The 288,358-nt window shown below is 42.2% G+C and overlaps 1 protein-coding gene across 1 annotated transcript; it reads left to right on the forward strand.

Annotated features, from left to right (window-relative positions):
* Positions 1-10,520: 10,520 nt before the first annotated feature.
* On the forward strand, positions 10,521-185,965 carry IGSF11 (immunoglobulin superfamily member 11). The gene is made up of 7 exons (XM_081860526.1): positions 10,521-10,712; positions 171,266-171,429; positions 174,599-174,806; positions 177,205-177,360; positions 179,687-179,809; positions 181,867-182,017; positions 183,122-185,965. Exons 1-7 carry the CDS (start codon positions 10,643-10,645, stop codon positions 183,561-183,563), a joined length of 1,314 nt encoding a protein of 437 aa, XP_081716652.1. The 5' UTR covers positions 10,521-10,642; the 3' UTR covers positions 183,564-185,965.
* Positions 185,966-288,358: the final 102,393 nt, after the last annotated feature.

Consider the following 288,358-nt stretch of genomic DNA (forward strand, 5'->3'; position numbering starts at 1 on the left):
CAGTGATTTGGCTGAGCTGCCCTACTGCCACAGTGGAGGCAGAGCAAGGAGACAGGCCTCTAGATGGCAGCCAGATCCTGTGAAGGTGCAGGACTAGCAGAGGGCCTCAGGGATGATGGAGATAAAATACAAATGCATAAAGGGAGGATGGAAAGTCTTGAGAAAATTGTGAGGCATGGGAAACAGAGGTAACCAAGAAGTGGGAGGTTGGAAGTAGCACAAACAGAGGCAAATAGCAGCGTGAATTGTAAGGACCACAACACGGCTGGCCCAACCATTAGGCAGTGAGGCAGCTGCCTCAGGTAGCAGCAGGTGATGAGGTGTTGGAGAACAGAGCCCCCAAAGTTAGGCTGCTGCCCTCAGGGGCACGGGAAGCTGCTGTTTTGTCACCAGAATTAATTAAGAATTAACTTCCAGCCCAACAGGTAGCTCAGGTGGTAGAGCATGAGACTCTCAGTGTGAGGGCTGTGAGCTTGAGTCCCACGTTGGGCAAAAGGATTTCTGCATTGCAGGGGCTTGGAGTAAATGACCCTCGTGGTCACTTCCAACTCTATAAGTCTCTGATTCTATGGTTCAGTCCTTGGCAGAGACGTAGCTGGTGCGTGTGTGCACTGCACTGTGTGGGTGGCACTTACCATGGGACCTGCTGTGCGCCTGAGTCTTTCCTGGGAGTGACGCGGTGGCTTGGGTGGTTGCAAACTCCTTGCTGCCTGGAACGGACTTCCTGCAGGCTCTGTGCTGCTTGGAAAAGCAACACAGGCCTGCAGGGCACTGGAGTGGAATGTGGCTTAGGCACTGGGATTCTGCCACACCCTGTCCCATCCCACAGCACCTTGCCCCCCAGGCATGGGCTCAGGGTACATGCACCACCGCAGGTTCCCAAGCGGCTAACTATGCTGCTGGTTCTTGGCAACTGCAGATAGGACAGGGGGAGAACCTTGTCTGAAAGCTTGGAGAGCCACAGCCAGTTAGTGTAGACCACTGGTGGCCACACTTTGCCCTCCAGATGTTTTGAGAACAGTGGTCAGGGATGATAGGAACTGTAGTCCCAGAACAGCTGGAGGGCCAAGTTTGGCCACCACTGGTGTAAACAATACTGAGATGGACCAAAGCCCTCGCTCAGTACAATGTACGATGTCCTGAGGCTGATCAGGCTTCCCTATGGCTGGTCTTTACATAACAATGAGCATGCACCTCAACTGTATTCACACAGTAAACATCACTGTAAATATTCAGCCTTTAGAGGAAAAGAGAAGTCTGAAAGCATGAAAATGGCCAATAACAGAAGGGGCAAAGATGGCTGAAACTCACATAGCGATTTGAAATAATCAGCCACATCTTTGGCTGCAGACCTCTCCTTTTCAGTAAATTATGGCAAGATAAACATGATATAAAGTGCCTGGGATGATAATTGATGGGACTTCCACAGTTTACTGGACAAGCACATCTCTGCATACAGCAGACTCAGCTAAGCACAGTGAAGTCTTCTAAAGATTTTGTTCTGGGGGGAAAATGCAGAGGTAATTAAATGGATGTATTTCTGATGTTCTGCCATAATGCTCCCTAAATAGAATTAAAGCAAAGCAGGCTGCCAACTTCATTTCTTCAATAGCACTGTGAGATAACTTGGTTTCAGCAGACTGAGGTTATTAATGATCAGTTCAGTAAATTTTATCATTTACTTTATACCTCAGGAGGACACTAGGATGAAACTGATTTTGATCAAACCACAAATACTGTCACCTTTAATAAATTGTGATCTGACAGTGGGTAACCCAATATTGGTTTAGGAGATAGAAAAAAAGGCAATTCTGGGCTTGGCACCTGATAAAGTAAAAGTTCCTGGAACAGATGGATCTCTAGCTTGTTTTTATACAACATTTCAGAAAAAGGTGGCACTAATCCTGGAAAGGGTCTTCCTTCAACCAATACAGCAAACAAACAAACCTCAAAAACAAGAAAGAACAAAAAAATCCCTCAGGCATTAAAACACTCTTACTTACCAAGATACTTAGAAAGGCTAATGCAAGTGATAATTATGGAATCTTTCACCTTGTGTGTTTGCTAAATATAGAATGGATGCACAATCTCACCAGCACGATTAGTCACTAGGCTTCATTATCTCACACCCGTTCTCATTAAAAACATGAAAGAGAGATTTACAGCTGCCAAGTCTCTGCTTTGGGTTTTATCACCTATCTCCTTTTCTTTATATACAAGGATTTACACCCTCCATTTCAGTAAGAAGCTATCACCATCAGGCATTGTAGGGAAACTGGGCCCACAGAAAGAAGACTATGCCAGAGTTACTCACCATCATTTCTCTTGGGTTTAGGGCTTCGCTAGAGGATCTGTTATACTGAGCACTCATCCTGATTTCCCTCCACAAACCCAATGCAGAGGTTAGACCAGGGGCTGCCAGCCTTTTGGGGCCACTGGGCACATTTGGAATTTTGATAAAGGGCTATAGGTGACGGTCACAAAATGGCTCCAATGGGGGTACAGCATTACACAAAATGGCCACCACATCCAAAGGAGCAGAAAAAGAGACAGGGCTACAAAATGATGAAGGTGGGCTTTTCAAATCCAGTGACTCTGTTAACAAAAAGGAGCCATAAAAGACACCCACAATGCTAAGCTTCCTTGGTCAACGTTTGGTATTCATTCTAAACTATGAATATCACTCTGTTCCAGTTGGTCATTGCAACTAAGATTGTAAACCTAAGCTCAGGGACTGCCTTATTAATGATATTTGTGACACAGTCTCAGAGCCTTTAAATGGATGCAGAGTGGGATGAAAAATGATAATAAAAAAGGGGGATGAACCCCGTCAGATATGGTGAAATGATCTTGCTGCTGATTTTTGTTTTCTTTTGTTATTTTTGTGTTTTTCTGGGTGGAGTTTTTCAAATGGTTTTACTGAAAAGGGTTTTACTGAAATGTTTGCCCTTTGGGTTGTAGCCTTTTTGTAAGTCGCTTGGAGACTTTTATGGCAGGCATCTAGTAAGTCAAATAAAAGTATTTGACTTACTAGATGCCTATAGGAACAATAGTAACAACCAATAGTAACAACTAAGAATCCAGTCTTTGCCTGCTATGCAAGAAATTTGATTTTACAGTAACTAGCACAAATGCTTCACTCACTTTGTTATAATAATACATAGAGCATAGTTAAGTCATTCACAATAATTTACTGAAGGTGGGCAAGAGAGAAGAAAATTCATTTTACTTTTGTGGCCTGCAGATAAATACAACATGCAATCTTTTCTCTATGCAAAGCTACAGCCCTTTCCTCTTATCCTGAAATGTTTACTTAAAGCTACACCAATCCCTTTGTTTATTTATATTTTAAAGAATGTGTGTATGTTGAAAACTCATAGAAAATAACAATGTGTCCAACAATATATACAATGGTACATAAAAACACAATAAAAAGAAGAAATATGAGCGACATTCAATTAAGTGTGCATAAAGTTTGTGCCTTAACCAACAGAGAGAGATGTGTATTTTAAACCTTGTTTTAAATAATCTGCTCATTACCCAGAGAACTGTGTTGGGAGAGAGGAATTAATACACCTTCTACTTACTTATTTCTTTATTATATTTATTTAATTTTACATTTTATTATATTATTTTTGATTTTTTTAAAAATTGGAATACTGAACAATAATGGGAAGCCATTTTGATCAGAATTGTTCAACTAGATATTGTGCAAGTAGAAAGATGTGACTTTAACAGCAGCATAATGGAAATACTAAATAACAATAATTTATTATTTATATGACTGGGTTCCCCCAGCCACTCTCGGTGGCTTCCAACAAATTAAAGCACAATATGACATCGAACATAAAAAACTTTCCTGAACAACAAATTCAAAAAGTGAAGCTTTTTCCTACATAAAAATGCACATGTGCAGACTTTGTATTACATGGCTGCTATTCAGCTGCTAAAAGTGTAGGACTCTGGGCAGAGAAGAAGAAACAAAACTGGCAGAGAGACACCAAGTTGAAACAGAGGTGGAGGGAACTAGCTCAGAAAAAATCAAATAAAAAATAAGATGGCTTAAGATAGTGATCCAGTCAACATACATCCACCTCTTAGAAAACTCTTGGAATATATTCAGTTCAGAAAGAGATAAATATGCAGTTCTGAGATTAAGAGGTAGAGTGGAAAGACCCACCAATATGCAAGATGAATCAGATCCCCAGTTGCCTCAGACCTTCTGAGTTGAAAGCTTAGAGAACTATGACTAGAGAGTAAGGGGCTGCAGAAGACCACAATCCGGAAGGGAGGAGGCAAGTAGGGCAGTAAACTGAAATAAGAGGAGGAAAGCTTAAACTGCAATTACAAGTACAGATAGGTAGCCGTGTTGGTCTGCCATAGTCAAAACAAAAAATTCCTTCCAGTAGCACCTTAAAGACCAACTAAGTCAGTTCTAGGTATGAGCTTTCGTGTGCATGCACACTTCTTCAGATACACTTCTTCAGACCTATTGCAGTCGTTAAGAGTCGTCAACAGGCTCATCACAGCTATCTGCCAATCACCCATTCCCACCACCCTTCTGAGTAATACCCCTCCCCACCTTCTCACTATATAGAAGGGTAAAAACAAAAAATTCCTTCCAGTAGCACCTTAAAGACCAACTAAGTTAGTTCTAGGTATGAGCTTTCATGTGCATGCACACTTCTTCAGATACACGCATCTGAAGAAGTGTGCATGCACACGAAAGCTCATACCTAGAACTAACTTAGTTGGTCTTTAAGGTGCTACTGGAAGGAATTTTTTGTTTTGCAATTACAAGGAAAGCCTCCAAGCATTAAGCGTGGTTATAAAAAACACAGATTGCACAGAAATGGTAAGAAATCGTAATATTCAAGGTACATGGAAATTAACAGATTGGCACAGAAATAAATTTGGAAGTGGACTGGGGACTAGTTATGTTCGATCACCCCCTATGTTTTCTACATACACACAGTCCTCAAGAGCATGGTTTTCCCTTTTGAGGTTGCAGTATCATGCACACTTGTAATAAGCTCCAAATCAAAATGCATAGGATTTACCTGTAAGGCAGAATCCCACCATGAAATTACCTGGCTAGCAAAATGGAAGAAGTCCTCATAGCTTATTTTTCATCCAAACTGACCTTATATACCGGAAAGTTGATAAAATAAATTCTGGCAGTGTGCATCCAGTACCCAACTATTTGAGCGCAAGAGCTTTATCCTGCAGACCAAGAGCATAGAGACAAAGTGGTATTTGAATGATGAAGCTGCATGCATTCTGCTGAAATGTATGGTGCTCTTATCTACACAGACCCAGAAGCTATCTTGTCCTTCTGGAGAAATGAAACGTTTGATGCATAACGTTTCCTGGGCACTTAATTCATGTTGCCTGAACTTGCTATGCATTGTAATATCTACCTGCAGACTGCTAAAATAAAAGCAATCAATTGGCAATTCCGCCCCCACAACCAATTTGTCCATGTTCTATGTATTATGATATTTACATATAATGATCACTAAATTGGGAGAAAGTATGGGGGAAGCATTTGTGCTAGGTAGTCTTAATACACTGCTCTTTTTAGTTGAGAACTCTGCTACCATTTTGGTATAACAACAACAACAACAACAACAACTTATTTATAACCCACCCATCTGGCTGGGTTTCCCCAGCCACTCTGGGTGGCTTCCAACAAAATATTAAAATACAGTACTGTAGTCTGTCAAACATTAAAAGCTTCCCTAAACAGGGTTGCCTTCAGATGTCTTCTAAAAGTCTGGTAGTTGTTGTTCTCTTTGATATCTGGTGGGAGGGCGTTCCACAGTGCTGAGAAGGCCCTCTGCCTGGTTCCCTGTAACTTGGTTTCTCACAGTGAGGGAACCACTAGAAGGCCCTCGGTGCTGGACCTCAGTGTCCAGGCAGAACGATGAGGGGTGGAGACGCTCCTTCAGGTGTACTGGACCGAGGACGTTTAGGGCTTTAAAGGTCAGCACAAACACTCTGAATTGTGCCCAGAAACATACTGGGAGCCAATGTAGTAGGTCTTTCAAGATGGGTGTTATGTGGTCTCGGAGGCCGCTCCCAGTCACAAGTCTAGCTGCCACGTTCTGGATTAGTTGTAGTTTCTGGGTCACCTTCAAAGGTAGCCCCATGTAGAGCACATTGTAGTAGTCTAAGCGGGAGACAACTAGAGCATGCACTACTCTGGCGAGACAGTCCGCGAGCAGGTAGGGTCTCAGTCTGCATACCAGATGGAGCTGGTAGACAGCTGCCGTGGACACAAAATTGACCTGTGCCTCCATGGACAGCTGTGAGTCCAAAATGACTCCGAGGCTGTGCACTTGCTCCTTCAGGGGCACAGTTACCCCATTCAGGACCAGGGAGTCCTTCACACCTGCCTGCCTCCTGTCCCCCCAAAACAGTACTTCTGTCTTGTCAGGATTCAACCTCAATCTGTTAGCTGCCATCCATCCTCCAACCGCCTCCAGACAGGACCTTCACGCCCTTCACTGGTTCTGATTTGAAAGAGAGGTAGAGCTGGGTATCAGCTGCATATTGATGGACACCCAGCCCAAACCCCCTGATGATCTCTCCCAGCGGTTGGTTAGCTTAAGAGATTTGGAAGAGGAAGTCCAAATAGTGCATAGGAGAAGGAAAGCTGGCAAGCAAAAAAGATTTTAGACCAATTCAATAGGGCAGAAAGCTAGAAGCCAGGATGTGGAGAGTTGCAGAGGAATCAGACTCTGAGGCAGAGTTGTCGTCAGGTTTGAGGAGGCCCTGGACCAGGTGAATTCATCCCCCCCCAGCCTGGTGTCCCCCCTTTTCTGTTTTGCCTTCCCTCCATTTTTATCTTAAATACAAGTGAGGGTTGCTTCACTGTCACCAACACCTCTGACCCCTGCCTACTCTTCCCCTCGCTTACTTTTTTTCCTGTGAGGATAAATCACTGAATCCAGATCGCATCTACCTGAGAGTTCTCAAAGAACTCAAATGTGAAACTGCTGATTTGAATCGATGGACACTTATCCAGATGGACTGCATTGCATGACATGTGGTTGAATTAGATGACTTTTCAGGTCCCTTCCAACTTTACAATTCTATCATTCTATGAATGTTCAAAGTCGAGTCCCTCGGGGACCTGCACTTTTTAACTTGTTCATAAGCAATTTTAGAGTTAAGGGAGGTGAGGTGGCCAAGTTTGCTGATGACACTAAACTGTTTGGGGTTGGTAAAGCTAAGAGAGATTGTGAAGAGCTGCAAAAGGACCTATCCAAACGTGAGTGAACGGGCGGTAAAATGACAAATGCGATTCAGTTTAGACAAGTGTAAAGTGACGCAAACTGGGGCAAAAAAATTAATCATCTTCATTTCACATATATGCTCACGAGCAGTGAACTGGTGGTGAACAATCCCATGGGGTGGTAGTAGATAGCTCCATGAAAATGTCGACTCGGTGTACTGCAGCTGTGAAGAAGGCAAATGCCATGCTAGGGATCATTAGGAAACTGAAATGGAAATGGCCGATATCATAATGCTCCCATACAAAACTATGGGAAAACCACGTCTGGAATACTACGTCTGGTTGCCTCACCTCAAAAAGGATATTGTAGAGTTGGAAAAGGTTCAGAAAAGGGTAACCAGAATGATCGAGGGAATGGAGAAACTCACATTTGAGGAAAAGTGGCCACAGCATTGTGGAAAGGCTTTTCAGTTTAGGGAAAAGATGAATAAGAGGCAACATTTAAAAGGGTATAAAATTATACATGGTTTGGAGAAAGTAGGTAAAGTTTTTCTCCCTTGTGGATATCCAGTGAAGCAGAATGTTGGAAGGTTCAGGACAGGCAAAAGAAAATACTTATTCATGAAGCGCCTAGTTAAACTTGGAATTTGCTCCCACAAAAGGCATTGATGCCCACCAACCTAGATGGCCTTCAAAGAGGATTAGGCAACATTCATCCTGCATTTATTCTGATTTGCTTGTGGGGTGTTTACACATCTTCCCTTTAACCATTTGTTCATTCCACACTTTTCAATACATTTCCTAACCACAAAAAGTCAATTTCCTTTTAAAAGTGGAATTGTTGCACTAGGTAACAGAGCACTTAAATTGTGCAAACTTAACTTTTCTGGTAGGCATTTGAATCCCTCAAGCACAAAAAAACCTGACAATCCTGGAGGTGCCCCCAAGTCATGAAGAAAGCCAGCTATCGATAGCAATCAACACATCTTTGTGAAGATACACAACAACAAAGGCCTACTAAAGCAGTTTCCAGCTCCACTGATTTTCTCCTGCACAACTTTCCTTCAGCGATAGTATCAGTGCTTCTGTTTTATTCTGGTGGATTTTTGACGTCACCATTAGCCCAGAGGCATTAGGATTTGTGATGTATAAGATGGACTACTGCTTCTCAAGGATGCACCAACACTTATGCATTCCTAAGATTATGGTGTAGCCACCTAGAAAGAGCACATGTCTTCATTCCATTGCTGCCTGCACCCAATGCATTGGAGGTTGTCAACTGAGGACACCCTGGATTCATCTTCAGGGCTGAGAAAGAACATGGGAGATGAGTCAAGATATATTGTGCCTCAGCCACAAAAAAGCTTTATAAATCTAAATCTGCACTTTGAATTGTGCTCAAAGTGTATACAGGAAGCCAATGCAGATGCTGGAGCAATGATGTAATACGATCCAAGCTGAAGCTTCCAAGGGCCTTCGAGAGCAGCCTGATAGTGGCCTCCAGGCCACTATCATGTGGAGGACATCACCACAAGGTGTCCCATGTGGGACAAATAAAACAACAAACATGCATTTTTTCACCTTTCTCATGGAAGAAAAGTGCTCCTGCCCTGTGCTGGAACCTGGAATTCCAGGGGAAGAGCTACAGCTCAGTAAAGGGAAAGGTCTTAGGTTTAATCCCTGGCATTTCCAGGTTGTGCTGGGACAAACTCCCTGTCTGAAACCCTAGTCAGATGCTGCCAGTCAGTGTTGTCAGTACTGAGCTATATGGACAGTTTCCTATGCTTAGGAGTGCTCTGCTATGAGGTTGAGTGGCAGGGAGAAACTTTCCTCCTTCAAAATCACATGTCCAAACTGTCACCAGCACCACCTTTCCTTACTTCTGTCTTGCTTGCACTCAGCTCCAGAGTACCTAGAACCATAGAATTGTAGAGTTTGAAGGAACCCTCAGTGACTCTAGTCCAACCCCCCTGCAATGCAGAAATATGCAGCTGTCCCATACGGGAATCAGACTTGTAACCTTGCAATCTCCATTCTGAGGCTTTGGCTACTACCCAGAGCTGTGAGTAGTGGAAGCACGAGTGACTCCAAGCCCTTCTGCAAGAATGTCTCTGAAGTGAGAATGAATGCATTTCTTCTGCCCGGGTTCCGTGCAGCTCAGGCAACGCTCTGCAGAGATGCGAATGGCCGATCTGGGTGATTTTTTAAAAAGTTATTATTATTTTTAAATGCATACTTTGATCTCTCTCGGAACTGCGCGCCCCCCTCCTTCCCCACACATCTAAAACTGCTTTCGGTAAGTCCAAAGCTCCCTCAAGAGGAGCTCCGCACACAACCCCCCCCCCCGCCGTAGCAATGCCCCGGCGTGCTCTTTTTTTTGCAATGTCACCGGGAGGAGAATGCAGGTGCAACTCCGGGCAAGCGCTGCACGTGATCCCCGAGCGGCGCTCCGCCGTCGCCGAGGGTCCCGTGTGTGTGTGTGGGGGGGCGCAGTTCCGACCACCTTTCCTTTCCCCCAAAACACCCCGTCGGTCGAAGCAGCCTCGTTCCCCAACTTCAGCAGTTTTCCCTCGCACGTGCGAGGCCGTTCCCCGGAGAGGGAGGCGAGTCAAAAGAAAAAGAAAAAACCGCCCTCTTCCATTTTAGGTGGCGCCGCCCCCCCCCCGCATCCGCCAACCCACCTCAGCCCGTTTCCTGAGCCGCTGGTAAGTCTCCCCAGGAACGTTGAGGGACCCAAACTTTCCGGCCCGCGCGCGGCTCCAGAAGCCCGCCTTTTTTTTTTTGGCGCGCGCGAAAACGAGCGTCGCTCGCCGTTTCCCCCTCAGGCGCCTGAGGCCGAGCGGGCCGGGCGCTTCCCCTCCTCCTCCTCCTCCTCCTCCCCACCTTCCCGCCGCCCCACCCGGGGCAGCCCGAGCCAGGCTGGCGGGGGCGGCGGCGGCGAGTGCGTGTGGCGCGGCCAAAGGCAAGCTGCCGCCGCCGCCGTTTCTCCTCCTCCTCCACCACCACCGTCGCCTCCTCCTCGTCGTCGTCCTCCTCCGGCGCCGCAGGAGCTCGGCGGGGCCGCCAGGCTGCGCTCTCGGGCCGGCTGCGAGCCTGGCTGCGTCCCCGGGCTGCCGGGGCTCCGGAGCGCCAGAGCCTCCCGGGGAGCAGGCGGTGGTGCGAGAGCGGGCGGGCGGTCCCGGGACAGCGGCGGCGGCGGCTGCTGCAGCGGGAGGAGCCGGAGCGGCTCGCTGCTGCAGCGGGAGCCGCCCCGGCTGGGAGCTCCGCTTGGGCGGGCTGCGGAGCGGCGAGGCACCTGGAGCCCCTCGGGGGGCGCCCGCTAGGCGAGCTGCCTGCCAGCCGAGGAAGCGCCGTCGGCCGCTGACCGAGGTGCCCTCGCCCGCTGCTCTCCCCGCGCCCGGCATGACTTGCAAGGGCTCGTCGGGCTGGGGGCTTTGGGTGGCCCCTTTGGCGGCGCTGCTGTCTCTGAGAGGTAAGCGGGGGTGCCTGGACGGGGCGGGCAAGCGTGCAGCCTCCTTCCTTCCTTCCTCCCTTCCCTGCGCCAGATTCGAACTCGCAACTTGGGTGCTGCGGGGGTCGGGCGGAGCGGCGGCGTCAGGAGCCCCAGCCCAGGAGCCGGGCGCTTCTCGGGGAAGGCGGCTTTCTTATTTTGCTGAACCAAGCAAGTTGCTGTAAAGTCCCGGAGAGTGAGGAGTAAGTGTGCGAGGAAGGTTTCGTCCTCCTTACCAGTGCCGCCTTAAGCGCCTCGATGCTTTTGCAGAATAATCAGAACCGCTCCCCTTGCCTTGCCTGTTTCTCCTCTGCAGCGCGTTGAAAGGGAGAATAATGTATACGGATTTTAAAAGGGTTTTTGTGTGTGTGTGTGTGTGTGTGAGAGAGAGAGAGAGAGAGAGCGAGAGAGAGAGAGAGAAAGTCCGCTCTGATCCAGCGACCTTTCAAGGGACTGTAGCTGTCGAAGTGGTTTTATTATAAGGAGCTGGGAAAGCCGTTACTTTCTCCTGTAATGTTTCTCTTCTTCTCTTTTTGTGATGCAGAGGTATAAAGGTTGGCTGAGAGCTTATTTCCACCCGGCGTGGATAGGGTGTGTTTTCTGTTTCGTTTTAAGAAGCGTGTTGGGCTGGTTGTTTATGTACAAAATAGTGTTCTTTGTGAAACACACACAGTCAAAATAACAGTATTTAATATTAAAGCGTAGTTTTACTGTGTCTCTTTTTTAAAAAGGGGGGTTATGATCCAGAGGTCCACTTTCCCAGTTGTATAGAACATGCAGTAATCTTTAAAAACCAAGCAATGCTCCCCACAGCCTTAGTCACTTCATTATTCTACAGTACAGATACTTCATTTTTAGTGCTACCTTCTAAATGCTGGACTTCACTGTGGTGAAGTTCCTTTAATTTTCAAGGTATTGACTTGAACACTGGTTCTTCTGAAAGCATGCAGGGAAGTTAGTTTTAGGAGAACTTTCCTGTTCAGAAGGACAGGAGCACTGAAAAGTGTATAAAGCCCTCTCAGGCAGCCCAAACCAACATGCTATAGAATTTAAGTTCACTTGGGGTTATTCTCAAATAAGACTGCAGCCCAGGATACCTGCATTTGATCTGATTTGATAGTTTATCCAGATTATTTACTGCTTTTATGCTAATTGTTTCTGTTTTAATACAACAAAATAGTCTTTGAAACACACATTCAAAAACAGTTTTATACGATAGTAGAGTAACTATTTCTGTGTAATCTGTTTCAACTGTAAGTACTTGGATATTCTAATCCTAGTGTCTTAAAACTTAAAAAAATAAGTTTTGGTCTGTTAATTATGGGTAGCAATTCTTGTACTCTGATGAGATAGAAAAGATTAAGTGTCTCTGACCATTTGTTCTATTTTTTTTAACACAGTTGAAGTCATTGGGGTCAGAAATGTGAATCATGAATACCTCACTAAGATGTGCTAACAGATTTGTTTTAGCAATATTAACATTTGTGTGTGACAAAACGATGCGTTTCACTTTGGATAGGAAGTATCATTTCCATAGAGTTGAACTGTGCATGGATTAAACTCTAAACATACTTGGAAGCAACTAAATGATTCGAATGGGAGTTTCTTGCAGGTGACACTATCTCATGCCAACTGTTTACTGATGGGAGTTAAGAATTGTTTGTTTTTCTTTTTAGAACTTTACAGGAATGCAGGGATCAATTTTGCTATTGTGCTGGTTTGACTACATGCAACTATTAAGTAAGAGTCCCGTGCTCATTGTTATGTGTGAAGTGCTGAACTTTTACCACTCCTTGATACTTTTAGTGATTTAAAAGGAAGAGACGCATCTTACTGTGGTGTAGTTTTTCAAATCACATTGTGGGTATTTTAGTAAGCAAGGTATTTGTGACTCTAGTTTCTCCTCTTCTTCTTGGATTATGTGATTTGGTTACCATAGCATGTGGTGCGTTGGCAGGGGACTGTTGTGCTGCTGAAGCTTGAGAGTGAAGGACTGAGACCCCTGCTGCTATGATCCAGGTGCAGAACTCCACCAGCTGCACTGCAATTGGTTTTGTGCCTTTGCCAATGCTCCCTTAATTCGGGTCTGCAGCACTCCCTTGTGCTTGTTATCAGTTTTGGGATTTCCTTAAACAGTTGTGCTTGGTTTTACAGCCTTGGAAAAAGTGTGTCTAATGTTGAACCTCTGCTGAGCTTTCCTGGCTGTACACGCACTATACATTTAAAACATATTCTAAACACATTATTTCCCTCAAATAATTCTGGGCACTGTAGTTGGTTAAGCATTACCGGGATTGTAATCCTGCTTGCAGTAAACTACATTGTCCAGAATTATTTGTGGGAATGAATGTGTTTTAAATGTGCTTTAAATGTATATAGTGTGTACACAGCCCCTAGTCTTGGCATGCAGTGTGTATAATGCTTCATTGCCACCCATTTCACCCCATTTTGTCCCCCTTGCTATTTGAGCACCCTTAGCTGTTCAGTCCTTGCAAGTGCTGCATGTATTTGTCAGCCCAAGGCTTGTTCTGAAATTGGACAGAATGATAAGTGAGTTGATCCACAACAGCCTTGTATTTAAGCACTTGCCTGGGAGCCATAGGTGATGAGACATGAAAGGCCACTGTCAGAACTGGATTGGCTGCTTCACTCCCATTATTTCACTTCCTTCCTGGTGCCCAACTATGTTTGTGATGTGGCTGGCAGTGTTAGGGTTGGTAGTGCCCCTCCTCATTCCACAGATTAGCCCTAGTGAATAAAGTGAGATTTCAATTTTCAATTATGTTCAGTCTGTAAGGAGGCTAGTAACTTTCATAGACTTATTTATTTGGCTGGTTGGCCTATGACTCTTCAGCATCCGTTGAGTCCATTGAAAAATGGTTTTAGAAGAGCCAAGGGTAGCTCCAGAGACACCCTTCATTTGTTGGACTGCCACTGTCTTTCAACTTCAGTTAGCATAGCCAAGTGGTCATTTATGATTAGAGTTGTAGTCCCAACACCAGTTGAAGTGCACTGTGTTGGCTACCCCTGACTCTTAGGAAATGTGTGGGTGGTTGTCTGCAGTACTGCATGCTCTTTCCTAATTTTCCAAGCATTAGAAACTACTCTTCTGTCGCCACAGGATTTATCCCTCTGTAGACCAGTGAAAGGTAGGCCTTTCTGTAGAAACAGAAGAATTGTGCTCAAACTACCATGCATGATTAGTGTGACGTCCTCATAAGCCCCAATTTAGGACCTGAAATTTTTTATCCAGTTCCCACATAATGGGTGGTGGTGTGAAGGGGATGGCCATTCTCTTGTTTTCACTTTTTTTGGTAAATGGGCTAGGGAGCACTCTAATTTGGCTTTGTACTGTAGAAGGACACTTTCCCATAATGGCATAAAAAATAATAATCCTGAAATGATGGAGCAGTGAGGCCAGTGGAAAGGACGTGTAAGGTTATGTGTGCTTTAGACTTTTTAAATATCAGCACTGAAAGTGGAGTTTTAACACTGGGGTTGCACAGAATATGCACAGCTACCTTCAGCACACATTGTTCTTCAAAGCCAAGAATTACTTGTAAGGAAGGAAAGATGTGTCACTCATCCCAGACCCTGTGGGATAAGTCCAGCTTAAGATCCAGTCCAGCATCCTCTTCTCACAACCAAGTAGGGGTTTCCATAGGCATGAAAGCAATACTCATCTCCCATTCATGATCCCCAGCAGCTTGTATTCAGAGGCATACTGCCTCTGATACATGAGCTGATAAATATAATTATAATTATTTATGAATTTATGAATCACCTTTTGCATGTGTCTCAAGGTGCTTTATCGATAGAACATAAAAACAACTGATCATAGTTTTAAAACAGTACCCCAAACAACAAAAAATAGGTGTTCGTTTTATATTTTTTTTAAACCCAAGGCAAATAAATCTTTTCATCCCGCTAGAAGAGCTTGTTGAAACAGCAAAATTCTTCTGTATTCTCCAGAAAAGAACAGACAGTGGACATGTGTTGTATCTAAACAGGACTGCTGTTCCAACAAGGGGGCAGCCACCCTGAAAGCCCTGCTCCAAGTTACTGTGGAACAGGCTTCTGATATTTTTGGAAGTTGGAGGCAAAACTCTGGTTCAGAATGCAGTTAACTACTGGATATATAAGGGATAAGGTGGTATTTCAAGTAACCTAGCCCTGAACTTTATATGTAAGTACCAAAACCTTAAACTTAGCCCAGTGATGGATTGGTAGTCAGTGCAAATCGTGAAAACAAGGTGCTATATAGTGAAGGTAGTTTGCTGCCAGCAGCAGCCTAGCCACCACATTCTGCACTAGTTGCAGCCTCTTGACCAACCTCAAGGGTAATCATCATGACTGGTAGCCATTTCCTTATGAATTTGTCTAAAATTCATAATTTAAGGCCATCCAAGTTTGGTGACCATCAGTAATAACTTGTTTGAAGGCATTACACAAGGCAACTACAGTACCAGTGACTTAGCTATTTGAGCAGCGGAACATGCAACAGTTTCCCTAGGTACGAAGCACAGTTCATTCGCTGGTGGGAAATTCAGTGTGCCCAGAAGGGCATCCTTTAAAGAAGACTGCTGGACACAGGGCAGTAAATGGACAACAGCTGTGTACTAAACTGTTGTACTAAAAGTATATTGTACAGAAGGAGCAACAGCAGGGAGGGAAGTACTGTACCGCTCCCAGTACACCATGGAACAGAATTTTCTTGTTTCTTGTAGGAAGGGAAGTTACCCAAAGCTTCCTGACAAGAGCTGTAGACTGTCATGGATCTATTTCTGAACTAGAGAACAGCAAAGGCTGAATGACAGAAGGGAAGCACTGTTAAATATGGTGAGAATCAGAACAGTTTTCATCTTGACATTGGAAGGCTTACATGGTGTACCAGAGCCTCGAAGTGCTGCAGGTCTTACTCAAATAGATGGGACTTGGCATTGATTTCAGGATTGCATTGTCCATTGGTTGGTATTTGTACCATCTATTTTAAAAGGAAGCAGCATTTCCCTCTTCACTTGTATCAAAGCCTTTTCAACAGTTATTCATCACAGTGCAGCAAAACAGATTTATACTTCCTTTTGTCTGTGTAAGCCACTCTCTCAATGCCTATATCAGTAGCAAAAATAATTACATGTTCTCAGTTTTTTTTGTCCAAGATTTTCTAATTATAAACCAATGCATTCAGAATGACGGCAGAATCAGCATGCCAGATCTAGGCTTCTGATGCATCTGTAGAGACTATCTAGATCTGTTCTCTGTTAAGCAATGATAGTTTGGACAAATGGACACAATTGCTTGGAGAGTATGACACTATCTAGCTTTTAACAAATGTATGTACTGAGTAGTTAATGTATGGACTTTAAAAAAAAATCTCCTTTGCCTCTTCCAGAGGGGTGGATGTGGGAAGCAGACATAAAAAAACAAACCTCCATTCAAATACCATATCAGCTTTTTTTGTAATAAACTTATTTTTGAAACAAACTTTATTTATTTACTCATAGTATATGCTTGATATACATAGCAGTGACATATGCTTTCAAAAGATATACAGTACAGTCCACGTGAAATGTTTCTGAGCAGGCCTCCCAGTGATCTTTATTTTCTCTGTTCACCTGTGGTTCTTTCTGCTGTGAATATCCCACCAAGGTTGTTCCCAGCCCTTACACCATCTCCCATTCTACAAAAAAAGTATGAAACTTGTTAGTTGTGGTTTGCGCGCTATGGCTTATTGAACCTACTGGGAATATAATGACAAAAATTGACTTTGAATGGTCAATGACCCTTTTTTGTGGCACTTAATACCATTTTTATACCTTATTTTGAAAGGGACCACAATTAGCTTTGTTTTGATACCAAAACAAACCCATTTGGTTGAAAAATAAGCGAAACAGGAGGTTTTTTCAAAACTGACGCAGAAATTGCATTAGCCTAAATTGCATAAAAATCAAAATTTTAAAAAAATTCTCCTGAGCCAAATTTTGGACCAAAAAAATCTTTAAAAAATAATTTGAGGTTATCTCATAACATAAACTTTTTTTTGAAGAAAATCTGAGTCGTGAGAGCATATGACACCAGGAGATTTGATGTGGAATGATCCATATGTGAGAACTTGTTCAACATTGTGACTTTAATCTGGGATAGTGTTGAGTTGCAATTGACTAGACTTGTTGGGTGATCAGCTATGTCTACACTGAAAGCCGCAATGTAGGAATGACAGCCTTTAATTTACTTTATGTATTGGCTGATACATGAGGCCAGCCAAAACGTACTATGCATGATTACATTGTGCCCCAGTCTCTTTAGTGATATAGAGTACAAATGTTCAAATCTTTGTAACACAGGGTACTGTTTGCAAGGTCTCTTGGAGGAGAGGTAAAATAGCTTGCATCCATATTATGCAACAGAAGTAGGGGTACTCAGCAGTTCGGGCTTGTAGTAGAATGAGTAGATGGCATATTCTTGGCTCCATGGTCCAAGTCTTAACCACTAGAGAACATTTTACATCTTATGGCAAATAAGCAATATTCCCCCTGGTACCCCTTAGGGGATATTTAGCGACTTTTTCTGGTGACTCATCTATTTGTCAGGATGCTACTATTATACTTTTTAAAATACAGTATTCAAGAGTGCTTGTAAACAGTTTCTTTCAAGGAGAATTGCACACACAACATATTTGGAGTTCATCGGAGTGATAAGCTAGCTTTCTTTGCTTTTAAATGCCTGCTCATGTCTTTGAAGAGCAATAAAGTTGTTGCGTTTGACATTTCTGTTGGCATTGTTGCTCCAAAGTATTTATGTACAGTGGAAGCTACTTACAACCATAATCTGTTCCAGAGGTCCGGTCATTACTAGAAATGTCCATAAGTAGAGGTACACTTTTCCATAGAAAGTAATGGAAAAGTGAATTGATCCGTTCTAGACAATGAAAAACACCCCCTAAAAAAGCAATTTAACACAGATTTTACTGTCTAACGAGACCATAGATCCATAAAACAAAGGCAATAATCAATGTACTGTACTATAAAATAAATAAGACAGAATTGTAGATGAAAAAAAATAACATTTTTTTTTCTTACGTGCACTGAGGGTGGGTGGGCTTACCTGGCTACAAGCTGGGGGTGGGGCAAGGGTCAGTAAAGAGCTGATTCAGTTTGGCCAGGGTCACTTTTTTTCCTTGCCAGGCCAGGTTCTTCTCTGGACTTTCTTGGGTTAGTTCCTTGGCGGGGTTTGGGGCTGCAGTGCGCCCTGCTGTGCCTCTTGCAGGCGGCACCTCTTCCACAGCTTTGAAGGTGGGATGGGGGCCCTCTCCCTGGCAGCAGAGGCCTCAGCGCTGCTCTGCAGACGGCCGGGTGAGCTCCCGGCTACTGGCAAGGCCTCTGTTCGTATCTAGCGAAAAGTTCATAAGTCAAAGCATCTACTGAAGGTCGTAACTGGAATCGTACGTAAGTAGAGCCGTACATAAGTCGAGGTTCCACTGTAGTAATTTGCTTTTGTAAATTGGAAAGTGGTAAATGTTTTCTTGAGAGCTCGTTTATAGGTAAGAACTATATATGAGTGAATGAACATAGCTGGTGTGGTTCAGTGTGGGCATCACCACTGGTGCTCATCATTGTGGCAATCTGAAAATGGGAACATCATGTTCTTCCTTTCTGAGAAATACAGTTTCTTAGTTCTGTGCCAAAGACTATTGTTTTCTCATTATATGTTTTACTTTCAGTCAGCAGAGAAGAGTTGCCTACTGTGCTATTAAACACAATTTATGTTAAATACCTCAGAGCTGCTGGTGATCTCTCATATCTACTTTAGCTTTATATATTCCCCCCATGAAAATGTGATAGTACAAGCAAGCTGACCATTCTGTGATGACCAGTGTAACATTTATAAGCTTCTTTACATAATATTTTGTGTTTCAGCTAATAGTATTGAGCATCAATTACCATTAAACAGTTGGTTAGCTGCCTTGAACTTTCCTACAAAAATTATCAAGTAGTAGTTTAAATACTTCCTTTTTATTGTGTATTGAAATATGTAACTAATGTAACATTCTTGCAACCTCAATAACTTTTCTTGGATTTTGTTGAGCGGGGAAAGGCATGTGCTTTTGTAACAAATGTAACACACTCAAGCAGCATAGGTTTTACTGTCTGAATCTAATTTTGCTCCTAACACCATCCATTACTTCAGTTGGTTATAAAGTGTAGTGGGTTTGATCCCCATACAGGCCACCTGCATATTCCTGCATTGCAAGGGAATGGACTAGATGACCCTTGTGGTTCCTTCCAACTCCACAATTCTATGATTCTATAAAATTTATTGTCAGCAAAACTATAAGTACATTAAAGGCTCATTAGCTTGTTCTCTGTTTTCTTGGAGAGGTCTTTAACTGCACTTTAGGGGAAAAATCAGAGAAATTCTGGGTCATCTTGTATGTGACACTTCTTGCATGTGGTTGTTTTATTCACTTGTAAAATGCCATTTTGAAAAACAGTTGCCAATTAATGAAACGTGGGAAAATTATCTTTGAAATTACACTGGTGCCTCGCAAGACGAAAATAATCCGTTCCACGATTCTCTTTGTCTAGCGGTTTTTTCGTCTTGCGAAGCAAGCCCATTGACGGCTTAGTGGATTAGCGCTATTAGCGGCTTAGCGGCTTTTAGCGGCTTAGCGGCTTAGCGGATCAGCTGATAAGCGGCTTAGCGGCTTAGAAAAAGGGGGGGGGGAGGAAAAAAACCCTGCAGGAACTCGCAAGACATTTTCATCTTGCGAAGCAAGCCCATAGGGAAATTCGTTTTGCGAAGCGCCTCCAAAACGGAAAACCCTTTCGTCTAGCGCGTTTTCCGTCTTGCGAGGCGTTCGTCTTGCGGGGCACCACTGTATATAGAACATGTTAACTACATATGAAAATGAAAATTGAGTCTATAGGTTGACATTTCTATGGAACTACCCAATACGACTTGATTAAAAAGGCTCCCCAAGCAGTGTTCAAATAAAATTATAGATAAAACACAACTAATACCTATAAATCAACTAAAAAGAATATACATAAAACTGTAATTAAAAACAAAGATAAAATATAGGCATTAAAGTGTGTGTGTGTGTGTGTGTATGTATGTGTGTGTACATGTTGAAAGGAATTTTGGGCTAGAATTGAAGACATGGGTGCTTTGAAGACATGGATGCGTGTGCTATGTGTTTGTTTTGGGAACTCTTGAACACTGCTATTTCTTTAATATATTTTATTATTTATACCCCACCCATTCTGGGTGGCTTACAGCATATAGAAAAAATGGTAAAACATCAGACATTAACTATTTCTCGATATAGAGCTGCCTTCAGGTGTCTTCTAAAAGTCAGAAAGTTGTTTATTTCCTTGATATCTGATGGGAGGGCAATAGTTGTTTATTTCCTAGACATCCGATGGGAGGGTGTTCGACAGGGCAGGTGATACTACCGAGAAGGCACTCTGTTTGGTTCCCTGTAACCTCATTTCTTCAGTGAGGGAACCACCAGAAGGCCATCGGAGCTGGATCTCAGTGTCTGGATTGAAAATGGGGATGGAGACGCTCCTTCATGTATACCGGGCCGAGGTTGTTTAGGACTTTAAAGGTCAGCACCAATGCCTTGAGTTGTGCTCGGAAACGTACTGAGAGCCAATGTAGGTCTCTTATGACCAGTGTTATATGGTCTTGGTGGCCATTGCCAGTCACCAATCTAGCTGCCGCATTCTGGATTAGTTGTAGTTTCTGAGTTACCACATAGAGTGCATTGCAGTAGACTAAGCGGGAGATAGCAGGAGCTTGCACCACTGGTGAGACAGTCCGTGGGCAGGTAGGGTCTCAGCCTGCATACCAGATGGAGCTGGTAGACAGCTGCCCTGGACACAGAATAGTGTAATATGTATCCTAAAAATAAATAAATACTTAGGTTCTTGCTTTAAGCATTCATTTTCATTGGTCATTGACTTTTCAATGCTGAGAGGAATTTAAATCCTTTTAAAATAATGGACAAAATGAAGAGATATTCTGAGCCCATCTAAATATGAAGCAGTGCAATACTGGACATACATACACAGAAGCAAGCCACATTGAATTCGGTGGTGCTTACTCCTAGGTAGGATTGCATCCTATATCGGGAGAAAACGTCTCTGCCCCACCCCCATTACTTCTGATTTTTTCCCTGTTGCTTTTCCTTTTATGTTCATATTTCTGACAATATATTATTTTTTCTACTCTTGCTGCTATGGCACTGCACAAATTTGGTAGTAAATAGTCCATGATAAGGTAAAGACTTGCCTTGAGTGGCTCAAAAGCAGTGAAGTTTGTATCTTTCAGTTCTAACTTCTGCATACTTTTGACTTTGACTTTCTTCCTGTAATATTTCAGTGAGATTGCATAGGAGCGGAAAGATAAACATGTGCCAAAATCTTTGCAACATCAGATCCTTTGTGTGTGTTAAACTTCTTCAAATTGTCATTACCATACACATTTGATTTAATCTGCCTTCGTGTTGCCTGGATCCCTTGCTTTGTTAAATCAACATTTCCATAAAGGGAGACGTTGTGGGATTACTGTGTTTATAGGAATTGACGTTTTAGTCCTTTGACCTTCTATGCTCTGGAATAATCTGTATTTTCCTACTGCAACAGCTTTGACGTGTTGGATAAGAAGAGGCGCTGCAGGATCCCTTGTACCTCATGAAGCACAAATTGAGTTGTGGAGTCCAAAGTGGGGGCTATAAATACAACATTCTGGTTGTGCACTTGGTCAGTAGTGCTATCTGGATCCCCTGCTGCAGTTTAAAGTTGTTATTTAGTGTAGATCTTAGAGGTACTTGAACTGGTGACACCCAAGTGGTTCAGGCAGATGTGGAGAAATACTCCATGTCAGTGTTTTCAACCTGGGAACATCCCTTTAAGGAAAACATGTAGAATTATTCTAGATATAATTATTGGCATTTTATTTTATGACTCTATTGCTTCCTGCCTCTTCAGATCAATAAAATAAAATTAGCTTACTCCAAATCCTAATGCAGAAAACATTTGTATATACCCCTGTGCTCATTAATTTTTTATTGTGTGCTGAATATGTAATATTTAACCATACACTTTTGTTTTGGCACATCACTGGTAGAACTCTTTATTTTTGCACTGGTATGAGTGCAGCCTCCTTGCTATTTTTATCCAAGAGTCTTTGGCTGCAATCCTAAATGTACTTATTTCAAAGTAAATTTCAGAGAAATCAATGGGATTCGCTTGCAAGTAAATGTGTTGTAGAACCAAGGTGCCAGCCTCGTCTATCCATAACTTGTTTTATAACTTTGCAGACTAGAGCTGTTGCAGCTCTAAACAGACTTACAAGGAGTAAGTCCCTTGGAACTAAGAGGGGTTTACTTTTGAGCAAAGATGCTTAGGAACATGCTATAGGGCAGTAGTTTTGCACCCTTTCTAAGATGCAGCTTCTTTCTACTCTTACACTTTAATGATGGGTTCATGATATGCCTAAACTGTTACCTTATAAGAACACAAGAATAGCCTGCTGGATCACGCCAGTGGCCCATCTAGTCCAGCTTCCTGTTCTCACAGTGGCCACCCAGATGCCTGTGGGAAACCAGCGAGTGAAACATTAACACATGAGTACTCTCCCCTCCCATGTCGTCCAGCAACTGGTTTTTGGAAGCATTGCTGCCTCCAACTGTGGAGGTAGAGCATAGCCATCATGGCCAGAAGCCATTGATAGCCCCCTTCTTCGTCCAGTACAGTGGTATCTCGGGTTACAGACACTTCAGGTTACAGACGTTTCAGGTTACAGACTCAGCTAACCCAGAAATAGTACCTCGGGTTAAGAACTTTGCTTCAGGATGAGAACAGAAAGTGTGCTCTGGCGGCGCAGTGGCAGCGGGAGGCCCTATTAGCTAAAGTGTTACCTCAGGTTAAGAACAGTTTCAGGTTAAGAACGGACCTCCAGAACGAATTATGTTCTTAACCCGAGGTTCCACTGTACCTCCAATCCAAATTGGTGGCCATCTCTTTAGGCTGCTGTTGTTATATTGCACGGCAAGGGTGAAATCAGTAGCTGAGAGCTGGTGGGACCAAGAACCTTGGGACTACCAACTTCCACTCAAATACCTAAAAATCCTTTATTTGGCAAAATCTGATAATATTCTTGGTTATTCCCTGTCTTTAGATAACAAAGAGTTGTCACATTTTTGGATTCACCCCATTCCCCCACATCCACAAGATCTAGAAACTCCTTTCAATCAGAGCTTGAAAAGATGTAAAACCAAGAGGCCAAGCTGCATTCCTGTGCAATGCGTTATGAGCGTCCACGTTTTAATGCTGGTTTGTCCAATTAATTTATTTTTGAGTACATCTAAAACTATAGCTTAGATTACCATTTCAAGCACTTTACGTTTTAACCAAATAGGGCTTAATGAACTGTAAGTTCCAGCAACCTTTTGAAATATCTGCTAACATTTAGTACTCTGATTTAGTATCTGCTATAAGTGAGAGAGTGGTTTTGTTGTTGTTAACACTGTGTTTGTAGTTGTTCACATTCCCACAAGCAGCAGCATCCTGCTCTGGTGCCTGTGTGGTCAAACATTTATTAAGCCTACAAAAAATACGTTGGAACTTAATTTTATTTTGTACACCGAGAGCAATTTTCACAGCAGTCTTATGGAGCAGTGGTGCATTACAGTGCACATTTGAGTAAATCTTTGCAAGTTGTAGTCTCAGATCATAAGTTTGCATCATCCCTTCTTCCCGTGACACCTTAATCCTCTGGTACTGTTTTATTAACTGAAAGAAGTAATAGATCTGGAGTGTAACACTTTCCCAGAATGCTCGGTGTACAGACAAATGTGGGAAGATCATTTTGCTTTCCTGCACTGTCCCGGTTCATAATTGCATCTTTTATTTCTCTAACTTCCAGGGAGTATTGATGATCACATCATTAATTATTCTCTTTCTGTTTTTTTAAAAAATAAATGTAATGTGTACGGTAGTTGATTTCATGATCTTCAAACCATTTATATTAGAGTATACCCACTGAAAGAAAAGGAATTACATCAGGCTATATTAACTCAGGACTTTTGTTCTTTTTGGACTAATAAGAATTTTGGGAAAACCAAATTCATAGATGCTGCCAAATACTATTTATGGAAGACACCCCACCCCCCACAAGATTCATAGTGCTCTCACATTCCCTTGAAGTTCACTTATTTTGGATTTAGGCTGTGTTTCTTGAAAAGAGCACCCAAAACCTTTCAGCTGCATTTCAACCTGGTACAATTTTTTTGGTCTACAGCTCCCATCACTCGCAACCAGCATAGCAAATGGGAATTATAGCATTTGGATGGCACCAGGCTGGCAAAGGCTACTCTTGCTTGTTTCATTGGTACTCTATTGTGCTTAAGATCTTGGTTAGGACTTCTGGCATGCCTAGCTCACTCAAAGTTGATTTAAACGTAGTGTTAAGTTGCACATAGTTTGACCCACATAGTTAGAAAGTGCAGCTGGAGATTGTTGTCTGCTGTAGAAGATGTGGCTTTTGGGGGATGAGTTAATGTTTTCTGCTCCAGCAGGGCCAGCCAGAGACATTTTAGTGCTGTGCGCAAAAGGCCCTGACCATCCACACCACAGATCCAGGTCCCCACCACTCGTTGCCCCCATTGTTGTCCCCCCGCTACTGCCAGCCCTGTCATTGCAACTATACTCTCATCTGCAGCTACTCCCGTGCTGCTGCAATAATGCAACAGCAGCAGAAAGGGTGCAACATTGAGGGTGCAGTGGTGAGGGCAATGAGGCTGTTTTGGTGTCAGGGCGGGGTGAGATCTGCTGCCTGAAGCAAATGGCTTCACCTCACCTCACCTAATTCTGCTGAAAATTGCTTCCTCAGCTGCTTTTTCACCTGTGGTTTCAAATACTGGGTGTGTCTGTCTTTTTCTTCACTGGAAGAGGAAAACGCTTATGGATAATATTAGTGGGAAAACCAACAGGAGTAAAAGATAGAGAAGGTCCCCTCAGCCCCACTAGTCTCCCTTTACTGCATTTCAGGAGTAGCTTTGAATCCATTATACGTTTTAACAGAAGTCGAGAAAAAAAGCTATGTGCAACCAAGAAATGTGCATGGTGTGGTTCTTTATAATCTTGAGGGGTTTTTTTCCTTGGTTATCTGGAAAATGGAATATAATCAGTAATGACTATAAAACACTTTGTGGCATAAGCCCCATTGATTTTTATTGGCAAGTTCAGCACGTGAAAAAAAGAACTTGAATTCTATTCATTAAGGCTGGATCCTGATTCTTATATACAGAATTGTTTAATACAGAGTTATGTGCCAGGTTCTGTAAAACAAAGCTGCATTTTTGGATATGGTTTACCAGGCATTTAGGGATCCTTTAGGATGAAAAAAAAAACCCTCTGTAGGGATGTAAATGTTTGTGTGAGGGTTTTTTATGGCTTTGGTAAAGCTTACAGTGTAAATGTTGAAACTGCTTGTTAGGGAAAGGGAATCTATCAAGTGTATTCAGTAAAGAACTGCAGTTGGTGAGTTTACACACTGCTTGTTGCAGAGGAGGTGGTGTTTATCTTAGCTACTTTATGTGTTTACTGCAATATTCCTGCGTCTTGTTCAGTGTAATGTTTATAGTTGTTCATAACAGTTCCTGTAACTGGAAACAATTAACTTCGCTGATGTGGAAATAAAGCTTGTGTTCGAAACTCCCATTGTTCTAGGCGCATTTCGAGACAGGGAATTTCATTAGCGCAAGCAGTTTCTGAGCTCTGGGTGCAGTACTGTGCCTAAGATTTCAGATTAAAACTACAGAGTGGAAGGAACGGAGGAATTTTTTCTGCCTCCCCACTTACAGCCACTCTCTGAAGACTGGAGAAGAGATCCTCTTAAGAATATTAGGGGGGTGGGTGGAAAGGGGAATGAGTAGACCATGTGAAAAATGAACATAATATTTTAGCTGCAGTACATTCATTTTCAGCTTTGTATTCTTGTTATAAAAAAGCATACCTAGACATTCTGTTGTTGCGCCCATAATCCTAGGTTTAAAGTGCCATGTAGCTCCTAGCTTTCATATCTCAGTTTCTAACACTGTTTTGTGGTTATTATGGCCTGTGACAAGGCAGAGGAAGGGGAACAGCTGAAAAGTATTGTGGCCTTAATGAATCAGATTCTTGAGCTTGGTCTTGGAATCTGTCTTTGAGTAAAGCTTTGGACAGGCCCCACACTTACCACCCAGGAGCTTGGAATATTAATGCGAGCCTCTCAGAGGAAGAATTAATTAGGCTATAAACCTAACCCTGCTTACCTGGGAGTAAGATCCATTGCATTCAGTAGGATGTATTTCTGAGTAGACAGGGTTAGGTTTAGGGATGGGGGAATCTGTCAGTTTTGCTTTTTCTTGATTCATCATTTTGCCAATCTTATGTTAAGTTCTCCATATTTCCATATCAATTTGTGAATGCTTTTTAAAAAACGCCTCACGGAAGTTTCGTCAACATTTTTGTGTGAATTTATCTGAATATATACATTCTTGGAAGCAATTGTCCCTCATTAATATATGCACTTTCATGTATACTTTACCCTATAGTACCACATTACTTAGCTGGAGAATTGCATTGAAAAATTTGGAGAAGCATGACATTTTGAAGTATATCTGTGTTTTGGTTTGTGTATTGTTTCAGAAAATGTAAATTGGATAGGCTTACCTTTAAATGTGGACTAAACCAAATTTTGCCCCCATCTCTAGGATTGTGCTGTAAGATATTTATAGAAATGACTTTAATATACTAAATGTAACTAGAAAATTATATCTTTCAAAATGCTGGCATGTGTTGAGCTTGGAATCCCCCTCCCCATTTCTTCAGAGTTAAGGTTTTCTTCCATCTTATTTTCATTTTCCTCTTGCACTTGGAATGCTCATCCAAAAGTGCCATGAAATATGGTGCTTCTTGCCCCACCTCTGCCCACTTCTTCAGATGTATTGGTTCCCTTGGCACCCAAACCATTACCGATCAGTGAAATGGGATGTTCTGCAGTGTGAACAATCACTTTTATTAGCTCTTTGGATGATACTTTAGTCATCTTCTGCCTTGTTAACATGAGGGTTAAATTTCTGCTGGTTCTGGATTAGAGGGAGGATGTATCAGAAGTGTACAGATGATTTGTGGGGCTGCTGTCAGAATCTCATGACCAGAATAGACCAAGGAGACCTTGGCTCACTGTCAAGAGGAACAAAATAGCCCAAGTCTTTGTCTGTTGGTTCGTCAAGGGCAGTCCCTTGCTCTGCCCTTGAAACAGCTGGTATGCCTCTGGCCTTTCTTACAGGACTCATCCATAATCAGGATCTCCTATCACCATGCTGTTTGCCCATGATGCAAATGATTTTCCTCTTGTTTAGTTGGATGATGCTAACTTACATGCCATATTAGCAGCAATATTGCTTGTGTGCTTTTTGGATACATGGTGCACCTATTTTCTTGTGAATTCTGTTGTTCACTTAATATTCTACTCTCTGTGTAATCATATTTAAACAACAACAACAACAAAAACTACCTTGGTATTTATAGTACCTGATTTTCACCAATCAGTCTGAAGTTTTGTCTTTTATATTTAAATGCAAATATATTTCATGCAACCTTTGATAGATGCAAACAGCTCCTGCAGTGTGCAAGAAACCTGATTTGGAATGCTGACCTCTCTGGGCAAGAGTGGGGGGTTCAGGCTCCCTGTATCCATGTTCCCTTGCTGCATCTTAGTTGAAACAGCCCTTATAGCATCAGCAGTATCTTGATGTAATTGACAAGAGGTGCTGGATGCTTGCTGAGTCAGTGAGGTGTGTGCTTGCCAAGTGACTGCAGCAGAATGGAGGCTTTTGCTTGCCTCCGATGGAGCAAAGTTGTCTAGTTTTTTATATGCCATCTTAACTTTGGTCTCTCCTTTCTACCATGATATAAGGATTGGCAATATTAACATTTGAGTGTGGAGCATGAGAGAGAGAGATGGTGGAAGGACAATAAATAATGAGGCCTTGGTTCTTGGTTTTGCTATCGTGGTAAACTAAATCATTCTCTGTCCTGCTACCTGAACTTGGGCTGAATTCTGTGGCATGAGGAATGATGATGTACTTACAACCAAACCAATTCATAAAAGCAATGACTCTTCTAACAACAACACACTCAGTTGGTGTGCCAAACTTGAATTCAGGTTTTGGGGTGTAAAATGTGCATCTTTTTCCTTGTACATTTTGTAGCATGGTTATCAAATGCCTTGTTTTAGCTACAGCTCTCCTCTTTTGCATATTATGTAGCTCAAGGTAGCATATGTCTTGATGTGAGATTTCTCTTTATAATGCAAGTTGTCCTTCTGGGAGCAAACAATAAATTCCATGCTATTATGAACCTCATTCACTTAGATTAATTCCGGACAGATCTGTGCTGACTTTTTTTGTCTGTGAAAATTTTCAGGGTAAACAGGGGGAGTGGGTCCAGGGACTTCATTATTTCCTGAAACTCCTTTACTGTACATCTTTACATGTTGGCTGTTTTGTACCAGCTCCTATCCCTCCCTGCTTCTGTGGTTGGTTTGGCAAATTATTTTCTCTTTTGACTTTTTGTGGGGTGGAGATGTGTTTGCAAACAGGGCAGAAAATTCACAGCATTGCTTCCTTCCCCTTGTCTATTCCGAGTGAGGATGAGAATCACAGCCTTTGCTCTGAAATGGGTGATGTAGAGTGAACTGAGCTGGAGACATTTTCAGTGAAGTAGGCAGGACAAAATATACCTTCCTGTTACAACTTGGTCCAGATTTTGATTCACTCCTTGTAAGATGGAGTGGACTCCCATAGCAGGTACCAAATTAGCATTGTTGGGTATACAGATGGTTCTCTGTTAACTAATGATTGTAATTAGTTTTTCATGTCACTGAAAAAACTTGACCTGTGGTTTTCAACAGAAATTAAGTCACTTAAACTAGGCTTGTTTGATTTCAGCTTTAATTTGTCCCTCTAGTCATGTCTCCTCCCGCCTCTAATGTAGGTTCAAGAGCGAGGTGTTTTCAAAATATAATGTGTGATGTTCCAGGACTAAATGCATGTATATTTAAAAAATTCTGTTTGTCTAGTATTCAGGCCATGCCCACCCTGTGAGTTGTCTTCTTTTTGCTGCACTCTTTGGTTTATGTTGTTAATAGCATATCTTGCATTTTGTTGCCTGCACCTCCCTGCACTCTATGTATGAGAAGCTGGACAGTTGGCTCCTCCAACCGGTTATGTGAGTTATCTGAATTCTGTCTCCCCCTCCCTCTGGTGCACTCCTCCTTTTTCTTAAGAAAAACAACAACCTTCTGTTGGTAAGAATTGGACATCTGCAGCTAAGCATTATTTATGAATTAGTCTGCTTTTTTTGTATTTTCTAGTAAATTAGCCTCGGTGCCAGATTTTGGGGGCACTGTTAATAGGCAGTAAATTGTCAGTCATGTTTTATTTTGCCCCTCAAAGGAACACAATTTGTATTGTCTGCCTCAGGCTCAAAAATGTCTTGTTCCACCTCTGGTGAAATTTTGTCCATCTTCAAACTGGGTCAGTTTTCAGCATGATAACACTACATTACACATGCTTACACACATCCCCAGGTGTTCTCATTACAGACAAAGCAGCATTCACAAACAAATAGCGAAGCTGAGCTTCGCATAGTCTTTTACATATTACTTCTGATAACTAATTGTGTATCTGGCTGATAAAAGATGAGTAAGATGGATGAAAACACTGTGGTTGTTTCTTAAAACAGTGGTATCTTATCTCTGCCCTACACTTAACTGTCTTTTAAAAGCTATACATTAAATGGGGCCTGCATTTTCTACCTACTGTGCTAGGCACCACTTCCTAGCTGAGTAATTTCTGTAAATACAGGGCAATTGTTGCAGTGCTAATGGCTCTCTAAGCATGCAGACTGGTGCTCCCAGGCATTTCACACTTCGTGGGGAAGTTGGTATCCTCCTGGCTTGAAAGTGGATGGTACTGTAACAGCCGGTTCTGTCCATTTGGTCCCAGCAGGCTCTGATATACTCAGACATAGGTGTTAACTTTTAAGAAGCCAAAACTAGATGTGTTAATTATAAGTGTTGCTATTAGGGACAACCATACTTAAGATATTTATTTCAAAGCAGTGATCAGCCTCAATTCCCATCTGCAAAATGGGAATAGCCTTAGGGACTGCCTTCTTATATGAATTTATCTGAATACTTAGATCAACATTAGAGGAAGGAACTCTGACCACCTGCTCTCTGAGGTTGACACATAAGGTAGAGGCTTTACCTAGCATAGTGCCTGGATGCTATGTAGTGCTATGGCCCTACTGTGTCTGAATTAAAGCCCCTGGTGTATAATGGATGCCCAAGAAAGCAGGTAGGATGTAGCATCGGGAATTGCAGGACCTTGGATAGCTCCAAGAACCTTGCAGAATCTGGAACGCGAGCATCTGGTAAAATCTGAAGGCCCCCTCCCAACTGTGTGTGTGTGGTGTAGCCTGCAACACCCCACTGATGCAACAGTAGTGCATTAGCAAAAATAGTGCATTAGCATACAATCCGAAAGCACGCCTCTAGTTAAGAACAGTTTCAGGTTAAGAATGGACCTCCGGAATGAATTAAGTTTGTAACTAGAGGTACCACTGTATAGCGCAACAGAAGCAGGACAAAAAACTAAAGCAGAATATTTTAGTTAAACTATTTCAGCATGAAGTTGTGGGATATGCACTGGCAGTACACCCACCCCTAATTTTTTTGAAGACGCAAACGGTGTTTTTTCACAATTAGTTTTTATTGTTTTAAATATGACAAATACAAAATTACAGAATAGAGTAAAACCAAGAAACATACAAGCTGTTGTAGACTACATTCTTTGATGTAAAGTAGGAATAATGACATGAGAGAAGTCAAAGCATGCCATCCAATTAACACTCTGTGATGTTGCTTCCCTCTCCATAGTGAAAATTAGAGACTAGGGGCTGACATGCAAGTTTTTGTTAACATAACCTGAAATGGGAAACCACACTTTTTCATAATCCTCCTCCTTTGAAGTGCCCCTGACTTCTCTTGCATTTTAAAAGCACAACAGACTATACCCAGTCCATCCATCTTTTTGTGAGTTGCTCTCCCTACTCTTTCCAGTGAAGCATGACCTCCATATCCTCACTGCTAGTATCAGTGTCATTACCTCTCTAAAACACACTGAGGGATTTAAATTACTTTCAGGTAACAGGAGGGTGTCTCCCAGGTCTGGAATGAGAAGCTGTCCTGTGATGTTAGAGCCCATGGAGAAGATTTGATCTGAATATCTCTTTATATCGGTACATTCCCTCCACAAATGCAAAAGGGATCCATTCTCCCCACATCCCCTCGAACACAGCAGTGAAATGACTGCATTGAAAAAGAGAAGTTTTACTGGGGTCCAATGCCAGTTTCTGGGCTAAATGCAGGGTTTTCATCTTGATGCTTAAAGTCATATGTAGTTTAGGTCTTTTTCTGAAATAATGTGTCCCCACTTTGTTCCCCCTCTGTACCTTGAGATAATTCAAAGAAGTTCATCTACAACTGCTTAAGTACAGTGGGTGGTTCTCAGACTTGGGTAGCCACTGTGGTGCCTGCCAGATGATGTTGGACTACAAGTCCCAGCTGGCATGACCAATGGTCAGGGATGATGGGAGTTGTAGTCCCAACAAATCTAGAAGGCAGCACATTTGCTAATCCTGCTATAAAGACCTGTAACTTTTTTGTCATGGCACAGCAGTTATGGAAAACACTGCCCAAAGATCCAGTTACAGGTAGGTAGCCGTGTTGGTCTGCCATAGTCAAAACAAAACAAATTCCTTCCAGTAGCACCTTAAAGACCAACTAAGTCAGAACTGACTTAGTTGGTCTTTAAGGTGCTACTGGAAGGAATTTGTTTTGTTTTGACTGCCCAAAGATGCTCTCAGGGCATCCCCTCTTCTGGCCTTTGAAAAGCAGGTTGAAAAATAGGCCTTATTTCAAGAAGATTTTAACTGAGTTGGCTTTAAACTGAAGAACTGCTGTTTTAAATCCTTGTCATATTTATTTTTGGTTTTTACTATTGATTTTTATTGTTTATTGTTTTTATTGACTTGTTCCTAAAAAAATTTCCTGCAAACTTAAGAGAACTGTGGCTTTGGAGTGCAAGTTTAATAAATTAATAGTAAATGAATGCTAAATCATTCCTCTTCTGATTGTAAAGGTAGTATTTACTGGATTATTATTGATTTTCCCCTCCCAAATGCATATTTTTTAGAAGAGTTGCTAAATGATGCAATGTAGTTCTTACAAATACTGTTATATGGAAAGCATTCGAAAGAAAAGTGGATGACTTGCACCCTGGGACTCCCTGCAGATGGGTGTCTGAAAGCGCTGGTTTTGTGGTCTGTACAGTGGTACCTCAGGTTACAAACGCTTCGGGTTACAAACGCTTCAGGTTACAAACACTTTGGATTATAAACTCTGCTAACTTGGAAGTAGTATCTCGGGTTGAGAACTTTGCCCCAGGATGAGAATGAAAATTGCGCAGCGGTGGCATGGCGGCAGCAGGAGGCCCCATTAGCGAAAGCGCGCCTCAGGTTAAGAACGGTTTCGGGTTAAGAACGGACCTCCGGAACGAATTAACCCAAGGTACCACTGTACTGCTTGTGCTAGCCTTGCAGTTGCTTCTTTTACTGTTCATGGAAAGGCGGGAGACAAGCATTTGCTGTGGATCCTGGCCCAGGTCTAGCTAAATTTTTAGTTGTCACCAAGGGATCATGGGAGTTGGAGTCCAATAATATTAGGAGGACCTAGCTGTCTAACCCATTTTGATAATTTAAGTCTGTGGTACAGGGATCTGGGACCAAAGAGGAAACTCTGAAACTGAGCCAACGGCATAAATTGGCTACATGAAGTACATAGTTTCTCTTACTCTCCCCTTCCTCTTCACCACCATGCCTTGAGTTTTAACATAATTCCTTGCTGTATTAAATCTAATTTAGACTGGCAGTGCAGGATATATATGTAAAACAACCAACAAGTGTGTACTATTACAATGCCAAGTCACTCTTAACAGAAGTGCCAGGACTTGCTAATTTAGCTGATACCTACTAGCCTTAGGATAGACCTGCCAGCCTTTGTGATAGACACTTATTACACGTTATTAATTACACTTAATTTAGAGAAATAAAACAGTAGTGCTTTGTTTGGGTTGGGCTTAATTTATAGAGTACTGCTCGACTTTCGTTCATATGTAAAATACTTTTTCTTGACCGCAACAGTGAATGTGTGTCTTTTGTAGGTGATGTACAAGTTCTTGGAAATAGCAATGAACTTTCATATTTTATTTTAAGAAGAGCAGAGTTGGACCAATATTAGAATAGTTCTGCAAAATTATCCAGTGAATAAATAGATGTTTGTTTCATCTATTTTTCTTTAGGCACAAGACTCCAGATGTTAATATGCTTCCTATTTGCTGTTTAAAATATCTTTCAAGGGAAGAACTTATTAATCAAAGCTTATTTAGAAATAGGAGAGGTATTTTGTCATATTCATAATTCTTGAGAGCTGCTTTTGGCATTTCCCAAAGGCACTATATGCTCACTGGGTTTTTTAACTTGGAACAGCAGACCCTCGGCCTTATCACAAGTTGCTTTTGTAAATCTCTTATATGTGGCAGAGGGGCAGCTGCTTGGACACATCCAAATGCTCACCATTGCAGGGATGGCTAAGTCCTATGGGTCTCTTGATAGTGGGCTAGGTGTGCATTCTGGTATGGCTTATGGGTTGTATCAAATGCTTGTGGCAAGTGGAAGTCAGCTTGTGCAACCAATTTTCCTGTTCCCTTCTTTCTTCTCAAAGGTCTCTTCAGAAGGTTGGAGATATCCTGAAATATATGGGCAGTGTTGTATGGAGTTGCCTGAAACTAAGTGTAGAAACCTGTATAAGGCAACAGGTTCCTCCATTCTTGCCATTAAGCTTCTTGATGAACATACTACCAGGTAGAAGTGTAGATTCCTATGGAAGTTTTTTGTTGTCTTGGGGAATACATTGGGATTAGATGTGCTTCAGGATGTTAAGTGGTTGACACTTTTCCAGTGGTCTGATGAAAGGTACATAATACATACTCACCCTCCTTGAACGTGCCAAAGCCACTTGTATCTTGGCTTTACCTCCCAGGTTTGAAGCTCTAGGGGTTGCAGATTTGGCCCCATAGGCCTTTCCATTTGGCCATCAAGCCTGTTTTCCCAAAATCATGCCCACTTGTCCCACACCTGCTGTTATATGTCATGTCAAGTGGGGCCTAGTAGAGACACAGCTGAATCCTGTGGCTAGAAATGAAGGTTAAGCTTCCTGTGCATCAGCTGATGGGCAGGGTGTTCAGTCCAGCTCAGTTTGTGTTCCAAGTGAGTTAACCACAGGGAACTCAACTGGCACAACCAAACACTGCAGAACACAGGATTGAACTCCCTGCTCATCAGCTTGATCACTACCTTGCTCCACTCTGGTTGGCCAACTTTGGGTATCCATCTCTGAGTAGACTGTTCATAAGTAGGTTTCACTGTAAGACTGTCAAATTACTCCATGGCTAAGGTGAAAGTCTGAACCCAAATCATGCACGCCCAGAACTAGTTTCTAGTCCAAACTGCTAGGAAAACCCATTGATTACAAATATACGTATCAAGCAAATTAATGTTTAGTTGATTCTATGTTACCTTTATACATATTTAAAGAAATAGAACTTTATAACAGGGCAAAGGATAAATATTACTAACTGGGAGGTAACACTGCAATGGTAATTTTGAGCTGGATTGTTTTGGGATTGGTGGGACAGGCCAACTACTGTTGCACGGCTCCTAAGGTAGCAAATTTCCATCTCTCATTGCCTTTCAATTTATGTTCTGTTTTTATGGGTCACTTTAATACAGTTTAGTCATTGGTGCAGTCTTCTACTGAGTGGATTAATTTGCTAGCGTTAGTTTGGGTGTGCTAAATCTGCCAAGGATTAGATTAGATTATTTTAGTGCCTCTTCCAGCCCCATAATTCTGTGTAATTAAAGATATGTACATTTTATAGATGTGCAGGACAGGTTTAAGCATAGCGTGAAGCCCCATCAATACTATAATTTTCTGAGAGTGCCTCTGAATTAAATTGCAAACCTTTTCTGCTTCCTGTGAAAGGGACCTTTTCTGCTTCCTGTGAATGCTTCCTTCATAAAACCATAAAAGGACTGTGCAGTTACTGAAAGTTTGTTTTATTAACAAAATGGGGATGGGCTAGATTTCTTTACAGAAAGTGGCTTTGTGGTTGTGGACAGCTTTAATCCTTTGTAGCCCAATAGATCCCAGTCCAAATGCAGCCCTGGCTTGCACTTCTAGTATTAAGTTGGATGTGTTGTTACTCAGATTGGCCATACTAGGCAAATATATCTTGCATCATAGATGCACAGGTATGGAGGGATACTCCATCTGCCTTACATTTTCATGGTTAGTGATAGATAATGCTGGAAGTATGGACTGTTGTGTTTTCTCTAGTTTCTTCTAATGTTCTGTGTTGTAGCCTAGAGAACTTCAATACTTTCTGTTAATTTTTTGTTTGTTAAAAGTTTGCCCTGCTTTTTTTATGCAAATATGATTTAGCAGTCTGGAAAAGCAATGCAAGGAATTGCATGGACTGTTCTTTTGGATTTTCCCGTGTTCTGGTTCCATGAATCTAGTGAGGTTGTTCTCTGCTATTTTGAAGGTGTTGGCCTGTTTTTGATTTATCATTTGTTTGTGCATTCTGGTTGTTGCAGGGAATCCTCTGCTCAAAATTGTTCCAATGAAGGTGAGAGCACCATCTCCTGAGACAGTAGATTCCATTGTTGAACAGCTTGTATTATCCTGGATTTCTTCTTAATGTTTAGTCAGAATCCTCTTTCTTGCTGTATATGTCAATATGCATCTGTCACAACTGTAATGCTGGTTGTGAATAACATTTATAGAAAAAATGCATTGTATGTTCCTCAACGTTTCTGATCCCAACCAATTGCATGAGTTGTGTCTTTAAGCACCTTGCCTATTCCTTCCTTTGGCTGCCTTGATGTGAATGTGTTACTGGTGTTTGTTTGTTTTTTAATGTACTGCTTGTGGTATCTTGCAAGCAATGTTACTGCTAGAGCGAATAGTAGATCAATCAAGTTTACTGATATTCCAGAATAGATACTACACATTAGGTGGCTGGCCATTTCATAACAATTTTTTTTTTAAAAAAAAACAACCCCTGCAGATTTAATAATAGCTTATTGGTGGCTGCAGACAGCAGGCATCTGAAAAGCAATTGCTGATGCTTGCTGTAAGCGTGTGGGAGCCTCAGCAAGTTTAATGGTGTGTCCTAAAGTGTCATTTACTGTATTGCTGCTATACACTGAATTACGTTTCTGTGCATTCCCATTCTTTTTCTCTGTGCCTTGATATTGAACAAAAAAAGAACAGGACAAATTCAACTCTTAAAACAGTTTGAAACAATTCTGATCTATTGTTGGAAGTTTTTCTATTATATAGGTGTGCAGTAACTTGCAGATTTCCAGAATTCGTCTTGCAAGAACTTAAAAATAAAAATATGTATTCAAGTTTGTTAGAACTGTACTTCTTCATTGCTCTTTAGTTACAGATACCCCCTTTAATTTATTGAGATTTGATGTACCGTATATAAAATTGGAGGTTTGTAATCCTGTTGATGAAGGCATGCTTCCCCCAGCTCTGAACCTTGGGGTCAACATGTTTTGGGCAAGGGGCATGTTTTTCTCCCTTCAACTAACTGACTTTTATTGAAAGATTCAAAGTTTCCAGTACACCAGGAGTAGTCAGTGTGGTGCCCTTCAGATATTGCTGGATTTCAGCTCCCATCAGCTCCTGTGAGTATAGCTCACTGGTCAGGGATTTGGAAAGTTAAAATCTTTTTCCTGTTCCTGTTGATTGTGTTTTTGAAGTGAAGGGAATTTAAAGAGAAATGTTGCAGTGAATGATAAATTAAGATCAGTTGGAACTGCCTTTATCCATTCAACATCTGTCTGTCTGTCTGTCTGTCTCTCACGGGCTTGTTTGCATTATGGTAGGTGTACTCTAACAACTTTTGAAGGTTGCCATGTTGGCTGCACCTAAAATATACTGTGCTCACACACCTATGCTCCAATCCCCTTTGTCCCCAAGGGCTAGAATGGTGGGGCAGCGTGTTGCACCATCATTGGTGCAATTGTTCTTTCTTGCTCTTCTGTTGCTTCTGTTTAGTCACATCACCTTCCACTGCTTTGCTCTTCCTTGTTTCTTTTCATTGCGGCAATAAAGCTAGCACTTGTTTGGATCAGATAAAGGCTCATTTTAAAATCACAGTGAGAACATTGGATGTTGAAAGCACTTCCTAGATGGACGTGTGTGTTTAACATTCTGAAAATATATTTGTGTATTATTAACTTCGATGTTTAGTGTATCCCTGGATATTTCCCCATAAGGCCTTTAAAAACACTTTTACATTACCAAACTAGTTGTATTTTGCTGTCTTTTTTATATTGGATTGTTGGTTTTAATAATATGGGCTTGTTGTATTGAGAAGTTTTAAATGGTAATATTGTATTTTATTGTACTTTATGTGAACTGCATTGGGAAGAATTTTATTCTTGAAAGATGGTATAGAAATGCATTAAATACATTAAAAATTAAAAAAGCATTTCCATTCTCTTTGTTTTTATGCCTTACTTTGGTTTTTTAGCTATAGTACAACTGATCAAGATAGCTTGCCTGGATGGTTCTAAGTTGTCTTTTATACTTGTTTTTAAAAAATAAAAATTTTTTATTTTTTTATTTTTTTATTTTTTTATTTATTTATTTATTAAATTTGTATACTGCCCTTCATCCATATATCCCAGGGCAGTTCACAATGCAAAAATACAATATAAAAACACAAAATGCATGATATAAACAAGAAAGATAAAACACAAACCAGTAACCCCCTCCCACAAACATATTTAAAAGGGGTATAAGATGTTAATTATCCAAAGGCCTGTTGAACAGAAACGTTTCTGCATCGCGTCAAAAGGTGTATAATGAAGGCGCCTGCTGAACCTCCCTTGGGAGAGCATTCCACAAATGCGGAACTAGTCCAGAAAAGACCTGTTCTCATGTTGCCATCCTCTGGACCTCTCATGGAGGAAGCACACAAAGAAGACCGCCAGATTATTATTTCAGGGTTCCGGGTAGGTTTATGGCTCCCTCTTCCTCTCAAAGGAGCCCAGGATATCAAACACATCATTGATACAGTGATACAATTAAAAATGAAAATGAAAAGCTGTATAAAATATTTAAAAACAAACACATTCATGCATTTAGCAAATTTCAAAACAGATTTTATAGCAAATGTAACCAAAACATGTGTCTGCTTATGTTTATAAGTGTATAATGAAGTATAATGAAGGCGCCTGCCTAATGTCAATAGTCAGGCAGTTCCAGAGTGCTGGTGCTGCCTGGTTACAAGCTTGACTATGGATTAATAAAGGAGTGGTGTGAGAGCAGTTGCAGAAGGCTCAAAATTATGTGGCCACAAAAGTACTCTAAGTGCAAAACTTCTGGTTTTGAATACCTCCCTCGATGTTAAGAATAAGTAGACTACCCTCGGATTAAAGACTGTTTGAGATTCCACTTCCTTTGGATCTGTAACCAAAGTTTAAATGTCAGTTGACTCAATTTCTGAGCATTACTTGGAGAGAAGAGAGTTGATGCAATTCTAACTCTACTTACCTGGGAGCATGTACCTTTGAATTCTGTTGGACCTCTGAGCAGACATGGCCAGTATTGTGTTGTAACTTATTAGGCTAGTGCTGGTACCATGAACATTATTTGTTCCCATATCAGCTTCCGAGTTCTGGTGGGTGCATCATGGGAGCCCTAATGGCTGTGTGTAGCTGAATTTGAGAAAATGTACTGGAGCATTTCTCTGCGGAGGAGAAAGTTCTGGATTGTGAGCTCTTCTGTCGAGAGCTCTTTTCTATCAGGGGAGCTGGTACTGATGGTGGGTGGCAGTGGAGTCAGAAGTGGTGAGACTGAAATCCAAAAGTAGGTGGAGTGTTGCAGCATCTCCACATAGTGTGACTGGCACAGATAGAATGCTATAGATAGAATCCATATATGCCCAACCAATAAAGACCTGGATAAAACCCTTGTTGCTGTGAATTTTGAATGTGCAAGAATGAAAATAGGGGAGGGGTTATATCAACACTGAACAGAACCGACAAGTTATCTTCAATGAGGCAAAACACATTGCCCCAATAGAAGCCTTGCTTGATTCTCAACAGTAGCTGGATTGTGGAACGAGAAAAATAGAGTTGCTGAGGAAGGGAATCAGAGGGGAGGTTTGCACAACTGCTGTAACTCCTTGGCAGAGTGCTGGAACTGCAGTGGGACCAGAGTTGATAGAGGTGAGGCCACAGTCAGATTGAAAAATATGGAGGTCAGCAGTTCCCCATCCTTGCTTTAATGTGGGGTGTGTGGCAGAATAACCTATTAGCTGAAACTGATAAGGTGTTGAGCTTCATTTGTGGACACCTCAGTGCCTTATTGCCATAATGTTTAACTTTATTAGGTTTTGCTTCAAGCACTGGCACAAGAAGGTGCTATGCCGAACTGCTAGTTTATTGTTAATAGAGCGATGGCGTGATTTTCCACTGATGATTCTGACAGCAATTTGACCATTAACTTCATTGTATGCTGCATTGGCATTATTTAATTGGGTAATAAATGCATTCCGTAATCAGATTAATAGGCTCCTGTTGCAATGCATACTGTGCATGAACGTCCTGCCTGCGCAATCATTCCCCAGCAGATGGCTTAATTTTGCAGGTCTGATTATAAGATAAATATGAGCACTCTAGTGTTTTTGGTGCATCAGGTAGGTTGTGTGTCCCTGTTCATTTAACTGCCTGTATTGCAGTTTTGCAGACCTCATAACCCTAGAGATACACAGCTCTTTTTGTAAGGTATCACAGTTTCTGTTATTGGCAAGAATGTATGGTAGCTTGGAGAGGCAGATTGATGTACTAAAAAAAACCTAGATTGGTTTGGTTGCAGAAATGGGGAACTTCGGTCCCATTTGGGAACTCACTGCAGTAAGAAGGAACTTATCAGAACAGTGTCAGCCCCAGAGGTCACGTAGTGACACTAGAAATGTACCTAGTTAGGGAATTAAAGGTAAGGGTAAAGGGATCCCTGACCATTAGGTCCAGTCGTGACCGACTCTGAGGTTGCGGTGCTCATCTCGCTTTATTGGCCGAGAGAGCCGGCTTACAGCTTTCGGGTCATGTGGCCAGCATGACTAAGCCACTTCTGGCGAACCAGAGCAGCGCACGGAAATGCCGTTTACCTTCTCGCCGGAGCGGTACCTATTTATCTACTTGCACTTTGATGTGCTTTCGAACTGCTAGGTGGGGAGGAGCTGGGGCCGAGCAACGGGAGCTCACCACGTCATGGGGATTCAAACTGCCGACCTTTTGATCGATCGGCAAGCCCTAGGCTCTGTGGTTTAATCAACAGCGCCACCCGCGTCCCAGTTAGGGAATTACTAGGGTAATATAAAGTAAGGATCTATCAGAATAGGCTTTAGCAGCTGATTGTAAATAGTTCTGCTTTTCAGTTTTTAATTGTGTTTCTCAGAATTTTGGTCGTGCCCCCTCCCTTTACTCCCAACCCTTAGCTTATGAGCCACCTAACATATTGGCTCACAACCTGAATGTTGGATTTTGGGAGATGCCTGGTTTTCCTTAGTACAAAACAGAATGCTGGACTAGAAAGGCAGGGATATGCTTAAATTGTCAGCCAGCTGGATTACACTGGTAATTTTGAAGTGGCATTATAGTTTAAGAATATGGTGTACAATACTAGGCTGAAGAACTTCATTTCCAAATATTGAGAAATCTGAATTTAAAGTAAAACTTATGGGAGATACTGAATTAGAACACAACAATTCTCTTAAGTTGAAGGCAATTGTAAAAATGGGTGCTTCTGAGGCTATCTTGAATGCCAGAACTGAAGGGGCCAATGTTAACTGGGTGAGAGTTCTGCAATTCAGGGGCCACCACTGATAAGGGCTTGTGTGCTTGCTGACCTAACCAATTTCAGCAGCAGGCACACAAGGCTAATATCAGATGAAGATAATAGATTATGAGCAGTGTGCAGATGGTCCTTAAGGTAACCTGGTCCTAAATCATTCAGGACCTTAAATGCTGAAAACAGTACTTTCAGTTGGGCTCAGAAGTGCAACTGGCACAAAAGTGATGAAACATGTTACACTGGTTGATGTTTCCAAGCCATCTTCAGTGGCAGCTCTATGCAAAGGGTATTGTAGTTGGCCAGTATAGAACTAACTAAAGGTTAAGGACAAGGTGACTGTATGCTAGCTCTGAGGATGGACAATGGGAATGGTCTGCATGAGAAGAGAGGTGACATTTTAAATCTCATATTTTTTTAAAAAAGAATAGTTTTGGGTGTCCTCTGAGGAAACAAGCAAGGAGAGCAATACCTTTAACACTGGTCGGTCCCCTGCTAAAGAGGAGTCATTCCTAAAAAGAGGCATGGGTGTCTGTTGTCTTTCTGTTAGCATCAGAATATGGCACTGTGGAGCAGGTTAATGATATTGGCCTGCTTCCTCAGTTGCCTCCAGCAGCCCAGGACTGTAAGCACAGCTGTCTTTGTATGGTATTGTGTTTTTAAAATCCCATTCGTGACCTGAGCAAATGAGTTCGGCCAGAAGTCCTGTGGGAACCTGGGCTCTTTCAAAACCTGCTTCTTATGTATTGGTTTTGCTGTAGGTTGAGCTTGCCTTGCTTCTGCCACAGTCAAACAGGACAAGACAAAACAAGCAAGGGGAAGAAATAATACACAAATTTCCGCATCCACAGCAGCTGGAGCGAACGTCAAACAGATGGGCTCTTCCACCCCGATTATCCTAACCTCCTAAATATAGAAATACGTGCCTTTTTAAAATAAATTTAAATTACCCGAGGGGGTGGTGTTAGCGCATGCTAGGACAGTGCTAACGAGAGCAAATAGAAGTCGGCTGCTGACAAGCATCTAATCTGTAGCTCAGACTGATGTCTGTCTGTCCATCTCTTGCATGCTCCCTCTCCCCTCAGTCTTGTGCTCTCTCTTCATTATAAAGCTTATGTCAAGCAGAGGATAAAGGCTGCTTCTCTCCAGATGGGGCTTTTCTTGACTGTGTGTGTCTGCGTGTGTGCAAAACAGAAAGAAAGAAAAAGCTATCATTTTAAATCATGATAACCATTTCACATACATACTCATGCATACACGGCACAGTAAATAAGCAGTAAAGGTAATAACAGTCAAAACAGTATCTTCTACTTTTTAGAGTAGAGTCTCCCAGGAAGAAGGGAACACAGAATGGATGGGAAAACCCTCTTTCATACCTTTTCCAGTCATAGTACTGCCCAGGAAGAGGCTAATTTTAATCAATGCTTTTTCCTCATTCATTGCATCATTTGTATTATCCTTTATTGTTAGGTACCCTGGGATTCCTTTGGGAGGGTGAGATACGAAATTAACACACACACACTATATATATGTTCCATGAAATTAAAAATTAATGGATTGGTGGTGTGTATGAAAAAGAATGAATGGAAGGTGGATGAATGGTGTGTGTGTATATCTATGAAAGAGAATGGGTGTGTGATGGGTGATGAATGGAAAGAGGAAATTAATGGATTCATGGGGTGCATGCTTGTGTGAATGGATGGCGGCATGAGGGTTTGAGTGTGTGAGGCAGTAAAACGGATGATGAAGGGGAGGCAGAGAAAAGCGGGTGGTATAAAAAAGGGGTGTCCTGCTGCTTTGGCCCTGCCCACTGCTAGCTCTGAACCCACCAGCTGTTAGCATTTGGGCCTGCCCAATTTCCCTCCTCTCTCAATTTTATGTGTATTGCAGATAATATACTGCTTCAAAGCAGTTTATTGTTTATTTTTTAGGTACTACTGGTGGGTGGATGACTGCTGTAGAGCTGTTCGCATTAACTTTTGTCTCTTCATCCTTCCTTCAGTGTGTCGCAACTTGGGATGGGGGAGGAATTTGATTCTGTTTGCATCAAAAGGCAAACTTACCATACTTAAAACAAAACAAATTCCTTCCAGTAGCACCTTAAAAACCAACTAAGTCAGTTCTTGGTATGAGCTTTCGTGTGCATGCACACTTCTTCAGATACACACCATACTTAAATCACCTTATCTGAAACAACACACAAAATGAAACACAGCCAACCTATGAAATTTTGCAGTGCAGCCAAGCAATGTGTTCAAAAATGTGTATACAGTAACATCAAAAATATATCAGTGAAAATGACTTTCCAAAAATGTGTATATTAGGAAAAATTCACACTAAAATGCTGATGACCTCCCTTAGGACTTCTCCCCCCCCCCCCCCGATGTGGAATGCGGAGAACTGAATTTAAGATTGGGTAAAGGAGAAATCAAAAGAAACTGAAATTGACAGATTTGCCCATCCCTAGTTGCAAGGCAGCGAAATAAGTTGTACAGTATGCGAGCTTGGGTAAATTTTGGATCTCCCCCCTTTTTCCTTTTGCCAGAGGGGTGCATGACATTGAATGGGGATATAGAATCCTCTCAGTTGGAGGATGTGTTGGTTTATTTGCAGTCTATTTTGCTGTGGATTTCTCAAAGCTTACTTGCTTTGAGACTGGCCTTAATAAATATTTCCAGGTGTATGTTCGTTCATGCACAAAACTAAGAGGGTAGAAAAAAAGATGAGCTGGGTGTCAATGGAAGAGTAAGAGAGGCGCAGCCTAGTATATGGAGCCATGTCTGAGGAGCGTAAGTTATTATCCTCCCTCTACTACTTAATTTTTTCCTCAGTGACATGCTATTCAGCCCCCTGCTTTAGTTTTCTCATCTGTAAAATGGAGATAATTAGTTACTTGCCTTCCAAAGGGATTGGAAGGATTAATTTTTGGGGCCGAAGTTGTTCTGCGGCTGCATTGTTGATGCCTATTTATCTTTTGATAGCTCCCAGTTTAGCTCCCAGATACACATTTTGTGGCAAAGCCTTTTTACAGAAAAGGGATCTAGAGTTTATTTCACCAGCAGCACACATAAGATACTTCTTCATTCTCTTTGGGTTTCTAGCTGGTGCATGTACTTACAAGTAATAAGAGTGTTGTTTCTGCATTGTGTAGTTCACTGTTACTGTTCATTGCCTCTAAAGCAGTGTTTTTCCTTCCCTGCCTTGTCCATCCTGTTTTGCCTCAACCACAAAAGCCTCCACCACACAGTTAAGTCTAAGATGCCTTACTGAGAGATTGTTGCACCTTTTCTTTATATGACACCTAGTTGGTGGTTCCCTGCTAGTTACTGACCTAGTCTGTTAACAGGATAGTTACACATGAGGAGAACAGCACCAAAAGGGCCTAGCTTTTTTTTTAAGTATTGTAAAACATTGCAAAATACATCTAACAAATTTCTAAGTAACAGTATGCAGGTTATAATGGATCACACAATAGTTTAAAACTATTTCATGCCAACCTCTGCATGAAAACCTCCAAGAAAGCAGAGTCCACCACCTCTTGTGGGAGTCCGTTCCACTATTGAACAGCTCCTACTGTCTGAAAGTTATTCCTGTTGTTCAGTTGGAATCTCCTTTATTTTAACTTAAAACCATTGCTTCAGAACAGAATGTTTTGTAGATATTGAGTCCCACATTTCTGGTGGAATTGGGATACCCCAGCTGTTCTAACACATTTTAAAAATTCAGTCTTCCTCTTTGTCACCTGATAGAAGCAAAATCCCTTTGTTGTTTCTTATTATATCCTAACTTGTCAAAGTGTGAGATTTCCAGTGATGTAACTCCTCCTTTTATATTCTGACTAATAAGCTGGAAAAATAAACGAAAGCTGAGATCCACTTACCAGTGGCTGGGTAACGTCTATGAAAAGTAAGCAACTCATTGCTCTTATTAATCCTTAAGTAAAATTATATTATAGCTTATCCATTTCTTACAATGACAGTCACCCTTTAAGAGTAAAACAGCAGCATTATACACAAAAGAAGTAAAAAAAGATATACCCGAGTACAGTTGCGTAGCTGGGGGAGGAGGGAGGGCGGGTTGCACTGGGTGGCACTTACCTTGGGGGTGGCATGCCGGAGCCCAAAGTGATGCCTAAGTCCAGGCGCCCCAGAGCATGGTGTGTCACTCCCCAAAGCAGAGCAGCCCAGGGCTGTGCTTGCAGGGCGCCAAGCTGCTGTGTGTCCGCCAGCCACCAGAGGGCGGCTTAGAAGAAAGCAATTGGCATGTGCTGGGGCCATGAGCAGTGCTGGGTCAACAGTATGGATGAGGTCACAGTGTCTCTCTGCACTCCAGCTAAGGAAGAGGCAGCAGGCAAACTCCCTGCAGGCTCCGCACTGCTCAAAAAAGCAATGTTGGCCTTCAGGTTACCCGAGCGGAATGTGGTGGCTCAGGCACTGGGATTCCGGCAGCACACCCTGCTCTGCCCCGCGGGTGGGCGGTTCACTGCCCCAGGAACCCAAGCAGCTAACTACGCTATTGCCGGAGTACAGTGATTCTCTTCCCCTGTCTCACGTTGGCAATACAGCCTTGAGACGTGGCTTAAGTTTTTAATAGATTATTTTATGTATTTCTTATTGGACCTAAATTTTGTGGGGTTTTTGAATCCTAACAAAACAAGGCATCTAAGGCAGTAGTAGGAAGGGAGCTTTCTTTCTTTTTTGGGGAGGTTTCTGTAATTACTATTCTCCTCACCTCTGCCTGTAATAGTTTATGGGGTTTTTTTAGGTAAGCTAGGAAATAGATAGTATGGGACCTCTTGAGAGTTCAGAAATGAGTGGATATGTCTGTGGAATCCTTCAAGTAAAGGTTGGTTGAATTGGGTTTTAATTTAACTAGATCGAGTAATCAATGTGATGCCCTCCGGATGTTGTTGGTCCACAACCTCTGCCATAACTGGCCAGCATAGCCAATTATCAGGAATGATGGAAGATGTACGCAAACAACATCTGGAGGCTATTACATTGTCTGTGCTAGATAATCTAAGAAACTAGGTAACATTTGCCAAAGTTTTCCTTTCCAGACAAGTTATTTAATAGTAATTTTAGCACATGATTTTATTTATATTCTGATAAATTGTATGTTGACTTGTTTCTAACATTTGATTTTAAAATATTTTCTGTAAACTCTTAACAGGTTTTTGTATATAAATTTTGTTATATAAATAGAAACAAATACAATTAAGTAGGAAATAGATTGATTTACTTCCTTGGTCTTCTTTTATTTAGTTATTTTTTTAAGCCTCAAAATTTAAAAGCTCTTAGAATGTTGAAAGACCTCTACTAGGAGATGATCGCTCAATTTTCTGAAGTTAAGATGGGAAAAATTGCTAATTTACGGGAGCATGAAAACAGACAAAGGTCTTTTTACTGGGGATTTCAGCGCAGTGCAGTTTAACCCACTGTCAGTTCTTTCTGGATGAGTAAGCAATCATAAGATGCAATGAACAGAGGCCCACTGTTGTTCCTTCCTTGAAAATAATTTTACATTTAGAGTCCCCCCCCCCCGTCGCCCCTTTGTAGAACTGTGTAATACTATGGAAGTTATCTAATGTAACAGAGACATCATTTAAAACAGCCACCATCACTAAAGGATTACCCTGTACATGGTGGGAGCTGAACTCAGCCTGGGTGTGCCTGAGTGGTGTTTGTCTTAATCCAGGTCTTGAATGAAAATGGAAAACAATTTAAGAGAGCTGTTGAAAGCAAAAAATGAAAATGTGTTTCTCTAGGAGAAACCAAATATAAATAGACCAATTGGAGTCCATGACAGCTTTTGCCATGGTGTTCTCTTGACATTAATAGAACCAAAAGAACCTTAATTCTAACCCGCATGCAACAGCAATCAATACACCTATCCAATGACTGATTTCTAGTTCTATTAGAAAAACCGCTCACCTTTTGTGATGGCCAGCATTGTGGCCAGGCATCTGGGCCCTTGTGGTGATGTGGCTCGGGGGTGGGGGTTTGATGGCCCCCCTGTGCCAACTCCCAGCCGTGGCATATCTGGCCAATCAATGCCAGCGGGGGGCATGGTCGTGGGCGGGAGCCAAGATATAGCCTGGCTTCACTCAATGCCTAAGCTAAACCGCTCACATCTGTTCACCAATAAAGTTGTGGCCTGTTTTAGCCCATAAACCTGAATACTTGTGTCTGTGTGTTTATTAATCAATAGGGAACTGTGGGGCATGGGGCTTTGGCATGCAACTAGTATTTGCCTTGTGCACATGCAGTTCAGCTTATTCCAGCTGTATTCTAAAATTTGAGATTTAATATTGGATAATTATAGGATATGAATTGAAACAAGTAAATAATTTGCTAACAAAATTTGTGAGTTTAGAATGCAGGAACAAGAGATGTGAGGAAGTCCAAAGAGGAGAATGAAATGTGGAAATTTGAAAAGACTATGTTATTATGTATGTTTTTTGTTTATTGTTTAAAAAACTTTAATAAATATTATAAAAAAAAGCTTATTCCAGCTGTAAAAATAATAAGAAAAGTCTAAATTCTCTGGAAATAAAATGGTTGCAACTAAGAACTCTGCCGTGTTCTCTATGATTAGCGGTTTTCAGATTGTGTTCAGGTAGCTTTGAGGTCCATCAGAAGCTTAACAGCAGTTCCTGAATGCAAAAATCGCTATGCTATGTATATTCTTCCCTGGAAGACAGCTTGCCCACCAATACCCATCCCTGCATTTTGGGAGTGTAGCTGTTAAAGAAATTTGGGGGTGTTCTAGATCATACTCTGAATTAATACAGAGCATTGGTGAGACTTAATAGATTCTGCTTTATCCCTGACTACATGAGGAGATCACATATATGACCTTAGAGAGGAAGCCAGTGGAAATCAGTACTCAAATCAGGCTTGAAATCCAGGAGGTTTCTGTTTTGGTCAGACTACACCTGGAATCCTTTATACAGTTCTGGGCACCACAGTATAAGAAGGTGGAATGTGTGCAGAAGAGGGTGAGCAGGATGATCAAGGGTCTGGAAACCAAGGTTGAGAGAGTTGGGTATGTTTAACCTGGGAAAGAAGAGACTGAGAGGTTATATGATAGCCATCTTCAAATATCTAAGGGGCTGTTACATGGAAGCCGGCACAAGCTTGTTTTCTCCTTCACCAGAGGGTAGGACCTGAACCAGTGACTTCAAATTACAAGAAAGGAAAGTCCGACTAAATAGCAGAAATAACTTTCTGACACTAAGAACTGTTGGACAGTGGAATGGACTCCCATGAGAGGTGGTGGACTTTCCTTCCTTGGAGGTTTTTTGGAAGGCCATCTGTCATTGATACTTTAGTTGAGATTCCTGCATTGCAGGGGGTTGGACTAGATGACCCTCAGAATCTCTTCCATCTCTGCAATTCTATGATCCTCAGTGCCCCAGAGCCCATCTGCCATGTGAGAATTAAAAAATTGGTCTACATTTCTGAGATCTTTAGTTAAGGATTTATTGCCAAGGAGTGAGTTTGGGGGAATGTGTGCTTTGAGCAAGTGTTACTTGAGCAACTTGTTGCTACTTCCTGTACAAAATAGCTTCATTTGCACCATCAGACTAGATTGCATATTCAAACTTAGTTATGTTCACCAGATTTTTGCCCTTTTTGAATATCATGGCACATTTCTCGGCAATAAATGTATCAGAATACACATGTGAACATTTGTTTTGAGAGGCAACACACATTTTAAATATGTACTTTGAGCAGAATTTAAAATAAATAAATAAATAAATTTGCAAAATAATGGAATGGAACCTTAGGTTAAATAAATTTGCCTAATCCTACTTTGAATATTTTGTGTAATATAAAACTAGCTTGTGGTCTTGAGTACAGCTGAAATGGGTTTGCATTTCTTTCTAGGTCTGAACATGTAACTTGGAAACTTTCTTCTAGGAACAAACATACTTGATGCCTCTAGTTCTCCTAACCTTGGAAAATATTTGACATCTGGCTGTTTCCCTTTATCACAAGGACTCAAAGATACTTTGTCACCTAGAACAGGGAGCTGAATGAGCAGCTGCCAGATTCCTAGCCCAGAAGGCTCTTCTCTCTCTCTCTCTCTCTCTCTCTCTCTCTGCTTGCCATTGTCTTCTGTTCAGCCTATTAGTACAGGCATGTGAGAGAGCCAAATATAAATGTCAGGGAGATCCTTTTTTCAGTAATGAAGATCAAAGTGAGGTAACGAGGAAGTTTTCATTCTGCCAAGAGAACTTTGTTGTTTGTTGCAATGCAAAGCAATATGGCAACGGGAAATTCTACTTGAAGGAGCAATGTTTGTTGTATTGTATTTTGTTCCTCAAGACCTTTATGGCTTGTGTCTGTCTGCCATGACAACAAGAGGAAGTAAAATCCCAGATTATTCTCAGAAAGCTACTCCCATTTAACTGTCCTCTTTTAACCCAAGTCTGAGAATGTCATCTGAACTCCAATATGATTTTCAGGCTTGGTTTATTCATTGTGCTAAATAAAAGGAAGCTCTACAGTAAGCTTATGTCATGGGTATGTTCTTTTCTCTTATCCCTGCTTCATTTGAACAGGGGAACCCACTGTTTCCCTTCATCAGGGATGAGGAACCTTTGTCCCTCTGTAGCCTCCACAGGTTGGAGCTCAACACCATCTGGAGGGTTGAACCTTCCACACTCCTGCTCTACATTATGCTCAGGTAGCATATGAGCTTCAGTCTTATACTCTGTTATGGAGATTTCTGTTCCACTGATAATTCCATTTCCTAGCAGTTCCTAAAGGTTTTGAAAACAGAAAATTTTAAGGATTTATCATTCAGCCAGTTCATTTACCTAGAGTCAGTAAGTGTCTCAGTTTAGTTCTTTCTGTTGTTTCTTACAAGAGGTTGAAGAGGTGGTTGTCTAGATCTAAAATCCTGTCTTCTCAGTTGTGCTGGTAAATTTCCAAGCGGTTTTCTGCCATGGCTGAAAGTATAAATCCCTGTGGGCAGTGTGAAAAAGGCACATGTGCTTGGCAACATCAGCATGCATGCTTAACATTACAAGCCAGGACAGATTTTTTCTTAAGAAAGCTCCTGCTGTAATTAGAGACAGATCCAAATTGAGCTGAGATTAGTTTTGGTCAACACTAGAATCTTCTTCTTCAATAAAGACCACTCAAATCTCTTCCTTACCTAGTAAAATCAATACAGTTTATTTATTCCCCTTCCAAACATAGGGCACTGCCTTACATAGAGTCAGACCATTGGTTCATCTAGTATTGTCAACACTGACTAGCGGCATGTCTCCACTCCAGGGTTTTAAGCAGGTGCCTTCCTTCTCAGCCTTGGGGGTAGAACCTGGACCTTTCTGAATGCAGAGCAGATGCCCTAACATACAATGCTTTACTGTGCACAGTTTTTGAATTCTGGCCTTGTTAATGCTTCAACACATCTCCCAGTTGTGACTCAGCACATCCTGCTTTCACTCAGTCCTGAGCATTTCATTTATTTTTCAAATTTATGTCTTGCCAAATTGGCTTCAGAGCCCTCATGGTGGCTTAGGTTACTAGATTGGATTTTAGAACCATATAATAATAAAACACACATCTTATGTCTAAATCTAGCAGACGGATGCAAAAACCGTTCAACCTTGTTTAAAAAAATGTTAGCTGTGTTTTAATAGAATGGTAGCATCAGACAGGAATAACTCTGCAGTTTCTCATTTCCATTTGCCTCATAGAATTGTTCACTGTACTTGTAAAGGCACCAGTAGAATTACCTTGGTAAGCTTTTGCTGGGATAGTGTTCTGCTGAGAAGGCACCATCACAAAAACAGTCCTGCAGGATCAGGCATGGTGAACCTGTGACCCTCCAGATGTTGTTGGAAATTCCTATCATTGCCGACCACTGGCCATGCTTTCCAAGGGTAATGGGAAATGGGGTCTCACAACATTTCAAGGGCCACAAGATATGGGAAGGTACACACATGAGCAAGTGCTCCCTTGGGTGCTTTAAATCAGCATCTTGAACTTTATACAGAAATTGACAATATTTTGGCTATAGTGAGCGATTGGCTCAATTCAGGCATTGTGCCAAATAAGGGCTAAGGACCTTTACTGTGGTTAGATATGATGTGTGAATAGATTAGCCATGGTTTGTACTTGACTAGCAAATCAGAATGGGAAACAATGGTTTGCAATAGGTCTGCATAAACTTTGGTTTGGTATGTGTCTGAATTGATAGTTGTAGCTTTATCTCAACCTTTATAAATGGTTGCACTGTGGAGATGAGACAGTAAATGTATGGACATGAAGCTGAGAACACAGTGGAAATGAAAGCAGACAATTGGCTATTAAGCCTTGCTTTGCCTGTTCCTTAGATGCTTATATTATAGTTTGGGTTCTAAGGTATGTTTGGCAGAAAGCTTAGTTTTGCTTAATATGTGAATTAAGCCACTGTGTGTAAACAACTTCTGGAATGTTCATAATTAATGAATGCAGTTCAAGAAGTCAACTTGTTTGGACTCCCAGTGCATCATAAATATGCATGCAGATCGGTCCTCAGCCAAGTTATACTAAATGTGCCCACACCTTGCTGGCCTCTTAGACAAATTATGTTATTTGCATATAATCCTTATAGGTGTGCAGAGACAGCAGTATAGATACTCTTATACTATGACAGCTTACCTGAAAGCTTATGTGAACAGGGCTGGACTGCGCTGGGGGGGGGGGCACATCAGCGAGCCGATCAAGTGCTCCTGCCAGTGTGCCTTGCCAACTGAAGTACCACCCAGGTAAACTACGTACAGTACCACCAGTGCTGGGAGGGTGGCTGTATATCAGCACACAAGCCACTACTGGGCAAAGGTGCTTAGGATAGGGTTGCTAGCAATGGAATAAAAGAAACAACATGATTCTGTATCCTTAAAATGTTACACTGTGGGGTTTATTTGAAGGCAGGGCAGGGCAGAAATAATTTAAATAATGCCTTTTTCAGAAGGATTCATAGAATCATAGAATCATAGAGTTGGAAGAGACCACAAGGGCCATCGAGTCCAACCCCCTGCCAAGCAGGAAACACCATCAGAGCACTCCTGACATATGGTTGTCAAGCCTCTGCTTAAAGACCTCCAAAGAAGGAGACTCCACCACACTCCTTGGCAGCAAATTCCACTGTCAAACAGCTCTTACTGTCAGGAAGTTCTTCCTAATGTTTAGGTGGAATCTTTTTTCTTGTAGTTTGGAACCATTGCTCCGTGTCCGCTTCTCTGGAGCAGCAGAAAACAACCTTTCTCCCTCCTCTATGTGACATCCTTTTATATATTTGAACATGGCTATCATATCACCCCTTAACCTCCTCTTCTCCAGGCTAAACATGCCCAGCTCCCTTAGCCGTTCCTCATAAGGCATCGTTTCCAGGCCTTTGACCATTTTGGTTGCCCTCCTCTGGACACGTTCCAGTTTGTCAGTGTCCTTCTTGAACTGTGGTGCCCAGAACTGGACACAGTACTCCAGGTGAGGTCTGACCAGAGCAGAATACAGTGGCACTATTACTTCCCTTGATCTAGATGCTATACTCCTATTGATGCAGCCCAGAATTGCATTGGCTTTTTTAGCTGCCGCGTCACACTGTTGGCTCATGTCAAGTTTGTGGTCAACCAAGACTCCTAGATCCTTTTCACATGTACTGCTCTCAAGCCAGGTGTCACCCATCTTGTATTTGTGCCTCTCATTTTTTTTGCCCAAGTGCAATACTTTACATTTCTCCCTATTAAAATTCATCTTGTTTGTTTTGGCCCAGTTCTCTAATCTGTCAAGGTCGTTTTGAAGTGTGACCCTGTCCTCTGGGGTGTTAGCCACCCCTCCCAGTTTGGTGTCATCTGCAAATTTGATCAGGATGCCCTTGAGTCCATCATCCAAGTCGTTGATAAAGATGTTGAATAAGACCGGACCCAAGACAGAACCCTGTGGCACCCCACTAGTCACTCTTCTCCAGGATGAAGAGGAACCATTGATGAGCACCCTTTGGGTTCTGTCAGTCAGCCAGTTACAAATCCACTGAGTGGTAGCATAGTCAAGACCGCATTTTACCAGCTTCTTTACAAGAATATCATGGGGCACCTTGTCAAATGCCTTGCTGAAATCAAGGTAGGCTACATCCACTGCGTTCCCTTCATCTACCAGGCTTGTAATTCTGTCAAAAAACGAGATCAGGTTCGTCTGACATGACTTATTTTTCAGAAATCCATGCTGACTATTGGTGATCACAGCATTCCTTTCTAGGTGCTCACATGAACCAGTATTCATGAACCAGTACTGGCTAAATACATGGCGGAAAGAAATAAGCATGCCTCCATCCTCCCACTTAACTCTGCTCTGCCCATTTCAAATTTCTCTCATGCCCTCATTTAAGATTGTGCTGATCTTCTAGCAAAACATCTAAGAAAATGGTGTTTGTCCTTTTCTCTTCATAAGACTTTGATTTCCATTTCAATAGCAGACTTTTTTTTTTTTTTTGCTAACACTTCCCCTGCAGTCCAGGCCAGCGGACAAGGAGCCCACTGTTCACGGACTAAATGTTCAGCCAGCTCTGACGTAGCAGTCTTTTATCAGTGCATTTTATTCAGTACACATGGTGTGGGCAAGGGTGTGTGGTTTTCAAGGGGAGGGGAAAGTTTGCTTCTGTTAAACATACCCCATTGCACTGTTTTAGCACTCTCCTCAAAACAGTGTCAGCTTTACAGCCTTCTGGCTTGTCACAGGGCCTTTTACAGGCTTGCAGCTAGCTTTTCATGTGGTCTTTTTGGATCTTCATAGCTTTGCCCTCTGGTTTTGCCAGTGTCTTTATGTGCTGCAATGTGTGTGATACGTACTTAGGTCAGTTGGTGCTTTCTTCTCCTTTTTCATGTTGTGCTGTTTTTATGTCTCATTTCCATCATTTTGGATTTGTGCCTTTTCTGCATATCTTTTCATGTACCCATCATTATATGCACTATGCATCATTCTCTCTCTTTCTCACACACACATTCACAAACACACACGACCTACATACCGTAGAGGATTGCCCTAGCAACTTATCATCATTGAGCCAATAAAATAGGAAAGAGGGGTCATTTTGAAAAGTGCTTAAGGGGTCATTAGCTACAAGTTTGAATGAAATGTGAGCATACAGCTAAAGTGTTTAATGACTAGAGGATTTAGCACATCTAAGACTCTTCCTCCCAACCTGCAGTGAGGCCTCAGGTTGTATACAAAACTGCAGATAATTCATTATGTCCCCTCCCCGCCCCTTCTTAACAAGAGGGAGAAAAATGCATTCGTACTGCCTGTCTCCCAGCATCTGTACTGAAAGCAGCTTTTTCTATTAGCTTTTGTTGTCAGGCATACAACTGTGTCTTTCTCTGCAATTTCAGCAGCAGATTGTCCACAATGTCACCACCCTCACTGCGCTCTAAGGTATGCGTCAGTCTTTTACCACTGAGCCCATGTGAGGCAAAGGAAAGACACACACACACACACACACACACACACAGAGAGAGAGAGAGAGAGAGAGAGAGAGAGAGACTGGGAAAAGAAGACTTGGGATTTAACCCCTGACCATGTTGTAAGCTGCTAGCCATTTCTGAATGTAAGACTTGCGAGTTTCCTGACTTGGATCATAGAGAAGAAATGTCCTTACTGCAGCCAACTATGAATATAGGTTGACAGACCCTCTAGTAATTTCTAGGTATTTGCTGTTTGGAACAGGTTGTCTTGAGTGTTGTGCTGTTCATTTTCTGCGTTATAATGTCATTTTGTTGACACCAGAAAACTTGCTTACTTTCTTCACAACTGGACGTTTGAACTGAGTTTAAGGAATGTAGTTCTGGAAATAAAAATGTGAAAGAGGAAGGGAACTCACTGGAACCAGAAATTAAAACATTTTGGGTTGTGTCCACCTAAATCATTCTGATAGTGCAAGGACGTCTTCCTGTAAAATGAGATTTCTTTCCCTCTTCTCTCCCTGCACCTCCCCTTCACAAATCTGCTGTGGAGGGTTGGGGAAAACCCAGAACACATTTATGGGGTGTGCGCAGAGAGATGAGAGGGAGAGGAAGTCTTGCTGAACAAATGGAAGTTCTTGTACTAACAGAACAACTTAGCTGGATACAACCCTTATCTTGACTATGATGTGAGTTTATTAGACGTGGGGTTTTTTGAGAAACAGAACACACACACACACACACACACACAGTAATAAATGAGTGCACTTGGTATCATAAATAATAATTTTCTTATTTCTGTAAATATATGTAGATCAGTCTACCCATAGTTCTGCCTGTAGGGATGACTAGCAAGTTTTTAGGTATTGCAGAAGGTGAAAGGAGGCTTCTCAGTATGCAATCCATTTACAAATTGACCACAAACACAGCTCAAAATCTCATTAAATGAAATAAAATTCAATTGCATAAGAATGCCATTAGACATATTTGTCTTTCTGTTGGCTTAACCCTTATCCCCCACCCTTTTCGAGGCATATAGACATCACAGTGTTTTTAAAGAATTTTAAGACTTAGCCTCGTTTATACATTCTGGCATTCACATGCTGAATAATAGGTGTGACTTTCTCCTCCCACTCCAATCACAGAATGTTACCATGTTGTTGGCACTCCATGCTCATGGCAGTTTTGTAGAATCTTTGCTCAATTTTTTGAGGTATGGAGAAGAATTGCACAAATACAATGTCCAGAGTATAGTAAATCTGTGACATTATTTTCATGTAAAGGGTCAAGGACATGCCGCATATTTACCATAAAAAAGGCTTGATGAAAGGTTGAATTTTGTTGAGTTTTAGAGTGGGGAAACACTGTAACTAAGGCAGTGTACAGCTGCATTCACATGTTCAAACAGGAAGGCCACAGAGTTGGTACCATTAAGAGGGTATTTTTGGTTGATCCCAGTGATCACAATAGGGTGTATGGAAGATGTGGTCCTAATATATTATTGCATGCCACTCCAATCTCCTGGCAGTGTAAGACTCCAGCGGTTCCAGGCTTCATGTTTTCTTTTGAAATGAGGCATAGTGGAGACTGAGGTGTCTTTATGATGTATTTTGTCCTTACCCACAACAACTTCAAATTCGGTGATGACCTGTTCCTTCAGATCAGCGGCACAGCAATGGGCACCCGCATGGCCCCACAGTATGCCAACATCTTCATGGCAGATTTAGAACAACATTTCCTAAACTCCTACCCACTCAAACCTCTCTTGTACCTGCGATACATTGACGATATTTTTATCATCTGGACACATGGTCAACAGACCCTGAACACCTTCCACCAGAAATTCAATGATTTTCACCCCACAATCAACCTAACAATGAATCAATCTATGCAAGAAATACATTTTTTGGACACTACTCTAAAAATACAGGATGGGCACATAGACACCACCTTATACCGTAAACCAACTGACCGACAAACATATCTACATGCCTCTAGCTACCATCCCAAACATACCAAACAGTCCATTGTATATAGCCAGGCACTACGTTACAGCCGCATCTGTTCCAATTCTACAGACAGAGACTCTCACCTAAGAGATCTACAGCAAACCTTTTTAGAACTAAAATACCCAACAGATGAAGTTAGACAACAGATCAACAGAGCCAGACTGATACCCAGAGAGAACTTGCTACAAGACAGACCCAAAAAAGAAAATAACAGAACACCTCTAGTCATCACATACAGCTCCCAAGTTAAAACAGTACAACGCATCATCAGAGATCTACAACCTCTCCTGGACAATGACAGTTCTCTTTCTCAAGCTCTGGGAGGAAGACCTTTCATTGCCTACAGACAGCCACCCAGTCTTAAACAACTCCTAACCCACAATAATACTACAACCAGACCTAACACGGACACTGGCACCAGAGCCTGCAATAAACCCAGATGCCAACTTTGCTGCCACATACACCCGGACAACACCATTACTGGCCCCAACAACATCACACATACCATCTCGGGACTATTTAATTGCTCATCGTCTAACATTGTGTATGCCATAAAATGCCAACAGTGTCCTTCAGCTCTCTATATTGGACAAACAGGCCAGACCTTACGCCAAAGAATAAACGGACATAAATCGGACATCAGGAATCACAAGACAGAGAAACCAGTAGGAGAACACTTCAATCTCCCAGGACATTCTATACAAGATCTCAAAGTAGCTGTTTTACTACAAAGGAATTTCAGAAATAGACTGGAAAGAGAAGCTGCTGAATTACAACTTATCACCAAACTTAAAACCATGGAGAAACCTGGTCTGAACAAAGACCTTGGATTCTTATCTCATTATACATGACAAAGCCATTTTTCACCTTTCACCCCTTGCTTTTTCCTGTAAGACCTATTGCAGTCGTTAAGAGTCGTCAACAGGCTCATCACAGCTATCTGCCAATCACCCATTCCCACCACCCTTCTGAGTAATACCCCTCCCCACCTTCTCACTATATAGAAGGGTCTGGAAACTTCTGTTTCAGTGTATCTGAAGAAGTGTGCATGCACACGAAAGCTCATACCAAGAACTGACTTAGTTGGTCTTTAAGGTGCTACTGGAAGGAATTTGTTTTGTTTTTATGATGTATGTTTTATTTACACCTATATATAACTGGAACCTACAGTGGAGGGGTTCACAGCAGTAATATCCCCAAAGGGTCTTGTTTCTCTAATAGCCACATCCTTGGATTCAAATAGAAAGCAGACATTGTTCTGACACTCTCTCCAGCTTGTTGCTTCTTCCTCTAGATCACATCACTGCAACTCTCAACTCTGGCTTTGTCCTTTTAACTATTTGTGAGTTGGGGGAGGGGACCCACCCATTTGCAGTCTTACACAGAGCCCCTTTCCTTTGTTTCCCTTAATGGCCCATCACTGAGGCAATCACCTCACCAGGAAACTTGCCTGGATTATATTTTAATGCTTCCTGGATCCAGAGGTTAGAAGGGTCTCTGCACACAGCCTACTCCCCCACTCCCCAACTAGAGATGCCAAGACCTGGAAAAAAAAACTGGGAAAATTGGGGGGGCTAGTCCCCCCGCCTTTCCCTCCCAAAGCTGTTTTTTTTCTGGAAAAAAATGAAAAAAAAGTGTGTGGAATATTCAAACTATATCAACACCTCCCCCCCCCCCCGCCAAAAAATGGTTTGGGGAAAAAAACAAAAAAACCTCCCCCCCCCCAATTTTTCAGGTTTTTCCCCCAGGCCTTCCCATCTCTACCCCCAACTCATAACAGTATCTTGAGGCCTGTTTTGGTCAGGAGTAGCCAACATGAAGCTTCCAACACATATTGATAGCTTCAGCTGATCTTATCAGCCACAGCCAGCATGGTCAGGAATGAAAGGAGCTAGCCCAGCTTCATCTGGAGGACATAGTGCTGACTTTAGTCTTTTGAAGGTTAAAAATAACATCCAGGACCTTAGTGATGATGATGATGATGATGATGATGATGATGATTTTATTATTTATATGCCACCCATCAAACAGGGTTGCTCCAGCCACTTTGGATGGCTCCCAACAAAATAGCAAAAATGGTTTATGATATTGTGTTCAGAAGAAAAATGGTGGTTACTCATAGCCCTCCGTTCATCCCAATGGATACAGGGTCAGGGTACAAAATGCATAAGATTATTACATTTGTTTAAACAACAGAAAATACAAATTCATGTGTTTGTGTGCAATCTGCTTACACATAGCTGGCCTTCATCTCATAAATGATGCTTTAGAGAACCACTTTTGTAGGGCATTTGATGCCAGATCTTAGTCCAGAGGTTCAGCTGGCAGGCAAACAAAGGCAAAGATCCAATATAAAATGCAACACTTTAGAGAAGTTTGTGTTCCTGCACAGTGGTCTTTGTAACAGTTGGTGTATCGCACTAGGCTTCATAACCAACTTGGGAAAACGTCAGGCAGCTGTGTTCTTCCCCCTTAAGTGCCCCTTGGGATGATCCATCACTTCTCTGTCCCGATGTGCTTCTGCGACACATATCCGAAAGTATGTGCACACAATACTGTAGCAGAGTCCAAGCAGAAACTAGGCATAGAGGTGTGGAATCTAAGCTAATTTATTATGTACAAGCTCAAGTGTTACAGAACAAAGGAAACGTGGCTGCTCTCTCCTTCTTCTCTGAGAGAGCAGAAAAAGCAAAAGTACAACAGTAACGGAACAGTGTACCTGAACTTCCATTCTCAGGACTCCAGTAGTATGGAATGTCAACACAGACATGTCATGAAAACAATCACACATCAGCAGTGGAGAGAATGAAATCCCAACAGTAACAAAATAAGTTAGGAGCTGGGTTCCTCAGAGATTGCCTTAAAATCATATCTCAAACAACCTTTTCTGTTCCAATGCCATTGGAGATGAAATAGATGGTGGTGAAGAGAGTGAGAGAGCCTTTTCTTTAGTGGTGCTCTGGCCTTTCAAGTCCAGAAAAAAATGTACCTTCTTTTGTTTTCCTTCTTTTGGGACCCAGCTACACAGCTGCAAATAAAATGGTTTAAATGTGTTGTAAAGTGCAATATACAAATGTGACACTAGATGATGACAGTGAGCTATGCAAAATCCAATGTGTTTTTCAAAACTTTTTTTAAAAAAAATTCACAGCATTTTTTAATATGTGTCGATTCTACCTTGGTGTCAGATTAAACCCCTCTTCATTTTTCCCAGGCTGTTTTAGTGTGATGGCCTGGGATTCCGATTCAGAGGCTGAACCAGAGGAATCCCAGCCTGCACAGGAGTCCCCACCTCCAGGGCCGGCTGAATTGGGGCAGGGCCTGGATTCTGAAGCGCCTGCACCTGTGTTAGATCCTCAGGAGCAGGCACCAGGTGATCCCACTCTGGCTCCAGAGGTGGTTGAGGACTCAGTGCCTGCAAGTGAGTCTCCCCCTGGGCCCAGTAACCCTTTAGCCTCTCCTGAACTGCAGAGACTCAGGGCAGAGAGGCGAAGGGAACTGGTTGCTCCCAGGAGGAGTGCTCGCCTTAAGGCCAAGAGAGGCGGGTCTCCTGGGGGCCGGGACCGCCCCTAGCCTCAGAACAGATAAAGGCCAGTCGGCCCGGTCCCAGGTTGTGGGAGCAACGTCGTTGTTGAGTTCCTGTTCATGCCCAGACCTGACTCTTCAGTGCTCCTGTCCCCGCCCGGCTTCCTGTTTCGGACCTTGCCCCGCTCCTTGTGGACTGATTCCAGGCTAGTGACCCAGGACCGGACTTTGACTACGCCTACGGTAACCTTTCCCCCGGGATCAGCACATTTAGATTTTTTGTTCTTAATTTTGATTTTATTTGGTAATGTTGTTGTTGTTGTTATTGTTATAGTCTGTTTTTATCTAAAATTGAATCTGACTTTGAATTTATTTATTTATTGGAGAGCAGAGAATTAAATATGTGAATGACTTATCAATTTTAAACTTGAATATTCAGAAAATTATCTTTAAAACATTGCAGAGATTGGATTTATGACTGAACTGTTTGTGGCTATATGCTACAAATGTTTGCAGACATTTAGTTCAAACCAGATTTCAAGATGCTACAGAAAACTGTGTTTACACAAATTATTAATTGGATAAAATACCTGGAAAGTACTAAAACAGATCAGACTTTCTTGGGAGCAGCTCATAATAGTGGCAGAATTTGTGGCATGATAAATAGATAGCAAAATTGTGCCATTGTGTACTGTCACTCATATATTGATAGTGAGCTTGTACAGGTACTTCTGGGACCTGTAGTAAAAAGATTCTATGTAGAATATATAAAAGAATATACACCCATAGATACTCTTAAAAGGAAGGACATACAACCTCAGGGAGGAAAATGTTCAAGCTTTAATGGATTTCCAAAAAGGGAGGGGAGTTGTATGGATTGTGGAACAGCAACCAGGAATACAATTCTGTCAATATTGGACACGGATGGTAGTAAAAGGACAACTTTTTCCACCAGTTTAGGATGAGACTCCACCAGTCTCCCTAGTGTTTGGGATTTTGCAGAACTCTTCCTCAATTGGCCCCCCTAAAAATGTATCATGGAATATATAATTTTAGATCTACCTTGTCTGTCTTCAGCACAACCAAGTTGTGTACTTTGCAAACACTATTGTTGTTCAGTGCATAGAGTATTGGCCTAGAATGAGGTAGACCAGTTCCTGATGTGTGAAGATCACTGCATCGGTTTGTGTAAATTCATACCATAATCCTATGCATATCAATGAGATTCACCCGAGGTAAGTGTACAGCCTCACTCTCTTTCAGTCTAACCTATTTCACAGGATGATTGTGAATATTAAAATGGAAAATCCCAAGTATGCCACCCTAAAATACAAATACACTCTAAATACAAATGTTATAGGTAGTTTATTAGAGTTGTCTGGTTGTTAGAAGCTTTGACATATGCTAGCAATAGAGCCTTTTCATCACCTATAAGAGGTACATGTCAGAAAAGAATAAAAGATTAAATGTGACAGGCTAATTGTTGTTGAGCCTGTTAGGTGAATCTCAGTTCAAAACTGGAAGCAGAAAAAGAATTTGAAAATAACTATCATAAAAGAGAAAATCAACTACACAGTGACTGCAGGAGGGCAAATGTGCAAACTTATAATTAGGAGCATTGGATTGACTGCACATGATGCCTGTGCAAAATTCTGGCTTCCATTCTAGATGCTTCTGCACTTTAGGAAGCCTGGCAGGGTGCTCATCCTAATTTTAAAAGCCTCAGAATAGGAGATGTAAGAATTGCTTTTTTGTTTTTCTGTTTCTGAAAATGGAAACAAAAAATGCTTGCAGTAGTTAAGATTTTTTTTTAAAAAAAAGTCTATGCACTGTATTTATTTATTAAAATGTGGGGAGATTCAGAGGGACGTTGCTCATTATTTATAAGTGTTCCTGCTGTTTTGACATGAGATCTGGAGGCACTTTGATAAATGTGGTGGAAGCTTGCATAGTTTCACTGCACTTTAAAAGCACCTGCTGTATCCTCAGCTGATATGCTGGTTTGTAGCAGTCTAGTATCACTCCTGTAACTTCCAAGAGTGACCTGTTGAGCACAGTTCTGATGAAAACATAAGAAAAGAAAGAAGTTGGTAAATGTACTGCAAACTTGAAAGATTTAGGTGAAGCCAAGGGAAAGCAGCAAAGAGGAGGGAAGGAGAGAAGAATTGGTGAGTTGGCTACATCTAGGGTGGCTGGATGCAAAAGAGGACAGGACACTGTTGTGTTGGGGTACCTAGTGACTCCCTGAGGTGCCAGTAGAGATGGAAGAGAGTTTTGATGGCGTTTGTAATTAAAGGTTAACCTACCTGATTCACACTTTCCTTTTTGCATAAAGCAAAAAATTTCAAAATTTGGACTTCCCTGAATATTGAGTTGCAACCCTCCAACCAAATGTGTATAGAAATGAATATACTAGGGTAAAGGCCACATAAAAATAAGTATTTTTGTGAAAATAAAATGCACAAATGCATCATATCAGGGAAAATTGCCTTGCTAAATTGTGTGCATTGCGCAGAATTGCACGCAAATGTGTATATTAGGAAAAATTGCACTAAAATTGAGAATTTTCATGATGATTTTATGGAAATGTGGAAATGTGGAGAACTGATTTTAAGACTGGGGGAAATGAGAAACTGAGGTTTACAGATTTACCCTCCTGAAGTGCCAGGTTAAGTGGGGAGGTAAGAATTATCTGAAGGGCTCCAGGTCTGAGAGCTCTGCAGCCTTACTCAACATGTGGAAACAGCTCTGTGGGATGGGCTTGCTAAAAGCCATTTATCAGCTAAGAGGGCAATAGGACAAAACTATTTCCAGCAACATCACCCCCTCTGAGCCAATTGGATTGTGTTGTGTTGATGAATCCAATTTGGCTCAGACAGGGCCATGTAACCTAAAGTAGCTTGTGCTGCTGCTCTCCTGGCCAGCTAGTGCATATGTTTATATAGATTTAGGAGTGTCCTGAGTGTGAATGATACAAGTACTGATTGCTAGGTATGGATATGTTTTCTGCCTCTGTATAGATCATTGCAGAATTTGCTGTTTAAAATCCATTCTGTCATTGCATTGCTAGTTGTTGCATGTGAAACTATAAAAAGTTCTATTTCTGTGCATATTAGTTATCACAAGCAGCTTCAGTTATAGGTGGCAACATTGCGTTGTAGAGCTTCTAACTGAATATCCAAGTATGGTGGTTGGCAGCTACTGCATTAACTAGAGATGGAGGAAGAGCACACATGATTTCAAGAAACTGTGTTTTTGGCTCTGCCAAATGCCTTTGTATAGTTGTCCAGGTAATGTGTTCCCTGTGGGCCAAATGTGATGTGAAACTTCCAATCACATGTGTAGGTTTTATTTCTTCAACAGAGGTGTTAAACACTGGGCTGGCTTGCAAGCCTTGAAGTCAGGTGTAGATAAATGAGTCGATGCACAAACACTATACAGTGCCTTCAGCCTGTTATTCATAGCCTCTTCTCTCCCTGAAGTAATAACTTTACTGGCATCCTGTGTACTGGGTCAGTGCCTGCCTGCCTTACACAGCCTTATGTCATTAGCAAGCAAGTGTTGGTTAATCCCCCGGGGTAGTCCCTGTGGGAGACAGAGATTAGCTATTCTTTAAGAGGTAACATAAGACTCTAACTCTGGCCACAAGGAGAAAGGCTTTCTAGATACTCCTGAATACTATTGATAGCATCTTGCTGCTGCCATCTTCAATTTAGCTAGAACTTCTTTTATTTATTTATTTTTAACTTTAGCTTTGTTTGAAATAAGGAACGTTGAGTGGAATGGAGTGTCTCTGTTGATTTGAATTGTCACTTTCAGGAGTCAAGGATAATCTGCCTCTCTTAACCATCTCTAGATGTTGGGTGATGGGGTAGGCTCAGACCTGCAGCAATTGTAGGTACCCCTTGTTTGGAAAAAGAGAGATAATTCTGGACTTTTCCGGGGTTTCTTCTCATTTTCCAAGGAGAGTGCACCTGTGAGACTGAAAACAGATTTTGTTTTACTTTTTAACAAAGTTGATGCTGGTCTCGGAGCAAATGCACACAAGAGGACATTAAATGCTGATTCCGCCTGGCAGGTGCCCAAGATTACCCAAGCGGCCTGCCTGTAACATGGCAAGGGTCTCTGAGGTGACTCTATTTTCCCAAGGAAGAAGTATCTGTAAGGCAGGGGTGGGAGAACTTTTTCATACCGAGGGTTGCATTCCTAATTGGGGTCACAAGCTAGTAGTGAGCAGAGTAAGAAATGCAAATTTTACTTTTGTTCAGTAAGCTACTTTCCTCACACAGTCGCATATTCCTCACTTTCCTCTAAAGCAAGAGGCATTACTGGAGTTTAATAACACATTCCAGCCAAGCAAAAGCACTTGGTGTGCAAAGTAGGCCAGTGAGGGGTGTGGAGAGAGTTCTAAGGACCTGATAAAGAAATTTGGAGGGTTGCATTTGGTTACCACCCTCAGGGTTCCCCACCCCTGCTGTATTTCAAGCTGTGCCACATATGCTGCCATTCCAATCCCTTGCTGGATTGGCAAGGTGTGGTGTACTGGTGCTACTGGTTGCCCTGCCTGATTAAGGTTATGAGAAGAACATATTCCGGGTAAAAATGGTGCAGAACCATATGCTCCCAGTCCGACATTGGGAGAATGTGATGCTGGTGGTCAAGGAAAGTCAGGGTGGGGATTTAGTGTGCCCTTTAGGCCGCTATTTGTCAGCCCTTGGACCTTAAATCAATTTGTTGACATAGCTTATGCTGCATGTTAAAAGTAAAGGGACCCCTGACTATTAGGTCCAGTCGTGACCAACTCTGGGGTTGCAGTGCTCATCTCGCTTTATTGGTGTACAGCTTCCGGGTCATGTGGCCTGCATGACTAAGCTGCTTCTGGTGAACCAGAGCAGCGCACGGAAACGCCGTTTACCTTCCCGCCAGAGCGGTACCTATTTATCTACTTGCACTTGATGTGCTTTCAAACTGCTAGGCTGGCAGGAGCAAGGACCAAGCAATAGGAGCTCATCCTGTTGCGGGGATTCGAACCGCCGACCTTCTGATCGGCAAGACCTAGGCTCTGTGGTTTAACCCACAGCACCACCCGCGTCATGCTCCATGTTACCATATCAGCTATTCTCCCTGAACAAGCTAATTTGAAGGGTTCTAGGATCAGTGATGGATTTCAGTGTTGTAGATGCCTTTGAGAGTAGACCTACTTCTGCTGCAAAAAAATTGGCTGTAGTTGATTGAACCGAGACGGGATGAGCTCCATGTGTGAAATCCAGTTAAATGGATACTCTTATTCCAAATAATAATGTCTGTAAACATGTAAGCTAGAGGATAACAAAGATCCTGTTATGAACTATTTTGAGATAGGCTTGAGGCTTGGCGCCTAAGCAGTTAGCAGATTGGTAAAAAGCAAGTTGAAAAGCAAAGTTAAGAGGGTCAAAGCACTCCAAAATGCTTGGGAGTTGCTCGGATCCAAAATGCTTGGGAGTTGCTGGCGGGTTTGCCACATTGCATCTGGTTTGCTACTATGAGAACAGGACGCTGGACTAGATGGGCAATTGGCTTGATCCCATAGGCTCTTTTATGTTCTTACAAATTGCTAATGCAAAATACAGTTTACAATGGAAATTGAAAGTTGAAAGCCTGATAATTTAAAACTGAAGTACAGCTCAGTTAAATGTTCCTAGCGATCCCATTTCTGTTTTATTTCCCAAATCAATTTTGTAATTGGGAAAACCTATGCTTTCCTCAGTTTTGCTTGAAATTGTAGTGTGGTAGAGGGAGTTCTTGAGGAAAAGGGTGGCTCTTATTATTATTACATCCATAGTGTACATTTCTCTTATCGTTCGTAAACAATGAAAATAAAATCTATGTCCTATAAGAACAGCAAAGAGGCAAGACATTTCTGTTCCAGGGCGGGTCAGTTGGGTTATAATTGGCTCTAATTAACACTCTCAGAAGCTGCGACATTCCTTACCTGCAGCCCTGGCCTTCCAAGGTGTGAATACAATTTGCAGATTCCAAGGAAAATGCTTGCCAGTCTGAACTTTACATTTAAAAGCCAAGTGATCACTGTGACAATTTGTCACCAAAGGGGAATAACTTCAGTTTTGGATCTCCTACAACTGGGTATGCAAAGTGTTATCCTTAATGAGTGCAACCTTTGGGGCTCTGGGAGCTACCATCTAATGAAGAGCACAGAGAAGAAAATCTTGGGTGAATTAATATGGAACACTGAAATTTAAATGTGTGGGATTTTTTTTATCCTTCTTGTTGCCAGGAATAAGTCTCAAATCTAGTAGGGTTAGAGCAAATAGTCTCCTCTCAATCAGATTTAACCACAGCCCATCTGCTGTCTACATATTGCTTCACTCCTTGTCCAATTAGAGCAGCTTGCTTGGGGATACGCAGAATCCCTCCCAGCAAGGCGTTTTGCAGGGATGCCAAGTCACATGAGTGTGTCATTAATCTCAAAGTCCTTTTTAAGGCATAAAAATCTTAAACTTGTATTTTTTTTTAAAGGATGCATATGGCAGCAGTGCAATAGTGCATTTTATTGAGAAATTTTAGCTTTAGAATTTTACAAAATTTATCCTTATGCTGGATATCAAAAGGGGCAGAGAGCAGAATAGATTTTAAAAATGGCTGATAAAGGGCAAGGTGCAATATGTGTCAGACTTAAGATGGTGATTTTTTGCACACCACCAGTTAAGGTTGTAATCCTAAGGACACTTGCAAGGGAGAAAGCTCTCTTGAGCTCAGTGGGACTTATTTCTGAGTAGGCAGGTTTAGGAGTTTACCACATATTGTTTTGTGCAAATTGCAAATAATTCCAGGTTGTAACCAAAGTATTCTGTGGCAAAGAAGTGATGGTGGCCCTTCCTTTGAAAACACAAGCCAGTATGTATTCTGATCTGTCTCTGAAACTGATCAGAACACACAAGTCCTTGTAAGGTCAAGGACAGAAGTTTAAAAGAACATCAACATGGTAATCTTTGCATTACCACAGCTGGAGATTAATTTAAATGATGCAAAGTGATAATGGTCATTGCTTTTCGTCCCCTTGTGCTATGGTACAACCTTAGGGTTTTGCACTTGGCACACAGAAGCTAATTTAATTAGTCTGCAAACAGCTTTCTCAATCACCATCTTCACTCACCATCTTCAGATGGTTGCATATTGCTTACTGATTTGTGAGTTTTAATTGGTCCTAATAGAAATGGTATACAGTTCCTTCTGCTGGATTCCCCACCTCCTGTGACATGGATACATGGCTTCAGCATTTTTGGGCAGTGGAATTGTGGGGTCAATTTTTGGAGATTCTCTTTTCTTTGCATTGTGCAGAAGCTTTGAAATGCAGGCTCAAGGCTGACAAGGCTGACAAAATAACTGTGTTGTATTTGATGATGGTGAAGATGGTACCAGCAACATTGTTTATTTAGCTCTGGGTCACTGGATTTTTGACTGCTTAGGGCAGGCATCCCCTAACTCGGCCACCCAGATGTTTTGGGACTACAACTCCCATCATCCCTAGCTAACATGACCAGTGGTCCCAAAACATCTGGAGGGCTGAATTTGGGGATGCCTGGCTTAGGGTTAGCATAAGAATAAAACAATGGTCTGAAGGAAAATAATAATAATAATAATAATAATTTATTATTTATACCCCGCCCATCTGGCTGGGCCTCCCCAGCCACTCTGGGCGGCTTCCAAAAGAATATTAAAATACTATGATACATCAAACATTAAAAGCATCCCTAAACAGGGCTGCCTTCAGATGTCTTCTAAAAGTCTGGTAGTTGTTGTTCTCTTTGACATCTGGTGGGAGGGCATTCCACAGGGAGGGCGCCACTACCGAGAAGGCCCTCTGCCTGGTTCCCTGTAACTTGACTTCTCGCAGTGAGGGAACCGCCAGAAGGCCCTCGGTGCTGGACCTCAGTGTCCGGGTAGAACGATGGGGGTGGAGACGCTCCTTCAGGTATACTGGACCGAGGCCGTTTAGGGCTTTAAAGGTCAGCACCAACACTTTGAATTGTGCTCGGAAACGTACTGGGAGCCAATGTAGGTCTTTCAAGACCGGTGTTATATGGTCTCGGCGGCCGCTCCCTGTCACCAGTCTGGCTGCTGCGTTCTGGATTAGTTGTAGTTTCCGGGTCACCTTCAAAGGTAGCCCCACGTAGAGTGCATTGCAGTAGTCCAAGCGGGAGATAACCAGAGCATGCACCACACTGGCGAGGCAGTCCACAGGCAGATAGGGTCTCAGCCTGCGTACCAGATGGAGCTGGTACACAGCTGCCCTGGACACGGATTTAACCTGTGCCTCCATGGACAGCTGTGAGTCCAAAATGACTCCCAGGCTGCACACCTGGTCCTTCAGGGGCACAGGTACCCCATTCAGGACCAGGGAGTCCTCCACACCTGCCCGCCTCCTGTCCCCCAGAAACAGTACTTCTGTCTTGTCAGGATTCAATCTCAATCTGTTAGCCGCCATCCATCCTCCAACCGCTTCCAGACACTCACACAGGACCGTCACCGCATTCACTGGTTCTGATTTGAAAGAGAGGTAGAGCTGGGTATCATCCGCATACTGATGAACACCCAGCCCAAACCCCCTGATGATCTCTCCCAGCGGCTGCATGTAGATGTTGAAAAGCATGGGGGAGAGGACAGAACCCTGAGGCACCCCACAAGTGAGAGCCCAGGGGTCTGAACACTCATCCCCCACCACCACTTTCTGAACACGGCCTAGGAGGAAGGAGCGGAACCACTGTATAACAGTGCCCCCAGCTCCCAGCCCCTCTAGACGGTCCAGAAGGATGTTATGGTCGATGGTATCAAACGCCGCTGAGAGATCCAGCAGAACTAGGAAACAGCTCTCACCTTTGTCCCTAGCCCGCCGGAGATCATCAACCAGTGCGACCAAGGCAGTTTCAGTCCCATGATGAGGCCTGAATCCCGACTGGAAGGGATCCAAATGGTCCGCTTCTTCCAGGCGTGCCTGGAGTTGTTTAGCAACCACTCGCTCAATCACCTTGCCCAAGAATGGAAGATTTGAGACTGGGCGATAGTTGGCCGCATCTAAAGATAGTTTTTTAAGAAGTGGTTTGATAACCGCCTCTTTCAGCGGGTCTGGGAAGGCTCCCTCACGGAGGGAAGCATTCACCACCCCGCAGAGCCCATCGCCCAGCCCTTCCCGGCTTGCTTTTATAAGCCAGGATGGGCAAGGATCAAGGAGACAGGTGGTTGGTTTCACTCGTCCAAGCAGCCTGTCCACATCCTCGGTGGTAACAGATTGGAATTGATCCCATGCAATTTGACTAGACAGGACTCTAGCACTCTCCCGCCCCAGCCCTGCTCCCACGGTGGCGTCTACCTCTTCCCGAATCTGAGCGACTTTATCTGCAAAAAACTTTGCAAAATCATTGCAGGAGATCATGTGGCCCGTACTGGGCCCCGATGTAGCAGGTGGTTCCGCTAAATTGCGGACCACCTGAAAAAGTCTCTTGCTGCTGTTTTCTGCAGATGCAATAGAGGCGGCGAAGAAAGTCTTCTTCGCCGTCGCTACCGCCACTTGGTAGGCTCGACATTGAGCTCTAACCTGTGTCCGGTCAGCTTCAGAATGAGTTATCCGCCACCGGCGCTCTAGCCGTCTCAACGATTGTTTCATTGCCCTCAGATCCGTGGAAAACCACGGGGCTCTCCGGGCTCCATGCAATTGGAGAGGGCGCTTCGGAGCCAAACAGTCAATAGCCCTGGTTAACTCCACATTCCAGCGGGCCACCAGGGAATCAGCTGAAAGGCCATCAACATGGGATAAAGCATCCCCTACCACTCTCTGGAAACCATTTGGATCCATTAAGTGGCGGGGGCGGACCATCCGAATCGGTCCCACCTCCCTGCAGAGGGGAAGGGTCGCGGAGAAGTCCAGTTGCACCAGGAAGTGATCTACAAATTTGTCTTTAAGTGATGCATATACATACTCTGCAGCAGGCAACATCATTCCTTCCTGAGTGGGAGGGGAGAAAGCATCCCCTAAAATAGTATCTGTTATCAATAGCTTTCATTAGTACTTCTGTGAACACACACACACACACACACACACACACACACACACACACACCAAGTACCTCCACCTTTAAAGGGGTATCTTCTTACCTAATCAAAGTTTTCTAAATTATTACAATTTTGACCAAAGCTGCAATGTTAAATCCACTTACCAGGGAGCAAGCCCCATTTAACTCAGTGAGAGCCACTCCTAGTGCCCAAGATTGCACTGTAAGGCTGTAGCCTTAACAACGCTGGCCGAACCCATTTTAATTTATGGAGTAAACATGCTAAGATTGCATTGCATGTTTTGCAGCCCTGGGTAGGCTGTCTCATAGTTTTAGTTAACAAAATATTATCTGTCACAGTTGTTTCCCTCCATGAATCTCATGACATTGCACATTTTATCTTCCCAACTGCCCTGTAAGGTAAGTTAGGATGAGCCAAGGATATCCAGTATGCTTCATAGCTAAATACTGATCCTTTGCAGTCTGTAAGAGTCTAGGACTCTACTCACTACCTCAAGCATTCTATAGGGTTTCGTTTCAGGTCTTGGATTTCAGAAGGATATGAGTGCTAAAGAAATGTAACAAAATAGGACAACAAGGAGACTGATAGGTTGAAAGCCAAGCTTTTTATTTTTCTCTCAATTGAATTCACTACCAGAAACTGCTCCTTAAAGATGAACTGGCATGAGTAATGTCTTTGGCTGGTGTTCAGGTCTCAGTGGGTAATGCAGAAAGATGTTTGCTGTTCGGAAGTTGACAGGCTTGTGGATTAGCATCTATCACTGAAACTGTAATCAGTTTTTTTGCTGGTGGTTCTTATGTGAGTATGTCATAATGGTGGGCTATCATCCCCTTCCCCATCTTTTACTCCACATGAGCTGAAATTCTCTGTGGGTCAAGGAAGCTGCTTTTAAAACCATTGAAATCCTACCATCTTTTGTCTTTTTTATTTGTTTATTCCTGCCATGCCAAGGCATCAACACAACAAAAGACCCTTAGGAAACCCAAAGTTGGTATTTACTTCCAGATAGAACCGAGAATTAGACAGCATAATGCATTGTTCCCACCCACTGCCCTTGTGGATAATCAAAATAATTTTCTAATCCATGATTTATACAGAAAGAATAATGATGGCAATAATGCTGCTTTTTATAAATTGTGATTGTGGCATATTCTTAGGAAGCAAAGGGCAGATGCTTCAACCTCTGCTGCTTCAGTGACTCTTACATTCTCTTTGATAGTCAGTCTCACATGTGAATAATACTTTTTAAAGAAAGTACATATCTAAAGTTGCAGAGCATTGGGCTAAAAGAGTTGTCTCCACAATAGGTGAGACTGATGGATACAGATGACAAATCTTTGGTTACTGATGCCTGTAAACATCTTTGAGGGGATGTTTATAGTTTCTATAAGACACACAAACACACACACAAAACCTTTGAGCTGAGACACATTTAGTGACTTTTTAAAAAGTATTAGACTTGTTTTCTATTTTTAAATAGCAAATACATTCCAACAGGTATTAGTATTTTTTGTTGCTGGTGGAATTTTGATACAAATCACTATTCCTCCCCCCCCCCCTGCTTTCCCTAAAAACATTTGCAACACTTTTAAAATCTGGAAGCATTGTGTACTTCTATGGTAGAAACCCCATGGAGAGGACTTGGTAGCATTTCCCCTGCATGGAATGATCTGTCTCTGTTGTAGAGCCCATTCACATGACCCCAGGCACATGGCAACAACAGATTTTTCTAGATGAGCTTCCGATGAATGCCAGAATGGCCATCTGACCGCAAGCAATTATTGGGAGCCTGGTTGTGCACTGAAGCAGTCAGGCAACTGTTTTACTGCACACTGAGCATTTGTAATTTGCCTCAAAGTTGCCATTCACCATATGCCCGCAGGTTATGTGAACTGGCCCTTCTCTTGAATACCCTTCATTACATTCTTCCTCCCCCTCCCGACCACCCCAACCTGCCTTTTCATCTCAGATCTCTGCTGACCTGACTTTGCATCTCAGGTCATTTGGTGACTACAATTCGTTCATACTGTTCATGACGTGAGTGGAATTCCTTTACTCAGCAGTGATTACGGTACCATTTGGAAAGCTGGACACATTACAGTTCAAAAAGGCTGTTGGCAACTTGGAAGACTTCATGGGTGCCTGTATGTTTTCCACATTTCATTTTCCTCCATACCATTCTGATCCCCATGACAAAATTCCCACCTGTCAAGCTTTTTCTGCACACATTCTGTGGTCAGTACTGTTGCATGCCACCCCAAACTCTGAGTGGTGCAAGATTCCAGGGGTTCCAGTCACTTACCCAGTGGTTCTTTTTGGGAATGAGGCATAGCGAAGTTTGTGGTGTCTTTATGATATGTGGTTTATTTACACATATATACAACCTGAGCCTACAATGGAAGAGTTCTCAGCATTGACACCCCAAGAGGACCTTGTTTCTCCCAGAGCCGTAGTCTTGGATTGAAGCAGAAATCAAACATTGCTCTGACTCTCCAGTTGCTGCTTTTTCCTCTAGCTCAAATCACTGACACAACTCTCAATTCTGGCTTTATCCTTCTAACTATTTGCAAGTTGTGGGAGGGGCTGTACCCATTTGCCATCTCACACAGAGCCTCTTTCCTTTATTTCCCCTAGTGGCCCATCACCCAGGCAGTCACTTCACCAGGAAGCTAGCCGGGTTATATTGTAACACTTGCTGGATCTAGGGGTTAGAGGGGTCTCGGCCTACAGCCTACTTTCCCTTCCCCCAAACTTATAAAAGTGCTAAGCTTCCTTATCATTGAACCATAGGAATTGCTTCAGCCCCCTTCCCCATCTTTGATGAGCATGGGCTTAAAATGGAGGAGCTTTCTGAAATCCTGGTTATAACCTCAGGAAAACTAGAAAGAGCCAAGCAATAAGACACCCCTGTTTTTACAACACCATCTGTCTCCTCTAACTTCCATAATCCTTCATTTGATGGATTAGAAATTGTCACTGGAAGGGGCTGGATTGAATCCAGGTCAGGTCTGGTTTCTGTGGCTCTCTTGAATCCATCACCCCATCCCCCACTTTTCCCTTAGTACCTTAGGTTGAACTCTTGCATCACTAAACAGTGTGGACAACTGGGATTTTCCTTCCTGCAGTGACTGTGTGTGTGTGTGTGTGTGTGTGTGTGTGTGTGTGTTTTCCCTCTTCACATCATCATCTTGTGTCCTTTTTTGTTGATATAGTGAGGTGTGCATTCCTTTTGGTTGCCCCTGGAATGTGGACATCTGATGCAAGTTTTTAAACTACATTTTGTTTTCCATCTCTTTCATTTTCCTGGCTGTCAGCTCTACAGAGCTTACTTGATTGCAGATATTGAATCTGTTCCACAATTAAGTAGAATTAAGAGCCAACTGTGTTGCTAGGAAGTATCATTTTGGTCTGAATTGTAGAACTTTTAATTTTCTCCCATGGATTCTCCTTTATGGGATATTAATTTAATTTGGTCATGTGTAGCCACACTTCTGTGTGAGCACCATATGCAGTCCTGCTTGCTGCTTTATAGCTTCGATGATACAAGGAAGAAGTAGTGAAACTTTTATTTTATCCAATAAACTACTGTGGATATGCACATCTTATCTTCTGAACAGAAAGCCTTCTTACCATCCTTGGCAGTTCAATTTACTCTAGAGGGGTTGCAGCTCACAAGCACAGCTTATATTGCCAGATCGGAATAGGATGAGTTCATTTTCTTCTTGGAATCATTTAAAAACTGTTTGCACACAAAAGACTTTCCAAGTTGACCCTTAACTTGTGTCTTTATTTGAGCATTTCTCACTCATATGACATCATACACCCAAGCTTTTCTTTCAAAATCATGTTTGACATTTAAATGTGTGGTGGTGGTGTTTTAAAAAACACAACAGCAGAAAACATCAGACTCTTGTAGATCCTACAGTGTCTAGATCCAGGGCTTTAAGTGAAACTCCTTTTACCAACTGGGGAAAAAGTGAGGATGCTTCTTGCAGTTTTAGAGGCAGGTACTATGTCTCTGAACCAATGTGAGGGAGTTGTTCAGTGCTGGGCTAGGACTAAGTAGATGAGAGTTCAAATCCCAACCAGAGTAACAGCCCTAATAGTGCACACATAGTTTCCCATCCATGTGTTATTATACACACCTGTTTGTGGAAATGGTCACCCGAAGTTTTCCTGATCACTTCATTTCTAAGGTGAATTTCTGATAGCTCAAGCATGGTCAAGTCTCCAGGGAAGGGTATACTCAGAGGTGTACCTGGGCTCCCTTGTGTCCTTGGCAGGGAGCTGTATTGCCACCTCCGAAGCTGGTAGAAACCATGGACCAGAAACTCAAAAAGCTTACTTGTCATCACCTTTCACACTCCACCAATGGCTTTATCCTTGGCCATTGGGGTCAGGTCTGCTCTGCTCTGCTCCTCCTCCTCTCCTCCCCCATCAGTCCATCAGTTGGACAGATGAGCTTCTAGCCATTCCGAGCCAGAGTGGAGTGATTTTTGTGCCCCTCCAGGCCGGGTGGGGGGCCAACCTGGCAAACACCTAGGTATGCCCCTGACTAGTCTATGCCAAACTTAGCACATTTGTATCTTACCCTTTCTTCAGGAAGCTCAGGGAAGCATATACAAGGGGGTATTATCCCACCTTAGTCTCAAAACACCTTGACAAGGTAGGTTAGCTTTGGGAGAGGTGATTAGCTCAATGTCATCAAGTAAACATGGCTGAGCACAGATTCAAATCCGGTTTTCTTTCTTTCTTTCTTTCTTTCTTTCTTTCTTTCTTTCTTTCTTTCTTTCTTCTTTCTCCTTCCTTCCTTCCTTCCTTTCTATAATTCTGTAGTCTTGAGAGTTAGGAAATGACTTTGACTTTAAAATAAAAGATCTTGGAATTCTAACAAGCCACGCCTGGCTTTCCAGGCATGATTTAATAGCCAAATTGGGAATAAAATCAAGGAGTCATAACTCCTCCTCCTTATGTGCTTTTTGTGCAAGGTCATTCTGCCTGCCTGCCTCTCCCAATCCTGCCAATTACCCTGGCATCATAACCTCTCCTGCAGCTTCCTTGGAACACATTCTTGTGTGCTTGTATAAAATTTATTCTGTCTGCATATCCTCCCCTTTTAGTGAGGTAAAGGAATCTCATCTACTGTACGTGTGGTGTGCAAAATGTAATAGAGAGCCTTACTCCCTGATGTCTATTCCTTTTACGTGTTTGTATGCTTCTGTACTTTTCATCTAATGGGCAGGCCTATATGTTGCCTATGACTTCTTCCTTAATCATGTTATTCTTCCTCTGCCTTTGTATAGTTGTCATGGGATGAGGAGTAATAGGAAAAACATATGTTGGCCTGCAGCCCAACTAGTGCCTGCTTCTGCGTTCTGTGTGAATATATGTGAAAAGGGCTAGAGCTCAAGGGTAGCAGTGATGTTTCTTATGTAGATTGTTGTTGGCCATCTGGATCAACCCCCTACTCAATGCAGGATGTATAGTGCAGGATGTTACCACAACCACAACCTGGTTTCCAGACGCCACATCATCCTAGTGGCTGTACTCTTGTCTTCATATCTTCATTTATAAAAGGATCTCAGGTGGCTGACCTGGAAAAAACCTTAAACTGACACCCCAGAAAGCCATTTGCCACTCTTGAGAAGGCAGCATTGGACTAGATGGTCCCATAGACTAGCCACAAATTAAGCTGTCTTTTTTGCTTTGTTAATAAGTTTGTGCTGTTTTAATTGTGGTTGGTTTTTTTTTAATGTGTGCTGCATTTTATTCTTACTGTGTTCTATATTGTAAGTTGCCCTGGGATCATTAATTTGATGAAGGGCAAGCTAGAAAGTGAAATAATAAGCAGGCAAACATAGTTTGAGTCAGGGCAAGGCTGCTTCATATTTTTCTGTTGTAGTGACCCCTGATAAACTGTCTGCTATTCAAACCCAGAGACAACACTATTATTTATTCCCAAAAGCAGGCAGGCCAACAAAAGTTCTTATATCCCCCTCCCCCTTTTATGGACCTTGGTGAAGGCAATACCAAGGTCATTCATAATACAGGATAGTTTGAGAAAGTTGCTTGGGAAGAGATGAGGTAGTGATGGATGTTGCTACAAAGAAGGCTTATTTTGTTCAGCCATTATTCTGACATTTTTAGGTGTTCATATGCAACTAGGGATATTGAGAATTCTGACAAAAGCATGGAAAGAAGTGGAATTGCTGCAGTTCATGTATTTGTGGTCAGGACCGAAATCAGTCAAATATGACCAGTGTTCATGTTGTTACTGTTTTTAAGTCCACAAAGCATATGCACATATTGATTTTATTTACTTTGTTTTGACATTTCCTTTACATTGAAATGAAAGGAATGCAAGTTATTTAAATTATGTCCTTGCCTATTCTCTGATCTCTGGATGAAGGGTGGTATATAAATGTAATAAACAACAACAACAACAACTGGTTATGTAAGTTACGTTAAATAGTGGACAGTGAGATAATCTAGTGTTTGGTGGCAACTGAACTGTAGTGGAACAGAAACAGATGGTGATGCAAGCAGGTCAGAAATGAAATCATTCCCTTTTTACACCCTTATATATAACTAAGAGGTTCCATTAGTGTGTTTGTGTGTGTGCACATGCAAGGGAGATCAAGTGTAGTTATGACAACAAAAGTGGATTTTGGGAGCCCTTATGGTAGCTAACAGACTTATACTTTGAGCCTGGAAAAGGAAATCTCCATCATCTATTGCACAATGGTCTAAGGATCTCACTGCCCTGGCTGCATTCCAGTATATTTCTTATAGGCATCAGTTTCATGTGCATACCTATTAAGACACCTGGAGGGCTTATATTAACTCATATTTTGAAATTTAAGATTCATGTACTGACAGTTATTGCACCTACACTGTGAACTAAAGGTGGTCTATTATTATCAGATTGATATATTTCTGTTTATTGTATTATTTCTCTCTTTCTCAACTTCCCTTCTTTTTTTCTGTTCCTTGTTATATTTACAAATGAAAGAAGTTTCAAGAAGTGTGCTTGTAACCACCAACTGCCTCTCTGTTCTTTGACGTAAATTTAGTTCTGTCTGGGTATAGTAAGATCTCTCAAACCTGAAGCTTTTTTAAATGGCAGCCTTGTTTCACATTTCATTGTGTATCTTAATTATGGATATTTATACTTTGTAAATCACTTAGTAGTGTATATTAGCCTTAAACTGCATATAAATGAATAAATAATATTTATTAATTATATAATAATTCATCCCGTATATTAAAACTGCCCCACATTTATTGCATAGAAATATTTTTCAGACAAGGATCCTAACAAACTTATTTGCATAGGAGACTTAATCAGCTTCATTCCTTTATCAAAGAAAAACAAACAAACTGTCTGCTGGATGTTCGAGTGAGAGAATTGGCATTCCTGTAAAAAGAAATTTTAAAAATGGATCAGCTTAAGTTAACAAATCATGGCTTTTTGTCAAACAAATCTAATCCTGAAATTAGTGTAGTGTGGGCAATTTAGTTACATTCATATCCTGGCAGCATTTAATTCCAAATGATTGACATGTTGGAAAAGATTCAGTGAACAAAATCAATTATTAAAAGGGACAAAGGAGACTGAGTTAAGTTTTAAGACAAAAATAAATCATTGGGTTTGTATTGTTAGCTTAGTGTTGCTTAAAGAGAGAACATAAGTGTGTGCATATGATTTGAAGTGTGTAGTCAATAATGTCAGAGGATAATTGGTGAGAATAAAAACTTTTTTATGCAGTTCAGGATTAAAATAAAAGAGAACTCTTATTAGGAATTTTGCTTAATATGACCGCTTAAGGGCAAGTGATGCTGAAATTCCTGCATAAAAAGGATTTTTCTAAAAATTAGGAAGTAATATGCTACCTTTTTGTAGTTCATCATATGTAATTATCACCTCCGCAGTTAACTTTAGAACCGTAAGTGTGTGCATGAAGCAAAAATAGATGTGTTTACCATTGTAGCAAGCTATGGCTCATCTGAGGGTTGTACATTATTTCCTATATGGTGCTGCCCCTATAACAGAAAAGCCCTGATATATGCAAACATCATATACCAAGAGATCACAGAAAGCTAGCTATTGATTGGCAGTTTATTAATACATATATTTAAAATTCTTTGCTAAAGATTTGGACATGGAGGTTGTCTTATGTTTTAGACCATTTGTGGCTCTTCTGTTTTTTTCAGTGAGCTTGCCAGTTCTGCACACTGGATGATTTTTGTTGTAACTAGTTAAAAGTGCCTGTACCCTGTGAAGGAAACCCCTTTCTCCAAAAACATGTTAACCATGTTGAAAATATTGCTGACATTGTTGCAAGGTATAAAACAGCAACAACAGCAAATGCTTTTAAAACACAGTGCTTTATAGCAATAAAAATCAGAAATATTTTTTATTTATTTAAGAAAACATATATAGTACTTCATTGTAAAAGAAAGCCAAGACTTTTAGTGGTTTACAAAAATACAAAAGAAATCATTTAAATTATTGATAACAAGTAGATGTTAACAAATATTCAAAAGCTGACCAGTAGCTAAAAAGAAATAAAGCACATGTATTAAGCAGGCACTGAGAATGATACATTGCTGCATCTAAATTCCTAGTTGGGGCGTCCCTGAGGCTCCATGCCCAGTGTAACCCAGCTGGCTACGCTTCCCTAAATCCACCTCCCACACCAAAAGGTGAAAAGGCATCCATGCTGTGCAGATCTAAAGGGGATCATTGTGGGATGTGCTTTGATTCTCTGTGATTTGGATGCACTGATTCAGTTCAGCTGCATCACCCAAAATCTCTTTCTGTCCTTAGATCCTCTCTTAAGGCCAATAGAATTTACATTTTTAAAATAATAATAAAAATATATCTCTAACGTTATTTTAGCAGAGAGACAGGTTGTCTTGATCAGCAGAATGGATTGTGAAAGCAGCACATTTATGTTGGAAGAAATTTAGCGAACATTAAATAATGCTTCAGTAATGGATAACTTTCTGACCCTGGAATAGCTCTGTTAATTTAATCTGATTTTACATTATCATACTGTAGCAGTTTTATTACAGTCTGGCTGCAGATTTGCCACCTTGAGTGTTGGTTGGTAGGATCATACAAGCTCTCTGAAGTTTCATGCAGGGAGTGGATAGAAAAATCCAGGAACTGTTCCTGGTATTTTTGGAAGTCTACACTGTCGTAAATTAATCTCCTTCCAGAGCTGGTTTTGAACTGCAGCAGGTGTCCACTTCAGTGTGGGACATACACCCTTGCCACTTGTGGTCTTTAGAGACTACACATCTGGGCTCCAAAGCAATGCTTCTAACAGCTGAGAGAGATTATCCTTTTACTCAAGCAGTTAAGCTGTGTAATTTTGGAATAGATAGATAGATTCACAAATGATAATGACTTATGCAGTGGGAAACCTGAAGACAAAATACCAAAATTTAATTCAATTAGATTGATGGGACACATCTGAGATAAAAAATGCCTCACAGTTCCCTTTCTAATTTAAATTAGAGACTATGTGGCACTTAGTGAGCACCCAGGTGTTGGCAAGAATCTGAGCAGACTGTTTCAGGGGACCTTTATATAATGTGAATAAAGTTACCCCCACCTTTTGTTTTATTCTGGGTGTTTATCCGGAGACATTTTTAGGCCACTATGTGTGGTATGTTGACAACAGTGAAAGTTTAAGGTTGCTGGATGTTTGTTACAGGGTTATTGCTGCTATTGGTGTCTGCCAAGATGGCTTTTGCTGTCCTGCCAGGCCTTGAATCTTGAATGGGCAGCCTCATTTCTGTTTTAACCTTCTGCTGTCAAATGACAGTTTGTGTATCCCCTGCCAAAAACTTTCTCTTAGTTCAGTGAAACCCTGCAAGCTGAGTGTCTTGTGATGACATCCAAATTATTCACATAAACATGAGAATGACTAAGTAGGCGGGATGATTTAAATGCTGGAATATAAATAACTGTTTGAGAACTTTATAAGGAATTTGGGATAACTGATGTTTTGTAAGAGGGTTTCCTATTGTGTTTCCTATTGCCCTTTAAACCCAATGCCCTTCTCTTTCTCATTTCACTGTAGTTGGACAGCTGGCAGACTTTTCTGACTAGTAGAAAACACTGTTTGCTGCAAGAGAGTTACGGTTGTAAAATCTTTTCTCATTAATACTTGGAATTTAATGCATTTCCTATGTTGAAATAAGCCTTTGGGAGTTGGAACAGTGTGTGTAATTTATATATTTCATTGTCGCCTCTGCCCCTTCCCTCTATATATGTTTTCCTTTGATTTTGCCCACATGGGTGCTCTCTCTCACTCTCTCTGTTCTGATGGAGTGATAGATTCCACTTTTATCCTTTGGATGTCTGAAGGCCTTGGTGTAACGTGTCATAATGGTATAACTGTGACATGGTGGCTACATTTTGCACATTCTCTTACCTGGGGCAGCAATTGCTGTTTCCATTAGAGTAACATGAATTGACTCTGCTTTCATGCCCCTGCAGTAATTTTACCTTATTATAAATCGGAGGTGCTTGCAGCTAACAGATTCACATTGCCATTTTTTTTTGCCCCAAATGTCTTTATGGAGTTTATTTTTGACAGGGAATGGGATGTAAATAAACTCCAAATAAATGTTTCCCCAAAAAGACACTAAATGTTTCAAACCATATGGTGATTCTAGTGTACTAGGATATTTCTGGGCCCATTAAGACAACTTGGCCAAACTACACAAAGCTTTCTAGCCAAAATTAGCTGCTGCATCCAATATATTCAATCCATATAGGACAAATCTATTGTGGGTCTCCTAGGTCTTTTATTAGGATTCCCGTTATATTGACCTACTTCATTGCTCGAAGTCTGTTAATGTCTCAGTCCCGAAACCTGTCTATGTTACTCTATAAAGTATACAGCACATTTGGTATACTATGTAAGAAAATAACACAACACTGGTGTAGAACATTAAATAAATTAAATATAGTTAATAATAGGAATTATATTTCAGTGTGCTAGAATTGTTAATCCTAAATTGAAACCTTCCCCCCATTTTATTATTGATTTATTGGTTCCTCTTTCCCAACCTGAATTCAAGGCAGCTCACTTAAAAACAAAGTAGTAGAATAAGTAAAAATACAGCATAAAATCAAAGTCTAATAACATCAAATAAAATATCAATCATGGAGGTGAAAAACATCAATCTGTGGCCTTAAGCATGTGGTTGGCTCTTACATCTTGCTTTTTGCTTATAAAATTATCAACCCTGTGCTTAACAGTTTATCTAGTTTGACCAAAAGATTAGAATTTTTTTTGGGGGGGGGATTCTAGAGATACAATATATTTGCTGTTTTCATATAATAGAAAGTGTCTTATTTGTTGTTATTAATAGAATATGGAGATGTGTACTTAATAGTCTAGAAGTACATAAGTTATAATTATAGTGACCGATAAAATGCATTGGATTGCCTCTGAAGAATTGTGTTATGTTTGAACTTTACAGAAGACAAGTGGAAGCTGCAATAAAATGTTGCAGTGCTTATCTTTATCCTCTGTTTCCTCCATCCACCCTGCCAGTCTGAATGCTTTCCATGCTCACTGAGCTCACTGGGGGTCACCCCCTCCCTTTAGGTTTTAAAAAAATCTCTCGATGTATTTTAAACTTTCTCATGCTTGCTTGATTAGCTCCCTTTTGTGTAAATGGTACTGTTTTAACCACATAAGGGCCCACCATTCTGAAAAGAAGTTCATTATTAGTATATGCAAGTCTAGGGCAGCCTGGATTCCTGGTTGCCAGTAAAAAGCCTTTCTCCCCTAGTCTGCGGTTTCAGTCATTGTGGTGTGAGGATTAGGGTAGTGCACTTGGCAGAAATTAGGGTGACCACCTACCCTCTGTATCATTGCCTGTCTTGGGTTGTGGAATCTTGTAGGGTGGGATTGGCTGAGTGAGTCCAGGGAGCTGAGAATACCTCACTGAAAGAAGGGATCATGCAGGTAAGGTCCCCTTGTCTGAGGTTTTCTATAGCTACTGGCCAGTTATGTATATCCTTTTTCCTGGCCTAGATGGTTGAGAGGGGGTTGGCCAACCAGCTGCAGACATTCCTGGATGAAGCAAATTATGTAGACCTATTTTTGTCTTGCTTCATGCCTGGGGATGGTACTGAAACAACCTTGGCCGTCCTGATTTATGACCTTTAATGGGAGCTGTACCTTATTGATTCTCCTTGACCTCTCAGTGATGTTCAATACCATCGACTATGATATCCTCTTGGAGCAGGCCTGTGGAATGGGAGACACTGTATTGCAATGGTTCCACTACAATGTATAGGTTGTCTTCCAGGGAGTTGTAGTGAGAGACATTGGCTCAGCCCCATAGCAGCTGTGCTGTGGCGTCCTATTAGCCTCCCTCATATCTCCCACAATATTTAATATCCACATGAAACCGCTGAGTGCAGTCATCTGGGGTTTTGGACTGTGGTGTCACAATGCAGATAACTTCAAGCTATATCTTTGCATTCTGTCTTAATCAGGAGATGCCGTGCAAGTGTGGATCAGTGGATGAAGGCAGTGATAGCCTAGTTGAGGGCCAGTAAAGTGAGCTTGAATCCTGTTAAAGATGGAGACACCCTGAAAATGAATGCTACAACACTACTTTAGTATACACTACTATGTATTATAGTATACACTACTAAACCCTTTGTGTGGCTGTTTAAAGACCAATGGTTTTTCTCTTCCTTGGTGTGGCTATGAACCTTCATAGAAACTCAAGCTAAATAATCCAGGAATAGGAAAAGGGTTCACTTTGCCCTTCGTGGAGAATCATGTGTACGCATATGACATGTCATGCAATGTGTGTTATTCAGACCCTCTGAAAAGCAGTGGAAGCTGCTTGCTTGGGAATAAAGTCCTAATGGTTTCAGTGATATTTTCTTCCAAGCAAATATGCGTAAGATCAGTCTATAGTTGCAGGTAAATGGGACAAATGCTACTCAAGTTTTGCCTTTATCTGCAACTTGTATTTTTATTATATGACTTGCAATTGGTTCCCCTCCTCTTTCACTTGTGCTCCCAATTTATCCCCCTCTCCCTCCATCCTCCCCATTCCAAATACCTTTGGAATCTGTTAGGAATACGGAATGTAATTTGTAGTTATGTCTGTTGATACAGACCGGCTATAACCAAACCCACAGGAGACTGAAAGAAAGGAAAAAAAGCAACTGTTGCAAATATTGGCTTGGCTATTCCCAGCCTTTCGTCATTTTTTATTTATTTGATTGTCAGCAGTGCTACTAGTGTGCTTCAAACATGGCAAGAAGAAAGTGACAGCATTGAAACTGAAACTCTTGGAAATGTACCAGAGAGTGAAGACTCATCGCAAGATACCCTGAGGCCAGATCAGAGGCTGTGATGCAGTGATGCTTCTTTTCTTTCTTTTTCTTTTTTTTTCCTTTTTGGAAAGGAAGGAATACTGCAGAACTTGGACTATTGCTGAGCATGTAAAATAGTCTTGCATAGATGGAAAATGGTGTTGTTAGCCAAGGGAAACACCATGCTATGTGAGTTTTCACTGGGAGAAATTAGATTTTTTAATTTATTATGTCTTTTTATTGCAACTATAAGAAAAAAGAAACAATATTAACACGCATTAACATTAAGAATAATCCATCAAACCCTAATGTAAATACACACATCTCAATATAAACACTTCATATGGCCAAACAGCTGTTAATAGATGATAATAAGTGTAGATCATAGAATTGTAGAGTTGGAAGGGACCCCAAGAGTCATCTAGTTCAACCCCCTTGTAATGCAGGAATCTCAACACATGGTCCCCCATACAATTTGAAACCACACTGAACCCTGCTTAGCTTTGCAAATGTGTTAGCAGTTCTATTGCTGCACCGATAGAAGGATATAAGCTACACTGTTGAAAGGACACTTAGATCTTCATACCATTGAGTAATAGATGGTGGGTGATTATCCTTCCAACCTTGTAGCATAAGTCTCTTTGCAACCATAAGGGCATAATGAGATAATGGTTCAATCTGTGCCAGCATGCATCTGGACATGCTTTCATCTCGCTGTGTTATTTTTATGGTTTACACCTTTTACATATCCCACCTTTCCCTGTAAGTTGTATGGACTTAGCATCTTACCCTCTAATGTGTAGCAGCATACATCTGTGCTGCTTCAAACAATTCTAACAGTGGACTTAGTTGGGGTAAGCTCACATATATTTTTCACTGAGAATGTCAATCACCAAGCTCATACCTGATTCAGATGAAAATGAGAAAAATATGTGAGCTTTTAAAGAAACCATAAAGCCAAATCTTGAGTAGATTCTATCTTAGATGTTTGCTCGACTCTTGCAATTACAATTTGACCTTATCCATATTTGCTTAGAAGCAAGTTCTGCTGAAATCAATGCTTCTTGCTCCCAATTAACAACCATGGAATTTTAGCCTTCACTGCATTTCAGAGGGACAAGAAGGACAGACTTAGCAGAGAATTTGTATCAAGGTACTCTAAAGGTGTGTCACAGTGCAGCAATGTATGCCCTTAACTAACAGGGGTCCTATACTGCTTCCTAGATTAATGCTCTAGTCCAATTTTATTGGTAAATTCCTTTTTTGTTGTTCTTTAAAAGTTCAAGAATTGCACAGTGGATTTTGCTGACTTGATACTTGTATTTTTATATTGTTAGCCACCCTGAAATCAGATAAATGGCACCATACAAAATTAATTATTAATAAATAATAATCATAATACCTTAAAATTTGTCAGTTTGTTTTGCATATATAGCAATTCAGAATAATTGTTCTCTCACTTTGGTTCATGTGTCTGTCTGCAGTATTTTCTTCCATAAAAGCTATTTAAACAAACAAGTTCAGTCTTTGAAATGCTCCAATCAAATGTGTATGCATAAATATGCCACAGTAGACTTAATGACACGTGCCTATCACTGAATGTAAACAGCATCACGTTGTTTTCTACAGCACCTCATATAAATACACTGTAGCAAAGTCTTGCACCAGAAATTGGGCACCACCTAGGTTTAAATTAAGAAGAGGGGCATTCCCTGTTTTTGGTTCCATTCCTAACTGATCATAGAATCTTAGAGTTGGAAGGGACCCAATGGTTATCTAGTCCAACTCCCATGCGATGCTGGAATCTCAGCTAAAACTTCCATGACAGATGGCCATCCAACCTCTGCTTATAAACCTCCAGTTAAGAAGAGTCCACAGCCTCCCAAGGGAGACTGTTCCATTGTTGAACAGCTCTTACTATCAGAAATTTTTTCTGTATGTTTAGTCGGAATCGCCTATTTTGTAACTTGAAACCATTGGTTCAAGTCCTACCTTCTAGAGCAGGAGAAAACAAGCTTGCATCATCTTCCAAGTGACAGCCCTTTAGATATTTGAAGATGACTATCATATCTCCTCTCAGTCTCCTCTTTTCCAGGCTAAACATACCTAGCTCTATCAACCATTCCTCATAAGGCTTGGCTTATAGACCCTTGATCATCCTAGTTGCCCACCTCTGCATACATTCCAGCTTGTTAACATCCTTCTTAAATTGTGGCACTCAGAACAGTATTCCAGGTGTGGTCTGACATAGGCAGAAGAGAGTGCTACTATTACTTCCCTTGGTTGTGACACTATACTTCTGTTGATGCAACCTAGAATAGCATTCACTTTTTTTTGCTGCTGCATCACACTCCTGACTCATGTTAAGCTTGTGGTCCACCAAGACCCCTAGATCTTTTTCACATGTACTGCTAGTAAGCCAGGTATCCCCCATCCTATATTTATGCATCTGTTTCTTCTGCCTCCTCCCTTGGTGCTTGCCTTTCCAAACCCAATCCTGATAGTGCTGCTGTGCTCATGATATGTTTCTCCATGCATCTCCATAGACTGTAGGTTTAATTGTTTTACAAAGCTGTTGAGGGGGGAAACCAAGAAAAAATTAAGAAAAGCAAAGTACAGTGCTTTTAATATATTTTCCGTGCATAAAATATGTGGCTAATGCCTGGAGAGCAGAAAATATTATGCCTCAGGGTGGCACTTTAATTTAAAAAGTGTTTGCAAAGATGAGAGGATTGGTACCCAAGAGCCCTTTCTGCATTCCACATTGCCATGTGCTTGATTCACGGTGGACGATAATCCCACAGCTTCAAAAATTAAAAGCATACTTTAAGATAAGCATAAATGGAAACATTTTAAAGTCCCTTCTTGCTTGCTTGCTTTCTAGTTTATGAATAATCAGGGTAAACTTGAGTTCCATTTTCATTCCCTCTCCCACCCCCCTCAACACATGGGAGAAGTGTCATTTTTTAAATGAATGTTAGGATTCTTATGCAGTGTTTCTCAAACTTGAATTGCCAGCTGTTGTTGGACTACAACCCCCATCATCTCTGACCACTGGTTCTGCTAGCTAGGGATGATGGGAGTTGTGGTATAGCAACAACTGGAGACCCCAGTTTGAGAAACACTGTTCTTATAGTTCAGTTTTTGTCTCCAAACATTAGGTTTTGAGAGCCCTTTTTCCTCAATGGAAATAAAAATGGGGAGCCAAGTTGGAAACACTGTTAAATTTGTATTAAATATTTACAGGTGCAAGTTTTAGGGTAAATTTGAAACATTATCTGCTGTACCATTCAGCACATGTGGCCAATACAGTGGTACCTCGGGTTAGACGCTTCAGGTTACAGACACTTCAGGTTACAGACTCCACTAACCCAGAAATAGTACTTCGGGTTAAGAACTTTGCTTCAGCATAAGAACAGAAATCATGATCAAGCAGCACCTCAGGTTAAGAACAAAGTGGTACCTCAAGTTAAGAACAGTTTCAGGTTAAGAACGGACCTCCAGAACGAATTAATTTCTTAACCCGAGGTACCACTGTATGTGGCAATCCTGTGTCACAATTGGAATGGGCAGGATGAGTTTGTGGCATACCTGAATAAGACTAACAAAGAGGCTTTTAGGCCTGGCTGAGGTTTAAGGTTAGGCCTCAGTTCTTCCTTCATGTCCAGTACTGCTCTCTCCAAACTCAGGACCAAACTAGATGTGATGTGATTACATAATGTAGATGCCGTGCTCCAGTGGATGCTCTCAGGGACTAGGATTCCAGTCCAGGGAGGTATAAGCCTCGAACACAGAACAAGTCGCCCATGAGAGTTGGGATGATGGTGCATCGGTGTCCAAAACAAACCAAGGCAGAGCACTGAGGATTAGTCCAAGTCCTTAACACAATCCAGAGGTAAGTTCAGGCAAACGGCAAAAGTCAGTACCAAAGGGAATACCAGCAAAATACAGTACAGCAAGGAAGGCTCCTTGGTTTACAAGAGGCCAAACCATGGCAACCACATTGTGTGTACTGCACATGTACTGCAGCATGTGCTAGAGTGCATTGTCTCAAAGTCTGGCAGACTTAGGACACACTTGCTTCCATTGATACATAGGCTTTCCTTGTTACTTCTGGAATCAGAAAACTCTCTCTCTCTCTCTCTCTCTCTCTCTCTCTCTCTCTCTCTCTCTCAACACACTACATGGGGACATAGGAAGCTGTCTTATACTGAATCAAACCATTGTACTTCTTGCTCGGTATTGTTTATATTGACTTGCTTTGGCTTTCTAGAGTTTCTGTTCCTAGTCTTTCCCAGCCCTGCCTGGATAGTCAGCCTGGTGTCTTCATGCAAAAGAAATGCTCTGCCAGTGACCTAGGGTCGTATTCTCTAAACTGTACAAGTCACCTTTGAAAATGCTAAAGGATGCATTTCCCCCCTCCATCCCAAGTTATAACTTATTTTAATTAAGTATGAGCTGTGGTATATCCTTAAATATTCTGAATTCCACACTGAACTTTCGTGATGGGCTGTGTTAGAATCAGAAACAGTAAACAAGTTAACCAGTAACAAATAGCCTCTTGAATCCCAGAAGTGATAAATTCCTTCCCTAAATCAATGCCCATGTTTCCCAAGTGACATGCTGCAATCTTTTACTGCAATTGTGAAACTTGAATAAATTTCAAACGCTTCAAAGACAACCTGCTGAACTCTCTGGCCTAAAGTGATTATTAAAGGCGCAGATGTGCCTGGTCAGGTTTTGGCAGCTTTACACATGGTTGAGGTATCCATTCTGTAGATGGCTGGGGCAGAATCTAGGATAAAATACGGGGATGCTTATTTTCTACCACTATGTGCTTTATTTCCAATACTGCACTTTAATTTATAGGACCATCCTTTCCTCTCCAGCCTATCGTCTTGGAAGGTAATCAGAAATCAATTAACTGAACTTAAATGCGCAAGAGCTATCTGAAGCGTTCAGCTTGCATTTCAGCAAACCAGTTAATTGGCCTTTCCCTCTGTTCATTTTTCCTTGGTACTAGGCTAGCAGTCAGCAGATCCATTTTCATTCTAGTTACCGAGGCACTGTTCCTTTCCTTTGTAATTTATCATAGCTTTTATTGAAGTGCCCTGTATCCAAGATGTTCTTCCGAATCGAAATGTATTGCTTAGCAAACACTTGAGAAGGAGAACTAAAATAGACTTTGGATACCCAGACAGTGGAGGCAGGAGGAATATTGGGCCTGAGCACTGAAGTTCAAATAAATTTTAAAAGGTAAATGATATTGGCGCTCAATTTACTATTTTTGCCCCTCCAACATTGCACATGTGTCTTCTAACAGGGAAGTCACACACAGTTACAATTTGTACCTCTGAGAATTAAGCCCTCAAAAATTCGATTCTAGAGCACATCCAGGGAAGACTACAATATTAGGCTTTGCAAAATATGCCCACCTGTGGAAAGAAACTGACTACCAGAGAGAGCCATTTTCCATTCTATTACTTTTACAGTGCTGAATGGAATTTGGAATACAAGGCACCCAACTAAGACTTGCCTGCCGGTATCGGCCACTGAGACAGATGTGACTGTTGATTCCGCCTGCATGACTTCTGAGAGGATCCAGCTTTCTGTATATTGCTGCATGGACTCATTGATCACAGTGGCATGCAGAAAGCCGATCCATATAGAGCGTGCATGATCAACAGTCACACAACTGCTTCAGCAGGTGGCACTGACATATGCAGTAGTTACAGTGCTGGAGGAGGTTGTGTCATGTGTGGCTGAGCTCTTAAGCTGGTCATAGCAAGGTTATTGTGTCAAATAAATTTGATGTTGCTTACAAAGTAGTTGAGTGGGTATTTGCAAGGAGGGAAGATAAGTTGATGCCTTACAAACAAAGGCATCATGTTAGTCACGAAGAAAATGATCTGATTAAAATGTATGTCAAGGGATAAAGACAATGAGAGGGCAAACAAATTGCATAGTAGATTTGATTGCAATTAATGGGAAGTAATTGTAACACAGATGTGCCTAGCATAAAAAATGTAACTGCCACACTTTCAATATAATGCCTTTCTTTGGGCTTAATTCATATTGCAAAGAAAGAGTAAAGCAGGACTATTCATGAAGCTACAGCTGGAGAACAAGGTTATCTATTTCTTCCATCTACATTAATATTTTACTATACTACTTGGTGCTAATGGGAACTTTTATTGCGGTACGAATATAACCCCAATACATTACAGACTATTAAACAGCTCATAAGGTTATTTAATGATACCTTTTCCCATCCTTCTTTTTTTGGCAAGCCACACCTTTGGCTCATCATTATTTGCAAAGTGCACTGCAGCCTGAGCACTCATGCATATTTCTGTTCTATTATTTGAATATTTATTGAGTTAATATAGGTCTTCTTTGCATATATGAGAGTAGAGTGGTTGGCATCTGCTAAGAAATACAATATTGGACTGTTCAAAAAGTCTGGAACAGTTTGATAAGCTAGAAATATACACCATAGAAGGCAAACTTTTTTATTTTATGGAAAGATGAGAACTCAATAATGAGAACAAATGTATGTATCCAGATACCTCTATTATCCTCACAGAGCTACAATTCCCATAGTTCCCTGGGAGGAAGGCTTGCCTGTTAAACCACTTAGGGAATTGTAGCTTTGTGAGGGAAATAGGGGATCTCTTAACAACCCTCAGCAACCTTAGCAAACTACAGTTTCCAGGATTCTTTGGGGGAGCTGTGACAGTTAAAGTGGTATAAGAGTGTTTTAAGTATGAAAATGGCCCCAGACTAGTGCCACTTAGTGACTAAGTCATATACACACAGGCACTGTTTTTAAGACAAGACCATTTCTCATGCTCCTTTCAACAACCAGATGCACAATCTTGGAGGTGACACTCACATCTTCAAAATGTACAGGAACACAGTATTTAAATGTGTGCGCTCAGACATAGAAACTCGTTCACAATCTTGCCCACGTACTGCTATTTATAATTTTATAACACTGGCAGAATGCCTTCCAGTAATTATTGTACCTTCTCAGCAGTCCTTTAAATAGGGCTCATTGTCCCTCTGAACTGTGTCAGATGCTATGTGTTGCTTATTTTTTCATATTTGTGTTCTGCCTGTCTTTTGTCATGGAACCCATGTGGTTCCCAAATGGTCACTTGTCCAGAGACTGACCACCCTTAGACATGTTTGGCTTTTGCAATGTAGAGGTGTCATGTGTGTTCCAATGATGTCCATTGGAGAAATGGGGCTATATTACTTTCTATATTACTATATTACTTTCATTATTTATTTATGTTATAAAATTCATTTCATATATGAGGAGCTGGGGATCACTGACTCTAGGGAATGAGATCCTAATGGACTGCATCTCCCTAGCCCAACGTTCTCCACTCTTCACTTGATTTCTCCAACTCTTTACACAGATCTTTCACCTGACATGATTTTATCTAAAACTTTAGTGTGCATATGAACAAGCATTTGATTATACTGCTGCCACCTCTGAAGTCCTTGGAAACCTAAGCTAAGGGCTTTATCTGAACAGTTTAGCTCAGCCTACAGTTTGAGCTACAGTGGTACCTTGGTTGTCAAACTTAATCCATTCCGGGAGTCCGTTCAACTCCCAGAACCGTTCGAAAACCAAGGTGTGGCTTCCTGCACTCAATGAGAAGCCGTGGAAGCCACATTGGTTGTTCAACTTCCAAAAAAAGTTTGCAAATCAGAACACTTACTTCCGGGTTTGCGGCGTTCAGGAGCCAATTTGTTCGGAAGCCAAGTCATTTGACAACCAAGGTACCACTGTTTTTAATTGAAAATACCTGCAAACAAGTGTGCTTAAAACTGCAGCATGTGAGTGCCATGGAAGGATTTAGTATTTCAATGTTTTGAGTTATGAATGTGAGTGGAAGAGCAGTGGCATCAAGCTTCTTTGTGTGTATGTTTCTGAATTTCTAATTCAGAATGAAATCTCCTTTGGAAAGTGTTGTATCTCTCTCCCCCCACAGTGTTTGAGCAAAGATGTGATATGACAGTGTTAAAGATTAGAAGATGAGAGCAGGAAGGATTTGGGTGCAGAGAGGAAGTGAGGAGGATTAATCATCTTGATAATATTGCCTTGAATAAGAAGGAAGAGCATGGTCAGGAAAAATTAAAGCCTAGTGGTTGGATAACTTCTTGAGATACCCATTAGAAGGGATTGGATTCCTAATCTGAACTCTGTGCACTCCATTAAGCAGGATTGGAATACACAGCATGGTGCTGTCACATGCAGCTTTGGCGCCTTTGATTAAATTGATTGCTTTGCGGGATGGAAGAGGAAGTTAGTTCGGATGAACTCTTTCCCTAAACTCCTGAGTCATTTAAAGCAGCCACTGTGCTGCACTTAATGGCTGCGCTCCAAGGGACTTGCTCCTACGTCATGCATGGCTCCTCTGAGAGAGCGCCCCGTATGGGAGCAAAGCAATTTGCTTTGAGCTGCTGCATGGTGTGCTGGTGAAGCTGCTTCCCACAGAGGTCACTCTAGTAGAGCAACATGGCAGAAACGATGCTGAGTGTGCACACAGGACACAAGGCCCAGGAGGAAGATGTTAATGGTTTTTAGTCGACAAGTCTTCCTTAATGCCTAGTGCAGATCCATAGGCAGAGTTGCCTGAGGAAAGATGAAAAATTAATGGGGGAGATTTTCACCCAAGCTGCCTCGCATGCCATTTTTAATTATGTTGGTAACATGATGGCCTTTTTCTGCCTGAGAAGAGGTGCCAGAGAGAATGCAAGGTGCAGGACTGGGGCAGGGAGAGAATGAAATAGCTTAGCAATGAGGAGGCCTTTAAACTTCTGCTTCAAATGTTGTAGAAGTCTTGGTCCAAATTTAGCTTCTGTAATGGGCCAAACCAAAGCAGGCTGCAGTCTAATATTTGTTATGGAGTCGATACAACAGTATGTGAAGTCGGTTATCTGTGCTTGGGAGGAACAGTGATATGGTGGCCTCAGTCCTTCCTGGAAGATTGGTCCTAGAGAGGGGCATGGGTGGGTGTGTGATATTCTCTCCACACTATGGCCTTTAATCTTTGGTCTGCTTCAGTTCGTTTAACATGCATATGGAACCAATGGGAAGGATGGTGGTTCCATATATATGCATGTTAAATAGCATATGCATGTTAAAGTGCCAATTGTGGGCAAAGTTGGGCACTGGCTGAGGGCCGTAGGGGCTCAAAAGTTTCTTAATAGCTTGACTTAACTGGCCACCACTTGCCATCCTCTGCAGTGGACCTCTGAATTGGTGTTTTAGTGGCGACCAAGCTCCGTTTCAATCTTCTAATAATGAGCTCAACTGCTGAATGCCAACAGACCCACTGAGAAAGCAAGAGGGGAGATATCAACATGCTTGGGGAGGGGGAACCCCTGAGACTTGCAGAACTGCAACAAATTTTGGAAGAACAAAGAAACTCAGTGAGGACTGAGCATGCTCAGTAGTCACAGAACACTGATTCACTAAGATTCCATTCCAACCTATTCTTTCATGACTTGATTCTTTTTGGGAATGCAATGAATAATAACTTCATTCAGAAGTCTTATTAGAGCCATTTTGGCATTCCTCCTCATTCTTTGAAATATATGTAGTTCTTAGCTCATGTTTTTCACATGCCATGGTGCCTATTTAAATATGCCAACTTGGTTATTATTTTATGAGGGAACAATATCCCCTTTCACTTTGATTCCAGTAACTGGATGTCAGAGGCAAATGATCAAGAACATTTTGAAGGTTAGGTTCCCTCCTCCCCAAGTCTTTAGCTTAGATCTGGGATATAACCAACTCAGTGACAACAACATAACTAGGGGTTGTGGTTGTTGTTCCTGTTTTTAAAAAGCTACTGGATCAAACCATCTATATACAGTTATCTACAGAGTCTAGACAGTAATGCCACCCCCCCACCCTCTCCAGGGTGCACGATGTGCAGAATTTCCTTCCAATTAAAAATCTAATTACAATTGGACCAAATGTTTTCTCACTTGTAATACAAAAATGAATTTTCTTATATTGATCCACTGGATGGCTATTAATAAGAACATAAAATGACACACACACCTGTTAATTTGTTCAGCCCCATTTTCTCCTTCACTTCCTGATTCCAGTTGGTTATTGGTCACTTACGCAATGATGTGATGCCAATTTCATAATGTCAATTCCAGGTGAGCACAGTGCTTCCTGTGCTTACTCTGAATTGGTTTTGTGGCAATGACATTTAGTAGAGGACAAAAAATGCATATCATATTATGAATCAGGCAAGTCATTCTCACTGTTCTTCCTAGGCCATACTCTAGTTTTCTGGGGAGCCATGGGCAAGCTGCCTTGAGTGGCTTCCCTTGCTGGTGCCCTTTCTGCTGACTTCTGTGGTTTTCTAGATGGCATGCTGGCCACTTGCATCGACAGTGCTTTTGAGTGGAGCTGCAGGTCTGTAGCAGACATTGGCAGCAGCACCATCATAATTACACTAGCCTCATACCTGATGTACTTACGTGAGTGTCTGTCTGCACCAGCAGCAAGAGTTCTTGTGGTTTGCACATGCCCTAAGGTTATTCCCAGGCAATGCTAAATGTCACCTCAAGGGCTTCAAGGTACCTAGGGAAATGAGGGGGCAGTGGTGACATTCATATTAGTCTGTTTTAAGTTATATTAATATAACATATCCAATATTTGGTACTTCTTAACTTAGCATTAGAAAGGCTGATCTTTGCACTTGTTTAATAATTGGGTTAGAACTTAGAATACTGTACTGAATTATTTCTGAAACAGTACCTCTGCATTAAAGGGACTCCAACTACTGTTCATGTGGTTGGAGGTTCAGTGAATGTGTTAATAGTGAAATATAGGGGTGGGGGACCTGTATGCCTCCATTTGTTTGTTAGACTACAGCTCCCATTATCCCTGACCATTAGAAATGGTAGCTTGGGGCTAATGGTAGGTGGGGTCTGAGAACATCTGGAGAGCCAAAGGTCCCCATTCCTATATACCCCTTTATCAGAATATCACAGGACAGTTTACAGCATAAAAATACAAACTGAAAACACAAAATGCATATCATAATAACAACAAGTAAGAACCAATAGCTCCCTCCCACAAATGCTTTCAAAAGGCCATAGATTATTTAATCAACCACAGAACACTGAGAATTAGGGCAAGGGTGGGGTTTGCAATGGAGGGAAGTATCCCAGAAAGGGGTATAGCTATCTGGAAACATGAAAAGGAGCACTTCAAAGAGACTTTGTCCCGCTTGGTAAAGGGTGGAGAAAATTTGTTCTGGTTTGGGACACCAGGGGCTGGAATTTCTTGATGGTTAGCACAACAAGCAAATCAATTGAAGCTTTACCCTGGGGTATGTTATTAAACGTTATTCCATATGTCTTGTGTGTTTTGTAATGTTGACAACCGAGACAGGAAGCATTTTGCTATTTTACCTGATTATTTCCCAGTAGCAAGTACATGAGCATAAACAGTTTGCCTTTATTCAACACATGTCATTGCATTCTTATACAAAATGCCATTGGCAAGAAATCACCAGAGTAATACCCACTGGATCAACGGGATCTTTAATTTCCTCTGGCGGGGGAAGTACCTTTATCATAACACCACTGAATTATTTACCACAAATGAATGTAGTAGAAGTCATAGATGAAATGCTGCATTGTATATGTAGCCACCACTGAAAACAGTAGCAGTGTGCTTAGTACTTCCCTTCTCTGTGTGGCGGGTGTTGGATTTAAAAATGTTTTGTACTTCGGCACACCTCCATGCATGGTTATATCTTTGTCTTGTTTCGCAGTTGTCATGCTTTGGCTCCAGTTCTGTTGGCACTCAGTCATTTCAGTTTGCCATCTGACGGAATTTTTCATTATTTTCATCATCATCATCATCATCATCATCATCATCATTATTATTATTATTGCAAAATTTGCTAGGCAATGTACACATATTAGAAACAACACTGGCCGTGCCCACACAGATAAGAGGTTAACTGCTTTCAAGTTTGCATTAACTGCATCAGTGCTGAAATGAGGCATGAAACAAGGGCCAGTGTAACAACCTGTGTAAACCCTGTGATATTGTGCTTAAAATTTACTAGTTGAGACAGAGGCAAACAGCTCAATTCCTTCCGCTGCAAAAATCTGTGCATGTATCCTCCATGCCCCCAACTGTTGTTACCCATTTTTCCTGGTTGAAAAGGGTTTTGATTTTCTTATACAGACCTGCTAGATCAGTCAACCCTGATCATCTTCATACTGCGAGTTGACATAAGAGATGCCTGCATGTAAATGATTAGTCACAGGAGTTGCAGAAATTCCTCTATAGAAGGATTGTTGAAATCCAACCAAGGTTGTGTATTCCCAAGGTCCAGTGAGAGTTGCAATTAAATGAGGGAATTGGGTATGTTTAGCAGCACCAGGTTTAGGGCATTGCGGGTGTTTCCCACACACAGGGCCCTGAGTTGAGGGGGAGCACAACTGAGAAAATCCATTTTGAGGCACCAAATATTGACCTTGCACAGATTGCCTTATGAAAGATTACTGAAGTCTGCCCCTGTGTTTAGCCTGGATAAGAAGCGACTGAGAAGAGATATGATAGCCATCTTCAAATATCTAAAGGGTTGCCACATAGACGATGAAGCAAGCTAGTTTTCTCCTTGCTCTGGCGGGTAGGACCCAAACAAATGGCTTCAAGTTGCAAGAAAGGATATTCCGAATAAACCCCAGGAAGACCTTTGTGATGGTAAAATCTGTTTGACAGTCCACTCTAGTACATCAAAGCTTCTGGCCCTAGGTTAGTAGGTTAACACAGGTAGGTGAGTTTATATAATTCAGAAATACCATTGCAAAGAGACCAAACTCCTGCAGCTAATGGTATATGGTCCACAAATCCATAGAGGGAAGATGTTGACACAAACAACGTACACATCCAGAATCAGGCCTGAGGAAGAAATCCCTCCCCCTTCCTGAAAATGCAGCACTCCATCGTACCGTGAGCATAAGGAAAATCCATCCAAAGAGGAACAGTATGACATTGTGTGGGACTGCAGGTATCACATTGGCATGCCATCTGCCTCCCCCACTGTGGCACAGGCTTCATGCCACAGTGCACTCTGGCTCCCCTGAAGCAGTTGCAAAGTCAGTTCCCAAACACCCTGGGGGAACAGTGCCATATGGTAATGCCTGCAGACACCACTACTGCTCGCAAGACTTCCCACTTGCTTCACATTTCTGGCCGAGTGACTGACACTACCCTCTTTCGAGGCCACTGTTTTAACAGTAGCCTCCTTTCCACAATTTGCATGGTCTGCTCAAGCACCACTGTTCAAAGGACTCTGGATTTTCCAGGAAATGGAAGAAAAAGGAGATGTTTCCTTGCTGTGACAAGAGCCTCTCACACTTCCGACTAGAAGTGTGTTAAGGAGACTTGAGTGGAGTTGTACTGACAAAGCTGGAAACTTGAGGCAATGATTCCCCCCAGCAAAGCATTCAGCAGAAGGAAAGCACGTGAAACCAGCTTTTCTGTGTACTGTACTGACAGTTGGCCTGGCCTGCTACCTCAACAGACTGCCATTCAGGAGCCTAATACACTGAAACAGAAAGCAGAAGAATCCCGCTTCTGGCCATGCAATACCGCTGGGCTACATGTCGGAACTCATAAAGAGCTTCTGGCTTTGCAAGCATTTAGACAGCAGTGCTTGCTTGGTTTCTCTGGGGCCAGGGATTTAACGTGCTCGGGAAAAAGAGAAGGAACCAAGGTGGAGTTGAGAGTGCAAGAAAGCAAGAAGAGGTGGAATAAGCTGCAATTGGGGTTGAGGGTTCCAAAGCGAGCTCTTCAGACTTTCCCAAATTGAAGTGCCGTCAGCAAGCACTGTTCATAGAGGATGGACTACAGAACTGCCTAAGTGGCTTTCCATGCCAAATAACCTAAAAAGGAAACACGATGGGAAAGGGGCCAAATACAATAATGCACCACTGTGGAATTCACTAGACATTCAAGCAGAAAGGTTCTATCATGCCATTAGACAAGATGGAAAAATAGGATGACTGTGTTCAGATGAATACCACTTGCTGCATGGTGACTGTTAGGGTGGAGAGAAGCCTGGCTTGTGGGCTTTCCAAAAAACAATGTTGACTACTGCAGGAAATACGATGTCAAACTAAACTGATCCAAAAACCCTTGCTCCAAGGTGCCACTGTTACAGCTAGCTCTTGTCACCTGTACGTTTTATCTGGGGCATTCCTATGCAAATTTGTTCTTGCTGGTAGATAATATTGCACTTTAGTTAAAGGGAAGGGGGGGCGGAGTCAGGTAGATCATGGTCCTTTTTGGTGTAAAGATGCCCTGATTATTTCTGCTACCAGTATTTATTTCAGTACCTGGATTAAACCAGAGCATTTAAAGTGCACTGAAGTCACACCAGACCTCTGTTTGCAAGTCAGAAGGCTATCTCTATGTTATGACTTGTCTCTGGGCAAAACATAAAAAAATAAACAAACAAAACATGTCCTGCAGATTGCAGTCTCCCCACTTCCTCTTCCCACACTTACGCTTACATCACTCAGTTTACGAGATGATGACAGAAATGGTGATTGCATCTAACATCAAATCCCATTGACCTTTCCATACAGTGTTTGGGGTTTTGCTCTATCCAGCTGCGCTTGGGTGGATGGCGGTCTAAACCATCTTGCTTGCTGTTTAATTAACTTCTCTGGGAAGCGTAATTTTTTATTTAAAGGAATGTCAGCACCAGAAAGAGGGTGGGGTGGGTTGATAAATTAAATGCTTGATCTCTGTTTATTTCACGTGAAAAGGCCAAGTATAATGTAAGTAGTGTACATTCCACAGCCCTAAACTGACTGTGCCCCTCTCTCACACAGCTGTCTTTTGCAGGTTTCATGGCGTAGAATTATAGTACTCTGCAAACTGTGAAAATGCGAGGACGGCAAGGACATAAATTGGGTGCAATATAAAAAATAAATAACATGAGTGACTCTCAGGAACACATGATTCACATTCATATTTAATGCAATAAAAACCTCCCTTTTTAAAATTTATCTGGTGCTGCAGCAGAATTTTCACTGGTGCATCACAGCATCCAGGCATCTTGCCCACAGAATTAAGATCCAGCTTGCTGCATTAGGCACAGGGCTGGGCCTGTTAAAGAGCTGCAGTTTGCGGGAGGAATCTTTCAGAGGGAATGTGATGAATGTAGTGGTTCCAAAGGCACATATCCAGATCATCTTGCTTTAATATACTTTCATCACCATGCTTTACACATCCTCTGTTTTGGCTGGTGTGGGTGGGGAGGGTGAGGTACGAGGTGGAGTAAGATTAGGAATGCTGCTGTTTATTTATTTGAAGTATTAATATTCCACCTCTCATCTTTTGCTCCTGAGACGAATTGCAGCAAAATTTTAAAATCACTGTGTTTGTACATGATTGGGCAAATTATAAGTTCAGATCAATGGGGTTTGATGTATTTCAGTAGCCATGGGCAGAATTATCCTAGGGCCAAAATATATGTAACAGTGGTGGTCATGTGTGTTTCCAAGTAACTGTCCCAGTCATGTAGCAAGGGGGCGGGAGGCAACCTGAAATGCAAATTACCAGGTTATGCACTTGAATGTGAAATGCATAACCCTCCCCACACCCACAGACCACCTCTCCACAGCCTCTTTCAAAGTGTTTTCCTGTCAGGAAAGGTCAGTTGCAGCATCTATGCTCAGATGAGAAGAGATGCACTTTCAGAAAGAAACTGCTGCTAGATGCACTTCAAATGGGGAAATGTTCTGTGGTCTTCACCTGTTTAAGACCTTTATGCTGTTAAAATTAGACCCTGCTCCCTTCATTCCATGCAATTGGGGAAGTTCCAAGTCTATACACACAGAAATAGTGTATGTCTAGTTTATTCTGTTGATGACTAGTTTAGGAATATCTCAGTGATTCACTACATCATCAGACAACTACTGGGATGCCTGAACAATGTTCCTTTCCCAGAATAAAACTTTTTGAAATGGGAATAAATCCACCACGGGCTCAACATATGCAGCATTTCAGGGAGGGGGGATGTTCAGGCACTTTTAAAAGAAAATCCAGTAAAATAAATATATTGACGTCTTTAAAAGCTTCTTTCCCCATCATCACTTTACCCTTTAAGTATGCACCTTATCAGATATACTTTATGTTCCTGTAGCATCCTACTTATTTTGCTCGCAGAAATGCAGCACTTTAGTGTTTTTTTTTAAAAAATAAACCTTTTCCATAAAGCAACTGTTTTCATTGATTCATACTCTATGCACATTTCCTTTTCCTTTCCTTTTCTTTAGTACAAATAGAGCATCTTCCTGAGCCTTTAGGCACATTTTTTTAGGTTTCAAGATCTTTGCTTTATTCTTCCCTTTTTTCCATTTATTGCCACCCTACCCCCTTTTTTGTCTCTGATAAATAAAAAAAAAAACATTTTGGTCATTGTTGAGTGGAATTCCACACACCCACACCCAACCAACTATTGGTATTAATTTCTGCAAGTGAATGGCCTTTTCTTGTTCAGATTTTTTTAAAAAACCACCCTTCCTCTAAATTATTGCTTATGGTAGCAGTTAATTACTGGCCTATTTAAGGAATAAAATTTTGGCTGAAAGTTTGCTGTAAAAGGAATGCGGGCATATGCTTTACAGCAGTGGTTCACAAACCTTTTCTTTTTCATGGACCACTTGAAAATTGCTGACGGTTCTGTTAGGCCAATTAATGATTTTCTTGCCTGTTGGAGCAATATTAATGTGCTGTGCTAGAAGCTGTATGATTTTTAATTGTCTTTTTATTCCTCCCTTTTATTTGTATTGTGTTTTATTGTGCAGTATTTCACAGTTTGAATTCTGTGAAATTCGGATTGTAATACAAATATACAAGAAATAAAAGAAGCAATAAAAATGCAATTGAAAATCAATACAATGGATGCCTGTGGAACAGAAGTGGGGATTTACTTAGGGATTTGTGGGGTGTGTGATTGGCTGCACAAAGCAAGTCTTCTGTTTAAGGGGTGGGGAATGGCCAAAGCAAGTCTTCTGTTTGAGGGGTGGGGAAATGGCCTGTACTCAAAAGCTTTCCACAGATCCGATCTCAGTTATATACAAAAACTCCTAAAACCTGTCAGCGTTTCCCCTTCTCCTCCATCTTTTTCCTACCAGACATAATTACAGATTTCCTTCCCCTCCCCACAACTTGCAGCTGAGCCTGTGCAGGTTTACTCAGAAGTAATCCCCACAGTGGTAGAGGTGCAGCTTTAGAAGCTTGGTCATAGAATCATAGAATTATACAGTTGGAAGGGACCCTAAGGGTCATCTAGTCCAACCCCCTGCAATGCAGGAATCTCAGCTAAAGCATCCAGGACAGATGACCACCCAACCTTTGCTTAGAAACCTCATCACCTTTACTCAAAAGGAAGCCTATGCTCCATGATACTTACTTGCAAGTGAGCATCATGATTCACAGCCTGGAAATCTTTATTAGTTTTACCCTTCCTTACCTCAAGCATTAAATTGAGGGGAAGGGGAAACAAAACTTGGAGTATATAAGAGGGGAACGATTGCAGCTGCAGTAAAGTAGGAAATGAAAAGCACTATTTACCAAGCCCTCACCTGTTTGCAGGAAGGGCCACCACAACTGATGTCAGTTTTGAGGAGAATGCCAGGTGATTACAGAAGCAAGGACGGGGGAAGATACACTGGAAGAGAAATGAGGAATACTGATTGATTCACTAGCTGTGAAGAAGGGAGGATGGACAATGAAGTTGGTATGTGATTGGTTGGCATCTCAGGAGACAGTGAAAGAGTGCACCTCTGGGGGTGAAGTAAAACAGTTGTAGAGTTATAGCCGATAAGCTGGTATATAAAATGTTATAAATGAATAAAACAAAATGAAACTTGTGACTACTGATGCTCTGCGGTTTAGATGTTTTAAAACAACAGTTTTAAAATAAACTATAAAACCTAACAAAACAAAACCAGGAAATAGTAGATGATATAAGTGATGTATCCTCAGCAGTCTATCTAAATGTGGCACTGCCACATTTTCCCTGGCCTCTCACTATTGCTTTTATCCAGGAATTCTGCTACTACTGTTTAGGCTGATTTCAAGCCATCAGTACTGTGTGAGGAGGAGGTCATAGAGGGAGCATTCGCTCAACGATGGAAAAGTCCTGCTATAGAGAGACAGTGGGTTGTATCCAACGTTAGTTCTACTCAGAGTAGACCTATGGAAATTAGAGGAGATGGGAGCCACGGGTCCCACACTAAACTCCTTGGAAGATAAAGGGGTATAAATGAAACAAAAGCAATCAATTTTATATTATTCATTGTGATTACTGAACATTTTGGCCAGTTATTTTCCAGATAAAATATAATTACTTCAATGTCCAGCAAATGTTTATACTGACTAAAAAGAGATTTTGGGAAGGACCATAGCTTCGCTTTAAATCACAAACTTTGTATGCAGGAGATCCCAGATGCAATCCCTGGCATCTCCAGCTGAAAGAATGAGCCAGTCATATTGTAACAGCGAAAGTTGGGCTGGGTGGACAAATATTCTGGCCCTGTGTAACACAGCTTCCCACGTTCGCCAACAGGCTCTTCTCTCAGCATTAAGTAATGTTACAAAAATCTATGCAGCATTCTGCAGCTACCATAATCCTGCACATGCCCACCTCTACTCATCGTATCCATTGCTGGGAATGAGCAGGAGCAGCATGACTATGCTGTTGGCAGTTGTGGCTAATTACATCTGCAAGTGGGTCTGGGACACTTGGAAGTTTTTAGCTGTAGAAGTCCATATTGCAATGCAGCTTTTATGAATCTTTTAGATAGGTTTTTATAGATATATACAGTTTTCTTGTGTAAGTGCTTTTGTATCTTTTTATGGCTGCAGCAGTGTTGTGAGAGTAAATCATATTAAACTTGCTTTCGAGTAAACATGCATAGGGTTGCAACTGTATGTTGGTTTGGGCTACTTGCCTAAGCTCTCTAGGTAAAAACAATGGTGATTCCTGCAGCACCGTTAAAAAACTTAACACATTTATGGCACGAGCTTTTGTGGGACAAAGCACAATTTGTCAGATGCATGCTAAAATGGGATCTGACCCACAAAAGCTTATACCACCATAATTGGTTAGTCTTTGTACTTTTTTCAGTTTATCTGAAATTGGATCTCATACCAAAGTTTAGAGAGCATTCTTTAAATGTTCTTCATTGCAGTGGCTCATTCCATTCTACAACTCATCTTCTGCCCTCATTCCTCTCCGAAACAATATCTTCAGAGCCTCTGCAGGCTCCCTTGGTGTAGTGAGGCATTGCCGCCTCTTTGCTCTGTGACCCGTTCACCAAAGCATAGTAGTGCATTGTGATAGATTTATGCAAATCACCCTGTAATTTATTCTCGTGTGGTCTGAACTAGAAATGCCTTGTCTAGTAAAGTTGATTTTAAAAGTGCAGCTTTAGCCTTGCAAAGACTTAAATAACTCAGCTCAGTCACACAGAAATAGTGACGCTGAAAATCTGATGCCTTAATTAGGGGTTGCAAGGGGTCAAAGCAAGAAGGGACCATTTTATTTCTAAACGGTCAATTCTGTAGATTACAAAAATAAAGAAGAAAATGGGCAATCTCCGGTGCAGGAGTATAAATGGTTATGGCTAATTTGAAATATTTTATCATGGTCCTCTGATGTGTATCAGGGAGTTACCTCCTAGAGCTCTGATAATAAACAAGGTTGACTTACAAGTCAATATTTAGAATCTCAGAATTGTAGAGCTGGAAAGAATCCCGAGGGTCATCTAGTCATATGCCCTGCAATGCAGGAATCCTGCCCACAGCCATTTCCAGGTAGAGCTGGGAATGTCTTCTCTCATTCCCTGGCAAGTTGTTTCCAGTCAGCACAGACAATGCTGAGTTAGCACTTTCCTGACTTGCTATAAAGCAGCATCCTGTGTTCCTATGACATTTTGCTGGACAGTGAAGAGGTAAGTTACTGTCCATTTCACAGGAACAAGAAATGGGAGTGCACTTCAAACATGTCACCATATGTCTGTCTTGGGGTAAAGCTCCTGGGAAGGTTTGAGCCAACCAATACTGTACAGTATGATTGCATCTTATGAGCATTTAAGTTGTGTGGATACAACCATAAGTGGGTGAAGGCTGCTGGTTGATACCCTATCCCACAAGTTAAATGCAATCAAAGCTGCTCTGCTTTGCTTGGCAGGACAAGGCCCTCTTGGCATGCTGGCTCTGGAAGCCCTGGGATGTGCACAAAGGCGGTTCCAAGAGTTTTAGTAATAACATTTTTGTGTCTATGTGGAACCCTTGGAACCAAATAAGATGTGATCGTCCTATCCAGTCTTCTCACTGCTAAGAGGCCCAATCGTACACTTATTAGCTAACCTGCTGTGTTGCTGCCACTTCTGTAAACTGTACCATTATGTTTATTTGTATCCTTTTATTTTAAAAATTAAGAAAAAATAATTTAGAAGAAGTAATAGTGTTGTTGTTTTTCTTTCCTGTTCATTTAGTAGTCCTTAACTTCCTCCCTCGCTTCTTCACTTTCATTGCTTGTTTTCCTTTTCCTGCATTTTGGCAACATATATTTTTTTTACCAAGTGTGTTATTTCTCCACTCAGATAATCTCCACAAGCTCTTTCCCACCTGTGGTGTTTCCAAGTACGGATTTACCCTGGCACTCATGCATTAAGAACCTCCGAGAAGGAAGTGGCTTGGGGAGCAATTAGGAGAAAAGATGTAGTGGGGTGAGAAGAAGTTAATCACTCTCTCTCCAGTTTCCTTTCTCTGCGCTACACTGACCCCTTTAATTGCAAAGAGGGGCACATGTATGTTGGTGCACAGGGTCATAGCTCATGGGTAAAACATTTGTTTTGCATGCAGAAGGTCCCAGGTTCAATCCCCAGCATTTCCAGGTAAAACTTAGGAAAGACCTCAGTCTGAAACTGTCCAGAGCCGCTGCCCGTCAATGTACACAATACTAAGCTAGGTGGACCAGTGGTCTGACTTACCATAAGGCAGCAGATCTGCTAGCTCCCATCAAATCTCCAGAGACAGAGAGAGAGAGTGACTCTTAGCACTCCAATTGGCTTTAGTTCAGAATTCTCCCTCTGCTTCTGTCTCTTTGCTACAAGAAAAATTATTTTGCTGCTGCACAAAGACACATATACTCCCACCCCATTTTCAAGACACTGGTGGCTTTTCCATTCCAAACATTCCAGAGAGATCTCTGCATCAAAACAACATATTCTAACCATTAACTCCTATAAAGAGATACTAACATTCTTTTGTAAAATCCAGGATTGTAGTCAGACTTTGCTTCAGGGCATACACACCAAAGTAATCAGCCAGCCATCTCACAGCCCTATATTTGTACACACAAACACCCACCACTTTCCCCTCACTTCATTCCTTCTTCATTGGCATAGCCTTATTCTTTCAACTTGTCCTTCATGCCTCCCCTTCTGCGGTACCTGTTTTATGCAACTGTGTCTGTTCTGTGTATAAATAACCCAACAAAATGCGGCTCTCGTGTGCTACTTGCTTCCCCACCTGTTGCAGAGTTTTATGAGGTCTGTCACTGATTATTCTTGATGGGGAAAGAGTTCCTTCAGCAGTTGGTTCTCAGACAGAGTTAAGCTTCGGAGTCTTGAGATGTTCCTCTTTTAAAGATATGACAAGTTTGGTGCCTCCATCCTCAGTCTCACAGGGATACAGTTACAAAAGTGGAGGATATGTCTATTCTGAGGAGCAGTGTTGGATTACTCTCTCCTACTTAGCCCACATCTTTCGCATTTCAAAGACGCTTTGACTCTGGCAATAGTAAAGGTGGGGATCCATGTCAGACTAGCATGCATGAGCTGGCGAGTTCTCTGAGCAGTACAAATGGAAAAAAATGACCCAAGAGCATTTGATAGTCATTTGTCTTCAGTCAATGTGAAGATCATTTCAAGTAGAGAGAACAGGTGGGATAACTGGTCTCATTCCTTCAGCAAACTGCTTTTTCAGATTTTCAGGATCCCGTTATTTTAGTTTATTTGGTATGATTGATTCCTTGTTTGCAATTCCTTGTTTGCAATTCAGTGTAATTCAGTGCAACAGAGAAGGTAGGGAAAGTTAATGGAGTCCATCACTTCCCACCCTGGTTCTCATTTGCTACAGTCAGATCCTGCCTAGAGAACAAGCCTTTCTGCAACTACAGCTACTTGACCTTCTCATTCTGCTGTAGATGAAAAGCCTTGGGATCACGTCATAACTTTTTAAATGTTCCCCTCAGGGCTGTCTTAAGCTTATCTGGTGCTGTGGTGCAAAGCTCCCCCCCCCCCCCGTTTCCCAGAGGTTTTTAGGGAGGACGGTGCTGCCGGCAGGGCTGGAGGAGATGGGCAGCGGCTGAAGGGCAGCTCCTCCAGCGGGGAAGAGGCGGAGGCTGGTCGCAGCGCCTCCTGGCTCAGCTGGCTGCTTCGTGCCGCAGTGGCCACAACAGACGGAGGCTCCGGGTGCGGCACTGCTACGCATGGCAGAGGTGGGCGAGGGCAGCAAGCTGATGGCAGGAGGTATCACGTCCAGCCTCCGCCTCGTCCCTGGTGCCCTCCAGAACTTAGCACCCTGGCGCCCTGCGCCACTAGCCTCTATGGGTAAGACGCCCCTGGTTCCCCTATCACAACCTGCAAATCACCACCACCATCACCATCAAGCAAAATAAGCAAAGCTTATTACAAAAGCACATGTTATTTTCCTGCTTAAAAAGAAAGGAAATCAAGATAGTTAACAAAAGAAACATAAAACATCAATGGGTCAAAGGAGGCCCATGGTACATGTATTCTCCCTCATTTTGCTGCAGAGTGACTGGCTACTGATAGAGCCTGATGCGAGGGGAGGCAGGCTACTGGGTGGCAATTGGCTCAGATAGGCCGATGGAATGAGTCTTGAATGCCCTCTCCTTCTGTGAAGCTGCAGAGTGGCTAGATGCTGATGGAATCAAAGAAGAAAGGGAAATAGAATGAAAGTCTAAAACAGGCATACCAGGAAGAACGTTGAAAAGACAACCAGACAACACTGTTGTTAATGGATGTAGTTTTAAAATGTTGGCAGATTAAATGGTTTTTGAAACAAGCAAACAAAACACTTTTCCATAAAGCTTAGGAATGTCAAACATATGCTGGCTTTGCTAAGCAGGGAGTTCTAGAGGATGAATTATTTTTGCAAAGGTAACTCTCATCCTTGCACAGGCTGATGATATACCTGTAAGGCAAACAAATGAGGGCACAGGAAGTGGCTAGTGCAGATCAGACAGAACTGATGTTGAGCAATCTCACATTCTGTCTTGGAGCCTCTTCAAAAGCAGACCTGTGTAGATCAGCCTACAACAGTCAAGCTTGGGGGAGGGGGGTAGAAAAACATGCTGACTGTTATAGGGCTCAGTCACTGATCAACGTTGCCATCATATTCTGTCTTTCCAGGAAAAGCTACAATTACTGAATGCAAGTTGGAAAGGTGATAAAATGCAGACTTGGCTTTTGCCATATCTTATGTGTTTAGAAATAGGGTAGTGTCAAGCACAGTTACTGGGCTGCGAACTTTATTGACTGCTGCAGGGCAGACTCCATCAATAGATGTCTGCTCAACTGCAGTAACCACCAATTCTGCGTTGTGGGTTTCAGTTTCAGCCTGTTAACTCTCATCATCCATCCTCACTGTGTCTCCCAAGCACTGCTTAAGAACCAAAGCAGCTGCTCCTGGATCTGATGTTACTAGGGAGGGTGGGGGAGAGAGCTGGCTGTCATCGGAATATTTGTAACACCATACTCCTAAATTATTACACATTCAGATGATGTTCTGATCTCTTGAAAGCAGCCAGAGTGTTCCCATTTTCTTTCTTTAGGCCAGGGGTTTCACAAATTATTGACTGCTATAGCATTAAGCTTCTACTGGAATCACCATTAAAATTCCCTACAAATATAGAACAATCATGTTGTTTAGACTCCAAATGCCCAAAGCCGGCAATTTCCTCCCTTGCCTATGCGTGGGTGTTTACACATGATATGATAGGTAAAAGTTATTGTAGTCACTTAGCAACCAAAATTAGTTTCCTTTAAAGCCAAACTGTTGGGGTTTTTTTGGTTAATTGTTTTTAGTGCCTTATCTGCTCATCAGTGAATTAAGAGCATTCAGGGCTATGAGGCAAAACACTATATTAAAAAAAGAAGATGTAAAGGACCCCTGACAGTTAAGTCCAGTCATGAACGACTCTGGGGTCGCGGCACTCATCTCACTTTACTGGCCAAGGGAGCTGACGTTTTTCCGGGTCATGTGGCCAGCATGACTAAGCTGCTTCTGGTGAAACCAGAGCAGCACACGGAAATGCCGTTTACCTTTCTGCCGGAGCGGTACCTATTTATCTACTTGCACTTTGAAGTGCTTTCAAACCGCTAGGTTGGCAGGAGCTAGGACTGAGCAATGGGAGCTCACCCTGTCGCGGGGATTTGAACCGCTGACCTTCCAATCGGGAAGCTCTGGGCTCAGTGGTTTAGATCACAGCGCCACCCGCATCACATAAAACACTATATTATTATTTATTAAATAAGCATACTGCCCTTCATCCACCCTTCATCTGAAGATCACAGGGTGGTTCATAACATAGAAATACAAAATCCAGTAAATCTCCTCCCACAAACACATTTAAAAGGCCATAGAATGTTAATTCATCAAAGGCCTGGTTATAGAGAGACATTTTTGCTTGGCTCCTAAAGATATGTAATGAAGACACCAGGTGAACATCCCTGGGAATAGCATTCCACAAGCGGGGAGCCACTGCAGTAGAGGCTCATTCTTGTGTTACCATCCTCCAGACCTCTTGTGAGGAGGCACACAATGAAAAGCCTCAGATTATGGTTGCATGATCTGAGTTGCTTCATATGGGGAGAAGCAGTCCTTGAGGTATTGTGGTTCTGAGCTGTTTAAGGCTTTATAGATCAAATCCACCAATTTCAATTGGGCCCAGAAGTGAATTAGCAGCCAGTGCAGTTAGGCCAGGATCAATGTAATATGTTCAAACTGTTTTGCCCCAGTTGCTATCTGGCTGCCGACTTCTGCACCAACTGAAGTTTCCAAACCGTCTTCAGAGGCAGCCCTACATATAAGATGTTGCAGTAATCTAACCTAAAAGTTACCAGATCATAGACAACAGTAGTTAGCCTATCCCTGTCCAGATAGGGGTACAGTTGGGCCACCAGCCAAAGCTGATGGAAGGCACTCCACACCATGAATTGTACAGGCATTTTGGCTCCTTGTTCACAGCTTTTCTCAGCTAGGGACATGTTAGTAATCCTGATCGAAAATCAAAGAGTATTGTGGTACCTTGGAAATTGGTTTAATATGGCATGAACGTCTGCAAGCAGAAATCAATATTTTCAAATGCATAAGAATGGATTCAGTTGGAACTTCAGTGCTGTACCTTAACTTTATATGTGGGATGAATATATGTTGGTGCATGGAGGGTTGTGTCTCATCTCAAAGCTTGTGTCTTATCTCAAATTAACAACAACAACAACAACAACAATTTTATATGATCTTTGGGTAACTTACAACCATATGATCTTGTTGAAAAGGATTTATTTCTTAATGTTTCTGGAAGCAAAAGCAAAATTGCATATTAGTCTGCATCTCTTTTCCCAGTGTAATTAACATGTAGTCTTTTCAAAATTACAAACTCTGATTTTAAGGACTAATTTCCCTTCTGCTTTTGAACACTGGCTGGGAAACTGGGGGTAGAAGATGGGGAGATCACTACTTTTTATCGTTCTGTTCAATGAAACTGAATGAAACATCTTCTGAAGAATCTGTAATTAGTGTTTTTATGATGTTCACTTCCTGATTCTTAAACATTATTAAGTGATGTTAGGGTGCTTCTGGGACAGATTACTGTTGTGATGAGAAGTTCCAGGGGCAGGGGCCACCTGGATTTGTCATCTTTTAAAGGAAAGAACACTGAAGATTTCTGGCAGTCTTGCAGCATTTGGGTTATTTCCAAATATACAAGTAGTGGAGATAAGCAATGTGTGCATGTGCACAAACCTCTGTTAATGTGGAGATCCAGTCAACACCAGCACATATTGTGCCAAATCCTAGTCAATGCACTAACATCCATTGGATTCCAATCAAGGTTTGAGTTTGCTCAGCAGCAACCTTGTGGAACAGGGAGTAAGGCTTGCACAATAAAAACCATACAGAAAATTGTAACTGAAACAAATCACTTGGTTTACTAGTGTACAAAGCTTAATGGTATTATTAAATGTTAAGAAATGGAATTATGAAAGTCAATAGAATTTACGTAGAAAATAAAACAGATTATACTGAATTTATAGGAAATAACCCAAGATAAGGTAGAATATTTCAAAACAAAGCAACTTAAAGCAATTAGATATTATAGTATGTGCATATGTACTAATAAATAGCACTGACAAAGCAAACAGTCACAGTAAATAAAATAATCTCCTAATTCCCTCCAGCCCATCAAATTAACATATGATTCTAAGTTTTCTTGCACATCAATAAAATTCATAGTTACCAATTTAGGGCAGTAGGGTAGGCTCCGTAGTCCTCAGTTTGAGCAAAGCGTGTAAAACAATGCAGAAAGCAAGTAGCAGGAAAGAAGGGAGTGGGACTGTATAACCCTCAAGAAGAACTAACAAAAAAGAAAAGAAAAAGAATTTGCCTTTTATATTGATTAGCAACTGGATTGGGGTGGGGGGTAGCCTTTCCCATTAATTCCATTATCTGTATGGGCAGACCTTAGTAGCCATAGACTATGAATTACCATAATATTTTCTGTGAAGGGGAAAAGTGAGTAACTGGGCCCCCAAAGCAGGGCACTTTGGCACACTCCAGCATTGGTTTTTCAAAACATGTCATGCTGTCACCTTTATTCTGGATTTATTACTGTTTTTCTGTTACTCTAATCATGATGCCAAGATCTTCATTAGTCTGACATCAACCAACAGTGTACAGATGTCCAAGCAGAGACACAGACATGGCATAATGTCATCCATTTTGATCCATCATGGCTGCTGTACTGTGTGCATATACTATCATAAATGGCTGGGTATGGTGAATTTGTAGGCCTGGCCTAGTATAGCCCAACTTAACAACAACAGCCCATCGGATCTGCTTTCTTCCATCAGCTCTCTGGGGAAGGACATCTTGCCCAACAAGATGCTTTCAGGCTTTAGTTTATGTCTCTTTGTATCTGCCTGTGTCTCCAAATTGCCCCTTTAGTTCCTTCACACGTACGCAGACACCTCACATCAGCTCCCTCTCCTTAGCTAGTGTATGTTCATCTCTGTCCAAGGTCTGATAGATTCCCCCATGTGTGGCAGCAAAATCAACAGAGTCTTGTGTCAATATTGAAATGGCAATTTCAAAAACTAGCAGGGGGGCATTTCAGCCTCCCAGAACACTCTGTAAATGACCTTAAAGTTTCCATACTTATGGGGGGGGGGGAGGGGCAGAGGGAATGTAAAAGGAGACTGTAACGCGAAACTGCTGAATTACACTCCATCAAAAGGCTTGGTGCTATCAAGTTTGGATTGAATTGGGGCAAAATAATTAAAAGCAAAATAATAATAGCGCATGTGCTGATTTGGTTACCAAATCCAGGATGTCTGGGTTACCATCAACAACTGTTTTGAGGATTGTGTTCATTGGTTTGCTTTTTTGTTGTTGAAAGCTATGGGAATACGGGTGGCAGGATTCTGTTTCTGTAGTTTTCTTGCCTGTGATGACCTCGACGTGGTCCAGAGATGAGATTGGTACAGGCGGGGGAGTTGGTTCCACATAATGGAGTTCACTTTGTTCCTGACCTGAGGGCAGATGGGTAGGGAGCTGAGCTGGGAATGGCTCATCATAAGACTGTCATCAGTCTGTTAAAGTCAATACCAATTACAAGGCTATTAATTAAAAGAAGGATGTGACTGCTGCATATAATGAATATAACCCTTTATTTTCCATTTAGTCACACTGCACGTACCCGAACTTAACTGAGGTGGATCTCAAAGCATTGCCTGTTAAATACCAGCTTTGATGAATTAGTGCCAATGTTGTTATAAATTGCTACCCACATGTTATTCTCTTTAGAGCACATGTTCAGGTCCAGTTAACATAGACTAGTTATTGTCTTTTAACCATCCTGTTACTCTTATGAAAAGACGCAACCCCCCTCCCCCCGACACACAAGCTGCCACCTTTAGTTAATGCTTATGGGTAAAGTGGAAATTATGTGAGCATCAAAGCAAGGTGTTTGTGGTATTTCTGCGCCAGTCACTGTGGGAAGTTCAAGCATGTATGGTGTAGATATTCCACCTGACATTAAGTACTTTCCTTCCAGAAATTCTAAACTATATTTTTAGTGGAGATTGGTGAATGCCTGCACTATCTTCAGATTGACCTAGAAATGGGAAAGAAAGAAAAAGATCATGAAAAATGGGGAAGAGAAGGGTTCCTTTCCAAAAGTAATTTGAGGGTCTTGGAAGAAAAAGCACCCCTTTCTGCTAGGTCCTACCCTCTTATGGGCAAACAGGGACGATGTGGTGAGGAGGGAGGTTTTCTCATTTCTCAGATTCCAGATCCATGAGATGCTGGAAGCAGCAAACCAGGTTGTAAAGAACAATGGCCTTTGGGACTTGAGGGGTCTTTCTAAGGGCCTCTGCTTCCTTAATTTATGTGTGTGTAATGACCCAATTATCTTGTTTTTATGTTTTATCTTGTTAACGTTAAGTAAAAATTATCTTTGCTTATGGGTAAGTAAAGTATAGGGAGGGTGCATTTGGGGGCAAGAGAGTGAGCTGATCGGGATGGCAGGCAGGATGGGAACCAAGCTAGGGATCCTTCTCACATCAAATCCAAAGCATTCAGGATGATTGCTTCCTTTGAGGCAGGCTTGTAAGGAGCTCTGAAGCTCCTTTTCAAACCCTGCTCTGGTGAACTTTGCCGACCTCACTATTCCCCCCCCCTCCGTTGCCTTGTTGCCGATAATAGAATGCTAAACAGCCAATGAAATTTGGCTGCGTGCTAATGTCACAGATGGTAACCAGTGTCACAGAAGGCACACAGAGTTGATACGGAATGAGGACAGTGATGACGAGACTTGTAATATTGGTGATCCTAGCCCATCAAGGATCACGTAGTAAGCATAATGTTGTCACACTATTATGGGGCGGCTCAGATTTGGTTATATACTGATATCACCGGCAGCAATGAAATGAAGTTTCCTGAATAAGTGAACATTTCTGCCCACTACTGCAGCTATACCACAGTCCCACCACTACCCCAAAAAATCCCTAAAAGTCAGGTGCCTTTCAACGCTGATGAAAATGGTGATGAAATTTGACTGTCCCTTTAAACTTACCCTATGCATGACCAGTATGCTGTAATATACTATCTCTGGTACGACTGGAATATTGAGGTAAGAGTACAGCACTATACTTAAAATAGTTGTCACTGGTGTGGTTTAATTGCTTATGCCAACACCTATAATAAAAGTATCTGCAAATTCTATGCTTTGCTTTTCTGAAAGCATGCTTATGTAGCTGTAGTCAAAAGTATTTCACATGTAACATCTGGGTTATTGTGCACACTTGTGTGCTTACACTTGTATGTGGAATCATTGTGGGAAAGTTTGGGAATACTTGTGAAACCCTTAGTAAATCTTCTTGCTTTGTTTTGATTCCTGCATTGCAAGGGGTTGGGTTGGTGATCCTTGGGATCTGTTCCAACTCCAGTTCTATGATTCTATCTTGAAAGAGTTGCATGGATTTTTCTTTTTTATCTCTGGATTTCTGTACTGTTTCTAATGGAGCAAACTCTTCTCTCTTTGCCTTCCTCTCCTCCCTTTCCTGCATGGACACAGCCTCTATAGTAGGGATTCAGGTGACCTTGAACTATCACATCAATTTGGCAAAGGAAACAGTCAGTTTGCTGAGTTCTTTTTTTATTTAAAACAAGCCGCTTGGGTAGCACTAGGGGCATGAGTTCTTTTTAGAGATACATGTACACTTGGTTCCATCACTGCTGGGCAGGACAGATGTGGCTCAGTGTGCACCAGTGATGCAGGGACTCTGTATTTGGCCACATTCTGGGTCTCTGAGCACCCATTGAGAGGAATGGATTTCCCAAATTGTTCCTTATAGCGTTAAGAGAAACCATAGGTGGAGCAGAATCAAGCACAGAATAGTTCCACCCCCGGTATATTTTTGGCAGTAAGACAGGTTTTATTTTTAAATGTTAGCAACACAACATAAGCACATAGTGTAACAGCATAGGATTGATGCATTGAAGCCCTGATGAAGATGTTTGCCCTCTGCTGCATCTGCTGTTTTGTTTGTTTGTCTTTTTTCCCATCCTATTTTTTGGTTATAATCGCTTCCAAGGTTACAGTGATATCATTTGTCAGACAATCCAACATAGTTTTTTCATACTATAGTATTACATAACAGAACACTAGCTTTACTACCATTTTAGGTTGTATTATGATTGTGGCTTATTTATATAGTGCCAGTGCTAGGGAAGAAGGGACTTCCCTCTAACTCACTTCACTGTTGTCATTTTGAAAAACTGTAATCAAAAATACACAGACCTCACCTATGGCTAACGACTCATGTAATCTGTGACATGCACTGACCATGAAAGAATGGAAAATTTAAGATATACCTGGGGATCTGCTGCCCCTGTGGATCCTGCCACCTGAGACAGTCACTTCACCTTGCCTCATGGGCAGGCTGGTCTTCGGAGTGGGGATAGAGAATGGCAAATTGTGAATAACATCATGACACTGGCTAAGTGAGCCTACACTTTGTGAAAGGGATTACATTTGCAGAAAGGGATTACATTTACAGGGACAGCCCTGTGCTTCCTGTAATATGTTCACCTTAAGTGTCCTGATTTGTTCACTAGCTCCTGGCAAATAAAGAGGCCAAAAAGCAGTAGCCAGTACAATCTATACATGAATGGGGATTATTTTTTTAACTGCTAGTAGCAATTACCTATTCAAAGGGAATACCCATAGGCTAGAGAAGAGTTGTTCAGCAGGAGGCACAAGTCAATATGTAATTGAACTAAGGAGATCAATATGCATTTCAATAGCTTGTGTGGCTACTACCACCCACTCATTACAAAGTGCTGCTCATTTACCTTAGAAAGATAAAAGGCTGAGTCAACTCCATAGGGAATGTAGACAGGTTAGATCATTAAATCTATGCTTCTGGCAATAGGAACCCTTACACACTGATCTAAGAACTCTTTGTTATTAAAGCAGTTAAATGAAGTTTTGTTTTTTTTTAAAAAAAAAAACCTGTTGTTTTTTTGGTGTGATAAATTGTATATTGAAATACATGCTAGGAAATTCCTGGTTGCATTGCTCCACACTGATGCATCCTCTTTAATTTCCAAGTCGGATTTTGGCAAATTTCAAACACTCTTATCCAGAAGGGGGTGCAATTAGTGTGCTGGTCTAAACCAAGCATCATAATAATCCCACTCTGGAATCCAACAGCAAAGTTGGACCCAGGAGACTACCAAACTGCAAACTAAATATTTGAGGATATGCATGACCCTATCTAGAACAGATAATTCACCAACTTTCTGGCTTTTCTGACCATTCACTATTAGCAGCTCCATGCAATCTGGATTGCATTTCAGTTTGAATACCTTCATCAAGTCCTCTATTGACCTCTGAAAGGTTTTTAGGAATGTAACTGTTACACTGTGATATGAGAAAGACAAATCGTGAGTTCCTTCTCATCAGCATGCAGATGACATTTCATACCAAATAGCCTCTCCTAGCAGTTGGTTTAGATGTTAAATAGCATTCAGGATAAAATAGATCATTTTGGAAGATCACAAAGCAGTTACCACAGGTAAACAATATTCACTCAGCACTACCACATGACGTACATGGATCCATGTCAAAGCAATGGATCTTTTGATGGAATCAACTACTGGATAAAATCAACTGTTGTTGAGCAGATGCGGATTTAGGGGAGCACTGGGCACAGAGCCAAGGGGGTGCCACAGGGGATGCTGCAACTAAGACTAACAATGGAAGGCAAGAGGCTTGGTGTGTGTGTGTGTGTGTGTGTGTGTGTGTGTGTGTGCGTGCGCGCGCGCCATATTTTGGCATTGCACAGAATGCCACTGAAATTTTAAAGCCCCAACTCCACCACTGTTCTGAGAACTCCAGCAAAATATTTTTTTAAAAATAATATTTATTAAAGTTTTGAAAGTTACAGAAAGAAAAAAGAAAAAAAATTAAACATAACAAAACCATACAATACAATACAAAGACAAAAATATTACATATACATAACAAAAATAAAACAAAAACAATTAAAAAAAGAAAAAAGAAACACAACCAATACTTTCAATGTTATTAACTTTCTTTTACTTGTTTCAGCGACCTCCTCACACCTCCCTTTTTTTGTATTCCACTTTGATTGTTTCAGCAAATCCTTTCCATCTTCCTCAAATTTCTGTCCTATCATTTAACTTAACAAATTCTAGCATTATTTTTTTCCTTTAATCCAATTACAATCTATTATACTTAATTCTATATAACATTACTGCTAAAGCCATGTAACTTCATTCCAACATCTTTCTAACATTCCTTAAAGAACTCCAGCAAAATCAACAAGACTACACCCACCCGCCTTTCCTGATAAAGATTATCTACTAGGGTTATCAAATCAGCTTTGTTCCCAAATCCCAGATAAAAACAAAGCATAGCACACCACATTTACTTCATCACGGAGGCCATCACAGAGGAAGCAAAACCACAGTGGTACAGCATTGGGGGCTGTAAGGATTATGTTGCTGTTACACACACCTCTGCTTATAGAAAGAAGAGAAGCCAAATTTATTAGTAGACACATTTACAGAAGACATTACAGAGGCTTAGAGGGTGGGAGATAACACCCAATTGCTGGGGTGAGGGCCTCTAAATGGACATAATGAATCCTTGACTGAGGTAAATTTGAGTAGTTTTATGCAAATAGTTATTGTATGCAAGTAGTTATATTGCTTTTATCTTAGCTTTTGTTTATGGGGATTACTACTACTACTACTACTACTACTACTACTACTACTACTGGGGTACTGGCATTTGAATCCTATCGGTGACCTTGATATATTCTTTTTCAATGTATTCAACTATTGATATTTCAGTGTCCTATTGCCCTTCAAGCTCTGGATGAATATATCCCTTTACATGTAAACTGAGCACATTCAGGGGAAGAACTGCAGTGAAAGGCTAATTAATAACAGTTATGTGCAGTGCAATTGCTTCCCATCCTAGGAACTGGGAGAACTGCAGAACTGTGAATTAATTCAGTATTACATTGTCCCATGAGAGGATGCCAAATATTATTATCCACATTAATATTATTTCTGTGTGAATTTTAGTATTTGTTATGCAGCACTGGGGCTCTTTCTGAATGCTGAGTAAGAGGTCAGATGATAAGTCAAGTTCATTTATTTGTTAAAACCGTAGGTCATCACAAGATACATACCACACATGCAGATACCTTTGAATTGTATAGATTGTACAGTACATAAATCTCCACTGCAATGAGTATATGCATGCCTTATAATTCTTAGCTGAAGCTTAAACACTGGGTTATTTCATAGCTCACCCCCAATTTTATGTAAGATAATCACCTTGACAAGATTGCAGTAATTGATTGCTTTATGTTCTAGGCATATCATGCAAATAAAGCTGTCTGACAAGTGACATATTTGCTTTCCATTAGGAGATAGAGAACATTTCCACCGTCAAATGTAGCAGTAGGCCTATTATACAGTTCTAAAATACATTTCCCCCCCCCAGGGACTTCATACAATTGGCAGTACAAAACGTAATGGATAATAAATTCCTCTTCCTCTTGACCAGAGATACACAAACATAAATTTACAGATGTATTGGAATACCTTCCATCAATATAGGCCCAGGGCATTATTTGAAGGTGAAGTCCAGTGAAGGCTTTTCTCAGGAGGAACAATATGTCAATCTGAAAAATAAATTTCAAAAATCTGGTGGTATGTTAGGTATTGGTACCACTGTAAAAACTGGGTTTTGTATTTAACTTTCAAATCTACCTGGGCAGCTGTCACGTATATCCTATTTTAGATCTTTCTCTTGAGAGCATCTGTATCAGTTGCCTCTGACAGATCTTGGGGCATGTCATAATAAGCCATTAAAGCTTTACACAGTTTACACAGGCTAACAGATTAAAGCTGCTCCGTCAGGTGTTTTAGGTAGTCTGTCACCTGACATTCATTTCAGCCATTCAACCCATTACATTATCAAAGCTCTGTGCACCTAGGGTACACAAAGAAGGGAATTGCAAATTCTGCATGTAGGATAGCCTCCAGCAATGCCTACTATTTTTGAATAGTTTTGGGAGACATCATCTGCTGGAATGACATAAGCATTGTATGGTTGAGAATATATTTTGCACTGGTCAAAGATCTAGGTCTCCTGAAAGATGCCAATTTGAAACAAAAGCTGGTAACCACTGAATTCCCATGCAGAATAAAACCCTTTTCATTTGTCCTAGATAGTCAGACTATCATTTAGGTTAATAGTATGGTCTGAGGAGCATTGTAGTAAAGAATGTTTTATCCTATTATATTTCCTTAATGGTTTGTGAATATATTTTTAGGGGTAGGGATACTATTTAGCAGCACTGTACTTCTTTGGTGTCTATTACAGTGGTACCTCAGGTCACATATGCTTCAGGTTACAGACTCCGCTAACCCAGAAATAGTGCTTAAGGTTAAGAACTTTGCTTCAGGATGAGAACAGAAATTGTGCTCCAGCAGCGCGGCAGCAGCAGGAGGCCCCATTAGCTAAAGTGGTGCTTCAGGTTAAGAACAGTTTCAGGTTAAGTACAGACCTCCGGAACGAATTAAGTACTTAACCTGAGGTACCACTGTAGTAGGTTTCTATACAAATGCTTATGCTTTCCTTTTAATCGTAGTAAAAAAATCCCTGGGGATGGTGGTAAAGGCACTTTTGTAACAGGTTTTAGAAACTGGATACAAAATTATTCTCCATTGTGAAAATTGTCCTTTTACTTCCAGATGGCAGATGGCACCATGAATCCTTGAGGTTCTTGATGATGGAAGGATTTTGATATTCTTGATTCTGCCTCTGTTGAATTGCATATTTGTACAAACCACATATTTGTAATAACATCCAAGTGTATAAATTGACTGCTTTAGAATTCAGCTCCCCTTCTGTATATCTAATACAGAGATTGTGAGAAATCAAAGAGATGGCAGTAAATCTGCTTCCTTGCACTTGCTTCTGAATCTAATATCTTTTGCCTCCATTAGCATCAAATCTTTTCATCTTTTTGGCCATTTTCCTATTTCTTGTAACAGGAATCTTTTGCATTAGATCTTCTGCAGTATGCTTAAACTGCATTCTGTTTCCCTTCCAAACCCCTTCCTGGGATCTATTATTTTAAACAAAAACTTTAAACTGACTGCCTTTCTTAGTTATTGTCTCCTGCCCTCTGAGACCCTCCACTACAAGTGAGTAGAATTGTGGGGAGTTGGGTAGTGAGGGAGAGGGAGTGACCATATTGAATGTGATTACTTCTCTTCTGTTTTGGGGGGAGGGGGAGTTTATCAGTAGCAGAATGCATTTCCTAGGCACACTGCTTGGAGGAATAAATTAGATTTTTTGGATACCAACATATTGTAAAAGTGCAGAGATGTGTGGACAAATATTGCAAAGAGCAATAATGAAGCATGGTTTTACTTACCTCTGCAGTGAGTGAACACCTTTCACTAGAGAAGTGAACTTGAGATGTTTGAAATGTCTCTATAGTGAATGAAGTTCTCTGGACTCAAGCCTGTCAGTTTCATTTTTGCTATTTAGCAGCAAGTCCAGAATAACCTGCAACATTGTACCTTGGAGAATTGTGAGCAAAAGTCCAGTGATGAAATTGACAGGTTCCAGACAGAAAATTGTGAGAGGCTCCTTCACAGCAGAGGTAAAATGGAGAAGAGGATTGAAATCATTTGTCAGTATCTTGGGCAGTAGTCTACCCTAGTGCTGCTGCTTAAGATCTCTTAAAACAAAGCAAATCAGGAGAAGTTAAAAAGTGAACTTTGACCTTGTACATGCAAAGCCTATGCTGAACTACTGAGTTGTGACCTTCTTTCACTTTCCATGGGAGAAAGTGTTGTAATGAGAGATAATTCATTTGTTCCATGCTAGAAGTCTGCAGAGAGAATGTTCAAGCAGCTTTAATACAATTATACTAAACAAATTATTTTAGAATCCTAGAGTATCAAAAGGCAAAGGACACACAGGAAGCAGTAGCTGCAACCCTGATTAAGGGGTAAATGACATTGCATCATGTGCTTGGAAGTTCTTCTGCAATAATACTGACAAATGTTCATATCCTTGAGTAGGAAAGATTATACAAAGAAACAATATTTTTCTGTGGAAGGACTTTTTCCCCTTTCTAAGATCTCCGGCAAAGATATTTCTGCTTCTCTTCCTTGGGTAATTGAGCCCATAGATCCTCAGTTTTCTTCATGTGTTTTCTCCAGGAACAGTTTGGCGACTGGGACATGGTAGCATCAAGAATAAATATCATTTTGAAAGAGTGTTCATTTCCCCTGAATTAATTCAGCCTGACATGGAGTGCAGGAACATGTGCCATCTGGTCAAATCTGCCTTGATTTTTTTGAGCAAAGGGGGGAGGGTAACTGATACTTTTATGAACCAGAGAAGCTGTGGAAATGCTAATCCGTAGGTACTGAAAACCCAAGATGCTAATCGGAAATTAAAATGGGTCTGTACTCACAGTCCAGTAAGGTAGCACAGGTCATAATGTTAATCCCTGAGGAAATGAACCATTTCCTTCCTCAAGAAGCCTTGGGCACAACAATCTAGAATTTGTTGTAATCAACATTAGATTTCATTTTATGTTGATTTACTAGCTGGATTTCTTTTATTTTAGAACTAGCATATTCATAGACTTCCCCAACCTGCAGTTCTCCAGTTGTTTTGGGCTACAGTGCCCACCATCTCCAGTCTGCATAGCCAGTGATCAGGGCTGATGGGAGATGCAAGGTCACCAGATTGAAAAAGCCTGTCACAGAGCATAATATTCCAGCTCCTCATCCTTCTGTTAAAAGTCATCTGGTTGGACACTGTGAGACTTGAAGGGTTTTCCTTATGTATAAGATGATTAAAACCCAAAGAAGTCCTGTCCTCTCCCCACTCCCCAATCACACACACTGCCTGCTCACAGTATAGAAGCCTGCATTTGTTATAATTCATTCATTTTTACCCTACTTTTCTACAAAACATATCTAAGGCAGTCTGCAATAGTAAACACACAATAGTAATAAAGTCACACCACAGTTGAAATAGCAATGTAATATCCACAGATTAGAGCCAACAATGCTAAGATAGACTAGAACAGTAATTAAAACAGTAGCAGCAGTAGTCTACAATGGGCTTTCCTGCACTAGTTCAAAACCTGTAAAACCTCCAGGGCATCTCCACGTATACTTGGACAATCCACCTTCCTGGCATGCACAGTAGGCTAACAAACTGAGCTACTTTGAATGAGTTACAGCACAGTTGGATTGTTTAGGATACACTCTCATTACATTTTGCATGCAGTGCATCTCTAAATACTAAATCCTTCGCTAAGCAGGGAGTTAGGGCTGGGGTAGTTAACCTCCAAGGTCCTTTCAAAATCTATGATTCTGTGAACCATTGGGCGAATCGTATTTCATTAGCAAATACTGCAGGAAGCACAGATGTGATGCCAGCCATTGAAGGAGATTGTGAGTTCCTCCTCTTAAGCACGTTCAGCCTCCACTTTAGTTTTCTCCTTCTTTTTTGTACTCCCCACTGCTGTGCTATTTGAAGGTCCTTCTTCCACCCACAAAGCCTTTGCTTGAGTTTACTTAATGTGATTGTATGCATGACTGCACCAATATTCTTTTTGTGCAGTGTTCCTCCAGTGCGCTTGGGTTACCTGTAGAGAGTAGAAAGAGGCAGGCACCTGTGAACTGAATGAACATGGCATACATCTATCTATCACCTCACAATGGGGAGGCGAAAGTTCTCACTTCTCTTTAGGAAATGCTCAGGGAGACAGGCATGGATAACCAGCCATGATGTTCCTTTTGCACAATCCCTTCTTGTGCCCCTGGGACAGCACCCTAGTGCCAGAGCTTTGGAGCTACCATTGAACTGGACGAGCCTTCCCTTGTTGCTCAGATCAAAGAATAAGGTTGTGCGTACACCATGCATATTAAAGCACATTTCCCTTTTTAAAGAATCCTAGAAACAATTTGCTAAGGGTGCTGGGAATTGTAGTTCTTTGGGGATCAACGACAGTTCCCAAGATCATTGGGGTGGTGGAATGTGCCTTAAAAGTGTATTAAATGTATGGTGTGTACACAGCCCAACGCTTGGAATGACCTGTCATGTGAGTTGCTCTGATCTGTTCTTGTTTAACCTTCTGTACTGATCTAGGATCTGGTCCTGTTCTAGACCAAAGTCCTGGCAGTCTGCCTCCCTTTCGTATATCTTCTTTTCTAAGTCCATTCTGTCTTGTTTTTATTTGTGATTTTAAAACAACAACATGCACTTAGTATTTGCATAAAAAATACAGAATTTGGGGTCATGTGAGGGCTGCCTTTACACTTTTACGTATAACACAATAGCCACTCCAAAAGCTGGATACCATGGCTGCTAGTGTGGCTGTTGCTGCATACTTTTCAGAATGGGCCTGCAAGCACTCCCGTGAGAGATGGGACTTGATGGTGCGCCATATCTCGAAGACTTTGTATGGGTGAAAAATATTTGTCTCATTACTACTTCTGTGTCTATTTAGCATTAAATTTGATTTGGTTCATAATTATAAATAGCTTTGAATGTTACCAGACTTCCTGTATTTTGTTTTGTGCTGTTTCTCATGATGACTCCCACCCCTGCACCCCATCGGCAACTGCAAGACTTCTGACCACCAGCCTGCATTAAATATAGAAGAATACAATTGAAGAAGTTAAAGCTGAATATATAGGACACGAAAACTAATAGATGGAACAAAATGGAGTGGAGTACATGGTGTGCTTAATAATAATAATAAAACAGGCTGTATCCATGCAGTTAGTTTGCAGATGAGCTAGTCCATGGTCACACAATCTTTGAACAGCAAACTCCATAGATAACTCATTCAGATGTGCATATTTGTATATAAATGACTGGGTTAAAGATGCAATAAACTGGAGAAGATTAGAAGTTGTTATATATTGTGAAGAGCGCATGCTTTGCATGCAGAAAATACCAGGTTCATTTACTCAAAACGCATCCTGCTGTTTTATCTGGGCTGGTAAGCTGTTAGCTTCAGTTTTATGTGCTCTCAATTGATGTGTTGTTTTTACCTATATAAAGTCCTGAATGGCTTGGGATCTGGGTGCCATGTGAGTTGCTCCTCCATGTTCTCCTAAGACATGGCCTTTTATGTTGTGGCATCTGTGTTGCAGTGGTCCAGGGGTTGAAGATCCATTACCATCTCTGCAGACAGAGGGCCTGTCTCCACCTTCCACTCAGCATAAATTGGGAGCTTTTTAGCCACCGTGTGCTTCAAAGTTAAGCATTTAGGAACACTGAAAACATCAGGTGCTTCAGTTCCAAGGCAATAGTGTGCAAGTTCTGTTACAAACAATGGAACTTCCTAGAAAACACAACTAAAGTCATTCTGAAAGAAGATACTGAAGTACCCAAATTATTTCCTAAGTATATGCACCAAAAATAGTAGATCTAGCATTCCTAATTGCATAATTGTAAGTTTATTGAATAATCTTAGAAGGGGCCTGGCTGTGACTATCATGAAATGACTCTGCAATTGTGCTGTGTGGCATGTACCCTGTGGGAATGCCCTACTAATTAAGGTTTGCCTGGCCCCATCATTATATGCTTCTCAGCACCTGGTAAAAACTTGCCCTTTAGTAGTGCCTTCCTTGCTGTGGTGTTTGTGCCCCAAGTTTGTGATGGTTTCCATTTTTTTCATCCTATTTTTATTGATCCTAATTTTTGTTGGTGATTTTTTTCTGCTGTTCTTTATTGTTTTATTGGGTACATTGTTTAAGTGTGCTTCTATCGTTTACTACTTTTGTTTGCTTGAAAGAAAACCAGGGTGTGAATTATTGAAATAAAATAACCAAAATCTACATTGAATGTCTGCATAGGCCTAGTGTGGTGAACATGGACTCAGAGAGACCTGGATTCAAATAACTCCTGTTTAGCCGGGAAGCTTCCTTGGTGGTATTGGGAAAGCTGCTATCTGTCAGCCTACCAATGCATGCCATGCAGAGCACTTTGGAGCAAGGGGGAGGGGATGTAATAAATAATGAGTATTAGTTCTGTTTCTTGAGCACAGCTCAAGTGTGTGTGCTGGCACTAGACACCCCATTGTAAGGCCTACAAATTGACTCAGGATGTCTCTGCAACTTCTTAGTTGGAATATAAATGGCGGAAATTCTCCAGAAAAAAGAAGGAAAGTATTCCATATATTGAAGAAAGAGCAATTGGACATTATTTGTCTGCAAGAAACACATGTGACAAGGCTTCATCGGAAAGTGCTAATCAATAAAAGGCTAGGCCAAGAATTTATTTCTTCGGACAGAGTTAAGAAAAGAGGAGTAGTGATCTACGCAAAGGAGAGCCTGTCACCGAAATTTCTATTTAAAGATGAACAAGGCAGAATTTTGGCTATTGAAATTTACACACATGGTGAAAAATTTTTGATATTAGGAATTTATGCGCCAAATGATGGAAAATCGGAATTTTTTAAGAAGCTGCATGAGACTTTACTGGACTATCTGGATTATAACAACATTATTATGTTGGGAGATATGAATGGGGTTGTCTCTGTAAATATGGATAAGTCGCAGAGTGTAAATATAACAAAAGAAGGCAGACTACCTAAAACTTTTTTTGAAATGACAGACAATATGGATTTGATTGATATATGGAGAGTCAAGAACCCCCTAGGAAAAGAAGGAACTTTCTTTTCTGAAGCTCATTTGTCATGGACACGAATCGACCAAATATGGATAACTAAAGGACTGGCACCTAAAACTAGAAAAGTGGAAATCTGCCCAAAAACTTGCTCCGACCATAATGCTTTGAAAATGGAATTGAGACTAAACATAACCGGATCCTTCAGATGGAAAATGAATGACACTTTATTCAGAGATCAGGAGATTGTGAAGAAGGCCCAAAAAACTTTAAAAGATTACTTTGAGATAAATCTGAACACTACGGTGGAAAAAAGAACAATCTGGGACGCAAGTAAAGCGGTGATGAGAGGGTTTCTAATACAACAAAACACTGTAAAGAAAAGACTCTGGAATGAAAAGAAGCAGAAGATATTGGAGAGAATAAGTGAGGGTGAAAGGAAATTAAGATCTAGGCCCAAGTCTAAGGAAGTGCTGAGAGAAGTGAAATTTTTCCAGGCCCAATATATGAAACTGATAAACCAAGAAGTGGAGTGGAAAATTAAACAAATGAGACAAAGATCTTTCGATTCAGCAAATAAATGTGGGAAACTGCTAGCATGGCAGTTGAAAAAAAGACAAAAATTAAATACAGTTACAAATCTAGAGATTGAAGGAAGAATGGTTCAGAAGCCTGAAGAAATTAGGAAATGTTTCCAGAGATATTTCAAAGATCTCTATGCACAAGGGCCGCAGAAAGAATCTGAGATAGATCAATTTATTAAAACTAACGGATTACAAAAAATTCCTCAGGAAATGAGAACAACCCTGAATGTTAAAGTTACACAGCAGGAAATCGAGAGTGCCATACAGAACCTCCAATTAGGCAAATCTCCAGGCCCTGATGGACTTACCTCCAAATATTATAAGGTTTTGAAGGACTATTTGATACAACCCTTGATGGAGGTATGTAACCAGATTATGGAGGGTAAGAAGGCACCAGAAACGTGGAAAGAAGCTTTCATCACATTGATTCCTAAAACAGAAACTGAAAAGACTCAACTTAAGAACTACCGTCCCATCTCACTCCTAAACGTGGATTACAAAATTTTTGCAGACATTTTGGCAAATAGATTTAAAAAGGTATTGAATGAAGTGATTCACAAGGACCAAGCAGGCTTTCTCCCGGGTAGGCATTTGTTTGACAACACGAGAAACATTATTGACATCTTGGAACTCTTACAAACAAATATTAACACTAGAGCGGCGTTAATTTTTATTGATGCGGAGAAAGCCTTTGACAACATTTCTTGGATGTTCATGAAGAAAAATTTGGAAGGGATGGGAGTGGGACGGGGGTTTGAAAATGGTATAGAAGCAATATATTCAGACCAAAAAGCTAAATTGATAGTAAACAATGTGGTGACGGAGGAATTCAATATTGAAAAAGGGACACGACAAGGGTGCCCTCTATCCCCATTATTGTTTATCTCGGTCCTGGAGGTGCTTTTGAATATGATTAGAAGGGACCGGTCAGTTCGGGGCATTGAGGTCGGAGTGAAACAATATAAACTGAAAGCATTTGCAGATGATTTGGTACTAACATTACAGGAGCCAGTTTCTAGCACAAAAAGAGTTTTGGATTTAATATCTGATTATGGTCGGGTGGCGGGATTTAAGTTGAACAAGCAAAAGACTAAGGTCTTAGCTAAGAACCTAACGTCTACAGAAACAGATGAGTTTTTGAAAGAGACAGGATTAAATGTGGTTAAAAAGGTAAAATATTTAGGGGTGTTCTTGACTTCTAAAAACTTGAATTTGTTTAAGGACAACTATGAGAAATGTTGGTCAGAAATCAAAAGGGATTTGGAAACTTGGACAAGACTAAAACTTTCCTTGTTAGGCCGAATAGCAGCTATAAAGATGAATGTTTTGCCGAAAATGTTATTTTTGTTTCAGACCCTGCAGATTGTGGACAAAGTGGTATGCTTCGGAAAGTGGCAGAGGGATATTTCTAAGTTTGTTTGGCAGGGCAAAAAGCCCCGAATTAAGTTTAAAATACTAACAGATGCGAAAGAAAGGGGGGGATTTGCCCTGCCAGACTTGAGGTTATATTATGAATCTGCAGCCTTCTGCTGGTTGAAAGACTGGTTTTTGTTAGAGAACACCGATGTCCTAGATCTGGAAGGGTTTGATAACGCTTTTGGGTGGCATGCGTATTTATGGTATGACAAGGTTAAAGTTCATAAAATGTTCAAAAACCATATTGTTAGAAGAGCAATCTTTATGGTCTGGACAAAATATAAAGACTTATTGGAGAGTAAAACACCAAGGTGGCTCTCACCGGCAGAGGCCAAGGCACGCAAGAGACTTAACATGGAGGCCTACTGGCCAAAATATTGGGAATTAATAGAAAAAGATGGTGACAATTGGAAGCTGCAGAGTTTTGAAAATGTAAAAAGTAAGGTGCGAGACTGGTTGCATTATGCCCAAATTCGGGAAATTTTCAAAACAGACAAAAAGGTTGGGTTCCAGGTGGAAAAATCGAAATTAGAGACAGAATTGTTAGAACCTAAAGACAAATTACTTTCAAGAATGTATAACTTGCTGCTTAAATGGAATACACAGGATGAGACAGTCAAATCCGCCATGATAAAGTGGGCACAGGATATTGGACATAACATTATGTTTGAGGACTGGGAAAGGTTATGGACCACCGGATTGAAATTCACGGCATGTAGTGCCCTGAAAGAAAATATTATGAAAATGATATACCGGTGGTACATGACCCCAGTCAAGCTTGCTAAGATATATCACCTGTCTGATAATAAATGCTGGAAGTGTAAAGAGGCGGAAGGGACGTTCTTTCATCTCTGGTGGACATGTCCGAAAGTGAAGGCCTTTTGGGAAATGATCTATAATGAGTTAAAAAAGGTATTTAGATATACCTTGCCTAAGAAACCGGAGGCCTTCCTTCTGGGCATTGTAGACCAGAATGTGTTAAAGAAGGATAGAACTTTTTTTATGTATGCTACAACAGCAGCAAGAATTCTCATCGCAAAGTGTTGGAAGACACAAGATTTACCCACACTGGAGGAATGGCAGACGCAGTTGATGGACTATATGGAACTGGCGGAAATGACTGGCAGAATCCGAGACTTGGGAGAAGAAAAAATGGAAGAGGACTGGAAAAAATTTAAGGACTATTTACAAAAATATTATAAGCTGTATGAATGTTAAGAAAATGCACTTTTTAGGAAATATTAGCCCCAGCAATGGTAATTAGGTGAAATTAAAATTAAGGCACAAGAAAAGAGAGGTGAAATTAAGAAAAATCTTTATTGCATTACGTTTTAATCACAATATATAAGATCATGGTCACAATAACTTTGACTTTGGTAACATGAAATTGAAAGATACAATAATGAACTGAAAGATACAATAAGTAATGAAATAAGATAATAAATAGCTGAAGACTTTGTATTATGAACATTGGGTTATAAATATATTGAAATGGGTAACATGACAAAATGAAAGATACAATAAGTGATGAAATAAGATAACAAAATGCTGAAATTGGTATTATAAATAATGCAGATTCGGGAAGATGTGGGGAAGTCCAAAAGATTCTGTAAAAGAAATATGATTTATGAAACTTTTGTATTTTATTCTTTGTTCTTTTTTATTCTGTAAAATTAATAAAAATATTTAAAAAAAAAAAACAAGTGTGTGTGCTGGCTGAGATTGCTCTCTCCTGTATTTTCACCTGTGTTGGGAGCTCTTAGACAAGCTAGATGGTCCTCACACTCAGCATTCTTTAGTGGGCACTTACCTTTGTCAGATCCTGCTTTGCCCTTTGAGACAGTGTGTGCCTAACAAAACTCTTAGTGAGTGCCTGAATTCTGTTCTGTTCTGAGCACATAATAGTAGTCTTGGCCCGACTGCACTGGCCCGACTGCTACTGGTTAGTTTCTGGGTTTAGTTCAAAGTGTTGGTTTTGACTGATAAAGCTTTATGTGGCTCAGAACCCAATACCTTAAGAACCATCAGTCCCCTTATGAACCAACCAGGACCCTACAATTGTCATCGAAAACCCTTCTCCATGTGAGCTCTCTATGGGAAGCCTGGACGGTGACAACAGGAGAATAAGCCTTTTTCATGATGATTGCATGCTGGTGGTGCCCTCCTCATCTAGTTTAAGGCTCTTCCTTTCTACTTGGGTTTTGGCTCTTAATTTGAAGAGTTTTAAAGTATTTTTGGCCTCTTCTGTTGGGCAGGGTCTGCTAGACCTATCATTTGTTTGCATAGTTGTATATTATTTGTTTCTTTATAGGTTTTTATTTTAGGTGCTTACTGTAATTGCTTTTAGTTTTATTGTGTTTGTAAGTAATTTTGAATCATTGTTATTAGTAAAGTGATGAATAAATTGTTGTCGTCAACTTTGGTATGGATGAAATGTGGATGCTTACATTTCCTCTGTTTTCGTCCTCCTCAGCAGACTCAGGCAAAATTCCACAGAATAGGGTGTCACCATCAATATGCATGAGTGAGTGAGCTTGTGACAGGCAAGCTGCCCATCTAGAAGATGGAAAGTTTCTAAAACCTGGGAAAGTTTATCATACTAAATGGGCCAAAAGGAACATGCAGAATAGGAGGATTCTGTCAGGGCCATCCTGAATAAATTGAGTGAACAGGCAGCCTATGCTAAATAGATGCCCATTATTGAGATTTTATTCTGACCCTTACAATCTTGGGGATTTCTTTATAATGATATATTGACTCTCAGTTCTTACTGGATATATTGACTTTTAAAAGATGCATTCATTTGCTAATTTTCAGATAGTCACCCCATGCTAAACAAAAATGAATAACACTAAGGCTGCAATTCTAATACCTGCTTACTTGGGAGTAATTCCCAATTGACCTCAGTGACTTTTTTCTTAGCAGACTTGTATAGATACGATTGCAGTATTAAAGACGAAGCTTACGAAAACAAGCTAAAAGGTTTCCCAAGTGGCAATACTGAAGTCCCAGTTCCCTTTCCTGAATATAAACATCATTCTGAATGCAGAACTTGGGTTACTTCTAGCCTGAAATGTGCTAGTACTTGGATTTTGGTGGTTCTTTAGTTGGAGTCTACCCTTTAGAACACATCAAATACGGGCAACCTGCTGTTCATGGACCACGTGTGAACTGATGGAAAGGCTACTGTGCTGCCCAAATCACCCATCACCACCACTGAATTCCCTCAATGCTGCCACATTCTGTTGCCTTCCCACCATTTCCCCAACCCACATGCTGTCCTGCCCATGTAAATTGCTCTTCCTCCCTACAAAACAGGCCACAAAACAGTCATTGAGTGGGCTGAGAGTTCACATTTAACGAGGAGGACAGCAGTGGGGAGGGTTAACTCTGAGTGTTTGAATGGGTATGAATGCAAGGCTCTTCCCACTGCCAGCTACTCCGGTCATGTCCACTGGCTGGCAACCCCTGACAACCCACCAAAGGTTGCATGTGGCCTTTGCATGGTTCCTGTTAGGAACTGAGGTCCTAAGCACTTCCAGTGTGAGAAGGAAATGAGAATGCAGAAAGAGCCCTTGGAAGAGACCATGACTCAGTGACAGAGGACCTGATCCCGGGTGCAGTTCCTGGCATCTCCAGTTATAGCTGGGAAAGACTCACATCAGATGTCCTGGAGAGCTGCTGCCTGTTAGAGTAGATCATACCAAGCTAGTTGAACCAATGGTCTTATTCAGTATAAGACCAGCAGCTTTCTATGTTTGATGGCTATTCTAACATGGTGCCTGCCATCTGCAGCTTCCAAGAGTACTCAGGTTAAAAAATGAGTAAATTGAAAAACAATGTTTTGCCCAGTTAATCAGGGATGCTTTTTAATCAATCAAAAGGCTTTTTTTTTTACTGATTTACCTAACAGATTGTTTAATTAATTAATTTGTTTCAATTAATTTACTGAAAACGATTACTAAAATGGGGAATTCCATGTGCATTGTTCACTTTAAAAACGCAGCACACAAATTAATGCATATCTAAGGGAAGAGCAGACAGTGCATCTCAGCAGGCTGTTCTTCTGCTCCTTGGTTTCTAGACTGATAAAAATGTAAGACAGCATTATGAGCAAACAGGCTGAGTCAGGGGAAACACTCCTCTTAGTTTCAGTGGTGTTTATGCAGCACCCAGCCAATGGGGGCACTGACCCAGGAGCCTCCTAAGTGCAGCCTTAAAATTAATAATGAATAATGAGATTTAATGACCATTATAATCTTCTCTTATGGAGTGTTAATGGCCGTGAGATTATCAAGAGCAGCTGAAAAATGCAGCCTAGGCAGATGAGGGAATCCCACAGGGGTAGCCTTTTATCAAATATAAAAGAGAGGAAAATGCCAAACATCAAAAACTGCAAAACAGAGTTAAGAAATGAAGAGCATAGTGTAGTGGTTTGGATGATGAGTTGGGAAGTATTAGCCTTGAACTCATAGGAGAGCCTTATTCTCCCAGCCTCATTTGTTGAATGGGAATAATGATAGATACTTGCCTACCTTAGAGGTGTAGTGAGGATTTCCGATATTTTGTATGTGAAGCACACACTTTGAGCAATTAGAAACAGTATTAAAAACTGTCAAGGATTATTATCACTAGTTTGTGCGGTCATCATACTTCATCTCTAGTCAGTGCATGTTCCTGTTGAAATCCTATAGTTTTTCATACCAGAAATATTCTCTGTGTTGTTGTTTTTGTCCCACTTTAGTTGTGCTGCAGCCCCTCTGGTTAGCAACAATGTGTTAGCAATGGGAAAGCACTGCAGAATAATGAATAAAGCAGAGTAAATCTGCTACTGATTACTTATTATTGTGCCAGGAACAAGTTGCAGAATGTTGCCATGTTGCATCTGTCTGCCTTGAGAGATAATGGAGTGTGCCTCTGGAGGTGAAGTGCTAACAGCAGTGAAGTGACCTTCCTGGGGAGCAAGCCTGGGCAGTGTGTATTGAAGTTATGGCCAAGATGACAAAAAATAAATAAAAATCCCTCTTGGCCTTGCTGATGTGGTTCAGATGAAAGCAGAGCAATACGCTTGGCACCAGCTTGGCTGTAAGAGTTGCTGGAAGGAGGCATACAGGTCACCATCCAACCATCTTAGGGACTCCACTCCAGATTTGTATAGGGTTTACTCCTTAGCTTTTTCTTCTCCCAAAGATATCGCACAAGGCAGCGGAGATTAGGAATCAGAGTTGTCCTTCTCCTAGAGTAGCTGCCTTCCCAGGTTGACAATCCCCATTTTCCCCTTGCTTCCATCTACAGCATGTGCAGAACCCACCTTCTTGATCATTGGACCCACTATTGGTCTCATCTGCTCAATCTGCTGGAATCTGTCTTCACGTGCAGGGGAAGTCCCTAACTCACCAAAGGTTTGAGACCCATTAGCTACCCTCACTTGGTTTAGTTGGCCGGTCGAAGCTGTTCCCAGAGTGTGGTTGCACGCTGACAGGAGCCACAGGTGAGACCTGAGTGTAGGGTGGGGAACCAAAGGTGGAGAAACTATCCCAGAAGGAGCACAACGTGCCCCCATCAGAGGTACTACCCCTCCCCTAACACCCCATAGACCTGCAGTAAAACAGTCTGGAGGAGCCCTTTCACAAGGCTATTGTGTGTTGGTGGACATTCACATTGTGCTAGGGTGGCCTGTTGCAAAGGTAGACAAGACTCTTCCCCCTTTAATTAGAGCATGTTCTCCCATTTCCCTTGGTCAACCTTTTCACTGCTTTCCCGTTTAGCTTAGCCTAGATGCTTCTATTCTCAGCTGCATTTGCTGCTCTGTCCTTGCAAGGCTATTGTTTCCAGCAGAGGCAGCATACAGTGTTGAAACAGCGGTACCTTGGCCCCACACACCCAGTTTTAAATATTTAATTGTAAAAGAATGGCATTGTGGAATCACAAGAAAAACAGAAAAAAAACTGGGGTGCTCCCTGTTTCTTGCCATAATTTGAGACTAGATGTACGTAGATCCGTTCAGAAACTGGTGGAATAACTTCCTTGATTTAAAATTGCAGTGCAGGAAATAACCAGAACCTACTTTTATATTACTACCCAAATACCACCAAAATTTACTGTCTTAATTTTCAAAGAGTGTAGAGTTTATACTTTATTATTATTTATAATAAAATTTACATGTGAAAAGCTGTAAAAAATACTCTTAAGGAGTAGGATTAATTTCTTTTTGCTAGTTTTACTGTGCACAAGTTCCCTTTTCTGTTTTTAGTTTTCTTTCATGTTTGTATAGGCTCTATTATTTTACTAGCATAGAACATAGATTTATAGGATAATAATTGCCAAGAACACAGCTCATTGTTATGTTTGTTTTTCTATAATCTTATGGAGACTCTTTTGCTAACATGCAGTTTTAGAAAATTTGTTTCTATACCCCTGCCAAAGCTGAAACTTATGAACCTAGGGAGCAGCCAAAGTTGGCTTCCATAGATCATCAAGTTTCTTGCTAAAATTATGTAAATAGGCTTCTGCTTATAGTCTATATGGGACAATGCATGCATTAACAGCAGCGAGGGCCATATAAGCAACATTGACCCATTAAATCCTACTGTAAAAATAACATCAATAAGTTCAACATGCCAAGTCTTCATACTAAATAATAAGACTTTTCTTTGAGAGGGGGGAATTCCAGTTAATTCACATTTTAAGGATCCCATATATGTTTCTACTTACTTCAGGGTCGCTGAAAATGTGTTTAGAAGTTTTCTTTATTCTGAATCTGAAATGTGATACTTGCTTTATGTTTAAGTTCCGTCTTAAGAATCTTTATGAATGTGAATGTCAGGATCATCCTTTCCCCAAATTTTTAGAATGAACACATAGAGTGATATTACTACTACAGGTTTACCATACAGCTATGTATTCCCACCAAGTTTTGTCCCCTTTGTAACAGACTTTTGTACACTCAACCAACAACACTGTCTGCAGAACTGAATGAGGGCAAAATAACTCAATCAGCCAAGCAAGTTCCATTGAAATGAATTGGAAATGTGTGCAAGAGCACAGTAGTGCCTTCATGCAAATCCTATTTATTTCAGAGAAATTTGCTCGGCAGATGTTTGTGAAGGATTGTGCTTATGCTCTACAAGTTGTGAACAATGCCTTTCAGCTGAATGTGGTCATTTTATAGCTTATGGTATCCATCCCAGCTTCGCTGGTCTCCAGCACAACCACAGGACTTGCAATGGGATTCTCTAAGCAAGAAATGCATTTATCCAAGATGCTCCAAGAAAGATTCAAGCTTTGAGGTGGTGGGTAACAGAGAGCACAATTCATCTGAGATCCTCCAGGCACCAACAAAACAGCAAAGAGATAAATGCTATAGAGCGTTAGGCGGAACTGCACAGAGAAAGGCTTTGAAACCTTGCCATTCATTCATCACTGCTGGCTCTGTAACTCTTGGCAGGCCCAGAGATATTGAACCGCATACAAAATGCAAATGAGTCGAGGAGTGGACAAGCTTCAGTGACCAAACAAGCCAGCTGATTTCTCTGTGCGGGGTGTCACACTTCTGACCCCGTGGTTAGGATTAGGGGTGTAGCTGCTCATGTTTCCATCAAGGACTCATTAGAACTTGCTTACAGGAGCCTACCAGGTCTAGTACACAACACTAGGTCTGCCAACAAAGTTTATGTTTTTCTAGTAGCATAGTACAGAGCCATTTTTTAAAAAAACCAGAGGAACTACAAGCCACTTCACTGGTCCACAGGGAGACTAAAGGCGAAACCAATAGTGCTATTTACCAGGTGGCTGAATGATGTGAAACAGTCAGCACCACTGTTTGAGATTCGACACATGGCCACTATTTCTACCTTCTAGAAATAAATGAATACTTTTTTCTTTTAACAACTTTTTCCAGCTGGGAGAAAAGGACTTAGAGGTGTTTATTCTGTGTTATTTTTCAACCTATCTTGTTAGTTTTTTGTACTGCTTTAAAAACTATTTTTAGTTGCTTTTATGTACATTACCTTTAGGCTCATGTGGAAGGCACATCATAAATTAATATACAGTAAGAAATAAAAACAAACATTTTAAAAGAATATTTTAACAATCTCTTCTAATCCATCCTATGCTTCTTTGTTTTTCTTATTATACTTTTTTAAAAAAGTAGCTGCCCTATATCTTAGCCATTTTTGAATCATTAATTTCACCCACATCTTAATTTATTAATGAGCCTACCTTCTTTCTGGCATTTCTTTCCCCCAAATATATTTGCAAATCCTTTCTTATTCCCTCCAGGGCATCAGCTCATCTGCTTGCTTGCTTTTTCTTACCCTTATCTTTCCCTTGCAGCCTTAACTAACTCTGTGAAGAATTATTTAGTTTGATTCTTTCCCCGCCCCAACAACAATTTTAGTAGAGATTTTTTTAAAGTTATTGTTTAACCCAAGTCTTTGGTTGCTGTGCACCACAACAAAAAACATGTCATGATTTTATTGTCAAATGTATTGCATGGTGTTGTCTTCTCAAGGAGGATTTGTCACAGAAACAGACAGCTTGTTGTAAAGCTCGTTTTCAACCATCACCTCTGCTTCATGCTCTACTCTTGCCCTCATAATGGGAGAGAATTAGGTAACAGTGACTTTAGAATGAAGTAAGCTAAGACTCTCTTATTTAAAAGGTGACTTGTGTTTCTGTCATTCTGAATCTAGAGTAGGAGATGGCAGCCTTTGTGTTTAACAGGTAGTGGTTTCATTATATTCCTCCCAGGCAGTAGGGCTGGATGATAACTGGTTTTCAATATTGCAATGTATCACCAGCTAAACAGCACAATATATTGATATATCATGATATCTGAAATAAAGAAGGAATTACGCAGAGGCGAACAGGACAACTGCTACTACTTAAGGGCTCACAACTGATAAATGATTATATTATCAATCACCTCATGATCACTTTCAGCAAAGTCTGGTGATGATTCATACTGAATACAAATAATCTGGGACTGTCAGTCTGCCAGCAAGCCTGCTACGCAGCAGAAGCGGCAGCAGTCTGGTGGCAGCAGAATCAGTAATGGGGGGGGGGGAGGGCAGAAGAAGTGGCAGCTTGGCAGCAGTGACACAATAATCAGCCTGCAAAGCCTTGCCATGGCAGTGGGCTGCGGCGGCAGCCTACGAGGCCTTGTCATGGTGGCAGCAGTAGTGGTGGCCTGCAAGGCCTTGCGGCGGTGGCAAAATTGGCAATGGCTTGCTAGGCCCTGACATGGTGGTGGTAGTAGCAGCAGCAGCCTGTGAGTCGTTGTGGTAGCAGCAGGAGATGGTGACAAAAGCAGAGGTGGCCTGCAAGACCTTGCTGAGGCAGGCTGCTACAGCTTTGGCCACAGCCTCCCACTACCGCCAAGAGGACTTGCAGGCCGCCATTTCTTGCCAGCATGGCGAGGCCTCACAAGCCCCACTTCTTCGGTCACCACGAGGCCTCGCAGGCTGCCACTACTATTGCCACCATGTCCCATTGCTGCTACTGCTGCCATCTCCCGTCACCACCACGAGGCCTTGCAGGCAACAACCGTTTCTTCTGTCTCATTTTGTCGCTGCAGTGAGGCCCTGCAGGTCACTGCCATTACTGCCACCAACTTCTGTTGCCGCCACAAGGCCTCGAAAGCCACTGCTGCTACTGCCGCCACCTCCCATCACTGCTGTGAGTTCTCGCAGGCTGCCACCACTAATGCCGCCAGCTCCTGTCACTGCCTCACAAGTTGCCACTGCTTTTTCTGCTGCCACAAGGCCATGTAGGCTGCCGCTGCTACTGCTTCCCCCTCCTGTTGCTGCCATGAGGACTCGCAGGCCACCACTGATTGTGCCGCCACCACAAGGCCTTGCAGATATTGCCTAGCCCTTACACATGTTGTGATTCATGATATATTGCCCGTTCCAATATTATGAAACAATTATCAAGATGTGAACTTCAAACTGGTTTTGGACAACATATCTATATATTGCCCAGCCCTACCAGGCAGCATGTTTGATCAGTTCCTGTTCAGAGACAGACTTAATGAGAGGAATGTAATGGAGAATAATACTCAGAGAGGGAAAGGATTAATTTTTATAATCCAAAATGAGGCTGCATAGTAATTCTGCTGGAGTAATACTCATTTCTTCAATCTACAAGCTGAAATGTTTTGGTAGCCTTCACACAAGGACCATAAGTACTTATTGGTCCATGTAGCCATTGGTCCATCTGACTGCTGTCTATTGAGGCTGGCCATGGTTCTCCAAGATGTCAGGCACAAGTTTCCCTCTCCTATTATACTTGTCACTGTATGTGTGCACTACTATTTAGCTATGACCGCTCCACCGAAAGGGCAGCTCCAAAGTAGCTTGTGGCTCCATAGGGCAGTGCAGCAATGGGTAAATAGTTTACACTTGTATATGAACCACTATGTGGGAATCTTTGTTTTGTAGCTGTTGACCGTTGCAACCTCCATGGTGTCTGAATTGTCTCTTTGAGGTACCAATTATAATATAGACTGGGGTAGACAACATGGTGCTCTCCAGATGTTGTTGGCTTACGTCGTCATCCCTTAACATTGACCATACAGATCAATTGTGGCTGATCAATTTGCAATCCTCGGTGAGTGGTATTCCTGAAACAGATACAAATTGGAATTGAACTGCTGGACAACCATAGCTGGATCAACCCTTGTTATACAAGCAAAGTACTTGTTGTTACTAACGGAATGAAGACATTACAAGGCACCTGAGGAGGGCACTGTGTGCCTGTCTGCACACAGAAACATTGCACTTCCCCCTTTCATTGGGGACCATTTCCCCCAGCAGTGTCAGGGGTGTCAATTAGGTTTTGTTTCAAAGTGTAGCCATATAATTCTCCGCTTCTCACCCCACTAACAAGGGAAGCACAAGCATTCACTTATACGCAGTGATGGGTGGACCTTCCTTTGCTACATTTAAAAGAATGTTGATCAGATAACTAACATCCAGGGATTCACAACTTCTTTTTAACTATCACTGGGGTTGGCCAGTGGTCTCTGAAGTCATAAACATGACCTTGGAAGAGCACTTGCTTAGTTTTATGTGACCAGTAATTGCTGTCCATGACTTGGACTAAATTAAATGCAGGCCAAAATCACTCTTTGTATGTGCAGAAACTTGTTTTCTATTCCAAACTGCAGAAGAATTTCTGAGAGCTTAATGTTTATCTTGTATTTGAGGCAAGCATTAAAGGATGCTGAGATCCATACCACCAAGGCAAGAATTGTGTAATCTTGGGATGTCTCTGCTTATACATTTATAAGTAAATGTACAATCTGGAACAATAATGGGGTGGGGGCTAAAGCTTTTGTGGTAGGTTATCCCCTTCTAACCGTGTTGCTAGTTGAGCTCATTTGCTTTGCTCAGCAGAACTCAATGGGTGGCAGGACTGGAGCTAATGGGTGGACATTGCAGGGAAGCAGATTTCTTCTAAACACGAGAAGAGACTTCCTTCTGGTATGAGCTGTTCAAGAGAACAGACTGCTTAGGGAGGTTGTCTGCTCTCCTTCACTGAAGATATTTAAGCTGAGGCTTGGATGACCATCTGTTAGGGATGCTGTAATTGCATCCTGCATTGTACTTTCTCCACTGAGCAAAGGGTTGGACTAGATCACCACCCAGGTACCTTCCAGCTCTAAAATTCTGATGTCATGTCTGACAGATTACATGACTCTGTGTGTGCTTGTGTGTGTGTGTGTGTGTGTGTGTGTGTGTGTAGTGTCCCCGGATTCATTAAAAAAAATCTGGTAGCCTCACCCAAGGGCCTGATAGAGAGCGCTGGAAGGTTGCTTCTGGGCCCCAGGTCTTGGATCCCATCCCCGCTACATGCACACATATCTCAGTTCGATTTTTCTTTTCTTACTCCCACTGGGGTGTGACAAAGATAGAAAGCACAGATAATTTTATTATTAGCATTCAGACTGAATACTTCATTGAGGAGGACACAAGGCTCCGCATGTCAGTGATTCATTATTTTTTCATGGAAGCTGTTGTTTCTGTGATTCCTTAACGGGTTGTTTCTGTTGCTCTTTCCCCTCCCCTGCCACGGCATCCTAGCTGTTGCTATGGAGAGGGTTACAGATAAGTAAAGCCAAATGAGGTCACTCACTGTCATGTGCACATGGGACCTGCCTGCCCACTGCTGCTACTAGGGCCATTCTGTTCCTCTCCCTGCATTTACCTTCCATTTCTGGAGACGGACAGCTATGGACGGAGTTAGGCAAAAATCAGCAAAATGTGGGTGGGGGTGGAGCTGTTGTTCATTTTTAGTAAATCTGGAGTTTCATTTTGGTTTATATAGAATTGGGGGGGCAAGTTTTTCCTGCCACAAGTTCCTTTTTCAGGTTGATTCTTCTATAAATGTAGATAGACTATGGACATTTTTACCCTATCCCCAGTGTTGGGTTTTTGTTCAGGGTAATATATTTTGTAGGGTTTTGTTTTGTTTGTTTGTTTGTTTACATGGTGGAGCAAGAAGCTTAGGGAAGAGACCTGGCACAGAGCAGTTGGGATTCGGTTAATCTGCTTAGAAATACATTAATCGGGGGGGATCAGATGCTGTCAACAATACTCTCTGCCCTCGCCATGTTTCCCTCTCGTCCGTTCCCACCCTCTCCGTCTGTTCCTACCCTTCGCCCTTCTTGTCCTATTTCCAGGCTGTGAAAGTCAGTGGGTAATGAGGCACAAGGAGATTAAAGGCAAATTAACAAATAAAATATTAATCCGAGATCTAAATGGAAATTAAAAAATGTGCTTTAGGATATTTATTTAAAAGACAGACACACATACAAAAAAAATCATGCAATTTTAGGCAAAGTGGATGCAATCATAGTTTTCCTGGAAAGTGCTTAGGCAACAGGCAGCAGAAAACTAAATCCTCACTGTTTACCTCTACAGAAGGTTCAATGCAGGACAGAGTTTTTCTATTTAAGTCTCTTCTTTTGCCTGCATTGGTGTGTTACATTATCCAGGTTTAGCATCCAGTCAAGGCAACATCAGACCACCTTTGCTTCAGTGGATTTTTCACTTTTGAAAGGATCTGATGACAAATATGGAGGCCCTTAGAGCAGGGACGATTAAGATGTGGCCCTTCATATGTTGCTGAGCTGCAACACCCCATCAGCCCCTTGTATTCGCCTTGATGATAGGGTTAAAGTGACATTTTGAAAGCACCTTGCAGGACATTAAAGGGTATGTTTACAAGAAGCTACAGGTGCCTAGCACAGAAAGACTGCCCGTGCACAGATGTCATTCCACAAGAAGAGAAACGCTGAGTTAAGCAACTTTGCAAATTCCTGCATCTTGGCTTCATCCCAGAAAGAAGCAGCAATAAGCCAATAATAACCTTCACTTTAGCATGTGCCTTCCAATTGGCCCAGCATACTAAAGCTGCACTGCTAGTGACATCACAGGAGACTTGACATTAGACCCCCAAAACAGCAAAGCTGAACCAGTGAACTCTGCAGAGAAATGGGGGGGGGGCAGAGAACCAAAGGAAGAAGGGAAGAAGTTGGCTTTAGTACAAGATTGCTAAACCAATTTGGTTGGGAACAGGATATAGTTCACACCTTTACACAAAGGTTTTCATTATGTGTCTAAAGATTCTAGCTTTCCATGTGTGGTTGTTGTTTTTTTAAAAAATAAAAAATGCTGCTGTTATCTTTCTGGCTTTTGCACCTCCCCATTCCTGCTAAAAACAGTGACAAAAACATGGCTAGATGGAATACAGGAGGAAATAATTAAAAAGTAGGTACTAAAGTTGCAAGGTGTTTTGTTTTTTTAAATCTCCTTAAGCTGTATGTCAGTTGATTGAATGAGTGCATGGGAGATTCAAGATCAGGGCTTGTATACCTGGAAGTCATCAAGTTCCTGAGATTGGCAGAGACAAATTTCTTGATCCTCGTGCATTTATATTTGTCATCTTCTGTATATAGCACATCTGAGCTGAAAATTTTGGTTCAGCTTTTTACCTAAGAAAAATGACAGGAGGTAGCAGGGAGAAATGCTCCTTGAGGTGAGAAAAGTTTTTAAAAATTAATACCAGATTTCTGTTTCCTGTGAAACATAGCATCCTGCTTTATACCAAGTCAGAGAACACTCATCCGCCTTGTTCAGTATTGTCTACCACTGAGCCGCTTGGGCTTGCCGATCAGAAGGTTGGCGGTTTGAATCCCTGCAACAGAGTAAGCTCCCTTTGCTCTGTCCCAGCTCCTGCCAACCCAGCAGTTTGAAAGCATGCCTGTGCTAGTAGATAAATAGGTACTGCTGCGACGGGAAGGTAAACGGCGTTTCCATGCGTTCTCATTTCCGTCAAGGTGTCCCATTGCGCCAGAAGCGGTTTAGTCATGCTGGCCACATGACCCGGAAAGGTGTCTGTGGACAAACGCCGGCTCCCTTGGCCTGAAAGCAAGATGAGTGCCGCAACCCCATAGTCGCCTTTGACTGGAGTTAACCATCCAGGGGTCCTTTACTTTTACCTTTACACCAGCAGTGTTCAGCCTTTTAATACCTGGGGCCCGCCTTGAGCCCAAACACACTTTTAAATTTTTAGCCATATATTTGAATGATAGTAGTGCTGTCACCCAGTGGAACCCAGCTGTTGAAGACCAGTTTGCTAAAATGAGTGACTGTGGATATCCAAGGGTTCAGACAGTGGTTTTCTCCAGTTTTACCTGGAGATGCAAGGGATTGAATCTGTGCCACTTCTTGAATGCAAAGCTTGAGCTCTACCATTGAGCTATGCCTCTTTCCATTATGCATCAACTTTGAATGTATGAGTGACGTTGTTTATGAATTGGCTGCTCGGTTGACATGTCCAGTGTAACAAATAACCTTTTTTTTTTTTGTATGTTTATTTGGTGAAATATAAGGCTAAGCAAAAAGATGAAAAAGATGATAGGATTCCTATACTTTAAAAGTCATGCAAAAAAGAGGGTTTCAGAAGATATAACTTTCCATGCACCTGCTGGAATTGCCTTTTCTACACAGCTGTTAAAAGTGCAAGAGTCCTGCCCTTTATTTTGCATCTGGCCACCCTATCCATGCTGATGCTGCTCATGGTCTGTCATTAGTTCTCTGCTCCACAATTCCCTAAACTTTTAAAGGTGTACCTGTCTCCATGTTGTGCTGCCTTCTCTAATGTGTCTTCTAAAAAGGCCCCCCTATCGGAGCACCCATCTTTAGCCATACTGCTAGAGCAAAACAACAAATCCCTGCTCATCTTGTGACATTTTCATTTATGTTCTAGCATGATGGTGCCCAGGGCATACAGAAAAGCTCATTAATTAACCCCCACGAGCTTCTGTCCCTGCCAGGCGTATTGAATCCATCCATCTATTCCATCTGGCAAAGGGAAACACACACATAATGTGAGAGTGTACACTGTGCAACCCAACAGTGCTGTAACTCATTTAAAGTAGCCCAGTTCGTTAGCCTACTGTGCATGCCAGGGGGAAGGATATATGGAGATGCCTCTGGGGTTTTACAGGTTTTGAACTAGAGGTCACATTCTAAATGTTCACATCTGACACCAAAGCTCAGTGCACCTTTGGGAAAAGCCAGTGCAGGAAAGCCCATCATAAACTACTGCTGCTACTGTTTTAATATACTGTCCTAGTCTATCTTAGTGTTATTAGATTTAAGTTGTGGCTATTACATTGTTTATTTGGTTTTATTGATTTTACTGTTGTAAGCTGCCTTGAATATGCTTGGTAGAAAGGCAGGGAAAAATTAATGTATAATAACTAATGGAGGCGTTTATATTGTGGAGAGGTGGTGTGGTGAGGGAGGGCAGGGTCTTGGCATGTTTTTAAGCATCTTCTACATAAGAACATAAGGAGTGCCCTGGAACAGAGCAAAGGTCCAGCTAGTCCAGCATCCTGTTTTCACAGGAGCCAACTGGATGCCTATGGGAAGCCAGCAAGCAAAACATAACTGCAAAAAACACTTTGCCCCATTTGTTCTCAGGTTCCCAGCAACTGGTAATCAGAGACATTCGTCCTCTGATACTGGAGGCAGTATTCAGCCCTGATGGCTAGTAGCTATTCTTAGGGTTTCCTTCATGCATTTGTCTAATATCCTCTTAATGTCATCCAAACTGGTGGCTATGAGCAAATTCCATAGTTTACCCTGAGTACTTCCACATTGCCTATGTATTCAAGTGGAATTCAGTTGCATACTGGCAAATTCAAGTTGTGCAATTGAAGTTGACTTGATGCTCATGCAAAACAAACCTGCTTTACTCTGGAAATCACACTTTTTGTAATAATGAATAATGGGAGAATACACTGGGAAGTGGGATAGCAAGGAGGGAGGGGGAGCCACTAATGGCATCTTGCCCTCTATGGCCTCCCAAAATGTGGAGTCAATACTTCTGTGTTATCAGAGGCAGCGGGTGTGCTGTGGGTGGTGGGGGGGGGGAGGATTGCTTGGCTTTTGTGGTTATTAAAAAATGCAATGGAATGTGTGTGTGTGTTCTAAAGGCAGGATATAACTCTGGTCTGGCTTCTTTCAGCTCGTAGTTCTCCATTTTCAATTTGATATGATATTTCTTAATTTATCTCTTCCACTGCTACAGAGTTGCCACGTTCAGCCCCCGGGGAAGGCTGCATTTCAGCCTTAAAAAGCTATGATTCTGCATGCTGTAATTTTTATGCCAGGCTATGTTATCATTTTGGCATCCTACAGGATAAAAAAGAATATATATAAATATAAGGTTTCATTTTAGCATTACTAGGTCTGGTAGTTACTGTCAGTTCCCTGTGTAGCATGGACAAATTCTTGCAGCAATTTCTTGTTGACTATTTTTAATCTCCTTTTTTTTTTACTTTGGGAAGTTAACTTGTTTGTTGTGCAGCCCTTCTCTATGCTCCTCGATGCAGTAAATACTCTGAATTATACACATTGCTTGTTTCATTCCACTTTTCGAGGGGGGGGGAGTATCTTCAAACAGCTTGCATCTATCAAAAATTTTAAAAAGCTTAATATTGTGCTAGTGGCAAGCACTATGCAAAAATGGAAACAAGACAGATCCCCTGCACTTAAAAACTACAAAGACACACAAAAGGGAGTGGAAGGTAAGGGAGGAAGATCAGTTTGACAGCACCACAACAAAGAGATGACCCGAAACCAGGAATTTATATCTTGATGGGTCCAGGCTGCTCTTCCTTTTCTGGTGTTCTTGCTTGGATAGAAGTTGTGGAATTTACCAGTGGCTTTCAGTTCTCACTGTGGTCAGCAGTTGAGACCAGACTGCTCTCACCCTCGCCATGATATAAATGTGCTATGCTGGTGTGATATCATTTATATATTTGGAAAATTTGTCTGGGAGATCCACACAGAGTTCAATTAAAACCACTAAAAAATCAGGCATTCAGTTTTCTGCTTAAAAACTTGCACAAACAGTATAAACAGCATTAAAAACCCAATACAATTGCCTGTTCCAAGGGCAAAAAAACAAAATTCCTGGAGGAATAAAATGGTCTTGACTTAACTTGGTGGTGAAAGGATCTTAATGTAGCCACCAGGTGAGATTTGTTGGGGAGGGCATGCCATCATCCAGGAACCACCATTGAAAAAGCTCTCTCCTTAGTAACCACTCATGATTCTCCAAAAAAAGTCTGTTTCTGTGATTTAGCATTTCATTTATGATAGGTAGCATTTAGGATCACACTTGGCATTGTGTTAAAAGCATCTCTTGATTAAAGTGTAGGGGGCATCAGGTGGGGGATCTGATAATTATTGTGAGAGCAACAGGCATGGATAGAAAATTTAGGTCTTAAGGAAAATCCCTCCCCTGAAGATGCTATATGCATTTTGAGGCAATCTTTCATTAGTATCCAGCTCAGTGCAAGTTGTTTATATTTTTTAAAAAATGCTTCTATAATTTTGAGCCTTTAGGAATTGCTGCCTTTCCCTCCTCTTTTAAATAAGGCTCAAAGTTTTATAAAAGTGTTTCATAATTTTTAGATTAAATCACCTTAAATGAATACCTTAAAAAAGTTTTAGAAATTTTTAAAGGATTATTTTTAATCCTTTGCTTATAAGTAAGAGATTAAATGCAGGTTTTATTCTAAACTTTTGGAATATAGTATGCACTGTGGTGCATAAATCAGGGGAAGATGCCTCCCTTTTTATTTTGTTTTTATCTGTAACATGTGTTCCATTTTGTCTTAAAGAAGATACTTTGTCATTGACTGTTAGAGTTGCCAGAACAAACTTTCTCCTTCCTGCTAGATTTCCCACCTGACACCGGGATTACTTGACAGTAGAAAGCTTTAATTTAATTTCTGAATGGTCTAGAAATATATATTTAATTTATTCTTTTGCAGGTGCACTTGTTGCCCAACACACTGTTTACACTGAAATGTAGGCTTCTTGCTAACGATTGCATCAAACTCCCATTGTTTATGCTATGACTTCACAATCTCTGTAGCACAGTTTCTGCTTCTTGGTCAATTTTATGTTGTCCATCCTTTGGAACCAGGTGCCTTGCAGATGTTTTAGACTACAGTTCCCATCAGTCCAGCCCACATGAACTCCTCTCTGTCCATATATGATGAATCTACTCACTCATGAATCTCTCTGCCATTATGTGATGAATCCAATAAAACACCTATGGCAGTTGGGAGTTGTGGACCGAAGCATCTACAGGGCACCCAGCTGGTGAAGGCTGATGTACAGCATGTAACCTTTCACGGTATTGTAGGATAAGAAAAGGAAATCATCATTTTATAGAACTGAAAAATGTGTTCACAGGTCAGCCAGCAGGCCTGCTATTTTGTTTTCCAAACAAAATGGCTCAGTTGGCAGTATTAAGGGATGGAGTGAGGGGAAGAAGAGCTGTAACACATCAGGAGAGCCAAAACAAAATATGGTGCCTCAAAGAAGAAAGTATTTGGCCACAGGCAGAGCCTCACAGAATTGAGAGCAGGGGTGGGGAACCACAGACCAGGGTACAAAATACAGCCCCCTCTCTTCTGTTTTGGACTCTCCAAAGGCCATGCCTCTTTCTTAGGCCACACTCCTCACTGACTCTGCTCCATAAGTCCCCCAGCTCCCATTGCCTGGCTGGATTGTGTCCTTGAACTCTGATAATTCCTCTTGACTGCCTGGATGGAGAGAGGTACTCGGTGCTTCTGCCCTGCCTCCAGGCTACCTGGACATCCAAATGTATCTGTAATATTCAAATACAGCTTGCTTGTACTGTATATGCTGTTCTCATGGACAAAATGTAGTCATTGGCCATTCTATCAGAGCCCACACATGTTGGACACCTTAGTGTTGACACGTTAAGGCTTGGTGTAAGTATCCTTCCAGAGATATTGGTAGAGGGGCAGAAACACGAAGTGAGTGGGGGGTGTAGGCATGCTGGCCGCCCTCTCCGCCATGCAGATGGACTGGGTCAGGAAGAGGCATTGTTCAGTCACTGTTTGGTCCTGTAATACTGTCTGGTTGACAACAGTGATACATAGGTCACCAATATGGGCTGTTGCTCATTTGTGGAATTTCCTTGCTCTCTAATCTTGTCAAAGGATGAGCCAGGGCACCATTTGGAGCTCTGTACAGTTTAGAAAAGGTTTTTTTATGAGATTCTCATGTTCATGAAATAGACAATTAAAAGCACAAGTCAATGCTCTGGCCCTTGCTTCCAGTGGTAGTTCAACGTCAGTACCGCTTTTAAATATACAAATATTCCTTGTTTGCATTTGGAGGTTGGAAGAGGAGCTGATGGACTCTAAGCGAGGCTGTTTAACTGCTCTGCTATTTTTTGTTTGTTTATCCTTTATGTGCTTTTCAAGACTAGCAATCAGCCTGGGCATATAATAAACTGGCACACCACTACATGCAGCCTGGGTTCCAAAGCAAGTGCCCTTCAACACATGCTTATTATATTTATTTATAAAAATATTTGTATACCACAATTTCATTTAAAAGGAAATCAGAATGATTCACAACAATTTGTGGGGGAGCGTGTGTGGTAATTGCCTGACAGCAAAGAAGAATCTTCAGCAAACACTTGAAAGTCATAACCAGTGTTGTGATTAATGCCCCTATATTTTTTGGTGATAAGAGGGAGCAGAAAGTAACTAGACGCTGACCTGAAACAGGCCAGGGAGAAAGGAAATTCAAACCACTTTCGGTGGGTGTGGCTTAATGCATTAATGTGCTGGGTCATGGAGAAGAGATCACAGTTGCTCATTTTGCTGCTGTTGCACTGCTGCACACTAAGCTGTGGTTTGAGATAGCATATCACCTGAACCTGGGCTCTGTGTTTGTCTTGCTGCTTGGGTTTGCAGCTTGTGGTTGGTCTGGGAGAGATAAACCATGAGGCTGGTTTCAGGCAACATACTATGCCAAAACACTGCCTTAGCTTGCAGCAGGAAACTTGGGGGAGGAACACAGCAGCTGCGATCTCCTTTCGGGAAACCCTCAGCCTCACTTGTTCATTATGGTTTGGCTTAGTGTTGCGTGTGAAGCTACTCTGTGTGTAATATCTCTCTCCAATCCAGATTTCTTAGGGGTTCAGGTGCTCTGATATGTCCATGTAGCTACCCATATTGCTAGAGTTTCTCCACCCTTTTCAACAGAGCGAAATATTCCCCATATCCATTTTGTCCCCATTGCCAGTTATATGATTCTATTTAAATTAATTGGGAAACACATAGAAGGCAGGGCTTTGGCAAGAAATGACTGCGTGGCATTCTTCTGAGTTGTCGGTTTAGTTTTGTGATGCTATTTTAGAAGTAAAGGAGAAAATCCTAAGTAAGGAATGCACCTCATTCCCAGCTTTGAAATGGAAAAGGCTATGCAGACTGCATGCATGACCATCGCTGATCCCAGGGTGTGAAGTTAATATCCAGGAGGGCATAATGGACCAAAACAGTGATCATACTGGCATGTGTTCATACACAGATTTAATAGTTTCAGATCAGAACCTCCTTGTAGACATTTCATGGGAGTGGAGCATGAAGACATGTCTCACTATGTAAGCTCTTTAGTCCTATAAGAAAGCAGTGGGTCTTGCAATTCTATATTCTCCACACTCCCACTTTCTCATGGTTGGTGCTGACTAAGGAATGTAATAAGATTTGCATTGGTTTCTGACATGTACAAGGAGATAGATTTCTCATTTAGAAGCTTTCCCTGCTGCTTCTTTCCATTTATTCTGCAAATTACACACATTGGCTGAGAGGGTGGCACATTCTGTTGACCACATAGCAGGACGGGCTTGGCAGATGCATTTGTGCTTACAGTGCATTGCTATTCTGCATTTTTAATAATGCAACTCATTTACAAACCTTCCAAATGTAAGAATTTGAAATGAATTTTTAATCCCAAATTTAACATTAAAGTTTAACATGTATCCAAAGTTTCCAGTGAAGGAATTTACTCTTTGCTAGACTTGAGAAAGAAAGCTGTTTACCCTTCAGGGCTCAGAGCTGGACAACGCTAAATGTCCTGCTGTAAGAAAACCTGTAGGTGGATTTTTGTTTCTGAAAAACACTTTGAATGGGAAATGAGAATTTCCCATACAGGGGATGGGACCCATTCCCTCCTACTTCAGCTGTGGACATATGAACTGCCTTGACTGATTAATCCAACATTCATCTGGTGCAGGAGTAGCCAACCTGATGCATTCCTGATGTTGTTGGACTCAGAGACTCATCATCTGAGCCAGCATGACCTATGGTCAGGGATTATGGAAACCAGCCTATACCCATGATGGAGTTGTCAGCAGGCTTCAGGAAAACGTTACAAAGGGTGGCTCTTAAAGGCTGGGGAAAACCAAAATGGCATAAAGAGCATGCTCAGAATGCTGCCTGGCTGTTGGTGGAAGGGAGTATAGAAAACTAGGGAGAAGAACTATCCTGGAGGAAGCTATGGTTGGATGGCCTGAAGAGGCGCATTCCACACTGCAAGAGTTTGTTGTAGCTTCTACTTATCATGGCTAATAGCCATTTGTAGGTGGCTGCTGAAATTTGTCTGATCCTTTCTAAAAAGCCATCTAAGCTCCTGGCCATCACCATATCTTATGGTGGTCAGTCTTCAGGTTCCCAAGATCTTTCCCCGGGGTTGTTAATGAAAAGGCTGCTGAAAACTTAGCGTCCCCCACCTCCCCCAAATCCTCACTGTCTGGTTTATCTCCATTCCTCTCTCCCAGGATTCCCTTGCTTTGGTAAGGATTTAAGCATCACTATTTCTAGAATGCTTGCAGAAGGTACTAAGGCCCAGCACACAGCTTGCAGGTCATTTGGCTGGTTCAGTTTTCTTGTTGCACTAGCTAGCTTCAATTGTTTGCTCCTTTTGGCATTTCACGCAGTTACAGGAAGAAGTCAGGCCCCTTCCCGGAAAGCACAGGTGTTGCCTTGTTTTCATGCCACTCTTCTGAAGCATCCCCATGCCCCAACCAATTCACTACCCATTCCTTTTGCTCCGATTCACGGCCAATTCTTTTGGCCCTGGCACTGCCTTGGCCAGGTCATGAAACCATGTTTCTCTTCTTTCCTGTGGGAGCAGAGAATCAGAGCCTGACGAATTCTACCACATAGATCTCCTTCAGCTGGAATATCTCCTTTTTTACCTCCCCCCCCCCCCAAATGTTTGAATGAAGACAGGTAATTTTTTTTAAAAAAAGATATATTGTTCATGTGCTGATTGCAGTTTGTTTAATTTTGAGCTATGGGTAAAGGCAGAATGAGCTCCCTTTGTTTTTCTGCATCTACTTTGGGTTATAAAGGCTTACTGTAGTTATCTCCTCCTTAATTACTTGGCAATTGGCATAAGGAGTCCCTGAGGAATATCACTGAGAAAAACTTGCTGAAAAACCCATTCCCACTCCCTCTCCTCCCAAAGTTGAAATGTTAAGGAAATAGAGGTTCTACTGCAATTTCCGTTTTTTCATTTAGAATGTATTCCTTTGTTTAGCTCACTTTGTACCCTAAGCCTTCAAGACAGGGCAGAGCAGGACTGGTTGTAAATCCACATTATAGATTAGCCATCGGAGTGCTTGACACTTTCAAGCAGACCTTTATTTGAGCCATGACACAGTCCCAGAATCTGCCTGCCACATGTAAGATCTTGTCACCCATATTTGACAACAGTGAGGACTTTTGTTTCCCACTTGTAGGATAGCTAGAAGGGAGGGTGCCTTCCCTTCCATAAAGTTTAAGTTTGTCCCAAATGTAGGACCTACCAAGCCCAGGTCCTCAACACATCCAATTCCTATTGATGGCTATGGAAATAACACAAGACACAGAAGATACACTGATAAAGTTGTATGACAGCCACACATTCTGTCTTGTAGGTGATTTGAAATAAAGATTTGTGTGTACAACCCACTTTTGCTTTTTGGCAAACTTTGCCATATTGATAATATAGTAGTAGAAATCCCAAGTTTTGATATAGCATACATACTAGATTAACAAACCTAGTTGATTTGGGATTGAATATCTAAGAAGATAGGAGAAAGATTACAAACCCAAACCAGTGTATCCTCCCAGAGCAGCTTTTGTGTGTGTTTGTCTCTAGATTGCAAATGCACTCCAAAAAGATAGGAAATCCCTGCTGTAGATATTCCCAAACCAGAAAAGGAATAGGAATACTCAGATCTTCTGCCTGTTTTTATCAGATACCTTTTAATGTTCACCAGTGACAGTCTTAACAGAAGCTTCACCCATTCCATTAAAGCAGCCCTATCAGGCTCCTCCCTCGATGCATCCTCCTAGCATTACTCTTTCATCAGGCTACAGAAGAAGGAGAAACATACTAACTTGTGTTTCCTGGTGCCTGCATTGCTTTGCCATGTCTAAAGGGGAACATTTCCATTCTTCACAAGATGGCAATATATGCCATCTGCCCCAGCCTTAGGAAATTGCACATCCCTTCACCAGAAAAGCTGCAAAAGTTACTCATTAGACACATAGGATAAGCAGAACATGAAGCACAAGCCAAGCCTTGCTGAAATAGCTCTCAGAGATGCTTCCAGTCTTATTTGTCTGAAAATATAGGTTTGATAACTTTCAATGCAAATAATGTTTGACTAAAGACCGAACATTAACAAAAAAGTAAGGAAGAAATAATTTTAAATAAACCACCATATTTTAATATATAGAATCAAATATGAGTTGAGACATTTGTGCCTGTTTCTTATATTTGAAAGCATTTTTGTGTATTAAAGATGTATGATGAGGTCACATGTTCCCATCCTAAGCTTCTGTTCATGCAGCCTTCTTTTAAAACTTTCTGAAGCGTTTAGTTGACATTTTACTGGCTTGTCGTGTGTCACGAGGAAAACATATGAACAAAATGGTCTGGTCCTTTGGGATAACTTTTAGATGTATAACAGGTATAAATAGAAAGTTCAAGCATTATTCATTTATGGAGCTTATTAAGGAGAAATATGTCTTAAAACTAAGAATTTGAGGATGATAAAAATGGTTTCACACTGGTGTGTGTAAAGAGACTTGGAAAAAATGTCAGGCCTTTTCTGGATTTTTTGGATGGAGGGAAGGGAGTGGGCAAGCAGGTCATGCTGTTATTGTGAAAACAACACACGAATTCTGGTCAAATAGGCAAGCCTGAGGTCACAGGCAGGTGATGTGTTAAGAATAGAGAAGAACCGTAAAGGATGAATAAAGCAACAACAACAGCAGGAAAAGAAGCTGGAGGAACTGCATAATCTGGAGGATGGAAGGGACAAAGAAATATAGAATAGATGCACCAGGAATGCTGAAAAGAGAGCAAACCTCAGGGGCTATGGATGTGAAGCAGGAATATGATGTAAGTTTCAGCCAGGACTTAAGCAGCAGATAGTGCTGAATTAATTCACACAGCATAAATTTGTTCGTTTAATACAGTGGTACCTCGTGTTACGTACTGTCCCCTTATGAATGCTGTGGGTTACGCACTCCGCTAACTCGGAAGTAGATGCCCCTTGTTGCGACCTTTGCCCTGGGATGCAAGCGGAAGTTGCGCTCTGGCGGCACGGCAGCAGCAGGAGTCACCATTAGAGAAAGTGTGCCTCATGTTACGAGCGGTTTCCTATTACAAACGGACCTCTGGAAAATGGATTAAGTCCGTAACATGAGGTACCACTATATGTCAAAGTTACAGATAGGTAGCCGTGTTGGTCTGCCATAGTCAAAACAAAATAAAAAAATTCCTTCCAGTAGCACCTTAAAGACCAACTAAGTTGGTCTTTAAGGTGCTACTGGAAGGAATTTTTTTATTTTGTTTTCACTATATGTCAAAGTCACTGTTTCCTGTATTTATATTGTGTTTCCTGTATTTATATTGTGGTAGATTTAAACCAGGCATGTCCAACTCCCAAGAGACTGCGATCTATTGCCAGTACAGTCATACCTCATGTTACGTTTGCTTCAGGTTGAGCGTTTCCAGAAGTACCAGAAAGGATTACTTCCAGGTTTCGCCGCTTGTGCATGCGCAGAAGCAGCGAATCACGACCCGCAGACGCAGGTACCGTTCTGCTCATGTTGCAAATGGGCCTCCGGAACAGATCCTGTTCGCAGCCAGAGGTACTACTGTATAAAAAAAAACTGGCAGTGATCTACCCATTGTCATTGGAGGGAGGAGGAGCATGCGTGGGGTGGGTGGATTGCCCAGAGAGTTGTTGAGCTTTTTTTTAGTAGGGAAGTGCCCAGAGTTGTAGAGCTTCTTTGGAGGGATTGCACACAGAGTTTTTAAGCTTTTCCTCCCATAACTTTTTGTACATGATAAGGATCCCGTGATCTACCAGGAGCAGCCGGGGATCTACTGGTTGGACATCCCTGATTTAAACTATAGTATAGGAATGTACTGAATCACAGTTAGAGATATTAGAAATGAAATTTGTGACCCTCCAGATATTGTTTAACTCCAAATCCCACCAGTCCCAGACAGCAGAGACAAAGGTCAGGAATTGTGAGAGTTGCAGTCCAGCAACATCTAGACTGCCACAGGTTCCTCATACCTGGTAAAAGGGCATCAAGGCCACTAGTTTTTAACAAAACTGGGCACTGCAATTCTACTTTTCTGGAAACTGCACACTATTTGAGGATTTTCAGTGGGCATATCAGTAATGGTGGACAAGCTTCCTTGAAAGATGTCTTGCCCATCATTAATGAAAGTTCCTTTGAATTTTATTCAGAGTTGTATCAGGATACAACTTCATTAGCCGATGATACCAGAGTGGGTTAAGAGTAAAGCAAAAAGCTCAATTAAAAACAGTAAAATAAATAAAACAAATAAAATTTAACTGCTGTACAATAAAACAGCATGCTAACAATTTTCACACACTAAATCAGCACCCAGAAAAAGATAATAACTGGCTGAATAGGTAGGTTTTCAGCCAGCAACTAAAAAGTAAATGATGGCAGCATCTGTACCTCCAGGGAAAAGGAGTTTCACAGTCCAAGTGCCACCACAGAGAAGGCCCTGTGCTGACTCTAAGTCACTGTGCACTGAGCTTGCCTCATTGATGGGACCACAGGAAGGGCTGCTCTTAATGCATGCCCTGTGCTGTTTTAAAACATCTTTATCATTTATTAGTCACTATTCAATTCAGTAAAATCAAAATACTTTGGCTTCACAGAATCACAGCAAGGTCCCTGCAGAAGTGGCCAGTTAAAACGTTTTAAATGTAGACCTTGGGGGCTACAAACATTTCGTGTCATGGATACCACAGTGGGGAAGTCATTGCAACTATCAATAAACATTTACCGTATTTTTCAGTGTATAAGACTAGGCTTTTTCCCTTTAAAAATAATGTCAAAAAGCAGGGGCGTCTTATACATGGGGGCGTCTTATAGATGAAAAAACTGGTGTGTGTGTGTGTGTGTTTTAAGTGACAAGTTGAGGGTGTCTCTGAGGCCACAAAACTCCTTTGGCGGTGGCAGTGGGGCAAATGTGGCCCATGGTACTGTATCTAGGTTTTCCTTTAGGATAACAATGGAGTTTAGATGTATAAACCATGATGGCAAAGGAATGCCATGCTACTTTATGGGAAGTTGGGGGGGGGTACTCAAAAATGGTGATTAGTTAACCTATGAGAATGCATACTAATTATATGCCAGTGGTTTGTTTGTTTATTTATTTATTTATTTAAAAGCTAAAAGGCAAAATACACCATAGTGCCATGATGCCTAAAGTACATGAAACAGCATTAAAATAGTATGGTTTATAAGAAAATGAGAGGGGGAGCATCTATGAAATAGCTTGTATTTATAGTTCTTTTATCTTTATCACTGTAGAATTGTATGCCTTATCAGAAAGTGCATTTACTCATGGAAGCCAGGGTACCCAATTTTTGCTGAGCTTCCCTCCACAATTCCATTTAAGTCCTCCATCCCTTCCATAAAGCTGCTTCTAAAGTTTGATGACCCTCTGGAATAGAGTGAGAAATGGCATGAAGTGCAGTGATGGGTGGGGCGGGGGATTGGAGAAAATGGAGTATCCTGTCTTGTGCAAGCGGGACCACTTGGAACGCTGGCAAAGCCACCATTGTATGCAATCCATTTTATTCATTTTTATATGTGCTATCACGTGGGTGTGATAAAACAATGCATAATTCAGAAGAGAGAGTTGTTTGTTTAAACATATCGGTGCCTTGTTATTTCTGGAGCATGCATTTGCGTCATCGCTAAGATAGCTTGGGTTTTTCCAGACAGTCATAATGGGAGCAGAGAGCAGTCCCACCTGAGGCCTGTTACAGAGTCCCGGTGGAGAGGATGTCAACATCTGAAGTGCAGAGACAAAACAAAGTGGGCTGGTTTTGAGGACCAGGAATGAGTTTCTCTTACTCTTCACACTTTAGTTAGGAGCGTAGGAAGCAGCCTAATACTGTGACAGTCCAGTTGTCCATCTAACTCAGTATTGTCTATACCAGTGGTTCTTGAACCTTTTTTCTCTGGGCCACACTTTCAAACTTTTCACACTTTTTTCTCTCGTGCCCCACCAATTTTTAAATTGATAAGAAATACACTAGAAAACAAAAAGAAACAACTCCTAGCAGTGATTGATTCATAACATAGAACACAACCAGTTTATAATGTGATCATGGGACATCCAGAAAGTATAAAGCAATGCAGCTATGTAAGAATGTGAATCATTCCCAAAATATAACGATAAACAAGCCTGTTGCATATGTACCTTAAGTATACCAACTCAATGAAAGGTGTGAGCTTGCCTTTGCCTAGTAATCTCATTTATATTAGTTCTAATTTGATAGAAACTTTTTTCTCCTCATCAACACAAAGAAGCCTTCCTTTTTCTGATCTTTCATATTTGTTAAGAGTTGGAAATCCCAGATCACAGAAATATGTCATGGAGAATTATAGAATAATAGCCAATGCTCTTGAAGAGAGGCATGGATACTGTTGCTGGTGGTATCTCTCCCCCCCCCCCAAAAAAATAGTTTGATACCATACCATACTCTACCCTACCCTACCACAACACACTGTACAACATACCATACCATCATGTTTAAATGTGTCCTTGATTGTCCTTGAATCTTCCCATCCCACTTGCCATCATCTCCTGTCACACCCGTGTGGCACACCACTCCCTTTGAGAATCACTAGTTTGCACCAACTGGCAGAAGCCTTCAGGGATTCAGACATGGGATGTTCCCAGCCTTCCTTGGAGATCTGGGGATTGAACCTGAAACCTGTGTGCAAAGCATGCCCCCTTAGAATATTGTGCATTTATTCTGTGGAGTTTCCCTCTTTTCTAGCCCATGTTTGGAATATCCATGGAAGCTGTGGAGCGTGTCAGATATCTGCAAATTTTCTCAACAGGTTATGTTCATGCACCCATCTAACCCGCGCCTCTTAGGATTCTCCAAGAATTCAGATGGAAACAGAAGTTGGAATTGCCAGTGTTTGCTTATTTGTCCCATGTCTGCAAAAGGAAATAAATCTAGCAAATACTAATCAATATTTGCTGCTTCTGCTGCTGTTTTTAGTCTGCGAACAGTAATTGATGAACACACCCACCCACCCCGCCAATTTAAATTGTGTTTCATTTGCATTGAAATGACTGGCCTTTGCATTGAAATTAACGATGTGGAAATAATTACATCATTGAATTTGTAACTTACATAAATTACATTAAATAGTGGACAATGAGACGAAAAGAACAGTACTTGGGGGGAAACCAAACTGCTGTGGAACAGAAGCAGCGCAGATTGTGACAAAGGCTGCTTGGAATGGAAATGACTGGCTTCTTACACCCCATCTTTAAAAGCACATGCAGCTGCTAGTTATATAAATCCTCTGCCTCTGAGTTACACCCCCTTCCCCATTTGTTCTGACAGGAACAAAGGTGACTAGCACTAAGGTGTATGGGTTATGTATTGCACTCTTCTTACTATTATGAATGATGGATTGTGTTATCGCATCCTTGTGATGCAGGAGTAAATGGCTCACACACCACACACAAGACCACACTTTTATACTCTGCATTAATTAATCCACCGTCCTAGTTCTATATTCACAGTCACTAACATAGATTAAAAACCTCACTTTACAGTAAACATATATTAGCAGGTTTGAAAGGATGGTTAATGGTACCAAGGATAATTATTCTGCATTAAGTGATCTAGAATATTCACCATCAGTTTGGTACTGTTCCATTTTCCATCCTGTAAAGGGTCAGAGGTCTCCCATGCCATGCTTTCTAGAGAAAATCAGTTGCTCTTTCTGTGGTGCAAAGAGGCATCGCAGGATCAATTAGCAAATGGGGCTGCCATTTTTAATGATTGACTTTATTAAATCAGCTACATTTTCCAGCACAAATTAAAATCTAGCTCCCATTTAAATCAGCAGTTTGGCCAAATTAAATCTTTGAGTCTTCTGCAGGGTTTGTTCTGCTTACTCCCTACTGTGACTAGGGCTGCAGTCTAAAAATCTCTGAATCAATTGCAAGTCCTAGTGGAGTTGTGCTTACTTTGGCAGTTTGTTGCCATGTGCAAATTAGTTTAGAATATACACAGACTCTTTAGGAATATAGGAAGCAGCCTTGAGTCAGACCACTGACTAGCAGCAGCTCTTCAGGGTTTCAGGTGGGATTCTCCCCCAACCCTACCTGGAGAGTCCAGGGATTAAACCTGAGACCTTCTGCAAACAAAGCAGATGCTGTGCCACTGAGCTTTGGTCCTTCTCTTTCAGACTAGACTTTGATTTTTTTTTTATGTAACAAAGTCAGCATATCATAGAATCATAAGGTTATGTGTATCTTATTTCTGTCTGGTGAGCAATGTATCAGGTGTTGAGAATCGTCACGTTCCACTCAAGTTTTTAGCAGGATGTTTCCCATATAACATTTACCATGCAAAAACAATGAATTGGAAAGTGGTGGAAGGGAGCGAGAGAGGCTGAAGTAACTGTTTCAGTAAGTGGCACTTACTTGTGTTTAATTGCTGTTGACTTCTGTCCTCCTGGCAGAAAATCTCTATCCCTCTGATTGCATTCATTTGCAAAGGGTGTTTAATAGGAAGATATGTCTTTGGCACTGATAAACATTTGGGTTAATGAAGTTAAAACATTCCTCTGCATTCAAAATGCCCCTCTGCCCAGAGGTTACAAGAAGATGCCCTTTGTATTTGAGTCCTCAGCCTTCCTCTAGAATAGAAAAAGTGATTTGCACTAGCAATGGGCTCTCCCCCCTCCCCAATTTCAGGCGTATGACAGGGTCTGACTCCATACTTCATCCAATTTATGAAATCCACTTTATCTGGGAAGACTTTTTTTGGAAGATGGCTGTGCATGAATTTATGTGTCAAGATCAGTGCACGCTGACCAATGCACAGTCTTTACAGTAAGGCTCTATTCCAATATCACAATGACCGGTAGATTTTTATGTACTGCAGCCTTCATCTGCCTTCACAGCCATTGTAACATGGTGCTTGTTACCTTCCGCCTGTTCTGCCATTGAGGACTTCTTGGATCATTCTTTGTTTAGCTCCGCCCCTTTGACCTTACCCTTTTGGGTGACACTTCTGGGAGTATGAGACTCCTGACAGCTTTGCTCACAAGGATCACAGGAACGTGCAAACTCACTCACCACAACAAGGTGATGATGAGTTACTTTATTTGGGATTGTAGTCTAAGCCACTGGAAAACTGGGGGCAGTGGGATCTGATTCAGGCTACTGTAGTACTTACAGGGGTATGCCGAACTTGTAGTTCAAACTGGGTCAATGGGAAGTTGGGTGACATCACTAATTCAAGCATGTTCCAAGGTTTTTTTTATTCAGTCTTCATCTTCTTCCTACTCACGGCAAAGGTACTGTCTGATTCATTCACTATTACACATAAGTTAAAATGACATAACGTAGCTCCATGCAGAGAAGAAATTTCCCCTTTCCAGGGTGACGCAAATGTTTTTATCAATGATATATGGCTTGTTCTCATGTCACACTTAATACAGGCGCAAACTAACTCATATAAGTGTGCAAGTGTTTGCGTGAAAGAGTGTGCACTTGTTGATTTGCACAGCTCAGCTATTGTGTACACAGGCTCTACACTTGTTAAAGGTTACATGGGACTAACTGTATGAATGTGCAGCTATTGAGTACAAAGATAGAGGGGTGCCTTTGTTGAATGCACTGTGTGAACACCCCTTTAATGATGGCAAGACATCTTGCATAATGCCATCATGTACACCATTTTATTATTTATTCAATTTATATGTCATCCTTCCTCCCAAAGGAACCTGTTCACTAACAGACCAGATCACATTGTCGAGGCCATTTAGATAAAGCAGCACTGGAGACAAATGGGAGCAAGGACAGTGAGGGCTAAGAAGGAGAAAGTTGGCACCAAGAAAAATCAGCAGCTTCTAGAGCCAAAGAAAGCCAAAGAGCATCAAAACAAAACAAAAGTTCAATGGAGGGCAGAGTGGATACAGTTAGTTCAGATGGAGTAAATATACTAATTTCATAGGGAATATCAGAATTTAAGGTTTAGTCATACTCTCTGTGAGCAGGAGTGCCAATGTTACAGTCCACAAATCACATTTGGGGTTGCAGCAAATGAATTGCATGCAGAAGTCACAGACTGCTTCCATGAGCCTGGCTCTGAGACTCAGCCTGCTACTGCACCAAATTTTGATTTGTTTCCCTTGAGCAATACTTCTAAACATCTGAAAAGCACGAAGGGGGTGTTATTGTTATTGTTATTGTTGTGATTATTACTGGAGGAATACAACACTGATTTATTATTAATAATAGTATCTCTGGTGATTATTTATATAGCAACAAAAAATAATTTCTAAGTACTTTTCTACTTCCCCAATCTGCAGGCTCGTTGGGATCCTGATAGCAAACGTTCAGATCCCAGATCTTAATGACCACAGTGTATTTGTTTGATGGATACTTCTCTCTGTGTCGGCTCTCAGAGCACTATACATAGCTAAAGCAGTGCTAAAGCAGATTCTTCCCTTCACCCATCTGTCCCACTGCCATTTTTGTCATCCTTATTTACACTCCAGCACACATGTGCAGACCTTAAGACGATTCCAGCCTATGTAACCCCATATCGGTTTGCCCACACCCCATGGGTTATGTTTCCAAACGCCTCTTGGGGGTCCTTCCCCCGCTCCCCCCTGATCTATTATTGATTATGTTTGCGCCTTGAGTCGTTTTCCTTTATTAGGCAGTTTATCACCATGCTACCTTTTTTCAGGGAGGAGGAGAAAATTTACGCTCCTGACCATAAATCATTTACAAGGCTGCTGGGCCATTAATGTATTTTTTATGGCTCGGCAAAGAGAAAATAGGAACAAGCCCCCTGGCAGAGCCTTCCTGACCCGTTTCGATTCCCCGGCTCCTATCGCAGACCCTCCGATTTTGGGAGCGAGCAGATGCATCCTTCTGCAGAGATACTGGCAGTTTTCATCTCCCCAGAGGGTCTGCATTGCTGTGTCAGCAAAGGAGTGCATGCTGCTGCTGCCGCTGCTGCTGCTGACTGCACTTGGCACCGATCCGCAACGCAGTGAATCTTTGCTGACTTGGCTCTGCTGAATGAATTTAAACAGAGAAATTGGGGGTGGGAGGAGAGGTTTGAGAGTAAGTGGCATGAGCAGTAGCAGTGTTGCTGCTGCCTGCAGATCCCAAAGAGGAACTTTAATTAGGTTTCTGCCCTCTGTGCTTCTGTGTTACTGATTTTTACTTGACGCTCTGCATTCTCTCCCATAACTCTGTCTTTCGGGGCTGGGCTGAGAAGGTAGTAGTGGTCATTAAGGTGAGTGAGTGAAGAATGCAGTTGGGCATATGGGGTTCAAATCTCAGCTTGGCTCACAGGGTGTCCTTTGCATCAGGTTGCTCATCGGCAAAGTGGAGGAGATGTTGATGATGTTGTTGCAGACTCTTTGGTTGTGGATGTTACTATGCAAGAGTGATTTTGCTTCTTATTATCTGAGTTAACCTATCTGCATGGAGTGCATCATTCATGGTCTGTGTTGGGCTAGAAAGACTGACATGGGAACAGTAGAAAACTAGCTTGTACTGAGTCAGATCAGTTGTTGCCTTTAGCTCAGAATTGTCTACGCTGACTGGAAATAGCTCTCTGGGGTTTCAAGTAGGGTTTCTTCCCAGACTTTTCTGGAGATGACTGGATTTAATCTGGAACTTTTCCCGTGCAAAGATGATGCTCTACCACTGAGCTGCAGACTGATTTTTTTTTGTCATGAATTATCACAATAAGTACAATAGATAGGGGAAATCATCTACTGTGTATTTAGGAACTGGTTCCTCATCGTATCTGGCAGCCTTGATGCACCAAAGCATGTAGAGTCACTGAATCTTGCTAATGCAGCTGTTCCAAAATTCCTCTGCAGGCAAATAAAAATGCAGGGACCTCAAGGTCTAACTGTTTCAGAAATTAGCAGTCTCTAGACTTGGCCAGTGTCAGATGCATCAGAGAAAAAGCATTAAACCTCCCATAATGTACCTAATTGTGCAATGCTATACCAAGGAGAAGGAGATTAATGCATGCCCCAGAGATTGATGGGGATTGATTAGCTTTACGCAAGCTAATGTCATTCTAGTTGCTATTTTTAGTCCTATCGGTGTACTTTCTTATATTTATAGTCTCACTAATAGTACAAAACAACTTGGATATCATCCTCTAAAACGCAACCACAGTTTAGGCTGGGGGAAGGGCAAGAGCAAATGAGGCTGACAAATAAACGTAGAGCGGCCAACAAAATCCAAATTCTGCACTTTAAATAAACCAGGCAAGTTTGCAGATTTACATAGCTACACACTTAATTTGCTCCCTTTGCTTTATTGCTATATTTTGTGTGGTAACATTTCCTTTTCATTTTTACAATTTTTCTTTTTAACCATGGATGAAGACAACATTGTGGCTGTTGTAATATTTATCTTGCGCCTTTCCTTTAAAAAATTGAAGGCAGCATACATCTTTCCACCCCAGCCCCCTGCCATTTTACTCTCATAGCAACCTTGTAAGGCAGGTTAGGCTCTGAGAGAGTGGCTGGCCCGATGTAAGGAAGTGACCTTCTTTGATGAATTGAGATTTAAACTTGGATCTCTTCAGTCCTTGTCCAAATTCTAACTACTACACCATACTGGAACTAGAAGAACATTGCAGGAGGAGGCAATTTGGTTTCTATATAAAGAAGATGCCCAGTCCTGTGCACAGTTTACTCAGAAGCAAGTGTACATGCAGTTGCAGTTTGGGAACCTTGGGAGAGTGCCTGTTGAGCTAAAAGTAAAAGAAAAGGATGAATTATGAGGAATGGGTGCTTACCGGTAACTCTTTTACTGCCTCCTGCTTCATGGAGTTCAAACCATAACATGATTCTTTGATCCCACATTCTGTGTAATGAGTGGTATGAGGGCAGCTCTGCAAATTTCTGGGCCTCCTTGAAAAGTCTGTGTGGTGTGTTGCAAAGGGTTCTTGTCCCCACATTTGATACTGTTCTAGTAATTGACTAGCCCAATACTTGTGTAGAGCTGACAGTGAAAGCCCAGAGGCACATAACTGTATCCAAACAACTTCTTGTTAGTGAGCATCATTACATCACAAAAGAATGTGCCAATATCTTCCTTCAGTGCATTCCAGTTAAGGAAACCTCTGTTCTCAGCTCAAGGATGGGGACTCTTTCTGTTGGCATGCATGGGCCACATTTCTCCACATGTCTGGTGGGGGTGCACATGCCAGCTGGGTGGGCAGTGCTAGAGCTGGCCGAGGATGGAGCCGAAAGTAACTCTTTTAATAAAGCAGAATCACTGAAGCCCATCTTGTGGGCACAACTATTTTAAGCATATTTATCTTATCGTCTTAAGCTCTGAATTCCTCCTCTTCTCTGTCACGGGCAGTTTGGCATTGAGAGGAAGGTAGACAGGCCTCCAGTTATCTCTGGAAGCGGCCTCCAAGCAAGGATGGAGAGACTCCTTCCTGCTGTCGGAGAAGGGAGGCTATGCTGCTTTTATCGTTGCTCACAGAGACAGCAGCTGAGTTCAGAGCAACCTGGGTCAGTGGGGCTTTGATAATCAGGCAGTTACTCTGCTTTGTTTCTGCCTGGCCCAGACGTATGCTATCAGCTACAAGAGAGGGGTGTCAGGTGGGAGCAGTGCAGCTTTGTGGGTAATGGATGTGGCTGCCAATACATTTGTTGGTAGAGCAGTCTCCAATGCGGAGGAACCTCTCAGGCTTGAGTGGCTCTGAGCATTAATTGTCGCATATGTCTGCTTATTTAGAGCGCTACATGACATGTAACCATGTACAATGAGTTGTAAAGATAACAACAGCCCTTGTTTTCTGTCAGACCCCCTGCCCCATACTTCTAAAGATGCTTATGTTAGCTAAGGCTTTTCCTTGCTTTATTAAATCAATATGTAAACAAAGGAGGAGATCCTTTAGATACCTGCTTTAACAACTGACACTGCAGTTTTGCATTCCGACAAAAAGCGTGTTAGATCAGTGGAGGGCTCTAGACAGCGGAAAAACAGCAGAGACCTAATGTATCTCTCCTTTTTCTGGGAAGTGACTCTTGCAGCACCTTGAAATACAAACTCCATGATCTCGTGTGAAAAATGCTGCAATGGTAATTTGCAACCAAAGAGAAGTCTGGGCTACGTGATCCTCAGTGGCAAATTATGCTGCCAGAGTCATTTCCCTGAAGGAGAGGAAGCCCATTGGATCCCTTTTCTGGCTGCAAATCCATGCCCCCTCCCCACTCCAGTGATAATTCTTATTTTTTTTTCCTTTGGGGAAAGGGGGAAAGGATGGCAAATGTCAAGGGGTTATATCAGTCAGGCTCCTTGAGAGCACCACTCAACACCGAAATGGCTTGATTGATTTTCACGACAAGCGCCAGGCTGCTCACTTATCTCTAACAGAGTTATGCCTCAGAGAGGTAAGCGTCCTCCAGTCCTTTCCCTCCCAAGAAAACTGGTGTAGTACTGGATTGCTGCCTTCTATTTTGGCTTCTGGCTCTGGAGCTGAACTGATTGGAAGAGGTGAAATTGACAAGGTGCCCTGTTTAAAACTCCTTTCTGTTGAGCCTGATGGAAAATGACCAGCTTTGGCCAGCTTCCACTTCCTTTCCCCCTTTGAGGATTTGTGCACAAACTCTTTGGCTTGGATCCTGAAATAAGTTAACTTAAGAAAGTTTGTGGAAGGAAAGTTTGCAATCCTCTTCTTCCCCCTATGAGCACCCCCACAGTCTCTGGAGGGTCAGAGGGGCCTCCTAAACTTCATGGAATGTGCATGTGCTGAGGGACAGAAGTGATGGGAAACTTTCCTTTGAACTTTCTTAAGTTAACTTAGCTTATGACCCATTTGGGGTGATTCCCCTTTCCTTGCAGGCAATCCCTTCACTCCCTCCCACATTGTTCCCTTGCACTCTGTTGTTCTAGAGGTCCTCCCTCCAGAAGGTTTTAGGGGACATGAAACTGTCATTTTATGAGCTTCCAGAAGTTAATGTAACTTAGAGCGCAAGTGTAGTAATGTGGTCCCCCAACCGCTTGCCCCTCCCTTGCCTATCTCTGCTCTCCGGCCAGACCAGGCTTCCTAGGGCAGGGTTGGCAGGTACATTACTTTTTGCAAAACAGAACGAAAACGACCCGGTAGGGCTGCCACCACTCCCTCTGTTCCAGGGGACCCAGAATCACAACCCAGGGAGAAGGCTGTGACCTGTTATCCTGGCTATCCCCCACTCCACAAGTTGTTTCCACAGACTTGCAGACAGAAATTCTACGGTAAAGCGTAACCAAACGTAAGGCTAGGACTTAGCCATTCCCCCGGGAAGGCACACAACTGAAACAGTTTCTTTCTTAAAAGTTTATTTTAAAATAACATAAAGAACATGCTAAAACAGCAGGCACATCTTTTGAAAGACACAGATGAAAAAATAAAGACGTTGCATAGTATAGCTAACTTACATACTCACAAAGCCTAACACAAATAGGATAGTTGAAGTCCTTTCAAGAATCCGCAAACTGAAGGCTTTTGAAGATCTCCATTTCAAAAGACGAAACGACTGCTATTAGATGGGATGTCACAGCCGGGCATCTTTGCGGATTGCAGTGAGCAATGGCAGAGAGCAACTTCTCAGACAATCCCCTGATCTTTTATTCACAATTCGCACTTGGCGTCGTAACTCTCAAGCCAATCATAAGTCTTAATTAATATTTAAACGCACCAATGACCGGCTTGCTAGTCAATCAATCTACCCCTTGGCAGCTGGGTCAATTTAGAATCCAGGACTCAAATCAAAGGGTTTCCTCCCTTCCGCGGAAACTTTCCAGATATACATTCCCAAGCAATTCAAGGACAGAAAACATCATTGGGGGGGGGGGGGGATATTCACACTCTTAGACCCAGGTGTCAGTCCTTTCATTAAATCAAGGCTTCCTTCATCCCAATAAACCTTTCACGCCAAGGAGCCTGCTAGTCTGAAGTTTAAAGATACACAACCTCTTTCCCAGGGTCCTTGTGGCCGATGAGATTCCCACAAGGCTTCACTCCTTTCACTTGACCAAAGAATAATTTCTAAGCAGTACCAACTTTACTACAGCAAGCCATAGACCCACCCATAGGCACATAGGAAACTACCTTATATTGAGTTGGACCATTGTTCCATCCAGCTCATTATTGTCTACCCTGACTGGCAGTGGTTTTCCATGATTTTGGACAAGAGTCTTTTTCTCATCTGTTCTTGGAGATTAAACCAGGATCTGATGTATGCAAGGCAGAGGCTCTGCACAACATCCCATTGAGCAACAGGGAGAAAGTACACGTGAACTGGTGATTGTGTGCAAAGAACTAGTGTAACGCAGTGATTAGAATTTTAGACTTTAACCATGGTTTAAAAATACTTGCTCTATGATCCTGAGCAAGTCACTGTCACCTAGCACTACCAAACTCCGTGGGGGTGATATGAGACAAAAAATATTTGCATGCCCTATCAACTGTACAGACGGTTGGGATCCAAATAAAATTAAATGAAGCAAAGCCCTTGTTATTATTAGTGGTCTTAGCTGCCCAGGAAGTAAAAGTCAGACCCTGACCCGACAGTTCTTGAGAGGTTTGGGGGTTTTTTGTCACAGAAACTGCCTTACTTCATCCCCAAAATTATTTTGCCTTTCTCTGTGCTTCATACCAATCAGCAGCACATGCCACAGTGTATTGTTGCTCACTCTCCAGTCTTTCTTAACATTGTCTTCAAGGTCTGTACTGCTTATTAGCTGTCCTTTCTGTGTTAGAGAAATCTTAACAGTTCAGGCTGGTGTTGCTAAGGTCTGGGAACTAAGTTTTGGAAACATTCACCAACAGGCATTCACGAGCAGATAAACCAAAAGCTTTTTTTCCTAGATGAATACTAATTTTAGACTCTGGCAAAAGTTCATTTTCCTATCCATCTGTCTTGAAATGTTTTCCATTAATTAATTATCACTTGCTGTGGTTTCCTCATGAGCTGTCTCACGGTGTGATGTCATCACCTGATTCAGTAATGTTTGTGTTTATCCTGCTTGCCTTGCCTTGCCTATATATATATATATATATATATATATATATATATATATGGGAATCTTCCATATATGGGGGAATCTTTCCAGCATGAGGAAAAAATATCATGGCAGTGATCAACGTTGAATCAACAATAAAACTACGTTCATAAAGCAAGCACAGAATTCATTACAAATCAGTAGATTAGCTTCATACGTCATCATAGATAGACCTACCTCAGGGAAAGCCTGGGTGAACAGATAGGTTTTAAGTAGGGTGCCTAAATGCTAATACTGTCTGATGTTCATAGGGAACACATTCCTTGGGAGTGTGCTTGTTAATGCCCTGTTGTTATTTACCAGTTGAAGGCCAGTGAAATGTCATGGCTAGATGCTGGTAGAAGAGGACTTCCCTTACCACTGCCACTTCCCTGTTCAGCATTCTCACTCCGGAACTGAAATGTGATTTACATTTTTGTTCCCAGAGTTTAGTTTATCCAACCTAGGACCTGGCTTCTTTCTTTCCCCAAGTTGGCCATCTGCACTCTGTTGACACAAAACTTTTAACTGGCTAAATAAATAGATGATTAAGGAACCCTACAACTCTGGACTCAGCTACACTAGTCAAATACATCATTATAACTGTGTTATAATCATGTGACACCAGATGGCCCTGTAGAGCTGTAATCAGTCGCCAGTGGGATTTTCAATAAAGAGCTCTTACAACCTTTCTTTCTGTAGCATTTCTTTTATCTGTGCAGATCCAGCCTCTGTTGGTGAGAACAACAACTACAAATTTCACTTCATAACAGAGGAACTCTGAATTGTTTCTTTTGTGCTTTAGATTTATCTGAACTTGACAGATACGATGCAGCTGCCCTGGACTTCTGCACTGTCTAGTACTGTCCTGGTGGAGATCCCACTGAGCCCTGGCACCTTGGGATAGAAGACGATACACTGATAACAAATACAGTGATTCCTCTCCAGCCAACCCAGGGAGCTGGTGCCTCAGCTTCAAAAACTCAAAGACAGTCACTGCCCTTTCTCTGGCCTTGGTGCTTTGTTTCTTGGTGCTTGGAAAGGGCCCCCTTTGCTCCTTCTGGAGCGGATGGCATCCTAGTAGCAGACTGACTCATTCATAGGCCAGAAGGGATTTGTGGCACAGACAACATCCTTCTTGTTCTTTGGCTGTCCTTTCTCTGTCAATGTCATTGATGCCTGGAACTGAATACCTTTGGTGGTGGACTCTTAAGACAGAGACTACACTCATGCAGTCGTGGCCATATTTCTTTGTTATTTTTATTAATCTCTTTTTTTTTTTTTTTTTTTTTGCCTGAACCTTTGGTGTAAGGATGAGACCTAAGTCCCAATAATTTTTGTGCCACTGTGCAAGAACTATCCTGGTCCGGTTGCCAAAACCATTTCGTGTAAAAGCAGGACATCTTTTTGGGGAGGGAAAAAAACCCCTGAGAGGAGGACATTGAAGAATAGTTCACTTACCACATGGTATTCTTATGGGCTATGTGTGAGTGTGTTTGTCTTTAAAAGAAGGCTCTGGGAATAGAAGGCTTCTGCTGGCTTTAAAAAATGTTTCCCAGCCAAAGCAATGATCTGCCAGACATTTCTCCTACACAAAGGAGAAACGGAATTGCAACATTTATTATTAACTTTGCTGCCTGATGCTTCAGGGCTGGAATGTAAAGCGTTGCAGAGAGCCTCAAAAAACAAAACAAACGAAAAAGGATTCCACTCTGGTCAGGCTGTTAGCAGCTTAGTCCCCTTACTCGTAGCAAGATTGCTCCCCTGGTGCTAATGTAAGTGAGTAGAGTTCTTCTGAGCGTGTATGCAGCATGCTGGTATGTTTCCAAGACTGAACTTTGGAAGTGGAGATGCACCGGCTAATTAAGCGATTTGGTTAGGAAAGGTGGCTGCTGTATGTGGGCAGTTTCACTTACCAAGATACTGACTGCCGGGCACTTCTGCACAACCTCATTGCACTGAATGGGATCCTCATTCACTTCTGTGGGTCATAGTTATGCCAGAGATGTTTCCATGAGCTGTGGCCTAGTCTACTGCTTGTGTGGGTTAACTGGATGTTACAAATGTGTACCTGGATTCATGTGTGCAGCCAGCATTCATGTATTTACATGTACGCACTGCTGAAAGGTTTAGGATCTTTTGCTGGAGTTACAACATGCGTTTGTTACATAAATACTGTACATGAGTTCCGGCTGCATACATGTGAGAGCAAGTATACACTTGTAACATGGATATTGCTGGCCCTTTAAGGACAACTTCACATCAATGTTGTGTGTGTGTATGTATTTTTAGAGTTGATGTGTAAGTGTTGATAAGTATTTTAAAATGTTTTCATGTGGCACTGGCCTACTTGGTTCAGTTAGGCATTTTATTGTTGCTTGCCCAAGGATCGATAGGATGAAAGGTTCATTTATAACTGTAAGTGAGGAAATAAATCAATAAGGTATAAACACACAGGATAAACTTGTGTGTCTATTTTGCCATTTATACCCCCTTTTTTTACACAGAAAAGAAAGCTGTGTAAGAAAACAGTGAAGTATGAAGCTACAGGCGGCAGTTTTTGGTATTTGGGGTCAAGGGTGGGATTGGCTTGTACTAGAATCTGCAGTTTGGCTGACCAGCTCTAAAGCATCCCACAGTTCTTAGTAGCCTTGTAGGATGAACCACTGCAGAGGCCTCTGGGTATCAGAATTTAGAAGCTTTGGCAAAGGCTGTGGCCAATCCAGTGTAAATCTATATGTCCCCAAAGCATGACCCACAGGGCCAACTGGGAGGGCCTGATCTATGTCAGTACTCACAGAGGACCTGAACACTCTTGAACATAAATGATTATTTTAGGATTACTTGGGGCCTGGCATGGAGAGTATGGTTCCAATAATTCTTCCAAACATGCACAGATGGATTAAGGGCTTTTGCAGAGTCTGAAGTCTGCACAGATTAAGTTGTATACATGTGTGAGGAAAGGCTGATCTACACTGTTCAGATTGCTTCCATTACAAAACCTTCATGGCACTGGAGTGTCCTGACAATGTTATTGGTATGCACTAATACTTAGGGCTGAGGAATATGTACAGTGGTACCTTGGGTTAAGAACTTAATTCGTTCTAGAGGTCCGTTCTTATCCTGAAACTGTTCTTAACCTGAAACACCACTTTAGCTAATGGGGTCTCCTGCTGCCACCGCATCGCTGCTGCGTGATTTCTGTTCTCATCCTGAAGCAAAGTTCTTAACCCGAGGTACTATTTATGGTCAAAACAAAATAAAAAAATTCCTTCCAGTAGCACCTTAAAGACCAACTGAGTTAGTTCTAGGTATGAGCTTTCGTGTGCATGCACACTTCTTCAGATACACTGAAACAGAAGTCACCGGATCTTTCTATATAGTGAGAAGGTGGGGAGGGGTATTACTCAGAAGGGTGGTGGGAATGGGTGATTGGCAGATAGCTGCGATGAGCCTGTTGACGACTCTTAACGACTGCAATAGGTCTAACAGGAAAAAGCAAGGGGTGAGAAGGTGAAAAATGGCTTTGTCATGTATAATGAGATAAGAATCCAATGTCTTTGTTCAAACCAGGTCTCTCCATAGTTTTAAGTTTGGTGATAAGTTGCAATTCAGCAGCTTCTCTTTCCAGTCTATTTCTGAAATTCCTTTGTAATAGAACAGCTAATATATAGCACTATATAGAAAGATCCGGTGACTTCTGTTTCAGTGTATCTGAAGAAGTGTGCATGCACACGAAAGCTCATACCTAGAACTAACTCAGTTGGTCTTTAAGGTGCTACTGGAAGGAATTTTTTTATTTTGTTTTGACCATGGCAGACCAACACGGCTACCTATCTGTAACTGGTACTATTTATGGGTTAGCGGAGTCTGTAACCTGAAGTGTTTGTAACCTGAAGCATCTGTAACCTGAGGTACCACTGTACCTATAAGTGCAAGGGGGTGGTTTTGACTATCTAAAACTATTCAGATTTCACCTAGAAGTCCAGATAAATAATCCAACGTGTCTCAACTCATTCTGAATGGGAAAGAAGTTTGCTCACTCCTAGTTTGCCATTTAATCACATTTATGCAAATAGCTGGTGATTACACCTTGGCTGGAGAATCAGTAGACTTGAGGTCAAACTAGATGAGATGTTAATCACACAGCGATTGTGTGGTTAGCTTTTGAATAAATTACAGGTGCAGGAACAGGAGCTAATCTGGATTGGGACCCTGGCAGGGGAGGGCAGGGGAGGTTTAACCCTTTGACACACACCCCTGCCTCATTGTCCCATTATGGATGAGGACATTCATGTCTTCAGTTTACTTTTTAAAAAGCTATTGCTAATTGCATGGTATTGATGTCTCATCTGGTTTGGGCCTCAGGTATTTAAGGTTCTTTTAGTGGGAATTCTGCTGTTAGGATTCAGAAGATACGAACATAGGAAGTTGCCCTGTATGGAGTCATCTAGCTCAGCAATATTTACACTGACTGTCTGTGGCTGTTCAAGGCTTCAGACTGGATACATTATCCGTTCCACCTGGGGGTGCCTGAGACTGAACCTGTGTGCAAAGCAGATGTTCTACCACTGAGCTAAGATGATGATGATGATGATGATGATGATGATGATGATGATGATGATAATAATAATAATAATAATAATAATAATAATAATAATAATAATATAATAATAATAATAATAATAATACCCCGCCCATCTGACTGGGTTGCCCCAGCCACACTGACTGACTTCCAACATAATAAAAACACTTCCAAGGAAATATAATAAATGAACAGATAGAGAATAAAAATCCAACATATATACCAAGTGTTACCACACCACCCCAGCTTCCCCCTTCTTCTTCCCCAATTTCATTCTGTATACAACACTAATGACTCACTTCAAATGTAAATAAAGATTCTACAACCAGAAAAAAGACAAGGCATGTACTTTTGTAAATCAAAAGTTTAATAAAAATTGTTTGTTTGAAAAAAAAGAGAACAAAACATCAAACATAAAAAACTTCCTGATACAAGACTCCTTTCAAAGTTGTGTAGTTGTTTATCTGTTTGACATCTGATGGGAAGGTGTTTCACAGGGCAGGTGCCACTACCAAAAAGGCCCTTCCCTAGGATAAATATATTTCTGAATGCAAATAGGTTGTGGGGTGTAAATAAATGTAGTGGATTGTAAGCCTGTGGGCAAGAACTGTTGTGAATTATTATAAAGCTTCTAAAGTGCTCAGTACTAGTTAAAGACTTTGGAAATAATAAATGGTGGCGGTGGTGGAAGGCATGGCTAGAACAAGGAACTTGTTGAGAGCAGTTCCTTTTTTCATTTTGCTTTTGCTTTGTGCACTTCTATGGTGCTGCATTCATTTGTGCCTCAGAACCAGCCTGTCCCAACAAAAGCAGATGCAAACTCAGCATACGTTCCTCCTCCATACTCCCTTGCCACCTTTCCTACGTTTACCTGTCAGAAGCAGTTGTTGTGTGCGCCATCCCCATCTGTAGCCCTGCAGCTGCTATTTAGCTTAGCAATACGAATCTTTGTCTTCTATATGCCTCCTGCATCCTGCGCACCAAGAGCCAGAGAGGCGCCACAGACTGTCCTGGATTGCTCCAGACAGTGGAAAGTCTTGGAAAGTGGGCCAAAGCAGTGGCCTCATTGCGGGGAGGGGAGGGAAAACAGGAGAGGAAGTGAGGATGTTCAGGGTCACAGCAGGGAAGATGGGAAGCTCACTCTTGCATTTGTGCACCTACTAAGTATGTATGTCATTGCAGGCAAAGGTTGAAAAATGGTCTCCTGGATAAATGCAGCATGTCACCTTGGTGCCTCTTTCTTTACAGGTCTAGTGAGTCCCCTGGAAGTGTTTATGAACACAAGGAGTGTTGAAGTTGCTCGGGGCCAGACGGCGGTCCTGCCCTGTACTTTTACCACCAGTGCTGCGCTTAATAACCTTAACGTCATTTGGATGGTCACGCCACTCTCCAATGCCAACCAACCTGAACAGGTACCAGACTCTTGATGGAAACACAGAACTAGTTGGCCAAAAAAACCCCCCAACAATAGGCTCATAAGATGGCTTATAAACCAATGCAAATAACAGAAGACTTGCCCTTCGGTTTACAATCTAGTGCTGCATCAGTTGTGCTGGTTTCCCCCAATTACGTTCTGGAAATGTGGAAAGCAGCCAGACTATAGCCACAAATGCCCTTTTTTGGCTGTAATGTGTGAATGGACATCTTACAAGTGTGTCTGATGAAGCTCTGGGGAGTTTCTGTAGCATATGTTTCCGAGACCCACACATTGACTGTTGGTGTTTCGGATATCTTCTCTGTGTTCAGCCACATCCAGCATGGCCAATGATCAGAGGTAATGGGAGCTGGAGTCCAGGAAATTCTGGAGACTACAGCATTGGCTACCCATACCCTAGGGTGTAGGGGTGCAGCAGACAGAGGAACTTCCGTATGAGGAACTTCTGATTTGAGCCTTGTGGTGCCAAACAGGCCACTGGGTGTTGCTAAGAAGTAAAAGCATGAGCAGAGACTTATAACTCACTTGATGTAGTATTCAGATAATCAGATATAGTACAGGAATGATTGGTGAAAGGGCCTAAATCTGGAGAAAGGCATGCAGAGGGTTGGTGGTGGAATAATTTAGTCACTGCATTCTTTTTTGTTTCGTTGTGCATTTATTTGCTTTTCATTCTATTTCATGACTGATTTGGAACTTGTTTATTTATTTTCCTTATTCCTATTTGCTTTTGGTGAGACGCCCAGCTAATTTTCTACTTCCTTTAACTCTGATACTTTCCAGTAACAGCCTACAGTCTACTGGTAGGAAATAAAATGAAATTCAATTGAAAATCTAGTTTTTTCTCATTTCTTTACATTGAATTCTGCTGGAATAGCCTATACAGGTCATAGAAAGGTTTCTGGGGGAGGGGAAGGAGAGAGGGAACAGTTAGGCTATGCCTGTGCATCTTTTTTGATTACATCAGACTTGTCAGATTTCAGATAGGTGGGACAAAGGGTCCTTATTTTATAGACAAATTGTTTCATTTTGTTTCATTTTTTAAAATGAATTCAAACTCAGGCTTATGCTTGTTATTGAAATACACTTGAATACATGAAGAAATTATTATTTATTATTTATTATTTATTATTATTGAATTTATATACCACCCTATACCCAGAGGTCTCAGGATGCTTTACAGAATAAAATCAAAATATAAAACTACAAAATACATAATCAAAATAGCAACTACAACAATATAATCCCCCCCCCCAAAAAAACCCCTCACATTTTAAAAAGGCATAGGATGTCAATCAAATCATCCAAAGACCCAGTTAAAAAGGAACGTTTTTGCTTGGTGCCTAAAGGTGTATAATGAAGGTGCCAGACAAACTTCCCTGGGGAGAGCATTCCGCAGAGGGAGAGCCACTGCAGTGAAGACCCGTTCTCGTGTTGCCACCCTCCAGACCTCTCAAGGAGGAGGTACACAAAGAAGGGCCTCAGAAGATGATCTCAAGGTCCGGGTAGGTTCATATGGAAAGAGGCAGTCCTTGAAGTATTGTGGTCCTGAGCTGTTTAAGGCTTTATAGGTCAAAACTAGCACTTGGATTTGGGCCCGGAACCTAATTGGTAGCCAGTGCAGTCGGACCAGGATCAGTGTAATATACTGAAACCGTCTCGCTCATGTGAGCAACGTGGCTGCTGAATTCTGCACTAGCTGAGGTTTCCGAACTGTCTTCAGAGGCAGCCCTATGCATAACGCATTGCAGTAATCTAACCTTGAAGTTACCAGAGTATAGACAACAGTAGTTAGGCTATCCCTGTCCAGATAGGGACGTAGCTGAGCCACCAGCCAAAGCTGGTGGAAGGCTCTCCGGGCCACTGAGGCCACCTGAGCCTCAAGTATCCTGGAGTTCCCCCAAGCTACAAATCTGCTCCTTCAGAGGAAGTGTAACCCCATTAAGAGCAGGCGTTCTCCCACCCACTTGCAGTGCCTCAGTCTTACCTGGATTGAGTTTCAGTTTGTTGGCTCTCATCCAGTCCATTACTGAGGCAAGATGCTGGTCCAGCACTTCCACTGCCTCAGCTGCAGATGTAAAGGAGAAATAGAGCCGAGTGTCATCAGCATACTGCTGACAACAAACTCCAAATCTCCAGATAACCCCACCCAGCGGTTTCCTGTAGATGTTGAACAACGTGGGGGATAGGATTGAGCCCTGCGGAACCCCACATTGAAGGTTCCACAGGCCTGAAAAGCACTCCCCAAGCAACACCCTCTGGGAACGACCATCCAAGTAGGACTGGAACGACCGCAAGGCGGTGCCACCCACCCCTAGTTCAGCAGTTGCTTCAGAAGGATACCATGGTTGATGGTATTGAAAGCTGCTGAGAGGTCGAGAAGAATTAACAGGGACACATTTCCCTTGTCTTTCGACAGAGGTCATCATACGGGGTGACCAAAGCAATCAATACGTATACATTTGAATTGAAACACACACACACACACACTGGTAAATACTGCTGCTTTTTCTTGTGCTGATTTACCAAAACGTAAAATAACACATGCAAAACAGTAAAATGGCACACCAAAAATGAATCTTGATGCAAATGCATAAAAGCCGCTTTATTTTCCCCTAATGCATTCTGCACATCGTTTTTATGTGTGGGTGGGTGAATGTGAAAGAACAGACCATGTTCAATACTCAGTACAAAATTTGCAAATATAAAATAGTAACAGAGAAGGGTTCCTAATGGATCGGTTCCACTTTGGAAATGAGACCATGTATTCCAGAACTCCAAAATGCAGAGGAGGGAGATATGCAAACTCCCTCCCTGCTTATAAGCCTTTTTGTGTCCTCCTTCTAAATAGAAAGACATATAAAATTGACTAGGCTTGACTCTTCCCTTTAGGGGAACACTTCATTGTAGTTTCCCCTATATCTTTTAAATCTATTGTGCAAATACCTCTCCATGGTGGCAAAAGTAGAAGCAGTGCGTAGTAAGTACCCAGGAGCTCCATATGGCTTATCTTACCCTCAGAACACAATTGTTGTATTTTAATTGCACTAAAACCACAGGACACTGAAGCCTCTGTATATTGAGTGAACAAGTCCTCTTTTAACCATTGCTTTGTTAAGGAGAAGTGTCATATCTTTGTTTTTCAGGTTATTATTTACCAGGGGGGTCAGATTTTTGATGGTGCACCCCAGTTTTATGGGCGAGTGGGGTTTGCAATGACGATGCCAACCACCAGTGCCTCCATCTTCATCAACAACACCCAGCTTTCAGACACTGGGACCTACCAGTGTTTGGTCAACAATCTACCAGACCGAGGTGGCCGGAATATTGGAGTCATTGGGCTCAACGTCTTGGGTATGTGCTTTGCTCTATTCCAGACCGTTGATAATCACGAAAAGCCTGAAACAGGAGGCTGGTTTTCCTTGAAATTTGAAATAGCTAGTCTGCCACATAATGGCACAGGTGGGACAAAATGTTGGGCTCTGTGAGTTCAAAACTGCTTTCAGATGGTGGAATATTAGACCTTCAGGGGTGTAAGCCTAAAAACGAAACAAGGGAGCTTCCCCTCTCCTTTACATACTGTAACAAGTACAGTATCAGAAAGCACTGGATGTATTCTTGCAGAGGAGAATTTCACCTCAAGTGGCTTTTCCCATTGTAGTACATGGTGACAGGAAAAGGTGCACCGGGCAGACGTTTCTATTTTGTGTCTTTGTGACCTTTAGGGAAAGAAGCCTAATTAGCATGGGGATAAAGCAAACCTTGGCTCTCTAGATCTAAGCTTCTGCTCCTGCCATCACTTAACAGGGGTCTACTGTGAGTGACGTGCGCAAAGATCCAAACCAGAGGGTGGAGGCAGGAGCACTGTCCAAAACAAGTGAGGTTGAATTCCAGGGAAGGCAGATCAGGGTCTGTGGAGTTAAGAGGCAGGCCATAAATAAAGTTGGACAGGGGCCGTGGTTCAAGACAGCAATGAGGAGAAAGAGGAGAAGGAGTTGGTCAGAGACCTCACATTTCAGCCAAGTGGCACAGACTGAGAAGTGGGCTCCAAACCTCAGATTTTAAAGGGCCTGGTGTGCTCAGATGGGTCCTTGGGTCTGCTGACTGGTGATTCATCCTACGTGGAACTCTTGGAGGCCAATTTACCAGGCTGTAAACCCAATGAAGTAGAGTAGGGCCTTTCAGTCCATGGGCTGGATTGATTCCTGGCCAACCAAGAAGAGTCAAGTGAGTGGGGCTAAAATGTTCCTGGGGCCTTAGGGATTTTTATTTTATTTATTGTTTTGCCTCAGTCAACTTTTACTTTCCTCACATAAACAGACAATTTATTAGGGTGGGGTACTCCCTTCATTAAACCTTTGTTTCCAATTAAAGGGGGAATTCAGTGCCATTGATAGAGGAGGAAGAAAGTAATTTGATTTATGGTGTATACTTCATAAATGTAAAATAATATGAGGTGGTAGATTTTATGTGTCTTTCATATTATTATTATTTTTAAAAAACTTCCTTAAAGGTAAGCTAGCAGCCCTCAGACCACTACCTTGTATTACTGTATTACTTTAGGCCCCAACCTACAGAAAGGATTTCTCTTCTTAATCCTTTCAAAAACAGCACCCTGGAATCCACCAAACATTCAGATCAGTTCTACTATTTACCAACTTTCTGCCCAATATTTTGACGTATTTATGATATTATTATTACTACTACTACTACCACTTGACATCACAGGAGGAGAGGCTCACTGACCATTTCCACAAAATTCCTTAGTCTATGCAGTTGAGCAAAACATGCTCATTCCAGTTTAAGTACTGACAGCAGTTGTAGTACTTGCTGTGTTAAATACAAGTGGGAGAAACGAGGGAATGCATGTCTCTGGTTCACTTTTATCATGTCCCTAATATTTAATTGAAAACTTGATGTTTCCAAAGTTATCGTATCTTATTTTTCTCAACAGTTGTGTTACCATTTTGCAAAAGGAATAACATGAAACCTACCATCTTCATTCTGTTACCAGAACTGGCTTAAAGCAAAAAGTTTTAATGATATCTTTATTGTATAAGCTGGTGGGGAGCTGCAGATGTTGTTCTTCCCCGTAGAGGACACTAATCGAAAATGGCCACAATTAAGTCAGCAGTTATGACTGAGCTGGCTCACTAGCTACAAAAGCCTTAGCAGGTGACCTCGCCTGTTGCTTCCCCTATTAGTCTTAAGCCATCTGTATCTTTTGTTTTCTCAGCCTGTCTTTTTGTTCTCTTTCTTTTTTAAAAAATCAAATCAAATCTACCCATACTCCATTATTCCAATCCTTAAGTTCATTTCTCCACATTTCTCTGTCAGTTTGAACTTCCCCCCAAATAAAGTCCCCATGAAAATTAGCAGTTGTGTTCAAATTCATCCTACCATAAACATTTTTATGCACTTTTGTATAATATACACATTTCTGCAATTTCCCCTAATACAATGAATTTTTGTATGTGATTTACCCTAAAATATGCATGTATATGCACTCTTCATTTTTGTACACATTACTTGGCTGGGGAACCACATTACAAAATCCATACAGCTGCAAATTTTGAAGGATTTTTTTTTTGGGGGGGGATGTGAAATCTGTAAGTTCACCTTCAGTTGTGAACTGAGTTGAATTTCTCTCCCACCCCTCCTCCTCCAGGGCCTAGAGTCCTGACTGGTCACACTTTTCTGTTGAACGCAGCTCCTGACCTAACTGTTGCTCTGCCATCTTTTCTTCCTGCAGTTCCTCCATCTGCCCCAGTCTGCAGAATTCAGGGCTCTTTGAACATTGGCAGTGACATCACGCTGACATGCAGTTCAGAAGAAGGCATCCCTCGGCCAACCTATTACTGGGAAAGACTGGACAGTGCCCCCAAGCTGCCCCCGACAGCCACACAAGGTGATCATTGCATCCCCCCACCCTACAACTGCATTTTCCAAGAGAGTTGGTCTAATTTTCCCTTCACTTGTTCTGCTGGCACTAAGGTCACAACTTTATGTGGTCTATCCCAAACTGCTGATGGACTACCTGGGTTTCAGGGCAGGAAACACCAGATCCAAGAAGGTCACAGTGGGGAGGGGAGTGATAATGTTGCTGTGATAAGTGCAGAAACTCACTAAAAATAAGGAATAGGGAGAAAATACACTGTCCAAAATAATGAAAGCAACTGAGCCTTTAGAGTACTGGGTGCCCTCTAGTGGAAATTCTAATCACAGTATTAGAAAAGCACACATACCTTAGAGCAGGGGTGGTCAACCTTTCTGCCCAATGTGCCATAAATCCACTCCAGAGCATGAGGCAGTGCCACTGTAGGGTACACCAGTCTCCACAACTCCCATTATTGTTGTGCAGTCTTGTCTCTAGCCTGTTGAGCCTGGGAGTGCAGTGCAGAAGAGGCAGGCCTGAGTGCAGGTCTGATGCTGTGCCATAATAGTTGGCTTGCAGAACTGTGCTGCAGCTCAGCCACCCTTACTTTAGAGATGCATGCTTCATGTCTATTAGGGATTTGAATTAATGAGCCAGCCCAATATTCATCTCTTGCATTCCTGCTGATGGTTCCACTCCAGTCTGTGAGTGAAGGCTAGTTCACAGATGCTTAAAAAAAAAAAAAAAAAGTGGTTTGCAAAGTGTGTGGAATGAATATGAGCATGTGGGTGAAGCAGCCATAGGATCATGCACAAACAACCATGTATTGATTGTGCACTTTGGTGGTGTGCTGAAATATTATCTTATATTGAAAAAATCATATAGTAAAGCAATCATTTAATTGATATATTGTGTTCCCCCAGTGCCACCTGCATTACTGTTTGCCAACTCATTATATCCTAGGGTTATATCCTAGGGCTGTGCTGAATGCTCACAGGTAAATACTTTTGTTGCAAAAGGGGAGCATTCATGAGCCTCCAGATATATTTCCTCAAATATTTAGCTGTGCTCATGCCTGTTTTCTGCTGTTCACTGCCTGTGTCAATAGGTCCTGGTGTAGATTTTATTTCTTTCTGGGAATAGTTATCCCAGACGATCAGGTTTCATGTAGCTATGGTGATAATATCAGAAGAACATGGGGTCACAAGATGTTATCACAAAGCCAATTCAAAGTGAGGGCAGTGTGTTTCCTTCCATCACTCAGAGTGAGTAAGAACTTTCATCCTTTTTGTGCAAACACACCCTGAAAAAATGTCAAAAGGAGTGATTGGGGGGGGGGGTAAAAGTGGCCACAATCACACACACACACACAGCCCCTTTTAGCTGATATGTTTAATATTATTTTGTTACATTGCTTTCATGTTTTTAATTGATTTATGTGATGTTTCACTGGTCCAGCTCACACATACCACTAAACTACTAAGGCATAGTATAATGTTATAAGGTTGAGTCACAGTGAGCCTCAGGATTCCACACAACCCTTACCTCTTCTCTTCTAGTATGGTCATAAACTTCCACTTCCATTTCAGATTAGCCACAGCTCAGTTGTTTCATCAGAACCCTGAACTGCAGTTAATTTTAAGTATGGTTTGCAGAAAGAAGCCAACTTCTTAAACTATGATTTGAAGCTGGTTTGTTTCTAGAAACCATATTTTAAAATTAACCACAGGTTGTTTGTTTGTTTGTTTGTTTGTTTTGTTTAGATAACATGGCAAGCTGTAGCTAATCTAAAGCAGAAGCAAAAGTTTTCGAACTCCTTGTGGTCACATCAGAAGGGAGGGCTCAGTGTGCAAGCCTGAGACTCACCTAGGATCATTGTACTGAGCTATGCTCTAGCACTACACCCAAATCAGCCCACTGTTTTACACTTTGTTTGGACCTCAAAATCAGATATGGCTCTTGATTAAGGATCTGAAAATGTTTTTTTTCCTTCTGGAATGATAAAAAGCTGAGTAGTTGACAACTGCATTTGAGTTCCTTGTAAGAACAAGTGTTAGCTTGTTGATGGCCCTTGCTAGTTATCTTGCCTTATTCTCTTATCCTCAGCTTTCACATACATAAAAAAATAATCTTTAAGAAGAAAATGTCCACTGTAAGCTCCTTAAACCTTAATCTTGTCTGTTTCTGATGCTTTCATCTAAAGGTTATTTTCTAATTTATCTCTTAAGAGTCTTGCATAGAATTTACGATTTACTGGATTTGCCTTTTCAAGGCTGCATTGAAATGGCTGTCTTTCTCTCCACCCCCCACATACCACGTCTCTAATTTAATTTATGTTTTTTCCTTCCTTCCCATCTAGACCAAGTTCAGGGTACAGTCATTCTGCGCAATATTAGCACTGTGTCATCAGGACGTTACCAGTGTGTGGCTTCTAATGTCATCGGAAGCAGCACTTGTTCTCTTGAGGTTCAAGTGATTACACGTAAGTCAGTTTTAATGAGGGACTTGTCTTGCACAAGTCAGCCTCATGTCTCATTGCCTGTCAGAGGTTAAGTCCCATGTTGGATGCAAGCAGGGTGTTCTTCTTACAGGAGCAGTATGTTGCCCCTCCCAACTTCCTCCCCATGCATTACACAGACATGGAGAAAGCAAAAGAATGAGTGTCTTCCTTCTGTTTTCCCAGTCTCTGTGGTAATGTGAGAAATGAGCAGTCCTAAGTCTTGTTTGTAGTGAGATTTGGAAGCCTCTCCCCAGGCTCACTTGCCCCATCATGAATGAGATCCTTGAACCCCATTTTTTTATGTTGAAGCAGGTAGCGGGAAAGCAGAAGCACATCTTCTAGTAATGCATGAAACTTTGCTGCATGTGTGGAAATTTGTAGTCCGGAGTAAGAGATGCTAATCCTGTAAATACCTCATTTTTATTTATTTAACAGATTTATGCACCACTTCATAGCATTAAGCCATCAAAGTCTTGTACAGGATAAAAACAGGATAAAACATAGTAACATTATTTCGGCAAACTCTAAAAACAATAAAACCATCTTTACAAATTCCAAAAACAACAAAAGGATTTCTACAGATATAAAAATGTTCTATAAGTGACTGGGTAACTTATATTAAGAAAAAACAAAACAAATTCCTTCCAGTAGCACCTTAAAGACCAACTAAGTCAGTTCTTGGTATGAGCTTTCGTGTGCATGCACACTTCTTCAGATACAGTTATCTGAAGAAGTGTGCATGCACACGAAAGCTCATACCAAGAACTGACTTAGTTGGTCTTTAAGGTGCTACTGGAAGGAATTTGTTTTGTTTTGACTATGGCAGACCAACACGGCTACCTATCTGTAACCTGAACTTATATTAAGAAAGCCTTCTTAAATATAGATGTCTTCAGTAACACCTAAATCTTATGACAAAACTAAGGCGCTTGAGATGCAAATACTGGAAAAAGAAAGGAAATAGAATTTGCTCAGGGCAAAAGAAAATGGGTTGATCCTGCTGCTTGATTCTTCTTTTTAAAGAGCATGTTTGGGAATGAAACCTACTGCTTTGCACCAGGTATTTGGACCCATTCTAAAAATAACCAGAGGCCCCCCACCACCACCCACTGTATTGAAAGTGCAGTGTTTTTCCACACTGCACTGGAAGCTCAGAGCCCATCTATCACTGGATATAATTTTCTTCACTTTCGAGGGTGACTGCTGATAATTAACCATGTAGAAGATACCCTGCAGATGCCCACTGCATCTGCACATGATGCCTTTCGCAACTAATGGCAACTCCAGGTGGGTGTGGGTGCGCATTGGATGGGGCTGCAGCACAATGGGTAGACTCCCTCCCCTACACAATGGCCCCAGCCCAAATGGATGGAAAAGCCCCACAGCTGCCTTCAGCAAAAGAAAACTAAACCCAATCACAGCTCTCCTTTGTAAGAGCTAGTTTGGTTCTCAGAGCTGTGGCCTCTGATATGGCTAAGGGGTCATTCTTTTTTTTTTTTGCCCATCACCCTATCACCAACCTTCAGGCATGTGAAAAGTGCTAGGCCTTCTTGGTCGTGTTTGGGAGCGAACAGAGCCATTTCATGCCACCAAAACTAGAGCAGGAGGCACTCAGGAAGGTACATGCCCAGAGGCATCCAGTGGGGCAAGAATTTGGGACAATATCTGCCCACTACCACCACCATGCTGCAACAAAGATTTGAGGAGCGCATGAGACAGCATCTGGAGATGTCTCTGAGCTGCACTTACTTGCCACATTTCTGAGCTGTGAAACTCCAGAGCATTATTGGTTCTGGGAAAACGTTAACCCCTTGCTGCAGCAGAGGTCTTGTTTGAATGGGCTGTAGTAGGCTCCATCCTGAGAGTGCTTCTGCTCCACTTGTCTCTTGGGGTCCCAACTGGACAATAGCTTGTGATGGAGTGATACAAGAGATATCAAGCCGGGCTCTCCTGATGCTGAAAACCTGCTGAGGCTTGGCTGAACTTGCTCTATACCTTTTCCCTACTCCGTCTTCTCATGTATTCCATGTCCCACACAGCTCACCCCCGGAGCTTTGGCCTGATTGCTGGAGCTGCAGCTGCAGGGGTCTTGGTGCTCATCATCTGCATCACCGTGGTGGCTGTGACACTCTTTTACTGGAAGAACAAACACAAGGAGGAAGAGGAGGAGGAAATTCCTAATGAGATAAGGTTTGGCCTTTGACAAGATATTACTCTGTCCCTTCCTTTCCCCCGTCATCTTCTTCATTTATTACAAAAAATTAAATACCACTTATTTAAAAAATATATTGTAGTGGTTTACAAAAAAGTACATATAGCTGCACAATAAAAAAAATACAAAAAGAGTTAAAATAAGAAATCAGCTAACTATTATGGAAATATATATTTTGAATTGCCTGCATAAGACTGATAGAATGGAAAAGTTTTTAGCAGGCGTTTAAAAGTTGGCACAGAAGGTGCCTGCAGAATCTCTGTTGGCAGAGTTTTCCACAACACTGGGCTGATGACACAAAAGGCTCAGTTTCCTGTTGTCAAATGAGCTTGCCAACTCAGGGAATGACCAATGGCTCTCCAGCAGATGGTTTCAGTGATCAAGCTGGGATATAAGGGTTGAGGTGTCTGAGGTACGCTGGACCTAAGTTGTTGAGGGCTTTGTAAATGAATAGGGATCAAAGCAGATTTTTTGCCATAGTTTCTTTCCAGCTGAGCTGTAAGGAAGGTTCCTCCTACCTCTGTCAGAATAATATTTTAGCGTACACTAATTTCTTTCATGATTCTCTCATTACTAGTAGTGGCTTGACCACCCAGAGTCCTGGCACAGGCATAAAAGCCAGCTCCATCCATAATTTCTTCCTTAGGTGTTGCCAAGTGTTGACATGTGAACAAATACACAATTCCTGGTAATTGATCGGTAGTGGGAGTCAAAGGCAAGTGCTTATGGGGTTCCCCACTTACACCCCATTGATAAGGGGAAATGAAACCAAAAAGACACCCAGAAGTGCATGGCCAGCATTGCTCAATTCTATTGTCGCTTGTCATTCGTCATTGTACTCTGTTAGACCTCAAGCCCAACAGCCTGATGCTGAGATAGAGGCACAGAAAATTGGATTGTAAGACTCAAGGTGGAGATGTCAAAGTTGGGCACATCGTTGGGCCAACATGGCATCATGGTGTGGGTTATTTGCTTTTCTCCTTGTGCTGCGCCAGTGCAAGGTGTTTTTGTTCCTGCCAGGGATGGGTGTGTTTAGAATGGAGGACAACTACAATGCTAACAATGGCCTCTTGTTTTCCTAGGGAGGATGATCTGCCACCCAAATGCTCTTCATCCACAAAAGCATTCCATGGCGATGCTTCATCCTCGGAGAACGACACTCTCACATCATCCAACACCTACAACAGCCGGTACTGGAACGACCCCAAAGCAAACCATGTCACAGACTCCTTTGCTCGCCTCAACAACGATGCGCGCCAGCCCTTCACCCGCTCTGGAAGCACCAGCGCCCGCCCTGTCTATGCCAATGGAGGCCACCCAGCCCCCCCTCCACCCAAGACATTGGTGGTGACAACCAATACAGCCCCCTCCCCACAGGAGATGGCCAGAAGCAATGGCTCAGTGAGCCGCAAGCCAAGACCGCAGCACACACGCTCCTACGCCGTGAGCCAGGCAACGCTGGAAAGGATAGGTGCAGTGCCGGTCATGGTGCCGGCGCAGAGCCGAGCCGGCTCTTTGGTGTAGGAAGTGGGCATGGTTCTGAGGAAAACAAGAACCTGTTGCACCGAGTGGGGGTGAAGACCTGGCCAAAACAAGAGACCCTCCTCTTCCTCCCTGAAATACGTTGAAGGGGAACATCAAGCCTCTCCTCTGTGTCTTTCCCCCACCCCAGTCACTCCCACTGGTGTGTGATGGTCCCCTCCCCTTGCTTCCCCAAACCCTTTTTATGATCTCAGGGGTCTCCTCAGCTGTGGCTGGATGTGCCAAGGCCAAAGGGAGGGGCACACAAGGCGTCACAGGGGGACGATGCCACACTTGGTTTACTAAGATCTACCTAATGAGGCCCCCTCAAGGATGGCGAGTGAGGTGGGGTTCAGAGGGCCCCATAGTCAGCAGATGGGCCATTAGCAGGGAGGACTACTCAACAGCCTTATGGATGGCACATTGACTGCTTGGCTCAAAACAGACGATGAAGCTGGGGGGGGGGGAGTGGAAAGATGCTGGTCAAGCCAAGCTGGTCTCAGAGGGACAGAGAGAGAGAGAATTACGAGACAAGGGAGGAGGGGCAGATTGGGAATTGGTTTGAGGGTTATATTTTATTCTTTAGTTTGTTCTTGCCACCCCCTCCTGCTTTCTCCTTTTCCCAGACTGGATGTTCTCTTCCCCATCCACCCGGCCCCAACCTTGCACTAGTTTTTTGGATGCTTCCAGCAACCCCTTGTCACCTCCATGGAAACTGTTGTGAGTCAGTCCGGCATTGTTCCCCAACAAGCTGCTTGGCGCCAGAATGTGCTGCTGCTGCTGCTGCTGTTTCGCTGTTGTTGAGAGGAGGGATTCATGGGGGGGAGGCAGTAACGGTGCTGGTTGGAATGCTGAAGCCTCCGTTGCTTATCGAGGGCTGTGCTGTGTTTTCTGGGCGTGTGGCTGGCATTTTGCAAAGAGCTGGGCTTCAGCGCCTTTGGCGTTTGCATGGCAGGGTCCGTCTCCTCCCCACCCACCCCATAAGGGCTGTTTGGGTCTGGCTTGCATGGCCAGTTGAACATTCACACATTTGAGGCTTCACATTTAACCTTCCTTTTCTTGGATCTTTGGGGCTTATTATAGTAAAGGGAGCAGGGAAAAAGAGAGAGAGAGACAGACAGACAGAGTGAGTGTGGGAAAGCAGGGAGCAGCAGAAAGGAAGGCTCGTGGCAGCGCTGCCCCCCCTTTCCCTCCTTGTGGCATGACTGACTCTTATGTGGCACCTCACTGTGGCAGGCTGGCATGAGGCCCTGTTGCTTCCTTGCCCCTCCCTGTCCACCCGACTTGACAGGTTTCACTCTTGCAATTTTCAGTAGCCTTAATTCAAACTGAGGATTTAGAAAAGAAAAAATAATAATAAGCAAACAAGGGTCTTTTCATGCCGTGGAGGAGACTTAGAGCTGGGGGGCCATTTCCTAATACCTCGAGGAGGCAGAGCCAAGGGACATGTCACTTGAGTCCCGCTGTCCACACCTGCCTCATTTGTATTGCTGACACACTGATCTCCTTAACGGGAAAATGCTCCCCTTGGAAGCTCTTCTTACCAGGCTTTCCTTCTCTGCACTGACAAATGAGAAAGAGAAGGAGAGAGAGACGTCTTTCTGATCTCACCCCAGCACTATGAAAAGGGGTGGCTTGTTTCACAGGTTCCCTCCCACCTTCCAACTTGCACTGGAAATGGGGTTTGCTAGAGGTCGGTCTCTTGCTACTCTTCTGCTTCCACTCGGCTCACCCAGACTTCATACTTTCCTTCCAGATGGGCACAGAGGCATCCTCTAGGAGAGCTCCCTGCCCAGGCCATATTTCCTTCTCTACCCACACACTATCCTTGCAGAGAGAGTCCTTCAGGTTGCACTGGGTTTGAAGCTTAGCTGAGATTCTGTGCCTTCTTTGCTTTAAAAAACAAACAAACAAACAAACAAACCATGCTCTCCTCCTCCTCTCCTCTAAGCCCCTCTCCCCCATAACACATACGCAACTTGCTTCATTGACTTCCGAGCACACCAGGCAGACAGATGGGCTGCTGAATTTATACACATTTCCCAGGGAGCAGTCTCTCTCCTCATGTGCTCACTGCCGGTTTCTCCTTTCCAGACTTGGAGGTTGGGGGTTTTGGGGGGAGGGGAGGGGTGGAAGAGTGGCTTTTAAAAAAAACAGCAATGCAAAAATAGAGGGCGGGGGTAAAATAACACAGAGACACACATTCTCTCTGCTTTTATAACAACGAAAAATGTAGGACGTTTTCAAGGAATGCTGCCCACGGCAGCTCACACTCCAGTGCTCGGAAAGCCCTTCCCGGTTCTACCTTTCATGAGACTGTTCGCTCTCCTCTTTCTTTGTTCTTTCTAATTGTCTAAAAAAAGGGGGGGAAATCAATAAAACTTTTATTCGTATAAAAGGGGAAACGGTTGTCTGTGCATTTTGTTATTATTTCCCATGCTTCAGCACTAGGGATGGAAGATAATTTTGTTGTGTCTAGGCTAATATACAGATTGGAAATGTGGTCGACTTTTGGGTTTTGCACTTTTCCCAAATTTTGCAATGCAGTCCTCAGTTCCCAGAACATACCAAACTGCATTTTAAAAATGTGTATTCTGGGATGAAGTTTCTTCAGAAATGCATCCGTTGAGATCAGGGCTTTGCTGTTGCCAGCAGCAAAGGTTGACTCCATGGAGTTGCTGGACAAACAGCAATGGTTTGCTAGAAGGCAGCTTCTTGTGTTCCTATTCTCCAAATGAGAGCCTTCTGGAGGAATCTCAATGTACCATCAGGGTGAGCCTTGGAGAGCCAGGCATCCATTGCCCATCATCATTCTCACATTGGGCAGAGCACCCAAGTTGGTTGAGGGCAGCATGAAAGAATCCCAGGGTTGTACACCTGGCCCCATCCAAGTTAAGAGAGTCTGTTAAGGGTGCTTTGACCAGGAGCTGGTAAACATCCTCAGGATTGTTTAGGATCAGGCTGGTCCTCTGTACTTCAACTGTTTTCTTTATTTACATACTTCAAAGAACAAGAATAGCCCTTCTGGACCAGGCATTGACCCATCTACTCCAGCATCCTGTTCACACAGTGGCCAACCAGATGCCTGTAGGAAACCTGCAAGCGACACCTGACCACAAGAGCACTCCCCTCCTGTAGTTGCCAGCAACACTTACTGTATACCTTGCCTGGTCATCAAGATTGCTTGGAAGAGATCAAACCAATGCATGGAAATATACCAGGCAATGAAGACAACTAAAAGCAGCAGCAGAACAGCGTGGCAAATGGCACAATTACTCTCTGCTAAAAACAAAACCACTTCTGCTTGGTTCCTAAAAGCAAGTAAAGCTAGGCAAATACGTCTTGAGATGAAGAGCAATTATTGAATTCTAATGAACAGTTGATCTATATCATACATCATCAGACCATTGTTTGGGAGAATGATGGATTAGGGTGCCCAGACTGTTACGACACCAAAATGTAGTTCTTGATTCTCTCCTCTACCCCCAAGCTGAACCTCCAAGCTTCAGAAGAATGAGCATTTGTTATTTATATTACGTCTTGCATATAATATTTTGCAAAGCACCTGCGAGTTTTGGTCACTCCTTGGCAAGACATCTCCACTCTGCCAATCATACGTATATTTGTTTTCTGAATATGCAGGGTGATGTTGCTGTTGATGAACTAATAATACTCTGCAGAACAAGCCCTATGTGCCACACAGCACATCCAAATATGGTGGTGATGTTAATGTTTCTTACTTGCTCTTTTATTAAAGTGTTCCCAGTGACGCACAGCATGGGACAATAACATTGCAATCAAAACAATGCAAAATCAAGCAATCAATACATCCTGTGCCAGATTAAAAACTTCTTAGGAAATCTGGTTCAGTTCCAAGTCCCTGCACACCCATAGCAGATGCTGACACAGACATGATAGGAGAGTATATAGACCAAATATTTTATGAATGTGGCAGTTTAGCTTTTGCGAGCTTTCCTTCAAAATTTCCATTGAGCATGTGCTTCTTAAGGGTCCCAACTGGTCCTTTACAGCTGCATTGTTACCAGTCCTGCATCTGACACCACACAGGATGTCAGGCATAAATAAGTTGGGTGTGGCTTAGGGAAATCAGTGTTGTGGGCTAAAGTAGGTCCCTTGATTTGGCCTGTGGGCCAGAGACTCCACACTGCTGATCTAATTCCTTCACAAGTCCTGTTTTCTCACACAAATTAATGGAAAGGGAATAACTCCCAGGAATCGATGCCAATAGGTTGCCATCCCCCAGACAGGGAACTTAGCATTCCTTGTTACTGTCCTGCAGATCCTTTGGTACCCAGTGAGGCAGTTCCATCCTTCTGGGCCCTAATTATATGCATACAGATGCCTTTAACCATTAATGTCCAGAATGGGGTGGGGGTGAGGGAGAGGGAGAGGGAGAAGGAAAACCAAACTTTCCTTTAAGCAGTATCTGTATGGGGCAGGGTTGTGGAACATGTGGTGCTTCAAATGTTGATTTGCTTTATACAAGGGGAAGGAGAGAGAGAGATTCTTAGGGATTCAGTGCTCAAAAACATGTGCCAGATTGGAGAATGTCAAGCCTCAGCCCTCTCAGTCTGGCCCTTAAGATTCTCCCTAATAGAACTCATCCAGGGGTGCCAACTTGAATAAAATAGGGGACAGGTAAGCCCCACCCTGCATCATTGATCACAAGACATGGCGCACCCACACCATTTGAACAGCAATGCCCATCAACCCTGGGAGGCCGACCCCCTCAAATATGCTGTGAATGGAATCACTAAAGAGCCCTGAAAAATCAGCTACCTTGAATTATTTTATCACGGAATACTGTCATAAGGATAGAAGTTTATGCTGAGTGGGGAATTTTCTAGCATCTTGGATATTTATTTATCTGATTTATCTGTGAAGCCTGGCTCTGTGTCCTGTGTCTTGGTTAGCTGCATCCAATCTAAAATATGAGGTTATGTCTACATGAAAACTCAAGCTTGTACTGAATATCTAAATAATCACATGCATACACCACTCAAGCCAGCTCCAATTCAGAGGAAGGGCGGGAGAGAATGTGTTGGCCAGGTTTTAATCTGTCGCTGGGCTGGGCTGGGCTGGGAGTGGGGGTGGAATACAAATAGCATCAAGGAGAGATTAGATGAGGTTTGTTCTGAGGGCTTGTAGAGGATTCTTCTACTGCTCAACGCTGTTAGGGTCATCTTGTGGATTTGGACTTAGCAAATCATGCTTACAAAGGGGGGAAAGTGGTGTTTACATACAGCTTCCTGCAACTAACTGCATTGTGGAAGAGCTAAAAAAAAATGCAGTTTGCTGAAATCCCGTTTGGCAAAGATGAGGGCAGAATTACAAGCTCTTCATTGTATTTCAGTACAGTGGTACCTCAGGTTACATACGCTTCAGGTTGCATACACTTCAGGTTACAGACTCTGCTAACCCAGAAATAGTGCTTCAGGTTAAGAACTTTGCTTCAGGATGAGAACAGAAATCGTGCTCCGGCAGCAGGAGGCCCCCTTAGTTAAAGTGGTGCTTCAGGTTAAGAACAGTTTCAGGTTAAGAACGAACCTCCGGAACGAATTAAGTACTTAACCCGAGGTACTACTGTAATAGTTGGACAAGGGGTATAACATTTAGAATGAGACACTTCCTTACCACAATAGCTATATAAAGAAATGTTATAAATCATGTGACTGGGGAAGAAAAAAGATTTCAAGATCACATGATGCAGTTTTCAGCATTGGGAAGCAGGCAGGCTTGGATTGGTTTGTATATAGTTTACACCTGTTTAGATTTCCAAGTCATGTCCTCTTCTTGGCTTTCCTACTGGGTAGCATGAGAATGGCTTAAAATCCCCCCACCCCACCCCCGAAGCCAGCCAAGTCCACCAGCACCCCAGGTCACATTTGCCAGTGACTCTATTTTCTTCTTCAATCTGCTGCTTAACTTATTTGCTTGAGTCATATGAAGCTAATCGCTATTTGGGCACCTTTGTTGCAAATCTGATGGGATTCATTCCCTTTTTTATTTTAGTTTCCCAGTCCTAAACAAAACATTGTCACAGGAAAGCCATTGCTTATATGGAACGTTGTCAACTTAGGTGTCTGTTTTCATAGTCCATTCATTGCTTTCTCAGTTGTTCAATATAATACTGGCTCTGCATCTTTCTTCACTCATGCAACGTAGTCTTGAAGCAGAATTAACACATAGCAATCCCAGTTCACTGGGACTTTGCTTGCTGTTCTGTGCCATGGAACTAGTAGCGTTGAAGCTGCACAGCCACCAGATATTGTACAATATGCTGCATGTCTATTTTGCCTTGGCAAAAATAGTACTAGGACAGAATTTGGCGAGTTTACAGAAAATATATAATAAGAATTCAAACTTCTCGACTATAGATATCGTGTGTGTGTGTAGCAACATTGTGTGGGTGACAGAATCATTGAAAACAACAGCTTTCTGTATGCATATCAGAATTTTATAAGCAGGATTCGAATGTATTGGAATAAAACTATTCAACACAAATTCTATTTCTTATTTGAGCTAAAGTGAGGCAGAGTGAATTAGCTGCCTCAAAGAACAAAGCTGCAGGAAAGAAACTTGACAGATCTTTGTGTGCCACATAACCTGCATTTGAACTAGCCTCCTCAGATGCTCTGAAGGACACTATCTCATTACCGGGGTTTGAAATCAAGTTTGCTTCCAGATGGGACATGGGTGGCGCTATAGTCTAAACCACTGAGGCCTGGCCGATCAGAAGGTCGGTGGTTCGAATCCCTGTGACGGGGTGAGCTCCCATTGTTTGGTCCCAGCTCCTGCCCACCTAGCAGTTCGAAAGCATGTCAAAGTGCAAGTAGATAAATAGGTACCACTCCAGCAGGAAAGTCAACGGCATTTCTGTGCGCTGCCCTGGTTTCACCAGAAGCAGCTTAGTCATGCTGGCCGCATGACCCGGAAGCTGTCTGTGGACAAACACCAGCTCCCTCAACCTATAGAGCAAGATGAGCGCCGCAACCCCAGAGTCGTCCACGACTGGACCTAGCAGTCAGGGGTAACTTTACCTTTACCTTTGCTTCCAGACAATCTGATTTGTTTGCATGCAGTTTGTTGGGACATCTACTATGAAGCATTGGTCCTGATTTGTTTGCCGGGACATTGTTCCTAGCAATTGTTCTCCCACACTTTCCCGTCACTTCAGTTACCACAAAATATCCAGTGGTTTTTGGAAGCGGTTTGTTGCACAAGTGGGCCAAACCCACTTTAATTTCCTGGTATGTAATTGAATCCCACTGTCAAATTAGTGACAGTCTGGAACCAGCCAGAATAGTTGGTGGTTGTACGCAGAACTAGGAAGGATGCCATCTCTGACAGTCCTGCACCCTGTATACATTAAATTAGCATGTGTGACCTTAATTGGCATGTGTGACCACATACGGGGGGGGGAGGGACTTGCATTATATGGTCCTTTGATTCCACTTCTTGAGAACTATTGGTGGGTATTCAAATACACCTGGCATTAATTTATTTAGATACATATGTACCCTTCAGGACTAAGAGCATTTACTGGTCTAAAAACCAGACTAAAAGCAGACTTAAACCTCCATACACCAAACTCTCCTTCCAAGCACAGAATAGGTTTGCATGGGTGTATTTGCAGGTGCATGACCAGGTGCTTTTGTGTGCAGATGTAAAGAAGCAGATGAACCTACATCTAACATTTGCTTAAGAGGCTTCTGCTTAGAGCTAATAATCCCCAACCTGCAACTGGACATCATTTGTTTTTCTTGGTTACCTGTTGCAATGCTGTAGTCCTGATGAATGCACCCTTTATCTGCAAATTGCCCATATTCAGCATGACTGTGCATGTTTGTCTGAGGCAGGTGGGCTTCCTTTGATTAATAGGAAGGTTTGTGCATGTTGGAAGCACATGTGCTGTTGAGGATTATGCTGTCTTCCGGATTTGGGTCACAAATTCAGTTTATTCCACAGCTCTGGGCTGACATCTGCTGGGAGAACTCCGCACTGTATCAACTGATATTGGCAGATATCTCCGCATTGCCACCTTTGTTAGGTTAAATTGGAGAAGCAATAAACTAGTTATATCTTGGATAACCTGCACAATGCTTTGAAGCAGAGTGTGTGGACAGTGGTGTTTAACATCAGTCAGTATGCATTGCCAGTGTCACACCCACAACCATGATAGAGGAACAATCATCAATGAGAGATACAATTTTTACAGACAGACCTGTGCTGCATTAATGACTTGAATGAAGCTTTCCCTTTGATGATGCTCAGGATCTGATATGGATGTGATATTATATATATATATATATATATATATATATATATATATATATATAGGTTCATTAAGTAGAAATGTTACTTGAAAAGGAGCGGCACATCTGCAACCACATGGTGACTGACAGTTAACAAGAATGTAGAAAACATATGTTACATTTTCTAGGTAAGCAAAGTTGCAAATACCCCTTGCACTTGCTCAACCTGAGACAAGTGTTATGAAAACCATCCTAGGGTGGTACTCAGTGCTAGTCATAGAATCATAGTCCTACTCACAACAGACCCATTTAAGCTAATGGCCACGGCTGCCTTCGGTTCATTAATCACAGTGTGCTCGGTTCATGAATGAATGAATTTACTTTATTATGGTCACAGACCAGGATAAACAGAGCATCTAAATAAATAGCAGTACAGTATGAATCTAAGTGGATAATTATTAAATAAATGGGAGCAAGAACCAAACGTAGGTTAAAACATATACATAGAACACTTCATTAAGCATAAACAATGGATGAGTAAAAACTGATAAGAAAATTTAAAAGAGACCAGTTAAACAGTTGTATGGGGTGGGGCTTCAGAAGTACGGATCTAACAACATGGGCCTTCAATTTAGGACTGAATTGTAGCGTATATCATCCTCTGATGAATATCTATCATGGTGGTGCAAACTCTGGCGACGGAATATGTGACTTCTGGGCTTTCATCCTGTAGTAATAGGAAGATGTGTTTGGTTCAATAATTACAGTGGGTCCAGTTTCAGAAGGTTGAAATTGCCACCATGGCTCCGTAGCTTCGCCACTGAACTTGTTGTGTATTGCCTAGAATATTCATTATATTATCACCCATTTGTATAATGGAACTTCAGGAATTATCGGTGATGTTTAGACAGCACTCTATAAAATCTATGTAAGTCCAACAGCACCCCCCAGTCCATGTGACTGGCAGAAGCCCCTACTCCTATTAATAGGAGAGGAAGGGTGGCTAAAATTGGCATATCAATCAAGGGTAGAGAACCTGGGGTCCTTCAGGTGTTTGCTGGACTGCAGCTCCCATCTTCCCCGACCATTGGCTATGCTGGATTAGGCTGATGGGAGGTGGAGTCCAACAGTACCAAGCAAGGGGAAACATGGTGCCCACCTCTGCTAAAAAAAGGAAAACCCTGCCTACATTTTTAGCTCAGCAGGATCTCAAAGGCTTGATCATTTAAGCTCAGAAAAACTGCAGCAAAATTACTTTCAGAGCTCAGGGGCTCCCCAACTCAGTGACTACAGTAATAATTTTTTTTATCACCCTTTGGGGGGGTTTTGCACAGCAATGATCACTGTCAAGGAACTGAACAGAAAGCAGAGACAATGTTCAGATAGCATTTGAAAACACATAAATAATGGAATGATGATGATGATGATGATGATGATGATGATGATGATGATGATGATGATATAGTGAAAATTAAACCCAAACTAGATAGATTTGGCTGGTCATCACCTAGCTTTTTAAAAGCTGAACTAAACAAACCAACATCACTTGCTAAATCAGTACAGTTCCAAAACACAACTGTAATGTTGTTGGTCCCAGTAATGAGATTTGCTTTTTACGAGATATCCAAGAAGCATTTTTTTTTTTTGGCGGGGGGGGGGGGAGTCTATAATTGCCAGCACCGTCTTCAAGGCATCAACTCTCTTTTGCCAGTTTAGTGTCATCTCAGTGCTATGATTTCAGCACCATGGAAAGTTCCTTGAAGCCCTATCAAAGCATGCTGAATACATCTGCTGAAATATATTGAAGAAGCACTTACATGTGTTGCCAGTGGAGTCCGGGAAGGGGAAAGATGGCATATTCTGCATGTAGAATTCTGGCTACACCACTGCTGAGCACTCTTCTAGACCTAAACTCTGTGACCACGTCCCATTATCTCTTAAAAAATAAGTGGCTAGGAAGTTGAAGTAATAAAGATAATCCCAAGAAACTCTGGATGACAAAGAAAACCAAACAGAGTTGACTGAAAACTACTGAACAGACTGAAAGCCAGGATTGTATCTCTTTGCTCCTACTGCATTGCTTATTCTGCCACAGCAGTTGAGGAAATGCATTCCCATCCTATGTGAATGAAACTATTGCTCACCTAATGTTAGAAACATAACCCTTATTTTTTAAAATAACAACAACCCAAAAGATGCAACATAATAATAATAATAATAATAATAATAATAATAATAATAATAATAATAATATCTTTATTGTCATTGCCCCCTCTCGGGGACAACGAAAATTACTTGGCTGCTCCATCCACCCAGGTAGGGCACTCCACACAAAATCAAAACAACTATAAAAACACTAATTAAAACAATACAGTATAATACAGCAAGGAAGATTAGATGACTTTCAAAGTCCAGGTTTCCCATTCAGGGCCGAGATCGCTCTGGAGAAGAAGCTGTTCTTGAGACGGCTCGTTCTTGTCTTCATCGTCCTGTATCTCCGTCCCGACAGCAGGAGCTCGAAGAGACAGTGACCAGGATGCGATGGATCTTTTACTATGTCCAGTGCCTTCCTATGGCACCTTGTGGCATAAATCTGCTCTAAGGTGGAGAGTGGGCAGCCAACAATGCTCTCTGCTGCCTTAACAACTCTGCACAACCCCATCCTGTCCTGGGTAGTACAGCTTCCGTACCACACACATAAGCCGTAAGTGAGCACGCTCTCAATGGCACAGTGATAGAAGGCAAGCAGCAGTTTCTGCGGAAGATGGTTTTTCCTTAGGATTCTCAAAAAGTACAGTCTCTGCTGCGCCTTCTTCACAAGCCCCCTTGTGTTGACACTCCAGGACAAATCCTCTTGTAATTCAATACCCAAAAATCTGAACATTGTTATCCTCTCCACACAGACCCCATCAATCAAAAGTGGCTGGACATTGCTCTTCTGTCTCCTGAAATCCACCACAAGCTCCTTTGTCTTCCTTGTATTTATGAGCAAGTTGTTAGCTCTGCACCACTCTGTCAGCCGCTCCACCTCATCTCTATAGTCCGTTTCACCCTCTCTTTCAGAGATGAGCCCAATCACGGTTGTGTCACCTGCAAATTTGACAACCCTATTACTAGGGTGAGCAGCGACACAATCGTACGTGTAGAGAATATAAAGGAGCGGACTAAGTACGCATCCCTGTGGTGTTCCTGTGTTAGTCTTAAGCGTATTAGAGGTATAAGGGCCCAACCGAACCCTCTGGGGGCGGTCTGACAGAAAGTCCAATATCCGAGCTGAAATCTAAAAAAAGCAGTCTGGCATAACCCCCCCCCACCCCCCGCTGCTCCAAATGTGCAAGAACGGCATGGAGGGCAATTGCCACAGCGTCCTCTGTCGATCTTTTTGTTTTATAAGCAAATTGGAATGTGTCCAGTCCCTCTGGTAGGCAGGCAATGACATAATTTCGTACCAACTTGTCTTGATGGGCCAGTGACTGTACTTAGTGAAAACAGTTCAGGCATCTGGTGGATATAATAAATTCGGATGATCTTTAATTTTGGATGACTGACTGAATAAATTAACATGGAATAAATTCCTTCCTTTTGAGTTTGCTTTTATACTCCCTAATATGGATTATAATATGCACATGGGACACTCTGGAGCATATTCTAAAAAGTTGGAGGAGTATGGATTAGTGAACTGTTAGCTCTTAGCTATGATCCTTCTGTCCTCAAAATCTGAATAGTCCAAGAATGATTAGAAACAGCCTCTTCATAACTCTTTCAGTAATGAATATGGCAGCATTCTATTTTACTTAGCCAGTTTTTATCATTCTAGACTATATTCTGAGATTCTCTTAACATTTATTCTAATGATTCTTCATAACTTGAATTTCTTTGGAGAGGCAGCGGAGAACCTTGCCTCTTCTCATTTTATACACATTTAATGTTTTGAGAAAATTAGGGCTGGTCACTCAATTTGTTGTTTTCTTTAATGCAGGTGTTTTAATTGCATGACATTTAGTCAATTGGGCAATCACATTTCCATGAATTTGCATATATGTCAACAATGGGAAGAAGAACACATTGGGAGATACTGGAGAATTTCTTAAGTTCCTAGTTGCCGTCTGTAGCTTTTGCTAGCACTCCTATTAAAAACAATATCCGTGCTCTGATTAAGCAGGGCATCTTTTTAATCAATGAAAAGTTTCTAATCAACCAACTGATTAATCAGTCAAAGGTTGCAACTCTAGGAAGAGGGCATTTGCAAAGATGGAATGGCCTTGGGTGGCTTCTCCATCGGAAGGAGGAGAAGGGGTGTCAAGAACATTCAGCCAACCATGAGCACCGTTGACTGAATGCTTGGGGATGTGATCTGGGACAAACACAGCCCTACCCAAAGAAGCCTCAGAAACAGAGTTCTGGCATCATTGGCAGGAAAGTGATGCTCATCATCACACGCTGTTCATGCTGAAGATAAAGCTTAAGATGTCGGCGAAGCAGGTGTTTCTCAAGCACCCTTGAAGATTTTGTATGTGTTCATCCCAAACGCAAGCAAATCTTTGGCTCCTTTGGGGGGCAAGCTCAGGGCTCATCCCCAAATTTGAAATTCATCTGATTTGTAGGGACAATTCAGTCAAATCCCAAAACAGGGAGAAAGGAATGGGCAGCATGACATAGTCCGTGGCACCTTAGGGATGGGACAGGAAGGTGCTTAGAGTATTAGTGGTTCCCTTTTAAAAACATTTTGGGAAGAAGGGAACTTTTGGTGGTGGTTGGGTGCAGTGCCTAATTACCTTCTCTCCTTTTTTTGTACTTTTTGAAGGGACACACTCTCACCCTTCGCAGAGGCACTCTGGTTGTCAAAGCCATGAGCGGAACTGGCAGGTTTTCAAAGTGACAGGAAAAGGGAGGGAAAGTAAGAGCTCTCCCCACCATCATTGTAAGCACCGTCCATATTAAAAAGGGGCAGGATGTTGAGATACCGTCCACAGCCATTATAACAATTCTCTTCTGTCAGAAATCATTTTGGAAGACAAGCAGTGCCCTTCATGTAACTGAATCAGCCTCCCCTCCATTCACCATCTGCAAATGGGATGGCTATTCTGATCGACTTCTAGTTCTTGATAATATTATATAATGGGTTAGATTCAATGTTATTCAAGAGTAGGTCCCCAAAAATCCGTGGACAGCCCCATTCATTTCTGTCATTCTACTCCAAGTATGACATCTTAGTTGAATGTTAGCCAATGTAGTATACATAGATGCACAACTCCATGCACCTTCCTCTGTGTGTCTGTTTCAGAGACTGAGATAAGTTACTCCTTGTTGATAGAAGGTTTGTGTCTGAGGTCTCCTTTGGCAGAAGAATAAATATATGTAGTCAACACAGAACTTTGGGCTGTCATTTTAACAGACTATTCCTCCAGGAGTTTAACACATGTTAAACTCCAGTTTGTGGTCAGTGATCACACCCTTTCTCGTAGTCCTCCGAGTCCTTGGCAACTTGCTCCAACATTGCTAGCAGAGTCAGACTTACGCTACATCCATAGTTGATAAAAGACTTCTGGTCTGAGCTCATAATTTTTTCCGAGCTCTCAGAACGAACAGGGCCAGCTGCTTGAGATTGCCACTAGGGGTCGCCCTCGCCATGCAGTGCTCAGCCAGGCTCCAAGAAGCAGCCAGATGTAACTTCCAACCTGCTCCTGACTGACTGACAGCATTTTGCACCTAATCTTTGGGACCCGGCTATGTTCCAAATCCCAGTCGCATCAGGCTGTGTGGCAGTGATACTTTAACATGCAGCATATGCAGCTCATTTCCCTATTCACTGGGCTATTTGTAAACCTAATTTAAGCTAAATCTTTCACAGCGCTTATCACTGTTGAAAGCTCTAAAGGAAGGAAAATGGTTGACAGCAATAAACCCTTTCTTTCCACTGAACGGTAGGTTTTCAGCTGTTCCCTTGCCTGTGCAGAGGGGAGCGCGGTGTCTTTCCACAATCACAGTCTTTCAAGCTCTGACCTTGAATTGCTACAAGGTCAACGTCATGGGGAGCAGGCCCTGAGTAATACTGGGGCCAAAGGAAGCGGGTTCAGGAAGTGATGCTGTTGCTCCTGGAATGACACTGAATCCAGAGTCTCGGAAGTCTGATCATGGGCACTGCACACTTGGGTGATCCTTGAGAAGGTCCCTCTGGGTCAAGACGGGGGCATTTCCAAAGAGTAACAATGCCCATCCATTTGTATTGCGTACACTTAACAATTGGTCCCCCCCTTCCCCCAAATTGGGGGTGGAACAGAAGCTGCTGAACAGGAGCATAAAAATACAATAACAAAGGAGGTACATGGAGTCCAGATTCCTGCTTCCTGCAGTGCTCAGGCAGACGTCTTGGGGATGATCCCAGAAGCAAGTCATTTAAAGTGGTAGCACTGCCCAGAAACTATTACTATTTAGTGGCATGATGCCATTCAGCCTAGATGTAGCATAGAGCCATCATCATCAGAGGCCTGCAGGATCAGGCCAGGGGCCCATCGAATCCCATATCCTGTTCTCACAGTAGCCAACCAGATGCCCACAAGAAGCTGCAAGCAGGACCTGAGCACAAGAGCACTGTCTCCTCCTGCAGTTTCCAGCAACTGGTACTGAGAAGCACACAGTCTCCAGCTGTGTCAGTAGTCTTATCCTCAACAAATTTTTTGAACCCCCCCTTTAAAGGCATCTAAGCCTCGGACCCACGTACCTACAGGACCACCTCTCCTGGTATGCCCCGCTGAGGACCTTAAGGTCCACAAATGACAACATTTTGGAGTTCCCAGGTTGCAAGGTGGTTAGATTGGTCGCAACTAGGGCCAGGGTCTTTTCAGTACTGGCCCCGACTTGGTGGAATGCTCTGTCACAAGAGACTAGGGCCCTGCAGGACTTGACATCTTTCCGCAGGGCCTGCAAGACGGAGCTGTTCTGCCTGGCCTTTGGTTTGGACTCAGTCTGACCCTTATGTTTCCCTCCCCTTATGGTTTTGATGAGGCTGCATTTTAAATTACATTTTAACCCGTATTTTAAATTGGTGTTTTGTCCCTCCCCATTATGTTTTTACTGTAATTTTACTGTTGTTAGCCACCCTGAGCCCGGCTCTGGCCAGGGAGGTGGGGTATAAATAGAATTTATTGTTATTATTTATTATAAGCTAGTGGGTCAAGGCTATCACCTTACTGTGTAGCGGCAAATTCCATTAAAAATATGTGTTCTATGAAGTGCTCTATTTTCCCCCTGATGTTACTCTCAAAATAGTTTCACTTCTCAGTCCTCTCTATATTGACTGGCAGTGGCTCTCCAGGGTTCCAGACCACAATCTCTCCCAGTCATGTCTGGAGACGCCAGGGATTGAATCCAGGATCTTTACATACAAAACAGATGCTCTAACCGCTTATCTATGGCCCTTCCCACTCAGCTATGAGTCTTGCCACCTTGACTCTTCACACCTGCAAGAATTTCATGTCAACAAATGATAAGCTATAAAGTTGTCTGGTTTCTAAATTTGTAGAAAAGAGTTTTTAGAGACCCCTCGCTGTGGGTTAAACCACAGAGCCTAGGGCTTGCCGATCAGAAGGTCGTTGGTTCGAATCCCTGCGATGGGGTGAGCTCCCGTTGCTCAGTCCCAGCTCCTGCCAACCTAGCAGTTCAAAAGCATGTCAGAGTGCAAGTAGATAAATAGGTACCACTCTGGCGGGAAGGTAAACGGTGTTTCCGTGCGCTGCTCTGGTTTGCCAGAAGTGGCTTAGTCATGCTGGCCACATGACCCGGAAGCTGTACGCTGGCTCCCTTGGCCAATAAAGCGAGATGAGTGCCACAACCCCAGAGTCGGCCACGACTGGACCTAATGGTCAGGAGTCCCTTTACCTTTACATAACCTGATGCCTTAAACTGTAGCTTTCTTAGCTTCTGCATTAATTTGGCATTGACTCCATCCTCCCCGTGAACAGTAGGAGCCCTTCCCCTCATGAAAGGATGCCTCTGGAGCCAGCTCTATGTCTCTTACTGCTTCTCTGCACAGATTAGACACTGGCTCTGCTTTATTACCCCTAGACAGTTGTTTTCTTCTGATTAAGGTTGGGTCTGAAGCAAATGTAAATGCCAAGATCAGGCTTGGATAATTACTTGAAATCAAGTTTGCCCCTCCAGCAAAGTTTACTCAATTGCTTTCATTTGTTAACTTTCCTCATTCAGACATCAAAGCAGGGCACTTCATGATCTCAGTGCTCCAGCACTTCCGTACTTCACTTAAGTATTAATTGTATGACACTAATACCCGCTGCTGAAAGAGAGGAACAACAAAGCATTGCCACAATTTATATATTTTGTTCGCTGGGCAAAGAATTTAATGACATTTCATCCGCTCATCCTTCTGAACAGCCCATTCAGACCTTTATGTCAGCAATAGTGCTTAATGGGAAGGAGGAAAAATCTTTCCCACTGAATTGTGAGGTTGTTCACCTCCCCTACCGTTGAGTTCTGGGCACATAGGTAGCAGCCTCATACTGAGTCACACTTCCTGTGCATTCAGTCCAGTAATGTCACAGACCTACATGGAGACACCAGGCATTGAACCTGGGACCTTTGGCTCTGCCCTGAGCTACAACCCTTCTGTTGGCTGACATTATTTCTGTTATGTGCTTTTGCTTCGGTGCTACATTTTCCTCTCATTACTGCACCTTCTCCTTCCCTGATTAATCCCAAGGGAGAATGCAGAGAGAAGGAAGGCGTTACAATGCTATGCAGTCCATCAAGTTGGGAACCTTGGAGGCTCAAAACTATGGGCCTGTTTAGCTCAGTGTACAGGCTGTTAGGGGTACCAGTTTTCACAAAGGAACATCTGGCAAAGATGCATGAGTGACATGGAATATTGGTCAACTTCTCACGGCAAATAATCCAGTAAGGTGGTGCATGGGCAAGTTCTACTTCCAGCTACAAAGGGGTGGGTAAGGAGGAGCAGCTGTCACTAGCAGGCAGCTTGCGCTGGCCCTATGATGGGTTATGAATGAGATGAGGCAGAGAGAAAGAGATTGCAAGCTCTTTTTAGCAGCTTTCCCATTTAAACAACAAAGATGCTTTCTCGTAAGCAAGTCAGGAGGTAACATCACTTGGCAAACAAACTCCTGTTAAGAGCACTTGCTGGAAATATTTATTCTTTGTTCCTGAAAAGAAATGCTGAGTGCCCGGGTAGCATTGCACTAAGGTCAGCTGATGTAATTTGAAGTTATGGGAACTGTGCGGAGACCCCTTTTCCCTGCATAGGGGTGCCCTTTCAACAGCTCAATTCCAGAAAAGGTGCTCTTCTAGAAGAATGCAGGGAGGGCAATTTTGGGCTTCCATTGTTCCACATGAAACCTTGGAATACAGACATCACATGGGAATTGTTCCTCACTGAAGAGGTACTGTTCTCAGTGTCTGCTCCAGCAGGGTTTATTGCAAAAAATGTATACTCACAAGTGTCCCTCTGTAAAGTTGTTTTGTTGTTGTTTAGTCATTTAGTCGTGTCCGACTCTTCGTGACCCCATGGACCAGAGCACGTCAGGCACTTCTGTCTTCCACTGCCTCCCGCAGTTTGGTCAAACTCATGCTTGTAGCTTCGAGAACACTGTCCAACCATCTCATCCTCTGTCGTCCCCTTCTCCTTGTGCCCTCCATCTTTCCCAACATCAGGGTCATTTCCCCAGAGTCTTCTCTTCTCATGAGGTGGCCAAAATATTGGAGCCTCAGCTTCAGGATCTGTCCTTCCAGTGAGCACTCAGGGCTGATTTCCTGAAGAATGGATACGTTTGATCTTCTTGCAGTCCATGGGACTCTCAAGAGTCTCCTCCAGCACCATAATTCAAAAGCATCAATTCTTCGGCAATCAGCCTTCTTTATGGTCCAGCTGTAATGGTCCAGCTCTGTAAAGTACATTAAAATATTGCAAGGAATATTTCACTGAGGAATACAAGCAAAGGAGTCCAAATTATGGGCACCTGTGGATACAAATACTACAGCAAATGCCAGTGTAAATTCAAGCACACGTGAGATTTGGGATTGTTTGCACCAATGACCTTAAAAAATCTTGGCCCTGGGTAACTCTTATCTCTCTAGAACAGCTTTCCCCAAACTTAAGTCCCCAGATGTTGGATTACAACATCTCCTGTCTGGACACAATGGGAGTTGTAGTTCCACGGAGTAGGTACAACTACTTTTGAAGAGCGCTTCAGAATTACGGCTGGTGCAAAATTCAGCAGCAAGCCCATGACTACAGCCAAATTTTGGTTGTCGAATGTAATCCATTCCGGAAGCCAGTTTGGCTTTTGAAATGTTCGACAACCAAGGTGCGGCTTCCAATAACCTGCAAGAGCCTCTTGCACTCAAGTGGAAGCCATGTTGGACATTTGGCTTCCAAAAAATGTTAGAAAACTGGAATACTTATTTCCAGGTTTTCGGCATTTGGGAGCTGAAACGTATGATAACGGAGGTGTTCGGGAACCAATGTTTGACTGTACTAATAAAGAATGTACAGACGAGCTCTTGCATGTGCAACACAATTGTGTTTCTGAAAACAGCTTACTGTGCTGGCCTTGACCTTTAAATACCTATAAATGGCTTGAGTCCAGGGTGCCTAAAATATTGCCGGACCTTTAAGATCTTCTTCCAAAGTTTTATTCAGAAAATGCCCACCTTCTGAAGTGAGGTGGATAGTAATGAAGAACAGGGTCTTCTGGGTCATGGTGCCTTGCTTCAAGACCTCTGTAAATTGTGGTTTATCCCTGTTTTTTTATTTAATGAAAATACTGTTTTCTTTTATATTAGACACTGCAGATAGACAGACAGTTTTGTGGTTTACTTACTACTGTATTTATGGTTTCACAGATGTATATCTTAATCATTTGCTATTTGTTTACCAAAAGCTGGCTTTTGTAACACGACTCATATTTATACCCACTCCCACACATAAAAGCCCTTCACTATCCTTAGTAAACAGGCTATTATATTAATTTGTAAATAGGTTCATCATTTCTATGGAGTTCACTTATTCTGCTGCTCGCTTCCTCTTTAAAATCATTCTTCACCCTCTTACGGTAACACTTAGCAATCTGCAAAGTGCTTTCTAATTCAAGGCCATATTCCTTGGCGTATCATACTCCTCCCTTCCCCTCCACCCTAGCTCCACTGCCTTTGTCAAATGGAGTGCCTGCAAATTAATGCCGGGGCAATGGAGAATTTTTCATTTCCCAGTATTAAGTGTTCTTATCCATCAGCACAATTCAAAGTGGAAAACTGTACACAGTCCGGGGTGGGGTGTGGGGAGAGAGAGGGAGAGAGAATCACAGCTTATGCTTGGAAGCATCTGAGTTTTATGCACTACCAACTTGTGGTCGGTTTCAGAACTATTTCCCAGGTCACTTGCTTACAGACATCATTCTCCACCCTTTCCCCATGACACATGAACCTCCCACATAAATAAAATAAAATAACAACAAATCTTTATTACGGTTGTAGACCAGCATAAGGAGGGAGGGGTACAATCATTTAAAATCTTAATTTCTTTTTAAAAAAACTAAAAGTAGTTAAAACAGAAAGTATATATAAAAGCCTATTAGAATCCAGAAGAAGCTAAGAGTGTCTAAAAGAAGGGTTAGGAACATTAGACAAGAGTGAAAGAGCGTAAAAAGGTTAATATATACAAGACTATAGCTATCAGTCTAGGGACGCGGGTGGTGCTGTGGGTTAAACCACAGAGCCTAGGACTTGCTGATCAGAATGTCGGCAGTTTGAATCCCCGCGACGGGGTGAGCTCCTGTTGTTCGGCTCCTGCTCCTGCCAACCTAGCAGTTCGAAAGCACGTCAAAGTGCAAGTAGATAAATAGATACCACTCCGGCGGAAAGGTAAACGGCGTTTCCGTGCGCTGCTCTGGTTCGCCAGAAGTGGCTTAGTCACAAAAAGATTTACAAAATTTTTAGGGGTATGTGTACCCCTATGTTCCCCCAGAAAAGAAAGCACTGCATGCACCCATGTGGAAATGTGGAAATGTTGCTTCAAAGGCTTAATGTTTCTGTGAACACAATCCAGCAGGAATAGCTCATGGGTAAACTATGTGGAGAATTCATTGTTCACTAGCCTTCCCAGTTATATGCATGCACCTAATTCCTAAAAATAAACAAACACACTCTTTTGTGATCACTCTTTTGTGAACACCAAGTATTTATGACAGAAATCCACTTGACTCTTAAGTTTAACAGCATCCAAATGCACCCACAAGACAAAGGCTCTTCTAAGCAACGGCCCCTTTCATTTCCAAGTGCTTATATTAGGCATACAGGAAGTTTTCTTATACAGAGACAGACCATTGGTACATCTAGCTCAATATTGTCTACACAGGTGGAGCTCACTTCTCCAGGGTTTAAAGCTGGGGTATTTCGCAGCTCTGTGTGGAGATACTCAGGATTGACCCTGGAACTTTTGGCATGCAAACTACAGCCCTTCCCCAGTCTTATATGTCAGAGGGCTGATCAGTATTTTACATTACTTTTCTGAAAATGGACTCTCACATACAGCTATTAGAAAAGGTATAATACAGCACAAAACATGGCCACACCATTGTCAGTTTTGTCTCCAGTATGTTCGTCAAGGGGTGAGTCCTAACGCCAGCTTCTTGATCTGAATATATTGGGACCAGAATCAATGCTTACATATTTCGAATTCTGTCACATGTAAGCGATGCTTCTCGAATTCTCCTGATGATAATTCCTCAGTGGACTTTTGAGTTACAAATGGTGTGTTTCCAAAGTGGAACCAATGCATTAGAAATAGCCTATTGTTCCATTAAAGAGAGAGAGAGAGAAAAACGAATTCAGTACAGAGCACCGTGAAATTCATGCATGGCTTACCGCAGCTTTCTGTTCCTTCAATTAATTTGTGTTTCTGCTACATTGTAAAATATATGAATAATCTTTCTGTAAACTGCCTCCTTCCTTACCTTCTCAGGTGTTAAGATAAACAGAGTGGACCCTCTTGTTAGTTGCACCACACTCAGAAGTTTTTTGGGTGGTAGTGGTGGTCCAGGTGAGGGCATTCTCTGTGACATCTCCTGGTTTGTGGACATACCAACCCACAAAGGTACATCTGGGTCCTGCATTACATAGTTGCCACCATTATAGGATTTAATACAGGCACCCCCACCTTTGGCCTTCCTGATGTTTTGGGCTACAATTCCCATCATCCCTGACCACTGATCCTGTTAGTTAGGGATCCACTTTTCCACCAAGAAATGTTGAGCTCAAAGCACCTCACAGTAACAATAGCATGACAAAGTAATGAACATTACAACCACTTTAATAAAATCAAAATCACACTAGTATATAAATAAAGGCAAACAATCACAACAGATTCATCAGACAATTAATACAGTTCAATACAAACTCATAGTGATTCAAAATATCAAATATAGCTATACTGTTGTTGGCACCTATCTGTCTCAAGAGATGTCAAACTTCTGTGTTTTCAGCACTGAAATGTCCTCCCTAGGGTGCAAGCCCAGGCAGTGTGCATGGAGGTCCGGGCTGCCCAGATGACAAGACCCCTCTCTTGGCCTCATTGATGTGGTTCAAAGGAAAGCAGAGCTTCAGTTTGGCCACAGAAGTTGCTGGAAGGAGGCGTACAAGGTACCATCCAACCATCTTAGGGACTCCACTCTGGATTTGTGTAGGGTTTACTCCTTAGCCCCAAAGATGTCCCACAAGGCAGAGGGTATAGATTTTTCCTTGGGGTTTACTTCCAAAGCCTTTCTCACAGATGAGTATAGCCACAAGGTAGTGGAGTTTTAGGGTCAGAGTTTTCCTCCTCCTAGATGGGGTAAATTCCCAGGTCGACAACCCCATCTGCCCCTCATTTCCCTCTACAGCACATGCCTTCTTGACCATTGGGCCCACTACTGGTTTCATCCACTCAATCCACTGGAGCTTGTCTTTGCATGTAGGGGAAGTCCCTAAGTCACCAATGGTTTGACACCCATTGGCTACCCTCACCAGGTTTAGCTGGCCAATTGAAGTTATTTCCCTAGGTGTGGCAACTGTCACATGCTTACAGCTTGTAGGAGTCAAGTCACAGGTGAGAGATGAGTGCAAAGGTAGACAAACTACCCCAAAAGGAGCACAATGTATCCTCCACAACATACCCCTCCCTAACACCCTATACATAGATAGAAATCATTACACATATTTATGATATGTTTACAGGACACCCCATCTTATTCCTGCGATTGTAAGTTGTTGTTGTTGTTTTAAAAAGTTGAATTTTAAATGGTTGTAACTTGCCCTGGGACCAGATGTTAAGGACAGATAATAAGTTTAATAATAATGAACAGAAAACAAGTTTGAACATTCACCAATTTTCAAATGTGATCTGCTGGGACGAATGTTACTCCTATGACACAGACTAATGCTACTGTAATACTGAAATGATTTGTTTGCTTCCTGTCGACAGATGGATTTAACCACGAACTGCTCTTTTCACACTTTTAATGCATTAGTCAACCACGGGCAAAGTTCTGCCCTGAATGCAAAATGCTGCCAAGATTACTTCTGCAAGTCACCTGCCACTATTGTCATGACCTCTCATCCCTTGACGCATTGTCCAGAGACAATTTTGAAGGGGTGACATTTTCACTGCCCTCGGATATTTCATATTTTTAAATGTTTTATAACAAATTAAATGTTAATTGTGATCTGTCTTGGGGAGGAAACCATTGTGGCTCTCAGTTAGCATTTAACTTATTAGCCTTCAAATATTTAAAGAGTTCTCCTCTTGGCTTTCCACTGAGTTGTTCTTTCCCCCACTTCGGATGTCACACCATGCAGGCAACTGATGTCATAAATTTCACCAAAAGTCATGCATTCCCCCTGCTTGCTGGCTTCTCTGATCAATTCTTACATATGTTCCCATGCATGTGCACCCTCAAAAACGAGTCATGCTTAGTGAAAAACCTTCAGATAAAGAAACTTAGAATGGCTACCACATTGGCCATCCCTAGCTTGAATGAGTTAACACTCTATAAATAAGGGCCTCTGACAGATTATTTCAAAGTGAAACAATGGCAACTGAACATTCAGGAAACAGTTGAAGTGTAATTCAGGAGATCTGTGCGAACGGTTCTCTGGAATGGGCTTTTGTTTGTTTGTTTGTTTCTGGGGGAAAGTTACCACCTAATAGCTACTGTGTGTTTCATGAGGATAGGTGTGATCCATCATACACTAGTGGCCAAAATTGTTTAAGCCTTTTGGGGAAAGTGTATTTCCGAGGTTTGATGGCTCATGACACCACTTTATTTTTGAGTAATACCATAAAATTAAATATCAATAGAAAGATAATGTAATGAAGAATGTAATGCATTATGCCAGCAATGTCCAACCGGTTGGCCGTGATCGACAGGTAGATCGCCATCCCCCCCCCCAAAAAAGGTAAGCAACTCTGTCCCCCCCCCAAAAAAGCTCAACAACTCTGGGCAATCCCTCCTAAGAAATGCACGATCCTCCTCCCTCCAATGACAATGGGTAGATCACTGCCAGTTATTTTATATTGGGAGTAGATCACAGTCTCTTGGGAGTTGGATGTGCCTGTATTACGCTATTGTTTACTTAAACCCCCACCTATGTTAGCCACTCAAAGAGGTCGAAGATTAAGGAATGTGTTTCTAAATAAACAAACATTCCCTTTGCCCCCACTTTTACTGCTTCTTGCGCCTTTGCTTTCCCCACTTATACGCACGACAAACATTGAACTCACAGAGATTAAGTGATGTGTCTGGTCTTGCAAAAACACTGTTTTGTAATGCAGACAAGCTGGAAGAAAGAAGGGCAATGATGATAAACTGCATTTTAATTGCACACAGATCAGAAAACAACGGACGTTTCCTTATCACATGGAAACACTAGCTATTTCCTTCAACATGTAAATACTAGTGAACTGCAGACTATCAGGAGCAGAGTTGCCCAACTCCTTACAGTGGAACAATTTCCAGATAAAAGATATTGCAGGAGCAGCTTCTGCCCTCACTGTTCTTTGCACCCAGCCACACCCACCTGCCCATGCCATTATTTGCACAAAGTAACTGCACTGCTCTGCAGAGTTACCACTGTGAACAACCAGAACGTAGCTTGTGGATGGTCCATGAACCACACTTGGGGAAGCCCTGCTCTAGAAAGCTCACGAGCACAGTATGGATGGTGATATCTATTTCCTCTTTGTTAACGTTCCCCTACATCTAGTATTCAGAGCTACACCTCATCTGAGCATGAACTATTTAAGCACTGGCAATTGGAAGCACACTGTTTATAGAAAGAGATGCATGGAACCCCATAATATCCTTCAGCACAGTGCCTTTTAATCATATATATAGTTCTCTGATTGAATCATGGATGATGTGTCTCTTTTATGGCTATAACTTTAAGAGACTCTTTACATCATCCTTTTAGCTCTGAAGCTCAGTTCAATCTTTAGCAACAAGGAAGGTGGCAGCCATCACACACAGCATGCTATTAAAATGATCTGAACTGAACATTCGCAGCATACTTCAAGTGGGACAAATGGCACAGGTTTTGACTTTGCATTTGAAGTCTGGAATAGCATAAGTTCACTTCTTCAATATTCCGAAGCCCATTGTGAACTATTCTGCACCGATTCTTTCAGGGACTGTTTATTTAGTTCAAGAGCTTATATTTCACCCATCTAATACAAACTGCTTTATGTGCACATCCAACCTTATGACTTTTTAAAAAATGAATTACACAATGTTTAAAGCCTCTATAAAATATCACACTGGGAGCAAAGAAATAAGACACTCAACCCTGACTAGAAACATCTAACTAATACAAAGCTAGTAAATAAAAATGCTTTACATCTCTCTACTATTGTCTGAAGAGAGGAGATGAGGCAGGTTTGCCTAGTTAATGTGTTTCAGTACACTGGGCCACAACCACAAAGCCTGTCCTAGCTCTCTGCCAATTCAGTCTTTCAAAACAAATAAGTCCTAAGCAGATTATGGGCGGGCTCATAAAGGTATTTAAATAACCATGACAAGAGGTTTTTCAGAAATAAAGTTTTCATTTCCCTTTTCATGCTTAAATGGCTGACTAAATGGTGGCTGACCTGCTCTTCATATGTCTGGTTTGTATGTGTTATCTAGGCACAATTCAGTCTCACTTCCAGCCAGTTCAGGACTGTGGCAGTCCTAGTTGTTGGCCTTCTCCAGGGGAAAGACGGGAGGAGTGTGACTCTGTTGTTCCTCCTGGACCATTCAGCAGCTTTTCACATAATGAATCATGGTTCCATTCTATGTTGGTTGGGTAGGCATGGGGAAACCTGTCCATTTTAGTTTCTCCCAGTTTTTATTTTTTTTCCTAATCTTAAGCATGAACTTACTTTTCCCTCACCCAAGGTTCTGGATTCATGTTTGCTGTGTTGCAGGAAAAGTGCCTGGGAAGAGCCATTTGCTGAAGGAAAGTGGCATGTACAGAAACAATTTAAGCCCAACATGTGCCATTTCCAGTAAAAAGTCATTTATGTTGTCCTAATTTTCTCTTTCTTTCTTTCTTTCTTTCTTTCTTTAAAAATAGCCATATAAATTGATTTGTCATCACTGAGATCATGGAACAAAAGATCTTGAAACAAAATTAGCAAAAAGGGCTGTGGCTACAGCAGTCGTGTGGCATTTGCTAAATTGTAGGAGCTGTTTTTGTTGGAGATTATATTCTGTGATTACATTACCACAGCCTATCTTTAGCAGTACTATGAAGATGGTGACATTTAGTGTGAATTTGGAAAAGTGAGTACTTGTTACACCTTTTCCCCACCAAAATGTTTCGTAACCAATAGCTACACAAGTCCCCCCCTTTCCACCACAATATAAATTACCCTGACTCTCCTCTCCCATGGATGGTTGGGGGACATGAGAGCAGATGTTGAGTTTGCATGGGAGAGTGGAAGCGGAAGCCCTATTGCATGAGCAGAGCACCCCATGCAACCCACTATTAGGAAAACTGAATATTTATGTTAATTCTAAGTCAAATTGTCTCATGCCACTGTGTAGCCCAGAGCTTTCCAAACTTTTCGTGTTGGTGACACACTTTTTAGACATGCATCATTTTGCAACACAGTAATTCAATTTTACTAGCAAACTGGAGGTTAAACTAATCCCTTTCCAGCCCCAGGAGGAGTGTGGGGAGCATTCGCATGACACACCTACACACTGCAGCTGACACACTAATGTGTCGTGACACACAGTTTGGACAGCTCTGGTGTTGGAAAGCTCAACATGTTAAGAGAAGGAGCACTGCTCAGTTGCCTGGAAATTCTTTCTTCCTGTGTTGCATTACTGTGCATTTGTTGAGTGCCCTCCCAATGCAGAGCAAGAAGAAAGGGAGGGGCAATGCGGTGATGCAGCCCCTTCCTCCAGTGACTGGGCAAACAATGCTGAAAGGGGGCTCTTTTTGTCAGCCCTGAAACACAACTCTGCTGCCTAGTTGGTAACTTTATCTTAATGCCTTTACCTTCCACCAGGAGGCTTGCTATTGAAATGTTTTGTGCAAATTAATAAATTGCTACATTTTGAGCAGCAGTTTGAGGTTTTGCCTCTCCTTTCCCATCCACTCCAATAAATGCCCCCAGTTGAAGGCTCTACCCCAGGGTAGCCAATATGGTGCCCTCCAGATCTTTTGGACTACAACTATCATCCCTGACCATTGGCCATCATAACTATGGCTGATGAGACTTGCAGTTCAGAGCATCTGGAGGGCAAAACATTGGCTACTCCTGGGGTATATTGCTCTTGGAGAAGTGGGTAAATACTGAGTAAGCGTAAGAAAGTTTTTGGTTTTTTTAAAAAACCCTCTATAGGCTGCAGTTCAGCAAAAGGACAGGGGCAAGGAATTAGCTCTCGCAATTCTCAGGTGATATGAAAGCTGAGCTACAACTTGTGTGCAAAACTTATCATCTCTACCACCTGGGTTTTGCTAAGTCCACTTTGCTGATGAAGCAAAACTGCAGTGTTAACCCCCACTACGTAAGATTCAAGCTGCAAGTGACCTGGAGAGATCAGAGTCCTGGACAGCTGCCTGTAAGGAGATAATGAATACAGACCCCTCCATCTGAGAAGAGAAAGAAATGCATAAAGCATTAGTAGGAGGACGAGGGGGGGAATAAGCAGTTAACTGCATAACTTTGGTTCAAAGTGAATTTCATTTTGTGTCTTTTTAATCTTATTCTGTTCCCTTTTTTCACACAATCAAATCAAATGCTATAGTTGCCAGAGGGAAACGATGGGACTGGGAAAGGAGAAAGCCATAAAACAGCCTTTAATTTTGCAAATGCATACGCGATCCAAGGGCTAGAGGCAGCAGTTGGGAGGAGAGGGCGGGGGGAGGTTAAAACTGGCAATGAGGGAAATTTGTACGAATGATGAACCGACCACTGTGGAAGGTTATCCAAAAGTGTGTCTAATGAATTATAATCTGGAGACTTTAAACAGAGACTGTGGGATGGACCTATGCTTTGCAGGCTTCCACATGATTGCCTTGTTCTCATGTTGGCCTCACTCTGTCTCTGGGAAGGAGGCACAATCGTGGGGATAAAGCAATTGTTTGAAACGGAGCGTTCTGCAGCATGTGGAAATACCTTCACAAAAGATACTTCTTCACCAACCATCATTTTATGTATAAAAGAGGCTTATTAGGGTAAGAAAACCCCTATAGCCATCCTGCTCAAGTTTCCATTACTACTTTTTATTATTTATAGCAAGTTAGAAAGGTAGACAATGGGTTGCAGTTGCAGCATGGGCAAAGGTATTTCAATCTTCCCTCAGGCCTGCTTTTGGGACAACAGAAACTGCCTTGGGTGTGCTATTGGATGATCTTTACAGGGACCAGGAACCGCTTAACTAGCAGGAAGAAGAATGAGGAGAAATGGACAGAGATTGTGGAAAGTGGTGTTCCCCAAGGATCAGTATTGGGACTTGTGCTTTTAACTTTGTTCATAGAGTTAGGGGGGCTGCAGTGAGGTGGCCGCATTTGCTGAGGAAGCTAAATTGTTCGGGAGTTTTTTTAAAACAAAAATAGATTGCAAAGAGCTCAAAGAGATCCTCTCCAAATGAAGTGAATGGGCAGTAAAATGGCACATGTAATTAAAGGTAAACAGGTGGTGGATGTCGGTGTGAAATGGTTGAGAAAGGGGCAACAAAATGATCAAGGGGCTTGAGCAACTCCCCTATGAGCATAGCTGTCAACTTTTCCCTTTTCTTGTGAGGAATCTTATTCGGAATAAGGGAATTTCCCTTAAAAAAAGGGAAACGTTGACAGCTATGGCTATGAGGAAAGGTAGCATTTGAGGTTTTTCAGTTTAGGGAAATGGCAAGTAAGAGATGACAGGATCAAAGTGTACAAAATCAAGCATGGCACAGGGAACGTGGATAGATAAATGTTTTCCATTCTCTCTGATAATACTTGAATTCAGGGACATCCAAGGAAGCTTGATGCTGGAAAAGTCAGGATGGAGAAAATAAAGTACTACTTCATAAAGTACAGAACTCGGCTTCCGGGTTGGCGCCATCGCCGAATGGCGGACTCCCTCCGAGCTCCGGAGGGAGCCGGCTCGGCAGGGGCTGGGTCCTACCGCACCGGCGATGCGGGGACCCTTAAAAACCACGGCCACGGAGGCCGTGGACATGGAGACTCGGCTGGCACCGCTAGCGCCCTCCCGACTCGTGAAGGAGCCTTTTTAAAGGCTACGGATCGGGTGCCGGGGAGAAGCGTGGTGCTTTGAGTCCTCTGCTATCCCTGCCGAGCGAAGCCGCATGCCATCCGGCGGAGAGCGCTGACTTCTTCCATTGAGAATTCGGACTTTTAACAACAACCCGTGAGTAATTTGGAAACCGGGTTTAAAAGGAAAAATAAGAATTTTTTTTCGGATTTGATACGAGCGGGGGGGATCTAAAAAGGAAGTCAGTCCCCCTCCCTACTGTAAACCTTCCAAAACAAGGACTGGGAAACCAAGGTCCAAAAAGAATTGCACTGCTGATAAAAATTAAGAATTCCACGATGGGAAATTACAAGAATTGTGCTGGAGGAAGAATTGAAGGAGAAGGAGAATGTAACCCCCCCCCCTGGGAACCGGGGTGATTGAGGAGAGAGCCTGGTGAGCGAAGGAGATTTTGACAGCTGTCAAAGTAGCTGTCAAAGTCGGAAATTCAAAGAGGACTTTAATACGAGGACTTTGCTGGTTAAATTTTGTTACAATTTGTTATAACCTGTTAAAATTTGGATACAAAATGGCGAAAACATGGATAACAATCGGACTTTTGGACTAGAGAAAACAAAGTTACAACAATCCTCCTAGAGGAGCTTCGGGACATTACAAAGAAGGTCGTAAGTGGAAAAATACCATCGGAATTTTACAGAACGGGTTATCTTCTGGGAAAGCTGCAAAACGGAAACAATATTGTGTCTACAGGGTGTTCAGCTAAAGGAGACAATAGAATTTTCTATTGAAGAAAGGAAGGGACTGAACGCAAGTTTTTGTTCCTGAACAATAATAACCCCTGCAGTCTTACTAAATTTCTGAACTAGAACATTTTTGCAGCGGAACAAGAGGAAACTGGACTACAATCTGGAAAGAACAATAGGGGGAGCGTTATTATTGATTTGATGCTAAATGGTTTAAAAATAATTCTAAAAATAATTATAAAAAGAAAAAGCCAGCAAGGAGTTGGGGGAAAAATGTGATTTATGGACTTTAAAAATTCCAGGCAGATAACATGGATTGGTGGTCAGGGCAAAAATAAACCGGGGACGGGAGGGGGGGGGAGAAATAGAATCCAAAGGCTTGTCAACTATTTTCTGAATTGGGCTTCTTTTACTTACTATACTTTTTATTTCTTATTTTCTTATATTTTGATTGTGTGGGGTGTATTTACCATTACAAAAAAAAAAAAAGGGAAATTGTGGAATGGAAAGGGGGTGGGCCCTGGGGAAAATTTTTTTGTTTTGTTAGTAAGGGTATTGATGAGGATTGTACAAATTTAAATTTAAATTCGATTAAGGGTTTAAACAAATTAAGTTTTAATTAGAACCGAGAGCTTGTAGAGCCAATAATATGATAGGGGAATATGGCAGGGGTGGGGGAAAGAGGGAGTCCCGGAAAGTGGGTGTATGAAAATAAGGCTTTGAATGTACTTTAATCTTTTCTTTCCGTATTTCTGAAAATCTTAATAAATATTTTTTTTTTTTAAAAAAAAACATAAAGTACAGAACTCGTTCCTGTAGGAGGCAATGATGAACACCAACTTGGATGTCTTTTAACAAGGATTAGACAAATACATGGAGGATGCCATTGGTTACTAGCCATGGTGGCTCTACCTCCACTGCCAGAAAGCAATGTGCTTCTGAATACCTGTTTCTAGAAACTGCAGGAGGGAAGGCTGCTCTTGGGCTCAGTTCCTGTTTGAGAGTTTCCCAGAGGCATCTGGTTGGCCGCTGTGAGAACAGGTTACTGGACTAGATGGGCAATTGGCCTGATCCAGCTGGCTCTTCTTATGTTCCTATGGATATGGACAATGAGCGATGGGGATGGGGACACTCTTCAGGTGACTCCTTTCAGTGAAATATTTCCCGGAGAAATGAGGATATGAGAAAGGGGAGAAAGGAGGATAAACAGGCTCACACATATGTCAATCAGATTACCAGTAATTTCTGTAGTGTGTTGATGAATACATAGAGCTTTACCATTATTTCTTAAAGCTAATTTGCCCTCACTAAAACTCTGCAGATTGTAAGAGTTCATCTCCTGGCATAGCACAGCCCCCTCCATGCCTAATGCTATAGCCACTGCTAGCATTTCCATCATCTATCATGGACGATCCCTGAGAGCTGAAATAAGGTAGAAAGGGCTGAGCAGGCTGACTGGATAGGAATCTTCTGGGACCTTCAAGCATGCACTAGGTCCAGGTTATCACTTTGCACCACTTAGCTCAGACTCCTCCAGTGCCCCAAGACTCAGCCCTGGCACAGACTGTCACATGTGGGTTGTAACAGGTGCAATGGCACACCTCATGTGTGGGGAACTCCTTTCCAAATGTTACTGGACTACATCTCCCATCTTCCCAGGCCAATATGTTCGTTGGGACCAGTGGCGGAGCTTCATGCTCTGGCACCGGGGGGCAGAGAGCAGGCAGGGGTGGGGCTGGCACGCGTCCTGGGGGTGTGTGGCATGGCGCCCGTAGGGGCATGATGCATGTCCTGGGGCGTGGCTCCCAGTGTGGGTGGGGGTCAGCCATGATGGCACCCCACCAGGATCGTGCTGCCGGGGGCGGTGTGCTCCCCCCACACGCCTCTTCCTTCGCCAGTGGTTGGGACTGATGGGAGATGGAGTCCACAACATCTGGAGAGCTACAGGTTTCCTATCCCTAGTCAGTGCTCTCTCTTTTGCTGTCTTGTTCCTGGAGAACAAGATCACACAGTCATTTAGCCTCATGTCCTTAGGATAACCTTCAAACTAAAATTGTGTTACAGATACCCACTGCTATATCTTTCCAACAAGTTAAAATGACGTTAGTTGTAGAAATTAACAGAGTCCCTGCCACTGTCCTTGCCCTTGGCTCTTGCTGGATTTTATCATTTAATGAAGTTTGATACTTTAAAAAAGTTTCATTTTTTTTTACTTGAAACTTTCCAAAAACAATGAGTTTGTATGGTTTTAATAAGCCAATGCTGCCTTTACAAATCTACGAAGACTTTGAAAACAACAAATAAGCTATAAATTGTTACACTACTAAATCCTTTTGCTTTTGATGGATTAAGAAGTCACAATAATAAAGAGAAGGTCAAAACACAGTTTCTATGATATAATTATTGCTGTCACTACAGCTCGTTGTTATAGATCTGGCTCCTTTGCTAGATATAATTCTCAATAGACTAATTACCTGTCCCACATTTTCTGGGAGAGTAGCACAAAGAAGTATAATATTCTTCTTTCCTACATTATCCCTCAGATGTAAATGCGGCCCTCTATTCTGCCTTAAAAGTGGCTGGATTCTTTCTTTCTTTTTCTAAGATGCTTACAAGTCATGGTGGAATACAGTTTGCCTTTCCCTTTTCAAAGTCCCATCAGCTACAGAAGTGTGACCACCTTCTGAAAGCCCAAAACAGCATTGCCCTAAATGAATAGAAAATAATTGATTCTAAAGTTTAAATTGTTTTAAATGTTTTATATTGTATTTTATTTGTTGTATTTGCTTTGTGAGAAACTAGAGGACTTATATTATGGGGCGGCCAAATAAATTCAGTAAATAAATAGATTCTTAAGTACCGTACTTTTCTGTCTATAAGACACCCCTTGTATAAGGACCCCCCCATTTTGGGGGACTACATTTTAAGAAAATGAGGGGAGATGGTCCAAAGTTGTTAAGCCTCCCCCCCCAGCTGTGGGCAGGAAACACTCTCTAGATCGTTTCCTGCACACAGCAGCATCCGGGGAAGTTGCGCTCCCTCCAGCCATCAGGTTTGCAGGAGCGCAACTTCCCCCGATGCCGCCGCACACTTGTGCAGTGGCATTGGGTGAATTTGCGCTCCCGCCAAAGAGCTGGCTGGCGGCGCACAGCTTCTCTCCAACATGCAGCTGCAGGCAGGAAACATCCCCTGGAGGGTGCGGCATAGGAGGAAGCCACGCTCCCATCAACCGAATGGCTGGTGGCGCGCCGCTTCTCCCCTCCGCCATGTCACTATCTGTGTATTGGACGACCCCAGTTTTTTGACGTGAAATTTGAGTCAAAAAACCTCGCCCAATACATGGAAAAATACGGTATATTACTACTGCTTATCCTACCTTTTCACCAACAAACAGAAGACAACTTGCATAGTCTTCCATCTCCAAATCTTCTTTAGCCTGTGGTTTGCTTAAAGGCAGAAGAAGATGCACTGGCTCCCGGTGGAGTATAGGTGCTGGTTTTAACCTTTAAAGCCCTTTGTGTATTTACGGGACCACCTCTCCTGGTATGTCCCGCAGAGGACCTTAAGGTCCATGAATAAACATAGTTTAGAGGTCCCGGGCCCTAAGGAAGTCAGACTATCCTCCACCAGGGCCAGGGCCTTCTCAGTGATGGCTCCAACCTGGTGAAATGCTCTGTCCCATGAGACTAGCGCCCTGCAGGATTTAACCTGCTTCCGCAGGGCCTGTAAGACAGAGCTATTCCACCTGGCTTTCAATTTTGAATTTAGCCTGATCTTTTATTATTATTTTTTTTAAATGATATTTTATTAGATTTTAACAAGAAAAAAGTTACAGAACAATAATAATAAAAAAAGCACAAGAAAAATACAAAAACCAATGTTTAACATAAAAAAATAAAAATAAAAAATAAAAATCCCTCTTTTCAATTTCTTACCATTCATTTACTTATTTTCCTGACTTCCTCTCACCTCCCTTTTTTGTATTCCATTTAAAAGTTGGTTCAGCAAATTCATACCCTCTTATTTTACCCTTAATTATTTATCCTCATATGTTATAACTTCAGATTTTCATCTAATATCAATCCATTCTTACAAGTTCTTATTTTACCTTATTACTAGAACCACTTCATTTCATTTCAACATCATTAACATTTAAAAATTTACAGGTCAATTTACCATTAATTTCTTTAACCTTATCTTACCTTCAAAACATTAAAATTTCAAAATTTAATCCATATTTAAACTTAACTCCTTCAAACCTTTTTGCTAAAGCCAATTAATTCATTTCCAGCACATTTTAGTATTTCATTAGTATTACACTAATTCCAAAAATAAAATGATTTATAAAAAGAAATTCACATTCTGGTTTTATCCAACGTCCCTTCTTCCTGGTTTCGGATGATGTCAGTCCTTACACCATTGTATCCTGTCCATCAATCGGGTGTTCTAATATCTGAGGCTCTCAGGTCCCTTCTATGCCCCCTCTGCAGGTTCTCTTGTTCCTGTTTATACTTGCACACATCCTTGTCCCTTGTTGGATTCTTGCATATTTTCTTCCCTTTCTCCTTGGGGAGTGAATTTCCGGGGAGTTCCATACAGTAATATTCTCCATTTTCTTTTATCAGATTGTCCCATTCCCCGGTAATCCACTCCCCAATGTTTGATTTATAATCCAAAGAGTAGTTGTTCCAAAAATAATCATCAACTTGTTTCACAGTCCCACCAGAGCTAAAGGCTTCCTTAACTCCAAAGTTTTGCAGATGTTCTCCAAGTTCAGTCTTCCAATGTTGCAGCTTTTGGTCATGTGGGATTTTGAGTTTCTGTATCTTTTGAGGTGCAATCACAACCTCTTCCATCTTCCTCTGCCCTTGAACTTGCCTTGTTAAACCAGTTTCCTGAATTGGTTGTTGTAAGGTTTCTTTAACTTCGTTTCCTGTTACTTCATCTTTACTAGCTGCAGCAGATATAAAATCCAACTTTTGGTTCATCAAGGTCACTTTCTCATCCAGCTGCTGCAACACAGCATTTATTTTGCCAAGGGCAGCAAGTAAGGCTTCCTCCCTATTCATTTCTGTCAAGGTCAAATAGCTAGTCCCACGGTCTGATTTTCACAGCTGTTATATCTTCCCTGTAAGTTGCAACAAACACGCTGGCTAGCTCCCTCTAGGGGATACAATTACTATTTAACGTCCATCTTTAAAGTGTATCCAAAAAATGGAAATTTACTTTCGATTTTCAAATACTTAGTTTCCTTTCAATATAATGCAAACAAGCAGAAAGCAGCATTAGAATTATTTTATTTCTCTTTTAGTTCTATCTGTCAATAGTTTTTCCGTTTTCAATTAAAAGGCATCACCGACAATTTCTGTCCTGACATTCCGTCCCCAGGTTTGGGACGATGGAAGCTTGTATTCTTTCACTCTCTCTGCAGGATTAAAAAGTCAAAATTTCTTCCCCCCTTTTCTCTTGCTGTCAAGGGGGGTTTTGATGGTTATAGATGCAGGAAATTTCAATCTTAAAATCAATTTTCCCAGCTTTTTAGCTTGTAAGATCTTTGCTTCAGACTATTTACAAAAAGCGGAAGGCGGACTTCCTGTTTACACCTTCCCGCTTTGGTGCCAAATTCAAGATTGTTCCTTTGATCAAAGGGGCGATTCCTTTGATCTCCCGATCTTTCAATTGTCCTACTCACGGGTTGTTGTTTAAGAGCCGAATTGTCACAGGAAAGAGGACAGCGCTCTCCGACATCAGCTGTGCAGCTTCGCTCTGCAGAAGTAGCGATTGACTCTCAGCACCGCGCCAGCACCCCGTCTCGCTCCGGAGCCCTTTGCAGGGTTCCTTTGCTGATCGGGGGGGGGGGCGCAAAAGGTGCCTGCCGAGTCCCACGGTCGCAGGCTTCACCCGCCTGCGGTTTTCGAGAGGGTCCCCGCTTCACTGCAGTGGTAAGACCCGATTTCTGCGGGGCTTTCTCCCTCTAGATTAGAGGGAATCCGCCATTGTCAGTGGCGCCGCCTCCGGAAGTCCGAATTTAGCCTGATCTTTTATTCCTCTTCCTTCCCTCCCCCTCACCTTCCCCTTTTTATGAAGATTACCCGCTCTGGGATCCCACAGGTAATTCTTCCCTGGTCTCCTCGCTGGCCCAAACAGGACTAATTTAGCCAGCTAGCCCTGGTGATCATCTAATGTTTATTGGATGGATTTTCCCCTAAACTGATTTTAGAACTTTGAATTTATACTGTATTTACACTTTTATACTGTATTTTATGCTGTTTTTTGTTGTATCACAATTAAGTGTTTTAAATTTGTTGTTAGCTGCCCTGAGCCTGGTTTTCTGAACTGGGAAGGGCGGGGTATAAATAAGAATTTATTATTAGAAGAAGAAGAGTTTGGATTTGATATCCCGCCTTTCACTCCCCTTCAGGAGTCTCAAAGCGGCTAACATTCTCCTTTCCCTTCCTCCCCCACAACAAACACTCTGTGAGGTGAGTGGGGCTGAGAGACTTCAAAGAAGTGAGACTAGCCCAAGGTCACCCAGCAGCTGCATGTGGAGGAGCGGGGAAGCGAACCCAGTTCACCAGATTACAAGACTATCGCTCTTAACCACTACACCACACAATATTATTATTATTATTATTATTATTATTATTATTATTATATTATTATTATTATTATTATTATTATTATTATATTATTATTATTATTATTATTATTATTATTATTATTATTATTATTATTATTATTCCGATCTGTTTCTCTTTCACACTAGGGCTCTTAAATCTTACACATTGGTTATATCTAGGATTGTATCAAATGTGTACCAGTTGCAGGGTTGGATAATCTTTGTCAAAAAGTTGTGTTTCAAAAGTTCTAAAGGCTCAATGAAAGTGTTTTAAAGCTTAATGAAATCCAGTCTCCTCCTCCTCCTCCTCCACCACCTCCACCTCCTCCTTGTCTTGCCTATGACTTCAGTAGACCCAGAAAACCACAGTGTCTATTAGAAAGTTGGAGTGCAAAAGGAAGATGAGGCCATTAAAGCTTAGGCCAGAAAATGACGAGCCCCTTTCTCAATACCGTCCACATCTATTGAGATGCCTGAAGAATCTATATGAGCTGACAAACAATAGATCCAGCCTGGATTATCTAGAAAGCCACAGGTGGCTGCAGTAAACTTAGCCTACAATCCACACTCCTTTGCTAGAGTGTCCCTCCACACAACCCTACTGGCCTCCAACAGTGCAGAACTTCCTGTTCTGCTCATTGAGTGTGTGGGTGGAAGGACCTTCTGCAGGATTCCAACTGTTACCAGACTGGAAAACTCCGTAATGGGGCATTCCATTGGTGGCGAAGAGCTGATCTGCTGGATTCCATGCAAGCCTCATTTTCATCCCTGGGTTTGATTGCTCTACCAGCTCCAGGCTGCTGTAGGGGTTTGCCTGCCCCCACCTTCCATATCTTCTCCAGGCTGACTGATGGGACTGCAGATGAGAAAATGGCTCCAACCACTCTGCCCCACTGTGCCATTGCCTGCTTGGGATTTGGATAATATTTTTTCCTTCCTACACAAACGGCCTTTTATATGTTTGTGCTAATTACCAGAGGAAAGACTTAAAACCTCATGTAGAGAGAGAAAATATATATTGCTGCCTCTCTCCCCCCCCCCCGCCTTTGAAGATGTATTTAGCTACTGCCATTCTGTTGGTGCAGTAGCAGGCCAGCTGTCTTGCTCCGCAACTGAATTTCACAGCTTTTCTGGCATGTACTAAATTTTGTAAGTGAGAACATTATAATGATTACGATATTGAACAACATACACATGCTATGTGTTGAATCCTGCTATAAATGCCCCAAACTTCTGAATACTAAATATTTTGAAGAAAATCATTCAAATGTTCTAGGTTTCCGGGGCTGCCTGTTGAATGTTTGCAACCTGGTGGATCTGCTTCTGTCGGCAAGGCCGTTTCTGGGGCATAGAATTTGCCCCATGACAATAAAGCTGCGGGTCCCATGGGGTTCCATCTTGCCCCTCATGGTATTTAACATTTATATGAGGCCATGAGTGCAGTCACCAAGGAGTCTGCTACCCGGTGCCACCCAGCTCTATATCTTCATTCCATAGGAACAAGATGTATTGTCATGGACTGGCTGGATGCTGAGGAGTGGTGGAAGGCATCAGCTGAGGAACCCCCAAGTGAAACTCCAGGGGAGGAAGGCTCAGGCCCAGGGGACTGGTGGTGGGATGACAATGCATGGTCAGAGCAGGAAGAAGGAGCAGACTGGGAGGAGGAGGTGTTGGAAGCTGAAGAGGTAACAGGGTTTAGTGAGCAGGAAGAGGCTGCGGCAGAGAGGAGTCCAGAATCAGATACAGAAGTGGAGTCTGGAGATTGGGGCAGGCTGCTGAAGTAGCCTGGGAGTCTCCCCCTCCTGCTGCGACCAACTTCCCTCCACCCTGGTCTCCTAGAACACATAGAGGAATGAAGAGGGTGGAGCAATGAGTGACTAGATGAAGAAGTCTGAGATTGCTTGGGAAGGACTGGGGGGGGGGGGGGAGAAGAGTTTTAGGGAGTGATAGAAAGGTGTCGCACATAAAGAATGATTAAAAGGAGTTTACAAATTATGAGATTAAGTTTTCAGATTTGGAGTCCATCTCTTTTTTTCTTTTCTTTTTTAAAAAAATATGTATTTTATTGGGGGGGGGGGGTTCCCACAGAAGAACAATAAACACAAACAAAACAAAATTTGGATTACAGTTCACCAATCACAGGGCCCATCTCTTTTTAGGGAAATTAAATACTGCCATTTTCTACAACTAAATGGGTTTAGAATGTGTCTTCGGATGACCGTATTGCGGTTCTGCTACATTATTTTTATGTGGAAAAGAGTCCCAAATAAATGGCAGGTGAGGTGCAGTGAGAGCTGTATAAGTAAAATATTATCTCAACAGCCTCCGAGTAAAGTGGAATAACGTTAACACCTGTATATCTGCTGGATAATTCTGAGTTTGCTGCCTCAAGGAGGATGGGGCATGGAAAGAACGCACTACTTAGCAACAAAACACATCAATACCCTCCACATAACCACATCAATTAACAGCAATTAAATCTATAGCTCTATCTTCACAATTCTTCTGCCCCTGAATCCCACAAGAATAGTCTCAAAAGGCCTCCTCACTTCCAATCTGATTGAGTTGGCCCTTTGTGCTTCCATCATTCATAGGGGAGAAAAAACCTCCTTTGTTATCTCAGCACAGCTGTTAAGTAACAGAGCCATCAGTATTCCTATTAATGATGGGAAATGTCATCTGACAGAAAGCATGTGTACAGGATCCCAAATCTGAAATGACAACTTTAGAGAGCTAGACAGATTTTTGTGTGTGTGGAATACCAGCAATACATAAAACATTCCTAAGTGAACAAGGTTTCTAGTTACTGTTGCAGATTCGTGGGTGTGGTGCCCCAAGATACCATTTATTTTGGATTAATTAGCACAAAGGATGTAGCCTTATCAATATGGCATGGGAACATACCCTCCAACATTCCTCAGCTGAAAATAGGGACATTTCACATTCCCCCACAAATGAAACTCCTTGACTCCCCATTTTTTGTCGTCCGTTCCCCCCAGGTAATTTCCTAACAGAAGAAAGGCGACCAGCACCACACCAACGGGACATAACACACACCCACCCTCCAATTTCCTGAGAAAACAACTTAATCCCAGTTTTATTGTATAAAATAAAATTATTTTATTTTATAAAAACAAGTACCAGCTCGTACTCCTCCCCAAGCTCTACGGCGGCAGCAGCGGTGCGGGAAATAGGGACCTTCTGGGGTCAAATCAGAAGCTGCGATGTATTTTGTCATTCCGGGACCTTCCCTGGAAAACTGAGATGCTTGCAGGGTATGTGGGAATTATTTTTCCCTGAAAAGGGGCACAATCAGTTACTAAGCAAGGTGTGGTATTCCAGAGTACAATCCAGTTCAATATGGAGGCATTGAAATAAATAGTTCTGTTTAGCTTTCACTCTTGGTTTTCAAGAGTTCTCTCCCCAGTCCAGTGATTTATGGGGCTTCAGTGTTCAAGCCAACATGATCCAGAAGGGCTTTATCTGGCAGTGAAGGTGGCTTCCACAGTTGAAGTGAATCATGTAACATACTTCCACAGGTCCTGTGTATGTGTTCCTGTGCATGGGAACAAAGGAAGTCACCTCTTATCGAATCAGACCATTGGTCTATCCATTTCAGCACCACCTAACGGCTAAAACATGCAGTCACAGTGCAAAACCACACTTAATATGGTGCTTAAACCCTAATAAGGTGTTATGGCCAGAGTGTACCAGAGTAGTAGTGTTTGTCACAAGAAAAGCAACAACCTTCTTCTACAAAGATATATAGAAGAAGGAAGTTTAACCTGCTGGACTTTTCCCATTGTCTGCTTAGAAATGTCACAGTTTCACTTCCTATGCTATTTCCATGCATCATCTCAAATGTATAATTCATTTATTTATCATTCATTGCTGGCCATACTGTGGTTATAGCAGAGAATTAGATGCTTGACCGACTCACAGGCCAAGATATTGTTCTCACAGGCTCTCTTGGGCATCTTTAATTTGTAAATGGTCACAAATAGAGGAGGGAAAGGTAGTTTGGGGCTATTTGGGGAGGTGAGCAATTAGTTTAACAGTGCACCATAAATCGGTAGTTGAGTCTGGCCATGTAGGATTTCATTCAGCATGTGTTCCTGGTATCTTTATTCTTTACATGAGATTTCATCTAAAGATATCAACAATAAAAATTTTGGTGACTGGTGGGCTATGGGCAAAGAGCTCCCTCATTGTTAACTAAATATTTGTACTGCTTTTTCAGCATGTGTAATGAACAGCGGAGAGAGGGCACATCACAGATACAAAACAATCAGTATATTATACAGTTTTCCAGGAGCAAATGTTCTTCTAACAAGCAAGTAAAATATGTTTATGCAAAAATGCATGTATGAGATAAAGCTACATTTAGCATAAATATGCATCACATTGACACAGTCAGAAATAGATCATAAGAGAGCCAGAAAATGTATCATAAGGTAACGGAACAATAGGGAAAAAAGCCAGTGGCAAAAATGAAACATCTGAACATGTCCTCTATCTCTTGTCACTGCAGGCTCCAAAGGTTTAAAATACAGTGTGATGTTCCAACGTTATAACTTTTTTTAGTGGGAAAACAAACAGGTTGGGCTCTTTTTCTCTGTGTCTGCTTCAAGGAATTCTCTCCCCCCCCATCGCTCCCCTAGCACACACACACATACTTTCCTTCCTTCTTGTTTGCTTGTTAATTTATTTAGAGGAAACCACTTAAATATGTAAAACTTTGCTCTCCTCTCTCCTTTTCTACAAAGCAAATATTTTTATGCACACAGAAGACCATAAGCACCAGAGGCCATATAGTGCAGCATCCTGTTGCCATTAATGGCAAGCCAGCAGGGAAGGAGAGATCTGTCAATTTCTATTCTCCAGGTTTCCCATTTTTTCCAATATTAAAGCCAGTTCTCCACATTTCTGCAGCAATTTGTGATTTTCAAAAAACTTCTTGAAAATCCACCAGCATTTTAGTGAGAATTTCTCCTAATAAACATATTTGTGTTTGTTGTTTTGATGAATGCACACATTCTTGCAAGCATTTCCCCCCCAATGCAGTTTTGTATATTATTTTTCACGAATACATGCATCTGTACACAGGCTTTTACCCAATGCATGCATTTTTGCAAACATTGGTTGGAGAACTGCGTCACAAAATTCAGGTAAGTATGAATTTACAACAATGGTTGTATTTTGCTTTGCATATTGTTTTGAAAAGTGTAGATTTGATAATTTGCCATTAAATGTGATGAGTCCAGTCCACAATCAGATATGAAGACAAAGTCCCCTCCTGTTGAACATCTCCAGCTCTTTAGATACAGCCTTTTTGTGGGAAAAAGATGGATCAATGCACATACTAGGTAGCACTCCAAAGTTCCACCAAGGTTTTTGGGTGGATTCAGTAATGGCTGTTCTGGCCTCCACCATGCTTGCACAGAAGTCTTCAGTGCATTATGGGGAGCAAAAATGTTACCTCATCATAACTTATTTTGATTCCAAAATATGACCAAGGGTTCTGAACATGACCTAATAGTGCAAAGACCGGAACCTTCCCTTCAAAGCGCTATGCAAGCAAATGAAAGTGAAGGGGATGAGGATGCTTAGAGCCATCACCATTACACACCTCCTGGGGAAATTTGAGAGGTGAACGCAAGAATGCCTTCCCTTCTTTGCCAGAAAATTCAGCTTTGGATTTTTATACAAGGGGTATAAACAGAGAACGTGTGAACAGCTTACATGTTTTTTGCCCATGCTTCTATGCAAGATCCAAAGCTTGTGACAGTTCACAGAATGTGTTTATAAGAGAGATACTGTAGATGTATCTACAGGTATTACATATACATGAGCGCTGTTAAGAATAAAGAGTTGTGCCATAACAGCCTTTCTGATATATCCCTTCTTAGCTAGTTCTCCATAAACTTTCCTTTCTTCCAAATCTGTATAGTTGCACAGAACAAGTCTACTTTATTTTATTTTCGAGCCTGATGTATATAACTTTAGTACTGGTAGTCAAATGAATCAGCTCTGTACATCACTTTTTAAAATTGGCCCATTGTCATTATGGACTCAGGTGTCTGTCCATATTCACTACATCACAAATTATTCACCACTCACGAGATTAATGCTCAAAAACAGATTATTTATTCAGGCAGATAGATCACTCTTGAATCCTTCAGAACCCTGCAAACCATCTTTGTTCTGGAGGTTAGAAAAATATGCTGGTAGTGTTATGGTCCTTTAAGTTTATGACTTTGTTCGGGGCAGTTTTCAAAGCCTTATTATTGCTTCTTTTTTCTTTTAGATTAGCCACATGAACAATCCCATTCTGTTATGGATTACATTTCATTTATTTATTTTCTTTATATAAAAAAATTATGTACAACTATTCACAAAAAATCACAGTGGTTGACAACAATAATACCTAAAACCATAAAATAAAAACCATAAAAAATTAAGAACCAAAGATTAACTGACTATTGGAGAAAGATATTTTCTCAATTGCCAAAAGGTGCCTGCTGAATCTCTATTGCAAGAGCATTCTACAAAACTGGACTGATGACAGTAAAGGATCTGTTTCTTATTGCTGTCAGATGAGCCTCATCAACACAGGGGATAAGCAACAGCACTCCTACAAATGATCTCAGTAATCGAGCTGAAGTATAAGGGTTTAGGCAGTCCCTAAGGTACCCTGGGTCAAAGTTGTTCTGGGCTTTGTATATTCATAAAAGGTTTCTGAATACAGGGAACAGGATTATGTCACAATGCAATATTGTTGGCACCTGTCTTTTTCCAGGAGAAAATGGAGTGCACCTCTGTGTGTGAAGCCAAACTGTTGGAGAATCACAGCGCCTGCTGTGGCTGCAGAGACCAGTAACTCATAACTGCTGTCTCACAGTGAGCTCTCTGGGGATGAAGCCTGGGCAGTGTGCCTGGGCTGCTCAGACAACAAGACCCTCCTCTCAGCCTCTCAGCCTCAAAGGAAAGCAGAACAATAGATCTGATGCCAGAATAGCTACAGGAATTGCTGGAAGGAGGCATAAAAGACCAATCGTCTTACTCCCAAAGCCTTTCTCACAAATGAGCATAGTCGCAAGTTAGAGTTTTCCTTCTCCTAGATGGGCTACCTTCCCAAGTTGATGAGCCCCATCTACCCCTCACTTCCCTCTACAGCCCATGCAGAAACTGCCTTCTTGACCGCTGGACCCACTATTGGTCTCATCAGCTCAATCCGCCAGAGCCTGTCTTTGCATCCAGGGTTTAGCTGGTCAGTCAAAGCTGTTTCCTGGGGCGTGGCCACTGTCGCATGCTGACAGCTTCTAGGAGCCACAGGTGAGAGCTGAGTGCAGGGTGGGGAGCAAAGGTGGACAAACTACCCCAGGAGGAGTAGTTACCAACCAGAGTTACTCTTCCTCCCCTAAAACCAACTCCACCCATTGATGCCATGTAACCAATCACATTTTCCCAGTTAATTGCATAATTGAAGGGAAATGAAACAAACTGAGAGGGCAATGCTACACAAGTTGCCTGGGATTAGGAGTCCTGCTAACTGGGAATCATGAAGTGAATAGCTCAAAGTAGCCATATCGTGTGGCAAATCAGATTTGGCTATGTGATTTCTCATTGAGGGCCAATGAGGGCAGTTCAGAGAGAGAACAACAGGTAATTGAACAAGCAAACACTTTCACAGACCTTGCTGAAAAACTGTCAAAAGGGTGAGGATCTATCAATACTGCTAAAACGGTTCTCCCCAAACAATTCGTGGTTTCAACTCTGTCCTGATGTTAAGTATTTTGAACACTTCACATGCGTTCACAAGGAAACTATTGATCAAAATGCTCACGACCTATCACAACATCCGAAGTCTGGGTACTGGTTATTATGTGACGCCTGATTCATTATCTTCACTGGGGAAATGACAAGTACAGTTTTAGCATTCTGTGTTGTTGTTTTTGGTGTGTAACCATTTTTCTTTAGTGGCTCTGCATACAGTGTTTATAACAGTGCACTGGCAATCCTTGGAGCAATTCTTAAGCTCGTATGGTAAAGCCATATGTTTCTGAGGTCAAGGGTTTTGAGGATTTGCTCTTCCCTAGGCCTGACAGTATTTTCTTGATGGCATCTCACACCCATCCATGTGGTAGCCTCCAAGATAAATTCACACTCCCTTGATCACTGTGCGATTTCCATTTCATGTTTATTCAGAATATGTTGTTTTTGCTTCTCTCAGCCCTGCGGGGTTAACCTGGCTTATGAAATTCTAATGTGTACCATTCATATTCTTTCCTGAAGCGGTTTCACCCTCTCTCAGCATTAGCTGTCTTTCCATGCTTTTTAACTTCTAGCAGAAGAGATGGAAAGAAATACGAAAACACAGCTTTTCCAGCCCAGCCCACAGAATGGCTCCCTTTTTATATGGGATATGTTTCACTGTATCATACAATGCTAATGAATAAAAATGCTCTGACACCGTATGTTCTTATCGCAGCCCCCTTTTAAAATTCCACTCACAAGAATGCAAGTATGCCACTGGGCCAAAGATCTAATGTAGAATGCATTAAGATATGAATTCTTTCAATTACATCAGTGGCTTATTAAGGAAGCATTCTGTTTTAGAACATATTGTATCTTTGGGTTTGTGCTCTGCATTCTTGTGCAGTAGTTGTTATCACAAAAATGAGATAACAAGTGAAATTTTGTGCTTGTGTTTGTCAGGCTTCTGTTATATAGAACTTGCAGTATGCACAAACCTGGAGAAAATAGTTGGAATTTTATATCATAGGGCCCATTGGGCTCTTTTAATCTGTAAAACCTACTTGCACATACCACCAGCGTATCTACTGAGCTTTTACAAAATCTTGTGTTTGTTCAGCCTTCACTTGACTGTTTCCGCCTTGGACTTGCATAACAAAATCATCTTAACCCCCTGTGTGGCGTCTTCCTCAGAACTCATCACTGATACAAGGTTCACTAATGTGTTCTGAGCTCTTTGGATTTGTAAATTGCAGTACTTAACTGGCCAGCTAGGGCAGTTACCTTAAGAAAGGAAGTGGTTTGGCTGGTTTCCTCTTACATATGCCACACAAATTTAGAAGGGACTGCAGGTATCACCCAGACCAGCTGTGCTGTGTATGCTACTGCCCACTTTATCCCCAGGCCAACCAAACACCAGCCCTGCTCCACACTTTCTTGGCATGGTTTTGCCTGACTGGAATGTGCTTTTGAACTGCAACAATGCCTCTTGCTTGCCTGAGTGGAGGATGGACAGATACGTGCATGGAAACCTCTGGCTTGACTATAGCAAAGATAAAAGCCACATGGCTTGCTTTGCTGACTTTCCCCCACTGCTACCATATGCACCAATAGTGTGGATGGGCAGTTTCCACAGAGTTTGAAGGTGCCTGGCGTACTGAACCAGCCTATCATACCCTTAACCCTCCATTAGGAAGCACTCTGGGGAAAAATGCATTGTCTTTCAGAAGTGGCAATCTTTTGTCACGCTGTAGTGAGGAATTTCCAGCATGTTCCTTGTGTTTTATGCTGCTAAATCACTGATACACGAGTGAAGAGGGTGTCCTTCAAAGATGCCTTTGTGCCACTGATATCTGTTCAATGCATTGCTTGTCTGCTCTTTCAATGAGGAGAGGGTTGTTTATAAACAGATTCACAAAAGAGAATCAATGGTGTCTCTCTGTGCCTTCTCTCCCTTTAAATTCCTTCTCTCCCTTTAAATTCTGCATCGCAGGGGGGAGAATCCAAAGAATTGCACCACTATTTTAGGGCACCCAAGAATGTCTGGTTTGCAGGTCTGGAACAGAAGACACATGCCCAATGGCACGCTACTTCTTAAAAAATGAAAGCAGAATTCCAAAAGTGATGTGGCATGCTGTTCAAAGATTATTTTTTTCAATCTCACCAAACTTTGAATTTTATTATTTTGGTCACAGACCAGTTCCAGCCCACATACAATATCAAGGAAGTTATAAAACACGATAGGGATACATTTGAATTTGCAATTAGGTATAATAGGGACAATAGAGCTATAGCAACAGTTAAAAAATATATAAATGAAAACTTTGTCATTAACATATAACCTAAAATTATCATTTAAAACCTTAATCATTATCATAGCACAACTTGTTCCCTATGTTTTATGGCAATCGCACAGAATTCGGCTACCCTTAACATGAACTCAGGATCCTTGTCCTCTACCAGGGATTTTAGAAATTAAAGTTCGAATTCATTTGGAAAAACATTGTTTTTTCATACAGTAGATATTTGATCACAACCTGTTTTTCCATATAATTACTTTCCATATAATTACCTCTACTGACTGCCACAAATTCCCCTGCCAATTCATTCCATTAGGTTAATTGTGGGATCTGTGGGAGCTGTGTTTCCTTTTGCTTCCTTGTGAAACACTCATGTGCCATCCAGAGCCCATAGGTTCTGGATGACACATGAGAGTTAATAGGAGAGTCCACTGTCCCATCAGCCTTTTACCATGCCCTCCCATCATATCGTTTATCTACTTTTAAGCGAAAGTCTTTCCATTTGCTTATTAATCTTTCCCCCCTTCTCTGAACCAGTTCCTCTCTATGGTGCTAATAATGTTGGATATTGGATTTACATTCTGAGCCACGTTCGGAAGTTTTCTCATAGTTCCTACCACTGGGAACAATTCATCATGAAATCCTCATACCCTACAGTGCTCCTACATAGATCTTATTCATCCCAATATAGCTCATGCAAGATAGCTTCTTACAGATGATGTTTAAAGCTAGCGTTTCCCCCACACTTTTTACCTTTGCGAACCCTTCCCACTTGTTTGCTGACTCAGAAATCCATGGGCATTTCAAGGGACTCTGAAGCACATTCAAAGGGGAAACACCTAGGTTCTTTCATTTTTAAATAAACAAATGCATTTCAATGTTAAGTTTCACTGCTATCTCTACAAACAGCCTCCTCATCCAAACAATAACACTGTGGTTCTCCAATAGGTTATGAAATGTTATGAATGACATATATTAAAAGTTGTTTTTTTTTTAAAAAAAGTGCACCCCAAAAGTGCATCCCAATAAGGGAAAGTTCAGGGTTCATTGTGAACTAGTGTTAGAGTAGCTTCACAAACCTGAGTTTGAAGATTTAACTTGCTGTATCTTGAATTTCTAATTTCTTCTTCAGAGCAAATGTTCTTGCAAAGTATTATGCAATCAAACACACTCAAGCACTGGGATATATCTATAACCTTAGTTTCACCTTGAGAAATTATTATTTTTTTTGTGAGGCTTATTTATAACTTGTACAGCATACGCTGGGGATTTATGTGTGATTACGCTCTATAATAATAATAAGGCAACACATGGAAAATGCATTGACTATTACTTCAAGCCCCCCCCCCCAGTACAAGGCTGAATTAATTCATTGCTCTTTATGTTTCAAGTCTCAACTTTGTATAGGCGTTAACAAATGTCTTCAAAATAGCCTTTCCCCCCACAGAATCACTAGATAATGGATGGCAGTTTGGACACATTGTGTGTTACCTTAAATGTAGGGCTGAGGATTGTCAGAGTGATGGACTCTGATGCACGTATGGAGAAGGGGGAGTGGATAAAAATATTGTGCTCTTATGGATAACAACATTTAAGATGTGACCAGTCCCAACGATTGCTACCACACAAGCTGTAGCCAGTCTGTTACCAATAGTGAAGACTGTTGAGAGGACAAATGTGTTCCTTCCACAGTCTTAAAAAAACACACCCTGTAATATGAGATGTGTGGAAAATGAAAGTAGTCAAAAAATAACTTGTTCATGGTTGACCATATTAGAATCATCAACAAGTTGTAAATAGTTAAAGGGACCTTGGGTTCTGAAGTAAGTTGAAATGAAGAATAGTGAAGGAAAGAGGATCAAATTTATGTTGATGAAAAAGGGCAGTTTGGCTGACAGCAGACTGAAGGTTATTGCAAGAGAGGGAATGCTACGAGTTAGATTATAGGTTTACAGAGACAATTTGTATCCTTCAAACACTTCCCTGACATCCTCAACATGTTCATGCTGTTTTGGAAACCAGTTGTACCTAAGATGAAGCTTCCTTGTCCAGTTACTTGGGGGAGGGCCTTGTCTCATTTCAGCCACCCCTACACTACACTACACCATCACCAGTTGCCCAAGGCACCCAAGGTGGATTACGATTTTAACAGACTAAAGCAAATGATGTAACATGAAGTTGGCCGGGGAGAGGGAACAATCTGACTGAATCAAATTCTGATGTTTTCTGTGCCTGCCTGCCTCCCTCACCCTCTTCTTCCTTCTTACACCGGCTTCCTGTACGATAATCTTTATTGTCATTGTCCCATACAGAACAACAAAATGGAAAAAATCTACATCAGACATCACAAAAACCCACAAGCCTGCTATCCCAGCCTGGTTAGCCCCTAAAAACTCTGATACCCCATAACTGAATACAATATACTCACATTAACTGTCTCCTCCTGCATCTGACAAAAGGGATTCAACATGAAATGCATGCACTGGTTGAAAATGAAATAGCGTGATTACCCTAATTTCTTTTTTGCAGGTATTGGGATTGTGTGTAAATGCCCAGAAATAATCATGAATGTGTAATAAAAAAGGATACATTGGGGGGGGGCTTTGCTCCTGCTTCCACTTCCCTCCCCTTTCTCTGTTGTTGTTTTGTGTGTTTGCAGAATTTTAGACTGCAAGCTTCTCGGAGCAGAGATCTATCCTCTTATACCCTATAAAGTTTTGACATCTAGCGCCCACCTTCTTCTAATGGCAAATAAGGGTTTGTGACTTTTACTCCTAACATGCAACTCTCTAAACAGTTCCAGTTACAGATAGGTAGCCGTGTTGGTCTCTCTTTCTCAAGCTCTGGGAGGAAGACCTTTCATTGCCTCCAGACAGCCCCCCAATCTTAAACAACTCCTAACCCACAATAATACTATAACCAGACTTAACACGGACACTGGCACCAGAGCCTGCAATAAACCCAGATGCCAACTTTGCTGCCACATACACCCGGACAACACCATTACTGGCCCCAACAACATCACACATACCATCTCGGGACTATTTAATTGCTCATCGTCTAACATTGTGTATGCCATAAAATGCCAACAGTGTCCTTCAGCTCTCTATATTGGACAAACAGGCCAGACCTTACGCCAAAGAATAAACGGACATAAATCCGACATCAGGAACCACAAGACAGAAAAACCAGTAGGAGAACACTTCAATCTCCCAGGACATTCTATACAAGATCTCAAAGTAGCTGTTCTATTACAAAGGAATTTCAGAAATAGACTGGAAAGAGAAGCTGCTGAATTGCAACTTATCACCAAACTTAAAACTATGGAGAGACCTGGTTTGAACAAAGACATTGGATTCTTATCTCATTATACATGACAAAGCCATTTTTCACCTTCTCACCCCTTGCTTTTTCCTGTTAGACCTATTGCAGTCGTTAAGAGTCGTCAACAGGCTCATCGCAGCTATCTGCCAATCACCCATTCCCACCACCCTTCTGAGTAATACCCCTCCCCACCTTCTCACTATATAGAAAGGTCCGGTGACTTCTGTTTCAGTGTATCTGAAGAAGTGTGCATGCACACGAAAGCTCATACCTAGAACTAACTCAGTTGGTCTTTAAGGTGCTACTGGAAGGAATTTTTTTATTTTTTCTCTAAACAGTGTTTACCTATCTAATGAGAACCCATATCCTGCTTCACAAAAGCACGCCAGACCTACAGTTCCCCAATGATGAAATAAACTGGGTAGGTTACACCTCTTTTCACCATTATATTAGACTGCCAGACCTTTAGTGTGTGGGTCCCCTGGTCCTATTTTTGTAATGAGCTTACATTTTTCAGCATTATTTCAGTAAACATAAAGGCTAGAAGTATGACATCTATTTGAAGTGAAGATATTCATTAATGATGAAAAAGAAATTCAACCCACCTGACAACTATTTCTGAGATGTTTTCTGCATGCAACACCAACATCCAATTTGTTGAAAGTATTAAATGGTTGGCTCTGTAGCATTTACTAGGCCTGCAAAGTGCAAGAAGTCTTTATATGTTGGATTCTGAAGGAGGCAACTGAATGAATTATGTTTATAATAGGAAAATGCAAAAGGATACTGCATCTGAAAGAGAAATGACATTAAAGAACGAGAGAAGCTAGGCTTTAAAATACTGCCTAGCTACCTCAACAAAAGAAGTTGGGAAAATAACTGAGTAGGAAGAACTAGATGTTCTCATGCATGAAAACAATGATGATTTAGTTGGCTTTTCAGAGACCTGGTGGGATAAAGCCTGTGACAAGAATACCAATTCAGAAGAACATGATCAACAGGGCAGAAGAAACTAGGACGGGGAAAATGAGATAGATTAATGCTGGATCAAGAAGCTGATCCAAAAATATTTGAGACCAAACATATCAGTGGTTTAATTCTGTTGACGGAGAACACCCAAAATGCATCTGGTCCCTTCTAAATCCAATCTGGAGGGGAAAGGGAACAAGACAAGTTTTATTAAGACAGTGTCACTGGGGGCCATTGTCCCATCATGATATCCAAAAATTTCGTTGAAGACTAAAGCATGTCATGAGTTGCAGAGAATGGCTGACCATCCAAACCTATGCTTTGGAACTGTTCTGAGACTGGCAGACAAAGGAAATATCTGGCCTTCAAATAATGTCTGCACTCCAGCAAATATTTATGTCCCCACTGTCATCTAAGCATACAGGGTTACTGCACAGGGTTACATAATAAAATGCTAATACAAAATTCAATTTAAAAATTAGCAACTTGAACTTGTTGGCTATTGCTTTTCACTGACTGGACTGGGCACAGGAAGGTAGAAGCAAAATTGCTTCTTACTGAATGGTGCTGTCATCTTTTGTTCCCTTGCACCCCCATAATTAAAAGGGCTATTTATGAGAAAATGAATGAAAGCTGGCAATTTGGAAAAAAGACCCTGAAATATCCCTGAGGTGGTCAGCAGGCCCTTGCAGACAATGGCTCTATATCAGCTCATACCTTGCTTCTTCTGAGACCTTGTGCATTTCTTGAAAGCTGTTACTAATTAATTAGGATGCTAAGCAGAAGGCCAAATGTGAAGGCAGCAACGCTGGAATTGAGGCAGTAAAATGTTAGCATCTATTTCCAGTTTTCAAGTGAAGCACACGAAGGATATGAAAAACATGAGGGGGGAAGGGAACAGGCTTAGAGCCCGAAGCCTAACAAATACCAAGACAACTTAAAAATACAAGGTAGATTAGAAGAAGAAAATCATTTGGCTGAAGGGAGAGTGTGTGAGGAGAATTATGTAGAAAATGAACAGGCAGGGAGATTGAATTGAACAGATAGAAGTCAACCCTGAATGCCCACCTCAAACCAGGGAGGGAGCGAGGAATGGAAAGCAGGGGGTGGAGGGAGGGAATCAAATCATGTTCGCTCGCGGGTGAAAAGAAACAAGAAAGGGCCTTATCAAAACATCCAGAAAGAATGTTGAAAATCTCTCTCTCTCTCTCTCTCTCTCTCTCTCTCTCTCTCTCTCTCTATGCCATGTGGTGGGAGTATATGAGAGAGGGGGCGGGAGAGATTTCCAGTTGCCGTTTTTGCTCAGTTACTTCATTCCAAAACAAGCAATTAATCCTCCTCCAGGGTTATTTCTCTTTCCCAGCCCAATCTTGCTATATGCTTGAGGTTTTTTCCCTTGCCATGGAAGGGGTAGGGGTAGAGGGGTTAAAAGTCAGGGGAACAGTATTTGAGAAATTGCTGCAGCACAGGTCTGTGGGGAGCCTTGTGTATATATGCCTTTGGCACATTTCCTCTCACCTCCATTCAAAGTGTCTGCAATATCTAGCTGCAGCATTTTGCAGACCTATGCAGACTTCTGACATTAAATACAGGTGAAATCTCCCCTGTTTGTACGAACTCTCCCCTCCTATGATGGGGAGTGCACCGTGGAGAGAGAATGTCTAGATAGCAAGAGCAGTGCTGACCAGAGCCAATCTGCACAACAGTTTTTTCAATGGCAAGAAACAAACACTTTCCAAGCCAGCTGCATGTTGAACCCACTGACAAAATATATTCATTGTGGAACTCCATGCTGTTAAGTGGCCATAAAATGCATAGGTGCCAAACCACATGTTATACGAGGAAGTTTATGATTGGATCTCTCAGTGCTATTCTTTTTACTTTGATGATGATGATGATGATGATAATAATAATAATAATAATAATAATAATAATAATAATAATAATAATAATAATTATTTATTATTTATACCCCGCCCATCTGGCAGGGTTTCCCCAACCACTCTGGGTGACTTCCAACCGAATATTAAAAACAATACAGCGTCAGACATTAAAAACTTCCCTAAACAGGGCTGCCTTCAGTTGTCTTTTAAAAGTAAAATAGTTATTTATTGCCTTGACATCTGCTGGGAGGGCATTCCACAGGGCAGGCGCCACTACTGAGAAGGCCCTCTGCCTGATACTTCCACCAGTTGCAAATTGAGCTGGGAAAGGGAGAAGGGTCAACTCCATCTTCCCCATTGAAATTTCCCCCTCTCCACCAGTACCATTGCTTCCATTCAAAACTGTTCCCTGACTTCTAGGTAATCAGCACCTGCATTACAAGCAAAAACACCATGCAATCCAGTCGTGGATCTATCTTCCACATCACATGTTGCTTGGTCCTATGAGAACCTAGGTGCTGGAAATGTCCTCAGCCAAAAGGATCTAGGCTCTCTTAAAAACTAATTCGTTGAAGAGCTGCATGATCAAGAGAATTCTGGGTTTGGCTTTTTTAATTCGGTTGCATTTCCAAAGAATGTGCATAATGATCTCTTCAATCACTGTCGTTCTCTACACATGGACAGATTTAGTGGGGAAATGCTACCTACTGAAATGAAAACTCATTAAATGGATGAACATGAATGGGCAGCCTTGAAAGCATATTGCTAGAGATAAGAGTACCTTCAGCCCTTAACATTTATACAGTGCTTTAGCATATTCAAAGTGTTTCAGAAATGTTACCTTAGAACCAGGCTGCACATTGCGCTTCAGAGACAATGCTGAAAAGGGCACTTGCTGTGTCAAGTTCTCCTCCCATCCCCATTCCCTTATGGGAAGTTAGGTCTATGAAAGTAAAATAGATTTCAAAGATAACTTAGTCCGAACCCCTGCTGATTTGGTAAATCCACTGTAAAGCATTCCTGATAAGTGGCCATCTGCTTAAAAACCTTTAATGAAGGAGAGCCCACCATCTTATGAGGCAAACTGTTTGTTCCACCATCAAATCAGGAAGTTCTTCTGAAGGTTTAATTGAAATCCCCTTTCTCTCAATTTGAACCGGTGGTTTGGCTTCCGCCCTCTGGAGTAGCAAGAAGTAAATACGTTCTAGTTACCACATGAGTTTCCCTACTCCAGGGTTTGCAGATGGCAGGGCAGTGACAGGGAAATTCATCACAAGAAGCAATGGCATTATATGTTTTCCACAGGTATCTGGGTAGCTGCATCGAGTCCAGTATGCCATGCCATGTAACCCAGGTCTCAGTAATGCTCACAACTATATATCTGTAGGTCAGTATTATTATTACTACCCACATTTTGCTGATGGTGACTTGGAATGTGGGGGGAAATTTGCATTTAAAGCCAAATCAATCAAATTTTCCACTTTTCACATGAACTTAAACACAGCCACACTGCAAAATTCATGTATTTCTGAATGTTGCAATGCAGTTCTTCAACCAAGTAACGAGTGCAAAAATGTATGTTGTTGTTGTTGTTGTTTAGTCGTTTAGTTGTGTCTGACTCTTCGTGACCCCATGGACCAGAACATGCCAGGCACTCCTGTCTTCCACTGCCTCCCAGAGTTTGGTCAGGCTCATGTTCGTAGCTTCGAGAACACTATCCAACCATCTCGTCCTCTCTTGTCCCCTTCTCCTTGTGCCCTCCATCTTTCCCAACATCAGGTTCTTTTCCAGGGAGTCTTCTCTTCTCATGAGGTGGCCAAAGTATTGGAGTCTCAGCTTCAGGATCTGTCCTTCCAGTGAGCACTCAGGGCTGATTTCCTTAAGAATGGATAGGTTTGATCTTCTTGCAGTCCACGGGACTCTCAATAGTCTCCTCCAGCACCATAATTCAAAAGCATCAATTCTTCGGCGATCAGCCTTCTTTATGGTCCAGCTCTCACTTCCATACATCACTACTGGGAAAACAATAGCTTTAACTATAAGGACCTTTGTCGGCAAGGTGATGTCTCTGCTTTTTAAGATGCTGTTTAGGTTTATCATTGCTTTTCTCCCAAGAAGCAGGCGTCTTTTAATTTCATGACTGCTGTCACCATCTGCAGTGATCATGGAACCTAAGAAAGTAAAATATCTCACTGCCTCCATTTCTTCCCCTTCTATTTGCCAGGAGGTGATGGGCCCAGTGGCCATGATCTTAGTTTTTTGATGTTGAGCTTCAGACCATATTTTATGCTCTCCTCTTTCACCCTCATTAAAAGGTTCTTTAATTCCTCCTCACTTTCTGCCATCAAGGTTGTGTCATCAGCATATCTGAGGTTGTTGATATTTCTTCTGACAATCTTAATTCCGGCTTGGGATTCATGCAGTTCAGCCTTTTGCATGATGAATTCTTCATATAAGTTAAATAAGCAGGGAAACAATATACAGCCTTGTTGTACTCCTTTTGAACCAATCAGTTATTCCATATCAAGTTCTAACTGTAGCTTTTTGTTCCACATAGAAATTTCTCAGGAGACAGATGAGGTGATCAGGCACTCCCATTTCTTTAAGAACTTGCCATAGTTTGCTGTGGTCGACACAGTCAAATGCTTTTGCGTAGTCAATGAAGCAGAAGTAGATGTTTTTCTGGAACTCTATGCAACTCTATATGCAAAAATGCATATATTAGGCTAAATTAGGTTAAATTGCATACAAATATGTGCATATTAAGAGAAATTTGTACTAAAACGCTGATGATTTTTCAAGAGGACTTTTTAAAAAATGCAAGCTGGTGTGAAAATGCAAAGCCCTGACTTATTAAAAAAAAATTAGAAAGTGAAAGAAATCAAAATTGACAGATTTCCCCATTCCTAACTTGGCAAGAGATAGCAGCTGCTTAGGAGCTCCATAGCAGCAGCAACATAGGAGCATAGGAAACTGCTTTATATTGAGAAAGTCCCTTGGTCTATCTAGTTCTGGACAGTCCACACTGTCTGGCAGAGGATCTCCAGGGTTTCCGACAGGGGCATTCCTAGCTCTTCCTGGAGACTGAACCCGGGACCTTCTGCTTGCAAAGCAGATACGCTACCACTGGGCTATGCCCTGGCAGGGGGGTTGGTTGGTTCATAGTTCAGCCATTAACCATTAGGCTATACTGGCAGAGGGGCTCCTTCTGCCATATCAGCCTTTTTCCTGCATAGCAATTCAGCCTTGCACAAAGAAGCATGCATTGTGTAATGGGAGAATGGCCTTTCAAGTGCATATTTTTGTCCTGAAGCACATGGCAGAAAGTCAATACCAACCCTGAGTTACTCGCACAAAACTCCCTTATGCTTTCTCCATAATGCTGAACAACATCAATTCTCTATGGTGATTTGGCACGTATTTTCTTGGGATCTCTGTCTCCCGCCCACACTAATGTTGCCCCAGAGATTTCAGAAGGGGGAAAAAAAGTGGTGTTCAAGTGGCAGTTGTCTGATGCTTAGATCTTTGGCTGGTTTGCAAGAAGCACATATGGCATTCAAATCTGGATACTAACAACATTAGAGGAACAAGTACACATTCACACTAAAAATAACCAAGCACTCCTTCTTCTCGCTTGCTCTGCTCGGACAGGAATGCATTTCAGCTGAAATTGTGCTCATAAATAATGCACACTTAAACACACAAGTTCTGTCCATCATTAATGTTTTCCTCTCTCTTGCCGACTTCTCTTCAGCACATCCTCTACTTTATCTTTCCCACTCCTTTGCTTCCCTCCTCATTTCTTTTTAAACCATGGACAGCTTGTTCCTTGGAATAATTTACTGGAGCAACCCCTAACCCCATTCCTGCTTAGCTTCAGCAAAGCTGCTTAAATTTGCACCTGAAGACCATCCCCTAAGACAAGAGTTGCCAGGCTTGGTGGCTGTGGGTGCAATGGGACCATTGACATCTGCTCTGGCACCTACAAAGCCTATGAGATGCACCCCAAACCCACTGCTGCCTTTGTCATGCAGTGGTGATGGTGATTACCTGTGAAGGTGAAGGAGGAGGCTGGAAGAGCGACACGATTTCCCATTTCCTCCTTTAGCTCTATGCAGGTTTGAAGGCTCGTATTAATTCTACAAGATCTACAAAATTTTTACCCAGATCCATTGGGGAAGCAAAATAGGTGTTCACAAGCTTTTTCTCTGTCTGTCTCTTTGGGGTGGGTGCGTATGTGTGTGCCTGAGGCGAGCAGGTGGGCCTGTAAATGTCAGTGACCCGTACCCTAAGACGATGCAGAATGCTGCAATCAAAATGATGCGCCTGATGGTAAGTGTATTCTCAGCACAATATCAGACACTGCTTGAGCACATCTTTCAGGTTTCATGCCACAGCTGCTGATGCATCCTAGTGATGGCTCAATCCCAGCCATAGGAAAAACACTACTACTACTACTACTACTACTACTACTACTACTACTACTACTTTATTTATACTCCACCCATCTGGCTGGGTTTCCCCAGCCTCTCTGGGTGGCTTCCAACAAAATAGTAAAAATACAATAAAACATCAGACATTAAAAACTTCCCTAAACAGGGCTGCCTTCAGATGTCTTCTAAAAGTCAGATAGTTGTTTATTTCCTTGAGGGTGGGAGGGTATTCCACAGGGCAGGTGCCACTACTGAGAAGGCCCTCTGCCTGGTTCCCTGTAACCTCGCTTCTTGCAGTGAGGAAGCTGCCAGAAGGCCCTCGGCGCTGGACCTCAGTGTCTGGGTTGAACGATGAGGGGTGGAGACGCTCCTTCAGGTATACTGGGCTGAGGCCATTTAGGCCTTTAAAGGTCAGCACCAACACTTTGAATTGTGCTTGGAAATGTACTGGGAGCCAATGTAGGTCTTTCCAGACCGGTGTTATGCGGTGTTAAGTGCCAAAGCTCAGTTTCTTCTGAAACTTTCTGAATGGCCTTTATCAAGTGGGATGTACTGTGGCAACAGCAAGAAAATCAGGAACTGTTGTGCCCATTCTATCTATACTTTGTGCAAACTAATAGTCATTTTCGAAAGTTTAACTGTAATGGAGAAGGAAGCCCCAAGGTCAGCGTAGGTTTAGCAGTGACCTTTGTTTAGGTTGATGTGTGTTGCTGAGGGTAGAAGCAGGGCTCTGGGTAGTCTACTGAATGAGGGCATTTAGAGATCCGAAGCGGACCTTCATTGTGAATGCAGATGACTCTGGGATATGGTTGTACTCTGTGCAGTGTTGGGGAAATAATGCATGCAAAACCCTGAGCAAGAGAGTAAGGAACTAGCCTGAGTTTTGCATATTCCTCTGGAAGAGGCTAACGTAAGTGGGACTTGGAGGAAATGAGCATCGAATTGGGGGTGTGCATGTGTCAGAATTCCCCAGGACAGTGGATTTCGCTCAGACTCCTGTTGCATATGGTATACATCTGAAGGATTTCAACACATCCGTGATGATGCCAGTGAAAGGTTGCTAGGCAACAGTGTCCTGCCCTCGGGGTACCATCAGCCAATGAGAGGTTTTTCTCTGATGCAGTTCTCCTATCTCTTATTCCACGAGTTGTACATAATCTTGCTGGAAATGTGGCATGCCTCTAGAAACGATGTGAGCCTGCAGCAAAATTCAGTGGCCAGAGTTTCAAAACAGCTCAGCAGCAGCAAGCAGCCCCTTCCCCCAATGCTGTCCACATGTTGCCTTCCCTTACTATAAAACAGACAATATAAGCATTATAAGCAAACAGATGTAACTACCTTGGGAAACACCAATGGTTGAACTTCAGGTTCGAAAACCAACCTGATTCAATTTAACTGTCCTTGTATAGTAATTTTAGCTCCTGCATTATATTAATATGGATTGAATCCAGATTCTGCTAAGACTATTTGTAAACTTAAATGAGCGTAACGGAAGTCACAAGCTTTCATCTCCAGCAGTTCATTTGTAACAGAAGCAACTGTTGCCAAATGTAGATTTTTATTGTATTTCGTTGAAGAGGGACGTGACCTGGTGTTCTCTCCAGTGCCCATCACTTGATTGTAAACAGTCTCTGTGTATATTTTGATTCAGGAAATGCATCAAAGATTTTTCTAAACAGTTGCTATGATACAAGAGTGGCACCAGCATTCGTAGTGGGTGGCCATCATAAAAATGACTGCCCTTGTTTGAATGCTTGCTTGAAAAGGCATTGATCCGGTAAGTACCACCTCTGCTCCTTCCTTTGGCCCTCATGGCCCAGTAACTTATTTGGGAGAATATAGTGGAGGAAGATGGCAGGAAATAATCATGTCCCCTGGGAGCACCTTTTCCCACCACTGATGGGACTGTAAATATCAGTTCTACCTTTGGTGAGGTGGGGAAGGCTTTCCAGAATGATACAAATCCTGGCAGAGTGCTGCCAGGAAACCCTGGGCTTCAGTGTCTCTAATAGGAAAAAGCATTCTGCCAGGGCCTGGGAGCATTCGTCAACACCAGTTTCCCTTGCTACCTCAGTTATGCTCCTGGGCCTTTTGGTCTGGCAGAGAAGGGTGTGTGTGTCAGCAGCAGCAGGGGGCACTATAGTAAGTACATTTATAGAAAGCACACCAGTGCAAGTAGATAAATAGGTACTGCTGTGGCGGGAAGGTAAACGGCGTTTCCATGCGCTGTGGCTTTCATCATGGTGTTCCATTGCGCCAGAAGCAGTTTAGTCATGCTGGCCGCATGACCTGGAAATCTGTCTCCCTCAGCCTGAAGCGAGATGAGCGCCATACCCCATAGTTACCTTTGACTGGACTTAACCATCCAGGAGTCCTTTACCTTTTTTTTTTTTTTTTTTAAGTAAGTGCCATAGCACCTTTCCCTAATTTTTTTACAGTGGGTGCTGGGTGTGTGTGTTGAGCTGTTGTGAGTGTTCACTTCATAAAGGTTCCAGTCTTTCTTTGGGTAAACAGGGTGATTCTGCTGCAGCCTTACTAGAAAGTTGGACCTCGGGAGGTCTCAGTTTCCTCAGCCTGCACGAGATGTTGCACCTGCCAAATTATTATTTAATAATCTGCACAATTATTAAATCATAGAATTGTAGAGTTGAAAGAGACGCCAAGGGTCATCTAGTCCAACCCCGTGCAAAGCATGAATCTTTTGCCCAATGTGGGGCTTGAACCTACGACCCTCAGATTAAGAATCTCATGCTCTGGCTGAGCTAAAATGAGGTGAGAAGTTGGAGATGAACAACTGGCCTGTCTATCTCTTAACATTCCTTTTTAAAGGCAGGAAGTTGAAATACCTTTGCCTGAGTTACTGCTAGTTGGGAGTAGATAGCATTGGGCTAGGTAGACCAGTTGACTTACTATAAGGCCAATCTGTATATCCATTTCTGACATTTGTGTTGGTATTATCATCGAATGGTACTGGATGATCAATGGATGATCAAGTAATGCAGAGAGAAATATGGCATGTTATGGATTCACCCACCCTGAACAATAACAACTCACTCATAGCCAACACATAGTAATGACTGGGATGGAATTTCCAACCGGATACAGTCAGTTTTATTGAGGTATACCTAATTCCACATCCAATAATTTGACTGCATTTTTCTAGGCTCTTTGTTATTTTTGTATACCCTTGTTAATTGGAAAATTTATTAAATAATTGGTTTATATTATAGCCACAGAGTTACCGACTAATATTAAAAACAAAACAACCTTAATTCAGTACACAGGGAGTGCCCGTAATTAGTTAAATCAACAGCATTCCTGTCCTCTAAATTAGGTTTAACTGGGCTCTGGACTGTTAAATATAATTGTTTTATATGCAGTAATGTTTCAGGGAAGGAGGTTAATTATGGAGCAATACCTCCCTGCCACCAACTGCATGCTACCAGCTGACATGGATCTTTAGGAGACAACAATGAAAAGGATTGCCGAGTGCAGCGGCATCGAGCCATTTATTTATTTTAAATGGAAAATGGAAATTGCCTACCATGGTTTTGTTTCAGGGGAAAATATTCTGCTGTGAGGAAGATTTTCTTCCCATGGAGCTATCTAAACATCACTGTTAGGGCCTCCACCACTCCACAGGGAGAGGTTCCTTCTCCCCCTCGACTCCCCCCTCCTCGCATTTGCACTATCTCTGGGGATTCATCAGATAGACACAATAGATTTGCTTACAACCACTTGAAATAATTTCCAGGGCTTTAAACCACAGAGGGAGTCCAATTCCAAGCAGAGAAAACTCAATGACTAAGGTTAACCCCCTGAAGGGAGGGTATCAGATGAAAAGGTCATCCCCAGCAGGGGAATCCTTAGGCCCTCCTGGCACTGGGCTATTGGCATTCATAAATATATTATCACCATCATAATCTTTGCTTCTTCATTCTCCTTTTAACTAACTCTCAACCAGTCCTAAGGAACCTTGACCAACGCTATGAGATTCGGAGCTCACCCAGTGATCTGGTAGAAGGATGGTTCTTGTTACATACTGAAGTTCTCACCCTGGGCCAGCAGGGGGATATTGTAGATAGTTTTCACTCAGGTCCACATATACAAATAAAGGATTGAAAATGATGTTCAGTGATTGGATAGTTACAGAAAGTGGTTACTGTTACGTTTTAGTGGAGCTCTATATAAGCAGGTTGGCTGAACCCTTCAGTTCAGTCCTGTTCTGGCCTGTGAATAAACAAGAGCTGTTTGAAGAATCGCTGTGTCCTCTGATATGTTCACCCACAACTTAACAGTTCTAGATAAGAACTAAAAAGTATTTAATAATCATGGCAGTAGAGAAGGAGGAGTTCTGGACAGGAATACCCTGGTCTGAAACACAAAACGATGGCATGTTTCCCATGACTCCCAAACAAGTCTGGGCACAGAAAGAAGAGTTATTTGGTTAATTAATGGAAGGTTATAGATTTGGTATCTTGAGTAGGTGATTCCAGTTCAGAATGGGTGACTGCTTCTCCAAGGTGGTCACAAACACTGCAACTCATGGCCACTTCTCGGATAATTGGAACAGTAAAACAAAGATGTATAGTCATCGCATGGTTAGGTCTCTGCATGTAGACCTCTCTTCAGTACTCTACATCTTCAGAAATCTGCCCATACATTCACAAACTTCCAGGAACATTTCATGCACAAATATCATTGTAACCAGTGCTATTTTTCTAAAAAAAGAGGTGCTGGAACTCACAATGAATGCCTCTGTTGCTCTCTTATGATGGCAATGGTGCTCACCAGAGAGGTGCCAGAACTGAGTTCTGAGGAGTTCCGACTGAAAAATGCCCTGCTTGTAACACACACACACACACACACACACACACACACACACACCCCACTGTTCATTTTAGAGCATCTTGGGCAACATTTGGCCCTAACTGTTTGTGCCTCCTAAACTCTCAGTGGTACAATGTTCTACCTTACTTACATTTTCTGAAGGCTGAAAGAAGGGCTCCTATACTCTCCAAACCCTTTCTTCTAGCCTATATGTATCCCTGTTGCACAAGCAAATCTGCCAGAACACACTAGAATGCTTTTAAAATTTCTGCTAAATTCTCCCCAGGCTCGAACGTGGATACTATTTGAGGTCCTCCCTTGAGCAGAATCTGAGTGCAGCAAGAGGGAGCACTAGGGAGACTTGCCAGTATCTGTCAGGAGGGATATATGGGTAATAAATAGGAAATGAATGAACAATCATTGAATAATATAGCATAATAATAGTCTCCCATGCTACTGCACTGCTATCAAACTCAACCACAGTTTCCATTGGTGGGCAAAATCTTCACCATAGGGTTACGAGATGTCCCTGTTTCCCGGGGACAGTCCCTGGATTTGTGAATAAATCCCCGGACAAATTCCATCCCCGGAATGTCCCCAGATTTCATCTAATGTCCCTGGGAAACGCAGCAGTGGCACTCTCAGCAGCCCAGAGCAGTTGTCTCTGGCTGGCTTCAGGAGCTGCTCGGAAGTCCCCATATGATGGTGGTGCAGGGGCTCTAAGATGCAGCTTCTGGCTGCCTCCACCTCCCCTGACCCCAGCAACTAAGGGGATCCCTCAGCTGGGAAGGGACGCTTCCCATTGCTTAACTGAGAGATCTCCACCCAGCCCTGCCCCGCTCCTGTTTGCACGCAAGTAGGAGTTGGGATGGGGCTGCTCCAAAAGGCTGTGTGAAGCCTCGCTTCCCAGCTGAGGGATCCCCACCCCCTCCTGCTTGCACACAAGTAGGAATGGGATTGGGGCTGCTCTGATGGGAAGGGAGGCATCACACTAGGGATTGAAACTGGGACTGTCTGCATTCCAAGCAGTGGCTCTGCCACTGAGCTACACTTCTTACCAATAGAACGTCAGCAACAACAACACAACTGAGCACGTTTTACAGCATTCAAATTACTTGAACTAATCCTGCACACACTCTTTAGCATTTTTATAATCCATCTTCCATTCCCTCTGTGATTTCACTCTTCCCAGAGTTTTGTAGCTACTGAATATTTTGATTGTGCTTAACTTTTGCAATAAAGGACCTTCTCCTTTACAGTGGTACCTCAGGTTACAGACACTTCAGTTTACATACTCTTCAAGTTACAGACTCTGCTAACCTAGAAACAGTACATCAGGTTAAGAACTTTGCTTCAGGATGAGAACAGAAATCGCACAGCAGCTGTGTGGCAGCAGCAGGAGGCCCCAGCAGGAGGCCTCCTGTCCCCCAGAAGTACTGTTTCTGGGGGACAGGAGGTGGGCAGGTGTGGAGGACTCCCTGGTCCTGAATGGGGTACCTGTGCCCCTGAAGGACCAGGTGTGCAGCCTGGGAGTCATTTTGGACTCACAGCTGTCCATGGAGGCACAGGTTAAATCCGTGTCCAGGGCAGCTGTGTACCAGCTCCATCTGGTACGCAGGCTGAGACCCTATCTGCCTGTGGACTGCCTCGCCAGAGTGGTGCATGCTCTGGTTATCTCCCGCTTGGACTACTGCAATGCACTCTACGTGGGGCTACCTTTGAAGGTGACCCGGAAACTACAACTAATCCAGAACGCAGCAGCCAGACTGGTGACAGGGAGCGGCCGCCGAGACCATATAACACCGGTCTTGAAAGACCTACATTGGCTCCCAGTATGTTTCCGAGCACAATTCAAAGTGTTGGTGCTGACCTTTAAAGCCCTAAACGGCCTCGGTCCAGTATACCTGAAGGAGCGTCTCCACCCCCATCGTTCTACCCGGACACTGAGGTCCAGCACCGAGGGCCTTCTGGCGGTTCCCTCACTGCGAGAAGTCAAGTTACAGGGAACCAGGCAGAGGGCCTTCTCGGTAGTGGCGCCCTCCCTGTGGAATGCCCTCCCACCAGATGTCAAAGAGAACAACAACTACCAGACTTTTAGAAGACATCTGAAGGCAGCCCTGTTTAGGGATGCTTTTAATGTTTGATGTATCATAGTATTTTAATATTCTTTTGGAAGCCGCCCAGAGTGGCTGGGGAGGCCCAGCCAGATGGGCGGGGTATAAATAATAAATTATTATTATTATTATTATTAGCTAAAGTGGTACCTCAGGTTAAGAACAGTTTCAGGTTAAGAACGGACCTCTGGAACGAATTAAGTTCTTAACCCGAGGTACCACTGTATTACTATGGCACCTGCCCTTCAAGGAGTTCAACACGATTTACTTTAAATGACCACAATAAATATATATGACTTAACCACATGGTGGTGCTGCAATACACTATATACTCCCACTCTAACCTAGTCTTGTTTCTGAAACTGACTACCACTGTGGATTGCATCAGTACCGCTAAGCCTAGCTTGTGCTTCATTCAGAGTTTTTGAGCTAGCTGCCCCAAAAGGAATCAGCTTTGCCCCCCAAGAGAAGCTGGTTTCCAAATCATTTCAGCTAGAGAACTCTCCTCTGCAGGACTATTTCATAGAATCATAGAATCATAGAGTTGGAAGAGACCCCAAGGGCCATCGAGTCCAACCCCCTGCCAAGCAGGAAACACCATCAGAGCACTCCTGACAAAAGGTTGTCAAGCCTCTGCTTAAAGACCTCCAAAGAAGGAGACTCCACCACACTCCTTGGCAGCAAATTCCACTGTCGAACAGCTCTTACTGTCAGGAAGTTCTTCCTAATGTTTAGGTGGAATCTTTTTTCTTGTAGTTTGGAGCCATTGCTCCGTGTCCGCTTCTCTGGAGCAGCAGAAAACAACCTTTCTCCCTCCTCTACGTGACATCCTTTTATATATTTGAACATGGCTATCATATCACCCCTTAACCTCCTCTTCTCCAGGCTAAACATGCCCAGCTCCCTTAGCCGTTCCTCATAAGGCATCGTTTCCAGGCCTTTGACCATTTTGGTTGCCCTCCTCTGGACACGTTCCAGTTTGTCCGTGTCCTTCTTGAACTGTGGTGCCCAGAACTGGACACAGTACTCCAGGTGAGGTCTGACCAGAGCAGAATACAGTGGCACTATTACTTCCCTTGATCTAGATGCAATACTCCTATTGATGCAGCCCAGAATTGCATTGGCTTTTTTAGCTGCCGCGTCACACTGTTGGCTCATGTCAAGTTTGTGGTCAACCAAGACTCCTAGATCCTTTTCACATGTACTGCTCTCAAGCCAGGTGTCAACCATCTAGTATTTGTGCCTCTCATTTTTTTGCCCAAGTGCAATACTTTACATTTCTCCCTGTTAAAATTCATCTTGTTTGTTTTGGCCCAGTTCTCTAATCTGTCAAGGTCATTTTGAAGTGTGATCCTGTCCTCTGGGGTGTTAGCCACCCCTCCCAGTTTGGTGTCATCTGCAAATTTGATCAGGATGCCCTTGAGTCCATCATCCAAGTCGTTGATAAAGATGTTGAATAAGACCGGGCCCAAGACAGAACCCTGTGGCACCCCACTAGTCACTCTTCTCCAGGATGAAGAGGAACCATTGATGAGCACCTTTTGGGTTTGGTCAGTCAGCCAGTTACAAATCCACTGACTGGTAGCATAGTCAAGTCCGCATTTTACCAGCTTCTTTACAAGAATATCATGGGGCACCTTGTCAAATGCCTTGCTGAAATCAAGGTAGGCTACATCCACTGCGTTCCCTTCATCTACCAGGCTTGTAATTCTGTCAAAAAACGAGATCAGGTTAGTCTGACATGACTTATTTTTCAGAAATCCATGCTGACTATTGGTGATCACAGTATTCCTTTCTAGGTGCTCACAGACTGTTTGCTTAATGATCTGCTCCAGAATCTTCCCTGGTATTGATGTCAGACTGACTGGGCGGTAATTATTTGGGTCCTCTCTTTCCCCCTTTTTGATAATAGGGACAACATTTGCCCTCCTCCAGTCTGCCGGGACTTCGCCTGTTCTCCAGGAATTTTCAAAGATGACTGCCAGTGGTTCTGAGATCACATCTGCCAGTTCTTTTAATACTCTTGGATGCAGTTCATCTGGCCCTGGAGACTTGAATACATCTAAACTAGCCAAGTATTCTTGTACTATCTCCTTAGTTATTCTGGGCTGTGTTTCCTCTGCTGAATCATTTGCTCCAAATTCTTCAGGTCGGGCATTGTTTTCTTTATCGGAGAAGACTGAGGCAAAGAAGGCATTGAGGAGTTCAGCCCTTCCTGTGTCCCCTGTTTGCATTTCACGAGCTTCTCCTCTGAGTGACCCCACTGTTTCTTTGTTCTTCCTTTTGCTACAAACATACCCATAAAAGCCTTTTGTGTTGCTTTTAACCTCTCTAGCAAGCCTGAGTTCATTCTGCGCTTTAGCTTTTCTGACTTTGTGTCTACACGTGCTGGCTATTTGTTTGAATTCCTCTTTGGTGGTTTCCCCCCTTTTCCATTTTTTGTACACATCCTTTTTTAATCTTAACTCAGTTAAAAGTTCTTTAGATAGCCACCCTGGCTTCTTTAGGCACCTTCCATGTTTCTGTCTCATTGGAATTGCCTGAAGTTGTGCTTTTACTATCTCCATCTTAACAAACTCCCAGCCATCATGAACTCCCTTTCCTTTTAGTATTACTGTCCATGGGATCTCACCCAGCACTTCCCTAAGTTTTATGAAGTCGGCTTTCTTAAAGTCAAGAAATTGAGTCCTAGTATGCTTGGCTGCTCCTTTCCGCTGTATAGTAAACTTCAGAAGAGCATGATCACTCGCGCCTAATGATCCTTCCACTTCTACCCCACTAACCAGGTCATCAACATTGGTTAGGACCAGATCTAAAATGGCTGTTCCTCTTTTTGCTTCTCCCACTTTCTGGACAACGAAGTTGTCTGCAAGGCCAGTGAGGAATCTGTTTGACCTTATGCTCTTGGCTGAGTTTGACATCCAGCAAATATCCGGGTAATTGAAGTCCCCCATTACTACTATCTCCCTTCCTTTTGCATGCTTGGCCATCTGTTCCAGGAAGGCATCATCTATGTCCTCCGTTTGGCTTGGGGATCTATAATAAACTCCCACAATGAGGTCACTGTTATTCTTCTCTCCCTTAATTTTGACCCAAATGCTCTCACTTTGGCTTTGAGGTTCTAAATCTTGGATCTCTTCACAGGTATACACATCCCTGACATATAACGCCACTCCTCCTTTCTTGTCTGATCTGTTTCTCTGAAATAGATTGTATCCCTCCATTATTACATTCCAGTCGTGGGACTTATCCCACCAGGTTTCAGTGATGCCAATTATGTCATATTTAGTTTGCTGTACCAAGAGCTCAAGCTCATCTTGTTTATTTCCCATGCTTTGCGCATTAGTGTACAGACATTGAAGTCCATTAATCATTCCCCCGTGTCTCTTATTTAAGGATTTTTTCCTCCCACCACTAGGTCTGCGTGCTGTTTGCTCCATTTGGTCTATGACATTTAGATGATCATCTTCATCAATTGATAGAGTCCTACCTTCAGGAGCACTGTCTCCCTCCCCCACATTAGTCAGTTTAAAGCCCTCCTGATGAGGTTTCTGAGATTTTTGGCAAAAACATTCCTCCCAACCGTTGTGAGGTGCAGCCCATCACTTGCCAGAAGTCCATCTTCAAGAAACTGCAGTCCGTGATCTAAGAATCCAAACCGTTCCTGTTTACACCATTTGCGAAGCCAGCTGTTCACTTCCACTATTTTTCCCTCTCTCCCTGGGCCACGTCGTTCAACTGGGAGGACAGGTGAGATGACAATTTGTGCATTTAATTGCTTCAATTTCCTGCCCAGAGCCTCATAGTCTCTTTTGATCTTCTGGAGGCTATTGTTTGCAGTGTCATTGGTTCCCACATGAACCAAGAGGAAGGGGTATTTGTCAGTGGGTTTTATGATTCCTTGCAGTCGTTCAGTTACATCTTGGATCTTAGCCCCGGGGAGACAGCACACTTCCCGAGACATCTTGTCAGGCCCACAGATCACTGCTTCTGTTCCCCTCAGTAGGGAATCCCCTATCACCACTACACACCTCCTCTTAGGTTTGGTCGGGGTTCTTCTGTGAGCTGTCCGTTCCAAGGTCGCCTGCACATTCCCTGAGGACTGACTTTGCTGCTCGTCTTCATATACCTGATCAACTGTAATGAGGGAGAGATCCTCAAATGGAGTGTGCTCTTCGTCTTCCATGCTAGGGGAGAGGACCTCAAAGTGATTGTGTATTTCTAAACAATCAGAGCGAACCCTGGGCCTCCTACTTCTTTGAGTCACGTTTCTCCATATATCTGGCTCCTCTGTTGGTGAACTAGCCTCCTTCTCAGGGGAGTCCCCTGTCTCCTCCTTGGTGGAGACGGTGTGCTCTGTTGCTTCCAAGAAGAGCTCCAGCTCTCTAATTCTTTGGAGCATAGCTACACGTTCCTCCAGTTGCTGGACTTTGTCTTTTAAGATTTGCTGATTGCTCTTTAGGAGGTAGGTCCATAGTATTCCAATTTCCCAGAAGCTGAAAAATCTTGCATGGCCCTTACTAATAAACAGAGATGAACGAACAATCACAGGCTTCCAAATTTTCTTTTTTTAAAAAAAACCAACCCAAACCCTCCTGGAAACAAATCAGCTGATTTTCTGAGACAACGCAAGCAGCTGAAGACGTAAACATCCTCTCGCTACTCACCTCCCAATCATCCTCACCTTTACTTACCTGCACATGATAGCTCTTGTAAAGTGGGGGGGGGGAGGGTCTTCAAGTCTTGAGCTGCTACCTTCTCCCTGTTCTCCATCGCTGCTGCTGCTGCTGTCACCTTGCAGACAAATACAGAGTTAGCATGCTTTGGGAACTGTAGGTGTGAGAGTGGAGAGAGATGCTGCAAGTCCTTTTTTGGACCATACGTTGATGTGATTCAGAAAAGGGTTTAGAACTTCGTTTCCCTTTTGAGTACCCTATTAGGAGTCTCAGATGTTCCAAGCTGGCCACAAGCACACTTCCACAGCTTCTCTGTTCACATTTACTTTATTTTCTGTCCCCCCCTTCTCTTTTACTTCTGTCATATTACACAACACCCACGGGGTGCTTACATTCCCACAAATGACATTATTCACAACAGGTGCTTGTTCTTATTATTTATGAAACCACCTTTGCTGTCATAATATGAAAGCCTGTTACATATTGGCACAGATGTGAGACAGCCTCCCCCCCCCCGCCCCATTCTGTGAACATCTAATCTTGCTTGGGGGTGGGGTGGGGGGAGAGTCGGTGACCCTCACCAAATGCTTTCATATAAAAGAGGTCCCACTGGGAATACAAAACCTCCATCTGTGGTTGGGGTGTGCTGTCTAGCAGTCAGAATCTAATGAAACTTTGGCTACCCTTGATTATAATGAAACATTAATAATGAAAATCTCGCAGCCATTTGTAAGGAAAGGTTCAGAGCAATTACTCTAATTTTAAAGGAGTCGAAATTACAGCTTGGGGAGGGGAAAGGGGGCATGCAATAGATCATTGCTGCAAAATCCAAGAATAAATCATTGCTAACTGGGAGCAGAAGACTAACTCTTGTGTCCTTCCCAGTTCCACTGCTTGTTATTACTAGTAATGCTATCACATATATTCAGTGAATGACATGCATCTAGTGGGCAGGTTATATCCCAAGCGCCAGAGCTCAGGTCCATATTTCATCTCTGCCTGCCATTCACTGTACAGCGACCAACAATTCCCCTCAGAAAACTCATGATCAAGCCTATCCTGTTTCTACCAGGCAAGGACCACATCACTGAAAACATATGTGAAGCTATGTTATGCTGGAGTGCCAGAAAATGGCTGCCAACTGTCCAGTGTAGTAAAAAAGGTAAAGGATCCCTGGACAGTTAAGTCCAGTCAAAGGTGACTATGGGGTTGCAGCGCTCATCTCGCTTTCAGGCTGAGGGAGTCGGCGTTTGTCCACAGAAGCTTTCCGGGTCATGTGGCCAGCATGACTAAACCACTTCTGGTGCAACAGAACACTGTGACGGAAACCAGAGCACACAGAAACGCCGTTTACCTTCCCACTGCAGCAGTACCAATTTATCTACTTGCACAGGTGTGCTTTCAAACTGCTAGGTTGATAGGAGCTGGGACAGAGCAATGGGAGCTCATCCTGTCACGGGGATTCAAACTGCCGACTTTCTGATCGGCAAGCCCAAGAAGCTCAGTGGTTTAGACTACAGCGCCACCCGTGTCCCTGTCTGGTGTAGTGTGTGCAGCTTGTCTCTTTAAGGGATGAGTCTGTTATGTAATAGAAACTTTCTTCACCTCTCTGGGTTTGGTTCCCTCCACAGATGAGTGGGAACTAGTTGAAACCTTAGTCATTCCTGGCCTATTCTGAGTTGTTGATCTATCTTCACTGTCAGATAGTTACCTGAAGTTACCTGCCTCCTGCTGCTTTCTGGTAGTAGGGCAGACCCGTTGCAGTTTCCTCATGCAGTGAGCACCCGTTCCAAACCCACAGATATACACCTAGGATCCCAAAGCCTGGCAAGACAGATTACTCTGTACATTAACCCCTTCATACATTCATTAGACTTAAGCATGTTGGTTATATGAGGCTGGTTATCCCACATTAAAAAGAGACAGAGCTTAGCAATAAAGGGATATTGCTAGAGATGTGAAAGTCCAGAAAAAAATGAGCTAGAATAGAATCAGGACATATGGGTTTGCTTCAATTTTGTGGAGAACACTGAAAAAACTCTTTTTTTTTTTTTAATTTTTTTATTGAGTTTCTTTCAGTGTATTACAAGCATGAAAAAGAAAAGGAAAAAATACAGCACCAAAAAGTGATTAAAAATACATAACAAAAAACAAAAAAAATATAACTACTCACTTCATCCAATAACAAGCGAGTTGAGAAAAGAAAAAAAAAAAAACTGAAGAGAAAAAGAAAAACCGAGAAAATACATTAAAGGAAGAAAGAAACAAGACGTACAAAAAATATGGTGCATGTTACAGTTAGAACATGTCACCTGACCTCCTTCCCTGCTGATTTCGGATTCCAATTTAACAATTTCCCTTTAACAGCTGGTGTTAGTCTAGATTTGTATTTATACATCGGAAGTTTTAAAGCCAACCTGCTATAGTTGGTAGGTTTTTGAAATTACCTTCAATATAGTTCATAAATTTAATCCAATCCTCATTTAGCTTTGTATTTTTTTGGTACCTGATTCTTTGCGTCATTTTTGCCAATTCCAGAAAGTCATATAATTTCGTTTGCCAATCCTTCACCGATGGTATGTTTGTATTTTTCCAATTTTGGGCGATTAGCATTCTAGCCGCTGCTGTTGAATACTGGAATAAAGTTTTATCTGCTTTCTTTATCTCGTCTCCGACGATCCCTAATAAAAAGGCCTCCGGTTTTTTTGGGAATGTGTATCTGAGTATCTTTTTTAGTTCATCATAAATTTGGTTCCAGAATTTTTTTATTTCCTCACATGCCCACCACATGTGTATAAAATTACCTACATTTGTTTTACATCTCCAGCAGGCCTTATCACCGCTCTTATACATCCTGTTTAATTTTTCTGGTGTTAGGTACCATCGGTATATCATCTTTTCTAAGTTTTCTCTTATTGCAGCGCTTGCTGTAAATTTTAGGCCCTCATTCCACAATTTTGACCATTTTTCCAATTCTATATTATGCCCCAGATCTATCGCCCATTTAACCATCACTTCTTTAATTTCCTCATCTTTTGTGTCCCATTCCAATAATATATTGTACATTTTAGATAACAATTTGGATTTGCTTTCGATTATTTCAATCTGGAATTTGGATTTCTTTTCGTTCATTCCTATTTTTTTGTCCTCCGTCCATATTGCATTAACCTGGTGATATTGGATCCAGCCGGTCAGCTTCCCTTTTAGTTCCTCATATGGTCTCAATTTCCAACTGTCTTGGGATCTTACTAATAGATCTTCATATGTCACTCTTTGGTCTTCTTGATTTACTTTTTTGATGGTTAAGATATTTGTTGGGGATACCCACCAAGGTGTTTTCTCTTCTAGCAATTTCCTATTTCTTTCCCAGACCTCATACAATGGGCCCCTAATAATATGATTCGAAAATCCTTTATGGACCTTCGCTTTGTTAGCCCAGAGGTAGGCGTGCCAGCCAAACCTATTGTCTGCCCCTTCGAGGTCTAGCAAATCCGTGTTCTCCAAAGTGATCCACTCTTTCACCCAACATAGACAAGCAGCTTCGTAGTACAATTTTAGGTTGGGGACTGCAAGCCCTCCTCTCTCCTTCCGATCCGTAAGTAATTTAAACCTGATCCTTGGTCTTCTTCCCTGCCATATAAACTTTGACAGAGTTTTCTGCCAGTCTTTGAAAATTTTGGGACCTCTGATCACAGGAATGTTTTGAAACAAGAACAGCATCTTGGGAAGTATATTCATTTTTATAGCCTCCATCCTGCCCAGCCACGAAAGGTTGACCCTATTCCAAACATCCAAATCTTTTTTAATTTGGTTCCAGGTTGCCGAATAGTTATCTCCAATTAAATTTATATTTTTCGGTGAGAGCCATATTCCTAGATATTTTACTTTTTTGGCCGCTTTAATTCCATATTGTCTCTCTAAATTCCCTTTTATGTCGTTACCCAGATTCTTTGTCAGCATTTTTGTTTTCAGTTTGTTCAATTTAAAGCCAGCAAATCTGCTATATTCCTCTATGACCTCCAACGCTCTGCCCATGCACTCATGTGGGTCTTTCAGAGATAACATCAGATCGTCTGCATAGGCTTTTAGTTTAAACTCCTTTGATCCAATTTTTATCCCTTGTATCTCTGGCGTTGTTCTTAGTTTATTCGCTAGGACTTCTAAAACTGTAATAAATAAAAGCGGGGATAGAGGGCAACCCTGCCTTGTTCCTTTCTCAATGTTAAATTTATTTGTAAGGTTATTATTTATTACTAATTTGGCAGATTGAGTTGAGTATATCGCCTGGATTCCATTCATAAATTCTCCCTCTATTCCCGCCTTTTCCATGGATTTTGACAAAAACAGCCAAGAGACATTATCAAACGCTTTTTCTGCGTCTATAAAGATTAACGCCGCAGGGATGTCATTGTTGATCTCCAGATATTCAATTATATTGATAACATGTCTCACGTTATCTTTCAAAAGCCTATCTGGAAGGAAGCCCGCCTGGTCTTTATGGATAAGGTTTGTTAAACACTTTTTCAGTCTATTTGCCAGAATATCCGCAAAGATTTTATAGTCATTGTTGAGCAAGGATATTGGTCTATAGTTCTTCATATTCAGCTTATCTGTGTCAGCTTTATGAATTAATGTTATAAAGGCTTCCCTCCAAGACTCGGGTATTTTCCCTCCTCTCAAGATATTATTCATGGTGTCGCAGAGCGTAGGTGTCAATTGGGTTCCCAGGACTTTATAATATTTTGCCGAGAGACCGTCCGGGCCAGGTGCTTTACCCAATTTCATTTTTTTTATCGCCATCTGTATCTCTTCTGTAGTTATAGAGCGATTTAATTGAAGTCTCTCTTCCTCTGTAACGGTTTTCCCTTTACATTTCTCCAAATATCTTTCCACGCAGATTGGGTCCTCTTCTCCTTTCTTATATAGCTCCTCATAGAATTTAAGGAAATTATTTTGTATTCTTTTTGGGTCTGTTACCAATTCACCTTCAACCAAAATTTTATTTATCACATTTTGCTTTTGTCTTTTTCTCAATTGCCAGGCTAGAAATTTTCCCGTTTTGTTGGCCGATTCAAAATATCTTTGTCTCGTTAACTTGATTTTCCATTCGACTTCTTGATTCACTAACATCGAATATTGTGTTTGCAATAGTTTTGTTGTTTGTAAACTTTGTTCATGTCTCGGGTCGTCTATCAATTTTCTCTCGCATTCCCTTAGCTGTTTAAGAATTTCTTCCTTCTTTTGATTTCTTGCTTTCTTCTTATAGTTATTTTGCTGGATGAAGAAGCCTCTTAAGACCGCTTTACTAGCATCCCATATCATTCCCAAGTCTGTTTCTGTGTTGAGGTTAAGATCGAAGTATTCTTTTAGAGTGGCTTTAGCTTTATCGATAATCTCATCACTATCCAATAGGTATTCATTCAGCCTCCATCTGAAACCCCCCTGTATAACACCTTTTAATTCCATTGTTACTGAGTTGTGGTCCGAGAGGGTTCTCGGCTGAATTTCGGATTTTACAATTCTTAAGGTAAGTTCCCTCGAAGCCCAAATTTGGTCTATTCTGCCCCAACTTTTATGCACCTCTGAAAAAAAGGTAAACTGCTTTTCTAATGGGTGCTTGTGCCTCCATACATCTATTAGGTCCATATTTTCTTCCAAATCTTGGAATGTTTTGGGTAACTTTCCTTGATTTCTCTTTCCCCTTTCTGTTTGTCTGTCGATTTCCGGTGACGGTACTGCGTTAAAATCTCCCAATAATATCACCTTTTCGTTTCCTAAATCTATTAGCGCTTGTTCTAGTTTCTTGAAAAACTCTTGTCTGTTGGAATTTGGGGCATATATGTTAACTACATTAATCTTCTCCCCCTGAAAGTTGATTTGGACCCCCAACATCCTTCCCTCTTCGTCCTTGTAAATCAATCTAGGTTCCCATTTTTCATTGATATATGTCACTACTCCTTTCTTTTTCTCTGCCGTGGAATTTACAAATTCTGTTCCCAAATTCTTATTCACTAATACATGCTTATGCCTTTTGGCTACGTGAGACTCCTGTAAGCAAATTATGTCCAGTTTTTTCTTTTTCAACACGTTTGAAATTTTATTCCTCTTAGTTTTTTCATTTAGACCATTTACATTCCATGTTAAAATTTTAAGGTTCGAAGACATTTTTACCTAACAATAAGTCAGTGAATTACTTGTTTGGATTCTAACCTTATTAAATTCGGGTAGTTTTGCCCTCTACTTCCTCTTCCTCCTCTCCCTTTCCCTCGTCCTCTGACTCCTCCCCCTCTCTCCCCATCTCCCCCTCCTCCATCCCACTTCCCCCCTCCCCCCTCCCCCCCACTCCCGCACCAGCCTTCTCTACCCTCTCCTCACTCCTTCCTCCGAACCTTTCGTCCATTCCTCCAAGCTCCTTGTCATATCTTCGTAAGAATTTACTGACTTCTTGAGTGTCTGTTATCTTGAATCTTTTCCCTTTGTAGAAAAAGGAAATCCCCTCGGGGAATTCCCACCTGTGTTGTATACCGTTCTTTTTTAAAATACTGGCTATCTGTTTGTAACCCTCTCTCTTGCGGAGGAGTCTGATTGGTATTTCTTTGAAAATGATGATTGGTCTTCCATCAATTACCAGTTTCTTCCGATAGCTTTCCCTCAGGATTATGTTTCTCATCTCTATCGATTTGAAAATCACTAAACAATCTCCTGGAACTTTTTTAAGTCTGTTATGCTTCGGTCTTATTTTTATCCTAAAGGCATTTTCTATCGTTTGTGCAACTTCCTCCTCTTTTAGTGCTAACCACCTCGCCAGTTCTTTAGACATTTTCTTTTTAATGTCCTCCTCCATCTCTTCTCCTACTCCTCTAAATTTTAAATTTAGCTGTTTTTGTTTCATTTCCATCATGGCTAGGTTATCCAATACTTGGTCTTGACTCTTACTTATCTCTCCAAAGTTCTCCTTTGTTTTCTCAACGTCTCTTCTCAGTTCTTTCATCTCTCTTTGGGTTTTTTTGTTTGCTTCTTCTACGGACTTTGTTCGCACCGTAAGGTCCTTTATCTTATTTGATATTTCCCCTACCACCTCCTCTATTTTCTTATCAAAAGATTCTTGCATCTCTCCTAACTTTCTATCCATATAGTTTCCGTTCTGTTTGAATTCCTCTTTTATTTTTAGCCATAAGGCATCTAGGTCTCTAATTTCCTCTTGCTTTGAGGATTTCCTCTCTATTGGTGTTCCTACTGGCTTCTTCCCCTCCTTTCCCGCCATTTGTATGATCTGCTTCCTCCCTCCCTCCCTATTTACAAATGTAGACAAAATTAGAAGTTTCTATGGCTCTCCCCTGGGGGGCGCACAATCTGGGGGGGTTTGATTATCACAAACAAACAGAGCACTGGCCCACCTTTGGGGTGGATCAACACTTTATAGCCGCTTCCTACTGTCAAATCCCCATAGCCCCCCCCAAATACTTTCTCCAAATCGGTGCCCACGTTATAAATGATATCCGATTTAAAACTGGAGGGGCCACTGCTGATTTGGCAAGATCTTATACTCAGTAGAAATGAACTATAATTAAGAAAGAAAAATCGTAGGTAAGAAGGGGAGGTCAGAAAAAAAGAGAGAGAGGAAAAACCAGGAGGAAGGAAAAAAAAAAAAAAAGGGGGGGGGGAGCAAGACGGACCTGGGGCACAAAAGGTGGGGCTGTGGAAAAAAGAAAGGGGGGAGCGTTGGGGAAGGGAAAAAGGAGGAGGGATCAGAGAAGGAAGGGTATGGTGAGGAGGATATAGGTAGGAATGAGTTGGGGATCCTTCTATTTTGTCCTTCAATTTTCAGCCAGTTGATTTGCTTAGTCCGTTTGAACGGTGCCTGGATTCCAATTCCGGAGAAAATGCTGTCGTGGCTCTAGTCCGTCAGTCCGTTAACAGTGTCTAGTTAAGATCTCTAAAAAGATGCAGCCAAGGCTGTACGTACAAGGAGGGTTAACAGAAATAAGATACGTACAAGAAGGGGGAGCAAAGATAAAATAAGAAATGAAAAAAAAAAAGGTAAGGTACAGGGAATACGTCAAGGGGGGGAGGGGGGGCGGCCGGGAAGGGAACAAGTCCAGTCTCTCAGAGTAAGTCAATCCGTCGTCAGAGGGAGAGGATCTGGGTTGCGTTGAGTATCGACTTTCCAATAAATATAGATAAAGAGGGGGTGGAGCTTCTGCTCTTCAGAGGGAGACGTTCCGCACGTTCCGCACGTAGCTCAAGTCCAAAAACTAACGAAGGTTCACTAACGCAAACCAAATCCAAATATATAACTGGGACCTTTTAAATCTTGCGAGGACACCCAAAGTCCGACTGAATTGCCTGACAGGGTCGCTAAAATATCGTTAATACACTGGCTCCCCACTTGCCATTAAGGAACTGTAGGGGAAGGCAAAGAATCGAGAGTTCCTGCAGGAGAGGGGGGGGTGCAGATGAAAGGTGGTGAAAAAAGAAAGTCGCATCTGCTTCACGCTCTTAACAAGTTAATGGAGGAGCAACAGTGGGGGGGGGGAGGTCTGCGCCTTCAATCTTTCTGGCTGTTTTCTAGCTGTTTTCTCCTCTCCCCCTCCTTTCCACCCTCTATATTTCCACTTCTAGTTGTTACCTCCGTTCGCTCTTCTCCGTTTCCCGTTTGAGCCCCCTCAAGTTTTCCTGTCCCAGCGATACAAAGTCTCTTAGGTCTTCTTTAGGTTAGTTAGTTTTCTGTTTGGTTACTTTTGCCCCGCGGAGCGTCCGACGGGGGCTTTCCTCTCCACGTTTCTACAGCGGGTAAGTGGAAGTTTCTTTGTTTCGCTCTCCCGATGTTAGTCCCAGCGCCATCTTAAGTCCGAAATACAGGTCGGGCTCCTTAACTTAATCCGTTAACATCTGTCACTCCTTGGGCTCAATTTTCCAAAATAAGTCCAACATCGATCCCTTTTTTCCAAGGGCGACTATTCTTAGAGTTATGGAGGTTTGTCGCCACTCCCAGTGGGGGCTAGAGACACCGCTGCACAGGGCCCGCAGGGCTTACCGAAGATGCGTCTCTCGATCCCATCGCTCCCGGGTCTTCTCCAAAACGCAGAAAAAACCCAAAAGAACTTCGGGACCACTCCGACGCTGCCGGTTGCGCTCCCTCAAGGGGGCCCCCCTTGAGGTTCGGGGGGACGCAGTGCCTATGCGTTACCCCCAAAAAACCCCTGTGCAGTTCAGCGAAGCTGCGCTGCAACTTCACCGCGCTCCCATACTGTTGGCGATCCAAACCGGAAGTCTCGAAAAAACTCTTTTGAATGATTCACAAAATGAATTTTTAAGCACTTCCCCCAGTTCCATGTGCTCCAGTAATTCAGCAACAGTGTGACCAGAGAAGCACTACATGCTGTCAAACAAAAAAGACAAGGATCAAGGAAAAATAACCTAAAGTCACCTGGTACTTATGAAGGTGACACCAAATATCTTTAAATAAGCCCTCCTTCCCTTTGAAGATTAATATAATATTCAGGCGGTGTTTTTACCCCACTCATGAAACCCACAAAATTTGTTTGAGCTGAATACCTCAGCCCAGCAACCAGTGTAAGACTGCATATCTGTTTGAAGCTCATTTTCCTTGTTGTTTCCTAGGGAAAAATGGAGCTTGATTGGTGTAGTGAGAAAGTGATGTCTATTCAGGATGAGTCCTGTTTCGATTTCTGAGGTAAATTAGACAGATCTGCAAAATTCACCTCAGGAGTCAGGATCTGCAAAATTACTCCTTGAGCTGAGTGTTTCAGCTAGTTAGCCCCTCTGTCAAGTGATTATACCATTATTGATCTCACAGAGGGTGTTGCGAGGATTAAAGAGTATTTTTTAATGTGCTTTGGGTTGCACTTATTTAAACAAGAGGTCAGAACAGGTTATTTCTGTGGGCTCCTTTTCCCTCTGGGACTTGTACCTGTACCTAAAGTGTCCTGATGTCTTCTCATTACAGACATGCAGCAATATATGCACAGAAACCCCTAGAGGAAGTAAGAAAGGCTGAAGCTGGCTAAGCAACCCAGCTTCGTACATGGTAAGTCCATGGTAGCATTTCACTTCTTGGTTGGGCTGGGGTTCTTCTAGAAACAGCCAGGAAAGCATGCAGAAATACCTACTCCTCCACTAGGGGTGTCAGAGGATTCTGCATGAAGTGGACACAGAAGTCGAAACTGATGCAGTTCATGTGTTTGTTTATGTTCAGGAATAGAAATCAGTCAAGTGAATATGATCAGTATTCATTCCTGTTGTTGGCTGCATTCACACGGCAGTCAATAATAGTGACAATTTATTACTTGTGCCCCACCCATCTGACCAAGGGTGCCAACTTGCCCCCCACATTGAGGGGCCCTGGCGTCACGTGATCTGCCCTATCCTGCCCACCTGATGTGCCAGTGCTTGCCTGTCAACGGCAGGGAGCATGGAGGGTGAAAATCACCCTCTGTGCATCCCGCCCCTGCCCGGTGCGCCAGTGCTCATCTGGGGGGAGCAGGGGATGGCCATCCCCTTAATATTGGGGGTGGGGGCTAACCCCACTGCCCAGAAATATTGAGGGGGCTGAAGCTTTCCTCCTATAGTTGGTGCCCCTGCACCTGACTAGGTTGCTCCAGCCGCTCTGAGTGGCTTCCAACAGAGTATGAAAGAACAAACAATACACCAAATTTTAAAAGCTTCCCAATAGGGGCTGCCTTCAGATGTCTACAGAAAGTCACATTATTGTTATCTCTTTGAGGTCTGGTGGGAGGGCGTTCCACAGGGCGGGTGCCACTACCGAGAAGGCCTTCTGCCTGGTTCCCTGTAACCTCTCTTTTTGCAGTGAGGGGACTGTCAGAAGGCGCTCAGAGCTGGACCTCAGTATCTGGGCTGAATGATGCTGGTGGAGACACTCCTTCAGGTATACACTTTCCTCTTACCCTGAGCTTTCACATGATATAAAAACCACTCATGGAACTATAGAGGAATATAGCACAAGTTTAGTGCTCATTTCCATGTTATTTGATTCCATTAAAAAATCTGCTTGTAAATAATATGGAAATGAGCGCTCTATTTCCGGAATAGTGGTTTTTGCAGCTTTAATCTGCAAACTATAGTTCCCACTATAGTTCCGGAAGTGGTTTTTGCAGCTTTAATCTGCAAACAATATATAATTAATGACTTTTAAAATATTGTTTTAGCATTTCTTTACATTGAAATGAATGGTGTGGAGCTGATTATGCCATTAATTTATTTAAATTATGTAAAATAGCATGGACAACGAGGTGAATGACATAGTATTTGGTGGTATGTGAACCGCAATGAAACAGGAAAAGCTCTAATTGTGATGAATACAGGTTGGAATGGAAATTGCTGACTTCTTGTATCCCAATTCTCCTCCTCCACCACCCTCCCAAAGTCAAAGAATTCCTCCCTCCATTTCTGCCCCCTCAAATACACTACTAGTAATTAGTGGGAGGAGGTGGTGACTTTAACATATTAAAAATGCATTATGGATGGACTGAACAATACAGAGCTCTAACACTTCTGAAATTATAAGGCCAACACTACAAACGGAATCTTTATTTTACTGCATTTACAATAGCTTAACTTTAAATAAGCAAGCTGTAGGGAAAATGGAATATAGTAAATATTGGTTGACGTAATCTACACAATATTAAAAGATAAAGTGGATCATATATTCCAATTTTATGAGACCCCAATTAACAGGCAGTTACATGTTCTAGCTGGTCCTGTTTTATTTTTCTCCAGATTTTTTATTTAATCAAGAAAAGGGATTATATAGTTAATTTCCCAATAGCTGTTTAATAGACAAAATCCCACAGTATATCCAGTCATTCCACATAATTGGTTTATGAGTCTTGCTTAGCCTGGGTGTCATTTAGAGCAGGACCCTGATGTATAGTTAGCAGAGTAACAACTTAAGCACATTGCAGGATTCCCCTCAAAAATAGACCAGAGGCAATTGTATTTCACCCAGCAGAACTTTACTGCTATTGAAGGCAAATGAGCATAATGGTCACAAATAAATATATTCAGGATTGCACTGTCCATAAGAAATCCAGTTGCAGCAAACTTAACTTAAACTTACAACAACTTATAATATGTCTAAACCTTAACACTAAGCATACTACGTGCAGAACACCCCACCAGAAGGAAAAGAGATAGAAAAATAAAGTGAAAATGCCCTGCTTAACAAGACATTGCCATTCAAATGGTGTGTGAGCGCCATACCTTGTGATTGATTATGCAGGGCAGCAGTGGCGTAGCGTGGGTTGTCAGCACCCGGGGCAAGGCAAGTAATTTGCGCCCCCTAACCCGTGGATTTGCGCCCCCTAACCCGTGGATTTGCCCTAACCCCAGATGTTGCGCCCGGTGCGGCCGGCCCCCCCTGCACCCCCCACGCTACGCCACTGCAGGGCAGGGGTTACCTGCCCCCCAATATTTTATTCAAGTTGGTACCCCTGTACTGTGAGCTAATGTGACTTCAGTGGCTCTGAATGCCCATTAGGAACTTTCCTTGGTGAGCCAACTATGACCATTCCTGGACAGGGATAGTCCTGCCCTGGTGGTAAACTCATGATGGTTGGTAAACTCATGATGATCCTACTGTGATGTGCAATATGAGGCGCTACCATTGCAGCTGATTCAGAAGTTGCAGGTAGTACAAAATGCAGCTGCTGGAGTGTGTCAGTGTGGCAAAGAACTTTACACAAGTTGCACCAAGTAGCTACAAAGCCAAGTTCAAGGTTTTGTTGTTGACATGTCTAGTGGCTGACCTTGCGTGCCCTTCCCTTTCTGCTTCAAAGTCCTTGCCCTCATCTCCTGAAGACATGGAATCCAATTCCAGGTTCATGGCACAAATCATGTAGGTATGACTTCATTGGGATAGGTGGATATTCTGGAGCTTTCAGAATAGGGGGCGGGAGCCCTCAAATGGTCTATGTTAATGGAGGCCAGCCAGTTTATACTTGCCTTCTTGCCCTTTGTGGTTAAGCATTTGCTTAGTATAGGGGAGCACTGGCTCAGTTACACTGGGCATAGAGCTGCGGGGGCACTAAAGGGGGCTCCTTGATGATTATGTAGAATTGAAGGTGTGCGGTAGTGGGGCACCAATTTTTGGCGTTGCACACAGCACCGCTGAAAATTGAGACCCCAAGAACCACCAGTATATCGCTTTCGGGCAAAATGAACATTTTGGAGCCAAAATATTGGATGAAATACTTAAAATGGCAGTGGGGCTTAGGCTTGTTGGATACATCCGATTTCTACATCTGTGCCATGCTAAGAAGTGCTGGGCGATTCTGTCTTAGGAAAATAATATGACCTGCATTTTGTAAGTCACAGTAGAAGGAGAGAAACATTCCTCTCTTCATCTATTATAATGTGTGTGGTGGTGTTTTTTAAAACAAACAAACAAACCAGGGGTGCTTTTCTATTAAACAGCTATTAAGCAGGCATAATTACAATATATTATAGCTTAAAATTTAGCAAATAAACCTTGTGTCTCTCAGTGGTCAGTACATTTCCCCATAAAAGTGTTAGCTTCTTCCCATTCCACATCAAACCCCACAGACAACCTTTATATATTTATTTTCCACAAGTATCTTGGAATTTTCCTAGTTGAGCTTCTAATAATATAAGCAACACTCATTTTTTTATGATGTTCATCTTATCCCATAAAGGCAAGGGTAAGAGAGCCATCTATTCAGATCTGCCTTCACAGCTGAGTAATTGAAATATCCACATTCTTTTATCTGTGTTTTTTAACTTGTTTAGGAAATAAATACTTAGATAATGAAAGGCAGTCATATGCTGCTTGAAATAGCTATCAGACACATTCATTTTTTGAACGGCAGAGAAGGAAAGGATGTTTTATATTTAGCCTAATTTATCTTATATCCCGAAATAGTTACTAAAGGTGTTTACTAAAACGAACACATTGGTATAAAATGAAATGCTCATGAAACAAATATAAGAATGCCATTCACAAGCTAATGGATCAAGGGTAAGGTTTAGTAATGATGGGGAAAATAGAAAACACACTTTTGCTCTTTTATGTAAATTAAATTATGGTAAAAATCATAATTCAAAACTAACTGGTTCACTTCCAATTTTCTGCAGTTTCAGAAATGGCCTGAGGCAGAGGCTGTATATTAAATGTAGTGAGTTTGTGTGCTAGGAAATATTCTCCTGGGCTGGCTCATTGGACTCACATTGTTTTCATGCACAGAACATTTGCACATAGAGTGCCTGGTCCTCTGGCAGGGTGTTGATATGAGTGCACAGGATTCTTTCTGTAAGCACAGTATTGTACAAGACAATTCCAGATGATCTCTGGACAAAAGCCAGCTCACAAAGCACTTCAGATGTAGGTTTCATACTGAAGGAAGTAGGATTTTGCACACACACCCCTTTCCACATCATGTGCAAGGTGAAAACTGTAGGTGCACATCCATGCATTAGTTACATCTCAACTGGACTACTGCAATGCACTCTGTGTGGGTCTGCCCTTGGGGAAAAAAATCTCTGAAATAATGATTGAAATTCTGGATTGATCAAGACAAAGTGTTGGGATGATGTGCTCCTTCCCCTCTTTATTGGATCAGCTGCACTGGCTTCCAGTATATTTCCAAGTGCAATTTAAGGTGCTGGGTATTACCTACAAAGCACTAAACAACTTGAGATACTGAACTTGAAGAACCATCTCTTATGCTTATTCTGCTTGCCCTTTAAGATCAGATGCTGCCCCTGTCTTGCATCCTGTGTGCCAAAGCCTTATGAGGCAAGATTGGTGGCAACTTTCTCTATGGGGGTACCACGTATTTGGTTAGTTTCCCTCTCTCTTTATTTGTGATCCACCAGCAATTGAAAACGTTCCTTTTAAAGCAAGATTGGATCATGCTGCTGCTTAATACATTAATTGTGAGTATCTCTTTGTGTCCTCATTTTGTTTTTTTTGTTCGCTGCTGCAATCTTTAGTTCCATCATTTATGTTTCAGTGATGGGAACACTGCTCTTTTTATATTTCTAAGATGCTTTGAGCAACTTCTTTGTGGAGGGAAAAATATTTTAAAATACACAAATCACATGTTTTAGTGTGAGTGAGGCTTACGTGCATATGCATTTTGCATTGCCGATCTTATATAAATAGTGTTTTATTTCTTTGTATAAGATGTTCAGTGCTGAGCTGAAATGTCTGCCTATTAAAATTCTTGCACTGAAACTTCCACATGATGCTGGACGTTTTTATTGAATCAGGAGGCTAGTTATGTGAAAAATCAATTTTTTAAGGCTGTTTCATGCAAACAGTTTTCCAGCTTCAAAGTCCTTCAAAGGATGCACCTGGGGAAGCTACTGCATCTACAGACAAGGAGACCCTGAGCCAGTTGTTAAGGGAGACAACTAACTCTGGTCCTGAGTCCGGACCATTTGCTCAGAATCCGCAAGATTCCTCTTGCAAAAGCTGCCAAACTCCCCCTAGTTTAGGAATTGCATTAGTTTCCTCCTCTTCATGGGCTGTCTGTCTCCATTAAGTCCTTCATGTTAGGGATAACTTGGAGGGATCAAAAATAAGACTACTAATAAAGGTATATTGAAAAGGTAAAGGAACCCTGGACGGTTAAAGCCAGTCAAAGGTGACTATGGGGTTGTGGCACTCGTCTCACTTCAGGCTAAGGGAGCCAGCGTTTGTCCACAGACAGCTTTCCGGGTCATGTGGCCAGCATGACTAAACCGCTTCTGGTGCAACGGGACACCGTGATGGAAGCCAGACTGCATGGAAACACCATTTACCTTCCCACTGCAGCAGTACCAATTTATCTACTTGCACTGGTGTGCTTTAGAACTGCTAGGTTGGCAGGAGCTGGGAAAGAGCAAGTGGAGCTCACCCTGTCGCAGGGATTGTAACAGCCAACCTTCTGATCAGCAAGCTCAAGAGGCTTAAGCTGACCACAGCGCCACCCACTGATACAGTATGACAATGCTTATATATACATATGTCTGTAGTGCCACCCCATTTGGAATACTGCATAGTGTGCAGTTCTGTTTGCCACATTTCAAAAAGGATATTGTAGATCTGGAAAAGGTGCAGAGAAGGGCCAAAGTAACCAGTAAGAAGAAGAAGAAGAGTTTGGATTTGATATCCTGCTTTATCACTATCCGAAGGAGTCTCAAAGCAGCTAACATTCTCCTTTCCCTTCCTCCCCCACAACAAACACTCTGTGAGGTGAGTGGGGCTGAGAGACTTCAGAGAAGTGTGACTAGCCCAAGGTCACCCAGCAGCTGCATGTGGAGGAGTGGAGACATGAACCCGGTTCACCATTTTATGAGTCTACCGCTCTTAACCACTACACCACACTGGCTAACATCAAACTGAAACCATGCGCTTCTGTACTCTAAGTGATCACAAACCCATGTATTATTTCTGTTTTAATACATTGCTATATCATACACACAGGCCTCTTGATGGGCTATATAAGTGTTGGGAGATATTCAGGCGCATAGTATCTGTGTTGGAGGCAGGAATGAAGGAAGTTTAGACATACATCAGAAACCCAGCTCAGAGCTGGACACATTACAAGGAGTGAGAAAGGGGCACAGGAGAGCCGAGGTGGATTGTGGGTAGGGCCAGGAACCACATAGATAACAGGGTGATAGCACAGCAGGCATACGTATGTTTGAAAAATCTTTGCTATTAAGTTATATGAATATGTATTTCTTTCATTTGTATATTGCCCTTTATCCAAAGTGATCACATATATACTTTCCACCTAGCATGGTCTGGAAACAGACACCTGCCCATTCCAGAAACTGTTATTTGTGACAAACTGCAATTTCTGCTCGTGTAAATAGAAGGCAAATATTGGGCAACATGGACAGTTAGGTTTCAGAACAAGGTTCCGTCCCCAGAAAGACGACCTTTATGTGTATTTACTAGTTCTTGTTTGTACAGTAGATATTTCTACAGTTATCAGCAAAACCCAAGAAAATAAAAAATAATGTACAGTTCCTATGTTCCTTGCAATGAATCATTTAGAGAAAATATTCTTCGCCCCATGCTTCCCCTACCTCAGAGAATTCCAGTAGGTGATCAATAGTTAACAAATGCTATATCTCTAATGAAATAGCATTAGTTTTTCCTTTCAGGTCCAAAAAGTTGTTTTGTTTGTTTGTAGCAATAAAAAGAAACCTACCATCACGTTGTTTCTTCATTGTTTCTCGCATCGTCTTCATATGAAATATTGCTTTCAAAGGAACTCTTTTAAGTAGCTATAGTGCAGAACTCCACAGTCCAAATGCCAAGAAGATTGATATCTAATGCAAGAAAGCGAACCCCTCCCCTCCCCCCATCACCAGGACCTTATTTCCCACAGCAAACTCTAGTATCATCTGAGGGGACCCTTCTAAATAATCCACTTGTGCAAACCTTTCTGAAAGACGACGGATGGCTACTAGGTTTGCATTGTGGCTTCCCCGGTCATGGAATTGCCTTCCTGAAAAGAACTGCAAAAACTCGAACAGGAAGTTTAGCCCTGGCTAAATATTTTTCAATAATCCTTTTAATGGTCATTTGTTTAACAAGTGAGAACCATTCCTGTTGTCTTTGTCCATGGAGTTTTCTTGGCAGGGATACTGGAGTGGCTTGCCAGTTCCTGCTCCAGGTGGATCCCCTTTAGTCAAAACTCTCCACTATGACTTATCGGTCTTGGGTGGCCGTGCACGGCATAGCTCATAGCTTCTCTGAGTTATTCAAGCCCCTTCGCCACAACAAGGCAGTGATCCATGAAGGAGATAAATCGTGGGAGGCAGTGGAAGACCCGAGTGCCTGGCGTGCTCTGGTCCATGGGGTCACGAAGAGTCGGACATGACTAAACGACTAAACAACAACAAGAGGCATTCCATTCTGTTCTCCCTTGGGGAATATTAAACTTTTTCATAACATTTGTGATTCCCTGTTGTTCTTGCTCTCTTTTTTCTTCTATCATAATAATAATACTAAGAAGAAGAAGAAGAAGAAGAGGAAGAAGGCTGGGGTTTTTGTTATTTAAATATTCATTTCAAACAAAAATGTTTTTATTAAATTGTCTTAATTGTACACTACTTTGGTATCACAAAGTTGAAAAGCAGTGTATACATTTCACGAATAAAGAATGAGTCATAAACCAGTGTTTTCCCATCCATCTGGTGACTTTGAGCACTTCTCCCCTGGAGCTGTGTTTTTCTGAAAGTGTTTATTTGAGCTCTGCTCAACACAGCGGCTGCTACACAGCTACTGAAACCATGAAGGTTACAGATCCAGTCACACATTGGATCCCTGTAGATGACAGAAGATTTCACCATACAATGATAAAAACTCTGAATTGGCTTTTACTATATCCTGAAAGGAAAGCAAGGCAGTGTTTTCCTTTAAATAAGGCCGAACGGCCTGGATTAAGCTCATGTCTAGTTATCAGTCACATTCCTTTCAAAAGAGCAAGCATGAGATAAATTTCCTGGTATTCTGTGACTTCAATGACCACCATTGGCTGGCACAATTTATCAGCCAGTTGCATCAATTTCAGGTGCCAATCAGGACCATCTCCACATTTTGTGGTCCCTTTCAAACTCCCACACAATGCCAGAGCAATGCTTTGTCAAGAACAATGTGAGAAATTAATTGGGAGTTAGAACCAGCTACCCACAGTCATGAAATTAACAGACGACAGCTTATTGGGAGAAAAGCGATAACAAACCTAGACAGCATCTTAAAAAGCAGAGACATCACCTTGCTGACAAGGGTCCTTATAGTTAAAGCTATGGTTTTCGCAGTAGTGATGTATGAAAGTGACAGCTGGGCCATAAAGAAGGCTGATTGCTGAAGAAGTGATGCTTTTGAATTATGGTGCTGGAGGAGACTCTTGAGAGTCCCATGGACTGCAAAAAGATCAAACCTATCCATTCTTAAGGAAATCAGCCCTGAGTGCTCACTGGAAGGACAGATCCTGAAGCTGAGGCTCCAATACTTTGAGGAGAAGACTGCCTGGAAAAGACCCTGATGCTGGGAAAGATGGAGGGCACAAGGAGAAGGGGATGACAGAGGACGAGATGGTTGGACAGTGTTCTCAAAGCTACCAGCATGAGTTTGACCAAACTGCGGGAGGCAGTGGAAGACAGGAGTGCCTGGCATGCTCTGGTCCATGGGGTCACGAAGAGTCGGACACGACTAAATGACTAAACAACAACAACCCAGAACTACATTTAAAATTTTGATACCAGAACAGGCTTCATCTGTGAGTCTTGTTAGATACTGGGGCCCTGACAGCTGCCTATGGATGCCAGGTTCTGACACCAACCTTGATGCTAGTTGCTCAATAGAGTTCATCAGCCAACCTCATGTTGCTTGACAGTAAGAGTTGTTCATTGCACTCCTTCAAAAGGTGGTGGACTCGCCATCACTGGAAGTCCTTAAGCAGAGCTTGGATGGCCATCTGTCATGGAAGCTTTAGTTGAGATTCCTGCATTACTGGGGGTTGGCCTTCCAACTCCACAATTCTATGTTCACTATTAGAATATAGCATTAATGAAACAAATATATTATGCCAAGAAACCATAGGTCAAAGTCTGTTAGTACTATTAGAAACACACTAATGGGGATGAGATTCTGCAAAACCTCTTGAACTAAGCTGTCTTGTCAGCTTCAATGTTTTACCTGCACCTTTGAAGATGAAATGCTGCTGTCTGTGTTCCAGCTTTGACCCAAATCAGCAGGTTTTTAAGAGGCCACTAGGGGCTCTGCAAGAGTTAAAATGGATTGGGGTGTGTGTCTTTGAGCTGCCAGAAGAATGAATGTTCTCATTTTTGTAATATTTTGGATCAAGATGAGATACTACTGTCGCCATGTTCTGTCAGGTGCATTCCTTCTTGTTGCCTTGAAAGTGTATTCCTACATCAGATATTTGCAAGGAGAGAAGGAAAGTTCTATGAAAGTGCATTAAACAAAGGAATACTAGCTGGGATATTTTAATTTCTTTTACTCTAAGCTGGAAAAAAACACAACCCAACTCTCATTCTACTCATTAAAAGCTCCTTTTTGATTTTGTACAGTGTTCAAGTGTTATCTATTTCTGTTAGCCCACTTGAAGTCATCCTCTCCAAAGTTATTATAACACACTAAGCCTACAACTGATACTCATTTAACTTGGGCACATTCAACTTTATGTGCTTGGCAAAATAAATGAATGAATGAATGAATGAAAGGGGATGGGCATCCAGGAGAAAATATTGGCATCCCTCCTCACTATTGACCCCAATGTGTTTTGACTATATGTGATATTTGGCTTTAGGTGTGTTCCCTGGAACGTAACCCCCACGTGAGTTGCGGGCTTACTGTAATCTCCGTCCCTTGGAGCATTAAGCATGGGGCACCTTTCCCAGGCAGCGATGTAGCTCATAGATTGCAGCAAAATACTGGGCAAGGTGTTGCCCAGTATCTTCTCTGTGTGGTAGGCTCATGGGGAAAAACTGTCCCATGAGCCCTTGAAGAGGGGAGGGGAAATCCTATATAAGGCTGCATCCTCTGGAGCTCACAGCCATTTTGCTTTGAGAGCTTCCCACCCGCTCACCCTCAGTGAAGATTGCCTTCACTGAGCAATCTTGGGTCACTGGTTGACAGAGCCAGGAAGGACAAAGGTGACAAAGTAAAATAATTTCAAGTAAAATAAAATGATTAATAAATAATAGGTTGCATCCAATGAGGTCCCTGAGCAAGAATGCTCCTGCAAAAGGAAGTTCCCGCCTGCCTTCCCTTTCCTGTTCCCTGAAATCCATGGTCCTAGGAAAGGCTTGGAAGTGGGAGCTGCTGCAAGGCAGGAGCAGTGAATATGGGGAAATTGGCCATAATGCCTAAGTTCTACCCTCTGCTGTTGGAGACAGTATGCCTCAGATGAGAATCACATGAAGGGAGAGTGCTCTTGTGCTCAAGTTGAGGGCTTTCCATCAGATGTTGGACTACATGGACCTTTGGACTGATCAAGCAGGGCTCATGTCTTAGTTAACATCCTAAATGTAGGCTCCTCAAAAGCCTTTAATTTTTTAAAAAACTAGCTTGCAACTACAGGGCTTCACTCTCATAATAATAATAATAATAATAATAATAAATTTTATTTATATCCCGCCCTCCCCAGCCGAAGCCGGGCTCAGGGCGGCTAACAACAATCAACAATCAAACCATCAGATATTCACACATTCTAAAAATATTACATTATAAAAATCAATTAAAATCAAATTAATGGCAACTAATTAAGCAAGATTCTAAGCAGGTTGCCAGAGGAGGGAGTCAGGCTGCACCCTGACCAAAGGCCTGGTGGAACAACTCTGTCTTGCAGGCCCTGCGGAAGGATGTCAGGTCCCGCAGGGCCCTAGTCTCTTGTGACAGAGCGTTCCACCAGATTGGAGCCGCAGCCGAGAAGGCTCATCTCATCTCATCTCATCTCACTGTTGACCCCATTGCCCATCTCGTACCAGAGAGATTGGCTCAACATCTCTCTCATTATTCCCCCCCCCCCAAAGAGTGGATCAAATAAGAATATTCCATTTCCCATCACCCTCGTGTCCCAGTACTGATGGAATCCTGTTGAGACCACAAGGACTGATCCTATTCCTGTCAAAACAGTTAAAGTCGTTTTTAACATAATATATCCATGTGCAAAGTTGCAAGCCTCAGATATTAGCTTGCCATTTAATCTTCTTTGGTAGATGCATGAAAATGGCTTGTTTGTTGTGTTCAGTAGCAATTTAAAGTTGTGGTTATAGGGGAATAATTACAGATGGTTTTATGCAGCAGAAGGATAATTTGATCTAAAAATCTGATCTAATGCTCTTGTGTAGGGACACACTCCACAGAGGAGGGAAGAGGGAATATATTAAAACAAAAAGAGACAAATGGCATGAACACGAGCCGACAAAGAGCTATTATTATTCTCTCTTTATCGAGAGACAGATTGAGCTGTGCTCCTGCACAGTTGTAAAATAGGGGAAGGCAACTCTTCTGAATGCAAGAGAAGACACCATCGACCATGGAGCAACTCTCTGAACTAGGGTTGGGCGGCACCGCTTTGTAGTGGTCCCAGGCCTACTTGGAGGGTCGTTCCCAGAGAATGTTACTTGGGAAGTGCTTTTCAGCACCATGAAATCTTCAGTGTGGGGTTCTGAAAAGCTCAATCCTATCCCCCGTGTTGTTGAACACCTACTTGAAACCGCTCGGTGGGGTTATCCGGAGGTTTGGAGTACGTTGTCAGAAATATGCTGATGACACTATTTCTCCTTTTCATCTGCAGCTGAGGCAGTGGAAGTGCTGGACCAGCGTCTTGCCTCAGTAATGGACTGGATGAAAGCCAACAAACTGAAACTCAATCCAGATAAGACTAAGGCACTGTTAGTGGATGGTTCCCTAGACTGGGTGGGTGAGAAGTCGCCTGCTCTTGATGGGGTTACACTTCCCCTGAAGGAGCAGGTTCGTAGCTTGGGGGTACTCCTGGATCCTTTGCTGTCACTCGAGGCTCAGGTGGCCTCAGTGGCCTGGAGTGCCTTCCATCAGCTTTGGCTGGTGGCCCAGCTATGCCCCTATCTGGACAGGGATAGCCTAACTACTGTTGTCTGTGCCCTGGTAACCTCAAGGTTAGATTACTGCAATGCATTATATGTAGGGCTGCATCTAAATACGGTTCAGAAAGTTCAGCTAGTGCAGAATTTAGTGGCCAGGTTGCTCACTGGAGCAAGATGGTTTGAGCATATTACACAGATCATGGTCCGACTGCAATGGCTACCAATTAGTTTCCGGCCCAATTCAAAGTGCTGGTTTTGACCTAAAAAGCCTTAAACAACGCAGGACTACAATACCTCAAGGACTGCCTCTTTCCATACGAACCTATCTGGACCCCGAGATCATCTGGGCCTTCTGAGGCCCTTCTTCGCGTGCCTCCTCCTTGAGAGGTCAGGAGGGTGGCAACACGAGAACAGGCCTTCTCTGCAGTGGCTCCCCTTCTGTGGAATGCTCTCCCCAGGAAAGTTCACCTGGAAAGTTCATTATGCACCTTGTGGCACCAAGCAAAAACGTTTCTTTTTAAACAGGCCTTTGGTTGATCTGATTGACATCCGGTGCCCTTTTAAAATGTGGCTCTTTTCATGGGGATGTCATTGGGTTGTTATTTTTATTTTGATTATATATATTGTGGTTTTTTATGTTGATCTTCTCTGTGAACCACCCTGAGACCTCTGGGTATAGGGCGGTATATAAATTCTAATAATAATGATGATGATGATGATGATGATGATGATGATGATGACACCTAAAAAGAGAATCTTACTTTTGATGGGGGACTTGACCAATATAATGAAGGTGGTGGGAGTACACTCATTTGGGGGGGTGGGAAGTTATTCCAACCAGCTTTCCCAAGGCAAGAGTAGCTTGTGGTAGAAAGAGGGTGCTTTCATATGGACACTATTTTCAGATGGAATTAAATTGCATATACTGACAAATTGAAATTGTGCAATTCAAGTAGACTTGGAACTTTGCAAAAATCCTGCTCCCCTCACCCAAATTGGACTTATTGTGATAATGAAAGTGATGGGGAAATGTGGGTGGTTTTTTGTGTGTTTAGTACAATGTCATCTAACCTCCCCACAAACCAATCAGAACAAGTGTTCAATGCATAGCCAATGTAGTCTAACCTTCCCACAAACATTGTGCAGACAAAGGGTGAATGCTCAATAAACAGGTAATCCAGAAGAACAAGAGCCACAACAATAATAGGGCTGGCCTGTTGATGCTAAGTTCTACAAGGACACTACTGGGCCACATTGATACCACACATAACCCTATGATACCACTTTAAACAGTCATGGCTTTCCCCAATGAATTCTGGGAGCTGTTGTCTGTTAAGTGTGCTGAAAGTTGTTATTCCCTCCCAGCAGAGCTACAGTTGCAGAGCTCCACATGAAGAGGAATTGATTGTTAAACTACTCTAGAAATTGCAGCTCTGTGAAGGGAATAGGGATCTCCCAACAACTCCCATCACACTTAACACACTACAGTTCCCATGATTCTTTGGGAGAGACATGACTGTTTATAGCAGTATGATACTGTTTTAAACATACAGTGCAGATGACTTTCCACTCTCAGAGTGCTTTCACCTATCATTATCCCCTCAGAATGTGATGGCAGTGGCTCTACATTGCTATTAATCTGAACTACTTCAGCTCCTCCTTAGTCCTTGTCCATTAGTCCAGGCTACTTTACATAGTTGCTGTGAGGACAAAATGGGAAAGCCCAGGTAATCCACATGAAGCTATGGGGGGCAGGGAGAGATGGGCTACAAAATGTGATTCAAAAGCAACAATAGCCAGGTTTCTCTCAACTTGACTGAGCACCTTTCTCTGGAAATTTTTGAAGTCGTTTTTGGGCTGTAGAAGCTTGAACGCTCATGGTATCATAGCAGAGTGCATAAAAGCAGGGCTTTTAGCAATTTTTTGAGCATGCTGCAATTTCCCTATCAAAACTGAGATGACACATAAATATCAGGTTTGCAAAACACTACGGGGATGCTGTGTTTTGAGGATTATGCAATTCCAAGCATCTGCCTACCTAACTCATTTGTGACATGCACAGATCTTGGCTCTTTGCACCTGTCTCAAGCACATCCAAACCATTTAAGCAGCCAGAGAAAGACAGACTCTCAGCAGGCACCCGGCAGGTTAATGGTAAGGCACTGCTCAACCTCCCAGCTAATAAGATTTAAATACAGGCTAATGACTGCATGTTTTCACTTTAATCAACACGCAAATCGCCCTTTTATTATTATGGGTTTTTTTCCTCCAATTTAATTTCTAATTGAATTATGCTTCAGCCCGTTAATTGTTGATATAAGCCATATCTCAAATTTCTAGCTTGGTTTATACTTCCCCAAGCCCTCCCCAAACTTGCTTTATTAATCTTCTGAGTGAGGAGAAATTGGTGGTGTAGTGAGCTGAAATGTGGGTCTAATCACAAGAGAAATGAGATTGATTAACTGTCCAGGAAAGGAGAGTTTTATGTCAGACCTTCAACTCCAAAAAAGCCACCATGTTATGGTAAACACACATTAATGTGCATCATATTAATGAGCAGAACTCCAGCTAATGCTGATAATAGCCAGCTTAATTCAGGAACACTCCATACTACAACACTTTGTTGCAGGTCTCACTTGTTGTCTAATACTAACTTAATATGTACCAGGCTACCTAAGAACTTGATCCAAATAGTTTGGCCTATACAGTGGTACCTCAGGTTACATACGCTTCAGGTTACAGACTCCGCTAACCCAGAAATAGTACCTTGGGTTAAGAACTTTGCTTCAGGATGAGAACAGAAATCGTGCTCCAGTGGCGTGGCAGCAGCAGGAGGCCCCATTAGCTAAAGTGGTGCTTCAGGCTAAGAACAGTCTCAGGTTAAGAACGGACCTCCGGAACAAATTAAGTACTTAACCCGAGGTACCACTGTACATGTAGCAGAATGAGGTGGTAAAATGTACTGTATCACTTCAGACTATCCTACATAGAAAGTGTACGGTGCCTCCAGACTGTCAGTATTTGGCAGGAAGGAGTCAAGCATGTACTAGAATGTTGAGTTTGCACAATCAAAGAGCCCTGTCAATTTAATACAACAAATTCCCTTAAAAAACACACAACTGGACTTTGAAGTTTGGAAAGTGACAGGGAGATGCGATGAAAAGTACGGGATGAACAAATGATTAATGGAAAGACATGTAAACACCCGCAAGCAAATAAAGATGCAATGCTCATTGCCCCATAACCACCATATAAACAAATCTGAATGAATATGCAGTAAAGACCAGCCACAATTTAACCACCTTGTAAGCTTTGTGAAAGCAAATCAATGTGAGTGCTGAATATGGAGGTTTTCTGGAGAAGTGATGTTTGTGTGAGATCCTGGCCATTGTACTGTTTCCCTTGGAACCACGAAGCCTTTCCATATTTTTGTTCCAAGTGCTTCTGTTGAAAAAGAGACCATTTACTTATTTATTATTTAGCTATGGTAAAAGAAACTGCAAAGCGGTTTACAAAAGATAAAACAATATTAAGAAAACAAGGAATCACAGGACCATAACATTTGTGTGTACATGTGTGTGTAGATATGATGGGGGGAAATAAACAAAAAGTCAGTTACCAACCGAGTAGCCACCATCTCCCCCTGTTAAAATCACGGTTGACGGTGACTAGTCACAGCATTACCTGTACATTGACTATAGTGTACCATACAAAGGAACAAGCAGGTGAGTGTCATGAAAGTACCCAAGGAGCTGGTAGCTATAGCAGACCCTCCAAGTGTCCCTCTTTTCCAGGGATGTCTCTAATTTAGAGAAACCACCCTGGTTTCTGATTTCATCCTGGAATGTCCCACTTTTCCTTAGGATGTCCCTATTTCCATTGGAGAAATGTTGGAGGGGATGGAGTTGTCCAATCCCAGAGCCATCTGAAGGCAATCCGGTATAGGGAAGTTTTAAAAATGTTTATTTATTATTATTTTTTAATATGTTGGAAGCTGCCCAGAGTGCTGGGCCAACCCAATAAGATGTGTGGGGTATAAATAGTAAAATTATCATTATGGAATGGGACGTCCCTATTTTCATCAAAGAAATGTTGGAGGGTATGCTATAGAGCCAAGCCACACAGTTTCTACAGCTGACCCCTTGAAGTGTATCTAGCTAATCTGACCATGCTCTTGCTGTACACAAGCTCACTCACAGCAGCACCTCACTCTGCCCCTGACTTATTTGAGTCAGCTGAATGGGAACAGCTGGCTTCTCTGGTTGTTTTGCAGGAGCTAGGTCTGAGAGCAACAAGGTTGCCTGTTGTGTTAATCCCCTATCCCAAGATCTCATGGATGAAAACAGAGGCAAACTCATTAGCACCTGACTCCTCATGCTAAAGATTGCTGCCTGAGCCCCCTATTATGTTTCTACTCCCTGCTCTGAAATTTTGCTGAACCCCAAAGTATGACCTCTGGGAAACTCACAGCCGAACAACTTGAACAAGGCATAATAAGAAGTAAAAAAAAAAAAGATGTGGATTGTGATTAACCAAGGAAGCAATAAGAAAACAGGCACGGTCCATAATATATAGGGACTGTAAGCCTGTATGCAGTGCTGGGCCATCAGCAGCTGGCACTAAACTCTCTGGAAGAAAGATTCGGCATGGAAACAATGCCTCATTATTCCATTTACGCCATCCAAGGTCTGCAAAGCAGGTTTGCTTCCTGTGCAGGTCACAGTGGAGGCATGGTTCAGCAAGCTCACTCCAAGAAGGCAGGCCCTGCCAGCCCTCATGCCTCTTCAGCAGGCTTCGCTCCAGCTATTATTATGAATATTATCTTTAAAAATCTATTAGCTTTACTAGTCCCATTAAATGGCCATTAGGTGGCCCATTAGTAGCTGCTGTTGACGGTTTTGTCAAGAGGCCACAGCATGGGGGTAATTTTCTGTGCATATGGAGCAAGGTGGGGAGCTTGGGCTACTCACTGAGGCATGGAGCCAAGAAGCAGCAGGGACCTGCAAGGAAGAACAGCCCTCCATGCTTTCCTTCCTCCTCCCACACTAAAGAGCTATTTGGTGGTTACGCCTAGCCTTGAATGAGAGGTGTGGAAAGCAATGGTTAAAATGAGTGCTGGGCCAAAACCTGCCCTCCAATTTCTCAAAAGCTTTCTTCTCCTGCAAGAAAGAAGCTTTTGCTTTTCTCCTTCGTTCTCAGGTTGCGTTAGATGTCTTCCAAATTCTGGTGGCTGCAGGGTTGATCTTTATTGTTGTCCATGGGCAGTACGCATGTTTTTCTGCCCATTAAACATTTCTCCAGTGGTCTGGGTGCCTGTGCTCCCTGATCTGTGCCCTGCCAGAGGAGATTTCTCCGAGTTTTAATTGAAGTGTAAGAAGCAAGAGAGGCTTGCTCCCAAGTGCCTGAGATCAGTACACTTACTGATTTTGTAACTGTATCCTAACTTTTGATTAAATGTTTTTTGCATTAAAAACCCCCACAACTGATAATGTTTTCTAAGGGAACCCCTTCCTTTTACCTAAAAAGAAAAAAGAAAATCCACACTGTTTTCTTTAAAAATAAAAGACCTCACTTAAAAAATAACAATGAACGGCTGTCTGTTGCTTGCAGGGAAGCATGCTTTGGGGCACCATGCTCTCACAAGTTTTTGGGTGTCATGCTATCACGTAAGAATAAGGTAAAGGTAAAGGTACCCCTGCCCGTACGGGCCAGTCGTGTCCGGCTCTGGGTTGTGCGCCCATCTCACTTAAGAGGCCGGGCCCCAGCGCTGTCCGGAGACACTTCCGGGTCACGTGGCCAGTGTGATGAAGCTGCTCTGGTGAGCCAGCACCAGCGCAGCACATGGAAACGCCGTTTACCTTCCCGCTATAAAGCGGTACCTATTTATCTACTTGCTCTTAAGGGTGCTTTCGAACTGCTAGGTGGGCAGGAGCTGGGACCGAAAGACGGGAGCTCACCCCGCCGCAGGCATTCGAACCGCCGACCATGCGGAATGTGTGGGTCTGCTTTTCTAACTAATACTTGTTATGTAATGATAATGTGAAAGTTTTCTCATCTGTAGAAAACTTGAGTTCACCATGCCCCTTCCCCGAGACAGTGAATGGATTGCAGTAGACCTTGACAGCCAATTAACCTCAATATAGTATTTCCTGGCAGATTTCCTCTTTTTGTTGATTGGTACAAGGGATGTTTAATGAAAATAACAGAAAAGGTACTCAAAAGGTTGTCATAGTGAGCCTCCTCAAGGCAAGAAAGCAAGATTTTAGCTTCTCAAGTATAGGAACAATTTTGTTTAAAAAGGGGGGGGGGATTAAAAACAACTTTGTAGTGTCTTCCCTCTTCACCCAGCAATGAAGCCACAGTCATCAAAAGTTTAGCAAACATATATAGCTAACTATAGACCGTCCGACTGTCCCAATAAATCAGGGTATCCCATTTTTGGAGGCCGTATTCTCCGGGGTCATATTCTCCGCGGGTGGCGCTGTGGGTAAAACCTCAGTGCCTAGGGCTTGCCAATCGCATGGTCGGCGGTTCGAATCCCCACGGCGGGGTGAGCTCCCATCTTTCGGTCCCAGCTCCTGCCCACCTAGCAGTTCAAAAGCACCCTTAAGTGCAAGTAGATAAATAGGTACCGCTTTATAGCGGGAAGGTAAACGGCGTTTCCATGTGCTGCGCTGGTGCTGGCTCACCAGAGCAGCTTCATCACGCTGGCCACGTGACCCGGAAGTGTCTCCGGACAGCGCTGGGGCCCGGCCTCTTAAGTGAGATGGGCGCACAACCCTAGAGCCGGACACGACTGGCCCGTACGGGCAGGGGTACCTTTACCTTTACCTTTACATTCCAAGTGATCTGGCAAGAAACACAAATCCTTCTTTCCGTTACCAGGACCAGTGCTATAATGTACCAAGCTAGGTTGCAGGGTTCAGGTGATGCGTTGAGAGGATGGCAGTTGTCCATCACTTGCAGAGCTGCCCATCACCATCTGTGCAGATGTTCCATGGGGACCACTTTTCCCACGATGCTTCACTCTAAGCTCATTTCTAACCCTTGAACAGGCCCTGCTTTAGTTACAAACACACATATATTATACATGGACAACGTCTTTGGCCTAGTTTTCGCAAACTGCAGATGTTCTGGTAAGTGTGTGTTTAGAGTGTTGGTGAAAATGATAACTTGCACTCACTCTTGGCAAGTGTGTTGAAGGGATACACAGAATTCTGGATGCCTTGGGAAGGACTGACACAAAAGCTATGTGCTCGGAAGGCCTACAGAAACAAACAACATTAATCTTGCTACTCACAGGTGCAGTTAACTGCTAAGGGCTAGAGTGTCCTTTATCCCCAAATACAATATACAATGTAAGGTAGGGTTATGGTATAAATCCTTCATAAACTGCATCACCTATGCCCAAAGGTAGGGCAAGCAGCAAATGTAAACTACAAAAATAATTCCATAGCAACACCAAAGCAGTACCTCATATGTGGTTGGGGCGATTTCTTTTGTTGCTTTTCTGTTCCTGAATAATATATGCATAGGGATTAAGCAGCTGGAAAATGGCTGAAGAGGCCAATCTTTGTAATGTGGCTTATTGTTATGGCATATCGCTGAAATGAATAAACAAGAAATAACTAACAAAAAACAAAACAAAAAAAGGAGAGAGGCAAAAAAGAGTAATGTCTGCCAAACTACTAGTCGGAGGCCTTCCTGGCAAATTGAATGGAAACTGCTCTGACAAACATATGTCTCAGATTTGTTGTTTGGCTGCTGAAACTATCCAAAGAATTGGGATGCTAGCCGATCTCTCCCCTGCTGAGTTTATCCATGGGTTTTGGGGTTCCAAGTCATCAGACCTTGTTTGTGGAATAGTGCTGATACATTAGCAATTCACCCTTCTTTTTCCTCCTTTCTTAATTCTAAAGTTTGAGAGACTGATACATATGCAGAGCTTGTTGCAGTTTCTTTCCTCCTCCTCCTCATTCCCTCTTCCAATGCACACAAAGGCAAACATAATGATGAAACTGTTGCAAAAGGAGGGCCACATCCTGATTCCTTGTTGCACTGTCATTTATTTCTTTAATCTTTGCTGTGTGTCTTATTTATTCCAGACATTTCTAAGCTCCCTTTGAAGGCTAGAGCCTTCCCAAGATGTTTACTGAAATAACAAATGTACAGTTTCATTTAAAACAAAAATGCAGTTCGATAGCATACTATAAGACACCAAAGTATGGCAGCAGCCTACGCAATAAAATTAAACACCCAGGAAAGCAGATGCAAACTGCCAAATCTGCAAATGGCTTTTTAGCAACTGCTCCCAAAACAGTTCAAGTAGGGCCAGCCTTACCACCAGGAAAAGTCTGCCCATCACTTCAGGCAGTAGACGCTGGACAGCAATAGTAATAGCATCCCCTCCCCAGCCATTCCTTCTGAGCCCCCTGGCCATTCCTCTATGTTTGGAGATCAGAGCTACACACCCTCCAAGATTTCTCCAATGAAAATAGGGACGTCCCATTCCACAATGATAATTTTACTATGTATACCCTACACATCTTACTGGGTTGCCACAGCCACTCTTGGTGGCTTCCAACATATTGTTGTTGTTGTTTAGTCATTTAGTCATGTCCGACTCTTCGTGACCCCATGGACCAGAGCACGCCAGGCACTCCTGTCTTCCGCTCCAACATATATAAAACATAATAAAACATTAAACATTTTTTTTTAAAAAAACCCTTCCCTATACAGGATTGCCTCCAGGCAGCTCGGGGGTCGGATAACTCCATACCCTCCAATATTTCTCCGATGAAAATAGGGCCATCTTAAGGATAAGTGGGACATTCCTGGATGAAATCAGAAACTGGTACGGCTTCTCTAAATCCTGGAAAACAGGGACACTTGGAAGGTCTGGAGCTACGTGGAGCTCTTAACTATACACCCTAGTGGTGGCTGGTGACCACTGAGACAAGTAGGGCAGAATGCAGGGACACCAAGTGTAGGTGGAGCTAATGACAAGTGGAGCTAGCTAATTCTAGTTCTATCCCCATCCCTGCTGAGTTATACAAGGGCAACGCTGAGGCCACAGTCATGCCACATGTTTGACGCACTATGATAATAGCTTCCCCTGAATAATTCTGAGAGCTGAAGTTTATTAAGGGTGCTGAGAGTTGTTAGGAGACCAGTATTCCCACATTTCCCTAGATAAAGGGACTGATTGTTAAATCCTCTGGTCCTCCATATACGGAATTGGGAGAAGGGGGCACAATGTCTTGGAGCAGCCTTGGTGAAAAGAAACTCTTGGTATCAGAATTTTAAATGAGCACACAAAAGCATACAACCGAAGCTCCGAGCAGCAGAAGACCATAAAGTTGGGTGCAACTTCCAAAAGCAGAATGACACAAAATAATGTTTATCTGCTCCTAGAACATGATGTGAGATGGAGCCAAATGAACAGCTTGCAGGAGAGCGTTCCAAAGCCCCAGAGCAGCAACCGAGAATGCTCAGATTTTTTTGTGGGGACTGACATTCAAAGCATGATTTCAGTGCATGGAGGGGAGGCTCATAGAGTGAGGTGGGTTTTTATTTTTCCCCCTTTTTAATTGGCAGCGCCTCTGTTGCATAATTCCCTCCCCAGGGAAGTTTGCCCGGCACCCACGTTGTTCTCTTTCAAGTGGCGGGTTAAGGTATTTTTATTTTTTCCCTTCAGACACCAAATTGTTTAGTGCTGAGGGGGAAGGTAAAGTATATTTCAAATGCTGTAATTGAGTAATCCTTTATGTGGGTTTTGAAGTTATGGCAAATTCGGATGGAGGTTTGTTTGGTGTGTTTTTTTACTTTAATTGTTATTTTTGGTTTTTTTTTAGTATTTTATTTATGTAATTATAGTTTATTTTAAATTCTTATTGTGAATCACCCTGTCTGTATATGATATATATGTATTTAATAGGTTCTTATTTTCCTGCCTGTGTGATTTCAAATCCAATTAAAAGTGCTTTTTTAAATGTATAAAGCTCTAAATCAAAGGTAGGGAACCAGTGGTCCTCCAGATATTGATGCTTATGAATACAAGTTTCTGGGAATTGCAAGTGGGGAGAGTACTGTTTCACTCTTCCCAGGCTTCCTATAGGCACCTGGTTGGCTGCTGTGACAATAGAGTGCTGGGCTAGAAGTGCCTCTGGACTAATCCAGGAGGGCTATTTTTGTTCTCCCGTCTGCCCCAGTCAACATAATGTAGTGATCAGGGATGATGGAAGATGTAGTCAAGCAACATATGAAGGGCAACAGGCCCCCCATCACTATCTAAAGTTCAATAGTCTGGCACTACACATCTGGGACCAGGATGCTTCAGGCTGTTCATAATGTGCTGATGCAGTTATGGTACAAGCTGGAGGCTAGGTTGTTGTCCATAAGAAGTGGAGCTCTTTAGATGTCCCTCTAGCTTTGGAACGATCTCTTGGAGTGGGCACTGTTAACTTGGCTCCCCCTCCCATGGTGTGCTGGAAGCTCTTTTGTTTCATTCTGCTTTTGGAAGGTAGGACTTATTTGGCAGCTTCTTGCCGTTTTTTCCTGTAGTTGTTTCACTATAGGTGTCACATGTAAATTGGGGTGGGGTTAAAGAGAACCGAAAACCTCAGCCAACTGCACATATGAAGCCAACTCCAAAATTAATTTTTAAAATTCCTAAAGTTAAACCAGAAAGCAGGTGGAGCGGAATAAAGGGCAAAGCCAACACAGGGAAAAATAATAATGAAACGGATAGGAAGGACATCTGCTCTTTGCTACCAAAGACATATCTTCAATGATTTCCCAGCCACATCCATGCACACATTTTAGGATTATAGGCAGAGAAAAGTACTCTGAGTAACAGTCTTTTGAAAGCTGCAGTAGTGTTGGGTGCAAATTTAGGGCAATGTAAGCAGTTCCACCTCACTGGGTGTCACAACGGAAGGTGAGAGCCGGGAAGGGGTGCTGAATTTTGGGCACTGCTGAAATTTGAAAGGCCAAAGTCCGTCCGTCCGTCCCCACCCAATACTATAGAAATGAAGAATATAACTAGCGATATCAGAGTAAAACAGTTCTCCACCTTCAGGGCATTCTCTAGGATTAACGCCAATTACACTTTTCTTCTTTTTGCCCATCCATAACTCTTTTGGTATTTTTGATTTTTTGTTTTGAAAATAAATGTTATTGGGTTTACTGAATTCACTGTCCTGAGAGTCTCAGGCTTCATCCTCCTTCACCCTCACACACCAAAAGCAAGGGCACACAGTTAATATACCTAGAGACAAGTGGATTGTGCTACAGTTCTAGCCTTTTAGGCAGGGGTGGAAAACTGGTGGACCTCCAGATAGTGTTGGACTCCAACTCCCATCAGGCCAAGCCAGCACCACTAATGGTCTGGGGCAGATGGAAGTTGGAGTCCAACAGCACCTGAAAGGCCACAGGTTCCACATCTGCTGTGACGCTACCAACATAGGGGCTTTGACAAAGCCCAAAAGGTTAAAGGGCTGTTTGGGGAAGGCAAGCTCAGGAAAACAAATGAAAGATACCCACACGGTGGCACTGGTGCAGTTGAGAAGGAAGAATTAGTTCGGCTTTCTTGCTTGCTGTAGCCTGCACTGTCCCAGAGCACACTGGGAAATTATATATCTATCAAACTATCTTTAACTCTCCTTTAAATACTATTTCCTGTCTCAAGCTGAATGCAAAATTCCTGGATCTGTCCAATTATCTACTATCTGTTGAACCAAACTGCTTTAGATGCCAGCTCCTTTGGCTGGCAAAGACAAAGGAAAGATCTGGCCACATCTCTCTCTCTCTCTTTTTGTTGTTCACTGAAATTAGCATGCCTGAATTGTGACAGCCCAGTGGGCTGCATGTATAGAGATGGAGTTTCAAATTTGATCAGTGATCACATCAGCAGCGGAGGGAGGTGCCGCTATTCTGGGAACAGTTTGTCTATTGGGAAGCTCAGAAAACCCTGCTGCCCAGGGCTGTCAATCCAACATTCCTTCTTGGCATTAAAATCACTTAGATGAATTAAAATTTCAAAGGGTAACTTAAACACCAGGGAAACACTCCAAGGGAAGAGCAGCATCCGAAGCATCTCAAAACTGTTGCTCAGGATTGCAAGCACCACCACAGGATGCTAGGTGAGTGGATGAACAGATGCCACAATGCGCAGGGCTCTCCAGTGTGCTGGGGCCGTTCCAAGCTCCTGTGGCTTAGACCAGTGTCAGATTGGCTTTCATCATGTGCATAAATCATGCAATTACTCAGGCCTCAGTCTGCTCTACGAAATTGCCTTTTTCCATTTCAGATCACCTGAATGAAACCATGTCCCTCTCCTCTTCTCTAATTCCAGAAAGGTAGCAGCAGTGTGTCTGAGGAACCAGCAGCTACCTCTCCACCATGGCCCCAGTGGAATCATAAAGCTGGCTCTGAAAAATTGCAAGTGTGGCTCCGAGAAAGCAGCGATGAGGGCAAATGAAATAGGATTTATTTATATATATTTTTTAAAAAAAATATTTTCAGAGTAATGATTTTGCTAGAAAAACATTTGGCATTTCTGAATGGTCAGTGGAAACAGATTGATGTGGCACCCACTAATCCTAAGGCTGTGGCCCATTAGCACCACATCTCACATTTATTTCTGGGCAGGTTTTGTTGGTTGACAATGAAAAATGTAAGTATAAAAAGGAGAATTCCCTGGATGTCAAGATCCAGGTTTGGGGTAAGGACTCTTTGGTGAGAGAACCCCACAAAACATGATGAGAGAATCACAAAACATGCACCAAAGTGAAGTGTGGAAATATAGTCTGTTAGACCTTTAAAATACCCCCTTGCTAGTTCTTTTTAAAGTTTCCCACTTCCCCTGGCTTAGAGAAAAATGTTAAGTTAAAAATGGTTTACTTACAAACTCTACAAAGGTCAGAATCATTTGCTTCTCCATACAGCAGTCAGAAAACACAGGCAGTAAGACTTAGGTTATTTCCAAAGTGGCGAAAGTTCCTAAATTATTTGTATAAGAACTCAAGAGATGTTTGTAGAAAAGCCATGTGTAAGCTTGGAGTAACCAGCTTAGACTTCTTTATATTGAGGGAGACAATAGACAAGGTTGCCTTCCTCCCAAGGTGAAAGGGAGTGACCTAGCTAAGCCTGGCAGGATAGCTTAGTCTATTGCATTAACCCCTTCATGCATTATTAGACTTAAACATGTTGGTATATGAGGCTGCTTATCCCACATATTTGCATTCCACATTTGTAAAATCCTGCACTAAGAATGCTTGAAGAATTCAGTCTTTGCAAATTGCAACACAAACTGACAAAGACCCACATGTCCTGGATGTAGATGCTGATTAGAACCTTCCTGTCTCCCTATCGGATTTCACATTAATTTGAATGTTACAATGTGGTTTTCAGCCCCCAAACCCACATTTCTTGTTAAAACTGTATTTTGAAAGAAAATAAAAACCCATTCAAAAATACCTATTGCAAAGGGAATTTGAGGACAGTTGAATATATAAGTTTTATGCAGAGGGGA

This window comes from Podarcis erhardii, assembly GCF_964252035.2.
Source record: "Podarcis erhardii genome assembly, chromosome: 4".
NCBI classification, from domain to species: Eukaryota; Metazoa; Chordata; class Lepidosauria; order Squamata; family Lacertidae; genus Podarcis; species Podarcis erhardii.

Bases quoted from the DNA above. Each gene is read 5' to 3' on its own strand.
- IGSF11 (XM_081860526.1), top strand. From the start codon at position 10,643: ATGACTTGCAAGGGCTCGTCGGGCTGGGGGCTTTGGGTGGCCCCTTTG. The intron at 174,807-177,204 runs GTATGTGCTTTG...TTCTTCCTGCAG, and splicing joins CATTGGGCTCAACGTCTTGG to TTCCTCCATCTGCCCCAGTC. The intron at 179,810-181,866 runs GTAAGTCAGTTT...TGTCCCACACAG, and splicing joins TGAGGTTCAAGTGATTACAC to CTCACCCCCGGAGCTTTGGC.